This window comes from Tinamus guttatus, unplaced genomic scaffold (genome assembly GCF_059628265.1).
Source record: "Tinamus guttatus ecotype Peru unplaced genomic scaffold, ASM5962826v1 Tinamus_guttatus_pri_ptg000406l, whole genome shotgun sequence".
NCBI classification, from domain to species: Eukaryota; Metazoa; Chordata; class Aves; order Tinamiformes; family Tinamidae; genus Tinamus; species Tinamus guttatus.
In genome coordinates, this window is record NW_028288940.1 from 60,789 (window position 1) to 349,146 (window position 288,358).

Genomic DNA, 288,358 nt, shown 5'->3' on the forward strand with positions numbered 1-288,358 from the left:
AGTGGAGGCAACATCATCCTCCTGCAGACACAGGCCGGAGGGTGACACAGGTACGTATGAGAGCTGAGAGCCCTTCTGCGGGCAGAAGGCCTGGGCTGGCTCAGCAAGGGGCATTGAGCTCAGCAGCACGAAGTCACGATCAGGGCTCAGGAAAGCCCTTGGTGGTGGTGGGGCAGCAGGAGTTTGCCCTGCGCTCACACAGCCCCTAACCCATGCCCCTCTGCCCTCACAGCCATCACCGCCCTCCCAGAGCAACCGGTTCCCAGGCAGCGGCCTTCGTTCCTCACGAGGGTGCTGCGGGCCCTGCGCAGAACTTTCACCTGCAGCTGTCTCACGGGGCAACGGGAACGACGGCGCCAGGACGCACGTGCCAGGCAGCTCCTCTAACATCACAGCGGAGCACACACAGGGACAGCAACAGAGAGGCATGAGACTGCACCAGAGGTGTTCAGCTCGCCTCACAGCATGTGCCACCTCCTCCCTGCCTCATCTCAAGGCAAATAAATCATAGAATCACGGAACAGTTGAGCTTGGAAGGGACCTTGAGAGATCACCTAGTCCAAACCCCCTGCTCAAGCAGGGACACCTAGAGCACGCGGCACAGGGTTGCATCCACGCGGGTTTTCAAGATCTCAAAACAACTTCTCTGGGTAGCCTGTTCCAGTGCTCTGGCACCCTCACAGTATAGAAGTTCTTCCTCAGATGGAGACGAAGCTTCCTGTGCTTGTCCATTTGTATCCATTACCCCTTGTTCTGTGGCTACTCCCCACCAAGGAGCGTTTGGTCCCATCCTCTTTACGTTCGCCCCTCCCCCGTCCTCTCCTCAAGTATTTATACATGTTCACAAGATCCCCTCTGGATCTTCTCTTCTCTTCTCTAGGCTAAACAGGCCTAGCTTGCTTTGCCTTTCCTTGTCAGATAGATGCTCCAGTCCCTTAATCATCTTTGTGGCTCTACACTGGACCCTGTCTAGAAGCACCACCTCCCTGTTGTACAGGTGAGGCCAGAACGGCACACAGTACTCCAGGTGCAGCCTCACCGGAGCTGAGTAGAGGGGCACGATAACCTCCCTCAGGCGGCTGGCAACACTCCTCCTAATGCAGGCCAGGATTCCATTGGCCTGCTTGGCCCCGAGGACCCATTGCTGACTGGTTGCCAACCTGGACTCCCAAATTCCTCTCCGCAGACCTGCTTTCTAGCAGGTCAACCCCCAACCTGTACTGGTGTCTGGGGTTACTCCTCCCCAGGTGCAGGACCCTGCACTTTTCATTTTTGAATCTCAGGAGTTCCTCCCTGCCCAACTCGCCATCCTGTCTGGATCCCTCTGAATCACATCACAGCCTTCGGGAGAGTTGGCCACTCCACCCAGTTGTGTATCATCTACAACTTGCTCAGGGTACACTCTGTGCCCTCACCCAAGTCACTGATGAACAAGTTGAAGAGCACCCAGCCCAGTACTGACTCTTGTCGGACTCCACAGGCCACAGGCTTCCAATCAGACTCGGCCCCATTTATCACCACCCCCTAGGCTCTACCATTCAGCCAGTCCTCAATCCACTTCACTGTCCACTGCCCAGTCCACACTTTTGGAGTTTTCTTATGTGGATGGGAGACTGTGTCGAAAGCCTTGCTGAAATTAAGGTAGACAACATCCACGGCTCTCCCATTGTCCCTCCACCTGGCCAGTACCTCATCATAGAAGCTATGATGCTCATCTTTTTTGAAGACTGGAGTGATGTTGGCTTTCTTCCAGTCCTCAGGCACCTCCCCCACCTCCTTCGATTCTTAAGAAATCAGTTATCATAAAAATGATATTATTCTCTGTGGCATAATCTTTATTTGATAAAAATATGTTATGATTTATCTTTCTTATCCTTTGCTATTTCTCAATTCATAAAATAATACAGATGTCACATATGTGCATCATATGGTGACCTCTGACTGTTCTAACACAGTCAGTAGCTCAAAATATTCCACCGATCTGCAACGAGCTGAATCTTGCCAGCCTTAGTTTGGAATTCTTTCCGGACTTATGATTAGAAAGTGATTGGAAAGTAATTTTTAGGTACACTGTTAATCTAGTGTCCGTCACTGTGAATCAGCAATCTCAATGTATGCCAGAGGCAAATAAAAATTGAGAAAAGGAGTGGAAATGAGGAGTGCCATTAAAATTACTAGTTCACATCTCTCAAAGGCATATTGTTCATATAAAAGGTATTACATTTAACTATGTAGGCTACTTCTCACCTACAAATGATCCCTATTTTGTAGCTGAGTTTGCAGACCCTTTGTAGAACAAGGTTCTGTCTTTGCTTTCTCCCCAGTCCTATGACTTCCCCTTATGACCTCTCAATGTTTAACAGGGTCCAAAAGAATCATGGTATATTTGCTACTTCAGTAGTGGCAAAATTTATTGAATTTATACTGTAATCCTGGTAACTTCCCCTTATTTTATTTCCATCTTATTGTCACTATTTTCTCAAATAACAAAGGAAATTCATGACAAAAACAGTCTTTCCTCTCAAGCAAAGATGTCGAGATCTGCTTTATATCCTACCCTCCTGTGTGAACAAATAAACTTCTCAAAACCAAGAAGTATAAAGTTTTTTGTGTTGTCTTTCACATTACCACCATACAAAATCTTTGAGTCTCCATGAAAGTTAATTTCCTGCTGTTCCAGAGAATATAAGGACAGCAGAGAAAGCTACAGAATACACTTTAGTGGAAAACTGTCAATGGAGCCTTTGGTTTAGGCTCAATATGAGTTAACTCACACCCCATAAACTTGTGTTAACCAGGAGTACCAGGAGTTAACAAGAGTACAGTATCACAAAATACTTCATACGGCCTAACAGTAAGATGGCACTGAAAGGGGTGGTCTTGCCTTCCCCCACACTTCAGGTAATTTTGGCACATTTCTGGCAGTATGTAGCCATGTAGTCAGCGTAGCCTTGCTAGATTAGGGTTATATAAATGTCTATCATACAGATCAACCAATTCACCACACAGTGGAATAAATACTAAGATCAAGTCAACAGAGAGAGCAGTAACTAGGGGCTGCACATGGGAAAAAAGAGGACTGCTTCCTTTCACCTTCAGGAAGAGGGGCTCCAGGACCCAAACTACATGCAGCTCAACTAGCCCACTCCATCCCCATGAACAAAGACTGGACAGGTATTCATAACTTCCATCCTTATCTCTCTGGGAGATTACTTGCCTGAGCCATAAGTACATAGTAATACACATCACCAGTTCACTTAAGATCCCCAGCAGATATAATCAAATGATGAATGGACAGCACAGATACATGCTTTCAGCAGGACTGAGAGTATGTGAAATGGTATTAGAGTAATAATATTAAGCCTCCTCTAGGACTGTTCATTTCTTCTTTATGAAGTAGATCAATATCATGAAAAGAAAGGAGCATTCTTACTGTATATCACTACCAATGTCATTTCTAGATTTGAAGTCCAAGAGGGATGATTTTGTCATCTTTTCTTAAATCTTTTTCTTAGGGAAACCTGCATAGGTTTCCTCACTCACCTCAGATGGCACAAGATCCTGCAACCCAATGAAACCCAATCCTGATTTATCACAAAACCATCTAAAAGCAAGAATGAAGACAGAGGTTACTCTGTCTTCAATGGTACAGATTCAGGTTGGACACAATAATCACTGCACAGATATAACTATGGTTCTTCAGAAAATATCAGTTTGTTATTGTTTTTGACTTTTGTTTGTTTTTTAATATCTCCAGTAAATAAATGAATTCTTGAATAGACAATAACACTACACAAAACTTGCATACACACTTTAAAGTGACTCTCATACCCTGAGCTATTTTTCCTTGCTTTGATCCTGCACATCCTTAACTTAACAACTGTATTATTTGTCTTGGATCCAGAGACTGTAGATTACCTGTCAAAGGGAATGTATTCTCTTAGGTTTACACATCCTTTTGGGATGGTTCCACCATTTGAAATTTCATGACATTTCCAGGATTTTATTTTTAATCTCTTAGCAATCAAGAGCCTGTTTTTTTATAAATTGTGACAGAAATAGTTATTTCAGTGAAGTGAGTTTATTTTCCTGATTTGGATAATATTGCATTTTATTACTACTCATCTGTGACAACTGTGTCCACTTTTTGAATTTATCACTGCAGCACTGGTTTTAATTTGAAAATATGATATTTCATCCTTGCATAATCATTTTTGAAAAAAAATAAGCACTAAATGATAGTATGACCCAAAACAGAACTAGGACAATGCTGTAGGATGAGCAATAAAGCTTCAGTGTGCAATTCTAACATTTGTTATAAGCATTGTCTTGGAACATTTTGGCATTTCAATATAAACAAAATTGCGATTTATTTTGTCTGAGTCTGAATTAGTCTTCATTTCATATGTAGTGATGAAAGTCAGACTCAGGAAACTTGTAACTATATGGACTATATGGAATTTCTCAGCCACAGTAATTAGAAATTTTCAGACTTAAGTGATTCTATCTTTTTTTCTTGTGTTGTAAATGTCAGCCTATCACATATGCATACTACAAGGTTTAAACACGAAGGAATGGTGAGCAGTTCTCTAAAAATATTGTAAGTTTGATTTGTTTATGTTCACAACACCTCAAATTCGACAGTGACTTCTTTCATTCCTGGGAATCCTGAGCCTTCTTATGTTGGTATTTGAGTCTGACTCTTCGGTGCGAGATAATACAACTATAATACCACAAAATTAGAACACCACTTTGTCAAGTGATGTTCTAACTTCTTATCTCTCTTTTTTTTTTTTTCCAGCAACTTCAGGGAATTATTAGAAAATAGAACAAAAGGGTGAAGTTATTGGATAAAATACTATTGCCTTAAGAAAAACCTCTAAAGACTAACTTTCCTAGTATGACACTAACATAAAAGATAAAAAAGACACGTATGCATTCAGAAAATTCCAGGAAATGACCACCTGTATTTTATATGTCTAAATATCCACTTTCAGATTCTCAACTTTATTGCTGAAATTAATATCTTGATAATTTCCTTTTAAAATGATTGCACACATTCCTTTCCCGTAAAAACTTTGAAACAAACCAGTGAAGATACAATTTCTCATTTATATGAATAGCATTCAAATGGTTTTAGAAGTCTCTTTCATTCACTAGCTTTCTGTGAAGATGTTAATGTATCAGCTTGAATTTATAGGAAAGCGTAATTACAAGACAAAATTCATTCTTCTTCACAAGCTCAAGAGACCTTAGCAAGTTGTTCCTAAGATTTTGCCCTAGAAGTCAGCGAAGAATCAGGAATGGGGTGATATGAAGGAAGATATCAGATATATCTGTGCCTGCACCTCTGCCTATGAGGATGATTTAGAAACAAGAAATAGATACAATCTCCATATTAAAAAACTGGAGTTTTTTTACTAAGTGAAAAGAACCAGAAATGATAAAGGAAGGTCTCTGCAGAAAGGGTTCCCAAAGGAAAAACTGTAACAGAAGAGACGCTTTATAATTTTGGCCTCCAGAGATAAGTTAGGAAATGTAAAATACCTTGCAAAGGGGGGAAAAAAAAAAAGCATTGCAAACAAAAGCCCTATGAGGAAAGACTGAGAGAGCTGGCCCTGTCCAGCCTGGCGAAGAGAAGGCTGAGAGGGGATCTAATCAGTGTCTATAAGTACCTCAAAGGAGGGAGTGCAGAGGATGGTGCTGGCCTCTTTTCACTGGTGGCCACTGACAGAACTAGAGGTAATGGCCACAAACTGAAGCACCAAAAGTTCCACAGGAACTTAAGGAAAAATTTCTTGACAGTGAGGGTGACAGCACTGAAACAGGCTGCCCAGAGAGGTTGTGGAGTCTCCTTCTCTGGAGATCTTCAAAACCCGCTTGAACGCAGTCCTGTGCCACGTGCTCTAGGTGATCCTGCGTGTGCAGGGGGGTTGGACTAGATGACCTCTAGAGGTCCCTTCCAACCTTGAGCATTCTATGATTCTATGATTCTTTGCAGTGTACATAGTTGGAAAAATGGAGTTTGTTTCATTAGTATTTTTGCAGAAGTAATTCATAAGTTTTGAAAATTTTGGTGTTTTTTTTTTTAACAATGAAATAAAAGTCAAGAAATCTCTTTGGTAAAATATATATTTCAATAAATGCTTGGAAAATTTCAAAGACCAGATCAAGACATCTCAAAAATCCTCCAGACACAAGAGGAGACTACATTAATAATACTTCAGTAACAATGAATAAAATGATAACTTTTACCTCAAAAACTTCAGAATATTTCAATTCAAAGGCTTTCTAACAATTTCTTTCCAATATTATGTCAGAAACCTGAGTGGGCAGCAGTTTCCTGTTTATCTTGCTATGATTAGAGTAATTTACATTAAAGAGAGATGGTTCTTTGAAAACAGTTGTGTTGAGTTGGTTTACTGAACCAGTAAAAGGATCTGAAAGGCTTTTGTAGAAAAAAAAGGAATGGAAGCAGAAAAGAAAAAAATAAAAAAGGATAAATACAAGAGGAAGACATGGCAGCCTGAAAAAGTAAGAAACATTGGGGAAAGTTTATAAAAGTTCTAATGGTTAGACACCAACGTTTATAATGTCTCATTTTTTCTTCTCTAATTCTCTTCCTTCCATGCCTTTTCTTGATATTTTTGTTTATGTCTCATATCTCCTATATTTTATTTAGTTTTCTACTTTCTCCTACTCTTGTTGTTGAAAGCACAGGGACCTTTCTAGGATGAAATCATTGGGTACTGTTTGGAATTATAGTGTCAACACTACTAGTATCTGGTGGATCCAATGCTTCCATGCTTCTTGGAGAAAAAGATTTTCTCTTGTTGTCCCAGAAAGCATCAAGAAATCAGCAAAAAAGAAAGATGTCTCAGGTTTGCTTTGTGGTCAAAATTTGAAAGATCACCTGATATCTCTTCTACTTGCCTGTTTGCTCTCAACCCCTCAGTAAATCTCTCACACTACTTTTTGCATTAGATTTTTATCAGGACTGACCACTAACTCAGATCTTGTTTACAGATGCTATAGTGAGCAAGTTTACTAAACTTCCACATTAACAAGACTTCTATTCTGTTTCCTTTACAGAAATAGACATTTTCGGCTAGCTTTTTCTCTTCAAGATAATTTTTTCTAATATTAAATGTTCTGGGGTAAGAATTTTTATTTATGAGCACTAAATGCTTTCAATTTAGGTAAAATGGATCCTGACGACCCACTGAACCTTGAAGTAGATTTCACTGCACAAAATTCAGAATAACCTTAAGAAATCTTAATATCAGGAAAAAGATCATTATTTTGTTCACTTACAAAGAATCTTTGTTTTGGATTTTTGTCACTTAGGTCATTAAGGTCCATGACGATGGCGATGAAATCACAAGAGGAAAGATTTTTTTATTTTTCATATTGTTAATTTGATTCATTAGATTACTGAGCACTTTTTATTTCTTTCCTCTTTTTGAAATGCCACCTACACTGATTAAATTATATTAGGAGTTCTCAGTATTTCCAGGAAGAAACAGAAAAAATGTATAAAAAGATGACTACCAAGAAATACAGAAAAACAGAGAGTCACTTAAGGAAATCAGAATTTAGCTTCTGTTAAAAGACACTCAGTGGGAGGGAAACATGTATATATGTTTTTTTAAAATATGGTAATACCATAAGATAAAATTCCTTTTTTGCTGCATTTTAACATGACAAAGGGCCAAAAGAAGTAATTGATTAATTTCTAGAAATGTTCTTTCACAAACTAAAGAAGAAAGAGTCCCTCTTAGTGCAACCAGTCTAATAAAGTGCCAGATTTCAGTTTAAAAAGTGCTATGGACCAAAAAGTATATATCAGTAAGATGGGCAATATGTGTGAAAAAAGAGCAAAATACAGAAATTAGTAAAATGAACTGGAATCACTGACAAACAAATTTAGCTGTATCAGAAAACCAGTAGCTGAGAACATTTCTAACTTTTTTTACAGGTGTATTCTGAAGTCTATGCAGCTTCTCCAGTACTGGTAGCTCCCAACACTTTTGAGTTACTGATAGATATGTCCTCCTCATGACTCCTCAAACCAAACACAAAATAGAGCAACCAGACCACAGGAATATTGCTTCAGACTTTGGCTAATTCAAAATACAGTATCTAATAGGTAGTGTTGGACAGCAGTCAAACTGGAGGCACCAAATGCTGCAGAATTTCCAGTCACCTGAAAGCTGAGCTGAAAACAGGAAGCAAGACAAGACTTTTTTGGAATTGTGTGTGCTTCATTCTTTTTTTTCCCCACGATGGGCGAATAAGGGGTAACAACCCAAACTGCTGAACTGAACGAATTCTGTGAGCATGGCAGAAAAACAAGGGAGAAACTTTGAGTTCTATTCCCAAAGACACGGAAGCTGAAAGTTGTGAGAAGGAGGAACAGTCTCGCTTCGCTAAAATTTGCAGCGGTGCCTAGCTGGCTGAAGAACTGATACACTTGCAGAACATCCAATAAGGAACTGAAAGTATATCTTGTTGACAGTGCATGGAGCAAAAATACTCTTCTGGAACTCACCTGAAGATTCTGTAAGAATCACCTCATAAGAATGACCAAAGCACAGTCAAATAATCCTTCCCTAAGTGTATACAAGACAGAGTCTAGCACTGATGAATTCAGCAGGTATCACGAATGACATCGGACCTCTGGCTGGACTGTGACATGAGTATCCCTCTCCTCTTCTTAACCTGGGATGCTGGGCCAAGGCAACTCCTTATAAGGATGAGAATCCCCTGTACATTCAGGGTCCAGAAAATGCATTTTCAACTCCTTGCAAGGTTGAGAGGCCCCTGTATATGCAGGGTGAAGAAACACTATCATATTTTATTTTCTTCTTTCTGGGACAAGCACTGTACTCCTCTTAGTTGCAGTAATTGCTAATTCCTGCTTACTAGCTGATAAATCATTTCCTATAATAATCCTAGTTAATGGTAAATGCTGTTATTACAAAGACCTTGCATGGGTGAATAAAATAGGTCAGTAAGACCTATAAGACCAATAAGACTTGAGGAAATGGCCTCAAGTTGTGCCAGGGAAGGTTCATGTTGGATATTAGGAAAAAATTCTACATGGAAAGAGTAGTCCAACATTGGAAAAGGCTGCCCAAGGAAGTGGTGGAGTCACTGTCCCTAGCAGTGTTTAAGAAACGTGTAGATGAGGCACTTACGGACATAGTTTAACAGGCATGGTGTAGAAAGGTTTATGGCTGGACTCAATCTTAGAGGTTTTTTCCAACCATAATGATTCTATGATTCTAAAATTAACTAACTAAAGCGCAGTGGTTGTTGTCCCTCTGGATTATTTTACTGTGTTCTTTAATGAGCTAGCCTGACACCCCATGGATGATAAATGTTAAAGCTAGCCTTCCTTTGTACAGGGGATGGATCAAGGAAGCTCCTGAGGCCTCTTCAAACCTAAATTTTCTATAATTCTATGCTATAGCAAACATTTAAAGCCCAAAACCATGAAAATATTTTGTAACCTCATTTATATACCTTTGAAATAGAATTATTAACTTTTGAAACAGAAACTTTTCCCAGTGGATGAGAATAAGGCTGCAGTTCAAAAAATCTAGGGCACAGAAGCACAATGAGCGTGAACTTGCTCTAGTTAAGTAACAAAAATGATGAAGCTGTTATAATACCCTTATGCCAAGTGTACTTATACAGCTAATATATTATTCCAATGGAAGAGGCTTTTCTGGTTGTGGAAACAGACATGAAAAATTTACAGAGAACACCAAGAGTCTTTGTTATTGACAAACATAAAACTCAGCCATTAGGATATGAGCAATGCTATGAAAAGGAACTCGTGTCATGTCAATAGTATGAGACACACAGACATAACCTTTGTACTTTAGGAATTGAAAATGTTCTGCTTACTTCTTGTCTAATTCTCTGACCAGGTAAATAAGGAAGATGTAACACCTGTTTATATGAAACAGGAGTTTTTCTACTAAGTGAAAAGAATCAGGGATGATAAAGCAAGGTCTCTGCAGGAAGGGTTCCCAAAGGAAAAATTTTAACAGAAGACGTGCTTCATAATTTTGGCCTCCAGAGATAAGTTAGACTGAAAAATCTAAGCAATTCCCTCATTACACAAGAAGACAACAAACATCTTTGTGACTTTCAGGGCCAGCTGACAAATTGCAGACAAGTTAGGTGAACTTCATGGTATAAGATCATAGTACAAACCACAAAGAGACAGGAGGCAGCAATCAAACTAAAGAAAAATAAAGTGACTGGGGAGTAACATCAGCCACAGAACCCGGAGCTAGATAGCTGCTGCTGAGAGGCATCGTGATCATGATGACTAAACTGGAGGGTATGAAGTCTTCTCTTTCCTACATAACACAGTCAAAGAGGCAATTTCTGTACCTCCATGTATTTAGATGGGAGGACAACTGGAGGAAATTCAGACAGACATGCAGTATTCTAGATAAAAGAGGAAATCTAGATTTGTCACACTAATGCACTCTTTCTCAGAAACAAAAAAATAAGAGAGCAGAAAATTACATACAGAAAAAAAATTGCTACTGAAAATAGAACTGCTGAGTTACTACATAGGCTGTGATCAAAACCCTATTAATTTCCTGCTTATTTTATATGGGAGTAAAACAGAGATGCTATTCAGTTATTTCTGTCCTAGTGGTATTGTATACATTTTCAGCATAGAAAGGAAGAATCACAGCCTAAACTTTGGGGGATTTTATATCAAAGATACATGTTTAAGAAAAAAAAAGAGTTAGCAAAATAAATATAGTTTATATCATACCTTAGAAGGCCATTATTGGCTGATTTTCCTTTAGAGGAAAGGCTAATGTGCACCTACAGACAAACGCCAGGACCCTGAAGACACTAACAGGCCCTAATGGTCCTTGAGCCTCCACCCACAACCTCTTCGCCTGTACCCAGGAGCTCTTTTTACTCTGTGTTACTCGGTGTAGGTGGAGTTTGGTCTCCAGCTCAGCCACACCAGACCGCTGCCTGGACAAAGAACTGGTGGATCTGGATCCCAACCTGCAGACTGATTTTCCATCTTGAACCTGTCTTGTCCTGCCATAGACCTGCCTGGTAATCATTTGACCTGACTGTGATCTGCAGACTGACTTCCCAGCTTGACCTTAGACCTGCCTCATTACCATGAACTTACCTAATGATCTAGATTCTTGGTTGAAGATGAACATGATGTCTGGGTCTGCCCTGCTTGCTTTGCCCTAGGTGGAGCAACTCATACTGAGCCCTTGGCTTACAGATCCCCAGCCCTTTGGCAGCACTGGGCCCTCGCTGCTCCCTGCCCACCTGTTATTTCCTGCAGATTTTCCAGTAATTTCATTATCTGCACCAGAACACAAATGAAGGGAATAAACTCTCTATGAAGCTGAAAAAGGAAGGGTTAAGCCCCAACTATTTCAAAAACTTGAGGCTTAACATGTTACCTGAATATTACCTGAATTCAAGTGAAAAGTTAACTGGATCTTTCATTACATGAAGACTTTAACAAATCATAATGTAACTGAGTTTGCAGTCTGACACAGAAGGGTGTCACTTCTTCAAGAGGAATGGAAAGACTTTGAATTCATGTACTGTGTTCCACTATACCCTAGAAAGCTGCAGTTTAAACATTTCTTAAGTGATCAAGAAAAATGTGATGAGTAGAATGATTGTAAGCCATAACTTACCTATAGAAAGCTTTTAATATGTGTAATCGATAAATAAAATATTTTTGTTTCTGAACAGAACACAGAAAGGCAAGAAATTGGACATGTCATGGAGTCAGAGCAAGAAAAAGGCTTGGCATGTACTTTGTTCTTCTTTCCCAGAGGAAGACTGAGAATATGTGTATCTTTGTATTGTTTAGACTTTCCTTGAGGAATCTTCATGATAAAGTTTCAACACCCTACCAAAAAATTCCTGATGTGTATCTGAATTTTTCTTGCTGCAGTTTGTCTGTAGCAAGACAAACTGTTGTTGTGCAGTTTTTTCTGTAATTCATTATAAGTTTGGAAAACTCCTTATTACCTTCCTCTCGGGAGCTAATTCTATATACTTGAAAACTGTTACCATATTTCCTATCAGATAACTCTCTGAGCTAATCCAGACCTTCCAGTTTTTTTGGTTTTCTTTATGATAGATAAGATAGAAAGATGTGTTTCTAGATTTTCATAAATAGACTTCCCACATCCTTGAAGTCCAAAGTAGACATAGTGTTCTAACTCACATCTAACTAGGGCTAAGCAGAGATGACAGTTTACTTTATCTTAAGTGGGGAAATGAGAGCTATTTTCAAGAGGAATGGGACTATTTTCTTCTTTCCTACTTTTTATAGTAGCCTAGCATTCTTAGCTCTCACCCAGTTTGTGATCCATTATAGTGCTTCCAGTATCTTTATCTAGAGATCTGCTGCCTAGATAGCATTTCTTCATATAGAACTGATTATCTAAGTTTAGTATTATGGAGTTATTTTTATATACTATTTATTTTAAAACCTTTCTGTACTTACCAACATCATTTTGAAACCTAAGTAAAAAAAAAAAGCAAAAGTATGTGGTGCATATATGCAAAGTGCTTGCAGCTTTTTTTTTATCATCTGAAGATTTAATAAACACATTCTCTGTCTTGTTATCTGGATTACTTATGACAACACGGGGTAATAAAAGAAACAGAAAACCACTTAAGAGAACCACGTCTTTTCTGTCTGACAATGAACCACCAATAATCACTTCTTGAAATTATTATTCTAAGACAGAGATGGATAAAGTATATTTTTTGTTAGTTTTTGGCTCCTCATTCATCCAAAAAAACAGTTTTTATTATTATGATTAACCCTGGTGGCAAGCATATTGGTTAAAGACTGATCTTAGAGAATCTTTCTTAAGATAAGTTTCTCTAGTTTTCTTCTGGAATGCCTTTGACATTTTTACAAGTCATAAAATATTACATTCATCCTTACCCTATCTCCTTGATATGTGTTATAGATACAAATTATATTGCTTTAATTTATTTTTGACAAATCTATTTTGGCCATTCTTTAGCACCTTGTTTTCTTCAGGATGATTCCAAATAGATAATCTGTTCAAGTATCTTTCCAGGAACTGAAGTTAGGTGACTGCTTCATAATTCCCTAGGTCTTTGTTTTCTTTTTTTTGGAAAGAAAGACACAGAGATTTCTCGTCTCCCCACTGCAATATCCTACCTGTTTTCCTTGAATGCTTAAAGTCTGTAAGCAAAGATTCTTAGATTTAAGTACTGCATAGTGAATAAATAGTAGCAGACAATTTGAAAATACCTAGTTCATCTGAGCAAGTCCTAACCTGTTCTTATCCCACTTTACTAATGTTAATTACCCTATTCTTCAGATTAGTCAGACTTTTTTAATGAAAGCTGAGGAAGGAGAAAAATAACAACCACAAAAAAGTAATTTTTCACTGGCATCCTATGTTAGTTCTGTCTCTCTGTTACTGGAGGAACCAATACTTCTCTCTGTCTTCCTCCAATTGCTTATAGGGCGTTTTCTCTTTACACCTATGTTATTAACAGGTTTAAGACACGTGGTTCCTACTTTCCACCAATTTCTGTGACAAAAAATGTTGATCAGGGTGAAACACAGAAGTTTGGAGGGTACACAAGACGTGCTTTCATCAGTCCTGGATGCTGCAGTCCTTTCACCCCCAGTAAGCCCCTCGACTATACAGCTTCTTAGCAGAAATGTTCAGTATGAGGTTTATAATAAATAATAAAAACATGAAAGAAAAACAAAGGTGAAATTAGATTTAATTTCTCATCTTAACCAATGACATATGCTTTCTTCAAAACCATAAACTTCTGCAAGTGAAAAGTGTAGAAGATCTCTTGCTACAAAAACAAAAGTAATTTTTGTAACCTTTGTACTTGGATGCAATCATCTTGGTGTAAAAATGCACCAAGTATTTTGGTGACCCTAGTCAAGGCAAAGCATTAGTAGTTTTTACCATAATTACTCAAATATGAGAATTAAGTTTGCTGAATGCAATAAATGTGATCTAGTAAGACAAAACCAAGCAAAACTGAAAGAGTAGGTCTGTTTCTTTATACTGAATTGCTATTCATGGAAGAACTGGTTCCTTGGAAGTCTGATTTAGACTTTTTGCACTGGGAATTATTCAACTCTTACCTCAGAGAACCTTTGTACATCCTGGGTTAAAGTTCCAACTCTCTTCCACTGATAATATTTGAGTAACTTCAAAATTGCTGGATTCACTGCATTATCAGATGGCACTGTCCGGAAGAAATAAGGATATTTTTTCTTATCTGCCAACTCTGGGGTTGTTGCTGCAAATGAAAGCTAGAAAAAAAACAACAACAAAAAAAAAAAAGAAGTGAAAGTCATAATGAGTTATTTAGTAAACAGCTGAAGAAAAACTTTGTGCAACAAGACAAAATCCACACATTGTGGACATCTGGAGAATGTTCCTCATCATAAAATTTTGAAGTCCTACTAGATCGGTTTACTCTCAGAAAGGAAAGATTTCAATATTTTTAGAGGGATTCTTTAAATACCTTAGCTCTACAAACCATCTGCTACAAAGTTAAACCAGGGAATCATTAAAATTAATGATGTAAAATTCATTTGAGATCATCCCACTTATATATTGCCCATGGCAAGAATCTCTAGGGAAATAAAACTGTATGATGAAATCCCTGTCAACTTTCCAACAAGACTGTCTTAGTAAATATTGAGAGTAGATTCCAGAGGCTACTCTAAAAACTCTTAAGGAGGGACTCCTTCAGGTTATCTTCAGGTAACAGAACAACTTTAGGTGACTTAAATGGAGGGAAGTATTATAGGCAGTCATCACAGGAGTTCAGAAGTTTACTTGACTCCCAGTTTCCTTCAGTGGAGCAGCCCACAGTTGTTTGTCTCAAAGGGGACTTGTGGTGAAATTCTCTACGTGTGAAAACACCAAAGCAGTTACACAAAAGAAAAGCCAAAACCTTTGAACACAATAAATCAGAAAATTTAATTTAATTCTTCTATCCAAATTAAAGGTAGCATGTTTTTGCGAATGATTTTCAGGAAGTGTCATGCAAAGTGTGCCTGCATTTTTGCTTTCTGAAAATGCTTCTGTTCCTGAGATGCTTTTGGTTATCTTCTGCACTATATTTAAGGATGTTGTGAATGTGCTTCTCAGCCTTTGTTCAGACACATATGGTTACTGAGTTAATGCAAATTGTTTTTAACTGTAGAGAAAATAAGCTCCTTAATACAGTTAAGTCCTTCAACCTAGTAAAGATTCAAAAAGTGGAGGTGAATTCAAACTTACATAAGTACATCCAACCATAATATTGTTTACGATTTTTTCAGTGAACCTGCAGTATAACTGGGCAAGAAACTTACTTTGAATTTCACAATGGATAAGTCCAATCTAAAATAACAGATCTAAGCATTTCTTCATGCTTATAAATGTGGATTTAGCCTGGCAGAGATAGGACTCATCCTCTATTTGATAGACCCAACTAGATGATCTCCAGAGGTCTCTTCCAACTTTAATCATTTGTGATTCTGTGAAGTAACTGTGCTTTCCCTTAAAGAAAGTCAGCAAACAAGCAAGAATGGTAAAATGACAGCATTTATTTGAGAAATGGCATGCAGCACTAATGAAACCAATCGTAAAGACTAGGAATTATGCAAGAGGGGAAGATAACTGAGCTGAACTCTCCCTGGGGTGAAGAGTCACCCTAATCTAAAGCAGCAGCTAATAACCCATTTAAAGAGTCTCTTTTATTCAGAAGAACTGTATTAGCCAAGTTAAACCAATAATGGAAATCCTAAGCAAAGTTATAGTTTGATCAAGACAGCAAAAAGTTGTCTATGGAGCACAGTAGCCTCTTCTACCACAAATGTTACCTGCTGGCTAGTAGGATGAGGGCTAGATCAGCAATCCCTGGCTAGTAAACACAAAATACATCTGAGCAAATATTATGGATGACTAACAGAACAGATATGCGGAATTTGCATTAGAAAGATGGTTGCAGACACTCACATATTTGGAAAATATTCTGATATAAGAAGGTGCAGCATAATTAAAATTGGAATCTTCCTTCCTACCTATGCTGTAATTCTGTTCCCCGGTAGTAGTGTAGGTGAGTCACTAACATAAGCAGAAAGATGAAAAAGAAAAAATATATATATAATAAGAAATGAAGCTTTTCCAGACACAGTAAATCAAAAACATTTTTTAATTGATGTACTCATATGTATTTTCCTGAATAAAGGCTCTAAAGAGTCTATTGTATTTACATTAAGAAGATTTCATGGGACTAGTCAGTACTATAAAAAAAGATTAAGAAGTGTCTTGTTAACTCTGTGTGGACTTCCACTATCATTTTCAAGAGCAAAATAAAAATCTGTAACAATCTCTGTGGTGGCTTTCGAGCTGGTAAAGGGACAGGATGCCCAGTCCACATGGGAACATAAAAATACAAACTGTGTTAAACACTTGGACAAAAATGTATATGAGAAGCCAATATGTTTTCATCATCCATAAAATTACCCATCTGATTTAGAGCTACTCTTCCTTTTAAATTTGGATGGCACAATGTTTTGGCAAACACTCCTGCCCAATATCATCTGTCTCTACCTTCATTAATTCTGTATCTCACATTGCTTCCACTGACTGCCTTTGACACCTGAGAGGTTCCAGAAAAAGAATTTCCAGCTGGTCTCAAAGTTGGAAGGCACCCACCGGGATGCTGGTGACATTCCAGTGAATTAATCCAGTCACAATAAGCATTCTGCAAGCTGTATGCTGTTCTGGAGACATTACATGAAATAATTTTGGTTATTGAATGAATCAATATTTTTAAGAATAAAAACTGACTTAGATAAAATCTATTTGAGAAATAGCACAGCTGAGAGATGTGTCTCCTAAGCTAATGCAAAGAACCTCAGTTTTGTTGGCCTCCACTGAGTAGCTTTAAATACTACCAAAATGATATGATAGGAACTGAAAATATCTTAGTAGAGGAAGTCAAAGTAGATGATACATTTTTTTTTTCTGCTGTCTTTGAAGTCTATTACTACAATATAGTCTATGGTTTAGGTGTAGGAACATGGTTAAATTAATCTTCAATCGATTCTTTTTTTCTTTTGTCTTATAAGGTGAAGGTTGAAGAAAAGTAGAAAACAATAGTAGATCTGTTAAAAAAAAAAGGAGTATGGGAGGAGAAGAAAATGATGTAAACATTAACATTAGAGCTTCATTTGCATCTGCTTCTTGGGTTGGAAGATGAAAAGTTCCACCCATTTGTTCACACCAGCCACAGCCTACATTTAAGAACTTTGTAGAAAGACTGAGTTAAAATTTGTCCTTGAGCAACATTTCAGGTGGACAGAGAGTAAGAGTTAGTAGTGTTTAGAGCAGAAGAAAATTACAAATGAAATCCAAGTTTAAGTAAGTTTAAGATCCATTTTCAATTTTAAGCTCTTATATATACTGCCTAACAAGCCTAATAAATTAATCTTGCTTCTAAAATGTGCCCAAGAACGTATATCACAGAGTTATGCAGTAATTAACTGTTTCACCCCAATCAGGGTGAAAGAGGCTTTGTCATTTATATGTCTGAGTAGTTAGCCAACAAAACATGAATGAGAAGAGTCATCTCAAGCATCCACAAGCAACCACATCCAAAATTTAAAATTTAGCATTAGGTCTGACTTCATCTTTTCCCTATTAACGAAGAGAAACGCTTGTCTTTTTTTTTCATTGTGTTTATCGTCTGATTATTCTTTTGAAAGTATTAAAGGAATAATTCTAACCAGAGCTCTTTAATTTTGCAGCAGCTCCTGTAGTTCTGCAATTTGTTTTCATTTCTAAACTGAACAAAACACAAAATGCATGAATGCATTCTCATGAGTGGAACTGCATTCCGAAAAAAAGTTGTATACCACTGTCTGTTACACTCAGTTGCTTAGCATTTGCCTATTATCCTGGATTATGCCAGAATTCAACTTCAGATCTCTGCTCTGCTTCAGTTATAGCATTATTATCTATCCCAAATCAAGTAGTCTCTCACACTCCCTACCTTAACTACCCCTCTTGCTTGTCTCCTTTCTTATAACAGAATCTCAAAATTTATTGGAACACAGCATATTGGTAAAATATTTCAGCTTTCATAAAACAGGCTATATTGTCATAATGTCATACAAATATTTAATCTACTGAGATCTATTCACAACAGTTTGTTAGTGGCTGTCTGCCCAAAACTATTATAATTCTATTAGTATACTTTGTTGGGCAGACTTCATCCGTCTATCACATATTAAAACTAAAGCTATTCTATCTGCATTTTGATTTTTAAATAAGATAGCTAAAGGAGAAAGAAACTTCCCTAACATAAAGTTACATTAATTGTATAATATTGGATGTCTTATCATTCTTGCGCACTCCGCTAGAAAAAGAAATGGACCATTCATGATATTCAATCCCTATTTCTTCTGTGGTATTGACACCATAATACAGTCTCAATTCTTTCTTTTCTCACTTTTTAGATCTTTAAAAAAGTTTTTTAAAAAAGCTTAACACTTTAAACTTCTAAACTTTAAAAGTTTAACACTTTTTAGTTCTTTTACTGCAACTATATGTTCCAAAAAATTAAGGCAAACTGTTAAAACATGATTTACTGAAATCCTTACAGAAATACTTTCTGCACAACATGAATTAGCAGCTTGTTTGTTCCCTCATTCTTTGGTTTCAAATCTAAGTAAGAAATCCCAGACTTCTGAAGGCAAAGCAAGTGACATTCAAACCATGCAATACGGTAAGATGAAAGGAAGCTGTGTTTACTTTGCATAGAGCATCACAGGTCAGAGATGTTCTATCATGAGAACAAACCCTGGAAATAAAACCTCTTCAATTACTGACCTCAATTGCCTTCTTTTGCAGTTCTGTAACTTCTTTAATATCTTAGCACTGCACCAAAAGTATTCAAAGAGCAGTCTGACATCATTTACTCAGAATTACATTTAAATAAATAGTTATTCTGGAGAGATCAACAGCTGTCAGGAGGAGAGATTAATGAAATAAAGAGTAGTAAAAATTCAGGGAATTCTCTCTGTGAACATATATTGATAGAAAAATAAGTACAGTTCCTCAGAAAAACACCTCTTTGCCCAGCAGCAAGAGCTCTATAGAGTAGATAAAATTGCTACAAAAGACTTGCAGTAGAAATGACATTTACAATGATAGATATGATAGTCTATTTGATAAAATATCATATATATTCTGCAATTAGAAATAACCAAGATATGTTTAATGTTTTGCTTCTCTTTATTTGCAGCAGTGATGGTATGTGTTAGAAATAAAACTATAGTTACAAACAACTTGAAAAACATAGATACATCTGACAAACTGAATGACAAAACTTTTTTTTCAGCTGTCATAATCTGTCATTTACAATCTATAAATTCAACTGGTTATAAAAAAAATCATGATCCATTATAATTTATTTCTATCAAACAAAAATAACAGACAGTCTTGGTATAAGTACAGTTACAAAACAAAAATCCCTTCTAGAATGTCGCTGACAAACCAGAATAAAGTGTATGCTTTTCCTTGCTGTGCCATTGCCTCAGGACATCAGTTAATTGTTGCCTAAGTAACCCTCGATGTGTTTTTCTCAATACCTATGCCTTGCAGGTCACTTCAGTGGTTACTATTAATTTAATAAGTGTTTCTTTATGCCTGCATTTGATTTTAAGTACAGTACTTGCCCCTGGTCTTACTCCTGCTGGGTAGAAAGCATTAACATTATCTACACCATTTAAGATTATGTACACTTCAATTAGATATCTCAGCCATTTTTACCTAGCTGTAGCTATCATCCTAGTTCCTCCAGGCTGAAAGTTGAATGTTTTCTTTAGACCTTGTTATCTTTTTTTTAATCACTTATTTTATAAAATCATTCACTACAATCCCATCTACTCTTGAAAACGGTCCTTGTACATTTCTGCCTTTACCATTGTTTTTCACAGCTGATACCAAGATAAAACTGAACTACAACACTCCACAACCACCTACTAAATACTAAACTCAATGTCGTCTGATTTTTACATATAAGGATTGTCTTTATGTTTGATCTTTGTCATGGATTCAGGAAGGTGCTTAAGCATGTATTTTATTCTAAAATATTTCAAGAGTTATATTGATTTGAGAGAAGGTACTTGCATATGAAAACTCAATACATGCATTAGTGCTTGATAGAGCTTAATTGTTTAGGGAGATATTTGAGATATTATCTTTAGTAATTCAGTTCCATGAAATTCTTTTATTTATTATTCACTTTTCATGTGAGGCACTTCATTTTAAAACTGCAATTTTAAAAGTCACTCCACATTACCCAACTCCCTTTGCAATTCAGTGTTTTTATACTTCCTTTTATTTTATACAGGACTCACCAACACCATTGTGGTATATTAACCTTTTTTTAAACCACATATCTTATGGCTTTTTCTACTTAGTCTTAACAATTTACTGATTTTAGTTTCTTTCATTCTGAGTACTGTTGAGTTCTTTTGGTCTTTTTCAAACACATATTTTTGGATAAATTCCAGCTAAGAGGAAACAGTCCTCTCATCCATACTCTACATACAGCATGTACTCATTTAATGGGACAGACATTATACATAAAAAAGAATATTAGCTGAAGGTTTTGGAAAGCATTTCTATTAAAATGTTAATCTGGATGAGTTTTCTTAAAGAATTATATTTTACTACAGCATACATTTTACTCTACCATACATTCACTATGAACGAAAATATCTCACTCAGTTAAAATAGTCAGCTTTATCATGAAATGTATCAACAGATGCACTAACAACCTATATGTTGTATTTGGCATCTGTGTGAAAATCAAAATATGATTAACTATACAAACTGTCTTTTTGACAATCAGGTTATTGAGAATCAGGTTATTTTCTGAAACGAAATTTGTTAAATGAACAATAAATGATTTTTGTATTACTATAGTTATCTGTAGACAGCTATAGCTTTGGGAGTTGAGATTCCTGGTGTACTTGGTCACTTACTCACTCGTTTTGTAAGTATTTATTTGGGTTGAAACACGTAGGCACTAAGGAACTTCAGAGATCTGTAGTCACTAAAAAGTCTGGGTCATTTGGACCACAGAGCATAGATCTTAAAAATGCTTAAAGATTCAGGTCAAGTGTCCAAAATATTCCTAGCACTTTGTTTACCACATCTCTCATCCTAAAATGTCATTTCCACCTATACATTGACAGCTCAAAACAACTTAAAGTAATTATTTATTTTGTTGAGCAAGCCTTGCCATCTGATCCGATAATCTTTTGCAGTGACATTAAGCACAAACTTATCTCCATAGAATATTGCCCTAAGACCAGAAAGTTCATTAACTGTATACCTCAAGTTATATACAAAGATGGCACATTCTAGCATGTATCCTTTTAAGCATATATACTTAATATCCATATGGTTAAAGACTTCAGACCTGTGGTGCATGCAGACTCATCCAAAGTCTGGCACCTTTCTTCCATGGATATCAGTTGTGTTTGAAGGATTATTTCAGGTACTAGCAAATATTTATTTTAAAATATATAACAGAATAGCCAAGTTTGGAAGAGGTGTCTGGAGATTGTTTAATCCAATGCACCAGGTCAAAAGCAAGTTAACTAAAGCATGTTGTTCAGGACGATATTCAGTCAGGTTCAGTCAGAAAGGGAGATTAATTGCCTAGAAAGTTTGTATGGTCTCCACCCTTGAAGATATTCAAAACCTGACTGAATATCGTCCTGAACAACATGCTTTAGTTAACTTGGTTTTGACCTGGTGCATTGGATTAAACAATCTTCAGACACCTCTTCCAAACTTGGCTATTCTGTTATATATTTTAAAATAAATATCTTCAAGGGTGGAGACCATACAAACTTTCTAGGCAATTAATCTCCTTTTCTGATCACTATCAGAAAAAACTACATAGTTGGACTTGATAATCATAAAGGTTTTCTCCAACCATAATGATTTTATGATTCTCTGCAGTTCAGAGACAAAGCGATTAAATGCAGGAAAATATAAATAGTATTTCCCTCTGCTGCCCATTTTGTCAAGAAATAGAGCAAATACATTATTGTGTGAGAATGATGCCCCCTACTCCACCTACTCATGCACAGTTACTTGAAGAAAAAAATCTTCACTAGTTCTAAACTAACAGCATCCAGCCTAAACCTTTTACATTCTTTGTATATGTAGCTACTGTTCAGCATTTCAGCTCAGGTAGCCAGCTTACTTCCTCATTGCTTAAATTGCTGACATAGAAAAAACAGCATTATTTGAGTCACATAATTCCAATACATGCTTTCACATATGCAGTTATAGTTATTTCATTGCTTCTGAAAGCCAGAAGCTGGATGTATGCTGCCATCATCTAAAAAGAGCAGGTAAGAGAGTAACTTCAGATTTCAGCTAAAATAAGCAACAAAGAAGTTCTCTCTTCACTTCATGAAGCTTGAGAGCTAAGGATCTGAATTGGAAAAATCCATATGACTTTTTGAAGTTGTAATTTCTAGCATGCAAAATAGCCCACAGCAAGGAGACCCACAGCTTAATTATGCACTACACAAAGAATCATATGTCTTAGTTTGTTGTCAACCTGTTTCTATCAAGTTTCATTTTATACTTCATAGTTTTTGTTTCGAAAAGAGAGTAAATAAACTGGATCTGGAATATGTCAGTGATGACTACAAGAAAGGGAAAAAAAGATATTTATGTCCCTTCCAAGAATCTGTGATTATGTTCTGACTTAGCAAAGTCATTCTGTAAGGTAGATCTATTGGCTTAGGAAAAAGTCATAAGAACTCATGACAAATATGCTTTTAATCCCAGGAAAGGCAGGAAGACTGTCCATCTAAGCAATGTAATATGCTTGTTATCATACTGAGAATTATTTGTATTTGATGAGATAAATGGGATTTCATATTTTGACCACAGTTGGCTAGAAGTTGAAAGGTTAGTAAACAACCTTCTGGCGGAGACATTATCATTATTTGTGTGCTTTAGAACTTAACCGTCTTACAGTGACATCTGATAGAAATATTGCAGAACAAGTGCCCTTTTATACAGATGCAAAATGAATTCACTGAAGATGGTTATTTTGCTGCTAACTCTTCGAATACCCATATAGATGACAAGCAAAGGTTGGGAAGCTGCTGGCACAATGCTGCAACTCCGGCAATCCTTAGGCTATTTTCACTTATGTTGAGATGGGAATTAGCATGGAATTCCTCCCAGGATAAGATTTTCATTACTGTTTCCCTAAAAGTCTGTCCACGTCCCCTGGCAAAAGATGAGCAGTATGGTCAGACTGAGAAACCAGCAACCTTCCTTCTCTAAAATCCAAGGATATCTATAAATCATTAGAATAGATGTAATGCTTTCATACAGTCAAATTCACCAGCTTATTTACCCAAGAAATAACTACATAAAAATTCTAAAATTCCTCAGGTTTTATCTTGGTAATTAGATTTCACCAAATACAGCAAAACATATATATTTTAGGCTTTAGAGTTGTTTTATATATTGCTAGAAAGCCAGTAATATTCGCCCCCAACATGAATCCTGTCACTCAGAGTTCACGGGTGTTACAAGTGTTGTCAGCCAGCCATCAGTGCTCCTAACCGGTGTTAATCACCCTCTTTGGGTTCACAGCTATTGCAGGCAGCTCCAGCAAGTTTATGGTATTAGTAACAATTTCTTCCACTTAGCAACAAATGCTTGCTATGGGTATTACCTACAATTTGTAAAAAGATTTTGATAATGCGATTTAGTCTTTACACTTCGTTAGGGTTACAGTAATGGAAGATTTAGGACACTTTAAGAATATTCTGTAATGCCTAAAAACAAAGGGTACCTTTAGCTACAGTAACTGCATACAAGTATTGCTAATATGTTGGCAACTTTCCTCATAATAACGAAGTGCCTGATGCTACCTACAGTTGTGGAAGGATTAGTCAGTGCTCAAAACTCAGCTACTATGTCAACAACACATATAAAGTTTAAGAAGTAATTTTTATGTCAGGAGATATTCTGCCAGTGCTCTGTGCTGGAGCTAAAAGTCCCTCAGCAGGATATATTAGCTCGGGCTCAGAACTGTGCTAATAAAGACACACAGACTTTGAACAATGTGAAAATATGGAAAGAGGCAGTACTGAGAATACTGAAAAAGGGCCCTGATTCTGAATCCTTAAAAAATATATGTATATATTTAACCCAGAATAGTGTCTGAGTAGACAAATTAAATTCAGACATGACTATCATTGTTAATGACAAATGAAGATGACTGTAGATTTAAAAAAAAACTCAACAAACAAAAAGAAAATGCTCAACGTATTATAAAAAGTTGTGAATTTGCTCCATGCTATCTTGAAAAATAGATGTACAAGGAAATATTATGGTGAATTTTTTCTCAAAACCAACTTAAAATGAAAGCTGTATTACAATCTAACCTCTGAAACCTGTAATATAAAAGTGTACTTCAACATAATTCTACTAAAGAACATAAATTGCAATTTTATTTGCAATATGCTGAATCCTACTGTTTACTTCAAGCTTGACCATATCTGCAAATTCTACTGGGGAGCTTTGAAAATATATCTTTATTTTTTATCAGCAGAAGTTAAACTTTTCTCAAAATGAAAAGAATACCTAAAAGAATTTCATTTCAAGTATTTTAATGGAAACAATTTAATTTCCTCATTCATTTTGAAAAAAAAAGACAACATTTTTGTCTACCTCCTTATGTTGGTTCAGTTTGGTTTGCACTTTATACCATATATCTAAATTTGCAAATTCAGCATTAGTGATTTGAGATATGTTGAGTTTTCTTATCTTGAAAACATGTGCACTGAAACAAATCTATGTTGCTCTTCTAAAACAGACTTTATTTATTTTTGATTTTTTTTCATGTTGCTATCAAGTCCTTCAAAAACGTCAAGGGCAATTCTTGCTAAAACAATCAGGTCTTTGATGACAGAGAATAAACTTTGTAGCTAAAGAAGAAATTAGAGACTTGCTTTTAGCAAGACTTTGGATACTATCACATGATATTTTTCTAAACAAGCTAAAAAAAAATCAGAAAGAACTACAATTCACATATAACTAGCTAGAAGACCAAAATGGAAAATAGTTATGAAAATTTCATAGGATTTCATAGTCAGCTGCATTTTCATACAGTCTATTCTAGTATTTCATTCAATAATGATAAATGAATGAAATGCTGTGGAAAAAAAATACAATTTTCAGTAAGAAGAAATCAAAAACTTCTAAACCTCAGGAGGAACAATGACATTCACACAAGAGGTTAAAAGTGAGTCTTGTACAGTCAAAAAAGATCTGAGCCTGTAATAGTTCACAAGTTGAATGTGAATCATCAGTGGCATTCTGGTTGAAAAGGGGCACCACATAGCAGTCTGTGTATAAACAGAAGAGTTATCTGTACTCTGGTGGGAGTAAAGGATTTTGTTATATAATGCTGATATGGGTTGACAGAGCAGCAGAGTCTAAGAACATGCTTTTAGAGTACCTAAAGTAAGAGAGACCCACCATTTCTTTCTAGGGGTTATACTCTGGAAGGAGGAAGCTCCAAATGATGAGCAATGAAGCTACTGACTTAGAGAGCAGTGTTTTCAGTTGGTGGCATATGACTAGTCAGCTTACTGCAGATAAAGATGGAAAGGGAGGGAGTAGCTGCCAGTTTAGGGTGGCATAAATCCTCTCCTCATCCCAAACAAGGAAGCCAGTTGCACTCATAAGCAGGACACGCCAAGTGAAAGATCTATGCATTACTGGGAATACCTGCATGTGTTGCCATATGTTCTGTGTCCTTTGGTACCCAGTTTCCAATGATTAAAAGAAAGAAATGTTAACAAGCCAAAAAACAAATTATTCATCTGAGAGCTTGGAATACTTCCTGATCCTCGTGAAGCAAGAAAGCTCTCTTCAGTACTGGTAATAATTCCCAATTTTGTATCACCTGCAAATTTTATGTATACAAATTTAGTTCATACCACCAGAAAAAGATCAATCCCAAGATCTGCTATGCAGAAAGAATTAACTCATATTTGTACAAAAGAAGCAAAAGTGCCATGATAAGGATGATTTCCTGTCTTGTAGTTTGCACTGGAAGAGGAAGATTCAAATTTCAATCCTTACATCAGAAGCAGTATTTTTGTATTCCATACTGCACATTCAATGGACAAAATAAGGGAACATTTTTTTTCCAGCAAATACTATCCAGGAACCCAAGACAACTTACAACCTTTGTACAGAGGATGCATGTAGTACAAATGCTAACCCCTTAGCACTGAGCCAAAATGTTTTCTCTTTCAATGTCCTTAATTCTGTTATACAAAATGCAACAGCTTTGACAAGAGGAAATGTAACTTCCCCTAAACTCTTGAACTTACAACAAACTGTTGGTCCATGCGGTCTTTCTGTGAAGATGATCAATATGTATTATAACTCCTGAACAAAAGAAAGACAATAAATGTGCATATAGCATGCTTATGATTCCCGACATTTTTAAAGGAGCATCGTGTCTGTGTCAGAAGAAAGGGAGGCATAATAATTAGAAACCTAGGGGTATGATGAACAAATTTACTAGTGTTGGCTTCTATTTAGGAGGCAATTTATTGATTTACTGATTATCTGTCATACTTGTTCATATAAGGACATAAATAACAACAACATGTTGATATGTCTTTTTCTTTTCTTATTTAGCCTCACCTTTTATATGGAAATTTATTATATAACATATTTAATTTTGTTAATATGCACTTAATAATTACACTAGGTAAGAGTCTTTGATTATACTCATTAAAATTTATTATTTTCTCCACCAGGTTAATATAAACAGATTTTACTAAAAAACTTTTGCTTTTTTAAAAGTGAGTCTAGCTTGAGTGTTAATAATTTCTTTCAACAGTATATTCACCATCAGACAACAGAAGGTACAACAGAGACAAAGATGAATCATTTGAATACTAATTAATTAAAAATGACCAGCTAGAGGATCCATTAATTTTATTTTATGGCAGCAAATCAAATGGCTCATGCTTAGACTAAGAGAGTGCATCTTGTATGGGCATGAAAACAGAAGCAGACTCTAGGGTATAATTTATTACCTTTCATGTTTCTATCCTAGTGAAGTTAGAGAGAATTCTGTCCAAAATTGAATGCCAAGATCTCTCCCTAAGATTGCCTAATTGCTTTTTAAGTGCTATTGAGATAGGAAATGTACCTGCTACTGCAGTTGTAAAATAAAAGGAAGAGAAGGAAGATGGTTATTGATTCTTTTTCTAAGTATGAAAAATGTACACACATAGTACAATGAGGAAGTCATTCAGACTTGCCAGAATGGAAATGTGAATCATATAGTAAAAGAACAGGCATGTTACATTTTAAGATAATGACAACCACCCCATGTTCTAAAAGCTTAATGGTTGAATAGCTTAAGCCTTGCTAGGTTATTAGAAGTGTCTGCAGCTAATATTTCATGTACAAAAATAGCTTTTGAGAGTTTCATATTACCTTACAGTTTAAGAATCAGGAACATGGTGCTGCCCTATAAGTTCACATACGCTGTGAATGCTTCCCTCAGGTCCCTTTTGTTAGAGAAACATGACTGATCATATGGATAGAAACCCTTCTAAGCAAAAAACATGACTTTTTTTCTAGATCTTATTCTAGTGAGATAAACAAAGACATGCTCATTCAAGAGTCAAGAAGCCTTTGACTTCACCATTTGTAACAGGAAAAAAATCACTGTAAAATAAACCAGGATTTGGCAAAATACTTGTATTTGGGAAGTTCTAAAATCCTAGCCTAAAACAACAGAAGTTAAAGATGAACTTTATCAAGGAACTATTCCCATCATTACAGGAATGATGGCACATGGCACTGATGCAGAATAATGCCACTGAAGCATTTTCATCTACAAATCAGAAGGACTTTTAATCCCCACAATAGAAGTGTTCCTTCATAGAAGTGTTATCTAAAATAAGCCTTTTTGGCAGTTAATGTATTTTATAATATACCTACCAGTGCTGATGAAAGAAAAAGACATGAAAATATGCAGGAACTGAAATTTTAGGTGAATCTCTAGATATCACAAATGTCACTACAAACCTGAAGGCTAACAGTTCTGTGCAGTGCATGCCTCTGGGACCAGTGATTGAAAAAGCTGAGGCTGAGGGTGTTTGTGTACAGATGAGTAGTTGGTGATCCAATGTATCCACTGACTAGCTTGTGAGTGATGACTCAGCTAAGTTTATTTGCTTACTAAGAATAAAGCCCTAAATAAGCTAGCTAAGTACTGTTAGGTTTAACCTTACTAAAAAGAAAGTGGATCTGATTTGAGTGTTCAAATTCTTTCATGAAGAGACTGAAACTAATCTGTACTCTTTTTCACAGGGAAATAGATCACAAGCTTATCTTGCAAAGAAAGAATAGATTTGGAGAGCAAGTCTTTCTGCCAGACAGGAACTGTACAAGGAAAGTTTTAAAATCTTAATTTTGAGAGGTTTTAAAAACAGATTTGTAAAATTACCTTGTTGTTAATGATATCAATAACATTCTTTAACTCAGTGTCATTTCTAGCTATCATAGGAGAATGATTTATGATTTTTTCTCTATTATGATTATAATGTTAAAATTGGAAATAAAATTCAGTTTTATTATAGACCAAATATTTCTCTGATTATACAGTAACAGTGGCGAGAAAAATCAGTTAGTTACAACGTAAAGTGCCTGAACATTGGCAAAGCCCCATTTTTCATGAATAAATGAAACCTGTGACCAGCCCTATCTTTCAGGCACAGACTGATTTGTAATTCATCCTGGGATTTGGGTGGCAGTTTTAATTTGCCTACATTTCATCAAATTTGCCATCATTCAACAATTTTTCCATTATCTGGATATATGTGTAGATGGATAAGCCAGGCTATGTGAACAGAGCATTTAAGCCAGGCTATGTGAACAGAGCATTTACCCATACTAGAAAATTCACAAAAGAAGCAGGATGATGTTCAGTTGAAAAACAATACATAAATCATAAAAATTCTTTTGATGTACACCTCCCAAAATTTTCAGAAAGATAGACTACAGTCACCTGATTATCTAGAAGGCACTCCTACATTTCTTTAAAGCAGAGTCATATTCTCTTTTCAGAAGCAGAGCAGCTCTTTTTTTTTTTTAACCTATTGAAAGATTCAGTATATCCCAATTGAAACAAGACACAATTAAGAAAATGGTAAGAGCCAATACTAGCTTTCCTTTGCACACTATCATCTAGTGAGGAGTAAGTGATTACGCTTTAACTTAATATATTTAACAGAAATAAGTATGTCAAGTATTTGTTAGCTTTAAGATTTTCACTTATGAATTTCTTTTTAAGCAGCACAAAGTATTAAAGAAGATTACTACCAACATGGCTTTAATAAATATGCTTGGTAGTCATAGCATATATACTCAAAAAAATATCCCAATTACTGCATATTTTTTCACCAGTGTAATTGGTCTTACAGACCATATTGGTCTTACAGATCATATTTATCTAAAGGCATATATAGATTTCTTTAATACGTTTTTATCTGCTGGTGTAAGAGAAATTATTCTTTTAATCGGTTTGGAACTAACATGCCTGTTTTACTCTTCCATCCGCCTTGCCTGCAGGCCTGAGCTGGCATTTGCTCTATTGCAGTGTCTATAGTAGTCTACTGAGTAGCCATGAGGATTGTATAGGATGCAATGTCATGTCAGGCAAACAGTAAGTGCAAAATATTTTTTAATTAAAAGTATCCAGCCCAAATATCAAATTGTATAAATACTTGTAACTATCAAATTGTATAAATATTTGTAAAATACAGAGAATAAATACATATAGAAAAGAAATAATATAGTCAAATATGACCAGGGCTTTCTTGATTTAATTGAGAGGAATAAAGCAAGTCTTTTCATTTTCTCTATCCACCTTTTTAATGCTTGTTTCCTTTTTTTAAAAAATACTTGATAAAACAGTAAAACTTGTGGACAAAAATAATGTCTTTCAATTAAGTCTGAAACAATCCATAAAGCTCAAGCCTTAGTTTATTCCCATTTGTGTCAGGGGGAAGCCTTTTGCAGTTCTATTTTGTTAATGCCTACAAAGTACTTGATATTTTCAACCAGCATCAGTTACTTCACTACATGCCACATTTCCCATACTATTTGATATAAAACATTGCAATAATAGGATCAATTTGTTTAATTTACAAATATTTCATGAGTTCAGATTTTTTTCTGAAAAAAAAATCTGTCAAAGTAATTTTTATAAAGTATTTGACATATCCTGCAAGTTTGATTCTTTTGGGGCACATAATTGTTTTTATTAAAGATAAATCCTTATATTCATGTTGTCATTAATTACTGCTAAGCAAAATAAGTGTCTTCAGAAATTTTTATATACATAGAAAGAACACAGAGGATCTGACACTGCAAACATATTGCAAGCAACAGTCCTTGATCATTAAGGAAGTACAACATGCTAAACAGCTAAACCTTTACCTTTTATCTCTACTTTGTATTGATCATAAATCATGACCAAAATGCTCAACACTGATGGATTCTATCCTGCCTGAAAAGACAGCAGAAGAAATAATCTTGTGCTTTTTTTTCCTCTAGTCATACTTGTGCTTCCTTAATCATGTAAACAAGGGCATTGCTGATATCTTAGAGAAATAAGTGAACAAAATGACCTTATAAAATTGATTTCATGGTAAAATAATGGAATATTCACTTGTGTTTACAAGATTAAAGGACTAATGGATATCTATTAAAATTAGATTTACAAAGATGGTGGACAAGAAACTTTATACAAGGCTGCAAAATTTCAAAATGTAGTCTTTGAATATAGGCAAAATGTCTCCAGGATTCTTATTTGTAATCTAAAATTATCTACATTGAATATTTAAACCACTTTAAAATGTTATAGAAATGCTATGTTTAAACATAAAGCAAACCTCCAAACTCCCCTTCTACTCTCCTTCCACTTCCACTAACATGGGTGCACCTGAAAAGATGAATGCACTGGGCTGCAATGTATTTAAACTGACACACTGAACTAAGATTACAGTCCCTTGCACATGTGGAATGATGTGCTAACACAGATGCCTTCTGTGCCTCACAAGGGAAATCCTTTGGACCAATATTTTTCTTTTTATGCAGAAGAAAACATGGCAGTTTTGAATATGGAATGACTCTGTGGAAATTAAGAACCTAGGTCAATAAGTTACTAAACAGTCACATTAGGCATGCTATTCTGAGCAACTTATCTCTCTTAATGCACATTCTGGCACATCCAGTTGCTAGTCCCCTATGGTGCCTTTACTTCCAACTTAATGTCATTAGGATTTGTGAAATTTAGACTTGCTGAGAAAAAACAAAACAAAGCAAAAAAAAAACAAAAAAAAACACACCCTTTTTGGATTTAGAGTTTGCCTTACCTCCTCTTCTGAATATGTTTTTTTTCCAGATTATTCTACCTTTATATGCATATTTTCTTTTCTTACAAGCCATCAGAATAACAGTTCATTATGCAACTGGTATTTTTAAATTGTCCTTCTTAATCATGAGCATTATGTCTAGTAAAGGATCTCTTTCGTTCCTACAATTTAGCTCTCACTCTCTGCCCACTTTGCAATCTTAGTCATGAGAGTTGTTTCATATCCACATAAAATTTTCCTAAAATCACTGATGTCCCTTATGTATGTGCACAGGGTTTTCAATGAGCAGTAGAATTTCATGCCTTTAATTTGCAACAGTAGGTGATACTTTGAAAAATGTCTGGAAGCTAATAAATACGAATTCAAAGAGATCCTTATGCTTGTCATTTGATGACAACTTGTTTGTCACTTGTGGCAAAGATCTAGCTTGAAAGAGGTATTTTCCATTTTTAATTTCCATTTAATTTCCCTCACCCAAGCTGTTACTTTATAGCATCCCCTTCTAGTTTTCAGAGGGCATCAATAATCTGGTTTTGCTTACTCTAACATATTTTGATATGATGAGGTCACTGCAGTATACTCTTCTTATACAACAGTTATGTTAGAAATGCTCAAAGGTATCTGTCATGATAAAGACTTCAGCAATCACTGTTTCTTACTGCTTAAGCCCACCTTACTGATTCATTCAGAATCTTTATTTTAATGAAACAAAGACTGCACAGTTAAAAGCCAAAATAAAAGATCGAACATATAAATTTATCTGAATTCCCTTCAATGCCAGTATGATATGCTGTCAAATGACTACACACACTCAAGTAGTGTTTTACTATATATCATCAGAAATATTTCTTACAAACTCAAATATTAATGACACAAACTGTAAAAATATCTATATTGTTAGCAACAAATAACTAAAGATTTCAAACCAGCTATACAGCAGATGTCTGTTTTATTAACAGGGATAAGGTTTCTAACAGTTATATGTTTTAATGATGTTGCAATATACAACATCATGAGATCCTCTATGAAGAAAAGTTCCATTTTCAAGTAACCAGAAATTCATTTAGGACTATTAAACTTTTAGGAAAAATAACATATTTATTCATTATCTCAGACTGCGCTTTTAGAAGAATCAATTCACATTAGCATTTGAACAGTCTGTTAATCTGTTAGGGCTGAATTGTATCTTACTTCAGATTTTTCCAAAAAAACTTCCTGGGTAGATTTTATGCTTAACAATCTTTCTAAGTAAAAGGAGCATATAGAACAACCATGGAGCACAGTTTCTGTGCAAATGCCTTTCCCACTTTTGTGACTATACTTCTTTTTTGTCACATAAAACAATGTGTATCGCATGTTAAACTGGCTGACCATGACAGGCGTGCTCCTTCCGGAGCCTGACCTGGCCTCCCACACAGAGCCCTAGTCAGGTATTCATCACCCGTGGCATTATCCGATCATAGTGTCTTGCCTCCCTAAATCTTTCCTTCCTCTACCCATTGAACATTAACTGTATGGCTGCATCCTTTTGGGGGATGTTCTGATGGACTTCCAGAAAAGAGATAACAACAGCACAATAGCCAAGGACTTAGCTGATGTCAGCAAAAATTCAGCTGATATGCAAGACTGTCGATAATTCAATCATCTTATTCTATAAATAAGGGCAACCCACCTTCCCCTTCCCTGAGTCTGGTTAACAATTCTTGCAATGCAGTGGCTTACATTCCAGGATCTCCCTTAAGCCTTTGCTCAAAGTCACTCCTCAAGGCTGATAGATTCTTTACTAGGTACAGATCTGTGGTAAGCAAACATATCATGCAAACACTTTTTAACACTTCGTAAGTTTTTCTAAATTGTATCGAAGATTCATTGTGTACATAATCCCTTAGACTTTGAGCAAGTCTTGGACTAAGACTGGATTCAGCTACACCCAGGCTCTTCTGAAAAGGAGTTGGGAAAGCAAGGGGGCCCAGTCTGAACCCTATGATTCAATGGGAAGGTCTTCTTGGTAATTTTTTATAAACTTGTCCTCCCTGCAGTAAATAACAGTGACTTTGCCATAAAATCTTGTTAAAACCAGTGTCCATAAAAATAGAATGTTACAATTTTTTTATAAGAGTGCATAAAAGCACAGTGCATCTCTTCTCAACCTTCCCCCTAAACCCTGCCCCTCTATGACATTGATAGGCTAAGAGAATTTTAAATTAGAAGAATATCATAAGCTTTTCAGATCATCTGAATGACATCCAACTTCAACCAATTTTTAGTGGAACTAGCAAAAGCTTAATTAAATATTCCAAGTGATGCTGAGTTTAACACAACACTCTGTACCAATACCTAATTATGGTTTCTGTTAAACATTTATATCTGAGTCCCAATTTACTAATTTTGCTTTCTTGACACTGCATACTGATACTTATCATAATAGTGTCAAGAGCCTTACATCTTTCTTTATAGGCACTAATAAGGCAACAAATGAGTCTTCTCTTAGTGAGCACATTGATAAAGCAAATATTACATTGTATTTTTCAAAATTGTAATCAAAACAAAGTTTGTAGGAAAAAAATGGAAGACTTTTAAAGTTGACTTAGAGAAGATACATATTGGTCATAATAATAGAGGACCGGGTGAATTATTTTCAGTTTCAGCTGAATTAATTTCTGAAATTCTTAAAACTAGCTCATCCAGCTTGAGAGAAGAAATTTCTTATCTCACTATCTCTTTCTCTGAAGATATTTGCACATTCTCTGAAGTGTATATTCTGAAGAACAAAATCAGGAATCCTGTCTCAGGTAGTAAGTTTGGAAATTAATATTTCGGATAGACTTTGAAACAAGTATCATATTAGTATATGTGTTTATATGAGTGGCCTATACAACAGTAATAATCCATGTTCTGATTAAGGTGGAAAATACTATGCATAAACTGTAAGAAAGAACAGTTCTGCTAACTTCTGGAGAGTCTCAATTATGTGATGGAACTTAGCCTTTTGAAGGCACAAGGACTAGGACTGGATATCTATCTGCATATCACTTTGTGCAATGACAAAAATGCAAAAAAAAAAAAAAAGCAGGAACTAGATTTATAGAGCATGCTATAATATCGTCGTTAAATCAGATTTAAATTCGCTTTACAATGGCTTGTGTTTGTTTGCACAGAAAATAGCTGCACGCGATTGCACAAAACCAGAAAGTATATCCCAATTAACAAACCTTATTACTCTAAGTATGGGCAGAAGAGCATAGAGATAAGAACAGCGAACTAATTTTGAACATGTATATTACAGCACCAGGCAGAAGTTTTTGCTCAGGTTCCTTAAACACAGAAATCATCCTAGTGGGACCCCAAGCTAATTTAGTCTGCATTTCCATAGGAGATAACCTATAGGAAAAGCAGCATGATGACATTCACCTAGTAGCTATACCATTTCCTGTTTCAATTTTAGGTTAGTCCCAGGGCTTTTTAAACATTCTCTTTTGTGATGCAAGAGAGAGCATAAATGTCTTAAAAAATGCAATAAATTAAAAAAAAAGATGCAGTGGGAAGTCATGACGACTACATTTTGCACCCTGTCTTTCTCTTGCTCCACAAAGAGAAAAGAACAAAAGGAGAGTCAAGCTTGCAAGACATCAACCAACAGAAAGATAGCTGAGACTGTGTTCTGTTGGAATGAGCACTTAGGGAAATCCTGTCACTAGAAAGATGGGCTGAGAGAAAAGACCTGGTGGGCAGAGAGTACAGCACTGGATGAGAAAAAGTGGCAGGTGAGTTCTCCAGAGGCTGTCGTCAGAGACCTTTATGCAATGTGGAGACACAGACTTCAAGCCTGATTGTCTAATATCTTAAAGGACAAACACAGCAGTTATCAAATAGAGCAGATCTCCAATAACTCTACTGGAGAAGCTTCAAATATGCCATTTTTATTCACTGATTTTTGTTCTGCCTTAATAGTTCATTTAGTTAATCCAGATTTTTTTTTTTCTCTAGCCATCTCTGCTGAAGGGCAGCTGATGTTGAAAGCATTAATCTGATTTCTCCTCATGCTGCAAATAACCTATGCTCTTGTTTTCCTGAGCTCAAATCATTTCTGCAAATTTTTCAAAGATGGCTACTAATTCAGAGAACAAGATATAAATTACTTAAACATGATTCTCCTTTTAGTATTAATTTTATACTCATCAGATAGAATAGTATACAAAACCTGTGTATTTTGCCTGTAAAAATGCAAAATAGATAGGAAAACCCAAGGGTAAAGTCTAGTTTGCTGCCTGAAAATGCCTGAAATGACTATCAGGTAGTCAGATGATCACTCAGTTAAGTCAGAAACAGAGTATACATTAAGATTATGGATTCTTTTTTTCTTTTTTAATTAATCCCAGCTAACGACACATGAAGGCCTGAAATACAGGTTTACAGCATTTATACTTAGGATTTACCTTTATTGTCCAAAGCAGGCAAAATTGTACTCATGTTTCAAAGAAGTTATATTAAAATATTTTTAACTTTATTAAGTGCTTGATTTCAATGATGTTTTGAATCAATAAATTTCTCCACTGTTAAAAGCTCAGGACCCTTGTCCAGCTAGGTAATATAAATATGCAGAAATAATTAGAATTGGAAGTGAAGGCAAGAGGTGGCAGGATGGATGCTATTTTCTCCATCACAGTTTAAACAGTGTGAGAGATTCAGAAAGGTCTTTAGTTAAAGAAAGACGCTATTCCCTGACACGTCAGTATACCCATGCCTAGTCCTACTTATATAAGACAGAGTCGTTTTCTCTTGGCTGACCTTAACTGACTGGAGTTGTCTATTTTCTTTGTTTATGGCAAATAAAAGACATTCTGAGTTTCAAGAATGGATTGATGTGCCTTGGTTACCAGAAAGCATAAATAGCCTACCCCATCTTCAAATCTGTTACTTTTATATTTTACTTGATATGCATTTGTAGATGGGAGAATCCAACTTTATGCACCAGTAAAAATTGAAATAAAACTAGTACAGATTCTAATGTTTTGTTTGCAATTAGGCATTGATGGTCTTGAAAACAAATTATTAGAGTATACTTTTAAATTGTCAAAGATGATTGTGGAAATAAAATTTTAAAAGAAAAAAAATGCAAGCACGATTGCAATTTTAGGATGCTTATCAGAAAACCTTGCCAGATCTTACCAAAAAGATGGCTAAGTAGTTAATTAGTCTCAATTTATAAATCTGGAAGTGGAGAGTACTTATATTTTTGATTTTTTTTTTCAGAATGTAAGGTAGCCAAAAGCTAGGTATGCCTAACAAGAACTACTCAGCTTGTATAGCACAAACTGCATAATCCTGTATAACATAGGAGGCAGGTCTAAGATAATAATAGAAATGCATGAATTTCTTTGATCAGGGAAAATTCTAGATGATATTTGATTAATTTAACTAAACATTTGTTTTATCTGAAATCTATTTCAAATATAGGTAATCAGATGACAATGTTGGAGTTCTATATTCTCATTTTTGAGCTTGTAAATCTTGTCATTTCCTGTGACTCCAATGGCTGAATGATCTCAGAAACAACCTTTGTAGGACTAGAAGTGCATAAGTCTTGGCACCAGTCTAAAAATAATTCATTCCATAAAAAATATGATGAATCATCACTGTAATTTATTTCTAGGACACAAGTCAATTGACTACATCACCATTTGAAGGCTTAACTCTAAAAAAGGAAGGTAATGCAGTCCAAGAACAAATCATTTGCAATGAAACACATGACCTAGTTGCTAGTTGCATTTTGCCATGATGGCTAAAGCATTGGGTATGGGCTGGATAAGAGACTGAAAAAGGTGTTGAGCACCAAGAATACAAGAGGATTGAGTTAGTAATGTAGTGGGAAGGTTTTCTTCACCTCCATTCCTAACGGCAATGATAGTCACATTACTTGTGACTACCACTTCTCAAGGAATATCTATGCCTGATAGGCCAAATATGCCGTAAAAATACCATCAAGACTATGGTGACCTAAACCTGTAAAAATCAGCCTTGCTAGTCTGGAAACGTCTTGTTAGCTGCAATGCTGGATCATTTTACAATTACTACTTCAATTAGTGATTTAAATTCTCACTTAGATCATTTGGTTCTGCAATGCTACTTTTATCTTCTAATTGAATGTGGCAAAATATTCCATCTACACCTCACAGTTCCACAGATGATACAATAAAATGCAATAATTACTTCTGAAACAGCTTTTACTGTCTCAGCTGCTATTAACACTTATATTCAAAATCACACATAGTTTTCAGTTGCCGCTTTCAGTTAAGACTGAAAAATGGGAGAACACTTTTTACCTGCAGAGACTTTTTTTTATACCAGCTTTGATGCAAATCAATTGCAAAATGTAATATTTCATTTAATCTCATAAACAACATTTAAAAAATGCTCACATTTAAGCATTTTCAGTTCTCTCTAGAATTGGTGAAAATGATAATCCCTGCAGGCAAGTATCATCAAAATTGTGCCATAAGTATTCTTATTTTTTTTACAGATAGCTAAGAAAACTTAAGGTGGACACATGCAATATATCTGTACATGGATACAATTTCTATGTGGGAAGCAATGTTCCTGTGACAAAAAGGCAAAAAAGAACTCTAATTAGGTATATTCAAAATTGTACTTTAAGGCATCGGTTCCCAGAAACAGTTTCTGCAGATATCAGATTAAAATTCAGTGCTAGTGAAACACTTTGATAGAATATAGGATTTCTAGAAAGATTTTCTAGAAGATTTCTAGAAAAAGGTAACAGAACATAACAAAAATAAATAAATAGCCAAAGACAAAAAGACTGTTGCTTATAGGCAGCTTATTGCCTATATTGCATTCCCACAGAAATTAGAATTGGTAGATAATACATTCCAGCATCAAACTTTTAAAGTAACATCTTTATTACGGCATTCCACTAAAGTTCTTTATTTCTTTTTTTTTCTCCCAATATATCATCTGAAATAACAGTGAATAACTGCAAATAACAAATGGTCAACAACATGACCATTAATATAAAATGATTAGTTGTAATTCTGGAATACAATCTGTTAACATAAAGAAAACCGGAGAGATACCTAAGAACACTACTGTGTTCTGAAAATCTTTCAGCCATAAATTTGTGGCTATCTAATTTCATTTCAGAATTACTTTATAACATGTCCCTGTCACTTTCAGTTCTTGTGCAAAAGCTTTATCCAAAGGCAAATGAAGTCTCTTCATTGTCTTAAATAGATCAGATGCTTGGAATTTAGAAATACATTACTATTGTCATTTATTACAGCATTTTCTGCTTGAGATAAATTGTTGCACTAGTGTTTTACAGAATCTTAAATGAATGGCAAGTTCTCATCAAATAAAAGTTGAGCATAAAAAATAACAGTTCACAAAACCATTTGCTTCCTCCTCTGTGAAACATGCTCTTGTAACATCCAAATTGAGGTTTTCCATTGAATTTTGCTCATCTCTTCTCTTTCAATTCTATAAAAAGAAAAATCACTAAGGAGCAGCTGTTTGGTCTTCAAGTGCAAAAACCTGCAACATAATCTAAATTCTGTATTTCTTGCTACAAAAGCATTTTCATTTCTTGACTTGTATTTTAAACTTCCTCAGCACTAAATATAGATTTAAAAAAGATCCCCAACATTTTCACTTTTCCACACAAACAATCATGCTAAGTGGTTTACCAACAGAAAAAAAAAGACAAAAGAATGCTGATATATAAAAGCTAGTTGACCTCATATTGAACATTGCATATCATCCCACTTCTAAGTGATTTGGTAGATCTCTATTTATTACTGTTCTGATCTATTTATTTTTATCAAATAACTTTAAGGTAATCCCTGTTAGCTCATTGTAGAGCAATTTTTTTAAGACTGCTGCAGCCACATGCAAATTCCCTGATGTAAAATCCCAGTGGTTTAGCTTACTTTATTTCTAGTTCCTATAATGCAGAAAATTTAAATCTTAGTAAAAGACAAAGGCCTAATAGGGTTTCTGTCAGGCATGGTTTGTCCAAATTAGTTCTTTTTCCTTCAGTTATTCAGCCTGATTCAAATCTGGAAGAAATACAGTTACATTGCTTTTATTACATAGTCTTTTCCTTCCAATCACCTTTTTTTTTCTTTTTTTTCTTTGTTTTAATGAAACTGTGTGTATTACCATATTCCCTGTTTTAGTTCCTTTGTTAGTTACGCAGAAACATTTTCGCACATGGTATGCTTATTTGCAGTGACCAATTTTATTCTGGTTGACATTTTTGCCAGTACCTCTTACATAATATATATCTTGAACCATTAAGTCCTTACTCCTGGTATAAACACAAATTCATCTTCTCTTAACTGAAGGTCATATAAAAAGTTGGAGAATACTCTTGCTTTCCTTAGCTGCATATAGTGCTCACAATTTTCATGTATTCTTATTTTTTCTCTACGTTTAATAATACTAGTTCTTTTAATTGCTTATGTTTTTAGGCTAATAATCATTTTTAGTTCTTCTCTGTGTTCCTCTCACAATAAAATATCATTGTGTTGTATATATGCATCTACTATTGTAGATATTCATTCCTTTCAGAACAAAAAAAAAATGTAAAAATTATTCCTTTAACATGAAAGAGCAAACACTTCCAAAACGAAAGATTGAAAAAAAACATGTAAAAATAGGGTCTATGATTTATGTATTTAAATGAGCTAATGATCTGCATCAACTAGAAAATGCATTGAATCTCTGAAATCAAAAAGCTCTATTTCTATTTTTATCACAAAGTCATTGACAGAATAAAGAGACTAAAAGTAGTGCAACATTCATGAATGATTTAGTAAGAGGAGATGATGCCAATTGCAGCAAGATTCAGACGTCAGTATTTGCTGGCCAAATAGGACAGAAAGCTCCTTCTAAATAAACTCTTAAAACAGCTGAAATAGATAAAGGGAAACGCTGCTAACAGTTTTTATTCCATTTATGAACAATATATACTCCTGCAGATACATTGCCTATGGAAAGAGATCTTCACAGAATCAGAGAATCACAGAATAGCTAAGGTTGGCAAGTATGTCTGGAGATCATCTAGTCCAAATCCCTGATCAAGTAGGACATCTACAGTGGGTCATTTTGGTGGCTTCCAGTTTGTCATATACTTTCTCCTGTTTACTGTATCCTGTGATGTAAAACAAAAAAGGATACCTCTAACATGAAAGGAATAATTTTCATCTTACCAAATGTGTGGTTTAAATACCTATCTTCCTCCTCCCTTCTATCCATATGCTATAAAACTAAACCCTTGTAAAATTGACCACAACTTTTGTAAAAGTCTGATAGTGAAATTTTCCTCCCTATCTACTTCATTTAAAGTCATTGATCCATACAGAAGGTTACAATTTACTAGAACCTTTCAAAGTTTCATCATTTTTTAAAACAGATTTCCATAATCTGGCTCTAAACAGTCTAACTCATCTCAGGCAAGCTGAGGTAGTTCTTGTAGTTTTTCTTGATAACTTTTTGCTGTTTACATTTCTTCAAACAAGAAAAATTAGAAACAAGTACTATACACTAAGAGAGGTATCAAAAATAAGCCTGTGTGCTGAAATTGTTTTTATCACATGGGACTCTGCACTAAGTTGCTCTCTCAAAAACAGGTGAACTGATTCAGATGTAGCAAACTAACTTAAGAATTAAAAGTACACTAAAAATGTATTAAGTATGTTTTAGAAAGATTTACAAGTAGAAAAAGTTCAGCACAGTTATCCAAGCAACGGCAAGTCACAGCGTAGCATTAATAATCCTACGATAAATTCCATACCCAGAAAAGCAAGCAGACAGACATCTGAAAATTCTTGAAGTGGCAGGGGGAATTCCAACAAATTTCTAAGAAAATGGAGTAGTACAGTGTGTGATAGATAACTTGAGGTACTGGAGTTGCTAATTCAGAAAATAGATCCTAAAAATGGATAATAAAACACACTCAGCATGTGCTATCCATGCTGAATTACAGCTTTTATTTATTTTTTTGCAAGCACAAATTACAAGGAAATTTTTAAAAACGCTGGAGGCATGGATACATATTTCCATGGATTCTTCAATCCAGCAACATAAACTTAATTGACTCTTAAAGAGTAGCTTGTCACATAGGAGATAAGCAGAAATAAACTGCCCCTCTGTGATGCGGGCAGTCAAACTGATTTCTGAAACACACTTTTCAATATCAGCTGTTTCTTCAGGGAGGAACTGGAGGGGGCTGAGTTTTATGGAGCATATAGAGTGGGTTATTCTGTATCTTTTTTTACTAGCACTTTAATAGCAGCTTTGTTAAAATTCTTTATTATAGTTAGAACTCTTAAATAAAAATCACAGCAGTGCAGCTATAAGCTTTTTTGGAAACATTGTAAGCTTCAGCAGGAATGCTAGAAGATAGGGAGGAGCATTTGGCCAGAAAACTCATCTTCCTGCCATATTAGCCACACTGTCTGAGTGCCAATAAAATCTTTGTAGTGCCTTTCTGTTTTTATTTGGAAATTTTGATCTCTTGGCTAGGAGACCAACTATTCCAATGAGAAAAAGCCATTTTTTTGACCCTGCCTAAAAACCCATATTTTGCTTTTGTAGTGTTGCACCTTGACAGACTTTTGCAGAGTCATTTTTAAACTGTTCTGAGCAACGTATTCCTTGCAGTTCTCACACAGAACTTTCTCACATATTCGTGGTATCTGCATGTGAACACAGAAGTACCATGACTCTGCTCTCCCCCTCCCCTGCCTTACATAAGAGGAAAAATTCAACTTCCTGATGAATGGAAAGTTAGCTGTGTAGGCATCAATGAATTAGTGAGCATCTGCAATGCAGATTAAAGGTGTTCATTATTGATTTTTGCTCCCCAGCAAGGCTCACACAGCCTGTGTTTATTCACATCAGAAATTTAGAAGGTGAAACTGTGAAATTCTCTTATCTCTTTTATTTAATTCTACTTGACCAAGCAGTAAATGCCCTTTTTCTTTAAAGGCAGAAAAGAGAGATATCAACAGCATGGATGTTAGTGATCCCAATGATATGTTGTACTGCCATGCCTGGCAGGAGCTTGGAGTTGTTTGATGTTCTTTTGTCTTCCTGAGTTGCCAGAGAACAAAAGTCGGAGAGACATGAATTTCCTCATGCTTGGTTAATCTAATTGGGTTGTTCATTCATTTTAAGTGCCAGCATTAACTGTTAAATGATCCTTTTTTTTCCAAATATGTTGTGAGAGGAAGCGAATACTAAGCACATCACACACAGCGGTGGGAGGGGATGGAGCAGAAGGGGAAAAAGTAAATGAGGGACAGAGGATTTACTAAGGATTTCAATGAAGAAAGAGAAAACCAATAAACACTAGCTCTAAAACTGACTGTTTTTCCAGCTCTGACATCCACTAAGACATTATATGAACCAATGGTACTTTTAAATATTATTATTTATTTCAGCTTCTAAAAAATTTTGTATTCACTTTATTGGGAAATACGTTGTGGATAAGGGAAAACAGACAGTTCACAGGTAGAAGGCAGCCTTCTAATTAGAGTATCTTCAGTCCTACCTTCTCATGCAGCCAGGCATTTACATTTTAGCCAAATACAAAAAAAATTCAAATACGTTTGCCATGCCATGCTCTGAACATCAAGTCAATAGCAAATAGTAAACAAATAATATACTTCATTGCCTGGAAGTTGCAAGAACAGAAAATGCATAAAATTAATTTGGCCTTTAGAATAACTGCACAATAAAGATTACTCAGTCGTCATCTTAGGCAGAACCTGCACCTGTGCAAAATGCTGCATACTGGGGCATGTTATAGACACAACAGTAATAGTGTACATAAGTCTGCGTAGCAGGCATCTTTCAGACGTATCATGTTATACTTTATGAAGGATGTGGAGTCACAGGTGTAATTCACTTCTAACATACTGCACTGAATGACAGATGTGTGGGAAGATCTTTTTCTTCTATGATTGAGAAATTAAAAGACATTTCAAAAAACCAAACCCTAACGATGTATTGCAGAGAAACAGGATAAATCAAGCATTCTTCACTTGACATTCAGATAAAAGCATTCCTGATTTCAAAGTTTTGCTGATTACTGGAGTGAAAAACAGTTCATTAAAAAAAAAAGGAAAATTTATAGATTGTCAAAGGGATATCTTTTTGTTGCTTTGATTTCAGAAATGGAAACATTCCACTTTGAGTATTAAACTACAGAACTTAAAAAAAAAAAGAAGAAAGTTTTCTGGCTAGAGCAGCATAACCTATCACTTGAAAAAACAGCTCAGGAAAAATGTACTTTATCAAGACAAAAATTGTATTGCTGTCATAAAAAAAAGTAGAAGAACATTAATGATACTACCATTTTTATGCAGGACAATATATGAATTTGCCGGTATCTCTGTGTATATATTTTCTCTAGCTAAATATAGTATTTTTATGTTACTTTTCTGAAAATATTTGGTCAACAAAAACTAGTAATATTCCCCGTCTGCTGGCATCTTTCTGTTTAATTTTTAATGCACTCAATTCACATAAAAAGATAGAGAAATTAATTTTAGGCATCACCCTGTACCAAAATGTTAGTGAATGTCTAAAGATCAAATAATGAAATTCAGATTTTGCAATCAGAATACAACATACAGGTAATTCACATTCTGTGAATAATCTTTTTTTTTCTTTTTTTTTTTTTTCTTACTGTATGTAAACACAGCTGGCAATTTAGACTACTAGTTCAGTTAAGTAGTGCATGTTGAAATGGGGCCATCATGTCTCCCTTGGCTTAGGTTTCCTAATAAAATGAAGCCCAGTTGTTCATGCTGCTTGCTAGTTTGGTTGTTCATCAAATCTCAAAGGCTGAGATTTCCAACAATTCAGGTCAGAAGAAACATCTGAGATCATCTAGTTCAACTCCCTGCTTTAGGCAGAGAGCTCAGGGCTTTTTCTTAGTCAGATTGTAAGTATCTTCAAGAATAGATATTGCAAAATTTCTCTAGGAATTTGTACCAGCTCTGATCACCTTCATAGTGAAATTTAAAAAACCTTTAACTTGCAGCAACCAAAACAGGAAAAAAATTCTGAGACATGAATGATTAAAAAAATAACCATGTTATACTGCTCTGAAAATGATGATGTCTGAGGAAATAGCAAAAAGGAATTCCAGGCTTTCTTCCTTAGAACTTATGACCATAGTTTGGTAAAAACACTCTTTCCACTCCTTTCTGCAAATTCAGGGCAGGTGGCTACATAGAAGGAATATGAGAGGTCTCTATTTCTCTGCTATTCCTTTGAAATTCTAAAAATTGGACTGAAAAGTCATGGTTTTAAAACTGTTTTTTTCTTCAAGGATTCTGAAACTCTATGTAGCTTTTACTGAATTATTTCCCAAGGGCAGACAAGTTTCAGTCTGTAAATACCTCTGTGCTAAAAGATTTTTGATGGCAAGAAGTTCCTTGACAGACAAAGGTACAAAGATGGACACTGAAACTAAGCAAAGTCTGAATGGAAATATTTTAACAGTGAATGCAATTAATCAATGGAAAAGTCTCACTTAAGGTATGCTGGATTCTCTGTACAACATTTAAAATCAGAAACGGTGTTTTTACATAGTCTAATATATTTATAAATTATATCTATAAATTACTAAAAGGTACAAAGGAATCAATAAATAGAATATTTTGACCTCAGTTTTAATTGAATATCACATTAAATATTGTAGCCGCTTCTTCTGCTCTGAACACATATATATTTTTAACTTCTACCACATAGCAGTTTCAGTAAAAGTTTGTAAGGCTCAGAGTAGAGGTGTGCAAGGCTGATATACATCATAGGACAAGTTCTCTGTGCTCATTCCACCCATATGATCTCATGACTCACCCACGTGAGTATTTGGGGTTCTGGAAGCAAGATGAGTCTTCCTGCTTCCAAAGATGCAAAAGCAAAAAAAAAAAAAAAAAAAAGAAAGGGAACCCTGGCAGCTGTCGTAGAGCAGTATTCCTCACGCACAGGTGACAGTAGAAGGTATCATCTTTTCCAAATCCCTGTCAGTAGTTTCTGCTACTCCAAATACAGAAAGTGGATGAGGATCTGCTGCCCATAAGATATAGCTCCTTCCTCCACTTAATGTGTTTTGGAATACTATTTCCTCCTCATCCTCCACCAAAAAATAAAAGCTCCTTATTAAAATATTTTTCAGATGAAAATGAAAAATAATCCATTTCCCGGAAAATCCAAATACTGATACAGCAGTATTTGTGTATATAGTATGTATGTAGTATATTTATATTAGTATATTTAAAGGTAGAAATTTGCGTGCACGTAGACTAGCCTCAAAAGTCAGGACACAGTCATTCAATTTTTCCACTGTGGAGTTTTGAACAAAAACAATTATTAAATTATTAGAGCAAAGAACTTAGTGAATAATTCTTATTCCATTCTTTTACTTTATCCCATGTATTTTGAATTAATATCCACTAGAATTTCACTTCATGCAATTTCCAGATGAAAAATTTACTTCTAATACATTTCCCCCAATTTAAGACAATAAGTAGATTTCACTGTTATTTAGGGAAGGTACTCTAATATTTTTAAAAGGTCATTTTTTCCATGCTTTTATGCTATAAGTGATAAACCTTCAATGTCCCCATAAAACCAATTGTGATCAACTGACTAGTAAATAAAACTGCAAAACTTTGAGAATTTAGTGTGACACCCTGAATTACATCTGCTTTTTCCTAAAGCATAGCTTTAGAAAAATGTCTTCTCTTGACTTGTTAGTAATGTCGAATTCTATGTTCTAAATATTATTTATCTTTGATGGTAAAATACACACGCATTATTTCTAGCCTTATTTTGTCTAGCTCCCATTCTGATTTATTCAGTCTTGCTGCTTTTCTTTAGTTTGAAGCTGTGTTCAAAGTTTTTATACAGCTCAAGTGACAAAATTCCACCATCATCTGGCTGAGGGTCTGAAGAGAATTCTTGGAGTTTCATTATAAAGATACACTTTTTAATAGATTTTAGCTGTTTGCATGGCTCTCCTCTGAAATTCCAAATTTCAGAGAAAAGCTTCTCTGAACTTCCAAATTCTTTGGAATTTGTGAGTTTCTTTAGAAATTATGGACACCAAAAATGTTTCAGTTTCTACTGAAATTTCCTCTATTAATCTATCAAAAATCATTGTTTTGTTAAGCATAGCATCACACTGCTAATTATCTTAGCAGAAACATTGTTTTCTAAACAGACAAGCATGATCCCAGAAGAGACAACTATGAGATGTTTTAAGACATTGATGATGATCACTCTGCCCTAATTACTTGCTTTCATTATTCATAATTTCCTAACCTTTGCAAGACAAATACTTTAGGAAAGATCACAAAGAAACTAATGCAAAACACAAAAGTTATTACTGTAGTTTTTGAAAAGTACTTACTATTAGCTGGGAATTCTTGCTTCTTTGAGAATCATAGAATCATAGAATCATAGAATGCTTAGGGTTGGAAGGGACCTCTAGAGATCATCTAGTCCAACCCCCCTGCACACGCAGGGACACCTAGAGCATGTGGCACAGGACTGCATCCAAGCGGGTTTTGAAGATCTCCAGAGAAGGAGACTCTACAACCTCTCTGGGCAGCCTGTTCCAGTGCTCTGTCACCCTCACTGTTAAGAAATTTTTCCTTAAGTTCCTATGGAATTTTTGATGTTTCAGTTTCCGGCCATTTCCTCTAGTCCTATCAGTGGCCACCACTGAAAAGAGACCATGACCGTCCTCTGCACTCCCTCCGTTGAGGTATTTATATACACTGATTAGATCCCCTCTCAGCCTTCTCTTCTCCAGGCTGAACAGGCCCAGCTCCCTCAGCCTCTCCTCATAGGGCAGATGTTCCAGGCCCCTGACCATCCTTGTAGCCCTGCGCTGGACTCTCTCCAGCAGCTCCACATCCCTCGTACTGTGGAGCCCAGAACTGGACACAGTACTCCAGATGCGGCCTCACCAGGGCTGAGTAGAGGGGCAGGATCACCTCCCTCGACCTGCTAGAGATGCTCTTCTTAATGCAGCCCAGGATTCCATTGGCCTTCTTGGCCACGAGGGCACACTGCTGCCTCATGGCCAACTTATCATCCACCATGACACCCAGGTCTTTCTCTGCAGAGCTGCTCTCCACAAGGTCGGTCCCCAGCCTGTACTGGTGTCTGGGGTTATTCCTCCCCAGGTGCAGGACCTTGCACTTGGCCTTGTTGAATTGCATGAGGTTTTTCACCGCCCAGTTGTCCAGTCTGTCCAGGTCCCTGATGGAGCACTCTGTGCCTTCATCCAGGTCATTGATGAATAAATTGAACAGGACTGGACCAAGGACTGACCCCTGGGGGACCCCACTAGCCACAGGCCTCCAACTAGACTCTCCAACTAGAGAACAATTTTAAACATACATAAGTATACATCATATGCTGCAGATCTTTTAATATTAATGTTGCTTGACATAGGGAGTCTTTTGAAAACCTTTTGGAATCCCAGCTTTTCAGTTCTCTTGTCAATATACTCAGCAGGATGTTATACACTCTACATCCAGTTATATAAGACTACATTTGGACCCAGAAATGATCATACAACTGAGGTAGACAAGTATTTTCTATAAGCCCAGAAACAAGTTTAAGTGGTTATTCAGTAAAAGAATAAAAGAAGCAATTCTAAATGCCTTTGTAGTGTAAGTCCTTAGTTGGAAGACTTGATACGAGCTATATTTAACTGCTGGTAAAACACTATCATTTCCACAGTTCGAGAAATGCAATAAACGTAATTTCAGAATAGAAAGTTTGCTCTCTTGAAAGTCATTGCTATGGTAAGACTTCTTTGCTGCAACTACTTTAGAAATTCTTAAGAGAACGGATTTAGATGAAATCGCATGAATCTGATGTCAGCTCGAGACAGAAGTGATGCATAACCTATTACAGAAAATAAAACTTACTGCAGTAGAACTATATATAAGAACTGACACAGTCCTTATTCTACAGATTATTCTCTTCTCCCTACAGTCACCATTACGTTAACATTCATTACCCTCTCTGCAGAAAAACTATATATATATATATATACAAATTTTAGCACTATAATAAAGTAAATCAGTTGAAAAACAAACAAAATACCGTCCAAAGATTGTACTGTCATCTAAACTATTACTATACAGGAGCCTAAAACTATAAGATGCAATGTTTTAGCAATTGCCAACAATTATAACACTTTCTGAATTATAATGTATGGAAGATAACCCACATTTAGAATTCTAACAGGAATCATAACTCAGCAATTTCAGAATCACAAGCTCTTAGAATAACTCAGACTGGAAGGGACTTCAGAAGATCATATTGCCTAGCCTTATCAAAGCAGGGTTAGATCAATGTTATTTATGTAATAGCTTTTTTAGGTTATAGATTTTGTTTCATTGTTTTTATTTTAAAGTCTGAAGGACAATTTGAAAAAAAAATAGCAATGAACATATACTGAATTGAACAGGATAAAATAAAAAATGTTCACTTTTGTGTAATTAGGGAATTTGTACAATTTCAGACTATAAGCATTATTTCATTGGAATTACTTCAGGTTTTTAGCCTACAGTGGAGAAAAAAAAAAAAAAAAAGCTGTAAGTGCATGAACAGAATCACAGAATGGTTGAGGTTTGAAGGTACTTGGGGAGATCTTCTAGTCCTAACATCCCTTCTCAAGCAGGGTCATTTAGAGCAGATTGCCCAGGACTATGTCCAGTCAAGTTCTGAATTATCTCCAAGGATGGAGACTCCACAACCTCTTTGGACTACCTGGGTGGAGGTATTAATCACCCTCACAGTAAAGATGTAATTTCTTCTATTTCAAGTTTGTGTCCAATGCCTCTTGGACTGTCACTGGGCACCACTGAGAAGAGTTAGTGTTTTTCTACTTTACTTCCTTATCAGATAATTTTCCATATTGATAATTCCAATATTCAAGCTTCATGTCAAATTAATGTTTATCACATATCACATTTACAAATATTTTCCCCGTATCTATTCCACATCTTTCCACATCTAAAAATGTCCCTTTTTCCTATGCTAAAATAGCTAGATTAAGAAATATGTTTATGCTGAAACCAAAAAATATATTTAAAATCAGGATCTCTTTTGTGTACTGTAAAAATATCTTGTATTTTTTTGACTCCAGATATTTAAAGTATCAAGGTCTAATAGACATAAGATATCACCATTAACAATTTGTATTTTCCAACCTCAAACATAGTGTTTGTCCCTAGAGGAAGGGCCTCTTTAAACTGTTTTTATGCAGCAAATGATCAAAAGTCTTCCTCTTCTTCTAATAGATTCATAAACTAGCAAAAATCACAAAATTTGAAAAACAGCTAGGTATTAATTTTAATTTTGCTCAATTTCTTCTAATTACACCTTATTGAATACTTCAATATCCTTAGCTCTGATATGGTGGTTCTAGCATACTTTTGCAGTGCTAAATTTTATACTTCTTATGATTAAGAAAAAAAAATACAAAAGCAAACTTTGGAAAAAAATGTGAATTTCACAAATGTTTCTACACAGATGTGCAAAGCAGAGTACAAAGTTTAGGAATCAGCACCCAGGGACAAAACACAGATTTACTTGTCCCCAAGTTTGTTTGAAGAAAACACAGAAAGCATTAAATGCATTTTTATTAATTTCTGGGTTTTGAAAAATTAGAGCTTATATTTCCAGGGAACCCTAACAGCTAGAAGATTACATTTTTTTGATATAGGTAAAGTAAGATTCACATATGACATATTTTCCTACAACTTTTGGAAAGTAACAAATGTTGTTCTCCTAATAAGGTGGCAAATTATCACTCTATTGATCCGGGAAAACATTCTGTCTGAAATTCAAAAAATTTAGGGCAATCAATGTTACATAACATTGCCTAACTTATGTAATATTCTTCCCCTTTGAGTACTTTCAGATAAGTTACCCACTAAAATCCACATTTTTTAACCATAGTTTTCCCTTTTGGGAAGTTGTTCCTTTCACTTGTTCTTTTTGGCCAATGAATTTGACTGCCCTTTCTTAAATTTTCTCCGAAGAATCAATATCCTTCCATATGGCTGTAAGTTCAAATACAGCAAATGACTGAAAAAAAAATCTTACTTATAAAACTTAAACCTGGCAAGATCAGTCATATATTCTTCAAATAATTATCTCTGAGAGAACAAGAGACATATTATTCCTCTCTATATTACCTAGAATCTTTGAAAATAAGCCCTAATCAGTCAACCAGACATTGACTAGTTCTGTCCTTACCATGTTGTACAAAGCATCTTCAGGCAAGATCAGTCATATATTGCATACACAATACACAGTCAATTCTAAAAGAAATTAACTATCCCAGTCCTCATGACCTACATACTTCAACATGCAGCTTGCCAGTACTAAGTCCCAGAAAGGAACTTTTGGTTCCAGAAAGGAATTCCAGAAACAAATGTGGTTTAGACCACATGATATATATATTCCTTATATCATGAACTGGAAATGGTGGTGGTGCAAAAAAAACATAACTGGAAACAAGCTATACAGGGAATATTTTAGCTGGAAGGGGTATGTAATACCTAGCCAAGCGTGAGTACCAAATCCGAGCTCCCTACAAAGACCAGGCATATAAGTCAGAGTAAGGATACTTCTGTTATTCCACACAAAAAGCAAAGTCAGAAGGAGGTAGTTACACCTTTTCTAACAGTGTAGCTGACTATAGTTCTGTGTTTTTATCTAGTCACATTAACTATCAAGTATTGGAATGTTCACATTTTAAAGGCAGTCCAATGGTGTTATAAATGCCCAGGAGAAAAGAAATGCAGATTCAGTGCCTCAGCCTCCCTTAAGTTACCTTGTCTTCTTCCTGCATTACAGGATAAGCAATAACCACGCTCAGAGTTCCCTTATTTCGTGTCAGTGGTATCTCAAAGTCTAGCAAAACATTTAAAAGACTCATGTGACCAGAAAAACAGAGAGGCAGTGACTGTGTAATCTACTGGTTATAACACTTAGATGTAACTTTGACTCCCTTTGAGGAGAATTGTAAATCTTTAGATTTCTGGGCAAATATTCTGACTACATTATTAGCTATCTTATTAGGAGCTCTGTCCTTATCATATTCCTAGCTTAGCTGATGAAAACACCTTAAAGAAAAACAGTGCATTTTGTTATGGTCTGTTCCTGCTATTGAGTGACACCAATTAGCATCAGTTTGAGCAGGTCAAGATATGATGCACAAAGGCAGATTTTGACATATCCAGCACACAAGTAAACAGGAAGGTGCCAAATACATTTCAGCATTCCTAAAATTAGTCTGAAGCTCAACAAGTTGGCTATGCTTACTCCTCCATATAAATATTTGGCTAGAATCCCCCAATGGAAGTTGACAGTGAAGTCTCTTCAGTGGGACAGGTACTCACACACAGAATAGTCATATCAGTAAACACAGAACAAAACACTGACACAATACCACTTCAAATCCCCAAACACTAATTGCAATGAACTAGAACCACTTGAGACAGTTTTTGATGTTTTTGGCAGACATTGAAGGCCAAAAACAGAAGAGGCACAAGAAATCATGATATTGGCCACCACGTAATCAGGATGGCAATTTAGAAAAGTGTTTTTGTTTGAAATATCTTCTGCTTTTTGTGTAGTGATTGCAGAAAAATCTGATTTTTGAATAATGACTGCAGTATTTATAATGTTTTCAAGCTGACAATCAGTATCAACTGGAACTGGAGCCTTTTTAACAGAACCATGGCGGAGGGTGTGTGCTGAATATGGGACATTTCCCATCTGAGACAATGTGGGATCAAGTGCAAGGTCGGTCGGTGCAAGTTTATAAGAGAAATGCTGAGACCTCAAGACATATCCATATAGAAGGGTTACTAAAACTCAGTTTATCCACGGACAATGAATTCTTGTCCACTCTGTAGAATTCTTGCTGTCTACTTCATTATTCATCTAGGCAGCTGAAGCAATTATGTTATATTAGTGGGTGAGGATTGATTTCTGGGAACATATGTCTATTAATTGTCACTTTTGGGGACAAGAATATGCATAAGGTGACTCTATAAATATAGCCACAAAAACAGTATTTTGAGCTCTTGATCAATAAAGTTGTGTAAGGCAGTGAGACTCAGTGCCTCATGATTGCACCTTTCTTTTCTTTCCTATAAAAACAAACAAAGAAACAAACAAACAGTAAACAAACAAATAAACATGCTTCTGCATTTTCTCCCTACTTCGTGAGCCAAAACATTAAGACAGGAGTTTATCATACTGTCAGAAGACTTTCAAAAACAAGTACAAAATCACATTGGTCAGAGGTGATAAGAGCTTTCACAAAACTTCTTTTAGACAATTTGTAAAACTCATCAACATTAAAGTTAAGGTCATTAAGCACTATCAGATTTAGCAGCTGTAACATTTCTGAAGTTTAATATCTAAGAAAAGGATTTGAAAAGATGGCACGAAACTTGCTGAGTGGTCCAATCACAGAAAAATTCCGATATCCAGTTTCAATATGCATGAATACAGAACATTTATGCAACACTCAGTCTTTCAGTTCTTCTGATCCATACTGTCTTTCTGATCCACAAATCAGATTTTATTTCATCTTATAAGCAAACAGAATAACACAATTGAAGGTGAAGGGCTAAGTAACTGGGGTCACCGAAAAAAAAAAAAAGAATAACCTTCAAACAAAGCTCCATATGCAGCATTTAGGCATATCTGGCACATTCCTGAATGAGAATTAATCCTAACACTATGCAACAGAATTCAAGTATGTTTATCTGCAATATGTCAGTGACCTATCAGCAACAAATTGAGACTGAATAAAAAAGATAGGTTTCGATCCATACATGTGTGTGTGTATGTGTTCACAAGCATATGTATGCATACCCCTGAAAGAATCAGCACCCAGCTCAGAATTTTCTCAGAGGGATTCAGAACCCTCAAAACAGAATCAATAAAAATCTATTTACCTAAACAAGTCTTTGGATTGATTGTTTAAATTAAACAAAAGACATTACAAAAATAATCTACTTAGTATGAGTGTGCCTTTACAACAACAAAAAAAACATTATCATCAGTGAATCAAGCCTATATTACTTTCTCAGAGTAGATTTTTCATTGAAACTACAAATATTCATAAAGTGAATAATGGACCCAGTTGTAGAACTTGTGCATAAATGCAAAGCTCAGTATCTAGATCTCGATGTCTGTTTGTATGCTATTTCTGGCTTCACTCTTCATATTATTTTCCAAATTTTTATGACAAGGAACTTTCTTGTTCTGTTTTAAAGAGTGAATTAAATCTCTCTTATTTCAACATGGCAATGTTTAGTAATGATTATACATATATCTGTATATATGTATATATAGATACATATACAGCTCCCAAGCACTTCTCCATGCAATCATTTAGAACACCTACCAGCAGATCTTCCAGGCCCTACTACATATTTTCTTGTTTCCTCAGATGAATATTGAAGGATTTGAATGAATCCTTGAGACACTTTGCCACTAATCTTTTCAGTTTCAGGAAGCAAACCAACATAATGAATCCATCTCCTTGTACACATTGTGCTTTCACAGTAGCATAATTATAAATCACTACAGAACTTTCTAGCTTCATTTTGTACCATAAACCAAATAAAGTTTATAGAGACTGTAGTTTTATTTCTGTTAATCAGTTTGTGATTTGCTGACTATCAAATAATAGGCCATCTAATGTGCTTCAGCAAAATAAGTGGAGATGAGGACTACACTTCACTCGGAAATGCATTTACTATATCTTTGAAAAGTAAGCATAGAATGCTTCATAGCATAGGTCAGAAATTTCAGGCTACTCTAGCTCATAAAGAGGAATGAATGAAACTAAGTCTTATGAAATCAAAGTAAATTTGATTTGGAGCTATGCTTGGGATACAAGGAAGAGCTTATGAAAGACAGTTAAGATAGATGCAACCCTGGAACCAATTTTTAGTTTCTTCAGCTTTCTATAATTAACAAGTTTTGAGAGTGCTAAGAAGGTATTCAATACATGAAAATAAAATGCCTCATTTCAGCTCTTAAGCTATGCTTAAGCTATATAAGCAAGCCATGTAAACCACCTGCGCCTGTTCCTATGGACTAGTTCAGCAGCAATTTTTTATGTGTGTTTAAGCATCTGGTTACATGCCTACTAACATCCTTGTTTCCAACAGAGCTTGGGGGCTTTTAAACTACAATGGTCATATCTAATTTCCCAGACTGAAAAAATTCAGTTTCAATATTTCCGATAATTAAGGACAGAGGAAATAAATGTGCTTCTGACTAACTTCAATTAAGACATAAATATCCTGTGTCTTATAGTCCTCATTTTTCTCTTGTCAGTTTAGAACTTAACTGATACGATAAAAAACATATATCAAAATATAAAAGTACTTCAGAAAGTGCTCTAGGGGTGTGCTGCGTTGACAACACTTAGAACTGAGACAGTTATCATGCTGGTCTTAATACTGTATGAAATGCATACCTGGAGCTACAGTATACTTGAGATAATCAGAAGAAAATGTAATGATAAAATAAGTATAAAAGTGAGTTTCTAAAATAATAGCAGAAATGGAATAACATGAGCTGGATATTTAAAAGTTAATGTCAATGTCAAAAAAATTAAAAAATGATAAAATTACAGTATATTCAGGAAAGTTAGTTAGTTATCTATCTAGTATTATATTTATCTAGTGTTAACTATCTTACTAGAAGAATTATTTGGGCAATCTGAGAGCTAGCTTTCACCGGCAAACAGGAACTAAGTCTTGTGTGAAGTCACACACAAAGAACAATGTAAAGGACAGCAGAATATCCACTTAACAGAGAGAGATTACATTTGTGGGTCACAGGGTAAAGGAAGCAATGGGATTAAAGAAACAAACCACAACCAGAAATAGAATAAAAGATTTGTGTTAGTGGAATGCTATCCTCACACAAGCATATCCTCACAAGTAATTTGACATTTCTCAGAGGAATTCACAGGAGACACACTGACCAGTTACGGGCTCAAGAGACATTTAACCGTGTTACTGTCCAGTGTGGTGAAATATACAGAAAAATAGACATCAGACAAACCCGCAGAAAAAGCACTAGGAAAGCACAGAAAGGGCAGACAGCTTGCAGGTGCTGCCTGACTCAAGTCGGAAAAAGAAATAAGCATTTATCAAACATCTTCTTTTTTAACATAGCAAGGTTGCTAGACTACAATTCAGTTCCCAAAGAAGCAAACCTTAGGGCTATCTATCATACTGAAGTGGGACAGGAGAAAAGCAAGATATGGCAAGCAAATCCAAGTATTTACTTTTCAAAACCACCTTCAGAAAAAGAAGCAGCAAACTATAATAAAGCAGCTTGAGGGGATGTGAAAGAATACATTTTGTAATAATGAAAGAAGTTCAAGCAATTGCTGCAAGGGGCTAAACTGAGATATTTTCTTCATTCAGCAATATTCTAATTGACAGACAAACACTAGCTGAGGGGCAGCTAAACAAACAAGAAAAGGCTTTGACAGTCTTTTACGGAAAGTAACAAAGGGAAGGAAAGAAGTAATAAGACAAAATACTTGGATAAAAACATATTGGCAAAAGAACTATTGAGCAATTATTTATTCTGATAATACATTAACTGGACATTGTGAACACTTCCTCACAAATGAACTGGGGTAGCTTTAAAACACATGACTATTTTGAGAAATGTCAACATATTTCCGTTGTCTTTGGTTCCTTTTTTTTTCAAGATACCCTACAGATTTAAGGAATGCATAGCAGGTGAGTAAAAAAAATCAGTGTCCTTTGAATTTAAAATATTTTCCCAATTACAAAATACCCTGCATGAAGGGCATAATGGGGCATAAGGAAGGGCAATTCTAAAAGTAGCTGAACTATGAAGAGTAAATGTTCCCTTGATGCTATCAAGTGCTGGGACTGATTTTGTGGTCAACCTGCAATTCAGATAATGTGTTTATAGGTCTGTGGAAAAATGCATGTTTAACATTTTGCTACTATTGTTCTCAGCACTATTTGTCAATAAATTCAGCACTCCAGGTAATGTCTGGTAACCTTATCAATGACTTCATGGTCTCTACTCTTAAAAAGGGAACCCCAAGAAGGAAAGTAATTTTATCATCATTTTTAAAAACTCCAAACATTTCTCAACGGATTTTTTTTATACATCCAGTGTGGAGTATGTCAATAACAGAAGAGTTTTCCTGAAATTTTTGTTGAAGTAACATATAAAATAGCCAATTATTTTCCCCATATGTTCCTACTTTCCATTAGTGGAGTCAAAATCGAGAGGGAAACAAAAATAAAGTAAAATGAAATGGCAAACTGAAAGTGAATGTCCTAAATCATGAATCATCACCAAATACAGCAAAACACCAGTGAACTTTTCCATGTTATTCTAGAGACAAACTTTGCCTTCTCTAGATATTGCTGACACTGTTTTCATCCAGACTGTGGTACAGGAAAATATGCTAATTTTGTAGATCAAATAAAAAGGCAATATGTGACTAGCTGAAAATTAGAATCACATGTTTAAATCTTCTCTTCTAAAAGGATTTCAGTGAAACACAGCAGGATTTATATAACGTGTCTTCAAAACAGAACCTTTGGTCCTTCTGTTTCTATTTTTTTGTTGTTGCTGCTGACTAGATCATCATTCATTCACTCTGTGTACTTAGTCAACACTAAATAGAAGCAAATGAGTGACTTGGAAAAACAGTTAAGATGAACAAAAATTATGATTTTTTAATATATATATTTTTTCAAACACTGCATGCAGATCATAGAATAAATATACAGGTTCCATGTTTGACACTTTTTACCTAAGTTTAGAACAGTATTAAAATAACTTTATTCATATTTTATGTAATGACCTGAACTTCATGATCAAAGGCAAAAGCTAGCAAAAGCTAGATTGCACGTTTACTGTTTCACTTAAAAGTGGAAATACAAGAAAAATGAGATAAAAAGAATAGCTAATCATATTTAAATAAAGCCAATACTGGATAGAGCCAAATTCAAACTGAGTGAAAGACAGATTAGACCAACACATCTTGATAAAAGCAATTAGTTTGAAACATGTAAATAGAAGATGGAAAGAAGGGAAAGGAAGGTCTTGCTAAACCTGGTAGTACATGTGGTACAAATGACTGAATGTGGCACAACTTATCATACCTCATTCTGGAGCTGTTCTAAAATTTTCAATTGAAATTTGTGAACCAAATTGAAATTTGTGAACCAAAATTCTGTTATTAATTGTGGGACTAACTGTAATATTTCCATTTGAGTGCAACTGAAATAATGCATCCATCATAAGGATTAGTGCTTTTATAACAGAAAGAATTTTTACTGGTACGCTAATACTTCTGCTCTGGTCTAGTCTTCACTGGTGGACTGCAACATGCATTTCTCCTAGATTAAGAGAGTCTTACAATTACTAAGTTCTTCAGTACAAATGTGCTCTACCTATCTTGTGCATATCCACACTTATGCATACACACAGACACAAACAAGTTCAGAGTTATGGTTCTTCCAATTTGTTTTTAACAAACAAAGATCCTGCTAGAAGTATCAAGAGGTAAATGTGCAAAACTGAAAGGTCTGTCTCCCTCTAAATTCATCAACCCTTCCTCAAATGAAGAGAAACTTCACATTAAATTCTATACAAAGATCGGTCTTGTTTTCTTCTAGGAACTCTCAGGTATTACAGTGATGAAGACAGAAAAATTTCCTTAGCTATCTCCTGAAGGGTGGACCAGAAAGTCATCAAAATTATATTTTAGATAATAAGACCAAAAGAGTTTTTTTTCCATTCATACACACTGCCTGTTAAAAATACAACATAAAAAAAAGGACTCTAGAAAATCCATCCAATCTCAGGAGAGAAAATAGGGAAACAGTTAAAAAAAAAAAGATGAATGGCAAATTGCTGGCTCAGAAACTGAAGACTCTTGCATTGCGAAATAATCCAGCAGGAGAAGGGTCTGTTTAACTGGACCTATCTGCCTCACACAGATAGAAGGCGCCAAAAAGAATTTTAAATACTCTCTTCTTTATTCAGACCAATAATGCATGGAAATTGTGCAGTGAAGGCAAAAGTAGAACAAACTCACTGTGCTGGAACAAACTTGACAAGGAATGTGAAAAGAATGTGTTTTTTTTTTTTTTTTCAACTGCTTTCATGCCCATGCCAAAGCTCTGGGTAACAAGCGTAGGAATTCAGAATATCCAGATACTAAAAATAAGAAATTTGACTCAGTGGTCAGTATAGAAATTTGTGCAATGGCTTGCTTTACTGATATATATTCTGTTTACTTGCTATAACCGTTAAAAACACTGGTTATAGCACTGATGTAGTCATGGAATTCAGTATCAGCAAGTATTTTGATGGTTTTCTTTGGATGCATGTCCCCTAAGAACACATCCCAGTGTCTATTTTCATTTTGGACTTACCCTACCTCTGAATTTTCTCCAGTTTGTTACCACTGCTTTTTGACTATCTGCTCTGTACAGTCAATTCTTCCCATAAATCCCATCTAGGCAAGGAGCAACATATGTCATGGCTGCTTCCAAGTTATCTCTCTGCTCATGTTGCAGCTCTTCCTCTTCCCAGCAGCTCATTTTCAAAAAAAAAGTATAGAACCTAATAACCCTATGGAAATATTTTGTTAACATTTAGTTGAAGTTGGCCAGTGGTCAGAACTTCTTAGAAGCAACTGATAATGCAATCACATCAGCATTGTTTCAGGGAGAAACTATGGAAGAGAAACAGTGACTTTTTTGGGGGTACCAGCAGTCTTTCTGGTAATTCAGACACACTATGCCTGTGGATCTCAGGGATAAAAAAAAAAATAGGAGTAGACACCTTAATACTATATTACACTGAGCAGCAAAACAAAAGGATTTTTTTTTAGTGTAACAACTCTTTCCATTGTGTGAAACAATGTGGGCTAGAAGGCCATCCCACAAAAACATTATCATTAATATCGCTATCATTTTTAAGAAACACGAAATGCTGCACCTAAAGCAAGCTTTCTCTGTTCTGAATGTCATTATGACCTAATCACTGTAGCAGTTAGCTGACTAGAAGCCAGTAGTTATGACTGGTTTACATTAAATATTTAAAAGAAGAAGATATTTCAAGTAAGCAGTTATATTTAGACTTTGTTTCTAAAAGAGCCCATTTCCAGAGTTAAAGGAAAATAAAAAGGAAGCTAGCTCTAGGAAAATGTAAACAGCACAATATAAAATAAAAAGGAAAAACTCCAAAATGAAGTTACAATGTAGCTCAAAAAATATAAATATTTTATTTTAAAATGTTGGTCATTTACAAACTACTATAGATACTGTTATTGCACTTTCTCCCATCTGCTTAATGGCCTCAAATACACATTGAAAAAGATTCAGGATAGTGGTAGCCTGTAAAATAGTGAAGAAAATTTTCTGAAGAAACTGATATTGGAGCATTCACCCTAGAGGAAAGCAACAACCCAATAGAATCATAGAATGCTTAAGGTTGGAAGGGACCTCTAGAGGTCATCTAGTCCAACCCCTCTGCACACGCAGGGTCACCATCAAGTGAATCATTGTAAAACACAGATTATTAATACTTTACAACCAAAATATCAAAGGATCAAATGGCTTCTAGAGCACAAATTGCAGACCAAAGCTACACATAGGTAGTCCATGCTAAGATTTTCCAATGCTCAGATTAAACTCAACAAAGTAATGACTACTGGTACATAGAGATTATTCTCTTCAAGAATTACTCCCTTCAGTTCCCTCAATCATTTAATGATGAAATAGGGTTAGCTGTCTAAAACAACCTGTTTTTTTTCTCAGATACAAAAAAGGAAAAAAGAGTAAGCTTCAGATAGAGACCTTTTTAGGTTCTGATAGTTTTCCTATTTCACATTGTCGCAAGCTGTGAACTCAATTAAGCAGCAAAGCTAATGTCTAAAAGACTTTGTCCTTAGGAACAGCATACAGTAAAGAAGGTAAAGATTGAAGCTCTCTTCCAAAAATTAACCTCGTTTTCTGTCCTCTGATAATTATTTCAATTGTATTTAAAACATAATATTTTCTAGAATTCTAAGATACTCTTATAATTTTATTTTGCTGCTTGTTTTTAAATTTATTTATTTATTTATTTATTTTGTGAAGAGACTAGGGAAGAGAAGAAAAAAGAATATCCTCCAAACATAGAAAACATACTCACCTGGAAAGTTGGAAATAGGGCTAAAAGATTTGAGAAAGATTTTCCAGGCAGACACATTTGCTAGTATTCACTAAGGAAAGTGATTTTTCAGTTATCTTACTCTCTTATCCTCTTTTCTTTCCTATTTCTCCCAGTACTCTCAGTATCATCCTGCATTTCTCTTGAATGGAAAACTGTCTTCTTTTTGGTCAATCACACTTGTGTAAATCAAATCAAATCAAAACATTTTTTCCTGCTAGGATTAAAAGCTCTACTTTTATAACTGCTTATGCAGGAAAAGATAAATGGATTTTGCTGTTTTCATTATTTCTATTTCTTGATTTCAACATAAAATGACTTCACAGTGATTAAAAGTTCACATATCTCTTTATATGTATGAGTTTCCTATGATTCCTTGAGAATTTTCAAGTTTTGAGAGAAGACAGTCTTGTTTTATCAGGGTAAATATTATTTTCTGCTTTCAAAAACTATAGATTTCTGTCTATCCTTTCCATTCAAGTTATGCTTTGAATCATGATACTCATGATTGTGGATCCTTAGGAGAGGAAAGATTTGTATTTCATTTCCCCACTACCTTATACATGCTATTTCTGCTGACTAGCAGATACATATATTGCTGTCACTATTTTACAGGCTGCCACTAGGTTGTTTCCATTGCTGCTGTTATAGATCCACTACGCCTCATACACTCTCCAGCCATGCTATCATTCGCATTCTTTCATGATTTAACCAATCAATATATAAAATCCTGACATGATGTGGTTCATGCCATTTGAGGATTTATCTAGTGTCTACAGGATACTAATCCCTAGCAGCAGAGAATCCCTTGTTGCACTGGTATCATTAATAATGTTTAAGACAATTACAGCTGTAGTTGGTAAATACAAAGAAATAAATGCTGTTTGGTAGCAATATTTCCTATCATTAAGCTACCACATATATTGACAAATACAGCCATTTAAAAGGAAATAGAAACTTTCTAATTTCTTTTCCTTCTTGACTAAGCAACTGCGTTAAAAATTGGCTTACAGACCTCAGCATAATGAGCTTGACTGCAAATGAAAATGATTTAGCGTAAGCAAATCCATCTCCTTATAACATCCTGCATAATCTGGAAATTTCATTTGACAGCTTCCAAAATAGAAGTCACGTATTCAAAAATTCCGGTCACATACTTCATCCTTGGCCATGGACCTGGCCATTTTATGAGACCACAGTTTCAAGCTTTTTGCGGCTTTCTCTGCTCTCTCTCCAGAGATACACTGTTATTTTGTTGTCACAGTAAAATTAATGTTTTTTCACATCAGAAAATATCCTGAAGTGTATAAAAAAAGGATCTGATATGACAAGCGTTTCAAACAGATCTAACAAGCTGTTTTAATTATCTTCACAAGAATTTCCAGCTTGCACTCTGATCATCATCTTCATGAGCTTAATTATGCATCATTTGCTCATTATGTGCTAATTACAGTGAGTATCTTAGGTAAAAAAGAGAGGTCTGTATTGTAACTGAAACCTAAGGTAATTGCTGTGCTATATTAGCATTTTGCCGAACATTTAAGAAATAGTATTAAAAAATTATGATTCTTCTGTGGAGGAAATCTTTCCACAAACTCAACCTTTAAGAAAGTCAGAAAGAAGAGCAGCTGAGATTATATGTGCTCTGTGAGCCAGATACTGAGATACCTAGCTGGTTACAATTTAAAATTCATGTACTTCTAACACTTAAAATCAGTAGGAATTATTTCACAGTGATTGAGTACCAACTCAGTAAAGATCTTAGTGGATTTTAATTTCAGGCCTGATGCATCATTTCTTCTAAGTTTGGGTAAGACCTAGATTGACTCATACAGCACGATCAATCCTTTTTTAATTTAGGTTGCTTTTTGATATACATCAAAAAATTGTATTTAATTAACATACTGAGACACATGGACACTGTCACATACTCACAAGATTTAGAATCTAATAATAGAAATAGCTGTCAGTCTTTTCACATAACTTCACTGACCTTCAAAACTGTCAAATATTCATTACTCAAAATATTAAGCTTAATGTAACTTAAAAAAAAATGGAGAATTACAGATACAGATATTCCGCATTTGAATATATGCTATTTGATGGCTTACCTGAACCAAATTCCATCCTTTTAGAGATTCAGCAATGATAGAAGTAACTGTTGCACATACACCACCAAAAACCATCAGGTGATTAGGTCCATATTTTATTGCATCATAGAAGGCTTTGAGTCCTTTTGCATTGTCACACTGGGGAAAAAAAAAAAGGCATTATTCACCATCTCAAACAACACAATTAACTAAGAAATAAATTATTAGGCAGGGGGAAACTTCAGGGGTTTGAAAGGTTATATAGTATACAATCTACAATACATAACATCTTTTGGCCCAAATATGAAAAATTCTAGTACTCTATTCTGAATCTCTAACACACTGTATGTAAAATAATGGAACAATACCTCCTTACGTCTTTCAAAATGCCTCCTGCCTTCTGAGCTAAAAATTCACATCTGAATTTTGATACCAACCTTTCATAGAATCATAGAATCATTACGGTTGGAAAAGATCTTTAAGATCAAGTCCAGTCGTAAACCCTTCAACAAGATGCCTGCTAAACCATGTCCCTGTATGCCTCATCTACATGTTTCCTGAACACTGCCAGGGATGGGGACTCCTCCACACTTTCCACTTAGAAAATTTTCCTAATATCTAACCTCAACTTTTCCTGGCACGACTTAACAAAGAAAAGTAAAAATCAGCATTAAAAATGATTTTTGCATTTTTTTTTCTACGTTCTGTGCCATCATTTCCCAAAGCAAAATTTGGTACATCCTAGACCACAGCATATTTGGTACATAGCTGGAGAATAGTTTGGCACTATTCATGATCTCTTTTTGACTAGAAGATTCTGTTCATAATTAAGGTTCCTAAATAGCCTTTTCTTAAGGTCAAACTTCATCATTCTGTACTAAAACAATACAGTAGAGAGCCTGCTATTTAGAAAGAAAACACAGTGTTTTCAGATATATAAAAATATTCCTTTAAAGAACTATGAATTAATTGACCTGCTCTCACAGCTGTTCTGAGCAGGAAGTTGGAATGTTTCAGCTCCCTCCTGACTTACTCTTTGATTCTCTGGCAATTAGTCTGATCACTTTTTGATGTGTAAAAATCTCTACTGTAACTCTTAGACTGGGCTTTAAAACTAAGAAACAAAGAGGATCCTAGTCAATAATGCAAAAGATATGAATATCGGTCCTAAATTAGAATAGCATGAATATTTCATAGTATCTTTTGCAACCATGGCTTAATTCCAGCAGAGTATTAATAAAACATGTTCCTAAAGTTCAGAATTTGGTTCCAAAGCATACTGTCTGTCAGGATGCCCAACAGGCTACACAGGAGATGTCGTTTTCCAGTAGCAATAGAGTCTTTATCTCTCCACCTTTTTAAAACATAACTCTCTGCCTTTTTTTCCCTCCTCTAGAAAATTGTCTTTAAATATAATTTTGATAAAAACTATGGTTCACCAGCCTTTATTATAGCCATTCAATAAAGCAGTTTATTTACTATCGGCATCCAGGTAGCAATTGCATTGCATTCTGCTGAAAAAATAAAGGTATTAACTGAGAAGTTTACAGGCTTACATTAATCTTCTTACTGAATTAATATTCTAAAATAAAAAATGATTCTAATTGCATTCTTTCCCAAGAAAGAATGCTGCTTCTACTATTTAAAATCGTATAATATAGTACAATTTTTACCCTTATTATGCTAGATATATATATCCAGGAAAAAAAAAAAAAAAAACGCACACACCCCCAGTGTGTCAGAGGCTACCTTGTCAGTTCAGTGGATTGGTGGAACACTCACATAGTGAAAGAATTAATATTAGGATTACTGGAGTAAGTAGTGTCCTCCACTCTTCCTTCCTAGTTATTCAAGTGCAACTTGAATGCTCTACTAGTTCCTTAGTTCTATAAGCAACCAAGGAATCAAGAACACTAAGGTTTGGCACAATGTATTTGAACTTATCTGACATTTAGTTCCTTTCCCTCATGTATCTCACCACTTCAAGCTGCAGCAGTAGAAATTATTCTTATCAGCTCAAAGCCACAGAATGGAAGTAATATTTTTAGCAATTATGGAATGTGTTTTCAAGTTTAACTGAGTAAGAGTTTAGGAAGAGTACATGTCGTGTATGAAAGGAGTAAAATGCTGATAGCAAAGCAATAGTTGGAAGCTGCAGCCCATGAAATGGTACACTCTCAAGAGCGTAGAGTGGTATGCTCTCTGAAATGAAATTCAAACTAAAATTCACCATTATATCACAAAGCACTAATGGATTTTAACTATTATTTGCCTGAAAAATATTTCTTTAGACCCTGACCTCACCACAGTAAAGTAAATCAAACTTTATGCAGTTGTAAGGATCCAAGCAGGAAGATTATCTAAGCAGTTAAGGAATGGTGATGATAAGGCTTTTTCTTTGTTATTTATTTCATCTCTTCATGTTTATAAAGATATTGAACCCCTCAAAACATTGAACCCCTCACAGTTCAGTTTTCAATCACACAGACATTCTCTTTGGAAGACATGCTGAATGCTTCTTTCATCCTCCCTAAAGTCAAAAGCTTCCTATCGATGAAATGTATTGCTGACACTTACCCAGTTCTACTGACTGTGATTCAGCCATTATCCTACCATGCTCTCAACATTGACCTTTCTTCCTAACTGGTCTCAGACTCTCTGTCTTTTAGCCCACCACAAATAACCAGAGGAGTCTGTCTGCTATTTGAGCTACAAAATTAATTCAGTGTATGTCCCAGAGAAGAATGAAAATAACTTAAAACTATGGCCACAACTGGAAGGAAACAAAGGAAAAAAATTGATAAGGATAGGACAAAGCAGACTTTCACATTTGTTTAATGTCACATTTCACAACATACACTGTATACAGCATTCTTCCCTTCAAGCAATGAAACAGTCTGTCACAAGCTTTAAAAAATAAATGTTCAGATAAAAAGAATATCTCTATCCAGACAGACAGACAGGCCATTACGAAAGGTTTCTCCTTGCCTCTAGTTTGAGTTTGGCAACCTTCTGTAAAAAGAACTTTTTAGACATCCCAGAGGGCCACTATTGCTACTTGTGATCCCTTTTTTATCAAACCCTAATGTAGCCCTAGGAGGTGGGAAATAGCTGAAAATAGCTGAGAGCCAACAAGTACAGACACCAGAGAAATACCCACCATATAACCAAACGAGTTCTTAAATCATGGTGCCAAGTCAGCTATACCTAGCTCCATGTAAAAGTCTAATTAAATACCAGAGAAGCTTGCATAACAGGCAAAGTCCACATTCAAAAACAGAGGCTGCAGGGTCCTGGCCATATGCAGCTGACAAGAAGTTGAATGGCTTATTATTTGGAGCATGACTAACAGCAATAAATGGGAAAGAATCCCTCCTAAAATGTCAGGCACTTTAAATGACAAAAAATAATCAACCAAAGGAGTCAGCACTGTTTTTACTAGATAGTTTTGCTCTTTCGCCTAAATTGTCATTAACACCACTATTTTGCTAAACTGAACTGCAGCAGGTTGCTTTTGACTCATATATAAGATCAGACACACACACTATGCTGTTGATTTGGACTGTCTGTTGAAACCCTGAGGATGGGCATAATGGTTTTGATTGGATGAATCTATTACTGTAAATATAACTTCAAATACTTGTAATCTGGTGTATGCTACAGTTTCCTTAGAAAGAAAACCCACTATTTGATGTGTCTAGCCTCTAGCCTCACCCATTATTTGGGAACTGAGTCCATACAGCAAACAAAACTTCCTCTCTCTCCCTATAAGAGGAGCATATCCACTTCCTACAGTTTTATCCACTTAAACATTTTTCATTTATCATGACTTCCACTTCCTGTCTCTTTACAAGTTCATCTAATATATAATATTTGCAGTAGAAGACTGCATTATAATAATCTCAGTATGAAATGGAGTTGGAATATAGTAAGTAGATAAAAAACTCTGCAATCAAAACAGACTCTATTAAGTTTTCAATGATTTAATATGCAGTAGCAACAGAGATCAAGTTAGTTTCCTTTTTCCACAATAAATTTTCATCAGGCTTAGAAGTTGAAGACTTTATTGCACCTTGCTACCTTGGTCTGTAACTGTTCCACAGATAGAAATTTAGGAGATCATTCAGAATCTCTTTGCATAATGACATGAGGATCACAGTCTTTCAATAATGCAATTTGTAAGTCTTTTGAAAAAAATTAGAACTTACCTGAATCACTTAGTTCTAGTTGCTAGCAATATTATAATCTATTAGGACTAGCATCATTTATTTTACTCTTTCATATTGCTAATATAAGACTTGTAACCATTCTCATGGTGCATTAGAAATAAGGTATTTTCAAGGGCCTCTGATTGATCCAATATCTTGAAAGATAATTTATAAGACCTACATATTCTATGCTGTGTTCACATTTGGGCATTTCAATAATAGTTTTAATACACATGGAGTTAGGTCAGAAATCCTCCAAACACAGAAAATTTCAGTACACGTATCACTCCTCAACCTTGCTCACTTTCGGTCTAGTAGGGACACTGCATGTGCTTAAGGCAGCATTCCTCATTATAAGCTCATCTGCAACAAGGGATAGTGACCTCCTTTCAGGTGTCCATAATATTTTGGTTAATACAGACTCTCAATTTATGTAATGCTTTTCTTGGACAGGATTTAAACCTGTCTGAGCTTAAGCTTACCTTTGACTGCAATAATGCCTTTTCTTTGCAAGGTAACAGTTCTTCAGTAGCTCAACCAGAGTTAGTGAACACCAATGTTTTATTGTACCCAAAGAACTCAATGCCAACTTCCTCCTCCATAACATGCTGTTATGTCTGAAGTAATGTTAAGTCCCCCCTGTGTCTAGCTGTACTACTGATCTCATGCACAGTTTGTTCTGGGCTATACTGTGAAATTCAGGCAACACTGAGCAGAACACTTGTCAGCCAGCATATATATATTCAAAACATTAACATCTCATACTGAATATGATTTGGGGCAAGGCCTTAGAGAGTTCTGATTGTACATTATGTGCAGCTGAACAGATCCCTCAGTATAATACATTGATTCCTCCTGGATTATTCTGCAGCTAGACCTGTCAGCTAGCTAGAATTTGAATTAATGTTTATTCAAAGATTCTAGAACCAGAAGGAACTTCTTCAACATCTTCACTATATTTGATCACTTGTTACATACAGCCCATTGTATTCAACTCATGCACTTGTGCATCCATCCCATAGTATTACACAAGATAACTTTATAGATGTTTTATAATTAGCAGCATCAATTAACATGGATAAGAGTTCACACACAATGCTGTCTCTTTTTTGCAATCATTCCTAAAGCTCCATGTGGCTATTTCAATTCTTAGTTTTACAGTAGCAAAAAAAGCAAAAAAATAGCAAAAATGTTACAACAAAATTAAATCTTGGTGGAGTGTTGTTTTCTCTGACACTTAACCTTAAACACTTATCAGATATTTTTGAATATTCCAGTATTAAAAGGGAGAGCCATGTAATCTGTACTGCTGCATTATTGTTTTTTGTAAACAAATAGCATGATGGAAACTCATATACATTTGGAAAAATGTTGTAGAAAAAATAATACAATCAAAGATATTTGAAAAACAAACATATTCTCTTGCTGAGAATAATCAGGCTCAAACTCCTCTGCTTTTCTGCATTTTACTATAGTTCATTGTATTTTACTCTAGTTCACTATTGCAGTGCTTCCTAACAGAACAGCAAGACAAGGAAAATATTTGTTCTTTATTTGCAGTAAATGACCTAAAATTATCCTAGAAAATCAGTAGTGTTTCTGTATTTCTGTAGCCTCAGAGGTGTTAATTATTTCAGACACTTGAGCCCCAGGATCATTATCACTTAAACTTAGTGATGTAAACTACTTATTATTTTGTTGCCTCTCCTTTTGAGAGAAAGATGTGTACTGTAGTTGATTTACAAGGTTATTTGATAGTTGCAGTTCTAGTAAAAATTGAAGTACTAATGGAGATAATTTTGGCAGGCTCAAAACAGTCACTAATGTCAGTAGTTTGTTTTAGTACTTGCTTCATTTAATATCGTCACATTTATTTTTCTTCTCTTCACTCATTACTGTTTAATATTACACTTCCATAAATAACTTTTCTTTCCATAGATCATAGATCTAGTCACCTTCTTTCTGAATATTTATGTTGGAATTCCTCTCATTTTATTATTGGTGCCATTTTACAATTTAAGGGAAGTCACAAATGTAATAAAGATGTTTGTATTCATATTTAAACATGATAAATCTGTTTTTCTTTTCCAGATCTAGAAAATGAGCACTGCAGAAAGTTTTACTTAAAGCACAAGTAATCAAAATAGTTTTTTTAATACAGCAGCACTTTATTATACTTTTAGTTGAATTGATTTTGTGAAACACCCTTTGAAAAGTTTACAGGGTAACATTTGTTCCTTTCTCCAGAACATAGTGTGACAATCAATCTTTAAGCATTGTAAGTCCTGCCTGAATGTCGCTGAATTCAATAAGTTATTGATTAAAGGTTAAATGTATGTCCTTAATTATGCCTGGATCACTTTATAGACAGTGTGCATTATTCTCTTTGATTCATTCATATTATCCACATGTTCCTTTTAAAAGTATTTATATTACCTTACATTTTTAATAGGAGGGTTAGTTTTCCCAGGTCATTTTGTGAAGAATATCTAATGAAGGTAAGGATCAAATCTCTGTTGACTATTGACTTCCACCTTTTTAGTACACTGAAAATTGAAGTTTAACTTAACAGCTTTGCAACAACAGAAAAAAAAAGACTTAAATAAAAAGACACTATAGAAGGAGAAAGTCTGAATTTATAAACAATCAAGAATCCCTTGTCAATAGAAAAAAATGGAAGTGAGCTAGTGAAATGAACATTTGAAGTAACAGCAATATATATCATAGGATGCCTGGCATACTTCTGACTTATAAGCTGCAATTGAAAGCAATATAGCAGTTCAATGATATTTTGAATTTTGGAAACCCAGAAACAAGGCAGAATAAAAATAAAATTGACAAAGTTAGAGACAAGAACAGCTTAATGAATTAGGAGGAGCAAAAATAAATTTCTTCACCCACAAGTCAAGAACATATAATGTGATAGTCTTCATCACAGAGTCACAAAATCACAGAATCACAGAATGGTTGAGGATGGAAGGGACCTCTAGAGATCATCTAGTCCAACCCGCCTGCACCTACCGCATGTGGCACAGAGTGGCATTCAGGTGGGTTTCGAAGATCTCCAGAGAAGGAGACTTGTATTGGAGATGGAAATTTCTGTGATCTGTAGAGTCATAAAAATCTCCCGTGAGAAGCAGAGGCCAGACCTTGGGAAAGAAGATTTCTGCCTGCCTAGGCTGAGCGATAAGGAGCACGGATGCAGCTGCTCAGCCCGGTTCACAGGCAGCCCCTGCCCTGGAAACCTGTTGAAGCCGGCCGCTCTGCCAGGCTTGTAACCAACTTAACCACAGACGTCCTCCAAACTAGCTTTGGAGGCCAAGCACCCATAAATGAGGAAGAAAAGGAATTGAGGGCTGGGACCCCTGACTGGTATGTGTACCCGGAAAGATTTGCACAACTGAAGGCAGAGTTTGTCCCCCCCCACCCCGGGCTGCTTCCTGGGTCGGCCTGACCCTACGTGCCAAGATGCACCGGGCATAGAGAGGACAGTGCGGAGAGAGCGGCGGGGGGAGAAGAAACTCCTAACTCTGAGGTCTAGGCTGTCTCCGCGGAAGCCAGTCACCAACTCTCTCTCTCTGGTCTGCCAGTTCGAGAGGATGTTTGGGTCCAGTATCCTGCCGGCAGGTATCACCTCGTGAGTAGTTATCCATACTTTGCTTCTTTTATGTGCTTTCACCTGAATAAATGCTCGATGCAGTCACCTCGCTCTGCGTGATTATTGCCGAATCCCGAGCCCATCCAGAACAAGACTCCACACCCTCCCTGGGCAGCCTGCTCCAGAGCCCTGTCACCCTCACAGGAAAGAAGTTCTTCCTCACATGGAGGTGGAACTGCCTGTGTTGCAACCTGCACCCATTACCCCTTGTCCTTTCACTAGCCTCCACCAAGAAGAGTTTGTTCCCATTCTCGTTACTTTCGCCCCCAAGGTACTTGTACATGTTGATCAGATCTCCTCTCAATCTTCTCTAGGCTAAACAGGCCCAGCTCGCTTAGTCTTTCCTCATTTGATAGATACTCCAGTCCCTTAATCATCTTCGTGGCCCTATGCTGGACTCTTGTTTAGAAGCTCCATGTCCCTCTTGCATTGGGGAGCCCAGAACTGCACACAATACTCCAGGCGCAGCCTCACCAGCGCTGAGGAGAGGGGGAGGATCGCCTGCTTGACCCGCTGCCAACGCTAATCTATGTTTCTCACACATCTATGCTTTTTAATTACAATCTTTGTGTGACAACTGTAAGACAATTGAACTTTGTTTCCAGTAAATGAAACCCCGCTAAGCTAACTTACTTAGGAAGTAATAGTGTGCAAATATTTATATAAGCTACCAGTTAACCTGTAAAAGCCAAGTGAAATTCATAATATGCTTTCATTTGGCTTAAACTGCAGGGTAGCACTTGAATACAGTAGTTCACTGTTTTATACAAGTCTTAGGTTGGTAATGGGTAAAGCGTATAGTAACACAAGTAAATGTCACAGGTATTTTTACCCTAATATCTAGATAAAAGAACACTGTTGAGAAAAGAATATTATGGAGAAACCACAATTTTATTTAAACCACTACATAACACAGACAGAACGACATTAATTGTCATACTGAAATAGGCTCAGTACTTCTAGATTGGCAGATCTAGAAATTCTCAGAGCCAAAGGATCAGGTTAAGTGTCTGCTCCTTCTTCCAATGAATACAGTATCTTTTTCCTCCCATTTCACCATGCTGAAAAACAATTTTTTAATGGTGACCTGCCTTAATTATATGTACAATAATGGACTTTGCTGGTAAGCAGAATATTCCTGTAATGTCAAGAGTACGCTAAAGTTTCTGACCACACTTGTCATCATGTTTACTGTGGTGGATGTCTTCAAATAGACTCTGTTACTCATAGGAAAACTATGCTGTACGGACTTTTTGAGAATATGCATGATGAGAGGGATTTTTTAATCAAGGGAACAGAAAGGATAAAAAATCGCATCCATAATCACGCAAATTTGTTGTACAGCACATGGACCATAAACACCATAAGCACCATAAACAGATTGAATGTTCTCCTTATTGAAACTTGCCAAGTAAAAATGGTATGTTAGTCGTTGTGTCCCTCACCTCTCCCTATGCCGACACTCGGACTGCAGCAGGAAGGCAGATCGTGATGGAGAGACTGCCAGACGGAGCTTGCAAAGAAACACAAACCTCGCAAGCGTCATGGGCTTTCCTTTAAAAAGGAGCAGACTCGAAGCTAAGACTCACATTATAATGGAATGGTTGAGGTTGGAAGGGATCTCTGGCAATCATATAGTGGACTATCTGATGATGAAAGGCCGGAGCCTTTCTGCTACAGCAGTATCACCTACAGCAGATAAGTGCCAGGAAGATTGAAGATATTTTGGGCAAACCTGTTCCAGCGCTCATTCACCATCACAGTAATGAAGTTTTTCTTTAGGTCTGGATGGAACTTGCTTTGTTTCAGTTTCTGCCTTCTGTAGTTCTTTGCTGGCTCCAGGCTCTACTGGCTCTATATATCTTTGGTACTGAGGAGCCTAGAACTGGACACAGTACTCCAAATGTGGCCTCAACAGGGTTGACTAGAAAGGGAGGATCATCTCCTTCAACATGTTGGCAACACTCTTCTTAATGCATCCCAAGATACTATTGTCCATCTTTACTGCAAGGGCACATTGCTGGTTCACGTTCACCTTGTTTTTCACCAGGATGTCCAGGTCCTTCTCTGCACAGTTGTTTTCCAGGTCAACCCCAGCCTGTACTGGTGCACGGGCTTATTCCTCCTTAGCTGCAATACCCTGCACTTGCCTTTGTTGAACTTCAGGAGGTTCCTCTCCATCTGTCTCTCCACCCTGTCAAGGTCCTTAGGAAACACAGCACAGCCTGCTGGTGTATCAGACTTTCCTCCCAGATTTGTATCATCAGGAAGCTTACTCTTAGAGTACTGAGGGTGCACGCTGTCCCTTCGTTCATGTCCCCGATGAATAAGTTAAACAAGATTGGACTCTGTTCTGACGTTTGGGGTAGGCCACTAACTACAAGTCTCCAACTGGACTTTGCACCACTGACCACAACCCTCTGAGCTTGGCCATTCAGTCAGCTTTCAATCCACCTCATGGTCCACTCACTCATCCACACTTCCTGAGCTTGTCTATGAGGATGTTATAGAAGACAGTGTCAAAAGCCTTCCTGAAGTCAAGGTACACAACAACAGCCACTGCTCTCCCCTCATCTATCCAGACAGTCATTCCATCATAGAAGACTATCAGATTGGTTAAGCATGGTTTCCTAGCACTTTAAATAGCATCCAGGGTGAGCTGTTCCATTACCATCCCCTTTCCAGGGATTGAGGTGACTCTAACTGGCCTGTGGTTTCCCCGGTCCCTCCTTACCTTTCCACTGAAGAGTGGAGTGACATTTGTTTTCTTCCAGTCATCAGGCACCTCTCCTGTTCACCAACGATATTTCCAAGATGATGGAGAGTGGCCTTACAAAGACACCAACTAGCTCCTGAAGCATTCATAAGTGCATCCCATCAGGGCCCACAGAGTTGAGTATAGAGTGGAGCAAATAAGGCATTCAATAATTCTGCTTTTTCTGTTTATTACCTCAAATTACCTCAGACTGAGAAGAGATGGTCTAAGTATCAGCTTGTGTTATAAACAGAAAAATACTGCATCAAGTAACCCTCTTTTTGTGTTGAGTCCATTTGTGTCTGTGTGTGCTTTGGAAATTAAACTCTTTTAAACTGAAATGTAAATGCAGTAACTCCTTGATGACATTGAAGAAAAAGATTCTTTATGTACAAACATAATTCTTAATTCATAATTCCCTCTTTTGATGTAATCAATATTATTAGAAGATCTCAAAGTATATTTTTTAAACTTGGAATTCAGTAAGTTAAGGAAATGAGTCAAGTTCCTTAGTAAACTCAAAAAGGCTGAATAAGCTAATGAGAACATCAAGGCAACCCTACAAAATGCTGAGTTGGGCAAAGGCCAAGATTTCAGCTTCCCAGATCTCTGAAAGAGACACAGCTTTGTCCTTTACAGAAGCTGTTGAGATGGCAAATTGAAGTGCTTCTCTCACAGCTCATTTACCTAAGCTCAGCCAAGTCAAACAGTTGTGTTGATTCAGTGGAGGGCAGAAGGGCATTCAGTGGAGCCTTGGCAAGCTGAAGGGATGAATTGACAGGAACTTCATGAATGTCATCAAGGCAATTCTTGCACCTAGGGGAAAAAAAAAAACAAAAACCAAAAACTCCATGCAAGAGTACAGGCTAGGGGCTGACTGCCTGAGTAGCACTCTCTAGAAGGGGAAAGTGGGGGTCTGGTTAATAAGAAATTGACCATGAGTTAACAGTGTGCCCGTTTAGCAATGAAGGCAAGCTGCCCATTGGACTGCACTAGTAGAAGACTAATAGATTAAAAGACTAATAGACTGCGGTTTGACAGAAATGACTGTGAATTGGCATATTTTTGGCTGAATTTCACAGAATCACAGAGTATTGGAGGTTGGAAAGGACCTCTGGAAATTGTTTGGTCCAACTCTCCCCCGCAAAGTCAGTCAGCTGTATCCTGAATGGTCAAGCACTATAATGGGTTGCCTGAAGAGTCTGTAAATCTCCATCCCTGGAGATTTGCAAAACTCGACAGGACAAGGCCCTGGACAATCTAATAAGATGTCAAGGTTACCCATGTTTTGAGCAGGATGTTGGACCAGAGGACCTCTAGATATCCCTTTCAAACTAATTGTTTTATGATACTTAAGTAACGCCAAGCCAAACACAAGCACCAAGCCAAAGGAAAGAAAGGCAAATAAGCCTTACAACACCATGTCTGGTAAGAATAGCCTCCAATCCATTGCTAGCTCTAGTTAATGCAGCAGTAGCTTCAGTACTGACACATCTTCCAAAATTTTGAGCAGTACCTATGACTTCTGGGTCCTCTCCCCATTTTGAGGGATGAAGTTGTGTAGTCAGACTGCAGTATTTCTAGGCTGTATCACACCTGGATACCACCAAAAGAATCACCTCTTCTTGAGAAAAATGAGGATGACTTTAGCTGGCATTTACTTAAGACAGCACTAAAAAGTGTATGTATGTGAAATGTTTCAGAATGAATGGCATTATTAACTTGCACATCACAATATGATCTCTGGTTCTCGTGAAATTTTTTTTTGAAATCTTGCTTTTTGGTTTGTTTTGCTTTAATTACATTTCCATCATGATTAGCTCTCTGCTTGCATTAAAAGCATTATGTACAAATTGCCATGGATAGCTGGACAATTGGTATCGTCTGTTCTCTTTGTGCTAATATCAGACTGTTTTACTGCATTTTTTATAACTAGATGAATTCCAATTTGTCTAGCCAACAACTTTTTTCTTTTTTAAACAATGTTTAGTTTAGTAAGTCATGTCCATGCATTTATTATGCACTTTCCTCATACTCACACAGCACCTGTAAATGGGTGGGGAAAACTATTCCACATGCTTTGCCACCTTTTGCTGAGGCCCTATAAAAATTTCCTTGCAAGTCAGAGTTTGCAAAAACACAGTGAAAGTAATGATAAAAAATTTTCTTGTTACCATTTTAATGAAATAATGAAATACTACAATCATATAAGGCATTTATAAATTATCTAATTACAGCTTTGCCTAGAAAACATCAGATTGTCTAGACCGTATTCCTGGAAGGAAGGCATCTGCTATTCTTGGTAAACTAGGGAAAAGTGGGATCTGATTTGGATTAAACATTCTTAATATGCATTCATTGCTCAGGACCTTTGCTTGAACTGGAACCCTGCATAGTCAATGTTAATGACCAAAATATTCTGTACTCCCTGGACCTACCCCTCTGCTTCCCATCACATTGCTCTACAATGGTAGGGTGTTCCATTTTTCACACAGAAGTTATTATGGATCAGATGACATACAGAAATCTGCAGCTATCAGGTTTAAGACAACTATTGAATTAAACTAGTATGTTTCAGCATCAGGAGCTTGTCTTTCAGGTGAGTACAAGGAGTATTTAAGCCTCAGAAGAAGGAAAATAGTATTGGAAAGACTTACGTTAAGGTACAAAAGTAGTAGGGACAGACAAATGGTAAAGTAGGATAAGCTAGGGGAACTTCAAACAGGTCTTTGACAAAAATCTAGTAAATCTGGGCTAAAAGAATCTTCATCTAAATTGGACTGTGACTGCTAGTCCTTTAAAGCTATCCCTCCCTTGAATGACTTACTTTAGGTAATCAAATTTAAAACTTTTTTGCTTTTCTATCATTTGATTAAAATAGGCTGCAAAATGATGCATTTCTTCTCAATGTACTCCATAGTCGATGCTCCATTTCTATGTGGAGATAATCAAATTACTTTAACTCCTGCACATTCTGTTAAAAATCTTCTCCTGCTGATGCGTTATACATTCTCTTACCCCAGAGCCAGGCTTATTTACAAATACATACATACATACATACATACATAAATGCAATCCTTATCCCTGCTGGTAAAGAGTTATAGAAATAAGTGTCTGTATATGCAGCGAATCTTTCTTTTCTGTATCTTAAAATCTTTTTCATCTATATTTCCAACTGCACTAACACCTGATCATGACATCAGTGTCATATCTAACCCAACACTTCTGGCATCTTATCAGTACCTCTGCCATGCATCACTGCTAACTACTGGCATTCCTATTCACAGGGTATGATGTGAGATCCCCAGATAATAATGTGCCGGACGCTGGTGCAAGAGTGAGGGGGCAAAGGACATATTAAAGAAGGAAAAAGAAAAAAAAAAAAAAAAAGGAAAAACAGAAGGTATGAATTAAACCTTAGTTTGATTATGCACTTAGTCCAAATGACAATCCTGAAGTAACTACTTCTGTGCTGGACTTTTGTGAGATGATGAAATGTTTTTATAACATAGCTTTTTCTTTTTTAAATTTGAACTTCTGACAGACATCCAACATTTTCTATTGTGCACTCAGCATCATTCAACTTATACTTAAGAGAATGTATGTTCCCTCATTATTGAATACTCTGCTATTCATTGTAAGTTATTCATGGCATTTTCAGTTCTAGCCTTCTCATATATTGGCATTCAAATAAAAAGCAAATGGTCCAATAAATTGCAGTATATGTATGAAAAATGTACATTTAAAGAAATTTGCTTTTTTAATAGAAGGAAATGAAAAACAGCATATTACTATGCAACATAATATTTTTTCCTTTTTCAATAAATGTGAATGAGATGTCAATTAGACATTGGCATTAAAACACTCTTTTGAATGTAATGTTATCTGTATTGATCTAACTGATATATGCAAGATACTTTAGGAACTTCAAGAGAAAGGCATCTCTTACTTCAGCCTTGTCTTTCTCTTCCCAATGGTCATCAAAAGGGGGGAATAACATTCTCCCATTTTTACACAAGCCTTTGTGTAATACAACCAAAATGGTGGTTTTGGTTTATAAAAATGACATTCCCAATTTCAGTCAGTCTGTAAACCACATCTGAGCACAGTCTTAAGTGATATCACACAACTGAGAAACAGGAGTGCCTAAAGGTGATAGAGCAGAAAATATTTCTTGAAAAACCTATTGGAAAAAAATATTTACAAAAGACATTGATTCAGAAACTGAACAGTTGAAAGGTATTTGCAAAATCAGTAAAGAATCTCCAGATCAAGGAAATGAACTCGTTTCCCTAAGTGCACTAGGTGATGTGAGGTATTTTCTTAGGACTTCTTATTAAATGGTTTCAACAAGCATTGTTTTACATAACTAGCCATTCTACCTGAAGTGGCATTATCCATCATAAATATTCCACATAGGTTAAATGAAAATGTCAGCTATTTCTTGTCTCTCATCCTACCCACTGCAAAAATCTTAAGTCCTAGGCACCAGAGTAGTAAAAAGTGGTCCTAAAATTGGATCTTTAGAGTATACCACCAGACAGCTATCTAAGCAAAGGACAACATCTTTCAACAGCATGCAACAGCCATCTCACCTGTTTTTTTCACCTGTTTTTTTTTTCTTTTTCCTATCTCCAAGTGTTCAGAAAACAGTATAAGATCAGAAAAAAAATGAGAGGAAAACTGATGCTTTCTTATATGAATGTGTAAGAAATGAATAACTTTACATGAATAACCTGTTTCCTATCATCCCCTTGGAGCCATGCAAGTAGCACAAGTTAAAAACTTGGAAACTCAAATAAGACATGACAAGAGTGTAGTAAGCTCAGCATTACAACCCAGCCTGCTGAACTGTGGTGTTTGCATTCCTTTGCCTGGATCATTCCCTCCAAGAGTGGAATAGATATTGTTGCATTCCTGGTTCTGTTGCTTACTTGCAGCTTGTCATTAGACCATTTATTTATTTATTTATGGCAAAGATTTGCTTCTGATTATGTGGGATGAGACTCTAAAAAACATGCTTTTCGGTATAGCCAAAGCACCACACAAAAGACAACCTGGTGCAATTTTCATCTTTCCCTCATTCTGGTCTGCAAGTTCTCCACAAACCTTTGCTTAGAAGGCTACTCTAAAACAATGGGTTGATGAGACTGCTATAAGACTATTCCCCAGCACTACATCATCCTTCAAGCAGATAAATTGTACTGGGAATAATAATCCACAGGTAACTTCAAAGCAAAATGATAAGCTGTAAACTTCCTAAAATCGAGCTGTTGGTTACTGAAGTGGATTCAAGTCCAATAAAGTTGTTATGTATAGAACATTAATTCACTGTTAGACCCAATACTTTTATCCGCAAACATAATGAGCATAACTAACAGAGGCAGTGAACAGATGTGGCAGCTTGCATAGCAGTGTCTGGGTTCTGCTTAGAACTTAGAACTTTTGATGACCTAATAGAAGACCCTGAGGAACTAGAGGGGGCGTGCTGCTAACAAGAAAGGGGAGCTAGGTAAGGACAACAATAAGAGGCCTTCACTTCTCCTGGGAACTGCTGCTAATGAACCTTCTTAGCTGTCCATGACCCAGAGCAGTTGGGGTATTTAGGGGGGTCCAGGAGAGTTGGCTAATATTAAAGCACCACTTCCTCCAAGCTCAGGATTGGTGCATCCCTACAAGAAAAAAGTCAAGCAAGGAGGGCAGGAGACCTGCATGGATGGGCAAGGAGCTTCTGGCAAAACTCAAAACACAAGAAGAAAGCATACAAAATGTGGAAGAAGGGCCAGAACACTTGAGAGGAATATTTGTCAAACATTGTCAGAGAATGCAGGGATGCGACAAAGAAGGCCAAGGCCCGTTTGGATTTAGAGTTAGAAAGAGATGTGAGGGACTACAAAAAAGACTTCTTCAAACAGATCATCAGCAAAAAGAAGACTAGGGAAAATGTGGGCTAGCTGCTGACGGGGTGGTTGCCTTGGTGACAGGGTACAGAGAAGGTGGAGCTACTAAATGTCTTCTTTGCTTCAGTCTTTATTGCTAAGAATAGTCCCCATGAACTGAAGAGTCCAGAGACAAAAGCGGAAATCTGCAGAGAGGAAAATTTACCGCTGATGGAGGAGGTTATTTAGGCAATCTAAACGCCCACAAATTTATTGGCCCTAATGGGATATACCCACGGGTGCTGAGGGACCTGGAGGATGCTATTGCAAGGCCACTCTATCTCATCTTTGAAAGGTCATGTTGAACAGGAGAGGTGCTGGAGGACTGGAAGAAAGCCAGTGTTATGCCAATCTTCGAAAAGGACAAGAAGGAGGACGAAGGCAACTACAGATCGGTCAGCCTCACCTTCATCCCTGGAAAGATGATAGAGCAGCTCATCCTAGACATTGTTTCTAAGCATGTGGAGGACAATAATTATAGAATCATAAAATGCCTTAGGTTGGAAGGGACCTCTAGAGATCATCTAGTCCAACCCCTCTGCACACGCAGGGTCACCTAGAGCATGTGGCACACGACTGCATCCAAGTGGGTTTTGAAGAAGAGAAGGAGACTCCACAACCTCTCTGGGCAGCCTGTTCCAGGGCTCTGTCACCCTCACTGTTAATAAATTTTTCCTTAAGTTCCTGTGGAACTTTTGGTGTTTCAGTTTGTGGCCATTACCTCTAGTTCTGTTGGTGGCCACCAGTGAAAAGAGGCCAGCAACATCCTCCCCACTGCCTCCCTTGAGGTACTTAGAGACACTGATTAGATCCCTTCTCAGCCTCCTCTTCTCCAGGCTGAACAGGCCCAGCTTCCTCAGCCTCTCCTCATAGGGCAGATGTTCCAGGCCCCTGATCATCCTTGTGGCCCTGCACTGGACTCTCTCCAGCAGCTCCACATCCCTCTTGTACTGTGGAGCTCAGAACTGGACACAATACTCCAGATGTGGCCTCACCAGGGCTGAGTAGAGGGGCAGGATCACCTCCCTCGACCTGCTGGAAATGCTCTTCTTAACACACCCCAGGATCCCATTGGCCTTCTTGGCCACGAGGGCACACTGCTGCCTCATGGTCAACTTGTCGTCCACCATGACACTCAGGTCTTTCTCTAAAGAGCTGCTCTCCAGAAGGTCAGTCCCCAGCCTGTACTGGTGTCTGGGGTTATTCCTCCCCAGGTGCAGAACCTTGCACTTGGCCTTGTTGAATTGCATGAGGTTTTTCACCGCCCAGTTGTCCAGTCTGTCCAGCTCTGTCCAGCCCTCTGGATGGCAGCGCAGCCCTCTGGGGTATCGGCTACTCCTCCCAGTTTCGTATCATCAGCAAACTTGCTGAGGAAGCACTCTGTGCCTTCATCCAGGTCATTGATGAATAAATTGAACAGAAGAAGGTGATCAGGAGTAGTCAGCCTGATTCACCAAGGGGAAACTATGTTTAACCAATCTGATAGTCTTCTATGATGGAATGACTGTCTGGATAGATGAGGGGAGAGCAGTGGCTGTTGTTGTGTACCTTGACTTCAGGAAGGCTTCTGACACTGTCTTCTATAACATCCTCATAAACAAGCTCAGGAAGTGTGGGTTGAGTAGACAGTGAGCTGGATTGAGAACTGGCTGAATGGCGGAGCTCAGGGGGTGGGGTTATGATCTGTAATGCAGTCTAGTTGGAGGCTTGTAGTTAGTAGCGTCCCCCAGAGATGCAATCCTTTTTCATTAATGTCATGGATGACACAGTGTCTTACCAGCAACTATGTGGATGTTACAAAACTGGGTGGAATGGCCAACACACCAGAAGGCTGTGTTCAGAGGGACCTTGATAGGATGGAGAGATGGGCAGAGAAGAACCTCCTGAAGTTCAACAAAGGCAAATGCAGGGTCCTGCACCTAAGGAAAGTAACCCTGTTCAGCAGTACAGGCTGGGAGTTGATCTTGCGGAAAACAACTGTGAGGAGAAGGACATGGGCATCCTGATAGAAAACAAGGTGAACATAAGCTAGCAACGTGCCCTTGTGGCCAAGAAAACCACTGGTATCCTGGGGTGCATTAGAAAGAGTGTTGCCAGCAGGTCCAGCGCGGTGATCCTCTCCCTCTAGTCAGCCCTGTCAAGGCCACTTCTGGAGTACTGTGTTCAGTTCTGGAGTGTCCAGTACAAGCGATACATGAAAGTACTGGAGAAAGTCCAGCATAGAACTACAAATATGGTTAGTGGCCTGGAGCATTTCTCATGTGAGAAGAGGCTGAGAGACCTGGGATTTTTTAGCCTGAAGAAGAGCAGGGTCTGAGGTGATCTTCTCAATGTGTGTAAGTACCTTAAAGGAGGGTGTCAAGAGGAGGGGACCAGACTCTTCAGAGGAGGGGCAGTGACTGGACAAGAGGCAGCAACTACAAACTGAAACACAGGAACCTCCACTTGAATTTGAGATAAAATTTCTTGAGTACCGGAACAGGTTGCCCAGGCAGGCTGTAGAGTATCCTTCTCCGGAGATTTTCAAAAACTGCCTGAATGTGATCCTGTGCAGTGTATTCTAGGAGACCCCGCTTGTGCAGGGCAGTTGGATGAGATCAGCTCCAAAGGTCCCTTCTAGCCTTAATCATTCTGTGGTTCTGTGTCCAGAATAAACATTCTCCTAGGCTCAAAATATAAGATGAATTCTGTAATTCCTAACACATTTTGTTAGCAGTGGTGGTTACACTAGTGAAGTTAACCCCTATTCACACATACAAGAAAATAATTTACTTCTAATATCAATCATTTATTCTATTTAAGCAGGAATGATTTGTATCATTATTTTTAAATTAATGTATTGTAAATGTGATGCTACCTGTTGCTAAGAGCCTGCTTTCTGAATTGTTCAAGGTAACAAAAATCCAGCTGAACCTACTGTACAACATGACTAGTCAACAAACACTGAGCAGACTGGATGTATCCAAACCAAGAAATGTCCTGCTATTACTCAAATGCTGCTAAAATCTTTTCTAGTAAAATAAAACGGAGGACACAAGGGAAAATTACACAAAACTTGATAGTTTAGGTCTAACTGAATAACAATGGGGTGAACTGCTTTCAGTCTTTAAGGAAGATCCTGGGAGAACAGAGCAAGTGGCCTGTGAACCTTAAAGATTCAGAAGACTGCATTGCACAGAGTTGCCATCTTGCCATCCCTTTGTATGTCAAGGAGACATGAAGACACAAACCAAGGCCTGGCCTGACCAGGCTAGACAAGGATGAGACAGCACCTTGACTGTAAGAAGCAGATGTCATTGCTGCCATTTTTTTGCTTTTGATTACATAATGAACTTCTGGGGAGGGGTATCTATGCTCCTTCTCTCCTGTGACTGTCACCCGCTGTCAGTGTATTCTATCTAGTAACTTTCTCTGCAGAAGAACAAAACCATGAGACTTTCCCCAAAAAGACATGTTTTCCAGGTCACTAAAGACTCTGTAGAGGACACCCATAATCATCAGAAGGGACAAGCATGCTTTTTTTTTTTTAGGGTACAAGTCATGCCATATGAAGGTAAATGCTTTGCTGCTTTTTTGTGCACTTAAAAATCTTGGCACCTATTGAAAAATAACTAAGATAACTGGCAGGAGAACAATGCCTAAAAGCTAAGTTGTTATAATAATCCATACACACTAGCTTCACCTATGGTCCTAATGCAGCTGAAAACATGGCTTGACAATATCACAACTTGCTGCTAACAAGAGGTCCTGACCTGCTTCTGTCACCCTTCCAATATATCTGGTATTGACAGTCATCTGAGCACATAGTGAATAGATGGAAAGTATAAAATAGCAGAAAACTAAAGTGCTGGCTGCACTGTGAGCCTCTACTTGAGGACAATTACAAAGCTGTTTCACCAATGTGCTTTATAAAAAAAGGCCCATCCTTTGCACTTGCTAAAGACATATCAACATCTTTTCTCTTGTTCAATTGCCAATTTATCCTAGTTCTCCGCAAGTACTTTTGTTTGAGTGCTCACATACACTTACATACTTACAATACACTTACATACTACAAACATAACTCTTCATCTTATGTTTGTGGTAAGTTCAAAAACTCGTTTTCCAAACACAGTGCTCTGACTTTACAAGACATTCAGCTAACTTTCTATTATTCCTAGGAATGAAGAAGGAGATTTAATTACTCCTCTACTTAGCTTGATTAAAATATGATTAAATATATATTACATTAACCAGACTCATGATTAAATACTGATCAAATGGACGGTGGTAGCCATTAACACCACCAACAGAAACAAGGATTTCCTCTGCTGGCAACATTTCAGAAGGCTTGTGTTGAAGGTATTTTTTGAATTATGGTTTTCAATAGTTCCTTGGGAAGGCAGTTTCAAGAATTCTTTTGATATTACACATACATGCCTAGTCTTACTCCTTACAGCAGTAATTTGCTACAGTAATTTCACTGTCTTCAGAGAGCTTGGTTCTTACTAGATTAATTTAAGTTCAAAAGTAGGCCATGGAAATGAAAAAAAATATGGGCAGAGCACAAAAACTTTTCAATATTCTCTTTTAATTTGGAATATAAAATAAATACAGATTTAATTCAGGCATGTATTGTCATCTGCAAAAGACTGCTAATCCTAGAAGTCATTTTATTGAATCTTTGGGTTTTTTTTAAGCAATAATTTATTTCAATTAAGTGACAGTTATCTTTTAATCTCAAGGAAGTGACTTGGCAGACAAGCAATTCTATCTCTGGTACCTTCATACATTTATTCATCTGCCTAAATTTTCTAAGACCTAAGAGTTCTGTTGAAGTTTCTCCCTGAATTAATGATTTGAGGAAAGCAATATCTACTTCATTACAACACAGAAGAAAAGAAGCAAGACTGAATGGGGTGAGGAACAAAGGCAATGTGACAACTTCAGAACTGAAAAAGCAAACTCAAATCCATTGTATTCACTGTAAACTTCACCTCCACATTCCAGAGTTAAAATTAGCCTGCAGTAGCTATGTTTTTTAGAGTGATTGTCAATGAAATAATTGGTTTCCATGAAAACAATGTTATATATCATAAAAGATGTTGTAAGATGAGCCTTACAAGCAAGCAAAGGTGTTACACATTACTGATATGGGTAAGAAATAGAAAAGTCCCTGGGAAATAATGTTTGATACCATTTAGTCATATAATCAGGCAAAATAATTAAACTCAGAGTGGAGGATCAAAATCATGGTATCCATAGTGGTCTCACCATTTCTAACAGACTGAGAACACCGGGCAAAACTCCATTCACATGTATCCTACCGTAATGCATGACCGTACTGTGTTATAATCCTCTACTTTTGAAATATTTTCTTTCCATATCTTTATGCCTACTTGGATAAGCAACAACACCTGAAATTTTCTGATAATACCTTTTTCTCAGTTGTACTTTTTGATCTGGAAAGTGACCTAATAGCTCTGTGTTAACCTATAAATGATTTTTTTTTAACTTGGAAGAGAATAAAATTTTAGACACTAGAGCACTCCTTTTGATGTTGTGATAAAAATTGTTCAGCTGGATTGCATCAGGAACTGTTGAAGTCTCCCTTATAAAATTTATTGCATTTGCTTTGTTCATCCCCTGATGAAAATAGGGTAATAAGTTACCAAATTAAGTCACCAACTCTGAAAGGAGTTTCACCAGTCTTCTGTAACTACAAAACCCACAACAACTGCTAAACTTTCCAAAACATTCTTTTAAATCTTCTACTGATTACTGATTAAAACTCTTAAGTTGTTGTCAGGTCAACCCACTCTCTCCCAAGAACATACTTAGTGGATCTGTACCTGTGTGGCTTTCAAAATGTTCAGCAGTAACATGCATGAAATTGTTTAGCGCGGTATAAGATAAACAGCATTTAACAAGGCACTTTGACCACATCTCTTGTTCTCAACGCACAAATACATATTCATACTACTTAGCCCAATACTCCAACATCTATTCTGCTTCTACTGTCATAAAAACAGAATTTAGCCAATCTACCATGAAATCTTCTCCTCCTTGAATCTAGAATTTATGTCTGTCATAAAAACAGAATTAAGCCAATCTACCATGAAATCTTCTCCTCCTTCAATCTAGAATTGATGTCCTCGATTATTCCAGAGCTATGTGCAAAAATAAGCGCCTCACAACACTGAAATCCTTAGAAGTGTCAAGATCAGTACATTAAAATGTCAGAAGCTGAAGAAATAGACATTTAATGAAATATAGTTAGGACAACTATTGAGAATATTATTGGCACACTGAGCTGCATTACCAATGGCAGAAATGACTAATAAAAATAAAAATTCTTTAAGCAACCTTAGCAATATAATTGTACTCATCTGGAAAGTACTTTTCTATCTGCAGTGATGGTCTCTAAGCTTTACAGGTTGTGGCACTACTCATGGGTCAAAAATTTAACACTGTATTCCCAAACATACTGCTGATTCTCCCAGGTTCACACCCTTTAGCTGCGTTGGTAATCTGGAGTATCTAGAAGACCTACGTCCTCATTCCACAGAGAGAAAACTTAAAGGGAGTTTGTATTAAGCAGACTAGCATTGCCATCTGAATACCACTGCAATAAATTGGGAAATATACAGTTCAAAATTATTTTCTCATCAAATTCCAAGATATATCTTGTGGGTATGTATATAATCAATTTCTATTTTTAGGGGTGGTTTATTTGAAATAAGAAGGACACAATGTATATCCACAATTTCTTCTCTTTAGTTATTGTTACTACTGTGAACATGCTTTATTTGTGGGAAAAAATAACTAAGCTGAAAATTATAACATTTATAAGAAAGTTTATATAGTATTATATGTGTTTGATCTAAACATTACTGCACATTCAGCACTGTGTCACTGGAATATTAATATTCGTTTATAGGTAGATCATTTCCTCAGTACAAGCATAACAAGACTAGCAATTTTTCAACTTGGTAGCTTTCTTACCATTTAAATAGTCACATAATATACAATATTATCTGAATAATTAAATGCACATAATTGCAAATTTTAAAGAAAGATGATTATATCATGTATTTTGTCATTTAGAAACACTTAGGCATTCTATTTTTTTTTACCTCTGTACAATATTTAAAAAAAAACACAGATTTGATTAAGATGTTTTCTACATATATATCACACTTGGCAAAGCTTTTATCACCATATCTGTGAATAGCTCCAATTTCAAGTTTTCAAATTTATGCGTTATAACAAAAAAAAGTTACTTCCTGTTTCTTCTCAAATACATTTCCATTTCATTTTTTTAGATTAACACTAAATATGGATGGCAGCTTAACAAATAATTTCTGCAAGTACTCTGTCTCTCATTTCTGTCACTATGTAAGTCATTTTTCCTGCCATAGAGAATCTAGTAGTTATTTGGTTTCTCAGTTTCTATAGAACTAGTGGAGTAGAATATTAGTTTATTATTTCATCTGTGTTTAAATCAAGATCAGTCATTCAGCTAGGGCATTCTTTTTGTTTTTCTTACATCCTTCCCTGACACTAAATTTCCTTCAGTTTAAGGAAAGTTGCAAATCCAAACCACAGCACTGTTCCCGATGTGCACAAATCCATGTGGCAAAACACAGATGCTGTCACTTACAGAAAGCACATAAGCCAAGCATCTATATAAAATGAATTAATAAGAATTGCACTTACAGGGACAGACCTTCAACTATTAATCATCTCCTATCCCAGCAAACTAAGCTCTCACCAACAGCATGTGAGAGAATTGCTTGAGAAAGGGGAACTTAGAGAAAAAAACAGGGCCTAACAGAAGTTATGGCATTACAGAGGCTTGCTTGAGGTGAGAGACAGTTGCCACTTCCAGGATGGTTGGTATGCATAGAATCTACTTCTCCACGATTCCCTTGGCAGCACAATCTGCCCTCCCAGCACACATTAATAAGAGTAAATGAAGAGCGGAGCAGAACAGAGACACCAATAGCCAAACTTTGTTGGCTTCCCTGCGGAGTGGGTAATCTGATGGTGCTGTACAGACAACGAGTGAAAGGAGGATGGAGCGAAGTGAAGACACCGCAGCCGAACTCTGTTGTACTCCCTGCAGAGGTGGCAACCTGGTCATACCACGCAGCTAATAAGCCACGTAGCGTGATGTTTGGTGCTGGGCCAACAATGGCAGCAGATCAAACCCTTCCAATGGACTTTGCTCAAACTTCTAATCTCATTACAATACCAATACACAACCCTATCCCAGAAGTTACCCAATTCCAAGGAATGACCACTTCTCCCTGAACATGCTCTCTAGATTTTTTATTAACTTGGGAGACTTTTTAACCCAATGAATAACGAAAGTAAGTATGACGAGAGTCACTCAAGCTCCACCTAAATGTAAAAGCAAATATATAAAAGGCGAACTAAGGAGGCGTATAGTAGGAAGGAAGAATGGGGTGGTAAGAACTGGGGAAGAAGGAACAGGGGAAAAAGGAAGAGGAGAGAGGGAAGACTCCATCATAACTTCTGGATCAGTTGACAGGCTGAACCCCTTTCCTCCCCTCAGGTCAGAACATTGCCTGAGCAGACTCCTCAAGGCTGAGAGCCCTCTCCCATCTTCTGGGTGAGTGATGATTGCGTGTTTGTACACCAGGCACTAGCTAAGAACCCCACATTGTAGTAGAGAATTTCCTACACTGACATCTGAAACCTGTTTTCTAAATGTTGCATTTGAATAAATTGTGCTATTCGTGAACCTGATCACTTGTTTTGAAGGCAATCAGACCTGCGGTCAGCAGACTGTTTGGGAATCTGGTACTGCCAGAGTTAAGCTTATAGTTGATCACACTGTTTGGGAACTCGAGCTGGAATGCAAAGGGATTCAACTCTTGCCAAATTTGCCCCCTCCCCCTCATCAAACTGCAACACAGCATGGTCTACACTTTTGCCATTCAAAAAAAACTTAATCAGCGAATGATCATGCTTCATAATTGACACTAATATTGTGTTCTCTGTCATCTTCCTTGAAGTCATTATTTCTCAGATATATAGCCAGATCACAATTGCTCAGGACATACAACTCAAGTACTGAAAAAAAACCCTCTATGTCTTGAGTAACTCAGGAGATAAGTAGGTTATTGTTAACCATTAATATTTGCTTAGAAGGTAAGATTTAAAAACACCCATTAAAAGTAAAATTTTAAATTAAAAAGTCATTAAAACTCAACTTCATAACTCAACTTCTCCAGTTGAAGAATAGGTTTAATGCCCTCCAGGCTAAGAAGGAACTGGGCATGGTTTCAAGAGAAGCGACTGAGCTGACAGACTCTGTGCCATGTGGGAAAACCTGTAAGAGGTAGCATGTGATTCCCGTAGGTGACTCCTGGCTGCAGGGGACAGAGGCACTGTCTGTTGATATCAAGCCCAGGTTTGCTCCTCAATCCTACCAGTGAGGAGGAGAAGAAGGATATTCCAGGTTAACAGCTGTTTGCACCACTGGTGTAGGCATCAGGATTTAGGTTTATATGATTATGGGACCCTGTTTGAAGACCATCAAGTAATGGAGAGATATGGGAACCACTTCAGTAAGTGCAGCAACTGTGTCTTGGCCAGACTGCTTAGGAGGCCTTTAAACTAGGCAAGATGAGGAAAGGAGAGAATTATGCAACTGTATACCACCATGTGAGATGTGATTATGGAGAGTCCTCTTGTACCCCTCCTGGGAAACCTACTGGCTTAATAACCTCCATGAAATGTCTGGACACCAACGCACATGGCATGTATGCAGCATGGAGAATAAACAGGAAGAACAGGAGATCTCCGTGCAGGCACAGGACCATGATCTCATTGCAATTGCAGAGACATAGTGGGATAGCTCACATGACTGGAGTGCTGTCACAGATGGATACATGATCTTTTAGGAAAAACAGGCCAGGAAGGCAAGGTGGGGGAGTTGATATTTATGTGAGAAAGACACTAGAAAGTGTTCAATCATGCCTAAGGGTAGATGAAGAGCGAGTTGAGAGCTTATGAACAAGGATTAAAAGGCAGGCTAACATGAGAGACACTGTTGCGGATGTTTACTACAGGCCACATGATCAGCAAGAGGAAGTGGATAAGACCTTCCACAGACAGCTGGAAGTAACCTCACAGTCACAGGCACTGGTTCTCATAGGAACTTCAGCCATCCTGATTATCTGCTGAAAAGACACAGCTAGCCATAAACAGTCCTGGAGGTTCCTGCAGAGCCTTGCTGACACATCGGTGAGGAGCCGACAAGTAGATGTGGACCTGGTACATGTTAATCACAGCATCACAGAATTGCAAAATGGTTGAGGTTGGAAGGGACCTCTAGAGATCATCTAGTCCAACGCCTCTGCTCAAGCAGGGACACCTAGAGCACATGGCACAGGGTCGCATCCAGGCAAGTTCTGAAGATCTCTAGAGAAGGAGATTCCACAGCCTCCCTTGGCAACTTGTTCCAGGGCTCTGTCACCCTCACAGTAATGAACTTCCTCATATGGAGAGAACTTCCTGTGTTTTAACTTGCATCCATTACCCCTTGTCCTCTCACTGGCCACCACCGAGAAGAGTTTGGCCCCATCCTCTCTACATTCTCCCCTCAGGTACTGGAATATGTTGATCAAATCTCCTCTCAATCTCCTCTTCTGCAGGTCAAATAGGCCCAGCTCGCTTAGTCTTTCCTCATAGGATAGATGCTCCAGTCCCTTACTCATCTTTGTTGCTCTATACTGGACCCTCTCTAGAAGCTCCACATCCCTCTTGCACTGGGGAGCCCAGAACTGCGCACAACACTCCAGGTGCAGCCTCACCAGAGCTGCGTAGATGGGCAGGATCCCCTCCTTTAACCTGCTGGTAACGCTCTTCCTGATGCAGGCCAGGATCCCATTGGCGTTCTTGTCCCCAAGGGCACATTGTTACCTCATGGTTAACTTGCTGTCAACCAGAGCTCCCAAATACCTCTCCACAGAGCTGCTTTCCAGTTGCTTTCCGTGCGAAGATTGGATGCAGTGATAATGAGATGGTGGAGTTAAGGAACCGGCAAGGAGGAAGCTGTGAAATGCTGAAGTTGCTGGAAGATGTACATCTTACAAAATTAAGCCTAAAACTGTATTTGCTCATACATCATGCATTAATTCTAAGTTAACATTTTGAGGAGTTTTAGACATTTGTTCCTTAATTTACCAAATGAAGGAAGGAAACAACACAACATTCGAGACTGCACGCTGCATGGTCAGCAGCATTCAATTCTCCACGGAGTTGCCTCAAATTCATTTATATTTTGGAATAACTAAGGTAAATAAAGAATAAAAAATGTTCATCTCCTTTGAAACACCTAGTAACTCCTTTCTTTAGCACAGCATTGGCCTCTCTACCCAACCTGCCCATCTCCCACTCAGACATCTCATTCCATCTCAATAGATTTGTCACATAACTCTTAAAAATATGGTCTACTTTTCTTGTTCTTCTATCAATCATCTGTTTCAAGTTATGGGAATTCTATTTCCTTGAAGACTATTGGAACATACTAGCATGGGCAAATATTCTTACATTAGGGGTAGTGTTTGGGGTAGACCTCCACAACATTGAACAAATTTGATCATGAGTCAGCAGTGTACCCTGGCGGCCAAGAAGGCCAGTGGGGTTCTGGGGCACATTAAGAAGAGCTTCTCCAGCAGGTTGAGGAAGGTGATCCTGCCCTCTACTCAGCCCTGGTGAGGCCACATCCGGAATATTATTATTACTGGTGGGTCCAGTTCTGGGCCCACCAGTACAAGAGGGATGTAGAGCTGCTGGAGAGAGTCCAGTGCAGGGCCACAAGGATGATCAGTGGCCTGGAACATCTGTCCTATGAGGAAAGACTGAGAGAGCCGGGCCTGTTCGGTCTGAAGAAGAGGAGGGCCTGGAGAAGGCTGAGAGGGGACCTAATCAGTGTATACAAATGCCTTAAGGGAGGGAGTGAAGAGGATGGGGCCAGCCTCTTTTCGGTGGTGGCCGCTAGCAGAACTAGAGGTAATAGCCACAAACTGAAACACCAAAAGTTCCACAGGAACTTAAGGAAAAAATTTTTAACAGTGAGTCAACAGTGAGTGACAGAGCAGTGGAACAGGTTACCAAGAAAGGTTGTGGAATCTCCTTCTCTGGAGATCTTCAAAACCTGCTTGGATGCAATCCTGTGCCACGTGCTCCAGGCGGCGTTGGACTAGATGATCTCTAGAGGTCCTTTCCAACCTTAACGATTCTATGATTCTATGATTTGTAGTTCAGGTATCAGGCACATATATTCATTATTATTCATTAAGGACAAATATGAAGCCTACATAGTTTCCTAGCATTAGTCATACTAACAGATGTGAACTTGTCCCTATTAAAGTTGTGCTGTGTTAAATTTTTTGCATTTTCAAATAATTCTTCCTATTTTCATTCCATTTGTGCTGGTAATACTCATATTGGCTCCATACTTTTTGTACCAGAGCATCAAGGCTTTTTCCAGAGCTTTGGTACAGCATCTAGGCTCCACTATGCAGCCTGGCACATGGCTTGTACTAGGCAAAACAGAAGAGCAGAAACATGTTTTCACTTTGTTTACCCTGGTATTATGCATAGATCAGAAGCTGGCTTTTATTAAAGGACGACACCATTGAGGTTTCTTTTGTGCTACTAACCCTTTAACTTTCTCTCTTATCTTCCAGGATCTGTGTAGTGACCTTCCCTGTCATTTTTGAGAGGGGTGGCTGGCTTGGGCTAACATATCAGTAATAGTATCTGTCAGGCCTTATATTTCTGTTTTGCAGTTAAATAGCTTGGGCCAAGTTGAAAACATAAATTAAGGGTTTGACTGAAATAGCAGGTGTTTATTTCTGCAGTATCACCTATGCTTATATGTTGACTAAATTTTCATATTATTTTTTAAACTTGCAAAGGTGACTAAAATGTTCACTTTTTTATTATATCATTCATTCAGCAGAGTTTGTTTTGGAAGAAGATAGGGAAGTCAATTCTGTTTTTGTAAACCACAAAACCTTCTCCTGATCTGTGTAAAAGGGTCTTTATTTGCTATAAATGTAGAAATTAGGTGAACAGAAGAATTCCTGTTTTGTGATCATGTATTTCTTGATGATCTTCTATGCTGTGTAATACACAACTTAAAATCAGTAAGTTTCCTTGTCAAATTTCATCTATTTAAATAGTCTAGCTACTCTCTAAAATATTACAACTTTAAAGACTAGCATAACGACACAGTTTAAATTTAATATGTCTTGGTCATCTGCTTAGAAAAGGGTAAACAATATTATATTCTTTAAGACTGGAGCTCATTGGTTGGAAACAGAGGAGTAAGATTTCAGTTCAGAAGCTTATCACATATAAGCATGAAAACACAAAATGCAATTTAAAAAGTTGTCTACTGAAGTGTTTTCAGGTGTTGATAATATCCACAAAGGAATACTATATGCATCTCTCAACACCACATTCAAGAATAATTAATTCATATTGCAAGAGATGCAATGAGAGCCTACTAGAATAATAATAGGACTGAAAAGCCTATCTTCAGGGAGGGCTAAATGAGCTTGACTTATTTAGCCTACAAAACAAAACATGCATAAAGCAGACCTGTTTCTCTTCTAGCTATATGAAAATGAAATTCAATGCGATTAGGAACATAAACTAAGAATTTATATTTCCACATTCTGTTTTGAACATTTAGCATTACACGTCTGCACTGAATTTCATTGCAGTCTTGAACATGGGAAATTACTTTTCAAGTAATCATTCAGATTCTTCACAAGTGGAAACATGAAGCAGATCAGATCTGGCCCAGTAGGTGAAGAGTGTGTTATTCTGACCCATGATAACAAAAATCTTGAAACATATGAAGTCTTGTGACATAAAGTCGAAGATATTCAGGGTAGCTATCACTTATAAGAATAGGGTACAAAATGGAAGAATTAGAAACTGAGGAATAAAAGGACACTAGAATGAAATGAGGAGAGGCACAGCATTGCTAACAATGAGGCACCTTTTATAGTACACTTCTATAGTATACATTTCTCCTATGAAGTGTACTTATATTTATGGATTTGTAAATGTAGAGGGTCTTATCCAAACACTTCTCCTTGAGGAATGATATACCTGAACTCTGTATCATGTAAAAGCTACACAGAAACATTAGTGAAGTATTAACATAATAATACTTGCAGGAGAAGGCTCACATTCTGTTTTAAATGCAGAATTCCCAGTGTACATTTAACATTGATGCCTTATGCATATGGCAAAAAAAAATCATAAATTGTTTCATAGTTACATAAAAATATAGTCCTGATTAAAAGCATGCAAAAAATCAGTATTTGAAAAAATCAATTTTAATTTCCACACATTAAATTCTGAAGCTGCAAGAAACTACATGCCTTGCTTTTTCTTATTTCTTGAGATTTACCAATTATTTTAAGCTATTTTTACCTTGCAATAGTACAACTTCATCCTTTCTCTCCCCTTCACCTTTCACAATCCCTCACTTTTTTTCAAGGGGGATAGAAGTAACAACGAATTATTTTAAGTTCGATAAAAGCTAATGCAACACAAAAGAAACATCAAAATTAACATCCAAATTAACATCCAAACATCTTGTTTGTTAGGTGAGAAAGCAGCATGCGCACAGTTAGCTGTCAAGCCGTTGGCACATGTGCATGAAGGGGTCACTTAGAAATTCCACATTAATCACTTCTTCCCAAGACATTAGGGAATGTGAAATAGCTGGTAGTGCTATAAAGGCTGAAGAGGGAGGAAATCACAGAAGCCACAAAGAAAGTCAAATTATGTTTATCACAGTGTATGCAGAAATTAGGTAGAGGGACAGATGTCGAAATTGCCAGAACATCGGCTGCATTAAATCTGCTTTTCACAGAGCAAATAATTTCTAATTGAATTCTTTAGACTGGATTTTTAAAGGTATTCCCTTTTTTCCCCCCCAAGATTATACTATTGGCTACTGCATATCAGGGTCTTCCTTTCTGAAATATAATTTTTAAAATCCACTTACATTTAAACTATCTTTGAGTACTCTTCTTCCATAATTTGCACAACAATTAGCTAGTACTAAAATTCTATATAGTTCTATCTAACATACAAAATTAGAAAGAGTAAAATCATAGCTTTTCACTTCTGAGTAGGCACAATTTCCTGCAAGTGAGAAAAATGAATCTGATTTTTCTGTTAACTGGTTCTGTGTAATCTCTTAAAACAGAAACATGGAGAGGAAAATAATCGTGGTGGGTCGTGGAGATTTTTATTGTGAATCCATGCAAAGCAGGAATCTATAACACGACAGTTGCTTCTTGGAAACAAAGAGCAGTAGCCTACTAGCTTTTTTCTCTCTATCTAGTATTGCAGGCTTTCTGAGTACATTCTCTCTTGAAATTAAAATACTGCAGTAATTTTAGCTAGTGATCAGAGCAATCCTGTGTGAAATTCTTTACAGTTGTATTATTAGCTGTTCATGCTCATATATAACACCTGTATAACTCTTTAATCTCATATTAAGTAAACAAGTGACCCTTTAGCCAGCCAAGTAGTCCTACATTCTGAACCAGTCAATCCAGAATATTTACTTAACTCAGAGTTTTCCACCACATCTTAATATACAAATTTCTAGAAAATAAAATACAGCGGCCTAATAGCCTAGCTCTATTTTCAAAGCTTACCTCTGGAAAACTTTAAGGTTAATAAATGGTATCGGACACTATATACAATAATGTTAATAAATAGCGGCTTCTCTATAAAACAGGTATTCCCAAGGTAATGTACAATAGTGAAAAGTTCTGCTTCCACCATTTCTTAGTTTTATGTAGCCAGATTATGAAGAAGTAAGAAGTGAAACAAATACATGTGATAACAATTTGGAATACAACACTCCAATGACTCTGAAGATATGATTCCCACTCATTTGCTGCCTTGCGTATACATTTATTTCTTTCTTCTCCAATCTCTGCAACATCTGCTTTAGGTAGAAATACTGTGCTTTTCTCCTCCAGATTTTTTGCTAGATTTCTCCAAGTCCCAGCAAGTATCCATCATCAAGCATTAGTTTGGAAATGAGTTAATTCACAGCATCTTGAACTTTCCAAATAAAGTAATGCACAAGATGCTGCAACCAAAAGGAAGAATCTTGGCAGTGGCTAATTGAGAGAAAGCATGCAGCCAGCAATCTTGTTAGATATCAAAGCCAAACAGTTATAATGTTTTAACATTGTCATGCCAGTTTGACATGTTTGTTCAGTCAGAGGGGAAGTCACAAAATATTTTCTCCCTTTCTTACTCCTATATTTACAGTTTTAATTCTTTGTTAGAGTTCCAAAGTACTCCAAAATCCACATCTCCTTGAAAACATGCTTCTCAACTGAGACTCTGGAACATCAGGTCTGTTCAATGGTATATTATCAGACTACTGAACATTATGATAAAATATGCAAGCTAAACATGGACTTTCAGCTCTTCCTGAGAAATATTGCTTCCAAATGTTAGGCTGTACATTTAAACCAGAGGACAGTTTCTTTTTCTTTCCTTGTAAACTCTATACTGATGATTGTACAAAGGCTGGAAGCTCTACTCTTCATGGGTCCAAATTATTCCTTTTCTTGCAGATATGAATCTTGTTTACTGTATTATGACTTAAAGGAGGGGAGAGAAGGTAAAAAGGAGAGAAGGTAGCAGTAGCTGCACCAAGGGAGGTGGAGAACATAGAGGCAGACATCACATTTGCCAGGCTTTCAGTATTATCATGCTGTGGACTCACAGCTAGGAGTCTTCTGCTTTTAAATAATTTTCTAAACCAGGACAGGTAGTAATACATAATTTAAGATCACAAAAGAGTAACTCGGGACTATCCTACTGCCTATCCTGTTTTTCATTTATGGAAATTATTCACATCTCTTCTACTATCCCTAATTTCATCCCAGATCTTTACATATATCACTAATAAAAAATCTATGCTACTTTCTGTATTGAACTGATACTAAGGGCTACCTTAATTCTGCATTTTCAGGTTTTGTTGTGGTTGGACTGGGAAGGCAGTAGCCACATGTACATGCACATGTCTATCTTGGAAACCCCCAGTTGTCAGCTTGTGTGGTCGCAAAGGGCATAGGACACAGCCAGTCACACCCAATCCTCCAGCAAAACAGTTCTTGAAAATGAGTAGGTCTTGGCCACATCATTAACCAAATAACAATTTCACACAAAGAATCTGCCAAATCTCAAATCTCGTTTCTTCTTTTAAGGTCTTCAAGAAGATGGGGCCAATCCTGAAAGAAAATACAAAACATAGAGCTACTAGAATGAAAAAATGAGGTACAGGCAGGAGTGCTTGTAGCTTCTGGAGTAGGGACCTGGCCCAGTTGGGCTGGAGCCATGTTCGAGAATTTGCTGCTTGAGGCAGGGTGTGCACAGGGATCCAGGGATGATGCTGACACTGCTGGTCGTGGTTGGCACTTGCCACTTCCCAGAATCATATAGGTGTTGTTGAAGGGATCTCTGGATCCCTTCTAGTTCATCGGCCCCTTCAAACAGGATCAGATAGTGCTGGTTGCCTAAAACTGTCCATGTCTAGTCAGGTTTGGGACAAGAATGAAGGCAATGGGCAATCTGTTCCAATGTTCAAGCACCCTCACAATAAAAAAGCTATTCCTATGCTCAAATGGAATTTCCTGTGCTTTAGTTTGTGCCTATTCATGCTATCTGCCTATTCATGAGAATGTGCTTCTCATTCTGTCACTAGACACCAATGAAAATAATATGGCCTTAATTTTTTTAAAACTTCCCATTGGATACTACCTAAAAACTGATTGTCTCACAAATTGTCTCTCACAATATCCTTTTATCCAAGTTAAGATATTACAGGCTTGACAGGATGACAAACAGATGTGTAAAAAAAAAAATGGCTCACAGAGTAGTAGCAAATGGGTTATACCTTACCTGGAATTCAGTAACAAGCAGAATACCACAAGGGTCTGTCCCAGGATCTGTCCTTTTAAACATCACCAATGACCTGGAAGGGGCACCTAAGAGCTTGTACATTCTCATCAAGTTTGCAGATTATGCCAAAATAGGAGTACCAGTCATTAGGCTTTCAGGCTAGGTCCATCCAGAAAGACTTGGGCAAGCTGAAGGGATGGGTCAGCATGTACCTTGTGAAATTCAGCAAATTGCTAAGAAATGACAACCTCTGCACCTGGGAAGGAAGAAAGACTCTGCAAGAACAGAGGCTGGCGTGTAAGTGGCAGGGGAGCAGCCCTGTGGAAAATCCCTAATGAGTAGTGATCCAGACAGGAGCTAGCAGTGTGCCCTGGCAGCATGGAAGGTCAACAGCACCCTCAGCTACATTGACAGGACCATAAGCATTAAATGCAGAAAAGATCTTATCGCCATTCACTCAGCCTTCATGAGACTATACCTAGAGTTTTGTATCCAATTTTGGGCCCTTCAATATAGCAAAAATACTGATTAATGAGAGTGAGGGGCACCTGGAAGGCTTGTCCTGAGACGAGAGGCTGAGGGAACATGGGCAGTTCAGCCAAGGGAAGTGACAGCTTTGGAGGCACCTAAGAACAGCCATCCCACAAAGAGATCACGAAATAAATGGGAGTCAGGCTCTGTGCACTGTGGTGCAGAGTAGAAGACAGAGGTAGTGAGCATAGGTTTAAACAAGAGAGGATCGGACTAGGTAAAACTTTTCACCATGAGGACAGTCATGTATTGGAACAGGACTATATTATCTCCCGAGGCTTCAATACAGAAACAGATAAATAAATATATAACAATTAGAATTAGGAGTATATAACATAATATTATATATATATAAAATACACAATATAATGAGTAAAATGAAATAATCTATAGGGCAGTGTCCAATTCTGAAGACAAGAATTCAGAAAAAAAGATTTTAAAAGACAAAAAGATTGCAGTCTACATTACGGATCTAGATTTCCAAAGAATTACAGGTCTATAGACCTCTTGGGAGGGTCTTATACTAGAGCCAAAACCAAAAACCAAAACAAACAAACAACAACAAAAAAAAACCCCACAAATCCTTCCACTTCATTTTCCAAAGAAAATATTAAGATGACATGTTTTTGTAAATGTAATGGAGTTTCCTGATAACAGACAGCTTTTTAACCTTGAAGCAGAAAGATATGGTCTGTTCTAACTGCTGAAAAATGAACAAAACCAAGACAAAGGCATGCACAGCTTTAACTGGGAGTATTAATAACTATCAAAAAAATCTACATAAACTAGAATATATTAGGTTAGCACTGTATGTATACATACATACATACAATACTTACATAAACAGTATGGAAACAGGGTGAGATATCTGTAACAAAAGTTTTTAAAATACCCACATAATCATCGATTGAACACCCTTCTGGCTTTTGTTATGCTTTTTTTGGTTCTTCAAGCCTGTGAAGTGTATGGACTATGTAGTTTGTCTATTCCTCATGATAGGAAACTTGTTTACCTAACATCCTTTATTTTTATTGGCAAGGACTTCAGTTTTCACTGGTATATAGAAACATCATTTATACAGCTCACAGTAACAATCCAGACACCTTGCTGGAGTCCTCACTGTTGAAGGTTTTTTGTGTCAAAATATGACTGCAAGCTCTCAGTCTTTCTCTGTCTACAATCTGAAGAGATGTGCACTCATCTAAAAAGCAGCAGCAAAGCAACCATGAGGGTTGCTTTTTCTTTTCTCCCTGCCTCACTGATCGGTAAGGTGTTTTGAAAGTCTGTGCGGAGTTGTATAAGGTTTGCTTCTTCTTTTCCTATAAACAAGATTTGCTGCATAACTGAAGGTCAAATCTTATTAACTTAAGTCAACAGTGGACACCGTAAAAAACAAAGGGAAAATGTGCAAATTGGCCTCTTATCAAGGTGTCACAATGCCCTGTGACAGGGCATTACTTCTCATACATGGCTTTCTGAATAGCTGACAGTCAATACAGCCACTACAGAGAGTCACTGTAAGATTGTACAAGCAAAAACATGGATGCTGTTCCATAAAACATGTTCACCTATTTGCTCTTTGAGAAAAAAAAATCTTGTAAGAATACGGTATTTTAATATGTTTCAAGAGTATGAATATTCTCCTCCTCCTGCTTGTTACCCAGGGAAACTATAGGATGACATGGTCACCATGGAAACAGCGGGCTTAAGATGTTTTTATTGCTGTAGATAAAAGCCATCTGCATTATTTTTTCATTTCTGTTTCTCACGCCAGTGATACAGATTCCAAAGCCAAAATGTAGCAGCTGTGGTACTGTGAAGCAGCCAGGAAGCATGTAACACTCCCAAAATGTGACACACTCCACTCCCACTACATTCATGTGACTGCTGGTGGGAACCAGGGCAAACATTATAAAACATGATTGCGGCAACCTGTCCTTCTTCTTCCCCCAACTTCATATCTCCCTCATAAGTCTGCTATGAAAACATGCTTCCGGTTTAGATTTTAATGCATGTCTGCATGGGAAAAGCATTGAAAAAAAATCCAGGATATGAATTTAAAGAATTATCACCATCCTTCGTTAACTCATAACATTAATATGAAATATTAATGGCATGATTACTGCTAGCGTCTAGTTTATCCCCAAAGTATTCTACCGAAACTACACAATGCAGCTCAGTATAAAAGAACCTACCAAAAAAGTGAGAACAGATATGCCACATTATTTCTTTGAGTACCTAAGCGCTTTTAATCTTCTCACATAGTCACGCAAGGTGATGAGTTACTTGGGGTTAGTAAGTGGGTCTAGGTAAACTGTGGTGCAAATTGACTGTGGAGTTGCCCAGGTCTCTACTGACATCGTGATACATGATTTTTGCATGTATGTATCTAATGAGCACTCCTTCACAAGTCTTCTAGGAATAGATCATGCAAGTCAAAATACAGTGCCATTTCTTTCACTGGTAATGCAGACCTGTGTTTTAAGATGATAGTCAAGCCTTTCATCCTTTAAAATTACAAGATGAAAAAAAGAATTCAAGCAATATAACCTAAAACGTCAGTGATTTACATGTACAATTCTCTTCTGAAATCTAAGAATTTAGGCTTTAAAGTTGACTAACAACTTACTTAAAGGACTCAAATCTCACTAATGATAAACTCCCCAACTATGGAAAAATTAAATGAGAGAGAGCATGCTCAGAACTGATTCTTAAGAATATTTAAATTAAAGAAATGAGGGGGTGGAAGAACCACATGCTCATCTGTCAAACAGAAGTGATTACATTTGGCAAAATATCAGCACAGAGCAACATGTACATGTTTGTATAACTGAACTTCACACGTCTGATAGAAATGCAAATTGTTTAGAAGCAAAAGGTGAGAAGACATTTCTATATTTGGCAAAAATTATGAAGCAGCAGTAATATCCAAAGCAGCCAACTGCCAGACACTGGATACTGGAATTGTAAAAGGGAACATGTCTGAAGAAAAAAAAAAAAAAGTCCAAGTCACTCAAAAATCCCCCAACTGAATTTTGAGAGTCTCAGTAAAAATCATGAGCACAATGAGCTTCCATCAAATCATTTTCTTTCACACTTTTCTTCTCTGACAAACAGAAAGGAAAGAAACAAAACCTCTCTATTACGCTCTCAGTGACCACTGGATTTCAAGCATAAGCCCAAGAATGTTGCTGAATGACAGAAGGCCTTTGTTATCACCTGCAGTCATTAGGTAACACTTCTGTACTCTCTTATGCTTGTGGTTCGACCTCTCCACAATGTCCATGTAGCTCAAAATGAGAACCTGCTGTGTCCCCCTTCAGATGTGTGTGTTCTAGGTTATGGTTTGTTGACTGACCCTTCATTTTAGTAGGTAATTAACACCTCTTTTGTAGAGTTAAATTCAATTACATTGAATTTTAAGACTACAATGCAAAAACATTTATTCACAATTTTCAGCAGAGACAGTATGGTTACCACTCTGTTAGCTCCTATAGTCTAGTTCCACTTTGGAACATTCCAGAGAGCTAAGAGTAGTTTCTTTTTCCACCTCAAAACTACTGTTCTTGCCCTATATGGAAGACAGTCTGCCCAGTCTCATGAGTTTCTCTTCCTACAGGGTATTTCTTTATTATACTAAATGTCTCCTGCATCAAATCAGTAACTAAGCAGCTCTGTTCTCCGATGAAGGTGTAAATTCTTGACTTCCCTTTTGGCAGCTATTTGGCTTCACACAGCAAGGAATGTGTCTTTAACTGAACCTTACAGTTTATATGACCATAAATTAGAAAAACACTGTACAAATATTTTAGAATAGTAATCCTTTATCACTGCCTCTTTACTGAGACCTATGTTAATCAGCCAATTATTTGGGGTACCAGCAGGTTTAAGGTGACTAGAAAACCTTTTACAGTAGATGGGTTCTATGTAAGTCTCACTATCTGCCTAGAGCCCATAAAAAACCAAGGCTTAGAAGACAGAAAAAGCATCTATTTATCAGTCACCCCCAGATACTGCATTTTTTCTTCTGTCCCTCACAGGAAGGAATTTATGCACAAGAGTAAGAATAAAGAGTTGCCTTACACATTTCTTTAACCCGTCTAAGATTCTGGAGAGTTTTCATTACTGTGGCGTCCAAGCTACATCTCTATATGCTGTAACAACTGTAACTATTCACTTCTGCAACATACCTTCATTGCATCAAATGAAAATTTACTACAGTAAGTTATTCTCCTTAACCTCTATAATCTGAGATACTAAATTATCCCACCAGGCCAGCTACTAGAAGAAACTTTCAATTTAATGTTATGTGAAACTCACATGTGCTAGAAAGATATTTGCTCCTCATCTCCCAGAAGAAATCAATTAAAAGGTAATTAGGGAAATCAACAATGTTATTTAGGAAAAAAATAAAAACAAAAAGAAAAACCCATCCTTAGTGAAAATCAAAAACCCTTGAAAAAATTCTTAAGTTCCTGTTCATGACAAAATACTAAGTTTTGCTGAATTTTGTGTTCAATTGATTTAACAACCAATAGGAACGTTTAAAAAGAAAAAATTAAAATTTAGCACATAGAGATAATATCCTAGAGAATCTGTAAGTTGAAAACATATTATATAATTAAAAGAATCTCACAGCAGTACCTACTTGATCCCCAGCTAATGTGTATTTTCACCTTGACATATATTCTCTGACAATTGATATTATAGAAAAATAAGACTTCCTTTCTGATGTATATTGGAGGAAGTATAAGTCAAAGTTATGTTAATTTGTTTTGTCCTTTTTTCACTGTTGTCCACGAGGTACTTCAAAGCTTTTTGCTGAAGCTATTTTTAAATGTTTCGCTTTATTGCTTCCACTTCTTTCCATTTTTCTTTACTCTGCTTAATCCAATTACTAAAGATTAGAGTAAAATGAAAAGTTAGCCAGGATATTAGGACGGTGGAAAAAAAGACTGCTTAGCAATTAACATGTTTGATCTAAATTTCCATTTCTGTCACATTTCTATCTACAAACATCACTGCCTGTACCTATCATATTAGGCCTAAGGTAAGATTTCTGCTTTTTAGGACAAACACACATTATTACTGCACATAGATCATCATATATAATTCCAAAGATTGCTCCGTTCTTCCGGGAAGAAGCAACAACAACTTTATTTAGAGATTACACAGTGAGAATTGCCAGAATTCGCAGTGTCACTGAACTCTTTCTGGAGTGTAGGTTGTCACATCTGTCCTTAACATGTCCAAGAGTGGGAACAGAATTTACTCACCCTCCACACCCCAAATAGATCAGAGACCTGCATTCAGGAGACCTGAATGCATGGCATATGACTACAGAAGGAAGAGCACATGGGTTCAGCTGGTTAGTACATCAGTGAGCAATTATGCCAAGCAGACTGGAAGTAACCTGCATCTGAAACAGGGGCATTAGAAACTGCAAAATTGTTGAAAATGAGTGGAAACTGGAGACTTTTTTGGATCTTCTAGAGAACTGAACCGCTACATTCTATCCATGACTTTATGGCATAGGCTTAATTTAGCCTTACATAAATTACCATCTGTAAGCCACCTCAAAACTTTTTTTTTTTTTTTTTTTTTTGGTCCTTGCAATTTCAACTTCATTCTGGACAATACACTGACTAGCTATGCAAACATTTTCCCATCTCATTTTTGAGCTGTTATTGTTTTAGAATCAGTGCTAGTTTGTTTTGCAAGTATATCATTGCATAAGGAGAGAACATGATTTAGAAGCTAAATTTTCATATTCAAGAGACCAGGACCAAGAGACCTAGCTCTACTGATGATTTAATCATTATTGATGATTCGTTGGTTATTTATTGAATATTATTTCTCCGTCTTAAAGCCTGTTATCAGCAAGGCTCATCTCTTATGGCTTTGTGATATTTGGGTGATATCTGTTATAAATCAGCCTGCCTAAAACCTTGAGACACCCATATGTAATTTTCCATTTGACACTTTCATGTAGAGTTTAATCAGGCATATTTTGTGTGGACAATTCTGAGCATTTGCAGGCACCTTGTTCTCAAGCTGAGTTCTTCATATATGTGGTGTTAACACTCACTGCTCAGGGAATGAGCAACTTTTACTTGTTGGGTAAGTCAAGGACATAGGAAATCAGGGAAAAAAAAGTTTCATTGTTTCAGTATGATTAGTTAAGAAGAAGAAGAGATTTTAATTTGAACTTGACGAAATTTTACTAGAGGACATGAAAATCTTTGTCACATTTGCTAATATTTCATCAATTTTAAGAAGCTACCAAAAAAACCCAAAAACTCAGACCCACCAATGTAAACATCCATTCCAATACAGCTACTCAATTGTTAGTGCAGTAAAGATAACACAAATGTAGAATATTATTTTTTGCCATCATAAGTAATTAGCTTCCTGAAAATACTGAGGAATTTCATATGTTCACAGGATGCAGTCTAAGAACCTCACATAGTGGATCAGCACCATCCACCAGAAAAATCACTGGTCACATACAATAAAAAAAATCTTCAAGGTTTCTTGCATCTTCTCTCTTTCTTTGCTCAGTTTGTTCTCAATGAAAATAAAGATGTTCTTCAAGCAAAGGACAGGAGGTAGCTGATATTAGCACATCTTCTATACAAAACAATCCAAACTACTGAGAAATAGATTTTGTATATAGAGGCACAGTCTATAAAAGTTAAATAAAAATTAAGAAAAAAATGTATCATTTGAAACACCGTCCTTCAAACCGTTCTCTTAAGTATTCTGTGTACAGCTTTGAACTAAAGATACAGCTTTGAACTAAAGCTGAGAACTCTCCTGACAATCTGAAGTCAGACTTACAGACAAACTCCTTCCTAACTATCTTATCACAAATGTCACTCAACTGTGAAACTGGCAATAGATATTGACTTTGAGACACGACTTTGCTTTGAAGTTTCGAAATCAGATAAGACCACAAAAGATTTAGCCTGAATGAGTATTAAAAAAGTTAAATTTACTGGTATGAGCTAAACACACATTTAACATACTTAACACTATTTTAAATAGCAAATGAACAGAGGAAATATCTATTTGATAAGAAGGAGGGAAATGGATTTCAAGAACAGTCAGGAAGAACTTATTCCCCATCTTATTCACATAAAATGTATCATAGATCCACTTGTACTTCTCAATATGAGACTATGAATGACGTTTCACTGTTAAACCATTAGACAGCAGAGTCTTGCTAAGTTCTCATCTTAATTATAAACTCCAAACAAATATATTCAGATAGCATTCTGGATTGATCTCACATTTCATCTTCTATAGACTAAAAAGGACTAGAAATCTAAGAAAACCATGAACCAGCTAAATTAAAAAAAACACTTATTTTCTTCTGTAAAATAACAAAAATAGGCCTCCTCACCACATAGCTTACTTGGTTAAAATTTTGGGGCTGCTATTGCAAACACAGGCCTCTAATTTATTAAGAACAAATGTGAATCTTACATTTTCAGATATATCTGTGTATCCGAAAAAGGGACTTCAGATGATGATTTATCATTTCGTAATTAATAAAAATTAAAAGGCAATCTCTGTGTGGCATTAAAAACATCTTTACTGGCATGTCTCGTCTTGTTGTTAAACTGAAGAAACACCAAAACTCTACAGTTCGTTCTTTGTGAGCATTCACCACGCAGAACTGTAGAAAACATATCCTGTAGGGAAAGGTCAAAGAGCTGTGACAGTCTAGTCTGCAAGGCAAAAACTAGAAACATCCAGAGTCTTCAAGTATATAAATGCTAAATTAAAGAGGCAAGGCTACTACTTTCTCCTCTAAGTCTCCTCCAAGTAGCGATGTAAGTGCTTATATGACAGATCTGAGTTTGAAAGGGTTCCATATCCCAACACTAAAAGCTGGAATATATGACTAGATGAGGATCAGAATCTCCATCATGGGTGTTCAAGAGTACATTAAACAAACATAGATTTATGTTTGGACAGGTGTATGGAAAACACAGCCTCTCAAAGTCCCTCCCAGTTTTCTTCTCTCCAATTTTCCTGTCAAGTATTTGCAGAGTTTACATCACCAGCATAACATGAAAGTCTCACATTTTTCCCACACCACAGTGAGATTAGTGGTAATAGGTAAGTAGGTTTTAAGAAATTATTACAGAGGAAAACTGAGACAATGAATGTCGTAACTGAGATACAGCAACCTAAGGAACAGGCAGCACTATTACACTGCACCTTGTGTCATCCTCCACAGACTGAGCTCAGGGCAGATAAGCTTATGAAGCCAGCAGTAGTGAAAAGGTAAATTATTAAGACGTGCAAAGGTTCTCCTGTGACAGGGAGACAGGGAGTGCCCTTCTTTACTGAATCCAGTCAAGGGACTAACAATACAAACTACCACACAGCTCTGAACACCGGCCAAAAGTGGAAACTGGTGAGAAATGTAAGTAATTATCAACTTTTCAACATCTTTGAAATTGGCAAATTTTGCCAGTATAAACATCTCTCAAGGAGAAATAACAAAAAAAAGTTGAAATGACAGAAATAAGAGCAGCCAAGATGTAAAGACATTTAATAAGATTCATAATAATAATAGGAAGGTTCAAGAAGCTAGGGGTAACTCATGTCAAATTTTATATATTTAAAATGTTCTTATATATAATCTATAATCAAATCTTGAAACTAAAACTTTGGCTTCTATGCTGCATCTGACTCTACACCAAGTCTCTAGTTTGAATAATAATTACTTATTAAATATTCTAAAAAATATATTGTTTGCATTTATTAAAAAAAATCATAGAATCATTATGGTTGGAAAAGACTTTCAAGATCATCAAGCCCATGCCTAAGCCCCTCAACACCATGTCTGTTACAGCCTATTCCAATACTTGACTATTCTTTCCGTGTAGAAATTTTTCCTAATATCTAACCTGCACCTCTCCTGGCACAATTTGACGGCATTTCCTCTTGTCTTATTGGAGAGAGATCAACCCCTGCCTCATTACAACCTCCTTTCAGGTAATTGTAGAGAGCAATAAATTCTCCCCTGAGCCTCATCTTCTCCAGACTAAATAATCCCAGTTCCCTCAGCCACTCCTCATAAGGTTTCTGCTCCAGCCTCTTCACCACCCTCATTACCCTTCTTAGGACACGCTCCAGCATCTCCATGTCTTTCTTGTAGTGAGGGGTCCAAAACTGAACACAGTATTCATGTCAATTTTTTTGTGTAATTTCACAGTCTTATGGTCATCCATATGTAAATCTATGTGCATACACCAATCCATCTCGGTTAATAACGAAATACAGTAAATTCTGTGACTGTTACTTCTTTCTTTGCACTTGAATCCTTCAAGATTTTGCTTCCTTCACTTACATCAAGATAAGGAAGTAGAATTCAATTAAGTGAATAACATAGCACAGAGAGACCCTAACTGACCCAACAGTTTCTAGTATACATTCAAGTCATTTGATCTGATTCTCTACTTATGGTTCTCTGTGACATGACAGAGGGTACAGAAAATAGTAACTACTCTTTTTCCTGGTCCACTTGCTTCAGCATAGCACAGAATCACAGAATTGTTGAGGTTGGAAGGGACCACTAAGGTCATCTAGTCCACTAGAGATCATCTAGTCCATATCATCTGGATGTGGAGATGGAACTTCCTGAATTTCAATTTATACCCATTACCCCTTGTCCTGTTGCTGGCCACCACTGAGAAGAGTTAAGCCCCATCCTCTTTACATTCTCCCCTCAAGTATTTGTACATGTCGATAAGATCCCCTTTCAATCTTCTCTTTTTCAATGCTAAACAGGCCCAGCTCACTTAGTCTTTCCACGTAATATGAATGCTCCAGTCCCTTAATAGTATTTGTCACTCTACACTGGACCCTTTCTAGAAGTTCCACATCCCTCTTGTACTGGGAAGCCCAGAACTGCACACAATACTGCAGGTACAGCCCCACCAGAGATGAGTAGAGGGAGAGGATCACCTCCCTTGAGGTGGCAACACTCTTCCTAATGCACCCCAGGACACCATTGGCCTTCTTGTCAATTAAGGCACACTGCTGGTTCACAGTTAGTCTTAGTCCACCAGAATGCCCAGGTCTTTCTCTGCACAGTTGTTTTCTAGAGGTCAACTCCCCAGTCTGTACTGGTGCACGAGTTTCCTCCTCCTTAGGTGCAGGACCCTGCACTTGCCTTTGTTGAACTTCTCTGCCCAACTCTCCAACCTTTCCATACTCCTCTGAATAGCATCAGAACCTTTGGGTGTGTCGGCCACACCACCCAGTTTTGTATCATCTGCAAACTTTCCTCATATGGACCAGGGCCTCTGATTGTGACACTACTTGCAGCTACCTGTAGAAGGCCTCATCCACTCCACTTTCCTGATCGGGTGTCCAGTAGCAAACACCCACCCCAGTGTTGCCTCTGTTGGCCTGCTCTTTAATCCTCAGCCACAGGCTCTCAATTTGCGCTTCCTACTCCCCTGTGCAGAGCTCCATTCATTCTCATTGCTCTCTCATATAAAGAGCAATTCCACCATCGCACCTTCCAGGCCTGTCCTTCCTAAAAAGCACAAAGCCATCCATGGCCACATTCCAGTCAGGAGAGCTGTCCCACTACCTCTCAGTAATTACAATGCGATTATGGCCCTACAACTATACAGAGATCTCCAGTTCCCCTTGTTTATTCCTCATGCTGTGTGGATTTACACAGAAGAATTTGAATTGGGCTCCTAATGTGCCTCTCTTTCGAGCTCTACTACATTTCAGTTTTATGAATTCTCTTTTCGTGAAATTAATGTTCTGAACACTTAGTTTTTGTGATTTCTTTATTAGGCCATTATCACGGCATCTGCATGTTTTATATTCTTAATGAATTTATTTTCTAAACTTGTCTGTAGGAAGCATAAATGGTATCATACTCATGTAAAACATGGTATGGAGAGACTTTTTTTTTTTTTGGTAATACTACTAATTTGGGGTACTTGTTCTAAAAATGCTGAAAACTGCTTTTCCAGAATACTTGTTACATGGTTCGTGCTTCAAAGCACTGCTTATATTTGTTTCAGCTGCAGCTGTAAGTGCTCAGTGCTTCTGTAAATCAGATACTGAGGTCTCAAGTCAGCAACCAACAAAATCAGAGCCACCTGTGAAAAGCTGTATTTTTCTGCCTTGACTGGCATTGCACTAGCAAAAATACTTCACAGCTGTTTAGCTGTGACTAAAGTAGGCAAGTAGCTGTTTTTTTTTTTTTTTTTTTTTGGTTAAAGAAAATAGTAAATTATTTACAAACTCAGAGTGAACTCAGTTAATATAGCACTTGACAAGCAGGAAAAATCTATGAATGTTTTCCTCTGCCTTGGTTGTGGAGTGAAAAACTGCTTGGAGAAATAATCTCTGCTACTGGATTTATTTTGTTGTCAGAGACCTTGTCTGGATTTTTTTGTTTGTTTGTGTGTCTGTGTGTGAAGAAGAATTGCCCAGTGTCTGCCTTTCTTAAGAGAGAAGAAGAGTATACAGGCTCCTTGAAGTATTTTATACTTCTTTCTAGTAAAGAACTTCCCATTTTCTTGCAAGGTAGTAGAGAGACAATCTATAAGCAGTTGTGATTGCCCTGCCAGCCCCTTGCCTAAGGCTGCCACTTGGACTTATGATGCCTAACATGACAGCTCACTTCCTGGGGTACTCCTGTACTGTCTTTCTGTCTCTCTCTCACCACTTCACACTTTGTGTCTAAAGTTTTTTTAGGCACTTTTTGCCTATAGTTTTATTCCATCTTAGGTTCTTCATTTCATGTTTGCCTTTAAGATATTTTCATGATTTTTTTTTTGTCTTGCATTGTTTTTGCTAAGGTTCAGGACTATTAGTAAGTAAGCTATGGTCATAAACAGGGTGTAGAAATAATTCAAATTTCCCCAAGGACAATGGCTCAGTGTTTATTCTTTCAGAGTTACTGATTTAGAGGTACATGTTTTGTGCTTCTACTGTATAAAACCTTGTTGCTACTCAGTCTATGTATTTCACTACTTTAAATCTCTTATCTCTGTCACTAAGTATTGGCCAATGTCTGCAGCCATTCACAGAAAGGAACTGGAGTAGTAAAATATGGCTCATTTCTGGGAACATCTGGAAAGAATAATTTTCAATAAAATTAGCTTTCTGAAGATAATAAAGCTACTTGATGCTATGTACTCTTTGCCCCTTATATAGCCAACCTCTTCATTAATTCTCTTTTCATATATAGATATTAAAAAAAAATCTACGGATAACAGCTTCATAAAGCTTCATGAATAACTAAGCATTATTTAATATTGGTAATTGTTGTCCTCTATATTAATTGCTTTCATCCAGAACAAATTTATTTTTTTTTCACATTCCTTTTACTAGAATACTATAAAATTTCTTCTGTCATAAGTAATAGGAATACAGTTTGCCTGTTCAGCCCTTTGTGGTGGTTTATTTTTTTATGCCCTTTGTTAATGTTTTTCAGGCTCCTTCTTTCTTGCTAGATTGTCTGAATGCTTATATTGCATTATCTTGGTCACTTTGTCTCAACTCATATTACCAGGCAACTGCTGACTCTATTCACTTATACATTTGAATTCTTGCTTTTATCACTTTTTTCTTTTTTCCCTCAACATGAGTATTGCCTTTCTTTTGTGTTTCTTTTTAGTTGCATCTTGATTAGTAAGACTACTGAATTTTCTAGTAGACTGGTTATATCTCTGCATAGCAATATTTTATTTGTTACCACTGCTTTGATTCTTACAATCATGTTTTTGATGCTCACAATCATATTTTTAATTCCTGATAGCTTCATTTATAATAAACAAGATAGTCCATGTATGGTGTGACAAGAGCTGTACTGGGGCCTCTGCCTTCTGCTTGTGTTTTTTCTCTATCTACTAACTCTTTCAATTGGCTTTGATATTCTGAAACATTCTCACTTACCTATTCATCTCCATCTGGAAAACAAAACATAAACAACAGCAATAAGAAAACTGAGTATTGACAGTCCTGACAATTGTTTCTGCTTTGTCATTGTGGAAGCTGTGCTGCAAAGAGGATTAGATATATTCAAGTTCCTGGCAAGAAAACTGAGGCCAATTAACTCTAATAAACTTTGACACATTCTGTTGTTCATTATACTAACACGTTAGAATTGAATATTTCCTCATCCAAACATTATAGTGTCATCTGTATTTGTACCTAACTCCCTGAGGACTTATATGACTATACTAATTGCACTAGAGAAAACATAATATGTCTTTCAAAACAACAAATTGCAGGTATTTCAGGCAAAAGGTATCTAGAAGGTCAAAGATTTTTTTTGTTCATAAAACATTTTGTTCATTCATTTGTTCATTGTTTATAGGTTGTTACATGAAAGTATTCTAAAGCTAAGCGTTGAATACTGAGAATTTGTCTTCGTGATCGCTAGCTTCTTAAAAACTTTCAGTTAGGAATAATTTAATATGTAGTGGAAAAATCAGTGAGGCTATAACTATGAAATTACCTGTGTTTCTGTAAGAGTTATAACCTGTTGGTTCCATCCAGTGATTTTATTATCTTATTTGAATCTGATAGCCCCCAGGCTATTTATCACTATTAAAGTCATAGGCCTCAATTTGCATGTATCAAGCTACTGTCCAATTCATTCTCTTCCATCCACACATTCTAGCAGTCTTTTAATTCACAATTTCTTAATTTTTAAAGAAATGTCCAAAGCTTTATTTTTTTCCCCTCTCTTTGTTTTTCATAGCGCCACCTCAGGAAAAAGTAAGAAGCACTTTCTGAGTAGAATTCGCTTCTCACATAGCATACACTTCACATATGATTCTGCTAGTAAGAAAATCACTGTTACTCTAAATGCTGTAAGCAGGACTCATCTATTGGTCAGCGAAAAGTCCATTCTGGCCAGTACCTCAATTAGAAAGTGGCCATAAGACATAATTCTGAGAAAAAGCCAACATAACCAAATATCTGTCAAAAGACTCCAGGGAGGCATTCTTTTCTGATTCATCAAAGGAGCCTCAAATATATAAAGTGTCTACTTGTTGTGAAGTGCTAGCAGAGATAACATCTTCTCTCCTGATCCCCATACACGCTTTATACACTCTTTACTCTGTTGTTGCCAAAAACTATGTGAAATAAGCATACACTAAAGTTTAAGTACCTTGCTGCAAATTTTTTGGATGAACTCGAATTTGACATTCACTTGTGCAAAAATTCTTCAGCTTAAGGCAGTGAACATCCTCCACCACTGATTCAACACCTAGGCATACCTTAGTGACAGACATTCTCACCAGAGCCAAACTAAACTTTACAAGGAAAATATAGCTTAAGGCTCACTTTAGTACATTTCCATTCAAAAACAAATGATACACTAAGAATTCAAAAAACATTGAGATCTTATTAGACTGTAACAAAAAAACTTAGACATCATTTTTTTCCTGCCTTCCCCATCTCAGTCTTAACAACTGAGAAAATTTAGATGACCAAAGTAAGTTAATATGTATATGAAAATATTTTGCTGTGAAATAACATTGAAAGAACGGTAAATAATTTTGTAAGATACATCATGGCCTAACAACACATGCCATTTTACAGTGGAAGGAAGCTCAGGGTGCACTGGCTCCTTAGTCTTCTTGTAATCTGGCTTCTGGTGGAAGGAATGTTGAGCAAAGAAGAGTTTATACTTTAACAGACTTCAGCATCTGCACAACTGGGGTGCCAGAACTTCACAGGATGAAGCATACATGTCATTTAGCTAACACACAGATTGTGAATGTATTATCTTAATCAGAATAATTGCTACAAGACACAAGTAGTTTCTTTAATTGAGATAGATTGCTTTGTTACCTCCCCTTGTGTATTATAAATTCTACTGAAATGGTTAGAAGGTAAAAGAACATGTTGTAATTGTACCTCATCTTGAACACAGCTGTGAAAATGGCACTGTGAAGAACTTTCTTAGTTTTCCTATGAAGATTCTGTTTCCTTCAATGAATAAAAAAAGTAATTTAGAAAGATTATTTGAAGATTGGTATCAATTTTCTTATTCTTTTTATCAATCAGTTATTTTTATCCCTAACGAGTTAGAAATCAGCATTTTTAATGGTCACCAATGTTTTTTAGTCAAATGGAGATTTCAATGAATAAATTGGGAAAACTGTATCAAAAAAAAGCATCTCAAGGAAAGTATTTTTATATCAGTAGTTTTTAATACATTGTAAGCATTAATGCATTGAGTTTGAAGTTATTTTTTCCAAAGATAATTGTTCATTGATGTATTAAAATTGATCTAATTGGGTTGCTTGAAATCTTTTGGAGCAGGGGAAGGAAAGTATACTAAAAACTATGGGGACTATCGATAACCAAGATGATGATAGAATTTTTATCCAAAGCTCAAAAAATTAGTGTTAGTATTTTGTATGGCAGAGAAGGTGATTACAGACAATTTTCAGGCTCTACATTAAAATGATTCTCTTTTTATAACTGGCACTGACAGTGTTAATACAACTTAATCGTCATAGATTTCTATTCTGAAAATAAAGAATAGGCTGAAACCAGTAATGTAAATCACCAGAAATTACTGGGATAGTTGAGAGAGACAAATATTGGGTCTATCTCAATTGTATTGTTCACACAATGGCAAATGAAGGCAGATCCTTGCTTCAAAGTGTGCGCTTAGACAGCTCAATGACTTGAGGTTGAACCAAACTGTGCTGAGGCTTCACTGATCTCTAGGACTTTTTTTTTTTTTTCTTGTTTTTTTCCATTATTGGTGCTCTGGTCTGGCTTGTCACCATAATCTGCTAGTTCCTTTTGCCATGCTGCAAGCCCCCTCCTCTTGCTGTGTCCCTCTTTCTGGGCCGAACAGCTCTGCACATCTTACCCAACAGAAGTGACATGTCCTCCAACAGAAGTCATGCCTGAACAAGTCGCTTCATCTAAAGGAGCATGAGAAAAAAATGGAAGAGGGCAGGGAGGGGAAAACAGTACTATCAATATCAATAAATGTACTATCACTATCAACTATACTATCAGTTTCAATAACTATACTACCAGTGATGTACTCAGGCAAGGGTTACTGTATGCTATTCTTACCTAGAAACTCTTCAGCCTGTCCGTGAAATTGATATTTTAGATTTTTCTGTATAGATCCCTCCTCCTGATCCAGAATACTCTGCCTTCTCCCACTCTTGCCTCTCCATCTTTCCTTCTCCTCTGTCTTCTTCCATTCAATATAAATGTAAATTCAGTGTTGTCCATCTTAAACCAATCCTTGATTTTGCTCGCCTTTTCAGTTACATATAGATATTCACTTTCCTTACTCCTCTTCATTTTTGGTCACAGCTTATCAGGATGACCAGCATCATCATAGCCTCACACCATCTGGTTCTCACCTATTTGGTTTATACTGAAGCTACATGCAGATTTTCTAATAGCCATGTCTTGGTCTTGTGTCTCTCTCTATCTGACAGGAGTTCCTACTTTCAGTAAGGTCAACTGTGTGACTTGTTGCTTTTCTTTTTTTCTTTTTTTTTATTTTATTTTTTTGTCCTCCTTTCTGGGTGATTTTGTGTCAAACTGAATTTTGCAGAAAGTGAAAATGACCGACTCTTCTGTAATGTTTTTCAAGAGAAGTTACAATAAGGTTAAAAAGAATCCATTTTAGTTTTCTAGAAAATAACTTCTGTGTGCATGAGGGAGGAGACTTTGGAAATTTTTACTTTTTGTTCTGTTAGTATAGTTAATTCATCAATTCTTGTCTACTCTCTGTCAACAACAGCAGTTTATAATGTCCACTTAACATCTTTCCTACAGAAAATATCAGTTACAGAACAATATCTATCTTCCTTTAAAGCAAGCAAGCAGGACAGGAAATAGATGGGCATTTTTTATTAAAATAAGAGCTGTTATAAATGTCAAGGTGAACATAGGATGACAAGAAAAGTTGAGATAGATACAGAAGAAAGCAAGATTCTGCTTAAAAACAATGTATACATAGATGTACAAATGTGACAACAGCACTTTGTTATAGGATGCATCTACTATCTCTTTGATCTCTTTTAAATCAGTATTAGTGTTAGATTATATCATATGCTGTTTGAAACTAAGATGCGTTTAGTGGTTATGAGGAAATGTGGAACTTGTCAGAATAGTTTATTTTAGAAAATACCTTATTTCTCAAGCATTCCTTAGACACTATGACATGATGCATTTAGAATGTATTGTAGTTAGATATAATAAGACTAATAAGAGGGAAGATATTATGTTCCTTTTTTCGCACTGTATATGGAATTCTATCATCTCAGCTTTTGGACCTTCTCATTCAAGAGGCATGTGGAAAAGCAGGAGTGGGTTCAGCAGACATCCAGTTACCTGGATGGTAACTCTAGGGACTTAGAGCACACAACCAGCAGGACAGGTGGCAGGAGCTGCGCTTGTCTAGTTTGGAGAAGAGGAGGCTGAGTGGCAATCTAATGGCTGCCTAGCCTATTTGAAAATTAGTTACAAGGATAATGCACTTGAATACTTCTTGTAGTGGCAAATGATATAACAGAGGAAAAGGCTATGGTTTGGGTGACTCAGGTGGACATTAGAGAAAGCTTTTCCATGAGAGCAGAGCAGCACTTTAGCAGGAGCTGGAGAGGTTGTGGAGGCTCCATCCTGGAGGTTTTTACAACTGTACTAAACAAACTCATGGATGAGTTTGTATCTTCCAGAGGTACCAAGAGCAGTTAGGCTGGATGACTTTCAGTATAGTCATCCAGATCTCAAAACCAATATTTCAATGACTCTAATGAGGTGGGAAGTATCCATACTATCATTTCAGAAAGCATACTTCTGTGTAAAAGCTATGTACTTTACAAATAGATCAAGAAACACAGTGAAAATGTCTCCTGACATATTTTGCTTTGAAGATTTTTAACTATATTCTGTATGTATTTTCAAATTTAACTGCTTTGTTACTGATCAAAGTTTTGTTTGAAACTGGACATAAATGGGAGAGAAAAGAAAGATGATATTTAAGTTCAGAAAAGATGATATAGAGGTTTACTAGTAATTACTCCTGAAATATGAATATACCCTACTTTTTGACCAATCCTAAAATTGTGCTTTTAAATGTGAACACTATCTAACTTTAATAAGTGTTTAAAATTAAAATGAAATAAAACTGTTCTGAACTGAAATTGGAGTTGTACACCTCCTCACATTGATCTTCATTCAAAAAGAATTTAAACAGATTTCAAAAAGAATTAAAACATATTTATAGCTTTCAATGGTAGTACTTTCCATGAAGACTGATTCAGAGATTTACATAAGTAGGTCTACTCGCACATTTAAAAGCATTTCTCATTTGTGTTTTCTGCCTTCAATTGCTTTAATTTTCATTCTTCTTTTTAAAGATGTTATTTTTCATTCTTCTTTTTAAAGGTGTAAGTGTGGGAGACAAGAATGGTACTCCATTCCAGTCATACAGCGGCATTGCCATCTATAGGCTATTGAGGTAACGAAAGCATGTACACTGTATCTGCGGGAGCAGGGGAAAAGGCCATCATGTTTACATAACAACCCATGTGCTGCCTCCTGAAACAACACAAAGTGTAAGTGCACAACAAAACCCTTCATTTCAGTGGTACTAGAGGTTGAAGAAAGCATATTTCAGAATTCTCTTTGGCTAATATCTGTCATTTCCCTTTGCTCATCTTAAATCTGCTTCCTCTTTTCCCAGTTCGCTTCATCTCTCTATGAACCACTTATCTGTCAGGTTTATCCAAGGATCTAAATGTATGTTGATAAAATACGTGGTAATACTTGAGGTGGACGGTGGGAGAATACTCACAATCTCAAGTGATCTGAAGGAAAAAAAATGCATGCCTGATTTTTTATGTTTTTATATGCTTTCTTTGTTGTTTTTTTTTTTTTTTTTCCTTTTTCCTTTCTAACCTGATCTCATCTGGAATGTGGAAAAGCAGTCTTGACAGAGCTGTTGTTACTTGTAAGAGGAGGTATGGTAAAACATGATACTGAGTTCGAGGTAGAAGTGATCATAAGTGTTAGAATTTGATAGGCTATTACTAACTGTCAGTAATGAGACCAGAATGGAGGCTTCCTATGTTACTGAACATCATTACCATGGATACATAAAATATGTCAATTCAAGTTTTGGGGGCTTTTTTTTTCCCCATTAATTTGGCAGTTGTTGTATTTCACAGAAAGTTCTAAAACCATGTTGCACTGCAGCTGCCAGGCAAAATAACAGGGTCTGATGCATAGCAGTTCAGCTGGAAACGGCCAAGGGACAAACAAGAAAAAAAAATCATTGCTACATTTGCAGATACATACACAATTGCATGTTGTTTGTTAGTGGTTCCCTTTCCATACATTTCCATTTGATATATTCATTCTTCAGATATTGAATATTTTTTCCTTAAATTATTGCAATGACGAGCTTGATTTTCTTCAAATGCAACATCACCCCTCAATACATTCTGGTACAAATTAGTACCTTTAAATATTTCTTTTACAGAAAAAATTTATAACACATAATGAATATGTAATATATAATTAGTATATATAACATAGCTTCTACAATGCATTAGAATCTTAACTCTCTATGATACCCCTGAGCCAGTGATACACAATGATCAGCTTTTCTCAGTGTATATATGCATTTTATATTTTAGCAAAAACAGCAACATGAATGCATTTTTTTATTGCATACATCACTTAAGAAGTGCAAAATTAAATACCATCTTTGGTAATACATATGCTGGAGTACAGACTATTTAATACTATATTTCCTCACACTGCAATTTTCTTTTTCCCCTAATTAATCTGCTGGATAATTGTAGAATAGAATACAGTAAATTATCCCACCTCCATCTTACAGACAATGGAGCAAATCATTGCATACTGTAAGTGAGCTTTAATTTGTTTCAGAGGGAGAAGACCACTAAAGGTGAACCTACCAGTGAAGTTCTTTGTACAACTAAAACTAGTTGACCTTCCTGGTATGCTATTTCAAGGCGAGAGTCACTCTCCTACTAAACAGTAGCAGATGGCCAGAGCCACGCAATTTTGCTTCCCAGTAAAGTAATTTGTTTTTCAGAATTGTTACCTATGTAAAGAAAGAAGATATAGGCAATCCCTTATTTAAGAATCCCAGACCAACATTAAAATGCAAGGAGCAAAAGAAAAGGCTGTCTACTTGTGATTCTGCTTAACCAAGTCCATCCATGACTCAAACAGCTCTGCACTCTCCTGCACTGCTTAAAAACAAACATAGGCTGTCAACATTTAACAGAAAAACTCATCATAATATGCTGTACATGTTGATCTTACAGCCAAAGAACATAAATGTTAGAATGCAGAGAACATTACACATGAAAGAGAAATTCATTTAATTTCAGTGATGAAAACTGGAAGTTTAAAACAAAACTTGAGTTTGTGGAATAAGGAAAAGAAATCTCAAACTTAGCTAGTTTTCTCTTACGTGTCATTTATTTCAACAAAGGACTGGGAAGAAAATCTTACAGCAAGAGTGTTACTAGTCAATTCCCCAAATCCATGAAAAAAAAATATTAAATTTTTACTTTCACTTTAAATCTTCCATTTTTCATTCATATGTTAAAGTGCAGGAGCTGATGCACTTTTCCATTACTCCAGTTTTATTCTCTTCCAAGTTCTTCTATTTTTATTACCGTGAAATCGGAAATAACACTGTGGTAAATTAGATGAAACTTTTACAGAGGAACATCTATGCTATGCTAAATAACTTTTCTATGGCATGTTGTATTAAATATCAACAAGCTATTTTACTGAACAATGACATTTCTTAACGTGATCTCTGAATTTTTTTCAAAGCCAAGCAGACAAATTTATCTAAAATAACTTTGTATAAAATAATATGTAGTCAGTAGTGCCCATGACTAAACAGTGCTTGAAAAAAAAACCCCACTCAGTGGTGACTGGGAGTAATTCTCTGTTGTAGATCCTAAGCCAACAATTCCTGCTAGTTTTAGGCTTTCATTTTTAAAGCTATTAAGATTAATCCTTTGAAGCAAATAAACCATTTCAATGAAAAAGGTATTAAAACCAATTCTTCAAATTCATTCTTCAGATAGCTTATATGCTTCTCACAATTTTAGGAAGATTTTAGTGTTTCTCATTAGTTTCTGCCCAGTTTTGCTGTTACTCACTTTAAGATCTACATAGAAAAAGAAAAACGTCAGTACTCCAAATATTCCTTATCCATATGTGCCTGATACATAAAATTGTTATGAAAAGATCTTGTATTTGCACCTCTTATCTCTGATGCATGATGGATAGGCTAGCAAAAAATCCCTCGTTTACATTTGCCCACCCTTGTAAGAGGCTAAGAGGCTGTATGCACTTTTGACAAACTCTTCACAGAGAGAAGAATGGATTTTCCAGAAATAGGTAAGGTGTTAACCAACTATTTCTGATCTGCAGGAGATACTTACTGGATCAAAAGTCCAAAAAGTTTCATTTGCTGCATATGATGCATCAGCTTAAAGTTGTACTTAAAATGCATACTACCAATATTTATACTACCAAATTCATACAACCAGTGCATGGTGCACTGCCACTTATTACTGATGTATGTTGAATCAGCAGACTGAGTACTCACAGGCACTAATTCCTCCTGTGCATGCATAAGTGTGTGTAATTTACCCCAAAAAAGCCTACCTGTATTAAATTAAATTTGTAAAGCAAATGTCCAGAGTGAAATGGTCAAACATAATATATGTTACATCTGCATTTAATAACAAAAGACAAAAATAGGCAGAAAACAAATTAAAAAAACATAAACACAATTGATTCTATAGCTAGCAAATGTGGCTTTTGGGGGAGAAACAATATTGTTAAGCATATGGGAAGTTTGTAATTATGTATACATATATATATGTGTGTGTGTATATGCATATATATACCTATGCACACACAAAGGTGAAGCTTTTATCTGAAAATGAGTTAACCAAGAAGGTTGTAAATGCTTTATTAGAAAGCATTTGTTATACAGGTAGTAATTATAAGAGTCTATTTTAGGTCTTCACTTCAAAAAAAAATCAGTAATATTCCAACTGAGGAGTCATTCCATACAGTCTTTGTTCTCTGACTGTTCTCTCAGTTTTCCTTGCATATATAAACCATTTAGTTTGGAGAAAATGAGAAAAATTCATTTTTAATAAACATAAAATACCTGTGACGAATTAAGATTGTATTTGGCAATCTTACAAAATTATCGAATAGGCAAGTCAGTTTCAGCAGCCATTAAAATATTCATTTTCCAAGAACTACTCAGTGGAAAAGTAAAATATCTCTATGTGGAATAAATTCATTTATACGAGATTCTTCTTGTACAGTTTCCTATCCATGATGATCATTCTTTCCACAAGAGGAGGAGAATATTTTGAATCTACATTTCCTATGCATTTGAAATGACTGATGTTTCATTTTGTGAAAACATTCTGTTAATGTTATATGTCATTTTGCATTTCCCATTGCAAGAGTAAACACACTAAACTTTGTATTTAAATTGTCTATCTGGTAGTAAAAGACTACATGGACTTGTAAATTCACAATTATGCCTGAATTTCATAACATATTTCATAACATATAATGAAATTATTATAAAAGGTTCAATTTTACCTACTTAAAAAAATCAGTGTGATGATTGCTGTTTTAGAGCAATTCATGTCTTGAGAAAAGAGCATAGAACAAAATGAATCTGTAAGGCTTCATAATCCCACAATATCTGCCAAAACCATTCTCCGAACCCCATAAAAACCTTTCATCTAAAAAATAACTTTTATTATACTTATTAAATTAACTCACCTTTCTTATACATTCACGATAATTAAGGCTGTGTTAAAGCAAACAAGCAGGATGAGAAAGACACTGAAAACTAGCCCAAATTCTTCCTTTTTGATACACCTGGACTTAGATCATTGCAATCCAGCCCATAGTCATTAAAACTCCTACACAGCAGCTTCTGTAAATTACAGCTTCTACCCATGATATATCTTACTTGCACTGAAATTGCCCCTAGGGAGCACTAGGGAGAACTTTTCCCTTTGGCAAGGAGTTTGACTGAAAACACTTTAATTTAAAAATTGCATTGAACCTCTCAGAAAATATTGCCAGATAAAAATCAAAACTATTTAAAACAGACATCCTGGGGAATCCTAAAGTAGAAAGATTTCTATTGCTGGCAGGTGACACTAGCACTACTAGCTGTTGATGTAATTAGTGTAATTTTAACTCAGTAAGTTTATACTTCTGATGCTAAAAGATTCAGCATCAATCTCCAAGAGACACCTGAAGGAAGATGAAAACAATTGCAAAGGAGAAACCTCACACCTTCAAGGCTAGGAGTAGGCTTGAAGTTTTTTGTAGGAGGGGGAAGTAGGGGTAACATGATAGATAAAGCCAGTTGCAGCAGTATACACTTTGTTTGGATGTTGCTAATATCATTGGACTTTCCTTCCACTTTCCAGAATTTTTGGACTAGACAATCTTTCCTTTCTGGTAACCAAATTACAATCCCTATTCTTTCTTTTTCCCCTTCCTCACCACAAATTAGGAGTTTTCTCTTCCCCTTCAGTAAGTTCACAGTCTTGCTCTCTAATACTTGTCCTCAAATTTTGGAGACAGTATGTCCTTCAAAATACAACATTACAACAGCATACAGAAGGAAACCTGCTTCTGGCCAAAAATGGAAATAAAACCACCTCTAAGCCATCTTTTTGTATTAGCTTGTATATACATACCAAAGTAGCAAAATAAACTCCAAGTAGCTAAATATACTCTACAAATACTCTGAAACAGTTCCCTAAAGATGTATGAAGATCTGGAGCCCTATCTACTACTATTATTTTCAATTACTCTTCTTTTATTCTGTAACAAAGACTACAGTATAGTAGAGCATACATAAGATATGACATACTGTCATATGGGAGAATAGTCTGATTGGCTTCAATATTGACTTCCTCTCTAAGAGATCCATTGACCAACATCTTTCTTGACAAAGGGGCACCAATCAACAATTGTACCAATCAACAATTTTCCCCCAGAAGTCTAGGTGGTCCTGGAATTGTGGACAAAAAAGGCAAAAAGGACAATGCTGTGGTCAAAATATTCATCCCAATGCACTCTTAAACCAGAATTACGTTGTTCATTATGAGGTGACTTAAACTTTTTTTTTACATTTATGAAAATAAATAAATACAATTTTTAATGCATGTAGATTTTACTGATACACAGAGATTTTGTTAGTTCCTCTTCCTTATTTCTTAGTTCTAACAGAAATCTTTCATTTGACCTTGGGCAAGGCATTTAAATTCTCCATGCCTGAGTCTTCTCATCTGTAAAATTAAGGCTATAATGCCTACCTACTTCACAAAAGGGACATTATTAAGTTTAATGTATTAATGCTTTAAAGTGTTTTCAGACAGTTGGATCTAATATACTGCAGAATGCAAGTTACTATTAAATTATGCTTCACTGAGTTAATCCTGCTGCATTACTATATCTGATTAAATAAGGAAGGAACATTCAAATGATACCTCCTAGATTTTTTTCCAGAGGATGAAAATGATGTTCTTTTACCAGCCTACTACACGTGGACCTGAAAGTAAGCAGAAAAATGTAGTAGTCAACAGATGTGAAAGAATCCTGCAGGGTGGAGGATTGCAAAGATAATTAAAGCATCTGTGAGGTGCAACTGCAGCTGTGCCATGTTCTCCAGCATGATACATCAATCTCTGACAGCAGTGTGGTTGTCCATGCATTTCAATGCTGGTGGGACAGGAACATCCCCTCCAGACTATCACAATCACTGCTGCATTTTTCTCCAGTCAAAATAAGGAAATGCAAGCTCAGGCTGCTTCCTTCCAAGTCAGTTATGGCAACTAATCCATTTATGATGAACGTAGCAGGTAGAAATGTCAGTTATAAAAAGGGATTTATTGCAGGAGGATTGTTCGTACCTGATGCCTCTCCTGCATCTCCTTTTGACCTACTCCTGCTGTACAGAAGTCTAGTCTAATTCTCTGGTCCTACCATCTCCCATCAGGATCTTGGAGTGAGGGAAGTGAGAGGAAAAGTGCCTGGAGCAAAATTTGCAGGAGATTGAGAAGGGTTTTGTTGAGATGGATGTTGTACTGATGTTGATGCTCCTGATCCCAATGCCATCAAGGCATGTTTAGTGGATGACAAGGAATTAACATGTATATCAGTGTAATTGTCAAACTCTTGTCAAATCAGAGCACTCTGGTCTGTGCTCTGTGATAATATATTGCATGGGAAACACCTATTCTATGCGTATCAGAATCCACATATAGATTTAGAGAATAGATTTAAATCAGAAATATTTAACATCTTTCCCAATTAAAAGAGATAAAAAGGAAAGAAAAAAAAAAAAAAGCTTGATGGATCTGTCTGCTCTATAGACCATGGAGATCAGATTCTGGATTGTAAGGAAATGTTTTGGCCTAGCTGCATACAAATGGATGCTAGACATCAGATTACAGAAAAGAAAAAATCACTTATTTTCACCTTCCTACATCCCAGTAGACAACGTTATAGGCAAGAAGAAATAAATACATTAGATTTGATAGCCTTTTGCTAGCAATGTGCCATTAAACACACAGAAATTGGAATTGAAAAAAATAATAGTCTGGGACTATATTGTCTACCTTCCATTTCTGTCAGGAAGACTAAGGTTGTACTTACATTTTATGTCTTTTTTGACATCTCAATGAATACATGAATATCCTTAAAAAAATACCAGCAGAAAAGCTAGACTACATATTTAATTACTTCACCAGAGAAAAATCACAGTTTTCTGAATGATGATGGTACTTCGGCTTCTTGAAGAAAGTCCATGGGTCATAAAAACTTAACACAAAAGCGTGATGCTACTTTTATTTGCTTACATCTCTGCAAAATTGCTGCTGTATAAAACGTGCAGAGTGGCTTTAGGATTCATTCTGTGTGTTAATTCTACTTTGTGATGTACACATGCACACATACTTCTTCACAGCTTTTTTCCCCTCACCAAGGAACATGTAAGTCGTAATAAATTTCCTTTTTTTTCCCCCTCGAAAAGCTACACCAATTGCCCGAAGATGATTTCATAGTGACTGATTTTTTATTTATTCATTAATGTCCAACTGGTAATTTTTAAGTCTTTGGTACTCTAACAGGATCATTCAGAATCAACCACCTGCTGCTAGAAATTATCATTGTTCTTTGATTGAGACATCAGTCATTTCCTCTGGCATTCTCATGCCAGATGTTAACTTCAGATCCGTGGAAAGGTAGCAGGATTGAGCTGCAAAAATACTGCATATAGGATGGGCTATCTCCATATATGCCTTTTATACTGTGCGGATTTGAATAGAAATATTCAGAAGTCCTAAGAAAGAAAATGTATTGTTATAATATCTTGTACTTGCTGATCTTGAACTTTACATCAAAATAGATCATTTTCCCTTTCTAATTTCAATGACAGTGTATCCTCTAGTTTTTACAAAGGTAGCTCATATTCATCTATGTCTGAAACGAAGTCTAGCTGGAGGAACAAGCATGTGATTTACGTGTGAAAGCCACTTCCCATACAGGCTAATAAAATACAGTAAAATAAAGTATCCTGAAGTGTATAATTTAAAAATATCATATTCATGATAAAATAAATTATATTATCATTTTCATGAGAAAATAAATTATATAAATTTGTATTTCATTTATGAATAGTGGAGCAACCAGTGTTTCCAGTGATACTTATTTGAAGTAACTGATCAGAAAGCTGCATTGAGGAGAGTGGGGCAAGTAAGAATGCAGGGAATTCCCTTAAGAAATGAAAGGAGCAGGAGGAGATGCAAAAAATATGATCACCATTTGAACAAGCATAGAAGCAGGAACAAACAACAGAGTAATCCCCTAATTTGTATTATTTATTAATAATCTCCAAAGCTACTGTTTCACTGATCTTTCCACCATAACAAACAGTAGATTTAGGTACTTTAAGTTTCACTAGTTGAAAGATCTAGTTTTTAATCTTCTTCATAGCTGTTTTACAAGAATGAATAACAAGAAGAAACAGGGAACTGTTTGTTCTATGAAATGCAGAAAGTAAATTTATACCCCTGGCATTTTGTTTCCTTTGGCAGCTCCCCCACAAAGCCTACTGAGTGTGAGAAATACCGCAGAAGCAGAGAAGAACATCACAGTAATAACACACACTTTGAATATCTGAAAGTGAGATGATATATCCATTACTGAAGCTAAGAAACAATTTCAGTGACATCTGGTAGAATCTGCTAGCTGTTAGTATGTGAATACATGCTTGCTAAGACAGGACGAATTGCAGATCTTCAGTGAATGAGTTTGGGAACATTGAAGAAGTGAGAAAAAGCAGAGGCAAAGATTTCTATAGAGTTATAAAAGAGATAAGCAAAGAAAAAAAATGTAGTAGATACTACTCTGGAGTATTTCTTCCTGAGCACCCTTTAGACTGTGAGTGCATGTTACAGTCTCTGTTCCTGTCAGAAGGAGGGCTACACATAATATTTTGATTCATTTAAGATAAGAGATCTTGACTTTTTTTAATTAAATTCTAGGGATTCTCTGGGTAACTGATATATTGCAGTCTATTACAGTCATTTTGTGGTAATATGACAATTTGGAAAGCATGGTTAAACCTATATCTTCTCTAACCATGTATTTGTTAAAAGTGTGAGATAAGCAGTATTACTCCAAATGTAGATTTCTTTAAAAACAGCATCATTCTTATTTTTAATAAATGTAGCTGTTTAAGAATATATATCAAATAGTTGTATAACAACGTTACAAACCCTATTTAGCCTATCTAGTTTCATTAGAAAACAATTTTCTTTGTAAAGTACTGAAATCAGAATAAATCACTACCTTCTGTTTGAAAACTGAGAATATATATGATAAACAAAAAGTGTACAACATGTTCTTATATTGCCTCACCACGTACATTCACATTCTAAGAGATGTAATAAATTAAAACATCTCTCTGTTGTAGGTACCAAGAAATGTGACCATATGATCATGCTGTTGAGTGAATGTCGGCCATGAAGTTTACGTTGTTTATTGAGCAGCCAATTCATGTTGATAACAAAGATGCTGTGTTTTTGAGAAAATGATATGGCAACAAAATAAATTTGTATTACTTATACTTTTGTAAATTGCAAAGGAAGAGGCAGAATTTATCACCTTTTTAAAAGAATGGATACATGTGATAAAAGTGTGAGGTGCAAACTTCTGTTCTCTTCAGAGATCCCTGTAGGACATTGAAAAGCATTTGTGGCAAAATGATAAAAATAGAATAGGAAGAACAGAAAGTGATAAAAGTTATATAATAAATGATAGTTTTAATGGTGGTCTAAGTTACATATACTGTCAAAATTTCTAAGGGTCTTCAGAACCTCAAACAGAAAATCCAGTTGCGATGACCTGCGAGTAGCTAATTAACTCCCAACAGCTAAGCAGAATTGTTCATGTATTGGCTAGCACTCCTAGCTAATAGCAAATGCAAAGTAAATTGATGTTTGCTTTCCCACTATTAAGTATTTTGTTTAATTTAATTCTCCCACATTCACCGAAAGCTAAGAACATGTACGTGGAAAATCAGCTGATGTATAAGAACTGTGTAAGACATAATAAATAACCTTCAGTTAGATGTGTGTCTAACCCTGTTTCTCATTGAGTATCAGTTGGGATAATGAATTACAATTTTGAAAGTATTTATGAATCTTCTGGAAAGATTTTGTCAAATAAGCAACATAAGTATACCTGGAAAAGGGAATCTCAGGAATTCAAATCTTGCATTTTTGTGATTTGTAATTTTTTTAATTTGTATTATTTGCAGACAAAAGAGTATATAACAATGACAGCATCAATATCCTAAGCACATTTGAAGGTTTCAGCATCACTTTTTTAGATTCTTAAATGACCTCTATCACCAGTATTTTACCAAACCTGAGAGCTGTCCCTCTAAAATATGTTAATCTCAGCACAGATCTTTAAGAAGATTTTAAATTGACAGAATATAATACTCTCAAGAACTTCCATTTTATAAGGCAAAAGGATCCCTTTCATTTATTCATATGGGATACTTCTGTACACTTATGTATTGTGACATTATTGCTTTATTTTTATGGAGGATATAAAAGAACAATGTTTACATGTGGGTACAGATATGCAGTTAGAAGAAGCCACACGGATTCTAATTATGAGATTAAAATTGCAACAGGCAAACACACAAGACAATTACATAAGAAGTTTCACAAAATCACTTTTCAAAAATCAAAACAAGGATATAAATATAAACTCTGTGGTATCCTTAAAGAGTTGTAACAAAAAGTAGCTGTGACACTTAAGATTTTTTTTGTTTTAAATTAGCAAAAATATCAGGATTATAATCTCCGTATTTTTCTAAATCTTTATATATACAGACAGATACACACACACATATATATACATATAATTAAACCAGAACAGGCAAAATAATAAGCAACTAAATTTTGCAACCTTAGAGAAGTCTTAAACAAGCTTTTTTATTTACACATAAGCAAAGAAATATTTAAGCATTTACGCAAAATTGAGGAAAACTACCAAATTAAGTCACACGTATCAAAGACCTGAAGATCATTATGGGAAATATTTAATATCTTTGTCAAAGGGCAGGGCTAGAATGCTGCCTTTGTCCTTATTAAATCGTACCCATTTTTTTTTCCAGACTATTTCTCCAGTTCATCAAGATCACTTTAAATTCTAATCCATCTCCCACCTAATACTAAACAACATTAACAAAAATCTAAAGATTGTGTCCTTAACTCCTGGGCAAATGTCAGATAGGAAGAAATTGTTACATTTTTATTTTTAGATTCCAGTAGAAATGTTCACAGGTTATGATCCAGTTTGCCTGCTTCAGAGTTTCAGTAGATTTTCAAATATATTATTCAAAACTACTGAATTTCATTCAATAGCTATGAAAATCCTACAATAAAAGTGATTGGAAACTACTGGATGACACAGAAAGACAATTACCTGACAGTAATCCAATTTTAGGATCATCTATTTAAGATTACATGAGAAATATTTATGTTGTAATCTGTTTTATCAAAATTATGAAGTCTTTGACAAAGCAGCCATTGTTGCTACAGATTCTTTGTTTTGGACATTCACCATTGTTTGGGGCATTCACCTGATAGGACACATGCACAGTTTTTCAGACCCCAGGCACACTGGCAGAGCTTCCTTTAAACAATTTTTGTATTTGTTTCTTATTCATATGTCTCTGTTTCATTCTCAGAAGATTGTCTATAGATGTTCCTAGAGGATGCATGTAAGCCAGTTTTTAATTCCTCACCCTGTAGTGCCCCAAATAAGGACAGTGCCAGATCACTTTGTATTATACCAGATTATTACATGGCCAATGCTATATGCAAAGTATTGCATAATTCCCACAAACTTCTTTGACCTGCACAGAGAAAACCCACAATGATATTCATCAGACACTACTTGCAAAAAGGCATATGCCAGTATTGCTAGCTCTTTGTATAGCGGAGTTCAGCAAACTCATTTCACAATTCAGGATATTAGAAGGATATAGCTTGGAAAGGGCCTCTGCAGGTCTGGTCCAAACCTCTGTTAATAATATTATGGCCAGCCTAAGTCAGTTCCCAGTTTGTCCAGCAAAGTGTTAGACATCCAATGATAGAAATCACACAGCATTTTTGGGCAACTGTTCCAGTTCCTAAACACTGTCACTGTGAAAACTTTCCATATACTTAATCAGAATTTTTTGCACTATTGCTTGTAACTTTTGCCTCTTGAGCTTTTAGTATGCACCTCTGAGAACAATCTCGCTCTGCCCTTTTGCTACCATTTTATTAGCAAGCTGATGACATCAGTAAGATTTCCTTGACTTTTTAAAACAGAATAATCCATATTATCAGCTTCTCCTCCTATATGATTTGCCATCTTAATCATCCTCTACTGGATTTAGGCCTGTATGTCGCATGCAAGGAAGCCCAGAAATGGATGCAGTCCTATAGATAAAGTCTCCTGGGGACTGAATAGAGGGAAAATATTTATTTCCCTCAACCAACCTGCTGACTACATTAATACTAGGACAGCCCGCAGCATATGGTTGGCTTTGGCCACTGGGGCACAGTACTGACTTGTTCAACTTGTCCATCAGGATACCCAAGTCCTTCTCTTCAAGGCTGCTTTCTAAGCATTCATTCCCCAGCTGTTGTATGGACTAGGGACAGGACTTTGTTTCCCTTTTTGAATTTCATTAGGTTTCTGTCAGCCTCCAGTGTATAGCAGCGCTGACCTCCTGAGCATCAACCAATGCCTCCAATTTAGTGCCATCTGCGGACATGCTAAGAGTGACTTACTTTCCAGATCGACATAAATATTAATAATAAAAAAAAGATAGCCCAATGCTGACTAACCTCGGAAGGACACCATTATTAACAGACCGATCTTGTTTAGATTTAGGAAAAATCTTATTATCCACATTTTCTTTTTCTATGAATTAGTTATTCCTTCATGCACACTATATCAACTCATACTTCTGCTGTAGTGGAATCAGATCTAGGTGAAATGCGCACTGTTACTGTGCAAGGTAAACACAAAAGCCTCTTAAGAAATATAACATCTTAACATTGTAAAACATGAACATAAAGTTTCAGATAGATAAGCTACTAATATAAGTTTGAAATTGTTTACAGGGCATACTTCCTCAAAGTTGCATGGCACAGTAGAGGGAAGGTCTCCTCTGCACAGGAAAAAATAAATAAAAAAAAGGCAGGAAGCGAAGTTCTATCTCAAAAAGGCTGACAAGTACTTTGCTTCTTACTTGACTGACAGACATAATGAATCTCTTTCATGTTTTTCTAGTATCATCTACCCCAGATATTCAAAAATCATGAGTCAGACTCCAAAATACCATGAAACTGAATATAATCATGATAAAATTTTATTGCTAATTTATTTGCCTTTTGATTTCTGAATGCATTCCAATTACCTTTTCAAGTTTTACTCTGCAACCACACAAGAGCCTGCAAGTCTATTTTTAAATGAAAGCATTAAGAGTAGCTTCCTGTCTGATCATTCACTGTTCCACCTTCCTTGCTTCTTCCATCACTTACTTCAAAACTCTCTCCTACTTAGCTCTTTTTAAAGTGCTACGGAAAGCCTCCAAGATAGTCAACTTTGTCTAGATGCAGAGTTTCTCCTGCATTATCTTATGTCCAAAAGAAGCCCTATTTGGGCAATCCCAAAGCAAAAGCTGGAAAAGATGGACCTATAAAAACAACCATATGGATGGATATTAATGATGGAAGCAGCAATTTTATGCATTCACTCTAACTACTCCGGGAACTAGCCCAGAGCAGAACTGGCTAGATATCACTCACTTTGCTTTATTAATTGGGTGATACAAAAAGAGGATTGACTATCACTAAGCTGTAGCTACGCAACACTGAGAATCATTGTGGATACTAAACAAACCAGAACCTCAGGCAACAGGTTCTACCTGTGCTATCCAGCTAAATGAATATGCAATTATATACGTAAAATAAAACAACAGCAACACATAGATATTAGTATTATAAACGGTTCTAGAGATTAGAAGAAATGGCTACAGAACAAAAAGGACCATAACAGAAGACCAGAAACTCAAAGGAAGAAACCAAACTTTTAGATTTTGGATTCAGAAACTTCCACAATACCCCTACATTGCAACTTACATATATGAGGTTGTAGAGTCTCCTCTGGAGATCTTCAAAACCCGCTTGGATGCAGTCCTGTGCCACGTGCTCTAGGTGTCCCTGCGTATGCAGGGGGGTTGGACTAGATGATCTCTAGAGGTCCCTTCCAACCCTAAGCATTCTATGATTCTATGATTCTATGATATTCTATTTAGTTAAGTTTAAGTACACAACATGCCAGTAGTAGGAAAGAAGGAGGAGGAATAAATAAGTGCTCTCTATGCACGAACATAACAAGGATATGTAGAATTTTCAAGAGACACTTTTATATATAATTCAAGAGGGTTCTTTTCCTATATCAGATTTGTAACCTTATTTTTCTTTGAACCTGAGCACCTCAGATGATACAATTGCTACAAGAATACCACCTCTACAGCATGAGGGTAAAGTAGAAGTCAGGTAAGGAAAGGAAGAATGGTGATATTCTTCCATTATCTCCCAGAAAATTAATTCAATGAATGTTGTAACTCCTGGATATTCAGCCTTAGAGAAAGAAAATAGAAGTGTTTCATCTCTTTGTGACAATCATTAAAAAAAAAAAAGTAAAATAAACATGAGCTGGAGTTAGCTATGCAGAGACATCTCTATGGGCTCAAATACAACATATATAACAAATACAACACATTATATATTACAACTGAAAAATGAAATCCAAGTTTAACCAAAAATAACATGTAAGAGAAAGCAGACATTGGCTCCATATTGCTATGTTCCACCTTTTCAAATGCTGAGGAATACTCCAAACAAAAATTGCATTTCCTCAACAATATTTGGTGTGAGTTAAATCAAGAGTTTTTCCAGTTATAATCCAGATGATTGATTATATCAGTAAGGTTTTACTTATTTAATACATATCATACAGATAACAAATATTATAAAACAATTCTAGAATCACAGAATCACAGAATGCTTAAAGTTGGAAGGGACCTCTAGAGGTCATCTAGTCCAACTGCCCTGCACACAGAGGGTCACCCAGAGCAGGTGGCAGAGGACTGCGTCCAAGCGGGTTTTGAAGATCTCCAAAGGAGACACCACAACCTCTCTGGGCAGTCTGTTCCAGTGCTCTGGCACCCTCACTGTTAAGAGATTTTTCCTTAATTTCCTGTGGAAGTTTTGATGCTTTAGTTTCTGGCTAGTGTCCTCTAGTTCTGCCGGTGGCCACCACTCAAAAGAGAACAGCACCATCCTGCTCACTGCCTCCCTTGAGGTACTTATAGACACTGATTAGATCCCTCTCAGCCTTCTCTTCTCCAGGCTGAGCAGGCCCAGCTCCCTCAGCCTCTCCTCATAGGGCAGATGTTCAAGGCCCCTGATCATCCTTGTAGCCCTGCGCTGGACTCTCTCCAGAAGCTCCACATCCCTCTTGTACCGTGGAGCCCAGAACTGGACACGATACTCCAGATGTGGCCTCACCAGGGCTGAGTAGAGGGGCAGGATCACCTCCCTCGACCTGCTGGAGACGCTCTTCTTAATGCACCCCAGGATCCCATTGGCCTTCTTGGCCACGAGGGCACACTGCTGCCTCATGGTCAACTTCTCGTCCACCATGACGCCCAGGTCCCTCTCCGCAGAGCTGCTCTCCAGAAGGTCAGTCCCCAGCCTGTACTGGTGTCTGGGGTTATTCCTCCCCAGGTGCAGAACCTTGCACTTGGCCTTGTTAAATTTCATGAGGTTTTTCACTGCCCAGTTGTCCAGTCTGTCCAGGTCCCTCTGGATGGCAGCGCAGCCCTATGGAGTATCAGCTACTCCTCCCAGTTTTGTATCATCAGCAAACTTGCTGAGGGAGCACTCTGTGCCTTCATCCAGGTCATTGATGAATAAATTGAACAGGACTGGACTGAGGACTGACCCCTGGGGGACACTGCTAGCTACAGGCCTCCAACTAGACTCTGCACCAGTGAGCACCACCCTCTGAGCTCTGTCATCCAGCCAATAATCCTAGCTACCAATCAAACTTTCATGCAAATTTACTTAATAGGCATTGAGGAGTTATTAATTATTATTAAGGTTAGTACTGAATTGGAGCATTACAACATGGTGAATTTGTGGAACTTACCAACACTCTATGTCAAACAAGATGTTTAAAACATAACATTTGAACATAAAAGACAATTCTATTTTGACAGATTTTATAGGCTACATGATAAATAAACTTGAATTCTTATGCAAAAGTGAAATGTTTAATTTTGTCATTAAAGCTATTCAATTAAATGATCTAACCAGCTTTTATCTACTTTGAGAGAAAGTCTGGTTTATTTCTTCAGATACTTAAGAAGTTGTCTAGTAATTCTTCCTTCTCAGAGCAGTTTATGAGATTAAGGCTCTCATATCTAGCTGCAAATGATTCAGATGTATTTTTTGAAAGCACCTTGCTTTCAAGAGCAAATCGGGCCCCAGAATTGTCTTATCATTGCTTTACAATGTATGCTAGAAAAATTGCAAAATGTGTCTGAAAATGACAGCGTAATTAAGACATAACTGGTGGTATTCCTAGTAGAAGTTGACAATTTTGCACAAGTCACAAATCAGAAACATATAAATTGCTCCAAGAGCAGTGGTATTCACCAGAAGGTTCATTCAAACAGAACAGAAAACAGTAGTATAAAAACCTTATCCATTGCACTCAATGAATATAATCTTTTAATCTTTCCAAAATATGATTACTCTGCCAAATCTGCATTTTCATTTCAGAATTCTAAAATGGCTTTTTTTTTTCACACACACAGTTATATATCTGTTTGTAAAGACTAGCACACAAATAAAACATTCATAAGCTGACATGAGTGGCGTTTTGTAGAGCAGGGATGTTTTGCGAAGAATTTTGAAAAAAGTTTTCATGTTATTGGGAACAGAAATTCCCCCATGAAAGAAAACTGTGAGAAAACTGAAGGAAAAAAATGTGTAGATTTAAATACTTAGCCTTCATAAAATCAGATGTTTTAGTTCTGACTTCTGATTTTGAATTATGATGCATAATACAGTTTAAACTGTAAGTTATCTCAAATGAAATTCATTTTGCAATGGAAATAAAGTACTTGTAATTTCAAAAATGATGCCAAGCCGTCTGAGTCATTTTTCTTTTTGGCTTCTGAAATTAAGGCTTGGTGAAAGTAATGTGATTTCACAGTCCATGTGATTTTGAAAGAAATTGCACTCCGAAGGAACAGTTCTGTCATGATTTCTTCCTTACACAAGAGCTAGAAATAGAGCTAGATTATATGCAATGAGTTATACATAAAAGCTCTAATAGCATTTTTTTTCCTTCTAAATGTAATAATATTCTATTTAATAAGTAAAAATTGTCTGTTAAGGGCATTGCCAATGCATCTATTCTTTGCTCTTAAGCAGAAAGTCCTGTGCATGTGCACTTCAATAAGCTTAGTGTAATGATTCAGTTTACTGTATCTTAAACTTGAAACAGAAATTCTTCCTTATTTAGGTAGGATAAGAAAACACTAAACTTTTTGCTGTGGAAATACTTGCCAGTGTCACTTTATGTTACTATTGCATTACTGTCTGGTTTTTGTTTCTTTTGTTTGACTAAGGTATGCCTTAAATGCCTAGGTTTAGCACACATTTATCATGCTATCATGTCATTCCATTACAAAGAAACCAGTTTATTAACAAAGAAAAGAAAACATTTAATTCAGACTGGAATATGTTGTATTATCTCTGTTACAGAAAACGTACTTTATGATACACTCAGTCAAATGCCAGCAAACAATCTGGGCACAATCTGAGTTAAGCCTATTTGTATGCTTAAGCCATGTCCCAGTTACAGCATATGAATGTCTTCTTTCAACATTGCTAATCAAGCACAGTCCTTGTACTGGCAGCTAACCCACAGAAAACTAAATAAGAACAGAATAAGAACGTGGAAGGACCAAAATATTATCCTCTACCCATCAGCAAAAGAATTTTTAGATTTGTCTAAGCATGTAAGAATCTAACAACCTGGTAATCCTGCAGATTCAGTAGGAGAAGCTCCAGCTGCTAGAGTGAATTGATATGCAGACAGCTCAAATATACCTCTGTCCTCCCACCACCTATTAAAAATCTCAATGGAATACCTACATCAGTTTACAAATAAATGCTCCATGGTTGGTCCTAAATCTGCAGAAGAAATTCCACCTTCTCACACAACAGCTCAAGGATCAGGACTGTCTGCATAATGGAAGTTCAGCCCTGCTTCAGCTAAGGAAAGAGCACATCCAACACCTCCCCAAGATACCCCTGCCTGGAATGAGTAAGGAAAAGGGTAACATCTGTTCTGTTCACAATGTCCTTCTGGCATCGTTAATTAAACATCACAGACATAGATATACACTTTTGGCAGTGACTGGTCATTTACCAAACTTGAAGATCACTTTCACTCACTTAGCCTCCATCTCACTGAAGGTTTAATCATTTGTTGCAACATGGAAGTGCTGTCTCATGAGTGTTCAGAGGATTCACACTTTTAAGGAATGAACAACATAACAGTTAGGATGTGCACATTAAATCATAGGAGACCTAAAACAAATCAGTCAAAAAATACATTCACTTCTCAGCACAGTGCCCAAACACCCAGGTATGAAGTACTCTGCTGGAAAAAAAAAATTCTTAAAGCCTTCTGTTGCAATAGCCTCATTTAACATAAATTCAGACAGTTCTTCCAAGAGTGCAAGAAAGCTCCTTTTGCCTCACAGCTACCATTCGCTTTCTGGAGTAATAAAGGTTTTAGCAGTTGAATTAAAAGTTGAAATTAAAAAATAGTTGAAAGGGTTTTTTTTTAAAAAAAAAAAAAAAAGAAAAGTTAATTGAAAGGTTGTATACAGATGTGCCATTTATGGCAGATCTGAGCTCACATCAATTTTTTCATGCCATTGCTGAGAAACGATTAAGTCCAAGGACCTCTGCAGTTTTTCTGTAATCAATATTTAAAACTCTAGGTCATATACAGAATCAGGAAGAGAAATAAGAAATACTCAACATTCTGTTAATCTACTGCAAATTGTTGTGATGTGCCTTTTCCCAGGGATTGATTTGGAGAATTACAGATTACTATACTATCTAAATTAAAATTGCACAGGTCAGTGCAACACAGCTGAAGTTCTACAATTCAATTCTATGGAACAATTATATGATGAGGAATATTTTGGAGCTACTACTAGAATTAGAAACTATGTAAATGTTCCTGCAACCCCTTCAGCTCCAATGAAGCAGGATTAAAAATTCTCTATATGAGCAAATGCTAGTAAATTTTAATTCCTGTCCATATAAACATCTGCACATCTACAATATTTTTGAAGAAGAAGACAAGATACCATCGGTAGTTTATGGAAGAAAAACAGGTGGTATCTCCTAATAGAGCAGCCAACTAACTACAGCGTGCATTTATCAGTCTTTCATGTCAAAACCTGGCATAAAACCTGTTAGCATTAAATTTCTAGTTATTTGAGCTGAAATGCTACTGCATGTCTTCATCATTTAACACTAGAAACTACAACATGCATTTTTCAAGACTGCATATCCATACTTGCATTTCCTGTAAGGGATTATAAATTATTAAATAAGAGTCAGTGGTATTAAATGTAATTAACAAAAAAGAAATTTTCTCAACGCATATATATATTTGTGTTACATGCTTAAGCATAGAAGCTATCTTCAAGTAACTCATAGCATCACATCAGTCATGTTTAAAGCACTTCAAAAATCACACACAAGTGCTAAGGAACCAAATGCAGAATTACAATCACACTAAACTTCACTCTTTGAAAATTTTCTATAGCTTCAACAAAAGACATAAAAATACCTTAATTCCATATAAGGTGCAATGCAACTGTAATTGGTGCAATAATGCCTATTTTAAAAACTTGATTATAACAGGACCATCTATGTTTAAAGGATTAATCAAATGTGTTTGATGTGCCACTTTGCAATTTCAAAATATTAAGTAGCTTAACATTGTCTGTGGAGTGTGTATGCACATTTGCATAAAACATGTATGAGTCTGAGGGCATCTGCCCCACAAACTGCCTCAGATGTGGGAGGCAGAATTCAAATCATTGGTGTCATTCAGTTGAAGTACAGGTTTACACTCCCAGATTATATTGACATGTGAGTGTCTACTTGATTTAGTCTCAAACGCTTTGCACATCTTAAAAGAGAAGCCACAAACATTAAATTTTCATGATTTGATTTCTGCACAGAAGATAGAGATTCCTCAGTCCTAGAAGAAAAGGCAGAAAACACAGCTCTTTGCGAATTTGAAGGTATTGCAGATATCATCTCACTGCTCTCTATATCCTGCTCCTCAGAATCCTTACCTTTTTTAACACTTTATTTTACACCTAATCAGAAAGCAACACTTAACATGCCCTGCTCCAGTAACATAACACAGATGTCACTTCTACTGACACAGCAGCAGAAACAGAAGGAGACCTATGGAGCTGCTACAAAAGAAAGCAGAAAGAAATGGACACCCAAGCTAGTGTGGAAGAACAAAACAACTCAGCAAGTCATTCAGTTGGGGAGCACTTACTGGGCACCTCCAAAACATCTGAAGAGACATAGGTGTTCGGCATCCCTCTTTATTCACAAACTCTTTATTCCTACTTCTAGCATCAGTAAAGTAAGGTTGAACTGCAAGTCAATTAATCATACACCTAGCAGTCCAAGCATTACCAAACAATGATATTTACTATATTTTAGTTGAGTGGGAGTTGCAAGCGCATGTAAGCAAGCTTAAGAAAGGGTAACCGCAGGTGAGACTCAAACGTTAGACAACTACATAAGTGAATCCATTTACCTGAGTATCGTGGAATGATATCTGCAGTTCATAGTTCTTCAAAATCCATGAATGCCTGTATAAATGTTGTAAGGCTAAGTGAATAGCAGGCAATACGCCTGCTGTTAGGTTTCTCTGATCAATTAGGCAGCTGGCAGGTGAAAGCCCAAGAAGAGGGAGGCGAGTGCGATCCCGTTCTTCAGAATACCTGATAATCAGCAACATAAACAGTACCAGAATATCTGGTTTCCAGTTCCAGAAAATCATCTTTCTTAATGTTTTTCTCTTTTTTTCTTTCCTTCTGCTGTCACCCTCATCCCTAAGAACAGGTCTTAGCTTCTCTGAGTGTCTGATATTTTCCAGCTTTCCTTTGCCTCAGTCAGCTGTGTCCCAATAAGACAGAAGCTAATTGCTATTAACGGATAAAGACCTCCCTACGACTGGCTTTTCCAATTTGGACAGTAATCCTACTCACAGCAGTGCTGTGAATCAATACTTCACAAGAATAATCTCTAGGCAAATTGCTCTGCCAAGTCTAATTTTAAACATGTGTCACCTAAAACATTTTTGGAGAAGAAATACTCATCCATAGTTGACAAATCAATAAAAAATAGGATAATTCCCTTAAAAATAGATAAACAGGGTTTGATCAAAGTGATAGTATGAACTCTGATTTTCAGTTTTCTGCACACCTTTGGATAAGAAAACTACTTCCGTTTGTTTTATCTTGCATCACATTTTCACTGAGCTTCTTATAAACCAAAGAGATTATTATGCTGGCCTGTATATTGATAATATCTTTCCTACAAAGCTGTATAAGATCACAGTTATATCCTGTGCCTGATTCTGCTTTTCTCAGAGACTCTATGCTTCTGTTAAAATCAATGCAAGTTCTGGGTATATACAAAATTAATGTCAGTTCCTCTCATGTGCAGTCACATTATCTTTTGACCACATTTTCAGAAATTACCTTGGCTAAGTAATTCCATGATACTATTTGCAGTTCTCCAAGTAATATTGCAGACTATGGGATGGTATGCAGAAAGGAAGAAACCCTGCAGAAAGTCTCATTTGCTGCAGAATGACCAGAAGTCACCAGGCTGATAATACATATATGACCATTACACCACAGAAACATCTTCATCTTTGCTCCCTGTGAGTCATAGCCTGCCTTGCTCTTCATGCAGGGACCATCCTCTGTGCACCCTTCTCAGTAGCAAGTCAGCATCTTTGTGCAAGTAGCTATCCCCATCTTCCTTCCTTCCATTCAACTAGACACCTCTCTCCATACCTCCCATGCATGGAATGACTCCTGCACCCACTAGGATGCTGCCACAGGCAGGGAGGGAAATGAGAGAGCCAAGGCCACACACAAGGAGAGGAAGAGAAGATGCCCTGTTCAGGAGATGCTTGTTTGTCCAAGGAAAAAAAAAAAAAAAAAAAAAAAAGCTCTTTTTCAGGGTACTCCATGTCATTACAAATACAGCTGAATAGCAAATTGTTTTGCTGTCCTGTGGGAATTCTGAGATTTAAAAAGAAAATCCCTGTGCCAAGCCAGAATAGAACCCCAAAGCCCCAGAGGTTTTTGTGACTCAGTAATCTCATAGAAAAACAAATGGCAGGCTCATAGACAGAAAACCAAATCTGATATAAATCAAAATTCAAATAGTATGTTCAGAATTTGGCAACTGATTTTATGAATAGCTGACATTCCAAAACTAAGCATTAGCTGGCTACATAAGATAGGCCTTTATTAATTTTCAAAACACAGTGTTGTAAAATATTTTCAGGTCAGTAAATTACTTTGAAAGGGATGTGCAAATAAAAGCTTGAAAAGAAAAAATCTTAATAAAGTCTAATTATGAATATCCTAATTTATAATTGCAATCTATATTTTGTTTGACAGAAGGAGATCAAAATAAATAGATAGCAAAACAATATGAAATAGAAAACAATAAATGCCTTTCCTGAGCCCAGCAATTAGCCTCAAAGAAGAGTTAAGCTCAAGTTACTGCTAACCGTCCACAGTGATTCTTCTGCCAGCTCACCTGCGCTGAAGTGAATAGGGAAGAACAGACCTCAGCTAATTGTTATACTCCTCAATGCATTCTCAGGCACAAACATAAGGAGAAATAGAAATACCTGTTACAAATTCCTTGCCTGCCTTCATCACTACTGCCTACAGCCATAATGTTGTGTGGCTGTACAGAGCCCTGTTTCAGGGAAAGTGGAACCTACTTTTCTGCCTGTATAAACAAGCCCGGAACAAATGCAGCAGGGTCAAAATTCATGATCAGAATTCAGAAAATTAGCTGGGCAAAACACAAAGTAGGAGGCACACTGCAGTAGCACAGTCCTGCATAACAAAAAATTAACACAATGGCTTAACAGGTATTTTCTATTCCTTATTCTTATGAGTATATAATGTAATTATTGAAAATATATTCATTAAACATTTTTAAAATCAGAGCGAAATTCTTTCCCAAACAGAGAGCCAATATAGGCCAAGATATTGTTTAAATCCTCTTTAATTCCTTTCTTAGAGGCTTAAATAGGATTTTGCTGGTGAATAGTCCTTGGACCAGCCTTCCTAACCAGTATTATTTTAGTATTGACTACACTAAGGGTAAAGAGGGGAGAGGCGGGCATTTGTACTGCCAAACTTCATCAGCCATGGTGCTCTGCTCTCTTTCTATGTCTCAATCTTTTCATTAACCAGGAAACAAGGGGCTCCAAGAGTCATAGCTTTGGCACCCATCTAGGTAACAAAACTGTGGTTTGAATCTCCTCCTGCCACTACCCGTCATTCTACCTCCTTCTCCTCAGCCATCAGGACAACAGCTTAAATCTCTCATCAGAGAAATGGTATATCAGAGACTCTGGAGCTCCTTTTCAGCACCATATAGACGGACATAAATTTGAATTTACATAATTGTAGAGATCATCACCCATCCTATAGATATACAATGCATCTCAATCTAGATCACTAATTTTTTTTCTGCTTGTGCTACTTTTGAGTCTTCTGCAGAGCATTAGCTCCTCTGGGTTAAATAATGCATTTAACCCAGAACTGGCAAATGAACAAATAAGTTAGTTAACCAAATAAGTTAACCCGGTACAGTTTCATGTTATTTGCTTGCTTAGAATTTGTTTCCTGACAGAAATATTTAGCTATCTAGTCTGTTTCAGATATAGAAGTAATCTTATTGCTAGTATTAATGCAACAATACATGTGTTAAAACATGTAAAATGAGTTTTCATTTTGATAAACTGACACGCATATTTGCCATGCATGTGATTGATCATACAACTTTTATTATACAACAATTTAGGTATTCAATAACATCTGAGGTTTAATACCTAAAAAGTCTTTTTCATGTGATCAAATTTTGAATTTTTCAGCTGGGTTTTTCAGGTACACCCTAAGAATTAACTGCTGAAACATAACAATCTTGAAATGCTAGTCCAATAAATCAATTGTTATTTCAAATGTACTTCCTAAATTTGAAACAGAATTTCCAGTTATAACACAGGTAGTAATACTAAATCTGAGCTTTGAATTCATTGATAGAACATGAGGGCTGTTTCATTTTAAACTCTAGCTTCCCACTATTCTAGAAGATTTTACCAAAACAAGCTACTTGTTCTTCAGCACTGGAATAATCACTAGAGATTTTTGCCGTAGCTAGCTTTAATCCTGAGGACACAACTGGTGACCGGATGACTCATTGCTGCATCTCCTTTGTTATAGTTGCACAGACTGTAATTTTCAGAGAGGAAATATAAAGTCCTTGTAGAAGAGCAGTCCCCAAGAACTTAAAAAATTTAAGTCTATTGCCTATGGATTAATACATTCCAAAGTCAAAAAGTGATATTTTTGTACTGTCCTCTCCAGCACCTTATCCTCCGTATTCAAAGCATTTTAAATAGAGTTCTCGATCCCCTGATCAGTATGGTTCCATACTGATCCATAAACCACTTTTAAGAGTTATTAGTTAATGTAAAAGATTGACTATATACTGTGGTAACTGTGTTGGCTATATATTTAAGATATAGGTCTCTTCATGCCTTCCACACAACAGCTTCTTCTCCCTCAAGCAAAACTCATTAACATTTATAGAATTTTTGCATTCCAGTCTCAAATGTTACTTTTCAAATCAGTTATCATTCACACCTTTTCTCTCATGTCTTTGAGTCTCTCTGACTTTGCTTCATATTTGCTAAGGGTAATTATAGAGCATTAACCTACCCCAAGAAACTCTGGTAATGCATTGAAATCTGCTATAATGTATTTTGAATTGTAATTCCTGTCCTGGTAGACTGAGCTTCTCTCTATGCCAAGAATGACTCCAATACTGAAATACTATTGTCTGTTCTAAGCTATGTCTAAGCTTTTAAGTAGCCAGCTATTCAGCTAAACTACTTGCTTCCTACAGCATTACCCAAATGACTGAACTATGTACTTCCGCTGGCCTGCAAAGGCTGAGCAGATGTGCTAACAGCTAGCGAGACTGATGTGAAAAAAGGCAAATTAAAAATTGTTTTTGACGCAAAATATAGTGTCTCGCTCTTTATAAGTAGCCTGAAAATCTCATCTCTTTCCTTCTCAAGCATTGTAGCACGAAGATCAGGTTTCATTCCTCCCTTCTGAACAGCATGTTTAAAGAGATAATACTACTAGCAATTACAGCATCAATGATATTATTCCTGAAGCAATATGTCAAATTCTAGTGGCAGCATTTTGAGAAAAAAAAAATATATATATATATATATATAAGCTGTAGAAGATTCACAAAAAAAAAATGCAGTAATGTATAATGCCCAAGAGCACAAAGAAACTCAGTCTAACTAGGTAAAGGTTCAGAAGTGGCTTAATCTATTACTGGTTTTATAGAAATCTAGAATGAAAAAAAATCTAATAATAGTAAACTTCTGAGCTCAGTAGTCAAAGAAAACCGATTTCTACCCTTCAGCAAACCATCCCCATTAAATGAAATACCCCGTACTGGGGAAGTTAGCTGTCTGGGTCTGATACAAGACTGGGGCTTCTAGGCACTACAGTAAAACAACAACAACAACAACAACAAACTGCTAATACTGAGGCTGCTGTTGTTATTGCTCTTTATTTCTGTAACTGCATTAGGGGTTTCTGCTGACATTGAGATAACACCTCTTGACACCACGGCAGACATAATTGTGCCAGCTGTATAGACCTGGCTTGAGCAACAAGGCCCTAGAGACATAGTACTCCTGCAGTTTCATTCTCTTTATTTACATGAGACACACTGGTTTTTTTTTGCCAAGGTCACACACCCCATTGCCTGTGGAATTAGAAATTTGGAGGGTATTTGTTAATTACAAAAATACTATGTCTGATTTATAGAATTTCCTACACCTTTCAAATTTCTCAAACAAGAGGTATTTAAGATGCAATATTTAATTCTGATAACATTGACACAGACCCTGAATGGATTTGTATCTCAAAGGCTGAGAGAAATCAGCATTTTATTCAGCCAGGCAATTGGAAAGTTTAAAGTATCTATGAATGCTTTTGTTCTTAATTAAAAGTGGCACATCTAGGTCTCCTGCTCATAAAACACATTGCTTTTTCATAGGTGGGCTGGCTTTCTAAAGTGCTGATCATCCAGCAGTTCCCACTGATGTTGACAGAAACTGCAAATCACTCACTGCTTTAGGAAGACAAGTCTTCGTTTTATGCACCTAACTTGAATCTCTGTGGGTTTTCTCTTTTAAAAAAAGAGAAGCGGTACCATTAGTACTATTTATAGGAAGAAATGATGAGCAAATGGAAGCTTGGCTAGGTTTAAAGATATGCAATGCAAATCTTCTAATGTCATTGTCTTACAGTTAGAGCTGTTGCAAATTAATTTGTTTTACTACGCTGCACAAAGTCTTCCTACTTATCTCTCTGGATCAGATTCTCACCGACAATACGGAATCATTCCTGCTTATAATTTTTAGGAAGGGACAAAGTGGAAGAAAAAAAAAAAAAGTTGTTGTTTGCCTCAGCATCCATTAACCTCCTGTAAATTACTGATTTTTAGAGCTCTACAAATTCAAGGGAGGAACTAGGAGGGGAGGAGATGAGATCAAACCCCAGTGTTTTTTCAGTATGTGAAAATTATAAGACCAACTCTACAGAAATTCAGACTATAGTATTTTTATAATGTATGCATATATTAAAGCATTTTTATATGGTGGTGCTACCATATGCAGGACGGAATTTCTGAAAATCACAATGCTTGGAAAATATTACATCTTACATGATACACCAAGCTGAATGTTAACCTGTCATAAAAGTTCTCTTCATACAGAGTAAAAATTATAAGTAAAGATACCTACTACGTGTTCTGTCCAGAAAAACAATCAATTCCCTCTGAAAGCAGAAGCAGTAAACACTGGAAAGGAAGTTAATTAACATCTCAAAAGGGACCTCCTACTAATTTTCCCTGAAGGTTTTGGATGCAAAATGGTTATTAGGACACCTACTGTGTGTATAGATCTTTCCATATTTCTGTAGACCAGTGAAGCTAAATGAGAAACTGAAACTTACCTTAGATAAATGGTAACAAAATCAAACTAAGTTACTACTTTAAGAAAAAAAAAGGTTAACAACATCTTCTTTTCAAGATATGTGATAGTGCATCTCTAATAATAATAATGATAAAAAAGAAAGACTTAGATAAGCAGGTAAATAGAACATGTTTCTTTAATTTGCAATTGTGGCAAAGCAGCCTTGCAGGAAACATAGGTATTAAGCAAAGGTGAAAATAAAGTTCAGACAAGAATCACAAAAATGGTTTGGACACTTAGCTGTTCATTGAATAAGCACATGAATCCAGCTGACTCAGCTTGCCAAAAAACGAGTTAACAAGCTTTCGCTTATGGTCCGTGACTCTCTGAAAAAGGGAAGAAAGCTTTAGATTCCAACAGCATCTAATCCAAGAGAGCACTTTATATGAGGTTGGTTACCTTGGATACCCCAAAAAAGCCAGAAAGGTTTGGTAAGCTTGCACAGTCCATACTGTTAAATGAATGTTTTGGTGATTGCCAGTTCTGTCTCAGCTAAATAGAAGGAAATTCTGTGGAGACCATAATAAACATTGAGAGCTACTGATCATGCTGTATACTGATCAGCACTTTTACAGGATCAACAAAGTTTAAGCTGAAAATAGTAAAGGACTTTAAAGTGATTTTAAACTATTCACAGAAGAGTTTTCCAGAGAGGAAGAAAGTTCACTGTCACTTGGGATCTTGAAGGCAAGAGTTGAGAGCTTTTTAAAGCACATATTGAAATCTCTAAGAGATATATATGGCCTATATTATAAGAATTGATTAATTATAATGATTCTATGATCTTAGAACATGTTAATTATTTACAAGAAGTACCACAGTAGGAAACCTAAGCTTTTCTAATCCTATCCCTCAAACTCATGATGTTCATTCACTTAAAAGCAATTAGTCCATTATCTGAGCCTTCATCTCTAAGGAGGCTCAATAACAACAGTTTGGACAACCCAGGTGGTTTAGCCCTAACATTTTTAAGAGCTCTGTAACTATTACTTTCAGTAAGAAGGTACAAATTTACCCCTAAGTTATTAGCTTTCATTTTCAAATTTCAGAATGCCTATTTGACAAATACTATGGAAAAAATTGTCAAGACTAAAAGCTTTCTATAAGGAGAACCTGATGAGGTATATATATGACACCAAGCACTGACTTGGAATAGTTTATTTCATCATTAAAAAAAAATGCTTTGTCAGTCTGCATGTCCTGTTTATATTCAGCCAGTAAAAGGGGCTGCCAAATCCAGTCGATCTTATCTACAGCAAAATCATCTGCCAATAGAAGAATTTCTGTCTAGCAAAGAAGACTCCATCATCCCAAAAGTACGGGTGGTATGGGAAGGGAAGCACAGTATGATCGAAAATGCATTTTAGTTATTCTAAAAGGCACTAGTTTCTATATTTTAATTAGAGCAATGTTCAGGCTAAACCAGTTTGCTTCAGGAGTCGGGCTAGTGGTTCATTATGGCTAGAGGCAGGGAACAACAAAAATACTGCAAATCTCTTTTCTAGTTCAACTAGACACACAAATCGGGCAGCAGCGTGTCTGGCTCTTCAAGCTTTTCAGGCTTCATTACTAATTCAATTCCAGGATTTCTAGTAATTTTTATTTATTTATTTATTTAATTTATTTATTTTTATAAATTCAAAAAACGTAATATATTTGTGTAGTACCCTCTCAGCTTGATATCGAGCTGCGGAAGTATATGGGGCTGCCAGGTCCAGCTGCTCCAAAAATTAGTTCTGCCAAAATGGACCACAGGGTGGATCCTGTTCACTTCTTTCCATCATGATTCTCTGAGTCAGAGATCTGGGTGCAATGGTTCAACTTTCCCTAACAAAAAGCATCTGCTTCCCTAGGATAACAATGGATTTTTGAAATAGTCTCCACTTGAGTTCCACAAAAGAAATTTGGTTCCAGATTCCTCAAACACCTTGGTTGTTATGCCACAACACGCCATGAAATCTATCATAACATGATGAAATTGAAAGTGAACAGCCAAGCTTGAGATATGCATGCATCACCATTCTCTCAGCTCATTAATGTAAATGGTGTTTTGTAGCCTTGACATAGCATGTAATTTATGCAGCCATCCAAGAAAGACACGGAGGTGCTGGAGCGTGTCCAAAGAAGGGCAATGAAGCTGGTGAAGAGGCTGGAGCATAGACCTTGGAGTGGCTAAGGGAGCTGGGGTCATTTAGTCTGGAGAAGAGGAAGCTATCACTATCTACAACTACATGAAACGAGGTTGTAGGGAGGCAGGGGTCATCTCTCCTCTAAAATAACTACCAAAAATAGGACAAGAGGAAATGGCCTCAAGTTGTGCCAAGGGAGGTCCAGGCTAGATAGTAGAAAAGAAATCTACACGAAAAGAGTGGTGAAACATTGGAACAGGCTGCCCAAGGGAGTTGTAGAACTGTCCCCAGCAGTGTTGAAGAAACGTGCAGATGAGGTGCTTAGGGACATGATTTAACAGACATGCTGTTGAAAGGTCTACAGTTGGACTTGATGGTCTTGAAGATTTTTTCCAACCATAATGATTTTATGACTCTATGATCCCAAATAAATACATGTCTTTAAATAAAATAATATAAATACTATGTTGGCAGCTTTTTATATGAATGCAGTCATTAACTGTATCTTTTGTAGCTCTTTCCCTTTTCCTTCCCTCTCCTTCTTCAAATGGAAATGGAAATTCCTTCCTGGATTTATTAAAAAAATAACTTTCCCTTGTTGACGGTGTTTGGCATTTCAATGAAAAGATTTCTTAACAGTATGTTTTACAGCATGCATGGAATAAGTTCTACAAAAATTTTAAGACATATGCCAGAAGGTGATATATTGGCTCTGTCTTTCTTTGCAGTGATATTTAAAGGATATACATTCTGCAGGTCTAGGATCCGTACCCAGAGAAGTGGGTGCAGTGAATACATGATTTCTCTCATCTCCCCACCCACATCTCAGCATCAGTGGAAAAGCCAGCATAGCAATTAACATAAACACTTAACTTTTAGATGATTTTCTACAAGTTTATAAAACTCTAAAGCAAAAACAGTTTTTCTCAAGCGGAGTCATATTAGATGAAAGTCAAAAAGTATACTATCTAAAAAGGTGTGTTCTTGTTGACACCAGAATAGCTGTTGATCCATGCTTGTGACAAAACAAATGTATTTTCAACCTAATGTCTATGTGCTTTGCATGTATCAAAAAGTATAAGTACTTAGTAATATCTAAAAATAAGAAACTACCCAACCACTTTAATATATGGCAGACAAAAAAAAATTGTGTTATTATACAGGGGAAAAAATGGCTATTGGTTTAATCTCTTGAAAATTGGACCTTCTTTTAATCCTAAATATCTCCCTTTTATTCAGTTGTCTGCTACTCTTAGAAATAAATGTTCAGGACAACAATCTACCGCTTTGAGCACTACTTTAGAAATGCAAAAGATATGGGAAACAAAGGATAAATTTATGCTATATATTAAATCTCTAGTCTATCAAACCCACAATACTGCTGTTGCATTTCGAAGCAGGTGTGAATCCGGGCTGGGACATTATGGCTTGAAGAACTGCTGCTCATCCAAAATGGAGGGTTCTTCACCTCCTCTTTCTAGCAGGTAGGGTAAGAAACTTTTACACTGGCTGCAGATTTAAGATAAATCACACTCTGGTAATCTGATTTTAGAGGAGCTAAAAGTTTTTGAGGGAACTCAAGGTTCAGCTTAAGGGGCTACATATGTAAAAGTGCAAGTACATCAGGGCTCACCTCCAGAGCGCCAACTTGGCTTTGACATATTGGGTTAAACATATTTTTAGGCACAAATCCAGTTGCTATTGGAGAGTATTGAATCCATGGCTCCAAAGACAAAGAGTCTAACCAAAACATCACATTGGAAGTTGTAGAGTCACCATCCCTAGCAGCAATCAGGAAATGTGTAGATGAGGCGCTTAGGGACATGGTTTAGCAGGCATGGTGTTGAAGGTTTTACAATTGGACTTGATGATCTTAAAGGTCTTTTCCAACCATAATGATTCTATGATTATATGCATTTCTTTTTTCACTGCCACATTCAACTTGCTCAACCGTAGGTCAGTTTGTCAGAATGCAACAAATCCCAGCTGACTGTCCTCCTCTGAGGAATAACAAGGGGAGCCCATTCTCCACCTTCCTGGCTAGATCCCCCAATTCACACCACTGACAGCAACCCTGTCTTTCTCCTTGATGAAATATGTTTACTGTCCTTCTAGCAACTGGGATTCCTAACTCAGGTTCCAGGAACAAGGCATAACATGAGTTAACTTCATCAACTCCATTCTTAATTGTACTTTCTTCAAAAGGCATTTTTATTTGGATGCTGAGGGTATTTTTATATTTTAGAAGAGCTGATAGAGTTACCCAAATTGGTGCATAGCCGATACAATTTCCTTAAATTTAAACGGAGGGTTTTACTGAGAGAACAGAAAACATGATAGTAAAAAAGTAAAAGAAGCTCTATTTATAATATCCATAGACTGTACCTTGTTGTCAGATAAATTAGGCATGGCAGTTTCTGATTAATTTCAGAATAGCATTCCTGTGTATGTTTCCCTTCTGTGTCAATGTGCTATTTCAATGTGTTAAAGTGAATTATTACAAAAAAAATCACTTGCAGTTATTAGAGAAAACAAAATAATTTGTTCTCTATACTATGAATATTCCTTTCTGTAATAATGTAATTCTTATTCCTAGAAAACTTTTTTTCAGCTTGTTAGGAGTCGTTTTGATCTTCAAAAACAAAATGACAGAAGTATAACTTGCATTCCCAGCCTTTGTGACTCTACAAGTTTATATTCGACATATCTCGACAACACTTGCAACACTGATCTTGCAAGAAGGCAGAAAATAACATTCCTTATTGAAGGAAAGATGTCCAGATGCAGAAGGGCAGATACCCAACCCTTGTCTTCTTCCAGTATGTCAGTTCCTCTAAATTTTCCATGGACAGCTCTTGCCTGCTGCACAATAAATAGGACTAAATTAAGTCACTAACTTAAACCAGAGTTTGACAAGTATCTACACCTGAGCTTTATTTTATTGCCTGAGCCTATAAAGGAATGCCCATGTAAATACACACCTGCCTATTGGTTAGCAAAAGACGTTCATTAAACTGTAGCAGGATCAAGCTCTAGACCTGTTCAACTGTCCAATATACTGAAAACATAAGCTTTATTCATTGTAACTTGTGATTATATTTTGCACAGAAAACATAGTTCATAAAATCACAACTGGTTGAGAGACTAGGCAAAATAATAACATATGTGTTTAATTAACTTTAATGTTTTGATAAAGACTGGGGTTACTGCGCATGTGCTCAGAGATTAGCAAGTCCAAGGGCTGAGGAATGACAGCCTGACTTAGAAGACACATTACAATAATTAATATGGTTGGTCAGAAAGTAAAGGCATTCTGATATATCCTTTCACAAATTAGAAATATCAGATAAACAATATTCAGTTTAACTTTGCCAGAGAAACACCTCAATAATTATTTTTCATGAGCTTATTTATAAGTAAAATATTATGTAAACATGCAATGCAAACATAAAATAATAAAACAAGATTTTTGAAAGACATGAGCAAGAACATTGACATATCATTAACATACGTTTCCGAAGCTTTATAAATATAGTGCAAGCTCAAGCTGTTCAAAAATTCCAGGTCAAAGTTCCACATTCTCTGCTTAGGAGCTGAGAATGTCCCAAGCAACTACAATGTCCTGAAAGACTGTTCCCTGGTCTGTGATTATATAATGATTAGACTCCAGGTCTTAAGTCATAGTTACCTATTGGTAATCTTGAAAAATGGGCTGAGGACCAAGTGGGCATGATGAGTGATCTAGCTTTCTCCTTACTGTAAGCGCTCAAGAGAAATAAAATGATGTCTGAACAGAGTGAAAAAAAATGCACAGCTATTACGTGTTTAATGGCTATTCCAGACATTAATCCACTGCATTCTGGTGCAGTGAATCTAGTATTCTTCATGAACACTAAGGTATTTACTTGTCACTATTAAACACTCCAAGGGCACTCCAAATATATACATTCCCTTGACTTCGCATTCCATAATCACCCATTTATTAACTGCTTAAAAGCATTCAAAGCTGTAAGGCAAGTTGGGAAAATGATCCCAATTTTTTATATCCCTGGAGTACAAAACAGTAGAAATGCTTTTTTATTCTTTTTTTTTTTTTAAACTGAAGACATTAGTCTAGAAGAAATAGAACTTTTTTTCTCAATATTTTAATGTTAACTACCTAGTTCCCCAAATCTGTACTAACAGTTTAAAAATATTTTTACTGCAATAAAGTACAATACTTAATGGATTGTGAAGATTCTATATGAAGGAGGAAGATCTTGTCTAGGTGCCTTTACTTCATATGCGTATATTATTTTTGTAACATTTCCATATGATGGATGGATTTAAATAGAACAATGTAACGAAAACAGGATTAGGAGAATTGTGATTTTTTTCTAGCAGATACCTCACTTTATGAAACAGGTATTGCCACTCAGAAAATCCCCCATAATTCTCTTCATTATGACTGCAGAATTCCCTAGGATTCATTTTTTAAGGAAACAAGCAACTCTAGGCGAATATTCCCCGTATTCCATTTCGGTACATCAGTCGTGTTCATTCAGAAAAACACTATGGCAGCATGTTTTCTCCTAATGATTATCCTCAGCAATTTTGCCCTCCATGTGTTTCCAGTCAAAGCTATCAGGAAAAAAAAGAAAAAAGACAAATCTATGTAAATAAAAGCAGCCACCTTAGGATGAGAGGCCTTCATAATATTTTGGGGGGAAGCAGAGCCACTAACGATGAAGCAGCACATCCTGGCATTGTTGCTCTCGGTTTGCTCCTTTGGATTTTGAGAACTGAAGGGGAGAAGACAGGGGCTTCCTTAAATTGCAGACAAGAAGATTTGCAGCAGTCACTTGCCTTACCGGGGGGTTGTCTTAGGAATGCACAGCAGTTACTACCAGCATTACCCAAGAAATGACTGCCACCTTCAGGAAAGGTTCAGTATTGAATCAGCATGCATCCTCTGCAAACATTAGTGAAGTTGTGACCAAAAGGAAATGCGGTGGGGGGTAGCTGATGGTGGCAAACAACTTAATAAAATCTCCACCTTCCTCCCCAACAGGTAAAAGAAGGATTTCCCCGCTGAAGCTGCGTGGGGCGGGACGCTTTTCCCAGCCCCTGGCCGCCCCCAGGGAGCGGGTGAGGAGCAAGGGCACCTCGCCGCGTGCTGGAAGATACCGGCGAGAGGGACCGCAGATTTAACTCTTTCCGCGGAGCGGCTCCGCACCGCTCCGCTCCGCCGCGCCCCCCGGGAGCGCATCCCGGCCCGTTCTCGCCTCGCAACCCCCCGGAGCAGAAACCCGCCAAGCCCCTGCGAGGTCCTTCCCCACCTCCTCAAGCTATAAGCTGCATCTGCTGCAGCTGGCCCCCCAGAGCAGCATTTCATCAATCCGGAACGCAGCGGGCGCACATTGAAAAAGAGGGAAAATAAAGTAATTGACATGAATTTGTTGCTTAATAGACAGAATTGGGGACACGGCTCCAGGCGCAGCTGTGCTTAGCGAGGGACCGCCGCTCAAAGCCTTCCTCTCGCTGATGCACACGCACACCAAGGGCAGCACAGCTAAGCCAGGAAACAACGCGGCACCCGGCACCTGGCGGGGCCCAGGAGCCCCGCAGGGCGCCCGCGGGGCTGAGCGGCGGCCGCTCCGGCTCTGCGCCGCGAGCAGGACCGAGCCCGCTGCTCCGCCGCCTCCCGCGCCGGGCCGGGCCCGCGGGCTCCGGCGCCTGCTGGTGCGCAGGGCCGCGCTGGCTCCGCGGGCTCGGACGCAGCCCCCCGCACGCGTCCGCCGTGCCCTTGTGCCCTTGCAGCCGCAGCGCCCGGCTCCGCGCGCCCCCGCGGCCACCCCTACCTCCGTGTCGTACAGCCGCAGGTCCAGGAAATAGGGGTTGAGCAAGGACTCGTTGCGGATCTGATCCATGGCCAGCTGCACGGCAGGCAGCACCCCTCGGCCGATCTTGCTCTTCTGATCCTCCTCGGACGGGCTGAGCGGCATCAAGCCCATGATGGAGATCGGCGTGGTGGCGTTGGGAGGCAGGCCGGCCGCCCCCCGGGCGCTGCCCCGCAGCCAGCCCCAGCCTGGCGGCGCCCAGCCCAGGCACAAGAGCAGGAGCAGCATGGCAGGGCTGGAGGTAGCAGCAGCAGCCGGTCTCCGCCGAGAGGGATGCATGCTGCTCGCCGGGGGAGGAGGAGGAGGAGCAGCAGGGGTGGAAACGGGCAGAGCAGCGGGAGGCAGCCGAGCCCCTCTCACTCCGGGAGCATCCCCCAGCGGTAGGAGACAGCGTGGAGGGAAAAGAACCGCTTCTCGCCGCTGCCCGGAAGCCCGGGGGTCTTCTCTTTTCGCCCACCCCTTCCCTGGCAATAATCCTTCTGGCAATGGCGCCCGCTCCTTCTCAGGTCTGCCAGCTGCAACCACCAGCAGTAATAAATAAATAAATAACTCCTCCACACTCGCTTCCCACCACTCTCTTTCCTCTCCCGCTGTCAGCACAGCAAGAGAGTGGGACCTGCCTCTGCGCTTCTCTCCCCGCGAAGGACGGAGGGGGGCCCGAGCAGCCCTCAAGGAACACCTCCCTCTTCTCTCCTCCAGGAGGGAAAAAGAAAAGGATGCTCCAGGAGAAAACACCGAAGAGCAAAAAGCCGAGATAGGGCGGCGGTGCTAGTGCCGCATTCCTGGGAGCCGCTGACGCCTGCGGGGGTCTCCGTCGGAGCGGTGGCTGCCTGTGACCATCCCTGGGTGCTGCGGAGTGGCCGCGGATGGCGAGGCTGGCGCGGGCGGCGCAGACGGGGCTGCGCTTACAGGTCGTCGCTGGCCTCCAGGTGAGGTGGAGGGGAGGTGTCCGCGCTGCTGCTGCCCCTCTCCTCTGCACTCGTCCCCGCGCCGCCGAGGTGCAGCCACCCGCCGAGGTGCAGCCACCCGCCGTGCACACGCGTGCCACCCCGACGCGTGCCAGTCCCCCCCGCCTCTCCCCACACACACACTGACACGTGCGGCCCTCTGCAGACGAGCTCGCAGTCTCCGGCTCCCCTACGCTCCCCGTCACAACCTGCCCTCCCCCCTGCTCCCACAAGACATGCAAACACGCCAGGATTGCACCACGCACACATGCAACACGGTCTGGGCCATCAAAACTCAAAGCTGGGTATTTTGTGAGGCAGAACATTTCATTATTCTCTCCCCTCCCTCTTCAATCTCACTGGTTTGCTGGAGTGCGGCCCTGTTCATTTTTCCACACCCGCAGCTAGTAACTACAAATAAATTGATGTTGCAGCAAAATTTAGAGTTCTGCGGAGCTGCAAGAGGGCTCTCACAGTTCTGTGACCAGCCTGGAGGAGATGAGCCCTTTCCATCCCTGCACGCATAGTGTGCGGCTCTTCCTAGTTATCTCGACATGTGCACACATGTGAAGCACGTGTCACTTTTGTGAAGGCCTTCTGCCTTGCTCCCAGGCATAGGTCCCCTGCTCTTGCCAAACACTTTCATACTGCCCATCCTTAACTGTGTTTTGCAATGTCCCTTAGCCACAGGACTTCACTTTGAAACTTGCTGAGAAACCCAGGAAGCAAGTCGGGTCGCAGCATATTTCAAGACAAGCATATTCACAGAATCACAGAATGGTTGACTTTGGAAGGAACCTCAAGAGATCATCTAGTCCAAACCTCCTGCTCAAGCAGGGACACCTAGAGCACATGTATTGGGAAAACACAAAGGCTGGTTAAACTAGCCTTTGAACCTTGCTTTTTATACATACACATTTTATTCCTGAAGTTACTCACAGCAAAAATTTGAAGATCAATCAAACACAATTAATTTGTATCACATTCATGTTAGTGACATTTGGGTAATACATTGGATATAATCTTTATACATTAATTAATTTTATTATCATAATGATCTGACCTCAAGCTAAAAGGCCTCTAACCAATCATCTTGTAACTCTCATTGCTTTACAGACTTTAGAAAGATACCCAGCAGTGTTGACTTAAAGACATCAATAATGAAGAGTCCACCACAACTCTTGATATATCCTTCTGTTCATTAATTACTTTGCTAAATATGTATCTCATATTCAATACGAATTTGTCTTATTTCATTTTCTGAAAGGCTGATTTTCATTATGCCTTTATCAGATTAAAGGGATATATACTCTAACTGATCATCTACCTATGCCTAGGATTAATCATTGCATTTTGCTTTTGTAAAGTAATTAGTTTTCCTAATTTTGCGGATTTCAGGACTCAATTATTGGACTCCTTTCCAAAAGCACATCTTCTTCCACCTTGTGTATTAATTCTGTGTCTTTTGTGTGTAACCTGTCAGCACCTATATTTGAACATCAGCACCAGCAGGAGCACAGGGCTATACAGGTTGGATTTTGCCCTATAAGCAAAAAAGCCAATCTGTTGTCTTTGCAGGGCTGTCTTTTTATTGGAGTTTGTTTTGAATCTATTCAACCTAAAAGCATGCCATCTTGGCTTTTGAGCATCTGACCTCGCATTACACTAACTCGAAATATGTGCTTTTTAATTGCACTGGTGACCTGTCCGAGTTTTTTTGGCACCTGCAAACTTATCGCTTTTTTTTTTCTTCCAGGCAATTAATAATCATTACACCTAGATCAGATCTTCCTACAATTCTAATAGGAATATCTTAATGAGTCTTACTGGACAGCTACTTTTTAATCAGTAAGTGCCATATTGATTTTATGTAATATTACTTTTAATCGGAATTTCAAATGCTAAATGCTATTTCACCACACTCAACCAGATCTGCCATAGATATCAAGTTTGTTTCTCAAAATCCCTTTCACATAAAATCACATTGAACACTGAGGATGAGGAAGGTATTGAGCCTCTTTTTTTCCTTTTCTCTTCCTATTCCTTTTCTATTATTCCTAATTAATCTCAAGAAGACCACTTCTTGGGATAGGGGATGTACCCTCAGGAAAGTGTTCCAGGCTCAAAATGCTGAGAGAGGAAACACGACCCTGCGTGTGCAGCGGGGCTGGACTGGATGATCTCTAAAGGTCCCTTCCAACCTTAAGGATTCTATGTAAACATGTTAGCCACAAAATTGGCTTTCTAAAACCTGGGGTCAGCCCTTCTGACCTTAATCTCTGTTTCTAAGTTCTCCTTGCTTCACAGGCAGGTTGTGAAAGCTGAATAACAAGAGTTTGGAAGCACTAAGATACTGTAGCCCTCAAGGTCCATAAATATAACCTTTATTTCTTCAGACTGGGGACTTAATAATGAGGAAGTAAATAAGCCATATGTTGAACTATATGAGGATTAAACAAAATAAGCTTTCAAAATCCTCCCTCTATACTCAGCTTCCCCAGTATACTAGGGGAAAGTTAGTTTCCATATCTTTTGCAAAATGCAAAAAATATTTATGATCATGCAATTAAAGATATTGTGATGCAGAGACACTGAAGCTAATTTTAGAGAACTTTATCTGACACTTTTAAATAGTCATTTGCAATTCTAGCAATGCTTTTAATATATATACACACATATGTTTTGATATATACATGCAGTTTTATTTTGCAAATCTTGCTGACTTGCTGTTATCAGAAATTACTGCTTTCACAGGTTCTATCCTCTGCTTATGCATAACAGATTGGACCGAGCCTTAATCAACCATATATCTGGGTAACCAATATTTTTTAATAAAAGGAAACCTAAAAGAGCTCAAAACTAGATTTTTTTTTAATGTTAGATAGAACCTCCTGCCTAAATACCTTCACTGTCATCATTATTACTTTCTCTTAGAAACATCCAGAATGCTTTACCACCATACAATCTGTAAAGCGCATTCTCTGGAATTAAATCTTCTGAAGTAACATGTGTTCCTAAACTGTTATGCTTTATGCTTTAGACTCTCATTTGGTGGTCTACATTAGACATCCTTTATATCTGCTTCTACCTTGCTGGTTAAAATACCCCTTCATCAGCATTATAAATCCTTATAAAGCCTTTTCTTGGCTCTAGAATTGAATGTCTCCTCTCCTGTATGCAACCCACTCACCTCAGCATTGCAACTACACCAGCCCTTCAACTATATTTCAGTAATAAAAATTATATCAGGTATATTTCTTGTTATTTATAATTTAGCTCAGTTATTAGTGTCCTCTTAAATTGTATTCATAATTAATTTTTTTTTCCTGCATACTCCTTGGAAGATTTCTTTAACCTCCAGTCCATGAATTTCAGATCCAAATATCTGTACTGCTTGATTAATCCTTGATCACTTTCTCTTCAGCTGTAAATACCTTCAATTAGGTCAAGAAATCCAGAAATCTTGGAAGCATTTAGAAGTATCTAGAAGTATTCATCTAGAGCCACATACTTCTTGCCAGTGTTGACTAGTTTCCAACAGGCTTTGTCTATTCATATAAATGCCAGTGAGTACTGGATTGAAAAATAAATTGAAAACTGTTGATCTTGGCACAGTAATTTTAGTAGTGCATATGCATTCCCGATTGTTTTCCCCTGGCAAGAGGAAGTGAAGAAATGCTCTAACTGAAACCAAGTCACCACTGCTGGAGTCTGCTGCTGCAGAGGGGAGCTCTCTCAGCCTTTTCTTTTCTTGTCCCTGAAGACTATTCTCCCCTGCGTCAGCTAACTTGTCAGCACAATCAAGATTTGCCTTTGAGATAACAGAATCATAGTTTCATTTAATTTGGAAAGGACCTTTGGAGATCTAGTCCAACCCCCCTGCTCAAGCGGGGACATCTAGAGCACATGGCACAGGATCACATCCAGGCAGGTTTTGAATATCTCTTGAGAAGGAGACTCCACAACCTCTCTAGGCCTGTTCCAGTGCTCTGTGCCCCTCAGAGTTAACAAGGCGGGGGGGGGGGGGAGGTCCCCCCCTCAAATTCAAGGGAAACTTCTGCGTTTCATTTCGTGGCTGTTGCCTTTTGTCCTACCACTGAAAAGAGTCTGCCACCATCCTCTTGACACACAACCTGAAGATAGTTTTATATGCTGAAAAAATTCCACCCCCCTGCCGCCTTCTCTTCTCTTCTCCAGACTAAACAGGCCCAGGCTGGCTCATGGATAACTTGTTGCCCACCAGCACGCCCAGGTCCTTCCCTGCAGAGCTGCTTTCCAGCAGGTCAGCTCCCAGCCTGTACAGGTGTATGGGTTTATCTGTCCCTAGGACCCTGCATTTGTCTTTGTTGGACTTCATAAGGTTCCTCTTCACCGATCTCCTCAGCCTGTCCAGGTTTCTCTTGAATGGCAGCACAGCCCTCTGTAGTCATTCCTCCCAGTTTTGTATCATCAGCAAACTCGTGGAGGGTGCACTCTGTCCCTTCCCATCCAGGTGGCTAATGAGTAAATTGAACAGCATTGGACCCCTGGGGACACCAAGCACTACAGGCCTCCAACTAGACTGTGCCACTGATCACAATCCTTTGAGCCCTGACATTCAGCTAGTTCTCAATTCACCCCACTCTTATCTCTAAGGAAGTTATGGGAGACAGTGTCAAAAATCTTTCTGAAATCAAGGTATGCAACATTCTCTGCTCTCCACTCATCTACCCAGTCCTAGAAGGCTTTAGGGATGGAGGTATGGCTGACTGTTCTGCAGTAGATTATACAGTTCCCCAAACACTGCCAAAAATCCTACAGTTAATTATTCATAAGCATGTATACACAACTGTGCCATTCTAATCATACATTACCCCTACATAACTTTGTATCAGTGTATCAGAACACAGTCCAACTTCAAATTAAGCTCCAAACCTAAATACTTAAAATCAAATAAAATAAAAAGATCAACATATTTTGAATTACTAACCTAGTAGTATCACTTTGTAACTGTCAATGTTGTCATACATAAGAAATTCCATCAGTCCCTATGTTACCAACAACCATGAATTTATTCTTCAAGGAAATCTCATCACTACTTGTAAACAAAAATTGAATAGCAGAGAAAGAGCAATATCGTCATATTCGGTTGACCTCCGCAAGGACAGAGGATGACCGTTTTTTTGTGCAAGCTATAGCAGCCCTCCATCATAACGGTGCAGCCAAGACTCCGTGTAGAAAGGTTTTAGTGATTTTAATTGTTTCTCATGAAGAAAGTTCATATTCTGGCTTTTGGTGAAGGAAGAATCCAGTAAGTTCTTGTCTATGTTGAAGATACACCGTAATAAAATGATGGGAGAGACATGAATTCCAAAAGATATTATTATGCAGATACACTGAAGCTAATTTTAAACAGAACAAACAACTTTAAATCTGACACTATAAAATACTTCATTTGCAATCCTAGTCATGCTTTTAATATATCTGCACACATATGTTTTCACATATACATACATATGTATGTATGTATTTATACATATAGTTATATTTTGCAAATCCGGTTGATCTGCTGTTACGAATGGAGAGACGTGAATTCCAAAAGATCAGCAAGCCTGATTAGTACTTCAGATCCCAATTTTTCACTTTTTGGATAACATAGTCCAGTAAATTTTCTTAATGGTTAAAAAGTCCTTGCACACGGTTGCGTATTCCTCTCAGAGGGTGTGTTCAGCATTGGGCACAGAAAATGGGGAAGTTACTGTGCACATTTTGGTTATGTTGGTTTTTTTTTTTTTTTTTTTTTTGTCTTAACCCTTTGTATCTTAACTGTGGCAAAAATGTCCCATATATATGGATCCAAGAAACAGAAGAGAGGAGGCAAAAGTAACACTGAAAAACATGACATTGTGCTGATCTTGTATAATGCCTAAGAAAGGGCAGAAGTAATCAAATGGGCTATATTTACAACCAGACATTGAAGAAGGAATTAAAAATCTATCTAAAAGAAAAAAAAAATCTTCTCTACACTAGAATTTGCACATGATAATATATGCTGGCACTATACATTCTTAGGACAACTTGGTCAACTGATCTCCACTCTCGGTATTGAAAAAAAATTGCTCTTTCTTGTTTTGAGCAGCCTTGAAATACAAGGTCTTCAGAAGGGCTGTTGAAAATTCCCTGCTTGGTCTGTCAGTATCCAATTATTTTATGATATGGTTGTCATTATACTTGTATAGCAAAAGTTCTGTTTTTGTGGCTTCCTCACACAATTAGGGTTAGAGGGGAAAAGAGCGTGGCTCTAAAAGAGGAGTACTAAGAAATGGGACACTTCTTAGTCCTTCTTTCAAACTAAGTGTAAACTCTATCTTTTTCAAAGAGAATCTTAAGAAGCCAGACTAGGTTGAGCATTGATTTGCAAATGAGTCCCCCAATTTTTCCTTTTTGAGGCACCCACACCCTTCTCAACTAAGAAGTCCCAACACTACTATCTGTTCCTCAGCTGGTAATGCTGAAGTCCCACAAAGGAGATGAAATTGTTCAGTGGCAAATCAGTGGCTTGATTGAGCTCTTTGCCCTTTGAAGAGGAAGCCAGACCTTAATGCAATCTTATTGGGTTGAGAAGAAGGAAAAAAGGGAGGTGAAAAATGAGACACAGGTAGACTGTAAGATCAACAGTTTAAAACATCCATTAAGGCTTGTATATGAACAGAAAGCTGCTGCTGTCAATACATTCAGTGACTGCTTTTTTAACAGAACATATGTGTGTTTATCCAGTAAATATTCATCCCAGGCCTGCAGGTTTGTTAGTATATGTAAAAAAATGCTCAGTTTCGAGCAACTATAAGCGCAAAGAACCAGTACTTTCTTCAAAACTAGTGCAGAGTGGGAGATGTATGAAAAAAAAATGGTGTCTACTTACTAAATATCACCTGCATACCATCACCTAAGGATAAAATTCTGAAGTTCCAAACCTAAGAACATTCTCAGAGGTCGCTGACATTTTTATCTGCAATTTTGATATAAGCTGGGTTTTCATTAACTTATTAATGTAATTCAATCAAAAGTCATGAAGGCAAAGCAGAAACAAACCACATCTTGCTGTATTGCTGGAGTTCTAATAAATCCCTCAGGCAGACACCCAGTTTTGATTCGTGGCTCCATAAACTCAACACAGTTGCTGCTAGCAGGTGAACAAAAGCACTAATGAGTTCAATAAAAGAAACTTGAGATAGCGTAAAATAAAGTAGTTTTTCCCCAACTTCTGCAAGGATCAGAGCCTAAGAGATCAAAGAAATGGCTAAAAGAAAACCACTAACCATAAGAAAAAAAAGACAGTTGTAAAGACAGTTGCTACTCTGAGCACAAAATATTTTATTGCTTCTAACATGAATTTCATTAATCTGGATGCCAGAGACAGAACTGTGAAGGTGCTTACAAAAACCATTCAACTTACATGGTTTTATAAAGATCTTGGAAGAACCTTACATATACATCCCCTACAGGAAGAATCCGTCCCCTCAGCTCTAATCATATAAATAGACATGCCAAAACAATATTTGGCTATGTGGATTCAAATACAGGATTATATAAAGGAAACAAGAAGACAGACAAATAATGAAAGAAACCCAAAATTAACCCAAACAGATGCCAAGACTTCCAGGGAAAATAAAAGGGAGGTTTAAATTTTCATGCTTTAACTTGTAAGCATGCTTCCAGTTGATATATAAAGAAATTTTCATTATGAGTTGAGACTCTTTTATCAACATTGTAATTATGATGGTCAAAACATCTATGTATACACTACTTGTCCAATCAGGTAAGGCAGATCCCATGTACCTCAAAAGACAACTCTGGTACTGGTGCAGATGAAACCCCATGTTTTCAGCAGGAATGTGTATACTGACATAAACAGTTTACTCAGAAGAGGCATTGCCACTCAGAAAATGCAAGTTACAAGCTCAAAGACAATTTTTATATTTGTAAAATATGTCAATTCATTGCAAATCCATTTTTGTTTATATATTCATTTATTAAAACGTGAGCCATTTAAGCACTTGCAGCTTAACTGCAAGACAGCGATATGTTTAGATTCATTTTCTCTAATTTTGAAACAAACCCCTATGGTTAGAAGAATTATTGCCAGGTCTGATCTTACAAGTTTTGTATAACTTAATGTTAAAACAAACTATGCAGTCTGGGATATAATTGCAGGGTAAGATCTAATTAGTTCTTCCCAGAGCCTCACCATTAAATATTGTCATCTTATTTGAGAGAGATGAGAAAAATCCCCATTTTACTCCAAGAACATCCTTAAGCACTATTAGAAACTCCTCAAGTGCTATGAACATCTGAAAACATCACAATATTTAAGGTACAGTATTGTCAAGCATGTGCAATCAGTATGCATCTAGATTGTTATTTGTGCAAAAATATGAGGACCTACACTCTGCCGTCATGTGCAAATCCACACTGTCTTCAGTGAGAGTTCTGGGTAATTGCATAGGGCAGAATCTGGCCTGTATTTACTTTCTTCATATTTAAAAGACAAAATGAATGATTAACTAGTCTCTCTTAAAAAAAACACAATTGCAGAATGTTTTAGTAGAAAAATAACCATTTTAAAGTTATTGACAGGTAATATTAGTGCAATTATTTTGACTGCCATCCTTTGACTGCCACACAGTAGATTAAGAAATATATTGTCACTTGTAAAAAGAACCAAAAACATTTTAGAAACAGTAGCTGCCAGAAAAAAAAGTGTGCTTAGTGCCTTTTAATGCTCCAGGAAACAGTTCAACGCTTGTAAACCAATTATAGTTCTTTTCATACAAAAATATATCAACTATGTAATTTACAAAAGGCTGAAGAGCTGCTGACTAGAAAGATCATATGTTCATATTTGGCCATATACTAGATGATGATGATATCTGGATCAAATTCGTTCTTTGAAGAACCATTTTTGGTATTCCGAATCAGTACATGGTCGTAGTAGTGGTGCTGGATTACCATTGTAAGAGTTTGACTCTGCCTGTAAACACTTCTGGGTTTGTACATGAAGTAGAGTGTCATCCTACAAAAGACGAAAATAATTTTTATCAGGCTTGCATTTTAAAAGTAATTGAAAGCATTCATAACAAACATGTGTCATGCATAGCCTTATCTTGGGGCTATGCAGTGAATCTAAGTGCCTAACATAAGCCTCTCTGAAACTTTATCAAAGACTTTGCTTTTAAACTTGTACTTATTTCACTTTACAGTCATATGTGTCCTCATATGAGTTTATAAAATATTTGCTACCTTTACTGACTTTAATTCCTTTTGTTACTGCATCGCATCACATATGAATACAGAAAAACAAAGCTGAAAACGAGCATTAGTTAAATTTACCTCGCTATTGCCTGCCTTTTAAGCAGAATTTAAATGTGGTTAGATAATTGCAGGTGTTGCATATACTTTTAGCAAAAATGCACTTTGTCTTTAGAGGATATATTTTTAGTGGAAAAAGCAAAAAAAACAGCTTTAAAATGAAACATGTCATTACAAAGTCATCATTTTAAATATTTCCTTTTATTCTGTATTGTCACTGTGGGCTTTAGTCTCGACTAGATTCAGTGAAAAGACAGAAGTTTTCAGTTTACTTTGCCATCAATTTCCCAAAGTAAATTCTTTAGAACTTTGTTAAATGATGCCCAAGAACTTGACCATGGCCATAACTTTTCAATTAATTTGCTTTCTCTCATGCATTCAGAAACTCCTCCTGAGACAAAAATCTACTAAACACAAGGTTTTCTAGGGTCACATTATCTTATTTCTCCTTTTTGGGGACAGGCATTGAAGAAGAGAGGTACAGATTTGTTGACTCCTCATACCAGTATGGTCCATCCCATCTAGGGCTAGGAGTGAAAAAGATGGAAGGTTTTTTTTGGTAAGGCATCATTGCACAAGCTGACTGCATTGCAGAAAAGCTCAGATATGCAGAGGTAATTATGAATTCCATGATGTGTAGGTAATGAAGTGCTTTGTGAATGAAATTTTTCTTGCTATATATACATATATATATTTCCCCCTCACCCTCTTCCCCCCATATCAACCAACCAAAAGCAAAACAGGCGCACTTACCTCTCTGAAAATAAACTTCTGATTTTCAGGAATACTGCGAACATTTTCTTCACACAAGTGCATAGTCAAATAGTCAGTTCCTGAATCAACTGCTGCACAGGCTTCTGGCTGCCTGGTGTTGTAACGTATTTCATTATGGGATGTATATTCGAAAAACTACAAATCCAAGCAAAGAAACAGGACAAATGTAATTTCATATGTACACAAGAATGCATTCATAAGAAAAAAAGGGCTTACTAAACCTACTAATTAATTTTACATATTAAATTTGCTATGGTGGAGAGAAATCCTGTAAAAAATATTCAGAGGCTTTGCTGCTATATGCTTACTGTATTACAAAAAAATAGGAATCTCAGCACAGCATTGTTCGACTTTGACAGAACCCCAAATGTATAAAATGCTGAAAAAATGAACTAGAAACAACAATGTTCATAGGTCCTCTAGTGTTCAACATGTTCAACATTAGAGGACCTATAAAACTGTAAGATACTACTTTCACATTCTGTATCACCCTAAAAATAGGACAGAAACCAGTTTATAGAGTGACATTATGCCTTTGGAATTCAGTTGTCACAAAGCAATATCACTTAATTAATTAAGGAGCTCTTCACTGAATAGTTCAAATGCAGTTTGGTCAAGGTTCATTTCCAACTACAAAATACACAAGATGCACAGTGATGATCATTTCATTATAGGAAGTTTTAAGATATTGTTTAGAGCAAAGCATCTAGAGCTAGTTTGAAAAATCTGAGCAGAACTTTTAACAAACACAGTTTACTGGCCTTGCTGCTTGTACAATATTCTGCAGAGATGTCCTGAACATGCTCTAAAGCATCTTTGCTCCTGGAGCAATTATGGTTGAAGACTTCCTTGAAATTTTTGGAAATCTGCCAAAATTTTGGAGTTCATTAAAGAGAATGGTAAGAGTTTGAGACATGTTTGTATTTAGCACCCTTGTGAATAATTTAATGACTACAGTTCACGGATGTGTGTTTAGAACTGATTTAGATTACGCTCAGTAGAAAAGAGTTCTATACACATCAGAAGATTGCTTATTAGCAGCAGCTAATGTATTAATGGAAAGCAATAAAGGGATGGACTTGAGGAACAAAAGAAATTCTTTTGTTTCTCCCTCCAGGAGATGGAGAAAAAAAGCGGCAAAAGGTGCTGTACTGATTCTGAACCACTGTGTAAACTGGAAGGAAACACAGGACCATCCTCAACAATCATCAGTTAATCAGCACTGAAAGATAGCCTAGAAATGGAGTTACGAGGTATAACAGGACCATAACATTTTAAAGTTCGCAGCTGTCAAGTTACAGGTGTAAGAACTCTACTATCGATTAAACTGATACTGGTGCCTATTCTGCCAGCTTGTAGAGGTTTTTTTGCTTTTCTAGCAATGTAGATCTGCCAGACCTAACCTGTTCACCATCATTCATTCAGCAATGCCAGTCAGCTATCTAAGCCCTGATTTTAAACCTAGGATTTGTGAATAAAGATAAGGCTTCATTTCTGTTCCTTTGTCAGGAGAGACACTGCATCTCAGCATACTTTCTGCTGCTACTTTTATAAGGTGACAGCTTGTTCATTACTGTTTAAAAGTAATTAAAGTTAATTATTTGTAGCTATTTGTACTTGAATATCACTGAAAGCCTGCAAGTTGCTGATTATACCAGATGTATTGAGTAGCTGAAGCAGCTACTAGGATAAAGCATTTATTACTGCTGACATATTTCTTCAACTGCCTCTTAAAGATGTGGCATCAGATTTGGGAGAAGAAGAGCTAACAAAATGGTTAAATTTTGGATAACATTACAGATCAGAGTTATATTATTAACATCCAAGCACTCACACCTCCTTGCTTAATGAGCATTATACAATTATTTACCATATATTGCTTTAAATGAAATAAGCACTTCGGACTTCAGTCATTTAAAGCTTCAGTAATACATGAGATAATTCCCTTCCTTCTCAAAAGATAAAGATTTTTTTAGCAACATTCCCTCAACTAAAGACAAAGGCTGCATGGAAAGCACACATTTACAAAATTGATTTGTGGGCCAATATCTAGTGGCCTTATTGCATTTCTTTCTTTCAGAGAGCTGGTAGATTCCCTTAAGTGCCACAGGGAAACATGATGAGGCCCTTTACTAAGCTGCCTACCATTTCTGGGAAACCTGGGATACGCCCCAGCTGCCTCAGCACTCTGTGGTATAAGAGATGGAAGATTTCTGCTACTTCACCAGGCCCTGAAACACTCTCCATATGCCTGGATACAGTGCTCTGCAGATGGAAGAGTTTGCATTTTACAGGCACAAAACGGGTGATATAACCAGCAGCAGTTACAAGGGCTGCCACAGAAAACATGATGGCAAAGACCTCCATTGCCTCTCCCTGCTTGCCTAGAATTTATTAGCCACAGATGCAAAGACCACCATGAACCAATGTCTTCTGTCCTAGTTCCTAGCCTTTTAGTAACCCAAATTGCAAGGCCTTTCCTTCTGGCCTGCCTGGGACAGGTGCTTACACAAAATATTACTGGCCTGAGATGCAATCAATGTTTTGCTTATTTTCTTCTTTTCTTCCACATATACTCAACTTCTATCCCTACAAATCATATCCTCACTTTTTTCTGTAATGAGCATGGTAATTTTAAACACTCCACAGCTAGTTTCTTACTGCTTACACAAAAGCAATCCAGGGACTAAAGAGAAACCTCTCACTGAGGCCATGGCATTGCACAACTGGATTCAAGTGGACAAAGCAACTATTAACTGTGGACCTTAGACAGTTCTCCAAGAATGGTTTTACTTACTAAGGCATAAAATGGGTGCATGTGCCGGACATCATAAATAATCAAGAGCACAGAGCTCTCTCCTCTTGGCACAGTGCACAGGTATTCAGAGGGCACTTTAGGCAGAGAATTTATTCCAGCGAGGAAGAGCTTTTGGAGTTGTCCCCTGCATAAACAGCCACTCACCTCTGGCATATCATGAAAAAGGAGGGGTGTACTGGAGTGTAAGATACTTATGGCTGACCAAGTTAAGAGGCATTAAAATATCACACTAATTCTCCAAAATATCTTGGAGAATAACTTTAGTGAGCTGTACTCTGGAGAATAAACTTCATTTCCTTATCCTATGAGATAATGGAAATGTGCAGTAGTGAGTACTACTGGAGGAAGAAAGTAATGAATGGTGAAGCAAACATCACAGTTGGAGGGAGAGATGAGGAGGGAAAGACCAGGGGAGAAAAAGTGGGAGGTAGCCAGGAAAGAAGAGACAAAAGGCATGACATGACAGACCAGGCACAGAGAGAAACTGCTGGGAGGAAAGACGGAGCAGAGCGTTAGAAAAGCAGCCTGGGAGCCAGCTGGCATGGCAGAGAGAGCACTCACTGCATGGAGAGAAGAAAGTAGGGCTGAGACACACAGTGCAGAGACTGATGTAAAATTATGTTATAAGGCTGTACAGGGTAAAGACGTGAGTGACAAGAGCAGATATAAGGAAAACAGGCAGGAAAGGCTGGGGTCAGGATGGCTAATCCCTTTCAAGGATGAAATGGGAGTTAAGAAATGCCTGTTGTCAGAGAGCATCTTCAAAATTTGGTAATAAAGTGACCTCTTCTTCTGTAGCACTGACATAACTGGAAGCTGACAAACCTGTTGCTGCCATCAGTTCCTAATGGAACTTGTGGTGGACCCGCACAGGGGAGATATGACTGTTTCTGGCCTGCTGTTATCACCTGAACATGGAGCTAAGAAATTCACCGAACTGAGAATGGTCTGTTGCCTTTTAGAAATAGCACCACATGAGGAAGGGAAGCAAATGGAGACATGTTCTGCTAGAAAGTTTCACACCTATTTGTAAACCAGCACACTCATGAATGCTGACTCCCATTTCCCTTCACATCGCATGTGTGCTTCTACATCTACCCTCCTCCAGCCTCCCTGTTCCCACAGCCTCAGCTCCTGTTGATGTCCACTTTTCCTCTTATAGCTACTATGCGTCATTCCCACTCACTCTCCTTCGCTAACTTTTGGCTTGGCTTCAAAATACCTCCTGTTCTTGCTGCTCACTAGGCCCCAGCACAGAGAGCACTAATTGCATGAGTCGGAGACCATCATGTTTGCAAGCCTGGTGCCTCCTGTCACAGGCACTTCCACGCCTCTCACCAACAGAGGCGCAAGAGAATTAGTATTCAGCAGTGTGGTAACTTTGCAGTAGACTAGCAGATAATCTTTTAGTGCTAGCTGAACAAAGAAGAACTGTGAAAATGTCATCTATTAAGAACCTGTTTGAATAGGAATGATACTTCTGATTTCACTTTTTATCCAATGACATATTTTGGGGGGAAGTGGGTGGAAAGGTTAAAATTTAAATGAACTTTCTTGTCAAAGACAAAAATATTCTATTTCTTCCCTCTCTGAAATCCATAATGTAATAAAAAGGAACCTAAAAAAGCATGTGTTTATGAGCAGGTAATCCTATAGAAAAGTGTTCTTAATCTAGGAAAGCAACTGTGATAAGAAAGTGGTTAACTAGTCTATCTGATTATTTATATGGAAGTATGCCCACTTTGGGCAGGGAATTGAACTGACGGAGAAAAATGGGTTGAGATGGTGTAGATCAGTGTGCTTGACACACACTTGGCATTTTCAAGTTCATTTGGCTTTAATGATGCATGATGATTCTCCTCCTCTCTCCTTCTGACTTTACTGCCAGGACAGAAATTTTAGGAGAGTTATTTAAAAATCTTATTTAGGTTATTTGATAAACTGAAAAATAGCACTAAATAATAATATTACAAAAAATGATATTTCCACTCCTTAGTGGAACATTTCCACTACTACAATAAACTTGCTGCTAGAAACAAATCTAATCCCTGCTAGATCTGAAACACAGCACATTTTTAAGTAAAAAGCAATTCATGTTATAATACAGGCTTGGTTTTCACTCCTCTAGCCTTTATATCTTTTTAAAAGCAGAGGTGCGTTCAGAAAAGCTGCTGACAAACTGCATGGCTATCACGTGTTGTGCTTTTCTAAAGCTGTTTTTCCTTTTCTAAACAAAAGTTTGGATAAATTTCCTAAAAAAGCAGTCAAGCCACACAGTTATGTACTTAATCTCAACATGACCTCTTATTTCTGTGTCTGAAACAACAAAAAAAGCACACTACATAAGGAAATACATGTCACAATCCACACTACAATTTGAGAAGATGGCTACTCGAAATCCTGTAACACATATAGTGACTACTGTATATTGACATCTGGTGCCCTATAGCACTTCTACTATGGAAGTACGTACCCAGCTTTATTGGTATCGTAACCTGTTGCACACAGTTTCAATCAGCAAGGAGAAAGATGCCAGCAAATATTTATAGCTTTACTACCTAAAGCCCAGAAAGCCAAAATTAAAGCTTTAGAAAGGATCCATCTTGACCTAGCAGGATATTTATGCAGGACAGACTGCAGGAGAAAGGATCATCCTGAACCTCCCATACAGTCAGCCAAACACCAAGAAGAAAAGCCACAGGCAGATCAGGTGAGGTTTGCAATGTTACTACAGCACCTGGAAATGGACAGAAATGGGCGGCTCTACCGTCCTGTCCAGTTAGCCCTATCACTGCACTGCCACGCTACTAGCCCCTGCCAGCAAGCTCTGTGGAAAGGCATGATTAAGGTTCTTGGGGCTTCCCTGTTATGGGTAGAGATGTGTTCAGAACTAAAAATGCCTGAGTACTAGTATTAAAAGCATCCAGTGGAAGAATCAAATAGAGATCTAGTTGTAAGATCACCTTACCACAGCAATGCAGTCCTTCAGAGCTAGATGCTTTCTACCATACTTTTTACCATACAAAAATAGCATTAATCAAAATGAAAATAAAAGATGAATCTTACCTGATTTTGTCCCATGCCATGACATGGGTACAATATAACCCTGTGTCCAGTTACTTCATGTTCATTTGGAGGATTATAATCAAAACAGAAGTTCTCCATTCCTCTGTTCTTCAGCTAATCAAAACAGAAGAGTGTTTTAAAACACTTAAAGTGCTTTAGTTCTAAAATAAGAAGGATTACACTGCAATCACTTTACATCCATGCTACTGGACTGTGATATTTGTATCTCAGAGCTAGAAGAAGCAGTTTGAATGAATTACAATGGGGATTAATTAAAAAGGCAGCAAATAAACCAAAACTGTCATGATGGCCCCAACTGAGGACACTGAACCAGCCAAACTTGATGGGTTCCCCTAGGAATGTGAGCAAAGCAGGTAGGAGCTATGAAAAGCTATGCTGAAATGCAGCAAGTCTTCTGCAAAGTGAGAGGTGCATTTTATGCCATGTCTTTTATTCTCTGCACCTCTCATTTCAATTTTCTTTTTTTTCCTTCTCTCCTTCAAACGAGATATAGAAAGGATTTACTCTCTAAAGGACTCCAGGTCCTCTCTGAAGGTTGACAAGCAGTCAGATGTTAAGACCAGAGATAAATCCTGAAAATGGATGATGATTCTCTTTTAAATGAGATACTATATATTTTAACATGGTAACTTACATTATTTCAGAGTCATGTTTATTAATAAGAATGTGCATTTTCTAAGCATGTAGAAGTCAGAAGTAAACAAAAATAAGGTGAACAATCTGGTAATAATTAGAGAAGCTTAATATCAACTATGTAATCAAATTTTAAATTACATGGAGCAAAACGGGTCTGTAAACACATTCAGCCTTAATGCTCCCTGAATCGAACTGTATCACACACTAAAAGAATAAACCAGGTCAATCTCAGTAGAGTTACTTAAGCAAAGTAATTACCTCTCTTCGGCTAGTATTGAGAATTATATCCTCAGTTCTTCATGTAGAGAATAAACGGACATGAAGGAATTAATTACAAAAGGAGAAAACAAACAGATGGGAGCAAAGTCCTGTCTCCTCAAACAATGAAGTTCTGTCCTAACCAGCTTTGCCATTTAATTCCTTCCGACCCTGTTTTCACTGTGCATTTGCAGGAACTTTTTCAGTAAAGTAAATATCAAAATCTGGGGGAATTCATTTCATTTTTTGTGTTCCAGTTTACCAGAAATAAAAGAAATCCTCTGGACACTATATACTCTATACACTCACTTCACTAACATTCTTGACACTCATTATACTAACATACACTTCTCCTGTTTAAACTGTGACAGGAACACATTTTGTTTACCTTCGTAATACCAATGAAGAATCACATACAAAAAATAAGAAAGCAAGCATCTTCTATGGATACTTTTAAACATACACCATAGGATTACATAAACAAAACAAAAAAAATCTCATAGTTTCCACATTCTGCATATAGAAATGTCAACCCGAAGCCATACCAACTTAAAAATGGATTTTTTTAGTGGTATGTGCAGACCTATTCCTAAACATATATGGTCCCTGTTTCAGCGGGGCTGTCTTAGTTTGTCATATCAGACATTTGTAGATGCTTTTTTATATGCACACACACGACTAGTAAGCCTAACAGATGCTGAAGATCTCTTTTGTGGAGATACTCAAGTACTAATCAGATAAATGATCTGGACTGAGATGAAAGGATTTAAATCAATATCACAATCCGATCTCAATATCTCAATATGCATAAAATCACCTGTCACCTCTTCCAAGACAGAAAAAAAAAAGGTATGAAAGAATTTGTTAAAGCAATATTTTCTTCTTGTTAAATGAGGGTAGACAATTTAAGTTCCTTATACTTACAAAACATTACCAAAATAACAATAAACCATTCACGTCTGAAGATATCTTTCTTGCAATATCTACCATAAACAAGACACACAATAAAGAACACATTTTCTCTATGACTTACCTTCCTTTTTTTTCTGAATGCTGCATTAGAGAAACAGAAACAAGAAAAATTTTGATCACTTTGTCATTAAAATACACTGTAATGATATACACTTTCTAAAAAGTGATGGAAGAGCCCCTAAATTGCATTTTATGCATATTTTCCTGTGGTGGGCATCAGATCTCAAGATCTAGTCAGCAATAATCTTGGGTACCAATCTAATCTCAAGTGGTAGTTCTACAAATTCTATTATAATAAAGTTGTAAAGGTTCTTCTACCCTAGAGGAGAATCTTTTGGAGTCTGATACCTCTGAGAAGTTTTAATATTGCGCATGCAATAGCCTTTTTAACTATATGTCCTTAGCCACATAACTAAGGTCTCTTTGTACGTATGCCTCTCCATAATACCATATTAACTAAGTAATTTATAAAATGATTCCTTTCACGTCTTAGCAGAACAAAACTCTTCATATCTTTAAAGGCAGGAACCATCTTTTTTATTCTGCCCCATCCCTGTTCCCTCCCCCCCAGTTTTTTCTTTTTGGAAGGTTATATCAGGCCTGAATTAAAACCCAAAGACTGGGTTTTAAGACTGAGCATTTGGAAACTCCTTTAGGATGAGATGGCCTTGGGAAAAAACAATGAAGGAAGCTGCTATTTGAAAAACTCAATTTTTTCATCTCCTGACTGATTTAGTCAATCACAGAAGCCTTTAACGATAGGTGGTGAAAAGATCTAATGGTCTATCAGCTTGGTTTTTCACATCAATGTGGTACATCAGCTAGAAATTGCCTGAGAAGAAAACCTCCCATATCGGAACATAATACGGTGAACATAATATGCTCTCAAGTGATCAAACTTACAGAAAAGCCCTCATTTTTGTGTCTATGGTGTCATTTAAAAGCAATTTTGATACAAGTTCAAGGACAAATTTTTTGACTGACCAGAATCACTATCCTCAGATGCATACCCTGAAGGCCAGATGTACTTAATACACCTTAGAAAAGAATGCTGAATATTCCCCTGCTTTACAACCATGCATTTCTACATCCACCAACAACATGCAAAGATCATAGCACTGCCTGATTCCTCTATGTTTACGTACTTTCACAATGCCACAATGTCACAATATTATTATTACGGTTCCAGGTCCACCAAATGCATGGAACAAAGCCACTAGAGCCAACCTAGTGTTAATTAATAGAACATGAAATCAGTCCCTCTCTATTTTCTTGATGACTTTTAGAATTAGGAGAATCCAAGTAATGAGCATGATGTCATTGCCAAGGTACTCTGTGTTACACTAATCTTTTTTGTTTTGTTTTCACTGTTCTCCAAATACCTAACTATAATTCCATAAATCTGTCTTTTGAAATTTAACATGGGAAACTGCTATTTCTACTTCTTCTTCCCTTGTCATTCTTTGTATTGCCATCATCTGACACTGGCAGCTTCACAGCTATTGAATTCTCTCACCACTTCTAGGGCAGCTCCTCTCTCACTCTGGTTCTATTTTGTCTTTCTGAGAATAAACCAGTACCACACCAACAGCATCACAACCATTTTTGTTTCAGACCTTCCATGCATATTGGCATACCTATCATTTTGAAAAGCTGGATAATGCTTCTTTTCACTGCTTTACAGATGTTAAGACACAGAGGACATTTGACTATTTGGTTCATCACATTGCACAAAAGAACAGAAGAGTTTGTGTCCTTTTTTCCTGTTGTTCCACATTTCTGGTATCTCCTGTTGAGGATTTTCTACTTCCTCTTTCTTTTGGAAGCTTTTTGCTGATACTCAAACTGCTGACACTTGCTTTCAATATCCCAAAGGAACTCTGTTTAATAGTTTCTCCTTGACCTCATACTCGTTCTTTTGAACTGTAATTAATCCAAACCTCACCAGGGTGCCCTTTACCAGACATCTCGGATGCACCATAAAACATGTTTTAAAACTGGGTTTATCAGTTTTCACCATTATGATTCCAACACACTAAACGACATACAAGTTTCATTTGCCTTAAAATGTAACTTCTGTTCCTTTTCCTCAAGAAAAGAAGAAAAAAATATGTAAATTCAAGTCAAAATAGACACTGCTTGTATAGCTGTCCAAAGCGCTGTATGGCTTTAAAAAAGGCATGTGCCTTTACTAAAGGCCAAGGGAGGAGACAGAGCATGCCTGTGCTTCTGCGCAGTCAGCTGAGGTGCTCCGAGGTGAGAACGCCCATTCAGGGTGCAACCTGCTCTACCTGATGCATACTGAGCACAGATGTGTTTCTAAACAGACATCTGATTCACAAGCCACTCACGAGATCCCTTCAAACGCAGGGAGACACCTAACACAGAAAGTGCGGGATGCCTTTTGTACGGATTTACTTCCCACTTCACACCAAGCAGCACAGGATAGAGCAGTGCAGGACAGGGGCTCTGCCTCAGATGCTCAAGTTTGTCTATTAGACATACAAACATTGCAGTTTCTATCTAATGTTATTTGTCTTCTGCTCTTACGTGAGAAAAGCTGATTGAATTTTCTATCTCCTAGACCTGTTTAAGCATGCCTCAAAATTTCTCAAATACAGAATATTAGAAATAGAAATATTAATAGTACCATTTATCAAAGTATGGTTCAGATGACAGATTGAAATTAGCATTGAGAAATTCCATATTTCCAGTTGCTAAATTATTTTGGTATAAAATACACTAGTCTTGCTAGTAAAAAAGATAACATCACCTCCCTCATTTCTAGGCCTCTGTCAGTTTACAAAAATGCAATCATAGCTCAGACAAAAATATTCAAATCCCTCTATGTTCTATGCTACTAATATTTTTAGTAAACCAAGTTTAATATATGTATTAAAATCTATCTATGTACCTAGAAAAAGTGTTAGCACAAGTATTTCTCAGTGCATAATACTCAATTCTACTCAATAATTTCTTACACTTATTTCAGTAACTTATTGTTGACCTATGGGCAATTTTTAGACAGATTTTCAATTTCAGTGTAAAGATGTTCAAGGGAAGTAGAAATTCCCTAACAACCTCTTTCAACCTCATACTAAGCAGTGCTGCTAACAAAGCCGACACTTCTGAGCACTGTATTTTTATGAACTTAAAAGCTCTGCGCTGCTAATGCAAGAGTTAAGAGCAAGATCAATGATTCATTGATGTTGGCAGATGGTACTCAATATCCACAAATCAGTAGGTGTCATTTTTGCACTGTCACTTTCTTAGAGCATAACTGTATTCTAATCACATTTTAAATTCTTCCTACCAAAAAAAATGGTGTATTCTCTTTATGTTCACAACTAGATGACAGCATCTAAGAATTATTTATAGATAAATATATACAGAAATTACGTAAATTACACTGTAGATAATTCAAGCAGCTCTGAACAAGAAATATTATTTCTAGGTATTGTCAATACCTTTCTTGAGAATGACACATGCTGCTAACCTTGAAAGAAACTACACAAATCTCTTCCCCTCCCCAAAATGTTGAAACTCTACTACCTACTAACTCTACTCTACTACGAGCACAGCCTAGGTTTTATTTTGCAGGATGAAGGACAAGGATGGAGAGGAAAGTGAAGTTACTAAAATGCTCTTCAAATCTTATTACTTCTATTCTCTGCCTTTCTCAGTTAGCAATCTAGCACAGAAGCAATGCGGTACCACGGCCTATACCTGTGATAACATGAAGGTACCTGTTTAAGTGACAGCTCAAAGAAAAATGGAACAGGGTGGCATCTTACAGGTTCATAAGGGCTTTGCTGTCCCACTGCTGACTGATGCATTTCCCTATGAGAAATACAACTTAGAGAAACTGCAGCATTTTCATCTTAGGATTTTTTGTTAGTGTTGTTGTTCAGTACACAATGGAGTTATTAGGAAAGGCTGTGAGGAAATCTGGGTTACTGTATGTGTTACAATGCCCAATTTTTTTGTTTGTTGGCCTGCTTTGTTTTTCTCTCCTCTAAAAATCAATCCAGTAGAGTGATTGTGCAACTAACGTGCAGATGACAGCAAGACCAGACTGTTGTGATCTTGTTTGGATGAGATGAATAACTACTCATGTTGGAATCTAGCTTCAGGATGATTGAGCTACCAACAAAAGCATTTAAAAGTCAACGTTGCGTTTGTTGGAAGGTATCTCATACATCTGTCTGGCAAGAAGGGGCAGTCTTTCTAGTACAGACAGAGCAGACAGGTGCTCATCCCTTCTAAAACAGATTATAGTAATGTGATGTGCATAGGACTACAGCTTATATTTATTTATAAGCTGCAAACACTATAGAAAGTTGTCCTCTCAAAAAGGGAGAAAGGACTCTCAGATTGAACCCATGAAAATTGCTTATGATTCTGCTCTAGTCAAAAGTGATTTCCAGATTAAACATCAAGGTGTTAGTTTTGAGATACACATGAAAAAAAAAGGGAGTGTTTAGGGGCAGCCTTCTTTCCTGCATAGTTTTCTTCTGAGAAAATGTGCAAATACTTGTTACAAAACTGATTTCACCACCATATTAGGTATGTCTTGATCATCCTTCCTGGTGGATTAGCCAGGGAGTTCAGAGAGCCACAAGGAGGCTCCTTGCTGGGCCACATACCATCCCAAAAAATCCAGGTCTGTCCTCAGGTACATGAAGCTCGGGGTACACATTCTCCAAAAACCATTTGAAGTCCTTACACTTGAGCTTCTCTCGAAGGAGTCTCCTTTCTGTCACATCTCCATATGGTTCCTGGAAGAGGGAAAAAAAAAAAAAAAAAAGAACAGATGCTCCCTTCTAAATTATTTATACACATTATTAGGGACTTTACACTAAAGTGCTTAACTGAAACGTACTACTTTTAACCAGAAACTATTCCCACTTTCAGGTGTTGGATTTGATTTCAATATCCTTACATTTGCTCAATGTTGAAAATATATATATATATACACACATACACACACACATTAATATATATTCAGGCAATCTTCCTGAAGATCATTACCAAGCTGGTTAGATAAAAGTGTACACGCACTGAACCTTACTGATTAGCTTTAGCTATCTTTCTGTTCTGTAATTCTTTACCGACAGAATCCTGTATCACCTGTTTCATTCTTTTCCTGCTAGGCATTTCACATTAAACAGCTCTTCATTCCTCGGGCCACCTTGCTTAAAAGTTTTTTTGCTTGGCTTGGTTTTTGTGGGGTTTTTTGTTATTTTTGTTGTACTTGTTTTTTAATATGGCAAAAAAATTTGGCCTTTCCCGGTCATAAAAAAAAAATCTGATTATCCCAATTAAAAAATTAAATATACATTTTTTTATGATTGGGAAAAAAAAAACATAAAAAATCCCCACAAAAAGTCATTCACGTTGAAAGCTAGTTGAGTTATTTCTTTGAAAACAAACTCTACTATAATTCTAAGTTTGATGTACTTCAAACTTACCAGGCGAGCATTTGGATTTCGATGGTAATAAAGTTCTTTATATTCATCCATCCATACTTCAGCTGCACGTACACTGTTTGCCAAAGCCTTGGCCCGTGAGTAAGGAGCTTGTTTGGGGAAAACATGCCCTACATGAGAACAGGGGTGGATCTCAAGACTTCCTCCACATTGCCATATCTAAACAAAGAATTCACATTTTGCATAGTTACTGCCAATCTCTGCAAGCAGAAGTAAACAATCAAGCTTGGCCAGGTAATACCTGCTCAGGAATATCACAGCATATTATAAGTGATGCAGAACAGTTTTGTGAGATAAGGCAAATAATTGCATCATTCTATAAATAAACTGGGCTAAATGACCACCCTACGACCTCAGAGCACATGTTTGAGAGCAATAAGAAGATATCCCTATTTTTGGTTTTATCAGGTGTGCAGTTATACTTATTTTAGCTTCACTTTCTCTGAAGGCATGACGATAATGTTCCACAATATTTCTGCACGCTGAAAAGTAGTCTACAATTCAAGCTATGTAAGTATTATTCACCAAAGTGCTATTTTGTGGTCCAACAGCAATCACACCAATAGCCTCCTTGACTGATTTCTCACCAGAAACCTGCTCTTTCTTTGCTTATATTTTGCTGGAAAGCTGAGCTGGTAAAACTTGCAATCTTGTCATATTATCAGAAAGCCATTAATTGTTTTGACATTTCCACATATATAATTTCAGAGAAGAGGTATGGGTACGTGGCCTGGTCATAAAATACTACCACAACTGAGCTATTTTATTGCAAAGCTTGAAAAGGAGCCGAAGACACACACACAAAAAAGCACACTAAATAATTATTTGACTGACACTTGGTGGTCTGATAAATATTATCGAAATAAACTCTCCTATCCAAACGAGGAATAACACAGACTTTCTGTAGAACTTTTTTGCAAAATAGCATCCCCAGGAGCTAATTCCCCTCTTGGATCCAGCTGTGCACACTGGGCAGCTCATCCTTCCTCTGCAAATGGAAAACCAGAGAAAATAAATGCCTAAGATATATTTAAAGGTGTGAGAGGTTTGCTCTTTAATGACTCTCTTGTGTAATGCATACATTTTTAATTACTTGTTATTAAAACAGACACAGCAGGAGCAAAAGCTGAAAGGCCGAAGAAAGAATTTCTGCTTTTAACAGTGACAACAGATCAGGGTTCCTCTCCTTGGACTGCCTGGGATTCAGAAAGTCACTAGAGACTAAAACCTTTAAGCATGTACAAGATGAACACTGCCTTCAGCCTGCTGTTTTAAAATAATTATTTCCATATTTCTGTCAAATTTATTAACTTCCATATCACTGAATATTGTCTATGTTCTATTCATTTGATTTTAGATAATGATGCTATAAGGATGGGATATATTTATGAAAGGCAAAAGACTACATGAGAAAATTGGAGAAAAGTTTTAAGATAAAATTCAGACTCTAATACATATGTTTATTTTTAAAATGACTAACTTTCTTAAAGGTATGGGTAATTCATTACTTGACTACAGGGAACACTGGATAATCCTCATTTCTTAGATTTAAAATTTTAAATTTCCTGATTTTCACAGTAGATTTATTTGTTCTTTTTCTTTTCTGAGGAAGCAGCACATTTTTATCTTTTTAATAGAAGAATGATTAAAGAAATCATTAATGATTCTTTCCTTAAATTCTGAATTCTATAATGTTATTTTAAATGATTATCATGTTTTCAAATGTAAATTACACTACTGCCATATTGAAAGCTGCTATGAAACCACTTACCGAATTTCATTTTCAGATCTTCTTCGCTGAGGTTTATTTCAAAACAATAGCTTTATGTCATTCTTTTTATATAAAAGATTATTTTTTAAAAATTAAAATTTATCAGGCATGATTTGTCAGTAAATATTGAGCTCTATTAAAATTTACTAAGGCATATCAATTTTCCTGTTTTTTCTATCACATATAAGCATATTTTTGTGATCATTGTGATGATTATTGCTTTCAATGTTATTATTATTATTTTTATTTTTAAACAAGAAGATACGAAGACTGGACCATAAAGACCACTGAGGTGTAAATGTAGTTAAGAAACACGTTCTTTAATTTTTCTGTGATAAAGTCCCAGTTAACAGGAGTAAAACAGACGGGCTAATAGTTCTGTTTAAATAAATAAAAATAAGTTACATGTAAAAATAAGTTACACAATTACTAAACTTTAAATAGTAAAATTCTGAATAGCTCTAAAAACTAACTGAAAGCTAGTAACTACTGCTTATTATATTCTACTGCCTTCGATATACACAAAGTTCTCTTCCCTTACTATTACAAAAAAAGAATAGTTTTCAGCCAAACAATTCCTCAATAGATTTAATTTAAAATGGAAAACATATTTTGAATTTGATATAAAATCACACTAAAGTAAATAACTAAAACAGACAAAAAATTGCAACATGAAAACACAAATTGATTATGAAATGCTAAATAAGTAACTTTGGGAAATGTTCTCCCCTCAAACTAATTCCAATTCCTGTAAGAGCAATTCATATTTTGCAAACTTACATGCAGGCAAATATGTTTCTTTACTATGTCTGGCTAGCTCAAATACTGTCAGTATAAAGGTGTTGTTTTGAACACATCAACAAAAAAAAAGCTAACACTGACCCTTTTACCTTGAACAAAAGGATACGTGTAGACTGTGAATATTTTTCAGACATAGATGCTTGTGTTATGAAAAAATTTAAGTGTGTAGTGCTCCACTTGGAAGCCCTGCACCTGCAAGAATCTTTGCGCGATGAACCTAATAGATGGGTCAGTGAAAGGTAAACAAAAAAGTAAACCTGTTGTCAAAAACTAAGGTTTTGATACAGCCTCCAGTATAACATTTTATTAAACTAGGAAAAAAAAAAAGAAAAAAGCAAACTCCTGGACTACGGCAAGCAAAGCTGGGGAAACAGGCACACCCTCTTTTTTTTTTTCTTCCCCCCTCTCATTTCCTTCTGTTGTGCTTTCATTCTTCCTATTTTACACCTGTGCACCAATGATAGTACTTGAGCACCCTCTGCTGGGAAGCAGAGAGGAAAGGTGCTCAAAAAAACCCTAAAACTGTCACGAGTTACATAAATCACCCCCAGAGCATTCCATCTGTAAGAGAAATTTCTAGATCCAGACAGGAAGAACCAACAAAAAATAAATAAAAAATGAGAAACCCCAAGCAGATAGAGATGAATCATCCAGGAGCGTGGACAAGGAAACTTCAAATGAAAGAAAGGAATTTTCATAAAGTAAGACTGTCTCTTTGAGTATGGGTATTTCCTCTCCTGCTATGATGACAAGCTAAAGGACAGACAGCAGAGCATCCATCCCCAGGGACAAACTTACATTACAGTGCCACTAATGGGACCCACAGCAGAGTCAGGGAAAAAAGCTGCAACTGGGTTACTCTGTCTTGACAGAGAGCAGAGAGAACATAAAAAGGCATCATTCTGCAACCCTTAAAAAGAGGCATTTCAATGCTCATTATCCATGAAGTGAAATTTTTCTAGCCAAATCCCAAGTCACATTGATCTGATGCTGCATTCAGAACACAGCTTCAATCTCTCTTTGCCGTAATGCTTTTAGCCAGAGCTTTGTCCTTGTTGCACCTTTTGAAACCTCAGAGAATTTCTGCAGTTCAGAGCAAACAAAGCACAAGAAAGTGGAGACCCAAGAACAAATCTTTTCGTGTCAATGGAAGGGTAATGATTTCAAAGAAAGAACAGCAATGAATTAATTTACAGTGAGTTTCAAGTACCCCTGCTCCTAATTTTCAGTTCTGGCAGGTCTAGAAACCAGAGAGACATCAGAATTAACGCTAATTTATACCTCCTTGACCTTCTGCAGCGCTACAATCATCAAGTGCAGTAAAACAACATCCTTACTTTCCACAAGAATCTTCACCACAGGAGGTACAAATAAAAGGAGTTGAAAACATGCCATGGACTGTTTGGCTCCAAGTGCCCCAACCCTGCTAGCTATGTCTGCATGAGTAGAATTACTGAGCTTTGGCATATTCCTCCCCCTTCGACCAGCAGCCACTGCAGAAGCCAGCAGGCAAAACCTCCCTCTAAGGCCCTCTCCCGATGCTGTCCCCAGCGAGCTAGCCCTGAACGCTGTTCACAGGCCTGCTGACTTCTCACTGAGGCGTCCCTCTGCCCCGTCCTCAGCCTGGGCACAACCTGCGAACACCTGGTCTGCCCATGAGCACAACAGCAGTCACAAAGTCTGTGTGCCACAGTCCTTCTCAGGGGATGCTCACATACAACACGCTTGCTGCTGCCGTGCCACACACACAGGGAAGGCAGTGTCTTGATCTCTGGTGGAGCTTGTTGCTAAGCTCACAGTCTCCAGCCTCTACTTAGTTTCTGCTGCAACAGTGTTCTAGCTGAGGAAATAACAGATGCAGAGCTCATGGACATTGCCCCGGCCCCCTCAGATGCCTTGCTACCTAAAGACCAGGCCTTCCCTATCCCAAGACGCGCAGTGAAGGTCTGAGCAGAGACGCTCTCCCTCACATCTCCAGTGTGCACCCTGGCCTTTCCCAGACAGCTGTACACTGACGACCTCCTACACCAAACTCAACTTCTCCAGGTTAAACTTCATCTGGATTATGACTGACAGAGGACCCCACACCCATGAGCGGAAAGGCAGCCTCTTCACAAGCGGTGACAAGCACCACCATGTCATTGGGGCCTCAGTAACAAATCCTCCATCCCTGGCTGCATCTCTGTGAGAAGCCTTGCGAAAGGAGGCATAAAAATCATTTCCACAGAGAGATATTTCATAGGTCCTGATACTGTGACTGAGTAATTATCCCAAAGAACAAGGGAAACAAAACTGTTATAGTGGGAAGGAGGAGACCTTAGCAACATGCATATTAAAGTGCACTACACCAGAACTGGAGGAAGCAAGCTGGAAGACTTCTGCCTCAGACTTGCAAACCTGGTGAAAGCAGGTAAGCCGTGTGGGAGCTGCCACAGAGGCCAGTCAAATTCACTTGTCACGACAAATAGGCACTGTGCTTGGACTTACATGCCACAGGAATTTTTCTTTATGTGAAAATGAGTCACGACAGATCAAAGAGCTATCACAGCTCTGAAAGCCCCTCAAATACGAAGCACTGCTTTTCTGTATGTGATGATTATCATCCTCCCCATTTCTTCTCCTTCCTTATTCTCGTGACTTCCTTGCTCGCTTCTCTGCACTACAGAGCAGAAGATAGGAGCAACGGGGTCTCCACGCTGCCTCAGTCAACTGCCACACATCTGAAGTGAGGCAATCTGCCGAGGCTGCCTTTCCCTCCTACAACCTAAAGACATACAAAAATACTAATATGACCATAAAACACATCTGATGACTAGCAGAAAAAGAGAAAAGGTAATTTCAGGATATTAAGTTATAAGCTCCCTGCCAAAATGTCATTACAGGATATTTTTCCTACAAGCAGATTCCTTCAGCAAGCTAAGAGTGATTTGGGACACACCGATAGAGCTCAGCAGGAAGAGCAACAGCACTGGTAACAGCAGAACACAAGACAAGACCTTTCTGCTTATCAGTCTAAGTTGTCTCATATCTTCTCTCTCCTTCTCTATTGTACATCTTTTCATTCCAGGACAACAACCTACCTGCTTCACATCTGAACGCCAGCTCACCCCTTGCAGGAAGGAACTTCACAGTTCTGGAGGCTTTTCTACCACATTTTTTAATCTCTATACAAACCTTTCCTGACAGAATAAAATCTTAAAGTAGCATAGGTTGACCTTTCTTATCCCACTGATAACTTCTATCACCTTCCTCATTTCACTCTGTCAGCTGCTCCAGAGTTATGTTGCTTTCCAGCTATCACCTCCAAGCCACAAAATCTGATCATATTTTACACTAGCATTCAGAAAAAAAAGAAAAGTTTTTAAAAGGCATTTTAAAGGTAAACATACTGAAGTGTAAAAGCAATGAAGAGATTTATATGCGCGCATCGCCATGAATATTTCCTATTTTTTACTTGCTTATAATAAAATTAGTTCGTTAATTAAAAGAGATTAAGAAACAAATAAGATTTTTCTTTATTCTCAGGGGAAAAAAAAAAAAATCAAGGAAGCCACTTACCCTAAATGAGAATTCCAGATTTTCTCCACCCCAGACTTCCATTCCTGTGTCATATGAACCAAGATAGTCAAAATATTTCTTGCTAACAGCAAACAATCCACCTGCCATGGTTGGAGATCTATAAAAAAGAACAGTAATTCTGAATGGAATAAAAAGGCAAAAATATACACATGAATTAAAGCAACTATGCAATAAACAAAAAAAAATGGCCTTTTTATTTAACTGTTTTCTTATTTCTTTTCTGGATACAAAGTAAGTGTCAGCCACTGATCAATTAAGTGTTGTATTTTGCGGCCATTTATTTTTATTGTGTAGTAAAAAAATTGTTTCCAAAAAGAGCTCTACAATGTATTAAAACAGTAATGAAATCAGAGAAGTTAAGGATTTTTTTTCAATTACGATGTCTTTGTGACTGGTAATATATGAAGAAACTACCCCTGAACTTCAAGTAACACAACATAAACTTTTTTTTTTTTTTATGGTAGAATTACTTTAGTCAGATCTGAAATTTATTCACAGTTTCCTTGTATATTTTACTTGAGTAGTAAGTAATATCTTTGTGCTTTATTAATAACAACATTCCTCATCCTACCACTACAAGTTGAATAAAAGAATCTCTTGGACATTAGTTGAGCTGAATTCAGTAACTCTGGTCCCTAAAGAGATTTTCTTTTTAGAAATATCTGCTGTCCGTATTTTTGTTTTAATTGTTGACCAGATTTGAAAAAAAAAAGGGGGGGAAGGGTTGAAAATCTGAACCATATCAAACAGGCATTATCAAAGATCACAAGGCCAAAATTGACAGCATAGTTAAGGAATATACTTTCAGAATATATTCAGCAGAGTAGTGTGTGTATGCATACATAAAACAGAATTTGTTCAGTTTTGCTCCTAATTGCTTTCAGTCTTAGAAACTACTTTCTTTAAAGTGCTAAGTATATAATGCTGGATGGAACTAAATTCATATGACATTCCATTAATTTTGTTAATGAAAACTAGTAAGGGTTAAGTCTGCGAACAGTTATTCTTAATCTGTTTAAAATAATTTTAACAGCAATCTCTTTGAAACAAATCTATCTTACACTAGCACATGTTGTTTCAAAAGATGGGAGGAGATGAGGTGAGACATAAAAGAAAAAACAAACTTCATAAACATTGAAGCTCTTCTGTCTCACTCCAGATGTAGTCTCCAAAGAACAGCCGTCAGCTCTATCACTCTCTCTGCTCATCACTCCTGCCTTCCCCAGATAACCATAACACTTGCCAAGCTCAAGGTCCTCAGCCCATGTTGCAGCCTTATCTCTCAGCATTTTCTCCTTGGGAGTCCAAAATCAATTCCTTCTTATTTGCACAGAAGAAAAACAAAACTTTTAGCTGTAGGCTTTTAAAAAATGTAATCTATTCTTAAACATTTTGAGGATGCTAACTAATATATGCTGAGAAGCACTGAATTACTGCCTCTTTTTTCCCAGCAGAAAGCAGGTTATTGTCCATCAATTGAGGATAAATTCATTAATATTTGTGAAGTCCTGGATATTACCATTCAAAGCAGCCTAGAAAAGGCTAATGAACCATTCTGTATTTGTGTCGGGCTTTAAGATGATAGATTATAAATAAAAGCAAGGCCTAATAAAATGGCACTGTTAAAAATACCAGACAGCTGCTTCATTTCATACAACACTGCCGAACTACAGCAGCTTCCAAGTTGAGTGAAGTAGGCCCTCAGCTCCCAAGATCTTATCTGCAGTGTCCATTTTCGAGACTCCCTTTGCTTCTCCTAAAAATACATTATGGTTTGGCGAATAATACCTAGCCATTGTATCTTTTCTTACAATAAAAGAAAATTAAAACCCACTACAGAGACAGTTGCATGAGCTCCCAAGAGATAGTGGGGTGGGCAGAGTTGTTTCACTTCATCCCAAGATAAAAAACTGGCCAACTTGGTTTACTTCTGAAAATAAAGCAAGGCAGCAACACAGACAAAACCTTCAAAATTACTTCTACTGTCTTACTGGTTTGTTTATTTTTCTTTTTTTTTTTTTCCACTGTTGATTATGAAACTTTTTATGCAATGTGGGGTCCATTGCTTTGCACAAAGAACATCCTTTAGTCTTAGTTGATCAGTTACAGTTTTCCTCATGTTAATAAACACCAGTGGAATTTGTGCTGAAGTCAAACGTTTACTTATGGAATAAGGATTTCACAGTAAAGACCACAGAGGAATTCCAGCATTTGGAGTGAATTTTCTTCCAGTAACATAGTGACCAGGAGCTACCCTGAAGAAGGTGAACTAAGCAAAACACAGAATCTCAATGCAATCTACAAGCAGTCATTTCTTGAGTATCTTTCAGCATCTGCAATTTCCATTTGAAGTAAAAAACACTTACAACATTCACAGTCTAAAATCTAGAGGTATAAAAATTCACCTGATCACATCAGTCTTAGACTTCCTTCGTTTTTGCTCTCTGTCAGGGGTTACATGCCAAGTGAAGACAAGTCTCCAGTCAAATCCTCCAATCTGTGGCTCCCCAGCATTTCCCAAGTACTCAAACGTATTCCAGTCAATAACATCAATAACAGGACAGACGACAGCTGTCTCCTCCTCTCCGATTCTAATTGGTTTGTAAAAGAAAAAAAAGAGACTTCTTTTAGATCCACCTCTTAAAAAGAAGGAGCAAGAAGAACAGAGAATCCTTACAAACATAAACTTTTGGTGCTTTTCAACTCCTGGTTCAACACAAGGAAAGAACAGCTTCAAGAACAGCCAGCGAATTTTCACGAGGGGCGCATCAAAAGGATGCATCAAGATGGACTCGAACATAGGCATCTGGCAAGTATCATTCTTCTGGGACAGTGGGAGAGAGGTAGGCCAGATTTCTTCAAACATGTTCTGTCATTCAGCATATTTCATGGCTGTGTATAAAGCACAATATTCTGAGCAAACAATTCTGTTTTACTTTGTACAGGTGGCTGCCTTACAGATGTTATGAGAGCAATGACACAGTTGCTGACTGAAGTGGAATTCCAGATCTCCCTCCTCAGAGATGAAACTGCGGCATATTTCAGCATGACTATCAATCTGCCAGATTGAAGATTGGGCCTTAAGGCCACGGTTGTTCTTGCAAATGCAATCACCTTCAAAAAGCTACACTGAATACTACAGCAGTAACTTGGAAAGATATCATGAGTTTAAACAAAAACAAACAAACAAACAAAAAGTTCCCGCACGGGAATTAAATCTGATAGTGAGGCCTTAAGAAACTCCAACGCAAAAAGGACAAACAAGACAATGCTGGAGGCTCATATAAAGATAATCATTAGTGCTAAGAATATGTCACAGCTGATCTCTACTTTTGCAAGGAGACAAACTCCTCTTTTTTCCCCATTTCTCAATACCATGCAGGGTTTTCTGGATTCCTCCCTAACAGCATTTCTGCATTTGCGCTTCAAAGTCTGTGGGAGCTTTTGTCATTGCTTCAGCTTCTGGAAAGGTTCTCAGTACTGGAAGAGATCAAGCTCAAGGCACGCAAACACAACATTAAACTTCTCTCCCATAAATCATTAGTAAACTTCTCTACGCTAGTCTTTGTCACTGAGCTAACAGAACAGACTGAAGTGGCTCGTCCAACATTAAGGTGCTGGAACTTGTCTTAGCCTTGCATTTTCTGATCTGCGCATTTTAAACCAGAAAAAGAAAAAAAAAGTTATTATCAAACAAGGAAGATGCATCTATTATTAAAGGGGTATTAGTCACTCACAGGATTATTAAGGTTAAAATGTACAGGCTGAACAAGGGGTTCTGACTCAGTTAAGCTAAATTCACAGAAATTACAGAGTTTGTAGTGGTTAAATGCAGAGAACAAAGGTGTTCCCAAAGCAACACCTTCTGAGTTGAGGAAGACTGGGTGACGTACAAAAGGCCACAGGGAACACAGGACAAAGCAAAGAAAAACTTTCTCCTACTTTCCTTTGAAACCTGGTTTGGTATGTGCACAGGAGGGCTTATACAAATTTTGCTCTCTACAGTCTCGCCTGCATATTGCTTTTGTACGAAGAAATGATAGCTATACACACAAAGGAAAAAAAAATCTGTCAAACAAAGTTGATTTGTTGTTTCTATAAAGAGAGTAAAAATTAAGTATTTGCCACAATTTCAGTTACAAAAGAAATTAGGCAAGTTTTCTGTAAACTAAGTTTTAATTAGATTTGCACAATGCATAGACATTTTATGAACACAAGTTTGCATTACAAACATTATGTTCAGTTGCTTCCATGCATTTGAGCTGACCCATATCATGCAAACATGCCCTTAGAGACATATATCTGCATCAACAAGATCATAAATTATAAGAGATTTCTTGGATAATTCATTACATTCGATTAACTAAAATTATCCAAACTCTTAATTAAGACTGCCATCTAGCAACTTGTAAATTGAAGAAATTACAGAACTTTCCCCACACAATTACTGGTTGTTTCTTCAGAAGACAAGCATTAAAAACATGTTTATTCTTCGATTTTTGCTCCTTTTTCCTTTTTTTGCACTATCTATATTGTTCATATTAACCCCAAATTATCTGAAATATACCTGAATTGAAATTTCAGAAGCAGATTAAATATGACAATTGCAAAAAGAAAATTATTTCAGATAAATTTTCGAATGTGCATCAGGAATTTGAGAGCTCAAGTTCCATTAAGATTCACAGTCCTTGCTATGATACTTGGCAGTATCTCTCAGCATTTGTATATATCTATTTTTTTCAGCATTTCTCTGATGCCCACAAGAGTTGGTGGGAAACTTTACAGAGTATGAGTCAAACCATTAGTCCCGAGGATTTTCTTATTATTTCTCAAAAGAAGTTTCCTAACCTGCCCAATAGTTCTATGGTATAGATGAAAAACTACATAGCTATAAATTATAGTATCCCAGGACAGACAGTGTGCAAGTAATAGTCAGCGTAGACATAATGTTAACCTCTCTGTCCCGCCCTTGATGCTTTGCATCATAATAATTTTGGAATGATGGATTTGCTGAACACTTAGAAGACAGACTTATTGAATTCATTTCCCGTCTGCTTCTCTGTACACTGCCCCGCACTACTGGATTTTTCAGGGCCCTCATCTTTCCAGGCCTTCAATTCATCCACTTCACAGGCTGACAGAGAAATCACCTTGGAAGAGCAGCACAAGAGTCGGAGGATCAGGCTGTGGAAGAAAACAGAAATCTACCTCCTGCTTTTGCACACTGCCATTCACTCTTCCACTTCCAGGAGAAAACACCCTGCCTTAGAGACTGCCCAGTGGTGACCTTTGGTAAATGAAGAGTGGATTTTCCACTGCAGAATACAGAAATGTGCCAAACACTCTTTTTTCCTCTGCTCCAGAACAGTAAAACAGCACAGAAAAAACACTTTACCTTTGCAGAAGCGGTTCAAGCCAGCCTTCATGGCATTCACAGTGGCAATCGAGGAAGGTCAGGATGTCCCCTTTTGCTATGGAAGCCCCCAGCAGTCGTGCTCTAACCAGTCCTTCTCTTTTATTCGCCCGGATAAGGCGCACCTTCCGCAAGTTAGCCACATAGTTCTCCAAAGTCTCCTTTAAATGCTCTGTAACACAAAAAAGAGTAATACTACTAATAATGGAAGAATATTGTTTGGTAACAATTTGGTTTACGCCAGACTAAAGAACACTCTTTGTTTGCTAGTGTGTTGCTTACAGCAGTGCTTTACGGATGTAGTATTTTGAATGCTGATTTTGCTATACTGTTTAAAGAAACTGACAAGGAAAAAGCACAGAGTGTGGATGAGCAATATTCATGCTTATTTTTAAGAAATCAAATGTTTCACATTTGTTTCTCTAACCCATTTCCAAATAGTTAAAAGCATTACATAAAAGTTTAATACTTAACAGAATTCCTTTCTGATGGAAAATATTGTTTTGTGTCTCACAATTCAGATGAAAACAAATAATCAGGTAGCTCCTCATTATACAAACCCTAGGACAGCGAGAACTTACTCAAATTATAAAAGCTGAAATGCTTTGAGTTGCTTATAATTATGTACATACGCAGGCAATCCTGTTACAACACAGTCAGCATGTGCTTACCCATTCTTAACTAAACCAAACCCAAAATGCAAAATTTTCACTAGCATGCTACAGAAAGCCTATTTCCAATCGGATGCTTCTGATGGAGAATTGTAGGGTGCGTGACCATAAACGCGTACCTTTTCATCATGTGGCTGACAACACCCCTCACCCCACAAACCTATTTAGAAATGTCATTCCTACCTTTGTCACTATAATCATCCACAAGGATAACCTCTTCCAAAAGTATATCTGGAGATGTCTCAAGGACACTATGAACAGTTCGTAGCAGCGTTGACCAAGCCTCATTATAAAAGGCTATCACAACAGAGGTTTTCGGCAACCTGTAATAATCATACTTCTTCTCTCTGCACCTGCAAGGTAAGGGGCTACATTTAGTGCAAGTACAAAACCACTTATAAACTTTCAGAAGACTATTTCCAAATGAAGAGTTTGTATGCTACTTACTACTTCTAAACAAGAATTTATAAAGGTTCTTAATAGAACTGTATGCACGTGGACAAGTAATTCAAAGCATTCCAAAAGCCCATATACATCCACAACACTATATCTAAAAATTCTGCAACCTTCAACATCATATAAAAATAAAGATGACAGGAGGTATCCTGGATTATCGGCTGGATTATGTGCAATCTCTGCCAAAAATTACTCCAAGTAAAGGAACAAGCAATGCTCAAAACATGCCTCACAGATAAGAGCAGGGGAAAAAAATGGAGAAATTAAAAAAAAAAATTACGGGATAAAACCAACATAAATTTCTGCTACCTTTTAGAAAACAAGATAGATGTGCTAGAGAGTAAAAATGTAACTGTGAAGAAACAGCAATATATAAAGATTAAAAAACAGTAAGAGAATTAAGGAGTATGTACAACAAAGCATAGTTTGGGAAAGACCACAGAAATGCCAAATAGAATAGCGAAAGCCACAAAAACACGGTCTTAAAAATGCATGGTTTGGGCTCTCAGGAGGGAGCCAGCAGGTTTCTTAGCTTTTGGATTAAACTCCAGAATATATTTCCTAAATATATATATGTGTGTGTGTGTGTGTGCGTATTATACATATATACACCGACATATATATAATATATATATATATAAATGCATTTCCCTAAATGAACATAAGGATGCCAAGAAACCTCCAGACAAGGCCAAAAGCATGCATTGTGAGATAAAGACTCTCCAAATCCAAAACATTTTAAAAATAATGATGCTATTTATTACCTTTCCACCTGTTCTTTTCCATAAAAGAGTCTATATTAGCAGTTCTGTTACACGCCACCAGAAACATTTTACAGATTTCTTATGCCTGCAGTCTGGAAGGCACCAGTGTTTAAGAGGCTGAAGGATATACATTAGTTTCTGTATATCGCTAGATAAGGTACCACAGCAGGTAAGACATCCCTCCTATGAAAAGCAAGCATCATCAAGTCTTCCAGAAACTACACTACTGAGAACTGAAGAGGAAACCAGAAGTAGACCAGAAAAGCATAGGTGATATCAAATTCCATCAGTTCAACTTATGAGCAAAAAAAAATCCACAAAACTCCCACTCTAAAATAAAATGTACTGGTTACCTGTTGCATACTGAGTATGTATTCATTGACCATTTAATGCTGCTGTATCAGTAATTAAGATAGGAAAACTGAGATATCTCAGATGGAATACTTGAAGGATAAAGATATAGGCAAAATTGCCCATCCTTGCAGGCTTTTACACATCCCGAGACAAATCACGGCATTCACACAAAGAACTACCTCACGCCAGCGCAGAGTGACAGCGTTCATGCCCTAACACATGAAAAAGCACTGACATTTTAATTAATACTTTTTTAAACAGAAAAGCACTAGAAAACCTGCTGGATGAATTAAACTATTAGGACTATGCATTTATTTTAGCCTATTGAAAAAATAATATGCACAGAGCTACCAATATCACTCAAACATCACTGGCATTTGTACCAGGTATTACCAGTTCATTTCTGGATGGAAACAACATTTTTACTTCTGCATTTTAGGAAACCAAAGAGGGAAAATAAATAATTTAACAGGAGAAAACCTCCAGGAAAGCCTTCTCTGAAAAATATATCAAAATGATTCACAGAACAATAATGTTGCATTCCACTATTTAAAAAGAGAGAGGAAATCCCGAAATTCTAAAGACGTTTATAGCCCTAATTATAGATTCAACGGGTTTGTGTGCAATTTGCATGCTGGAGATAGGAATTTGGCAATTTGGCACAGACTGAGGCACTCCCTGCTGCCGATCCACCAGGCACTACTGCCTCCTTCTCTGAGCCTTACACTGTACAGCAAGGCTGGCCCTTCCAGAACATTCCACAGTATGTATTTCCTAGGTTTCGCAAGCTAAGAAGGAGGCCAACCTTTAAAAACATTAAAAAAGACCTTTTATTGAGTGCAGCTACGCGTTAGCTCAGTTGTGGAGGGCAGCATGGAAGGGAACTGACTCCCCACGACTGCCGTCTCAATTACACTGGACACCCTAAGAGCCTGCTCCTGTCTAACCTGCATTTCCTGTTATAAAGAAGAAAGCACAGATTTACACAGTACATCTTGCTTATCTTTTGGAAAAAAATAATTGCCATATATGCATCAACCAAAATGTTTGAAAACTTTATTTAAAAAACAGAACAAACAAGCAAACAAAAACCCTTGAAGTTACTCCGATAATACAAAGATGTACATCTTTATCTTGGAAATTACTTCCAAGACATATATTCTTTGCTGGATTATTGCAAAATCATAACTGTCAGCAGGTCTCAAACACTCTTCCTAAAATTAAGATGTATTTTTCCTTGTCTTTTTAAATTGAAAAAAGGTATCAGGGAGTTTTGCTCAATCTTAAAGAAAACAATAATCTCAGATTACAAACCTAAAGTGTTTAAATGTTGGGAAAGTAATGATCTAAAAGTTATAAAAGGGAATAAATCTCTAAAATCCAAGTGTTTCAAAGTGCTGTAATTTAATAATAAAAGCATACATATGAACACAAAACACGGACAAGAAATTCAAGCTTAAAAAAATACTATAAATATGAAACCTCACTTAAAGGTTAGTGGTCATAACTCAGCTTTTTCATTTCCCAACTTCCGTGTACAATACAGACTCTGTATTCACCTTTGTGGTTTTGCTCGCAGTGGGCAGGGAGCAAAACTGACTCAGAAAACATTTTTTTTTAAAATAGAATATAGAGAAGATATTGAAAAAACAGTGGATGTCATTTTATTAAAAGTTGTGCTCAACTGGGGCCTTTTATAGATAGGGCTATTTTAGAATAGGGCTGACCACAGAGGTCTGAATCCAATTTTACTATCTTCACTCCTCATCTGGCAAACTGCAGAGGTGGCAATGTGAACTGGAGGGTCTGACAAGTCTCTTTACCCAAAGGAAAAATCTCTCCTGCTCCTTCATCCTCCTCCCCGACAAGCCATGGCAGAGGACAGGTCTGGGCTAGCATGTTCTTTTTGCACCTGTATCCCTCCCTCTCTTGCTCCCAGCAGCAGTTTAGGGTTCAGAAGGCTCATTCACGAGCATCCCAACCACAGCAACATGACACAAGGCACTCTGCTGGCTTCCAAGCCAAAATGTAGTTATTGAATCTACATGGGCTATCCTTGGCTGAAATTGCTAGTTGAACAGCCATCCCTCACTTGGGAAAGAGGACTATGGATAAAATCCAGATGCAAGCCAGAAGCTACACAGCCCTATTACATCAAAATCAAGGTATCAACTTCTCCTTCTTGTACGTGTAGCTGTAGCATTAGCAGAGGAGTTGCGTGTGAGAGGAGAAACCAGAGGAAGCAGCACTGAGAGCATCGGGTGCACAGCCATAGGCCTGGGCAGATGCACTGCGTAGAGGATATGTGACAACTTAAGGAAAGGAAAGGACAACTTAAGGAACTTAAGGAAAAAATTACTAACAGTGAGGGTCACGGAGCACTGGAACAGGCTGCCCAGAGAGGTTGTGGAGTCTCCTTCTCTGGAGATCTTCAAAACCTGTTTGGACAGCAGTCCTGCACCATGTGCTCCAGGTGACCCTGCGTGTGCAAGGGGATTAGACTAGATGATCTCTAGAGGTCCCTTCCAACCTTAAGCATTCTATGATTCTATGATATATTTTCAATGAAATTAATAACATGATAAAGCAGACTACGCTGACCTCTTCCAAACATCACCCAAGTTTTCATGATAACTTTTTATATTTTCTTGCAGAAAATTAATTTGAAATAACTGTTGGTACATTCTATAAAAAACAAACAAACAAAACTTTATTTGACCGTGGAATGCAAACACTGTGCCACGTTTTGCCCAGCTACTTATCCCACACACAGCCACACATCACAGAAACAGGTGCTGAGGCTTACACAAGGTGGATCCGCAGCTGATTAGCACAGCAGAAAACTGAAGGTGACATAATCACGGAACAGGATTTTCTTTCACTAATACAATAGCTGAAGGAAATTATTGTAATCACCACTAGTAGCAGGGTGTGGATGCATATGATCTTTAGAGACAACTGTGTACAGTAAAAGCACTGTTTTTTTTAAAAAAAAAAAAGCTAAACAAAATAAATCATAACCATCCTATTTTATTCTTAATTAGCTGAGATTTGGGAATCCCATCAGGTTTAAAAACGAACCAAACTAAACACTCGTCTTTAAAGGTCAGAAGAAGCTGAGGCTCTCTCCAAGGCCTTAGAGAAAACAAAAATCAGAAAATAGTTTATTTCAAGGACATAAGCTCTTCTGAAGAATGTTTGATGGTTAAGCAATTTGTAATGACGAAAAAAAAAGACATTTTTACAGGAGACAGGAAACAGCATATCAAAAATAGTAAAATATCCCCAAAGGATCAAAGCAACTGTGGAAGTATTGCTGCATTCTGTACTGCCAAAAAGTACAAGTCACACACCGTTTTGCAAGTCCAAAGCCTGTTTATAAGAGCAGAAGGTAGCCACAGTATTATGAAGATACAAAATGCATACAACAGTTTTATGCAAAGTATTTGCTTATAAATAGAAATGGGATGTATCTTTTGGACTCTGAACAAGTGCAAGGAACGGGAATGTCTACATCAGATTATGCCATGGGTATCGCAAAATTATCTTTTTTACACTTGCTGTGTGAGCTGAAGAGATGCTGTATATCTGCCATAGTTTAGTTTTAACTTTATGGAAAGTACAGCACACTAAAGCAGAACATTAAATCCTATTTTAGGACACAATTAGCTCTGACATTACTTATACCCTGTTACTGATGCTTTTTAATTCTTCTGGTTTGGATAGATTTTGTCATTTCAACATATATGGAAACATCCAATTTAGAAAAGGAAGTCACTGTAGCAAGATCCATCTGCTCACTTATATCATTTTCTTCTCAATAATCTCTCTTTTTCCCCTCTCTATGGCAATCCCTGCTCTACAAACTGTGGAAATGGCAGGAGCCCCAAAAAAATCATTAAAATAACTGAAAATCTTCCTGTAGATATGCAACAAGAGTAGTCCTTTCAGCCTATGGTCTGTGGACTATTTCTGAGAAAAGCATGAAAGCTGAGCAAAACAAGACTACCATCAGCTGTAAATTTACTATAAAAATATCCTGCACTTTCATTGCAAATTTTTAGGAGTTGCCACAGGATTTATGTTTTAGACTCAGTATCCATACACAGAATTGGAGGAACTCCTGCAGAAGTCAAACTGGAGTGAACATATGGTAGAAACTGAGCCTTTCTTTTTCCACAGTTCCCTGCTACCACACAAACCTGTTGCAAGAAAATGAGCACATGGCTGAGGATAAGCCCAAGTGAAAGAGTGTGCAGAACTGTGAGGGGTTCATAGCAGCTAAGGCACTCTCCCCTTTGGCTGGACACTCATACCCGTAACTGGTCAGCTCTGTTATTAAGATTTTTCCTCTACCTACTGGCAGTTCAGTTAACAGGACAGTCCTTCCCCTTCCACCCTGCTTCCCGCTCCCAGCTGCAGAGGGAGGACTGAACAAAACAGCCTTAACAAAACGTGAGGCAATAGTTGATCACACACTACGACCTTCCCACGTCATGTGGGAGCAGCACGCTCTTGGTAACCTGTGTCTGAATACTCTTGCCGTCAGCACGACCTGCTTTGTACAGTGTGCCAGATGTTTTACTTCAAGCACAGCAGGAAGCTGAGATTTAGGAAGCATAACATTTGTAAAACTGGAGGTGATTTTAAAAGTGTGCTGCCTTAATTGCCCTAATCAGGGATTGATATGGGTGACAGGTGCAGAAGAAACACTGCAGGATGTTTATAAACTTATATATTTATAAAGGCAGAAATAGTGGTGGTGCAGGTGGAGGAAAGCAGTCTCTCCCAGGTACACAAACACACCCACCATCAGCGTGTTTGTTTTTGTGCCCTTTGGAGGAGCAGGAGCCGGATGAAACGGCCACGTCGCGCCCGCGGGCAAACGGGGTGATGCCGAAGGCGGCGGACGCGGTACTCACAGCGGGTGCCAGCGCTCGGGCAGGCGGCGGTGCAGCGAGATGCGGTCGCTCAGGTAGATGTTGATCTGGTGGCGGCGGATGCTCTCCTCCTGGCGCCGCAGCTCCGCCGGGCTCAGCTCCAGCCGCACGGCGCGGCCCAGCTCGCCGAGCGCGCCCGGCTCCGCCGCGGGCTTCTCGTACACGGCTCTCCGCAGCCGCGCCGCGTCCAGGGGCGGCGACGGGGCGGCGCGGGCGGCGGCGCGGGGCGGCTGCCCGTGCCGCCACGCCAGGAAGCCCACGGCCGCCAGCAGCGCCAGCGCCAGCAGCGCGCCCCCGCCGCGGGGAGCGCGGCCCCGCTTCCTCCAGCACACGCCGCGGCCCACGCGGCCGCCCATGGCCGCGGGCAGCCGGGCCAGCTCGGCGGAGCGTCCCGGGAGCCTCCCCGCCGCGGCCTCCAGGAAGCGCGGCCGGCTCCGCCCTGCGGCCCGCCCCGGGACGGCGCCGCGGGCCGCAGGAAGCGCGCGCGGGCGGCTGCGCCCGCCGGGACGGCGCCGTGTGCCAGCTCCAGCTCCAGCTCCCGCGGGGAGCGCCGAGCGAGCCGGCGGCCGCGGGGCGTAACGGCCAGCTCCCCACCAGTGATGAGGGAAAAGAGAAGAAAAGGGCAGCAGCGACCGCGTGCTTAGAAAACACCTAAGCGCCCCCCGCCCTCCGTGTAATGGGCACTCCATTTCATGACTTGGTAGAACTGTGTGGGGGAAAAAATGTGGCATTTGGTCCAAACTTTCTAACTTTTTTTAAGCTGAAGAAAGCATCTGTGCTTTTCTCTCACTTCTCTCCTTAACAGGATGCAGGCCTATTTAGAATCAGTGGAAAAGACCTTCAAGATCATGGAGTCTGGCTGTGAACCCATCACGGCCATGCCTGCTAAACCATGTCCTTGAGCACCTCATCCACACATTTCTTCAACACCGCCAGGGATGGTGACTCCACCACTTCCCTGGGCAGCCTGTTTGAATGCTTCACCACTCCTTCTGCGTAGAAACTTCTCCTAATGTTTAATCTGAACCTCCCCTGGTGCAACTTAAAGCCGTATTTGTCTAAATTTAGAACACTAAAGCCATGAGATTACATCAGAATTTGGGGAGTTTAAACACTAGTTTTGAGCTGTCATTTGCTCTGTGAATTTTGCAGATTTTTTTACTGCACTATCATTTGGCTTTGGAGGCATATCAAGATAACCCAGCAAAGGATCTGATCACGGCCAGGCAGGAATGATCAGAGCCTGGTCAGCAGTGCCAGGCTGGTGTTCACCAGTATGCTGAGTGATGAATGCAGACAACTTTGATACTAAGGATATAGAAAAAAAAAATCTGGTCGCTATCAGACAGGACCATACTGTACAGATTAAAAAGAAGAATGCCAGCTGTGAGCTACTTCTGACTTTGCCTAGTATTGGCGCTAGTTATTGCACATCCAGTGATTATGTTGCCCTGCTGCTTGCTATTCTTTCTACATAAAAGAAGCCTGACTGACATTGCTGATACAGAGCTTTTAGCTGAGGAACTCCTAGTGGTTAGCGTGGAGAGAAACCTTTAAGAGAAAGCCAACATTTCTGGTATATGCTGTTGATTAATGTTTGTTTATCTGGAACAAAGAGTCTTGAATTTTCCCCTTTGTGTAGGATTGCAAACTAGTCAGAATGCAAGAAAAACAGAAGGTAAATTGAGGCCTTCTTTTGAGCAAATTTAAAGGGAGGGAGAAAAAAAAAAAAAAAGACTTCTGAGAGCCCATGACTCCCAAAGGACATGATTTGAGGAATTGCAGAACATGTAAGGAGCAAAATTCAGGATGGAATCATAATCAAGATTAGTTGGAAAGAAAACAGGACGGTTCTGCTGAAGGAATTACTTTTAAGTAATAGAACAATAACTTTTAGGTACCAGAACAATACAGAAAGGAAGAAAAAGAAAATTGACAATATGGTTATATGGTTTATATGGTTTAGAGAGAAGAAATGTGAATCTGGGAACAAAGGAACTTACATAATTGCCACGTGAAAAGGCTGGTGGAGACATTCTGCAATCACCAATAGTCAGGAAAAAATCACCTGAGCATGCAGAAGATGCACAGCTACCTTTCAGACAAACCTAAAAAAGGAAGAAATGTCTCCAAAGAGCACCAGCTCGCTTTAACATAGATGGGAGGAAAACTCATAGCAGCTGAAAGTAATAGCATGTGAGGATAAGGACATAGTCAGCTCTCAGAATAATGCCATTATGAGCAAATGGGAAAGCTTTCTGTGATCATCACTTGAGTGAGAATTGAAACTAAATGGTAGTTCCCCAGGGATGATGCCCAAACGCATAAATCTGAGGAAATTAAGCACGTCAAAAAACAACACTGGAATTAATACAAAAATCATCAAGGATAAATTAGTTGCATTCACAAATAAATTTGGACAAGCTGTAAAAGCCATGACGCCAAAGAAACTTTTGTTTAAGCCTCTGAAGCATTTGTAAGATGTAATTAAGATTGTATCTCAGATGGAATACTTGAAGGATAAAGATATAGGCAAAACTTCTCTGAATGTAAAAATAAGCCTGAGGGGGAAAAAAAAAAAAAAAAAAAAAACTCAACCATTAATACGGTAAATTAATTTCCCCTTTATCAGTAAAGCTTGCCAGAACATTTTAATGGAAAATTCCTTCTAAGCAGTTATACTGACTTTTTCAGCATTAATAACACTGGAATTTAATACAGTTGGTTCTTGATTTTTATTTAAGATTAATAAGTATGTTTAGTGAGATAGAAATTGAGCTGTTTTAAGAGTCCTTGTTAGAAGGTAATAGAGGAACTGAATGAGTAATCTAAAACCTGTAGTTATTTCTCTATAAAGATCCAATCAGCTATTAATAGTCAAAACAGAAAATCAATGGAACAATAAATACATTTGAAGAATGTATTTTTAAAACAAAAATACTGTATTTTTAAAAAAGAACATAATATCATTTAAACCTTTCAAAAAGCAGTAAGAAAAAAGAATAAACTCCATGTATAATTGTGCTTAAGAAATTACAGCAAATGTAATAGCTGAAATTAGGATTTTTTTTTCTTTAATGAAATAACTGTTTGAATTGCAGGCATTATTTAGTTCAATTAAAGACATCAGTTTATTAAAGGAATTGGATTAATCTGGTCGGCAGATAAGAAAAAGTTAAAGAAGGAGATATTAAATTTTCCACATCTGAGTTTTTTTAACAGTTTTTTTTTGTTTGTTTGTTAGAGTTGCAGAAATGGAGCATAAAGAAGCAGAAATAGAGTGTAAAGAAATATCAGCTGATAGAGACTGCATTTTGAATGAAACCAAAAATCACATAGTTTCCTAAATTCATACTTTCTGGGGAAACAAGTAATGCATTTCAGAATATTGTTTCTAGTTTCGGTAAGAGTCAAACGTTATATATCCTCAAAAAAAAAAAAAAAAAAGCAAAATCAGAGGAACAGGCAGGGCAAATATAGTGCAGGTAGGTAAAAAATCTCCTCAAGGACAAAAAAAAAAAAAAGGAAAAAAAAAAAGTAGATTCAGCTAAGTGATAAAGTATACCCACTGAGACCAGTGAGATACCTTGAAACACATGGGTCATTGTTTACATTGGTTATTTTAAAAATGCATAAAATAGCATTGCCTTGCAAAGAAACAGCTTTATCCTCCAGCCTTGACTCCCCAGCTTATTCTCTCCTTTGTTGGCACAAGTGTAGCTGTATTTTAAAAATACTCATATTCATTCCACTGTTCTCACTGTTCTACTAGTGCCCAGTTTTTTTTTTTTCTTTTTAATAATCTGTTTGTGTTCAAGGTGTGGTTATTTGCAGCAGCTGTATACTGTGGACAAGATATGAAAGGGATCAGGCTGTGCTTTCTTTGTCCACCTGTGTGTGGTTTAGGGTGGTTGATAAGGTCCTCTGAGCTCTACTATGACTGCCTCACAGCACAGCCATGGGGTGAAGGGAACTTGGGTATGTGGTGAGACATCCCCTCAGGCTCAGAGGAGGAGCAGTGAGTACATAGGCTTGGAAATAAAATGGCATGAAAACTCAGACTTGCCAAGCGTGATAGAAAGCGTCAGCTATTTTAGGGTTTTTTATCAGTCTGAAGTACATTGGGTAGTTCTGATAGGGGCAAACCAGTACAAACTGACTGTATTGAGCAGATTCTAGGGCCCAGCTTCCAGTGGTTCACAGGTCTATATAATCCATATATGCACCTAAATGCAGGTAAATGTTCACCCACATACAAAATATCTTGCTCAAAGGATCATATGCAAGCCATGATAACTTAAAGGATTTCTTTGGAGCAGATTTTTGCTACTCGTGTTTGTCCCTTTCTTATTTTTTTAATTAGGAAGGATAGTAATTCTACAGTCTTTTATATTATATGACCCTGAATTATATACAAAGTAAAAAAAATTTCTCCTGTTTAATGCTAATGAAGTTATGTCCATTTATATCAAATCCAATTAGCACTGTAGGAACAATAGAAATTTTTGTCTTACTGTCTGTCCAGTTTATAGGTTTTTCCTCCTGCCTTCTTGCTTAAAAATTCACCATTTTTGTAAACTAATAACTAGCTTGAAAGACTTGTTTGTTGGTGAAGAGGCCAAATACTGTATTTTCCAGAGGACTCGGTCCTCAAAATGACCATAAGAATAGCACTTGATTAATTTTGTAAGAGATTTGATTTTTTTCCCATCTCAGTGGTATTTTGATTCTCCATCAGTGGTAGAACCCATTAAGTGATCATTCTTGTATAAATACCTAGGATGCTGACTAAAGACAGCAATGACCATCAGATGACCTCTTTCGTTTTTAAACCCAAACAATATTTTTATTACCTACTAGGAAGTTGCATCTTTTGCTGTAAGGTTCCTTGTAAAATGCATAATATCTTTATCTATAGTTTCAATTAATCAGTGGAATTTGATAGCATCATCATCAGCTACAATGAAAGCAAAACAAAAGCAGGTTCACTGTGCAGTTTTAGTCATAATCGCAAGCTTCTCATACAGCAGTAATGTAAGAATGGTTGTACTGGGCTAGGCAAAGTCAAACCAGCCAATAAGCATCTTTATGCTCAAAGAAGATATTTAACAGGATGCATAGTGGGGGAAGTATGACTGAATATTTACTTAGTCTAGCAACCTGTCATATTCTTTTCTAATAATAAATTTATAAATTTGCAAAGGTATGAGTCTTTTTTTTTTATTTGCTGCCAAGATCTAGTTCTGTCCTTGTCCAGAGAACTGGTATGAGATGCCATGAACTCAGCCAGTACTCCTGTTTGCTGGAGTCTTTCTCTGAGTGTATCTTGTTGGACCGTTTGTCATTGAAGGTCTTGCAATACATATTTGCAAGTGGATCAGAGGAAGAAAACCATGAAAACCGGAAGATATGGAAGCCCCTGCATAAAACTAGTGGCTTTAAATGGCTTAATTTTAGCGCCATTTGGTGGTTTCATTATCCTGCTGATAACCTCTTCTATTCCTGCTTCCCAAAACCCTCCAATACTGGTTTGTTACAGGTAATAATATGTTCGGCTATTGGCACAGATCTTAACAGTGATTTGTAAGGACGTACACAGAATATAACATTCCAGAATGATTGGTCAGCTGAACTCATAGGGTTATTGCTTTGGTTCCCCCTCACTTTAGCTATTGTAACTCAATATAATTTGGAAAGCATTTCAGGTTATCCAGGAGGCTGAAGCCACACAGAAGACACTTGGATTTTAAGGAGGTGGGGGCCAAAAACAGGCTCCCAGAGAAGCTGTGAAGTCTCCTTCTCTGGAGATCTTCCAAACACACCTGGACCCCACCCTGTGCCACCTGCTCTGGGTGTCCCTGCTGGAGCAGGGGGGTTGGACTAGATGATCTCTAGAGGTTCCTTCCAACCTCAACCATTTTGTGATTCTGTGAAGAACCAGCACTATGCCACAGGACCTTTGAATCGTATGCTCAGACTCCTTCAACTAAAAGAACAGCAGACTGGCAATGTCTGGCGGAAAGTGCATTTTTGGAGGAGTCACATGGCAGCAAGTCGAGTTGAAGGAGAAACAAAGTAGGAGGGTGCAAGTGCGCGCTGAAGGACAACCTAAGCGGAGCGAGCGCCGGAGCCGCGCTACCCGCTGGGGGTGGGACGGGGGAGGAGGCCGTGTCGGGTGAGAGTGAAAGAGCTGCGCGACGAAGACGGTTGCGGACGGAGCACCCAGTTAGGCGGAGAGCGCAGGCCGCGGCCGCGCGGGCAGGCAGCGGCGCGGGGCCGAGCCCGGCCCCCTTCGCCGCCCTCTGCCGGGGCGGCCCCTCGCCGCGTCCCGCCCCGCGGAGCCGCGCCGGGCCGCGCTGCCCATGGGGGAGTGCGGGGTGCCCGTGCCGGTGCAGCTCCTCCTCCGCGCCTGCGAGCAGGGCGACTGCGAGGCGGCGCAGCGGCTGCTGGGGCCGCCCGGCGGCGGCCCTGACGCCGAGGGCCCGGCGGAGCCCCGCGGCGAGGGGGCGGCCGCGCCCGCCGCCGTGCCCGTGGACGGCACCGACGAGGCCGGCAACACGGGGCTGCAGTTCGCGGCGGCCGGCGGCCACGAGCAGCTCGTGCGCTTCCTGCTGCGCAAAGGGGCCTCGGTGCAGAGCCGTAACCACTATGGCTGGAGCCCGCTCATGCAGGCCGCCAGGTAGGGGCGGGCGAGCGCGCCGCGCGGGCGGCCTCCCCATGCGCCGGCGCGGGGCGGCACCGCGGGGGCGGCTCTGCGGCCGCTCCGCGTCCCGCGAGTTCGCGCCCGCCCTCCCCCGGCCCGGCCGAGCGGCTCCCGGGAAGGGCTGGAGGGCTCCCGGTGGGGGGGCTGGGAGAAGCTGCCGTGCCCGCGAGCGCCCGTGCGAGCCTCGCGAGCGAAACGCCACGTCGTGCGGCCCGGCTAACGTGTCCGTGTGCGGAACGGGGCCGCTGGGGAGCGGATGTGAGAAGCCGCCCGTTTGCTTAACGGCAGGTGACTCTGGCTGGAGCCATGGCTTGTCAAGCGTAAACTTATATAAATTATGTGTGTGTATGTATGTATATATATATATATATATATATATAAAACTTATATAAACCTGAGGCTTAACTTCTTTTGGGTGGGGCACGTGGGTTGTTGGGTTGCATTTAAAGATGTAGTTACAGCTGTAGTTGCGTTTTGCTAATTCACAGCTAAAACCGGCAAAGGATCACTCTTTTCTGAGGTTTTGAGGGTAACTTTTTTTTTCTTCTCATTAGTTGGAAATAATATATATATATATATATATATATATAAAATGACTTTTTTATCTACTTGTTCAGAAATCTCTGATTTAAAACATAAAGAAGGAAATGGAAATGCTTCATTTCTCTTGACTTTTCTTCATTTTCTTTAATGGCTCTTTGGGAGTATATGGAAATTTGTTTCTTACAGCGTTAAAAACAAACCTGGTTGTTTTTTGTCATCTATCACAATTGTTTTAGTATTACTCCCTACTGAGTTACAATAGATTCCAGTATTGCTAATGCTTGCATTCGTGGCTATCTTTATGTAGATGAATACGCTGTGGATTATTATGTGTGCTTTCCAAATTTGGAGAACACTGTTTTCCTGTAAGAATTGAATGCTTGAGTGAGATTTTTTTTATCTGTATGTCATAAGTTTAAAATACTTGGAAGAAAAAAATTGTTTGAAAGTCAACATTCTCCATTTAATTAAAGCCCATAGAAAGTTCCCAAAGAATGAGTCACACAACTAGTTTTCCAGAAAGAACAAGGAAGACAAGGTTCAGCAATTTTGTTATTTTCTTAAAGGCTTAAAAAAACCTTTTTTTTTTTTTTGCCATTAATGAAAGTTTTGCACTCATTCTCAAAAAACAGTAAACCTAAATCACGATAACCCTCTATATATTTTAAAGAAATGAGTTAAATACAGTCCTTTCAAACACTGGTCAGAAATTATGCACATGTTAATTTTCTGCCTGTGTTAATCCTGCTAAACAGTGTACGTGTATGACACCAAACATGTACCAAGCAGCTGAGGAACTACTGTGTTGACGGACCTAAGGACTAGATAGTCCCTGGAATGTTCTTTCTGCAACTGTGTATTTTTTGGAAGAAAGATAAGGAAAATAGTCTTCATATGCTGTTAGCCGTTAGTAGCTTTATGTAGCAATTCCTCCATTTGTTTCACTGCAGTATAGAAAAGCTGCTTTCTGGATCAAAGCTTGATTGTATTAAATACTGTACAAATGTATAGTAATACATGGTATCTGCATCAAGAAGCACAAAATCTGTCTTACGTATGTGTTATGTTTTAAAAAAATGTGGAATGTCACCCCAGTTGAGGAGGGGAGGAAGGGATTTCCATGTTGTCACGGGTACATGAGGTGCATCGCTGGTTGTAGCCTCCTGGCAAATTACCAGATCCGCCAATAGTCAGTTGGTATTGAGGCCTGCCTTTCCCTACTGGAAAGGAAAGGATGACACTAATATGAAAGCCCATCTAACCATTTCATGAAGTAGTGTGTGTATGTGTATATATATATATATATGTATATGTGTGTATATATATATATATATATGTGTGTATATATATATGTTTCAGCATTGGTCAAAGTTTTTATTCCAGTCATTCAGTTGTAGTCACAATGCTTAGGATCTCACAGAATTACCATATTCGAGCAAGCTGACTTGGATTCCTCTCTGGGACCTAGAAATGGGGATGAAGGATTTATGGTGTTATGCTTTTGATATGCTCCTGCAGTTAAAAATGATGCTAGCGCATTGCTGCATTGGCTGGGACATCCCCTTAAGGCAGTGTATATACTATGGGCATGGTCACCTATCAGGAAGGCACAGGTTTCAACTGGTGATCACACCTCTCCAGGGAAAGTGGCCACTGTCACATGTAGTGGTGCATAAATGATCGCGTGGAGCATTTCAGTCCTTTCTATTAGTTGACAGACACCAGTTTAGTAACCAGGTTTTCCGTGTTAAGTGTGTATCAGCTTCCTTTTGCTGCCTCAGGAGTTCATTATCTTCCTTTTCTTACCTCTGCCTGTCAAGGTTTGGACATATAAGCGTGGCTCACATCCTGCTGGAGAATGGCGCCGATCTCAACGCACAGAACAAGCTGGGAGCCAGCGTGCTCACGATGGCCTCTAGGGGTGGCCACGTCAGCATGGTGAAGCTGCTGCTGGAGTCTGGGGCCTTTGTAGACAACTATGACCATTTTAGGATGGGCTTACTGAACAGCAGCAGAGAAGACCTGCCGGATATCACCCCGCTAATGGCAGCAGCCCAGCATGGACATGAGGCAGTGGTCCATCTGTTGCTAGATTGGGGAGCTAACTGTAATTACACTGTGAAGACGATGGGCTGGAGTCCTTTAATGCTGGCAGCTGTTAGTGGAAAGGTGAGCCTGGCTCAGCAGCTCATGGACAAAGGGGCCAATGCTGATCACCTGAATGTACTACATAAAACGCCTTTTGAGATCTCTGTTGGTTTCAAACACAAAGACATGAAGGACTATCTGGAATCTCTAACGACGATCAGGCCCCAGGCAGGTATGGAGCAGTAAGTTTATTTTGCTGTTTTGTGTGCTTTCCTGAAGTCTTGATTACAGATTGAAGGAGTCTTCTTTTTTTTCTAAATGAACATTATGTTCTTAAAAACACCTAACTAGACTACTTTGATACAGGAAATGTTAGTGTAGAAACACCTGTCTTGGGTAGGGCACGCATACTCAACCTCACCGATTTAGTCCAGATTAGCATGACAGAATTCCTGTTCTGCAGCGTAAAGTGTTTGAAACATTTTTAAAGGTTTTCTTTACTGTCTGTTTTTTATTTTTAAATGCATGGTACAGATACTTATTTAGGAAGAAAATGAAAAAGACCACTGGCATAGCACTGAATGAGGAATGTCAAAAACTAGAGACTCATGGAAAATGTACAAGATATAAAATCTGTACATCTGAAAGCCTGCTCAGTCTGTGTAGTTTTATAATGAGATAATTAAGAAATCTGACTAACAAAGTGTCTACATAATCACAAAAAAAAAAAAAAAACAGTAATGAGGGGCTTCTTCACCTGTCAGCCAAAGTAAATTGTGGTAAATATTAAAATTAGGAAAAAATGAATGAGTATTATGTTTTGCAGTGGCACTAAGACCCTGAGTGAGTTAATAGAGGTATAGGATCTCCAACAGGTGAAGTGTCCCAGTCAAGGTTAAATGTCTCCGTAAAACCTGATCAGTGAATTAATTTGAGGATTTCATAGAATAAATAAGGAACCTGCTCCCTCTCCCCCCGAACACACATACATGCTTGCATGCCTACAGACGCACATATTCTGTGCTTGGGTGTGTGCAAAACTAGATTAACAATACGTTACTTCAATGCAAATCTCAAGTGAAGTTTCACTTATAGTAGTACATATGTACGTCAACAGCATAAAATGCTGCTCTTGTGGTTGCTTTAATTCTGGCTCTTCCTTGACGGAATGGGATGAGAGACCAGGTAAAGAAACAATCTGTTCCTGTGTGATTAAAGAATGTGCAGCAGGAGTGTGGCTGTAGCCATGATAATGTGAGAAATACTTTTTATATACACTTTAAATAGAGATGATATATTTTAGTAGATGGTAAAGTTTAGGAAAATGTAAGCCAACTTTGACTTTTTTTTTTAAATACAGTCTAAATATATACACTAAAAGATGTTTATTCTGTACAGAATTGTATATTTTCTATTTTTTTTTTTACTTTTTTGTGATCTTTTGAGTAGTTGAATTAATAAACAAGTTCATACTCTGCTAGTTTTCTGCATATAATTTTTATTAAAGAGACATCACAAATACTGTTATCTGCTTATCTGTCATTTTGAAATGACATTTAGTTTCTTAAATATTCTTTGTGGATAAATGTGCAAAGATGAATAAAAATTGAGTGGTGTCTTTCTCCGATTACCTTTCCAAATTAACTTAGCCTTATATATATGTGTGTATACATATATATATATATGTAAATAAATAAAAATAAAAATGAGTGTCTTGTACTAATGCTTTTCAAGTATCATGGATTAGCCTCTTTTTCTCCTCTCCAAAATTTTGGACCTTACAGAAAGATGTTAAATCTTCTTCTGAAGTGATTCAGTTTGGTTTGAACATTGCTTTGGACACTTGAGCATCAATAAGTCATTTGGAAGTTTGAGATCTTATTCTACATTTGGATGTTTGGGGATAGCTTTCAAGATATTTGTACTTTATAATGTAGACAGATGTTGGGAGGTGCCTAAGAAGAGGGTTTGGAAAAGCTGGCATCTAGATTTTTACTCATTGTAGTACTTGCTTTAAAACCTAAGGATTCCAGGTACTCAGCCCTGGTGGCAGAAAGTCTGTAGGGAAAATTAGTCCACTCCCAGCCATCTGCTACTTTGCCCACATAGGCTTATTTAAAAATGAGGTAATTATCTCTGTATTGCTCTGCAGCATGGACATAGCCACATTCCAATACAGCCATGCCTCTCTTGCTTAAAATTTGTAACATTTTTTTAAATTTGGTGTTATTCTTAAAGTATAAAGGAAGATTGAGCTGCAAGAAACAAGGACAGAAATCTGATGTTTCTTTCTGCTTCGGAGAAGATTTTAACTTAGTCGTGTATTGATTTATAGGCTGAGTTGAAACTTGGACTCTCATATAGCCAAGCCACCAGGCAGAACTGGTTAGCTGTAGACATTGGGCTGTGACTGGTCCCTGATAATAAACATGAGCTAGTCACAGTGCAGAGAAAGTCTTCCATAATCATCCTTTCCAGCTCTGATGAGGATGTTTTTGTCACCTCTGCTGAAGGGTAGAGAGCATCCGCAGAAGAGTAGATTAATTGGAGCAGGGAGGGGTAACAAAAACAACAACAAAAAAATGCCAGGTATTTCCATTGTGATGTTTGACCATAGCTTTATTCTTTTGTGAACACTGGAATATGTTCTAAGGGGGGAAAAAATGTTATTTCAAATATAAGTCAGCAGAAAAAACTTCTGATCCATTAGTATAGATAGGAAGCATTGCATCCAAAACAAAAGTGACTTTTGTGTTGGGGTTTTTTTCAGAAACAAAACTCTGAATTGCCTGGTAAAGTTCTGTTGTTCGCTACACACTGTCCTTGTTCTTGCTGCAGTTTGTACAGTCTGTATAACACTTTCTTCCAGCACCTCATCATTTTTCAGGCTTCCTTTAAGGTCAAACTGTGAACAATAACTTTTTTTTTTTCAGATGTATCATAAAAATGGTAAATTTAGGCTGAGATCTCTCTACATCTCCTGTTTTTCTTAAAACCTTCATCTCCCATTGGTTCTGTGGTGTCATTGATACTTTGGGAGATGGAGAAAGATGTATTTTTCTAATTTTACTCAGAAAAGGAAGGAGTAAAATAAGTAACTATTTTTTTTCCTCATCATACATTGTGTCAGCAGTCTCAAAGCACTTAGAAAAGCCTGTAGGAAGCAATATCCTTTACTCAAAATATTTTAACTTTATAATAGTTTAACTTCTTACTTAATTTCCCAGTTCTTCATTCCCAAAGTATCTGTGTTGACGCACAAGTAGCAAATAATTTGGGTAGTAAAATTAACAGTATTTTGTGAATTTAAGAAATTAATCTGGCAGTACTTGAGAAAAAAAAATCTTTTGAAATTCTTTTTGAATCACTTTTCAAAGTCCTTTATTTCAAGTCCTTTATTGCTCAATGTTTACACCTCTGCAAAAGATTGCACCATCCCACAGAACCTTAATTTATCTGTTTAACTGATATTTTAGTCTCTCAGGCTTGAAACCCAGAAGTTTCCAAATACCATTTCCAGATACAAAATAGACATTGAAAAACAGAAATCTTTAACATATTTTTTAACCATAATTCTGTACAGAAAGCCATTCAGGTGAACCACTTCTCCCAAAGGTGTCATATAAAGTCTGAGTGCTTTCTTTCTGATTCTATATGTCCAAACAATGCCTTACAAAATATAGAGTTTGTTTATATTTTTTACTATACAAGCTTTATTAGAAAACTTTGGTTTTGTAGTGTTTGTTGTTCTAACTATTTATATCTTTTCAGATAAAGAAAAGAGGCAACCTGATGTCTTTCATGCTTTGAAATTGGGTAGGTACTGACTGGATTTTTCCATGTCTAGTTCTTGCAACTGTGGGGCACACTTGTTTCCTCTAATGGGAAGCTGGGACAGTGTGTTCTGTTTTTCACGTCTCTCTCTCTTTTTTTCCCTGCTTATTTTTCTTTTAATTAAAAAAAAATGCTTTCTGTAGTTTACGTTCAAAATTCGTTGTTGTATCCTTCATGCCAAAACAATATGATTTAGTTGTTTCAGTTATTCTAAGTCCACACTTGATTTGAAAAACTTTCTTCCTGATAAACTTGAAGCATGAAAACAAAAATTCTAAATGGTGCAAAATTACGTTGGCTTCTGCTATGTAGGTGTGTTGTAACTGAGTGTGTTAGCCCCTGCCCTCATGAGTAACAGTTACTTTTCATGAGCACACAAAATACCTGTTCCTTGGGAGACAGGAAAAGCTGGTTCACCCCTTGGTTTCAATTCAACTGATGGGTTAAACTCAGCAAAGAGCTTTCTGGTACCTCTCTTCCTGAATCTCCTAGTACAGACAAAGGTGCTTGGATGATGGATTTGGCCTGAGTCTTGCCACGTGTTGGCCCGGAGTTGGGAAGCAGGACTGTTCTCTTCCTGCTCAAGTGTCACAGGTTTAAACTGCACCGTTTGTAGCCTTTCTGGTAAGTTAGAGTGGCTCGTTGTTCTTGAATCATGTCTGGTTCCTGCTCTTATGTTTGTTCCTGCTCTTGTATTTGTTCTCAAGTGTATTAGAACCCACAGCTTTCTGCTGTAATTGTGTAGATAGTAAGGAGAATTGAGTCACTTAGTTCTGTTTGATGTTTTTTTCAAGTATGGAAAGACACTGTTCTTATGTGAGAATAAGTCTTATGCTTAATGAACTTGTCTGAGAGGTGTACTGTGAGACCTATGAGAGTCTCATAAAGGGTATCTTGTGTGCTTGTGTCCCTGTCAAGCCAATTTGCCATTACTTGAGGCCAGTTCTTCACCTAGATGGTGAAGAAACATTTAAAGTACAGGTCCTGAAGCATGTTGCATAGGCACCCCAGTGCAGTCAGCAAGTTTGCCCTGCTGGGTCTGGGAGGTCCTGCTCAGAACTTGATGAGCTTTTGTAGAGCCACCTCCATATGCTTCTCTGCAACGTGCTCCCAAATGGTGTGGACTGGAAAGTGGGCTTATTTTCAAGTGAGCCACGGATGAATGCACAACACTGGCTCAGGTTTTTAATCTGAGCTAATACATTCTAGTATTGTTGCACTCTTGAGTGCAATACAAGATCTGCAGCATCTTTGCTGAGCTAATTAGTACTCTCTCATAAAGCCTGAAGAGTTAGGCAGTGAAGACAGATGGAAAACACCATGGGAATTAGGTGTACAAACTGTGACTCTTTAGTAAGTCCAAAGGGACCTGGACAGACTTTGTGTGGAAATGTTTTAGCAGTCTATCTGGCTATGCTACCAAAGCCAAGAACGCTGTGCAGAGCATGTAGCACAGAGTCAGTGCAGGTCCAGCAGTCTTACTGGCTTGGTCTTTGTGCTATGTAAAATGTACCATATTTCATTTGCACTTACACAGACTCAGGATGTGTTAAAGCCTCAGTGTATATGCTTTCTGTAACTGTGTCACAGAAAATATGATCACGTGTTGCTGAAAGCCAAATTTACCCCTGACTGGGATATATGCATGGCAAGCTTGTCCACGTGTCTGCTGTAATACAATCATGAAGCCTCTGGTGTGGTTCATTCCATCTCTTTGAACAAGGGGTTGCGGCCAGAAGGAGAACCTCCTCTGTTACTGATGGATTTTAGATTCTTTTTTTATTGTATTTGAGAAATATTGTGAAGGAAAATGTCATTGTTTCTTGACATCTATCCAAATAATTCTATTTATTGTCATTGCATTCCAACTGAAAAGTTAGAGGTATATTTTAAATAGTCACTCTTGGCCTTAGCATTCATATCTAATCCTGTGGGGTGTGATAGCTTAGCAGTTGCCGTTCAGTTAATCACAGAATGGTTGAGGTTGGAAGGGACCTCTGAAGATGGTCTAGTCCAAGCCATCTGGTCAAGCAGGGTCACCTAGAGGAAGCTGTACAGGACTGTGGTAGTTGAATATCTATATAACCTAGGAATTGTAGATTGTGGAGTCTCCTTCCTTATAGATAGTCAACCTCTCTGGACACTCTGTTCTAGTGCTCTGTCACTGTCAGAGTAAAGATGTTTTTACTTATGTTCAGACAGAACTTCGTGTGTTTCAGTTTGTGCTCATTGCCTCTCATCCTGTTACTGGGCACCACAGAGAAGAGTCTGGCCCCATCCCATGGTAGTCCTCCCTTCAGATACTTGTACGTGTTGGTAAGATTTCATTTCAGTCTTCTCCTCTTCAGGCTGAACAGCCGCAGCTCTTGCAGGCTTTCAAGTTTATTAACAGCATTAAGTAGCTTCAATTCACCACCTGAGAAACTGTATGGCTTTTCAAGCTGCCAGAACTGTAAAATGACTTACATGATAGCGAGGAAGAAAGAGATGATAGGTAACAGGAATGCAAGTTTCTCATACATGTTAGCTCTTTTAAACTTAAGCCACCAAAACTTATTTTTCAAGTCGATTACAATTTTAGAGAGATCAGCTGCCTTTATCATACTATGTGACGTACAGCCTTACTGGCCAGGAGTTTTGATAGAATCATGGAATGCTTAAGGCTGGAAGGGACCTCTAGAGGTCATCTAGTCCAACCCCTCTGCACACGCACGTGGCGCAAGACTGCATCCAAGCGAGTTTTGAAGATCTCCAGAGAAGGAGACTCCACAACCTCTCTGGGCAACCTGTTCCAGTGCTCTGTCACCCTCACTCTTAAGAAATTTTTCCTTAAGTTCCTGTGGAACTTTTGGTGCTTTAGTTTGTGGCCGTTTCCTCTAGTTCTGTTGATGGCCACCAGTGAAAAGAGGCCAGCACCATCCTCACTGCCTCCCTTGAGGTACTTATAGATACTGATTAGATCCCCTCTCGGCCTTCTCTTCTCCAAGCTGAACAGGCCCAGCTCCCTCAGCCTCTCCTCATAGGGCAGATGTTCCAGGCCCCTGATCATCCTTGTAGCCCTGTGCTGGACTCTCTCCAGCAGCTCCACATCCCTCTTGTACTGTGGAGCCCAGAACTGGACACAGTACTCCAGATGTGGCCTCACCAGGGCTGAGTAGAGGGGCAGGATCACCTCCCTCGACCTGCTGGAGATGCTCTTCTTAATGTACCCCAGGATTCCATTGGCCTTCTTGGCCACGAGGGCACACTGCTGCCTCATGGTCAACTTGTCGTCCACCATGACGCCCTGGTCCCTCTCTGCAGAGCTGCTCTCCAGAAGGTCAGTCCCCAGCCTGTGCTGGTGTCTGGGGTTATTCCTCCTCAGGTGCAGGACCTTGCACTTGGCCTTGTTGAATTGCATGAGGTTTTTCACCGCCCACCAGTTGTCCAGTCTGTCCAGGTCCCTCTGGATGGCAGCGCAGCCCTCTGGGGTGTTGACTACTCCGCCCAGTTTGGTATCATCAGCAAACTTGCTGAGGGAGCACTCTGTGCCTTCATCCAGGTCATTGATGAATAAATTGAACAGGACTGGACCGAGGACTGACCTCTGGGGGACACTGCTAACTACAGGCCTCCAACTAGACTCGTCACCACTGATCACCACCCTCTGAGCTCTGTCATCCAGCCAGTTCTTAATCCACCTCACTGTGCACTCATCTATCCCACACTTTCAGAGCTTGCCCAGGAGGATGTTGTGAGGGACAGTGTCAAAAGCCTTGGTGAAGTCGAGATAGACGACATCCACCGCTCTCCCCTCATCTACCCAGCCGGTCATTCCATCATAGAAGGCTATCAGGTTAGTCAAGCAAGATTTCCCCTTGGTGAATCCATGCTGACTACTCTTGAGCACCTTCTTGTCCTCCATGTGCCTGGAGACAACAGCCAGTATGAGCCGTTCCATCACTTTTCCGGGGACGGAGGTGAGGCTCACTGGCCTGTAGTTGCCTGGGTCCTCCTTGCCTTTTTTGAAGACTGGCGTGACATTGGCTTTCTTCCAGTCTTCCGGCACCTCCCCCATTCTCCAGGATCTTTCAAAGATGATGGAGAGCGACTTAGCTATGGCATCTGCCAGCTCACGCAGCACTCTGGGGTGCATCCCATCAGGCCCATGGATTTGTGGGTATCGAGTTTTCTTAGGTGCTCTCTGACCCAATCTTCCTCTACCCAGGGCAAGTCTTCCTCTCCACCGGCTTCTTCTCTTGTCCCTAGGGCCTGGGGCTCTAATGGGCTGCCCTTGGTAAACACCGAAGCAAAGAAGGCATTCAGCATCTCTGCTTTTTCTGTGTTATTTGTAACCAGGGTGCCCATCCCGTCCGCCAGCGGACCCACGTTTTCTCTGATCTTCCTTTTGCTGTTAATGTATTTGAAGAAGTTTTTCTTGTTATTTTTAACATCCCTTGCCAGATTGCGTTCCAACCGCGCCTTAGCTTTCCCTGTCACATCTCTGCATTCTCTGACAACGTTCCTGTATTTCTCCCAGGGGACCTGTCCTTTTTTCCACATTCTGTATACCGGCGCCTTCTGCTTGAGCATTGCCACAAGCTCCTTGCTCATTCACGCAGGTCTCCTGCCCCCTCTGCCTGACTTCTTACACACAGGGATGCACTGCTGCTGGGCGTGGAGGAAGTGCCGCTTGAAAACTAACCAGCTCTCTTGGGCCCCCCTTCCTTTTAGAGCTCTAGCCCATGGGATTCTTCCAAGAAGGCCTCTGAAGAGGCTAAAGTTGGCCCTCCTGAAGTCCATCGTCGCAAGGCTGCTTACAGCCCTGCCACCTCCTCGTTGCATCCTGAACTCCAACAACTCATGGTCACTGCAGCCGAGGCTACCCCCCACCTTAACATTTCCTACAAGTCCCTCCCTGTTTGATAGCACGAGGTCCAGTAGCCCACCTCTCCTCGTCGGCTCCTCCACAACCTGCATCAAAAAGTTATCATTGACGCTCTGCAGGAACCTCCAGGACTGTTTGTGCCTGGCAGTGTTGTCCTTCCAGTTGATCTCGGGGTAGTTGAAGTTTTAGGGGAGCCAGGGGAATACTGGTCGCCAAATGCCTTTTGATTCTCCTGAAATTCTTGGCTACAGCTGACAACATTGTTTAAAAAAATATTACTGGGTTAAGAAGTGTCCAGGCCAGAGGTCAAGATCTTCTCTGAAGCCTCTGTAGGCTCCAAACTGTAGGCTCCAACACTTTGTTTAACAGTGTGTGTGATAAAAGTTGGTGTCAAAAAGGCTATCTGCTATCTTTTCTGAATTGGAACACAAAAATCATTTCCGTACTTCTGTATGTTTCCTATTTCAAGAAATAATAAAAAAAATGAAATAAAAATTCTTTTTCGTGATTTCTGTTTGTGAAAATAAGCTGAAACGCCATGGTTTGTCCTCAGCAGGATTAGAATCCTCAACAGTTTTCTTTGTACAACTCTGTGTCTTATGACAATTTTATGGAAACATCCCTTATTAGTGTCTTCACGTGTGTCATACAGCCTTTATGTTTAGTGGATTTATTTTGGAAAATGATTCTTTAAGGGGATTGTAGCGTAGGTATAGGTAGAGGGAGGGGAAAAAAGAGGAGACAATTCTAAAAAACATCATGGAAGTGAAACAATAGAGTAATGTATGCTTTACTTTTTCTGGTTTAACTCCACTGATTAGCCATTAGTGTTAGTAAATCAAAATAGCTATCAATTCGGTGGCTAAGCAGTTATTTGTTACTTGTGTTTTATCACTATTTTGTAGGAAACTTTCAGCTGCTTAAAGAGATTCTTGAAGAAGACCCAGGTCAGGTCAATATTACTAATGGTGATGGTGCATCACCGTTAATGATTGCAGCTGTAACTGGACAGCTGCCCCTTGTCCAGCTCCTTGTTGAGAAAAATGCAGATATTGACAAACAGGATAATGTTCATGGCTGGACAGCACTAATGCAGGCAACGTACCATGGGTAAGTTGTATGTTTTCTTGAGATTTAGCAATAAGTAAGTTTCAGTCTTTGTCCTACATTTAAATAGAAAAATCTTTTGGGATATTGGCTTAGGAAGCAGGTAACTCATATAAGAACTTGAGGAATTGTGTGCTTCAATTCTATACAACTCTATAGTGCTGTTAGGTTTTCAAGGACACCATTGTGTGAACACCATTTTGGTTTTAATAAATGGATAGTGTACCTGGATGCTTAAACCTTGCCCTGGAAGTGCTGAAAGCCTCATGTGCCAAGTAGATACCAGGAATTTTTGTGCAGATTTTAGCTTTCAGTCTTGGCTTATTTTTAGTGTTTTGTAAGATAATGTCACCTCCTATCAGGACTGTCAGTCTACATCAAGTTGTGGAACTTCAGTCACCTTTTCATGTGCCGTGCTTTCCAGTCTTACCATTCTTATGAGTTGAGGCTTATATAACCTTCAGTTTCCATTGTCTTTTCTGAGATTTATCCCACCAGAGACCTGACTGGCTCTTTCGCTGAGGCTACTGCGAAGGTTTTATAAATGAACAGTGGCAGTTAAGAATCAAACTTCAGAAACAGGTCTGATATTGCACACAAGATCTCCAACGTACAGAACCACAGAGTGGTTGAGGTTGGAAGGGATCTCTAGAGATCATCTAGTCTAACGCCTCTGCTCAAGCAGGGACACCCAGAGCACGTGGCACAAGGTCGCATCCAGGCAGGTTATCTGAGTAGTGGATCACTGTTTGGAGGAGCTGAAGTTTTCCCAGTTATTACAGATGAGACCATTTACAAAGGTGAAGATGAAGCTATTTTGATCCCACTGGGGTCCTGGGAAGCAGGGAGTGCAGCTGAGAGCTGCACATCGACAAAAAATACTGCCCTTCGTGTTTTCTGGGAGGTGGAAAATCATCAGCCTCCAAGAACCTTAATTTTAGCCTTCTCAGGAGGAGCAGCAGCAGCAGCATGAGGAGAGTGTTTTGTTGCTCTGTATGCCCTGAATGGAAAGCGGGCTGGGTGACAAATTTTTAAGGAGAAGGCAAAATGCATCAGGAGCTGTGGTATAACTTCTGGGCAAATTTTAGACTTGCTTAGCCATTGAAAAACTAAATCACTGTGTTCTAATGGAGGAGCAATGTATAGAAGTTTGGGAATTAAATATTAGGCTTTTCTCTCTCTTTCTCCCCCCCTCCCCCCCCCCCCTTTTTTTTCTCCTAATGTGACTCTTTTTTTTATCTTTTCTCCCTGGAAGAAACACAGAAGTTGTAAAATATTTGTTAAATCAAGGAGCTGGTGTCAATCTCCGAACAAAAAATGGATACACGGCTTTTGACCTGATAATGCTGCTGAATGATCCAGGTATGTTTTTTCAAAGAGCACTGAGAAAATGATTGTAATCTCAACAACACAGTGGAAAAACATCTCTTCCGATCTAGAAAATCCATTATAGTTCCTTGGAGTATCTCTTGAGGGTGGTGAAATATTGAAAGTGGTATTTGAGCTAATTATTTAGATGAAAACATGCATTTATGGGTTAGCAGATATTGTGGCATCTGGATGTGGTGGCCCTGGTCATTGACACAGAACTTAGGGAAATGCCCAATTTATGGAGCTAGAAATTTCTACTTAGTAAATGGTAATAAAGGGACAGGACAGAGAGAGTATAGTTTGATGGAAAGCAGTAACTCCTGGCTGAAGCTCCTACTAGAAGGCTGAGAACAAATCACATTTCAAGGTTCCAAACTGTTTTCTATGAGAAATGCTTTAGGAAGAAAAAAGCAACAGACTTCAGGTTGACTTTGGTGAAATACATTAAGGTTTTGTTGTAATTCATTTAGACTATAATTTGGCACTTTCTTATTAACCTGGTCTGTTACCTGAATTCCCTTTTCTGAAGACAAAACTCTTCTGATGGAATAAATGTTTGTTGTTTCCATATTTACTGATGATGGTGTTAGTTGACAGTAGATACCTTGTCTTTGTCAATAGCAAAGCACTAGTAATATGAAATTTTAGTGACTAAAGATGGTAAATGTTTTTCTTTTAGCTAATTTATTTGTAGGACAGACTAATTAGGTTGTTAGCTGTTCAACAAAGGGAATATAAATGTAGTTTTTTCCTGTTCTTCCGCCAGCCTTTTTCTGACTTCTGTACAAAATACAGTTTTACAGAATAATTTTTGCTTTCCTATCTTCATCTCTTATTCTTTGTTCCCCCCCTTTTTTTTTTCTCTCCCCACACCCTTTTTCCTTACTGTGTTTCTCCATTGTCCAGGCTGAGCATGCCTTTTCTCTTTGGGATTTAATTTCAAGCTTCTTTTCTGAAACCTATACTTGAAGAAGAAATATTCATTTTTCTCTGCTCTCTTCTGGGTCAGGTGAGAAAAGGATGCATCCCAGTGTTGTTTTTGCCCTATACCAAAGTGAGAGTGGAAACAGTACACTGCATCTTAGCCGACTGGTTATGACTGAATAGCATGCTTACTGAGAAATACCTTGAGAGGGATGGGAATAAGTCTGCAGTGGCTGTGTGAGGAAGAGGGGTGGGAAACACAGGCTGAGCAAAGAGGTTTTGGGGGCTAATCTACTTCTGGGTTTGAGAGTTGTTTTAGAATGTTACTCTGAAGAAGATGGAAGGAAAGTTAGTTCGGGACCTTGGCATCAGAGTTTTGGATGGATTGTCTGATGTATTGTGTTACATTCATAGGGAAAATGTTAGCATATGAGTCATGATTTATGTTTTGAGGGACTTCGAGCAAAATAGACCAAAATGTATAAATTTGTTTTCTTTTAGACACAGAACTTGTACGATTACTAGCATCAGCATGCATGCAAGTAAGCAAAGACAAGAGTAAGCCGAATTGCAGATCATCTTTGCCTTATTCCAGAAGCAGGCATTGCTTAAATGTTCCTATGTTGCCTGATGACAAAGGAGGATTAAAGGTAAATATATTTACTCTTTTTGAGGAATTTTAATAAATAACCAATGTATCATTTCCTCTAATATATGAACCAGAGAAGGTTATTGTAAGGAAGTATTTTGGCTCTGGCACATAACTATTTCTCTCCCCTAAGAATCTGTATCAGAGCATTTCAGTGCCTAGTAATATGTTTTATAGTAAAGTAGTAAAAGTTATGGTGTTTAAGTTGGAAATTGAATTTCCATTATGATCTTAATTTTATTTCTCCTTTCATAGTCCAATTTTTCTACAGCTTTAGTAAACTCTTCCTATACTCATGGTTGAGAATTTTTTTTTGTTTTGTTTTCTTTGTTTTCTTTGAAATTGAAGTGCAACAAAGGGACTCTTGTAGTATTGTGCAGCAAGGGGCTAACTGGGTTCACAAAGGATTTTTCTGACAAGGTCAGTGCAAATCACAGAACATGGGTTCCACTGAATCACAGGAATGTAAGGACAACAGGGAACCTGAGAGGCTCATGTGCCCTTGTCAAGTGAGGAGACAGAATGAATAAGTCAAGAGCATCTTTGGCTGATGTTTCTATGCTTCTGTTACCAGGTCATAATCAGTGGTGGTGGTTTGTTTGTTTGTTTGGTTTTTTTTTTTTTCATCTGTTTCACCAGTTTTTCCCTTCTTTGTATTTCTACACTTGATACACTTGATTTCTTCTTCCTCCATCTCAGCCTGATCCCTCCTGAATAATGTAAACTTCACTGTCATTTTGCGTATCACCCTGAGATACTTGGAGCAATCCAAATGGATGTTTCCCGTAGGTTTAGAGGAATTTATTCTCTGTTTTATCCTTCCTGTTGATGAATATTTCCAAACTCTCATTTCAGTCTGCTAAATATATGCTTCCAATTTGACGGTGAATTCTTGGTATTTTGTCTCTTATGTTTTGGTGATGACACTTGCCCTACATTTAATTAGGATCATATTTCCCTTATGTGTCATGTGGAATAGTGATAAAAGCTTTAATAAAGTCAAGATACGTCACAGCTTGTGCTCTGTTAAACAAGGATTGATTTCATGCATTTTTTTTCCTGACAAACCCACATCAGCTATTGCTTTAATTTTCAAAACTTCTTTCATCCTCTTGCCAGTTCTTGGAGATGATCAATATTGTTTCAGAAGCTGTTTCAACTACAGTTAGCCTAGAGTAAATTCAATTAGTCTTTTTTATTGTTTTAATTTGTGTAGCTAATTTAAGTATTTGTGGTGTGTCGTTTCCATATTACTACGTTTCTGCCTTCCTGCTGTTAATGGTATTTATAGTAAAATACCTAGCCACAAATTATCTTGTTCTGAAGTTGTTTGTTTGTTTGTTTGTTTGAAGACTACATCATCCTTTTGCATGTTTCCATTGGATCATTTTTTGTCATTAAGTAATAGGCTTGTTACTTTCAGGATTTTTTCTTTTATTTCTAGGCACTTGTTCCTTTACCTATTGATTATGAAGTGAATGACTGTTCTCTACGCTTTATTCCTGTAACTTCGCCTAGGAATGCCTACTAGTTTGTTTCTCTGCATTTTCTGGACTTAACAAAAACAAAGTAGTGTCTTCTGCATATACAAAAGCTTTTTTATTTCCTGTTTTCTTCCTTCTTATCCATCTGCAGCAAATCTTACCCTTCATATAGGTATTATGGAAGTGTGAATTACCACCTTCCATTAATTTTTGCGGGGGGCGATGGGGAAGGGTAAGTTGTGGAGTGGTGGGATGGCAGGAGCGAGCTTGTTTGAGAACAGATATTTCCTGTTCTTTTGTTTACTCCTAATATTCGTGCAACTATTTAAGGTGTTTCTCAAGTGGCAACACCATTTTTCTCGATGCCACTGAATTTTCTGTTACTACTATATTTCAGCTTTTTTGCAGATGGTATCTTTACTGACCAAGGTATTTTTGTTACAAGGTGGCTACAAGCAAACGACCTTATATGAGCAGTTTCTCTTGTAAGCTCATTGTGTTCCATATAATAACTGAATTTTTTAATTATCCTTTCAGTTTCTCTTGGAATGTGAGTAAATGCTGAACTATACTTTTCATCATTTTCTCAAAACTATTTATCTCTTGCCTGTATATGCCAGCACCTCTGATGCTGAGAGGATTTAAAATCTTGATCAGAGATACAGGAGTCTGAGAACTCTCTGCTTCTAATGCTCTGTGCAGATATAAGATCTTTTTAATGATCATCTGCTAGAGGGATTGATTTACATGGAGTGAGGGGAGTGAGTTTGTGTTAGTGTGACAGCTGGGAAGACATGTACCTATAAGCAATTGAAACAAATGTGAAGGAGGGAGAGGGAGAAGAATATGTAGGATAAAAAGGAATAGCAAAGGATAATGAGTAAACTAGGAAAGTACATATCTGGATTATGTTATCATGCAAAACTACTTTAGTGAAGTATCATCATTTAAAATGCTTTCATATTTCAAATGTTCTAGAAATAAGTTTTACAAAAATTAACAATTTACAAATAATAATTTACAATAATAAGATTTAACAATAATAAGATTATTATTTGTATAGTCATAAGCTTTATATAGTAATTTATAAATATAGAATTTATATTTAAAATTTATTTACCTCTAAGCGATATAATGCTTTCTTCTTCTGCCCAGCTCTGGTGAGTACATTGTATTTGAATATTGTGCCCAGTTCTGGGCTCCCTGGTACAAGAGAGACGTGGAACTTCTAGAGAAGGTCCAATGAAGCACTATGAAGATGATTAAGGGACTGGAGCATCTATCTTATGAGGAAAGATGAAGTGAGCTGGGCCTGTTTAGCCTTGAAAAGAGAAGATTGAGAGGTGATCTTATCAATATGTACAAATATCTGAGGGGAGAATGTAAAGAGGATGAGGCTAAAGTCTCCTTGGTGGTGGCCAGCAGCAGAACAAGGGACAATGGCTACAAATTGAAACACAAGAAGTTCCATCTCCATATGAGGAAAAACTTCTTTACTGTGAGGGTGCCTGAACAGGCTGCCCAGAGAGATTGTGGAGTCTCCTTCTCTGGAGATCTTCCAAACCCACCTGGACCCCACCCTGTGCCCTGTGCTCTGGGTGTCCCTGCTGGAGCAGGGGGGCTGGACTAGATGATCTCTAGAGGTCCCTTCCAACCTCAACCATTCTGTGATTCTGTAGTATTGACTGCATAGGTCATCTTAATGTAGGCTTCTAAATGTAGTTTCAAAAGTTTGGAGAAAGGTACTAGGAAAGTAATAGAGGATTCTTCTTGAAGCATCTCTGTTTTTTGTTGTTGTTGTTTAAATAAAGTAGGAAATATTTTAGGAAGCTGGTTCCCTCCTGTGACAATCTCCATAGGTACTTTGTTTTTATGGATAGATGCTGTAGTACAGTATTAAGATTTGTGTCATTTTCACAATTCATATTTCCTCAGCTTGCACTTACTCGGTCTATATTTTTGCATGAATAGAGTGGGCAGGGTATAAGTCATCTGTCTAGCAGGATGTATGTATTGTGAATGGACAGGAATACTGACCACTGGCTTGCCACTGACTATCCTAAAACCTAAGGAGAGGCTTTCCTGTAGATCACAACTTTTAGGCATGCCTTGAAATAGCTGGAAAATATTACATGCTGGTTCTTTGATGTCAGTGGCTATGAGAATGAATGATGAAATTTATTGGAACACTAAATAATTACCATGTAGTTGAATAGAAAAATGTTTTTATTCAAGTTTCCCTAATAAATTAATTTATCATCTAAATTCATCATACTTTGTCTTTCCAGATTGTGTGGGAAAATATTCTAAACTATTTGTAAAGTGAAAAATAAGGAAAGAAGTTGATGTTGCCCAAATTGTGGTGAAGGGTTTTGTTGATGATTATAAAGCACTTTAACCACTGCTTTTGTAGTTTATCTCTAAAGCTTCTTGAGAAATGAAGTGAAGATTACTTAATTCCACTTTTTTTTTCATTTAGTTAGAACTAAATTATTTTATCTTATCGATCTAGTCTTGGTGGAGCAGGATGTCCAATCGCTTCCGCAAGCTGAAGTTGACTCAGACGTTGCGTCATGGATTTTCTTCCAATCAGTTTGTGTCTTTTGCTGATGAGCCTGAATCTTCATTAAATGACACCATTAAAGCAGTTTCACAGAGTGACATGGACACCGCTGGAAACCCTGATGCTGCTATAGCTCGGATCACAAATAACAAACCTGGTGGTAAAGCCCATTGTATTACAGGAAGTGCTCTCTTATGTTAATATGATATTATTTCTATCTACTTAGTTTATTATGGATTGTATTTAGTGTATTATTAAAAGATACATGATGTGTGTGTAAATATAGTTAGAATTAATATGTGTATATATAGTTAGAATATCACATTCGCATCATGCCGTGTACAGTGTCATTTAAGTAGGAAAATGCTATGTCACAATGTTATTGCTTTTAGCAAACACCACTAAATTGGACAGCTCACTCAGAAGATGTTAGTATTCTTGGTAAACTAATTTATGTAATGAAAACTGAATTTATGTATTAAAAAGAGATCAGAAAACCCCAAATCATAAAGGACGTGCACTGCAGTTGTAGGGTTCTCCGAGCAAAACCCCAGTAATTTGTGATACAAAATGGTGCGATGACCTGACTTCACTATGTAAACAGTATTGATGGAAAATTTGGCTCTGTGCACTTGATAAAACTAATACATTTAAAAGAGTAAAATATCCTTGAGAATAAGAAGTAGGAGCAATAAATAATCAGTTATCTGTTTTTTTCAGGTGTAAGCACTGTAAAAGAAGGAAAGGATGATGTATTATTGACAACCATGGTAAGTTGCAAAGTTCTTGGTGGGTTCAGCACAACTGAGAAGGTCACACATCTCCATCAGTTTTTACCTTCCTACAGTGGACCATTAAAAAGAGAGCTGTCATTTACTGGTAGTCAAGAGATAGGAAGTGACAAACTGACATGTTTGGTCTTAGAGTAGGAATACTAAAAATACTGTAAATAATATGGAGTGGTAGTTGTTGATGAATACTGACTTTTCTTCAGAAAGAGGAGTCCATATCTTTATATGATCAACAGTGAATTTATAAAACTGATTGGACAGCTTTTGATGTGAGATTGGCTGAAAAAACTCAACATTTGACTCCTTGTTGAGTTCTATGTTTTTTTTTTTTTTTTTTCCCCCCTCTGGAGAATGCACAGAGCGGGATCAGGTAGTGTTCAGTGTTCCAAAGTGCCTTATCTGGGAATTTGGAGGACCACCTGGCTAGGTGTCCTGTATGCCACTTTGAAATTGGTTGTTAATATTTCTGTTAAAAATCAGCATGAAATAGGGTTCAGCCCACTGCTTCTATTTAGTTTCAAAATGTACCTGCTGCACATTTCTCTTATTACTAGTACTATGTACCTTTGTTCTGATTTTAAATATGCATTATTAGCTCCCAATAATCTTTCTAAAATGAGAGTCTTTGTCTTTTTTCCTTTCTTTTTGTCCACTCAGTTAAGAAGTAGTGCTCCATTTACTAGGCTGCCCAGTGATAAGCTGAAAGCAGTCATTCCACCTTTCTTACCACCTTCAAGTTTTGAGCTTTGGAGCTCTGACAGAACACGAATCAACAGAGATGGTAAAGCTGAACAGATGAGAACTGCCTGGCCGCAGAGAGCAATCAAGCATGATTTTGGCAGCAGTGGAAATTCTGATATAGTAAGTAAATGGAACGTATAAGAAAGCATCGTGTAGCAGTGTGTCTAGAGCATGCTGGCTGGTAAGACATGCCAGTTTTGTACATGTTTTCTCCTCATCCTTCTACATCATCTTCCGTCTGTGTTCTTTTAATGATGAGAGCACCATAAAGTTATGATTAGAAATGACTTCAATTCCCATGTCTCATTAGTGGCTTACTTCTGAGAAGAATACACTTCTCTCTGGAAAGAAAATAATTGGAACAAAAGTTTGCATGAAATAAAAAGTAAGTGGGGGAAGGGAAGAAATACCTAGGAGACATTTTATGTATATACATAGACATAACATTCTGAAAAAAATGGTATGTGATAAAATCATAGCAATTAGTGACCCAGTGAGCTTAGAGTGCGAACTCTGAAGTGTGCATATTGTAAAAATGAAATGTCTGTGTAAATCCTTTTTTAGAAGAAATTTACCTTTTTCTACAGTGTGGATGTTTTGTTTGTTTTTTTTAGATAGAAAGCAAAGCATCCTTGGCACCTGCTTCTGTGGTTAGTAAAAGAGTGCTGCAATGAATGGCTGCAGATTCTCCAGAAGGCATAGACAAGGAAGGAAAGGGAGTGTTAGGGCTGTATGTTAGGGAGTGTTTCAACTGCATGGAGTTCCAAGTGTGGGTGATGGAAAGGTCGAGTTCCTGTGGATCAGAGAGAAGGCCAACAAGGCTGATATCCTGGTGGGAGTCTGCTATAGTTTGCCCAGCCAGGATGAAAAGGTAGATGAGGCATTCTACAAGCCACTGGCAGAAAACTCATGTTTGGCAGCCCTTGTTCTCTTGGGAGACTACAACTTACCTGATGTTTGTTGGAAATACAACACGGCAGAGAGGAAACAGTCCAGGAGGTTTGTGGAGTGTGTGGAACATAACTTCCTATCACGGCTTGTAAGTGAGCCTACCAGGGAAGGTGCCCCTCTGGACCTGCTCACTGTGAACTGAGAAGGACTGGTGGGAGATGTGGTGGCTGGAGGCTCTCTTGGGCATAGTGACCACGAAATGATAGGGTTATCAATTCTAGGTGAACACAGGAGGAGTGTCAGCAAAACCACTATCTTGGACTTCAGAAAGGCTTCTTTTGGAATGTTTAGGACATTGTTTGGAAGAGTCTTTTGGGAGACAGCCCTGAAGAGCAAAGGGATTCAGGAAGGCTGGACTTTCCTCAAGAAGCAAGTGTTAAAAGTGCAACAGCAGGCCATTGCCATGTGTGGAACGATGAGAGGGAAGGGTAGAAGACTGGCCTGGCTGAATAGCGAACTATCGTTGAGATGTGGGATGGAGAAGAGAGTTTACCACCTTTGGGAGAAGAGGCAGGCAACTTGAGAAGAGTACAAGGACATTGTATGGGTATGTAGAGAGCAAATTGAGTTTCAGATGAACTTTCACCTTTCTAATCTGGCTGCTGTTGTAAAAGACAACAACAACAAAAAAATTCTACAAATATATTAACAAGAGGAAGAGGGCCAAGAAGAATCTCTGTCCTTTACAGGATGCGACAGAATATTGCCACCAAGGATGAGGATAAGGCTGAGGTACTTAATGCCTTCTTTGCCTCAGTATTTTACACCCAGATCAGTTATCCTCAAGCTACTTGGCCCCCTGAGCTGGAAGACACCTATGGTGAGTGGAATAAACCTCCCATAACTCGGGAGGAAACAGAGGAAACCTTCTACTCCACTTGGACAACCTGTGTGGCCGGATAGGATCCAACCGAAGGTTCTGAAGGAGCTGGCAAAAGTGTTCATCAAGAACACGTCTTCCTATCATCTATTAGTGGTCCTGGTCAACAGGGGAGGTCCCAGATGACTAGAGACTTGCAAATGTGCTTCCCATGTACAAAAAGGGTCAAATAGAGGATTCAGGGAATTACAGGCCTGTCAGCCTGGCTGCGGTATTGGGGAAGGTTATGGAGCAGATCATGTTGAGGATGATCATGCAGCATGGGTGTGACAACCAGAGGATCAGGCTCAACCAACATGGGTTCATGTAAGGCAGGTCCTGACCAACCTGATCGCTTCCTGTTACCAGGCTACCCACCTAGTGGATAACGGAAAGGCTGTGGACGTGGTCTACTTAGACTTTAGTAAGGCCTTTGACACTGTCTCCCAACTGCATTCTCCTGGAGAAGCTTGGCAGCTCTTGGTTTAGGCAGGTGTACTCTCTTCTGGTTGAAAAACTGTCTGGATGACCATACCCAGGGAGTGGTGGTGAATGCGATCGAATCCATTGGTCACGAGTGGTGTTCCCCACGGGTCAGTGTTGGGGCCAGTCCTCTTTAATATCTTTATCGATGGGTCTGGATGCAGGGATATAATGCACCCTGATCAAGTTTGCAGGTGACACCAAGCTGGGAGGAAGAATTATCTGCTTGAAAGTGGGAGGCTCTACAGAGGGATCTGGACAGATTGGATCAATGGACTGAGGACAATTGTATGAGGTTCTACAAGGCCAAATGCTGGGTCCTGCACTTTGGTCACAACAACCCCATGCAGCGCTATAGGCTTGGGGCAGAGTGCTTGTAGAGCTGTGTGACAGAAAAGGATCTGGGGGTGTTGGTTGACAGTCAGGTGAACGTGAGGCAGCAGTGTGCCCAGGTGGCCAAGAAAGCCAACGGTGTCCTGGCTTGTATCAGGAATAGTGTAGCTAGCAAGACTAGGGAAGTGATTATCCTCCTGTATTCAGTGCTGGTGAGGCTGCACCTCAAATACTGTGTTCAGTTATGGGCCCCTCACTACAGGAAAGACCCGGAAGCACTGGAGCATGTCCAAAGAAGGGCAATGAAGCTGGTGAAGAAGCTTGAGCACAGACCTTATGAGGAGCGACTGAGGAAGCTGGGGTTATCTAGCCAGGGGAAGAGAAGGCTCGGGGAGACCTTATCGTTCTCTGCTGCTACTTGAAAGGAGGTCGTAGTGAGGGATGGATCAATCTCTTCTCCAAAATACCTACCAAAAGGAGGACAAGAGGAAATGGCCTCAAGTTGTGCCGGGGGACATTCAGTTTAGATATTAGGAAAAATTTCTACATGGAAAAAGTGACGAAGCCTTGGAACAGGCTGCCTAGGAAGAGGTGGAGTCACCATCCCTGACAGTGTTCAAGAAACGTATAGAGGAGACACTTAGGGACATGATTTAGCAGGCATGGTGTTGAAGGGTTTACAGTTAGACTCAATGATTTTGAAGGTCTTTTCCAATCATAGTGATTCTATGATTCTAAGGTTAAAGAAGAGTTTATTTTGCTAGTTTAGAGTTGCATTTCATGTCAATTCTATAAATGGTACAATAAAGACTTTTATTCAGGATTTTTTCCTGTCTTTCTATTTAAGCCAAGGTTGACAAATAGATATTGTTAGAGGGAAGAGGTGAAATGGGGTAGTGTATTGGAAGGAAATTGCTAGATTAGAGGATGGTAAGTATTGGTTCATTATCCTAAAAAAGATGTAACATTAGTGTTTAGCTGGCACCACCATACAAGGTGAAGGGTGGGCCAAGTAGAGGAGAACTAGCAACAGATCCTTTTGTGGAGAAAGGAAGGTTTCAATCAAGGAATAGGGAGAAGAAAGGAAACCTGCAAAATTAAGAGTTCAAAAGAAATATTTGCGTAAAAGGATAAGAAACTGCATAGGTAGTGCATGTAGTGGCTAGTGGCCAATGGTATAAAAAGCAAAAGAATTCAAAGGGGATTTTGGATGCAGTTAATGGTTTGGCTAGCGCTTAGATAGGTTGTTACAGCTCAATTATCTACCAGCATTTATTTCTTTTACTCAAGGCTGTGTAGACTGAAGAATATTGAAAATGCAACAGGAGGAGGGAAAGCTTATTCATGTCACTAGTTGCAGTTCATTTTAAAAAAAAGTATGATTATGGTAGCTGAGAAATGGGTGGTATTGTGTTTGTAAGATATAAGAAAACCATGATTCTGTATGAACAATATGCCTTTTTTTAACCGTTTTTTGCACAGCTCATAATATTTTGTATTTCACGTCTTGGGGACATCACATTGTTATTTGGTGTTGGGCAGAGGTGGGAATTCTGTTGCTGTTGCAGTATCACTGCTTTTGTATATATTTATGTAAGTATATATAAGTATAAACAAATGTAAAATAAAATTATGATGAGCTTTTTGGTTTTTGGAAGAATTTATAATACATAAAATCGTGCCAGAAGTGTGATCTTTCCTTTGCTTAAAAGATGAAGGTAAGCATTATTTTCCTCTTTGCTTTTCAGGCATCTGTTAGCAAAGGTACTAGACCAGTCAAATTGCCAACGTTTGCAAGAAGACCTGCGTCTCCTTCAAATTCTAGCAACTTCAATCATTCTCCTCATTCTTCTGGTGGATCCAATAACATTGCAGGAATTAACAGACATGGAGGAGAACTGCATAACAGATCAGGTACTATGTCGTTTTTAGTATAGGAGTTATGAGTCAGATTCAAGTAAAATTAATGTTCATGATTGAAGAAGAGTGTATTAAACTTTCTCTGAGGACTTCTACTGCTGTGTAAAACTTTAGGTGAAGCTCCCATAAACTTTCTTGCAACAGCACTGGACTTGTGGATACATGAACATTTAGCGCACAGATAAGAGAGCAAAGGGAACAAAAGCCTTCAACTGGTTATGGAAGTCATGCAGGTTAACCTCTCTCTCAAAGTCCTCATTAATTTTATTGTGTCCCAGCCACAACGGTTCAGGTATATGCTGATGATGTTCATTGCAACATATATTTTGTGTAGTTTAGTCTGTTTTCTATACCTACCTATCTTTTTTTTTTTTTTTGCTTTCATGTTCTATGTCAATTAAAAACAAAGCTGCAAGCTTTGCATATACCAGCTGTGAAGAACTTCTGGTGAAGCAATTTGTGAAACTTGGCTTCCAAGAATATGAAAACCAAATGTATACATGTGTATCTTCAACTAACTTTGGCTCCTCTTATCTTTGTCACCTCTCATACGAGCTGATGAACAGCTCTGAATCTCCTAATTCTCTCTAATTCATGCAGTTAGTTTTTAAGTGGGAGTGAATGGTGGAGAGAGATGAATTGAGATTTAATGCTTTTTTTAATGATTGTTTGCTTGACTTTATTTTTGTTTCTTAGGTGGTAGTGCAGATAATGTTTTGTCTCAAATCGCAGCCCAAAGAAGAAAAGCAGCAGGCTTATCTGAACAGAAACCTAGCCAACATCATAGTCCAGTCCAGTTGACCCCTTCCTCTACCCTGTCTGATTTGCAGTGTACTCAGGTTGTTGGCAATGGGCATGTTGTAAAGGTATAGCTTAATATTACTTTTTCTGCTTTGAAAATGGTTAGTCTTCATAGAACATGTCTTTGGATGACTGGCTAATGAATGGGGGTGAGTGGCTAGTACAACTGCATGATATTGCACAGCTTAAAGTGGGTGAATTCTTGTTATGGTAACGGAAACGCTTCAGTTCCACAGACTTTACTTTTAATTATAAATCCACAAAAGAGCAGACCTAAATATAAAACATAAGAAAACATAAGAAAATTTTAAACATGAAGTTTTTAAATCTTCAAAATCTGCATATAGGCAAGTTGGAAAGCAGCAGCAGCATCTTCAAAAACAGGAAAAATCATGTATAAAAGTAAAATTAACTTATTTTTAAGGCAAAATCAGTAACAGATGTGATATATTATTATGAAATAATTCGAGTTTATTAACAAAGGGAAACCTCAAATTTCAGAGTGCGGATTACAGAGAGCATGAAGTCTTCAGCATTTTGGCTGGAGAAACAAAAATTGTCATAAAGTAATTTGATTACACTTGCCGTCTCATTCTGCGATGTCTTATATGGTGCCAGTTTAAATATGTGTCCTTAACCAGTTAATGTCAATGGTAAAGAAGTTAAAAACTTTTTGACTGATTTAATCAGTGGAATTGCTGAAGGAATCAGAATATTCAACAATCAGAAAAAGAAAAATCTGCAACTACAAATGCCAGAACATTTTTCATGAACACTCAATTTGTCTCTGATTTGTCAGTTTTTTGCTGCAAGGGACCACTGCTCACTTTTCGCAGATGAGACTAGGGTCTAAAATGTATAAATGTGCTTGACCCCAAAAGCTGTGGACTCATGCTGGTTCTTTGACACGCTGTATAGCCTTTCCTCCCCTTCTACCCTTACATATTGTTCCACAAATCGTAGATGATCTCTCTCTTTCTTTGCCGTGGACATAGCCACTTTATTATCTTCTTCCTTTATTGAAGTCTCCTTTACAGGTACCAAATGTTTCCTCTTTCAGAAGTGCTCTCACCAGTATATTTCTAATTATAGTCTCAGCACTTACATTCGGCTTGTTTTTGCTTTGGAAATAATTTCAGACATGAAAAAATGGTTGTGTGCCTCAAAAACCTGCATTGTGCTTTTTTGCCTTTTTTCCCAGTTGTAGTAGTTACTCTAATAAGAGAGATAAGAGCTAAGTATGAGAGAGATGCTTATGAGTTTTGATCTGCAAATTTAGGGCCTGTTGCTTTAAGTGGCCCGATGCTACTAAGAAGTCAAATTACTGTTCCCACACACAGTGGAATATATTTGGGGATAAAGCAGTGAAATGTAGTGTCCTGCAGATTGCCTTCTGTGAGGGAAGCTTGTAATATTGCTAGGCATATTTTAAACAGAAAGAATGAAAGTGTGTCTCAAAGGCAATAGAAGCACTTCATCTACACATGTAAGAGCAGAGGGCTTTTGGTCAACCCAGCAATGGCACATCTTGTAGTCAGCATAGATCTCATCGTAGACATTCGTGTACCACATTTTTGAGACTAGTGTTTCCTAGACAACAGTGTCCATTGAAAATGCTCTGTCACATAAAGATCCACACTGGCTGTAAGAGCATAAAAGCCTGGTTTGCTGTAAACCAACTACCTAAATAAATGCTGAGATTTTAACCTCCGTATCCATTAGAATCGTGCAGTTAAACTTGGCCATATGTGGTCTAAAAAGGGCAGTGATGTTACCCTGATGAATTTTGCAAAATCGCTCTTTGAGAGAGAGACTGTATGAGTCCTGAAAGAAAAGAAACTGAGTAATAATTTATAGGATAATGTAATTTAAACACAGACAGAGCATTTGAGAAGGAAGAGCATCTGCAGCACAAGTAATATAATACAAAGGAAATTTAAGAATGTAATAAGAGACAAAAATAAACTGACTTGGTGCTCTGCCAAAAGATTCTCAAAAATACTGTATCACGCTGCGTAACTTGTAGTCATCCCAGAAACAAGGCCAAGGACTCAGTACATTCTGGGAGAGTGTAGCGTACTGGAAGGATTTTACCAATGTTTATCCTCAGTCTTTTAAATCTTCATCTCATGCACTAACCACAATTATTCTCTTTATACCATAACACAGAAACAAAATTGTAGAGATGCAGGAATAACAATCCCTGTCTCTTCTTGACTTCTTGTATCCCTCAGCCTTTTTCTTCTGGGTTCTTTGTAGCAGCTTGACTGGTTTAAGAAAAAACTAAGCTAAAATTAAGCTAAATTCAGAAATCTAGGAGAAAGTCATCTATACTACTTTTTGGGTTATATAATGAAAATGTTGAAATCTTTGAAGTAGTAGATACATTCAGGAATTTAGGAGATGAGGCATAGCATCTGGTTATGCAACAGGCAGATACATGCATACATTCATGTGCAATAGAGACATATATAAATATTCTTGCTTCTCATCTGTCACTCATCCATTTCTCCTTTTTCCATGCCTCCACATCTTTTATTTGTGCAATGAATATGTTCTGAATCATTTCACTGATGTTAAGTGTAATCACAAGCTTAATGATTAACTGGAAAATAAAACTGTAGTGCAGCAAAGGTGTTCAAATACACCTGAAATGTGAGTTTTTTTCTTACTGCATATTTGTAGTTAATCCACCTTGAAGTGCAACTTTAAATTGGGTTGTGATACACTTTGAAAAGCATAGTATTTAATTAAATCTGTGAATGAAAATGGCCTGTGTTCAGAGATAAAATAATTTAAGCTTTTATAAACAGAATATTGCAGTGCATGTGTACAATACTGCTTTAAGGAAAATTGTCCCTAATAAAGGTATTTTTCTGGATGTATTTGAAGGGGACAGATTCTTAGCTCAAATAAATTGGTATTGCTCTAATTATTTCAACCTCAGTAAGGCAGAAACATATAGTTGTAACTACATGTTCTGCAGAAATAATGTGAACCTTAGAAAATGCTGAAGAATCGTAACAGTTTATTTTAAGCAATGTTTTTAACTAAAATTATTGTATCCTTACCTGTAGCAAAAGCTGGAAGTGACTAAAAGACCTCCATCTGGTGGGACTTCATCTACATCTAAAAGTACATCACCAACTCTCACACCTTCCCCGTCCCCCTCCACATCTCCTAAGGTTCCTAGTGGAGAGTCCTCCCTCTCTCCTACTCACAGACCGGCCAAGAGCAATGGTTCTAGCAGCGGTACTATCACTGAAGATGGTGAGTGGGTTATGGTGGTTACATGAGATTCCTTGAGAAGACAAAGTGTTAGAAGCTATAATTTTACTGAATTATTGTTTATCTCTGGGGAAATTTTCTTTCTAGAAAAATTATTTTAGTATTTCTTCCTGTGAGATTAGTATTCCTGCGGTAGCTGTATCTTTTCTTTTCTTGAAAGTTGTTATCCCCTTTCGTTTAGAGGAAGCTTATTACTACCTCAAAGCTAGTACAGAACACTTAAGTTACTCATATTGCCTCGTTTCTTCCTCTCTGGCATCAGTCCTGTTTTTTCACATTATAATTGAGAGTAGAACATATCCTTTCTTTGCAATTGAATTGAAAATATATTTTTAATAAATACAGTGAAAGATATTGTGTAGTAAGATGGTTTTAATTTATGATAGCAACATGCAACTGACTTTTTTAGAGTTATATTACATTATTTTTGAATTGCAACGATAACCTTCTTTTAGCATTATTTTAATTTTAGGAATAAGAAAGGATAATAAAAATATTACTACTTTTCCAAGGTGTCTATTTTTTCCAATGAGATATGTTGAACTCCTAGATCAAAATTACAATCCTTGATTAAAAAAATGTCCAGTTTCTGCTTGGAGACAGAATATCACTTCATTTTTTTTTCTTCTGTAAATGTGTCAAAAAGTTGAAGAAATAAGCCCACGTGATTTTATAATCTTTTAAATAAGCAAAAGGGATATCTTTTCTCTACTTTCTCTGAGGCCTCCTGTGTTTGCTTTCTGAAAGTGTCAGGATATACAGATATGCCCACCATATGTGCTTGTTAATTGTTACTTGTCCAAGTTGATGTTAGAGAGAGGTGGTGTTTGACCTGCTTTATGTTCTCACAACATAGTTTAGATATAATATTTTCTTCAGGAGTCAGTACAATATGTTAATACTGTTTTATAATGATGACAATGTAAGTGTTGCTTGTTTAGAAATATATAGAGGGAAGAGAAATCACTGTAAGATACAGGGAAGTTACCCAGGATGCCAACCTGTTACAGTCTCACTTTGAAAGACAGCTTTATGGCTGCACCAAAAAGCATACATTTGTGCGTACAGTAAGTTTCCTCTGTATCTGAGGTGTGGGAATTGTTAGGAATGGTACTATGTATTGTTTCTTTTAGGTAACCAGTTGATGGAACATCAGCAGTTTATCCCTACTCTGAGAAGCAGTGATGTGGAGAATCATGAAAGGAGAAACCATGTGACAGTAAGAGAAGGCTGTGAAAATTTGGAGAAAGGTAATTTGGTGAGGTTTCGGATTTTATTAAGACTTAATATATAGCCCAGGATTTGGGAGGGGGAAAAGAGGAAGAGAAACTGCAAAAGGCCTGCAGGTGTTATCAAAATGTGTAAAACGTGTTAGATGTTACGGCTGAATGTGACAACAAGGCTCTGGACTCAAAGACCTCAAAAGTTTCTTCCATCATCCCTTCATATAATTTAGGTATAACAGTGTGCAGAAAAATGAGAGGGCTAACTAATAATCTAAAAGGAAGAAAGGTTGATGAGATGTATAGTGTTGCTAATACAACTTTTGTACAACTTTGGGAAAATAAAGCTTTTAGTCTAACTCTGTGGCAACCTTTATAAATAATTCTAAGCATAACAAATTAAATGACTTGGAGGTTTAAAAAAAATCCAGAATGGTGAATAGGAAAGTCTGTCTGTCTCTCGATATACTTGTTGTCTTTGGTAAGGTAAGAGTGAATCTTTCATTCGTTTCTCGTATCAGTGAAGGAAAGGGACAATCAAAATGGGAAGAAGAGAAATAAAACCAAAAATTATTTAGGAATAGAATAGTGCTTTCTTAATAAAGAAAGTTTATGAGGAATATTAAATATATCGTTTTAAGTGGTTGATCATAGTTTAAATATATGTTGAGAGGAGTGCCTGTTTGGTCCTCCAACTTTTTATTTCCCCAGTCTTTGACAGGAGAACAAATATCTAGTGGTGAAGTAAATTCTGTCCAAGTTTCATCTTAAGTAGAATTCAACTTCATGTGTTCAAAACTAGATGTTCGGCAGTTAAAGACGTTCAGATATGCACTTGCATCAGCATTTTAAATGAGTGACTAGGTGTTTGCTTGTTTGCCCTGCATTTTGCCCTTCTGGATCACGATAGGGATTCAGTTTATTCCTTCATTGAGGAGTTTTGGTGTCTAACTTGGATGATTTGGGTCAGCCACTGGGACAAAGCACTGGCATTTTAGGTGCTGTTGTGCCTGCGTTGTCCTAAGTATTTTTGCTCTTTTTTGCAGTCCTTTTCATGAGGAGGAAGGGGAAACAACATAGGAAACAACATAGGGACAACATAGGAAAGGGAGGCAACATAGAGATTTTATTCTGTCAGACTAGATGGAATTACAGGTAGTAACAGAAAATACAGGAAGTATGGCAGAACACAGTAAGAATACTTTCATTTCTGACGCAGAGTCATAATGAACTTTTTTTTAATGTTATCTTACATGACTACATGATGTTTGTTCTCAGCAGTTATATCTTCCAGAAAGATCATTAAAATTGATCTACTTGATGCTTCTTTCTTCTTCTTTTCTGTTATTACAGATGAGCTGACTGGCATTCTTAAAAAATTGTCTCTTGAAAAATATCAGCCTATTTTTGAAGAACAAGAGGTAAATTTTTAAAATTATTTTCTAGTTTTATAGAAAACAAGTTGTGACACATATTGCATCAGAATTTTGATACAGAATCTCAACTTTATTATTTAAAGTTTTCAGACATGTGGTTGCAGAGAGTACTTTGAAATGTAGACCAAATGGTAGTATATATGAAGAGGTCTACCTGAGTAGATAAATAGTATCTGTGATGCAATAAATCTGGCAATTGTGACCGTCATTTTCATCTCGGATATTAGTGACTTGTACTGTGGCTGCAAATTTTGTTTTTCTGTAGTGCTCTACATCCAAACTGCAATATTCTGAAAGATTCCCGAAATGTCTCTTTTTTTCTTTTCTTTTTTTTTCTCCCTGTTGTTATGTACTATTTTGTCTGTGTATGTCTGTATCAACACAGAAATGGAAACTAGAACCTCACTTACAAATTGAGGACAGCAAGGTGTGACACAACCACTAAGGTGTCTGCTCTCTCCTTCTCATCCAGTATGAATAAGAGGAAGTAGATGTATTATGGGGAACTTGAGCATTGTTATAGACAAGGCCTATCGCACAGGTTTGCCTGAAGGATGCAATGAAGGAAACAATGCTGAAAATAATTACAAATAATTCTTATAACTTTTAAGATAAAATATCAACTGTGAGCAATAATTGTATTTCTTTGCCAAAAGATAGAGAGCAGTGAATTGACATTGCTGCAGTTTATAATTTCTTGCTGAGAAATAAGTTCCTAAGTTTCTCAGTTCTTGCTGTGTTCCCTGATGTTACTGAATAATAAGCATCCAAAACAAACATTACTTGGCTGCATCGCAGCACATTGTGCTTACTGTTGTTCTCCCACATGATAGTGGAGAGAGCGTTTGCTATGTGCAGAGGTTATCACTGTGAAAACTTAGATGTTTGTTTTTACCACAGCCTTATGAATGCATTGGTATAATAAAAACTGATGTATGAACAACAGTTATCTTTAAAAGCCACTGGAAAAGTACATACAAAATTCTGAGAGTCCCAAATACTAAAAAGCAAATAAGGGAAAGAAATTGAGAGAAGAATCTTAGGGACATCAAATGGGTTATTAAAATAGATAAGTACCTTTGTGAGGACTATATTTTGTATTGACTCTGCCTGGCAAAAAAACATGCGTGTGTACAAAAAAAATCCAGAAATATTTTGAATATTTTTGAATATTTTGAATTTTGAAACTGAGTTATTAACAACTGATTAGAAACTCAGTAACAGAGTGATAAAGTGAGTACTATTTGATGCTGTCAATTCATTAAATGTTTTTGTGTGCATATTTACAGTAAATATAATGCAGTCGAAGAAGTTGCATTCTTCAGGAGGAAATTTATGCTTAAAGGATTATATGTGTCTCTTTCAGGTGGATATGGAAGCCTTTCTTACACTTACTGATGGTGATCTGAAAGAGCTGGGTATTAAAACTGATGGGTCAAGGCAGCAAATTCTGGCAGCTATTTCTGAACTGAATGCAGGAAAGGTATATTCTGATGTACTGTACTTAAACCAATTCAAGGTTTGCTTTTATTGCTAATTCAAAATTAATTTGAAAATTCAGTTGCAGATATTTGGGAAATTCAGTTGCAGATAGAAAAGCCAAATTATGTTTTCCTAACAAATTAGTTAATGCATCTGATCCGTGAAAAATACCTTCCTCCTTGTTTTTTCATTAGCTCTTTCCTTGTTCCGTGACTGCACAGCTCCTTTACAAATTATTGTCAATTGTATCAGAAGCTGATTGTAATATGTCTATTGGTCTTACAGGTACTGAATTGCAATGTCTGTGATGCTAAAAAAAACCTTGTAGTCCAGCTCCAGAATAGAAGATACCTTTTATTCTCCTGAACAATTTTTTGATTTCTCTCTGATTAGATAAATAGTACTTTTCTCAGTCCCTAAATTTTTCTTGCCTTTTAATTTTGTAGTACATGTACAAATGAGATAAAAATTTCATGCAATAAGCCATATGCTTGTCAGAGAGGTTATGGTCTGGAGTGTACCTGTAATTAGGCCTGCTGACACTTTTCAGCTGCTGCTTTGGTTTCAAGATCCAATCTCTCTGGCATTGGAAGCTCAGAGCACAAAACCCATAAAGGTAATAGCTTCCCAAAGCTAGGATCAACAGGAGCAAGTGATCATGTTAAAAATTAGGGAGGTGAATGATTCTCCATGCAAAATATTTGCGAAGAAAATTCAGAAAATACTTGAACTACTCTCTGATATAAAGCATTGTAGTAATTTGTTCCTGAACTCTTGGATCTATTTGATATAATTACTAATAGCGCACTATGAAGGTCAGTCTATGTTTCCACATTTTTGTTAACTCTTAATAGAGTAAATTTTGAAATAGAAATTTAAGAATGCTTTAATTTATATTGCTTTCACAGGGACGAGAAAGACAGATTTTACAAGAAACTATACACAACTTTCACTCTTCCTTTGAGAGCAGTGTTAGTAACACACGACCTCCTGGCAATTCCCAGTGTAAGTAACACCTGAAATTGTTCAAACAAACATATAAATACTTATAGTTAAGAAGTTTTTCCTCAAATGTAAGCAGAACTTCCCTGTATTTCAGTTTTTGAAAGTCTTTCTGTCCGTTTGCTCTTGTCCTGTCTCTGGTCACCACTGAAAAGAATCCAGCCTCTTTTCAAGAGATGTCAAGAGTCGCTTGACACGTGCCCTGGAGATACTTGTATTCACTGATAAGATCCCCTCTCTTCTCTTCTATAGGCTAAACAGGCCCAGCTCTTTCAGCCTCTCCTCGTAAGAGAGATGCTCCAGTCTCTTGATCATCTTCATATCCCTACACTGGACTATCTCCAGTAATTTCACATCCCTTTTGTACTGGGGAGCCCAGAAATGGATACAGTACTCCAGATGTATCCTCACCAGGGCTGAATCAAGGGATCACCTCCCTTAGCCTGCTGTCAACTATCTTCCTGATGCAGCCCGGTATACCTCTGGCCTTCCTGGCCACAAGGGCACATTGTTGGCTCATGGTTAACTTGTTGTCCATCAGGACTCCCAGGTCCTTTACTGCAGAGCCACTCTCCAGCCCTACAGCCCTACCCTGTACTGGAATATGGGATTATTTCTCTGTAGGTGCAGGACCCTGCACTTGCCTTTGTTGAACTTCATGAGGTTCCTTTCCCCCAAATCTCCAACCTGTCGAGGCCTCTCTGAGTGGCAGCAGAGCCTTCTCTTCTGGCTCTGGGAAGAGAACAGCCACTCTTCCCAGTTTTGTATCATCATTACTTGCTAAAAAAACAAATGTGGCAAACATGTTAGCTAACGGTTTTCTGAGTTAAGGATATATGCACATATTTGTGTCCTTTCTTCAAACTGTAGGGAAGATTTCAAGGTAAAACAGGTGTCTGTAGGTCCAGTGCCCCACCTACCATAACTCTTCAACACTCATAGCTAAAAAAGAAAAGAAAATGGCCCATTATCTATCAGAACTGAACAAATTGTGGATTTAGGTACCAAAAGTGAAACTGTCGACTTTCCAGTTACAAGATAAATGAGAAGTTAATTATGGCAATGATGAAAAAGCATTATGATGTTATTCAATTTGTGATAAATGTAATTCTTTTTACTTATTCTGACCTTGCATTTTCTCTTTATATATTTATTGCATGTTGCATGTTCATATATGTTTACATCTGCGTACCTGTAGATGCCTAGGTTAATAAAAGAAATTACAAAATAACATGGAGGAGAATGGCAAGTGGTTCATAGGTTTACTTTCCATTTCCATCCTTGAATTTAAAAGTACTTGTGGGAAAGGTACTGGAATAATGAGAACAGTGAAAAGGTCTGTAGTAGCAAATGACCTCTTCACAGGTGCATTTCGCTTTTCATACCATCTCCATACAGGAGAGGGCTTAAAATGAGTAAAATATGAGTAAGGGGCCAAAGTGTTGGAGTCTGGTGTAGCAATGAAATTACAAAACCTGAGCCTGTTCGTGATATTTGTGGAGTTGGTCTGTCGTCTTTATTATCAAACTGAGAGTCTAGCTGTTTGCAGGTTGTCATTGTGGTGTTTTGTTTTATATTTTCTTCTTCATTACAGCACCTGGCTGCTCTATAAAACCACAGGAAGCCGTTCCTTCTAAAAGATAGATACTGGAAAAAGATCTTTTCTTCTGATGAGTCTTGGGCCTAGCTTAGTGAGTTCAAGTGTACAGATGAAACTGAAAAATTAGCGCTAACTGCACCCATAAAGAATGTTCAGGAATGTTCTGCAGTAATGTCTATGGTTCCAGTCCTACAAAACCACAAAGAAAAATGAAATGAGATTGCTTATAAAGTTCAGCCTAAGTGTTGAAATGTGTGGCACTTCACTGGTTTGGATTCAAGAATAACAAGTAAGAAGAGCAGAAGGATGAATAACCTTATGAAAAGATAACATACTTTTTCATTCTGATCTTTGGAGATGGCCATGGATGATGAAACCATAGGAGACCTACATGGACACACTCGAGAACAAGAAAAACATGGAAGAAGACAGTGAAAATCATGGCAAATTACAAGGTCTTCTGCTTGTGAATATCGCTAAACCAAATATGGCTGTGGAGTTTTTTGTGGATACAAATAAAAGTCTGAGTTTAAAATGTAATAGTTTTGTGAAAAAGGAATATAAAGGAAAGGTAATGTTGTATTCTTCATTAACTAAATTATGCTGTATCTGACCATTATTAAGAGATTAGAACAGCAGTAAAAGTAAATTTGAAATACTTATTTGTAAAAATAGTACTTTATTTAAGCATAACCTGTCACCAGTATTTAAACAGAAATGGTGTTAAAGTATTTTATATTGTTGATCTAATGTTTTGAGAATAAAACCATTTAACTGAACTTGGCGTTTTTTGAATGGTAACACTGGCAGAAACCATGGTTACTTTCTGGTTAGGACAATTAGAGCCTGGTAGTGCATGGAGGTCTCTGGTGGTTATGTTATTAACATTTTGGATATTAGTAGTATATCCATGTTTAAAACAAGCCTTATTCCATTTTATTTTTCAGTGCTTTCTATAACAAGAGTTACCTGTAGAGAGTTATCTGTAGCACCATCAACATTTAATGGATTTTATGCTCATGTTTAGCATGTTTTTATGGCTAAGGAAGACCAAGGCTAAAGAAGAAATTGTGCTTTTCATGCGTTAGGATTAATTTCATTTTTCAGATAAAGATACGTAATTTCTGATAGCTGCTACTAGAGATGACTGACTAAAGCTGCATAGATACATAAAAATGCGGGATGCAAACCATATGCTATTAAGGTGTTTTGTCTTGTCCTTTCCGAAACAATAATACAGACATGTTTTAATTAAAACATTTCAAAATGAGTCCAGAAATAATTACAGTTTTTTATAAGAGCTAGGAAATAGCTTGTTACTAAAACAGGAAAACTGTGCATTGAGAAACATGTGTCCCTGGAGCTGTGATGTCAAGAGGGCTGTAGATGACAGCGACAGAAACTGTAGCTATATTGGAATATGAGTGGAGCAGTGTATGTTGCCCCTTTTAGAGGTAAAAACATGCAGTTCTGCCTTAGAGCCTCGGTGGATTCGAGTGACTTGAGAGATCCTACTCTCGTCATTGTGCTTAAGCCAAATCGCCTTGCCTACTACTTTTGCAGTAGTGACTAAGGCCCGGGGGCCCTGGGGCAGCATAATTTCCCAGTGTAGGATTATGTATCTTTTTCTACAGTAGGCAATCCAAATAACTGAAATATCATGCAGTCTTATCAAGCCACCTAATAGGGAAGCCTTAAGGGAATAGAGCTTCAGCTGCTCCTGTTGTTATGTGCCTTACTTAAAGTCTTTTTCTTCTGAAAGGAGAAGAATCTACCTGCAAGAAATCAGGGGTGAGACTTTGTTATTTGTAAATAATTGAAATAGTCATCCTTAGTATTTTTCATGCCTCAGCAAATGTCTCAGAAGCAAGTTAGATTCTCAGGGGAGCAACTTTGATTTTCACAGTGAAAGAGAACATAAAAGTTCTTGCAAACAGGTTTCTTTAATACCAAGATCACCTCAGTTCAGAATTGCTTGGCTTGCCTGACTCTGACACTAATAGCCCCAAACTTGCCACTTCTGGATTTCAGTGTATTTCAAAGCCTTTATGGCAGTACAAGGGTACATTTCCTGGGAACAAGCTTTCTCCATTAAACCTGAAACCTTTTATGCTATGGCTAAAGCTCATTTGGAATGCTGAATTTCCAGCCTCTCAGAAGTTTTTATTATTGAAATAAGCTGCTAATGCAGTGTCATCCTTGCAGGGCCACAGAGAAGAATTCTTCCGAAGTAGTTTTGGCCACCTGTCATTCCCAGCATTCCAGTGTCTGTTAAAACTTGAGTTAACTAAGAGTCATAAAAACAAGAGCAAATAGATTGTGAAGTATAATTGTCATGCTCCCAAAACTACATCTACGCATTTTAGTTCTCCACTCAGTTCTCATTAGTAGAAGACTCAAGCATGTCTTGAGTGATCTTCAGAGGACTATCATGGCTGCCAAGAGTGACTAGGGCTGTGTTAGCACAGGATTTTTGAGGGTGATAACAGACAAACGTGAATGTAGACAAAGCAGCCCATTGCATGAGCTTCTTGAAAATGGTCTAAAATATTTGTGTTATATGGCTGTGATTTTTTGTTACTCATAAGCTGCAGCCCCGCAGAACTATTCCCAGAGCTTGCAGAGATTTCAGTTGTGCTGAGCTGCCCAACAAAATCACTTCTTGCACAGAGCAATCAGCAAAGTTGCAATGGATTGCATCATTGTTGCTCTGCATTCAATTGTTCTCAACAGATTTATTTACGTATATTTCAGTTTGTGCCCACTTCCTCTTGTCCTGTCACTGGGCACCAGCATCACCATGCACCAGATTTTTGTTCCGTCATCTTTTTGGTTTTGCCAGGAGGGTGTATGGTTGGCTTATTTCAGCTTTTTGCCGCCAGGACCCCTAGGTCCTACTCTTCAAAGCTCCTTTCTAGATGGTTACCCTGCAACCTCCCCCCTGTCCACCCCCGCGGTGTGAGATTATTTCTGCCCAGGACTCTGCACTTCCCGCTGTTGAAATTCATGATATCGCCTTCATTCTCCTCTGCCCATTTCTCTAGCCTGTCAAGGTCCCTCTGAATGGCAGCACAGCCTTCTGGTGTATCAGGCACTCCTCCCAGTTTTGTATTACCTGCAAACTTACTGGTGGGGCATATTGTGCCACCATGAATGAAGATGTTAAACAGGATTGAACATCCCCAGGGAAGTATCGCTGGTGACTAGCCTCTAGATGGACATCCCACCAGGTCCTTTATTCTTGTGTGTTTTATGTAGTGTGGTTAAAGGGTTTCAGCCAACCATTGTCGACACTTCTTTGTGTCTTATTGGCATTAAAGCAAGCCAACGTCATAATGAAATGGTCGAGATCTGCTTTAAAATGCTGAGACTTTGGTAAGCTTTGAATATTCTGAGAAAAACATAGTACATGCTGAACACTGAAATACCTTGTGCTTTCCAGACTGATCTAACATCGCTCTTAGCATTCACCACATTGACATATATAACAAATAAACTAAATATATAAATTCAAATAAATGCTTAGTTAGGAAACTCGTTACTAGATTTAGAAACAGATAACAATGCCTGAAAGAATAGAATGGCTCTTATTTTAGTTTAGCCACAGATGTATTCCCTTGTTTCATCCAAATGGCATACTGTGAAATCATGCTGACTACTAGTATGATTCAGCCAGCCAGCAGTATCTGGTTGAATTCTCAGCTACAACAATTACTTCAGGCATTGTTTTCCACAACTAAAATAGACTCATAGCCAAGATGTTCCTCATTTCCTTTTTTCTTTTTTTCTTTTTTTTTTTCAGAGTGCAAATGCATCTTCTGAAATGTCCTGAAAATTTAACCTTGACAATCAATCAAGGATATTGACTTATAACATGATTTGTTGTCATTTTGTTACCCACATTCAAAGGACAGCAGTGTCCTCAAACTTATTTGTCCCTTGTGGCAGCTACTGAATTTGAGGATTTTTGTGACTAAGCACTGATTAAGCACAGTAACATTTTTTTTCTGTTTTTGGCAAATATGTTTGCTGAGAAAGTCTAACAAAATACTGAAATGTCCTTTTGTAGCCTCCAGTAAATAAGTGCAAAACAAAGAGAGAAATATTGGCCTAATTCTTACTGGCCTAACTGTGTTACCGGACTAGGATGATTCACCTTGTTTAAAACTAAGTAGAACAGATGTCCACTGTATCTTGATAGGATGGGAGGAAATCAGTAGGCTAGACAGAACAGACAGTATTCTTTAATGAAGGATGACCTGTAGCTGCTCATTAAAATCAGATTTTTTTTTTACGCATTGCAAACTTGGCAAGAAAACTCAAGGACCATGTATCCTTAAATGAACTGCCTTTACTGTAATACTAAAAATCATGCCCATAAGTCAAAAAGACCCTTGCCTAGGTGAAGACCCTTCCCCTGAGTATGTGTAATAGTGGGCACAAAGAGTAAGCAAAATTGTAATTGTGTGTAAATTACTATCTAATCAGTGTAAGAGGAAAGTACTTGGGATTACTGCATGTGTAAATATGGTTTGAAAAGTTGGGAGTGTGTGCTCAGTTTGTGGGAAATCACTGAATACCCGGCCTTGCGCTGCTCCAAAATAAACAAGCAATTGTCTCTCCTGCCTGTGTGATTATTGGCTCATTGTACACTGGGCAGTTCATCCGCTTTTTGGATATTTTTGGTGGTCCAGGTGGGACCACTGTAGAAGACTTGCCCCCAAATCTTTTGTTTGGGGGCTCCATGAGCATCCTCCCCGGCCTGAGTGGATAAGCAAGTCAAAGGTGCAACACATCTTTTTAATAACAACGTGTGCATAAAAATGTGATCTACCTTGGATGTGAAATATTTCAGGGAGAAAGAGCTAGGAACAGAAAGAAAGGAGGTGATATGTCAAATTGTCCTCCTCCTCTTCTTTCCACCAAATCAAAGAAAGAACTTAGAGAATTTGGGGGGACGACCAGATGAGTCGCCTGTGGATAGGCTGTCTATGGATACCTAATTTTGGATTAACTGCCAAAGCACTGTATGAGGCCGTCAAAGGAATGGACACTAGAATGGTGGAAGGACTTTGGTGAATTAAAGGTTGCCCTTATGAGTGCTCCTACCTTAGGTCTTCCAAACCTGACTAAACATTTTGAACTTCATGTGTATGAGAAGGAACATCAGGCACCGGGAGTACTGGCATAAACTTCGGGATACTGGAAAAGACCGATGGCTTACTTTTCAAAACAACTGGGTAAGGTAAGCTCTGGATGGTCAGGATGCCTGAGGGTGATGGCAATTGTCATACTATTAATACAGGAGGCACCAAAATTGACTTTGGGGTGGAAATTTACTGTTTACATGCCACATGCTGTCACGACAGACAGAAAGGACATCATTGGCTGTCTCCGGGTAGGATGGTACAATACCCAGCAGTACTGCTTGAACAAGAGGGTATAACCAGGAAGGTGTCCAGTTCTTAGAATCCAACATCATTGTTGCCTTTGTGTGAAGAGTAAGAATTGGTACATGATTACCTACAAACTATTGAGCAGGTGCTCTCCAGTCACTCAGAACTGAGAGATACTGTCTTACAAGATCCTGACTGGGAGCTATTTACTGATGAAAGCAATTTTGTGGAAAAGGGAGAGCGAAAGGCTCGTTATGTGGTTGTCACCTTAGAAGAAGAAATAGAGGCAAAATCACTGCCAGTAAATTCATCAGCTCAGAAAGCTGAACTGATTGCTTTGACATGGTCTCTGTCATTATCATAAGGAAAGCAGGCCAATATGTATGCTGACTCAAAATACGCCTTTGGGGTAATACGTGCACATGTGGCAATTTGAAAGGAAAGGGGATTGTTATCTTCACAAGAGAACCCTATAAAGTACGGTAAAGAAATTATGCACTGCTTGAGGCAGTCAACAAACCTAAGGAAATAGCAATGATGCACTGCAAGGCACAACAACCTGGAGAAACTAATGCAACTAGAGGAAATAGGAAAGTGGACGAAGCTGCAAAAAGACACACATTGTCACCACCTACAGATGCCTTGGTTCCAGAGACAATCTTAAAAATCAAATCCCCTAAGCATGCAGGGGAAAAAAAAAGTGCAGGTTGGCTGAATTACTGAAATGTAAAGACAACACCAATTGATGGTAGGTAGCTCTAGTGGGACAGGGTGTCCTGACTCCACTGATAATGAAGGAGTGGATGGAATGCATCCACAAAAGCACACACTTTGGAATCGAGGCTCTAATTGAAACAGTGTGGATCAGTATGATACTGATTGCCACAAGTATTACACAACATTGTGAAATCTGCACCAAGAATAATCCTAAAATTCAAAGGAAAGCACCTCCTGGGGAGGTGAAGAGAGACTTTATACCTGGAGAATACTGGCAGGTTGATTTTTCTGAGTTACCTAATTTGGAATTGTTGTGGATATAAGCATTTATTGGTAACAGCTGACACATTTTCAGGGTGCCCGAGGCCTCCCCATGTCGAACCAATATGGCAAGGGAGGTGATAAAACTGTTGTTAGAAGAAATTACACCAAGATTTGGGGGATTAGGGTAATTCCTAGGGTTTAGGGAAAAGGCTAGTCCATTTGAAATTTTGTACGGGAAATCTTATACTGTAAATTTGACTAGGAAAGAAAATCAGATGCATATTAAAGACAATTGGATTTTGGATGATTATCTTCTGTCTTTGGCAAAAGTTCTTACTTCCCTCCACAAGTATGTCCAATTATGAACAGCTATGCCTTTGGATTTACCTGTACACTCATTTAAGTATGGAGATCAGGTGTATCTGTGAACCTGGAAAGAAGAGCTACTGATGGAAAAGTAGAAGTGTTATGGTTCATTTTTCTCATTTGCCTGAAATTGAAAGTCCATGGAGACACATGGAAATATAATACTTATTTAGAGATGACTGAGAAATCAATAAAAACAGTTAACCAGATGAACTGTTGAACTTTCCAGAACATTCGAATTCAGGGATATCCTTAACTAGCGTATCAATTCCATTTAATGTGTCCTGAAATAATTTGTGGGCAAACACAAAATTTATGAAGAAAAATGAAACAAACCTTCAAATTTGGGGCATACAGAACCCAGACTTTTTGGATGCTAAGTGTGAAACAGCAAACAAGTCTCGATTGCCTAGTAACATTTTAATAGGACATTATCCCTACTGTAAATGATCAAACAATTACAAAAGGAGAATAAGACAGTTATTGGAATGTTCTGAAAGGATTGAGGGTTGGGCTATGTGATCTCTAGAGGTCCCTTCCAAATATTCAACCGTTCTCTGATCTGGATGACACTGGATTTGTGGGGATAAAGTATGAAAAGCCTTGCTGCCCAAGTGGAGCAAAGTGGAGCAAAGCAGTAAGTGAACTAGAAAAGATTTAGTAAGCATTTCCACAGTGATGGAACACATAGTTAATGAAACTTCTGACGTTATTATTGCCTTACAAGAATAAGTTTCTGAAATTGCTAAAATGGCGATTCAGAAGAGGGTGGCTCTGAATATACTGTTGGCATCACAAGGAGGAGTGAAGCAACAAATCCGCTTTTTGGACAACTCCACTAAAATAGAGCCACTACGTGTATTAAGCCACTATATATTAAAGTGGATAAAGCTGCAACAGAATCTAGACCAAGATAATTTAAAAATGGAGTAGCACCCACCATTTTGGAAATGCATCTTGTGTGTGTAAGCATAATATGTAAGTAAGGAGGCAGTAGGCATGTTTTAGGCAGTTTTAGGCATATAGCTGAAGAAGGTGCCTGTCATGTTCCTTTAGATATTGCTTTAATTTGTTGGAGTTCATCTTCTTGTTGGCATTCATCCCATTATTGTTTAACACCTTGGAAGGCTCTGCTACTCTCTAATCTCATAAACAGTAATTTGATAAAACAAGTATTATAAATATTAATGGTTGTCTTGTTTTACATACATATATTTTTTTTCTATTGGATCAGAGCAACACAGAGAGTAATTCAGATACCCAGATAGAGGAACAAAGAGGACAAAGGACATTTTGGCTCCTCTCCTCTCCTCTCCTCTCCTCTCCTCTCCTCTCCTCTCCTCTCCTCTCCTCTCCTCTCCTCTCCTCTCCTCTCCTCTCCTCTCCTCTCCTCTCCTCTCCTCTCCTCTCCTCTCCTCTCCTCTCCTCTCCTCTCCTCTCCTCTCCTCTCCTCTCCTCTCCTCTCCTCTCCTCTCCTCTCCTCTCCTCTCCTCTCCTCTCCTCTCCTCTCCTCTCCTCTCCTCTCCTCTCCTCTCCTCTCCTCTCCTCTCCTCTCCTCTCCTCTCCTCTCCTCTCCTCTCCTCTCCTCTCCTCTCCTCTCCTCTCCTCTCCTCTCCTCTCCTCTCCTCTCCTCTCCTCTCCTCTCCTCTCCTCTTTTTAAGAAAAACCTTGAACTTGGCGAGATATAGCAAGACTAAGCAAAGGATTTATTGCTCATTGCATGTGAATTAGCAGTAGCCTTGCCATACATTAGCTGGCCATGATCTATTTTAAATTAATTTGGGAATACAGTACATAAGCACAGTGTGATTAGCACCTTTCTCTCCTTGCAACAATGTATAAAATAAGAAGAGTTGCACAGCCATTTCACGTAAGTGTTTTTGGTTTCCTGCTGTAACTTGCTTTTTCTTCACAGGCAGTAAAAGACAAAGTAGAAGCAAATAAAGAAGATAGAACTGATGATGGGATGAAAATCCATCTTACACCTTTGTTACCTTCTATGCATGGCTCAGCATGTTATGTTGGATTCTTTCCAGTATGTTGCCACACACGTAGGCACACATGCAAAAAGGATACTTCCTTTCATGCATTTAAGAAAACTTCATGGCAAAAACACAGTTGTTATCTCTCAGATGAGCAAGGATGGTTCAGAAAGAAAAAAGGAGAGGACAGTTTGTTTGTTTCCTGTATTTTTAAATGAAAAAGTGCACAGAAAAATTTAAATCATGAATCTAAGTTCTCGCTTACATTTCTGTTTATATTGCATATTTTTAATTTCAAAACAAACAAAAAGATTTACCATAAAAACACCAAATAAGATTTTTTTACTTATATTTTCTAACTGAAATATCTTTTGACCAGCTTTGCTCTTTTCAGTCCATGTACCTGCCCTGTTCATTCTGTTGTCCTAGTTTTTTTAACATTCCCCAATGAACTCGTGTTCCCTGACAAATACTTATTTACTTAAAGCCAAGTACATGTTGCAATCCAAATAAATCACTTCACTATCATGTTGCTTTCTCTGTTTGTACATTAGACATATATTTATAATGCTGTACAGCCTTACACTATAGTTGCTGGGTGGAAGAAGTATTTGTCTCACCAGATTTGAATGGAAGAGTATGTTCATGGTGATAGCCGTCATTTGATGAAGTTGGAAATGAATATGTAAATGAGAGGGAGTTCTGCTCTGTTTTGACCTGTTGTGTGATGTTGGGTAAATCAGCTGTTCTGTCTGAGTTTCCATTCAGTAATAGAAAGCTAGTAATATTTCACTCTTAGCTGCTTATACGGTGACCAACACCAACAAAGGAAAACTCCGGGAAGAATTTACATTGGCGTTAGTGGTATACTGCTCTTTTTTCTTTTCAGTATTTTCTGGGTGCTTAAATGAGGCAGAAGAAAAACAGTGAAGATCTTTACAAGCATATTTATGACCTGATAGAAACACTTCATAATGGAAGATGGGAAAAGGTGATTGAGAACAGACAGTATGAATTTACTAACCTGATTGCCTTCTGTGATCAAATGTCTACATTTGTGAATAAGGGGAGAGCAGCTCAAATTTAGCAAGGCTTTTGGCCCTGTCTCTCACAATATTTTTTTTATCCAACGTAGGATGTCAGTACAAAAATGGTTGGACAATTGGGCTCAGATGGTAGTAGTTAACGGATCACGCTTTACCTGGTGTCAGTTAACAAGTGGAGTACTGCAGGGGTCTGTCCTGGGACCTGTTCTTTTTAACATCTTTATCAGAAGTCTGGAGGAGGTGATGAAGTGCTTGGTACTCAGGTATGCAGATGACACTGAATTGAGGCAGCAGAGGAGAGGAGAGGGGACCAGCAATATGCTCCAACGCAGGACAGCAACCTAGAAGCACCTGGACAGCCTGCAGGAATGGACCAACAGAAACCTTACAATATTCAACAGGGCCAAACGCAAAGTCCTGTGCCTGGGAAGGAAGAACCCCAAACAAGCATAAAGGCTGAGTGATGGGGAAGCCGCTCTGTGTAGCCTGGGGGGCAGCAAGATGGACATGAGCCACCAGCCTGTCCTGGAAGCAAGGACAGCCAACAGCACCCTTGGCTATACTACCAGGAGGCTGAGGGAAGTGATCATCTCCCTCTGCTTTGCACCTGTGAGATCCTATATAGGGCAATGCATTCAGTGTGGGGCCCTCAGCAGAGGAAATGACCCGTGAGCTGACCCAGCTTTGAGCAGGAGGTGAGAGAGTGGGGAGGAAGTGGAGTGGACTCTTAGGCTGAACCTCCTGAAGTCCTCTACTGACCTGATTAACCTATGGTAACTGTAAGGAAAGAGCTCTTCTCACCCTTATTCCCTGTCAGTTTTGTTTTGGTTCCACAAAAGAAAATGTTGATATGTAGTGGGGAAAACACCACCATGTCACTCTCCAACAGCTTCACACACTGCAGTGCTGCTGGCACCCAACTCATATCACAGAATCACAGAATGGTTGAGGTTGGAAGGGACCTCTAGAGATCACCTCTAGAGATCAGTGCAACCCCATTTGCCTTGCATTTTGACTCATTTGAGGCTCTGCAAGACAGTTACTGATTTGCCAGTAAAGTATCACCTCTTTCTATAGACTGGAGGCAAGTACTACAGAGCATTGCTCTCTGCTGTTAAAAGGTTGCATCTTTTCATCTATATTTCAAGAAATGAAAGAAGAAAAAAGAATATAAATAACCAGTATAATTTCTAAAAACTTTGGGATTTTTTCTGTATGAAAACTGAATGAGAAGCATGTGATACTCTCAAACCATACATCAAAGATCTATTTAACCAGTCTTCCCTTTCCTTCCCAAAAGTTAGAGTCTCAATTGATCTTTTGACATCCTTATCACACGGGGACACCTCAGCCTTGGCAGCATCATCCTGCAGCATGGTTATTCATGGTTATCGACAAGCACAGAAATTAGCATTTCCTCCGAAGAAGCGAGAGGCGGCTCAGTGCACACCCGTGATAATAACGATCGAAGATTATCTGGGATTACTGATGGCGCTTTAGGTACCTGCTGGAGCTCGCAGATTCCCGCCGCAGCGCTGGAGCGGGTGAGGCGGCGGCAGAGGGACGCCAGGGGGCGCTGCAGCCCCGGCCTTGGCGGCGCGGCCGCCGTTCCCCTCAAGCGTCCTCGGCACTCTCAGAAACCGCCCGAAATCCAGAGAAATTTGTCCCCGGCGTCGTCGTTTCCAAAGCAGGGTAACGATGGAGTTAAGCAGCGGCCCCGGACCTGCTGGCGACCGGCTCCTGCCCCGCGGCTGCGGGGTAATGCTGCGGAGGTGGCTCTGCTCGCGCGTCGCGTGGCTGCTCGCTGAGCGCGGGCGGCGGCGGGGAGAAGGTCCCTGCTCGCGGGTGACCGCCCTGGGCAGGCACCTGCAGTAAATGTCACCGAGGGCAACGAGGGGCTCGGAGTCCACGGTATTTTGTTTTGCTTCTCTTGGCCGTGTTGTGAACACAGAAGGATATTTTATTTAAAAGAAATGGGTTTGAAATCGGAATGAAATGCACGAAATAGCCTGTTTGCTATATATAATAGCAAGTTTGCTTGGACAGTGTGACTGATGAGGATATCTACACTTACATAGCTCCTTAAAGCTGTTGTATGTGAACTGATATGCTGATGACTCTTTGGGAAGCTAGGTGAACCCTTTTTCAGATAGCTGTTTGGATCTAAATTTCCCTCGTTCAAATGCAGGGGAAAAGGACCCATGAAATATTGAGAGACCGGTGAACCTAACCTTAAATGCTATTAGACATTCTTCTTGCATGTGCTTCACTCCTTTCATTGCAATGTATATTTGCTGTAGAATTACAGAATATAAAGCTCAAAGGATATAAATCGGTGCATTTCTTACAAGAGCCTCAAAGGACATGGGCATTGGTTTGTATTGCAAGTGGCCAGTGGGAAGAACTTTACCCAGAGGCCTCTCAGAAGCCTTGAGGTTGGTACATGTTAATTTAAGTCACATAAATCAAAAAAAACATATAGTAGTGAAAATATCTTATGTGCTTAAATTCTTCTGAATTTGGGGTTGAGGTTGAGCCATTATTATTTTTTAATCAAACAGCAGTTCAAAAAGCAGATTTGTTGCCTGATGTGCAATGAACCCAATGATCACACAGGCGGGAGAGACTTTTGGTTGCTTATTTCGGAATTATTCAATGGCGGGTGCTCAATGGTATCCCACAAATCAAGCACATACTCCCAACTTTTCAAACTGTATTTACACATGCAGTAATTATTCCAAATACATCCTCTCACACTGATTGGTTAGTAATTTACGTGTAATTATAATTTTTCTTACTCATCTTGCCTGCTATTACGCATGCTCAGGTGAAGGATCTTCACCTGTGCAAGGGTCTTTTTGACCTATGGGCATGATTTTTGATATTCCAGTGAAGGCAGTTCACTTAAGAATACATGGACCCTGGGTTTTCTTGCCAAGTTCGTCATGTGTAAAAAAAAAAAAAAAAAAAAAAAAAAAAAGAAATCTGATTTTAAAGAGCAGCTCCCAGTTATCCTTGGTTAAAGAACACTAACTATTTGTTCCTTTTGGTCTACTGATATGTTTCTTCCCATGCAACCAAGGAGATACAGTGGACATCTGTTCTGCTTCGGTGAATCGTTCTAATCTTGCAACAAAATGGTTTTGTGAAGACCCCCAAAATAATAAGATGTCACTTGCCTAGATACATTAATAATTGGACAGCTTTATAGCAGTAGACATGGGAAAGTACAATTTTATTATTAGATGGCCTTAATTATAAAAAAAAAGTCAGATCAATGTAGAGAAGTAACAACTATCCATTAAAAAAGGACAAATAACAGAAGTGACAGCCCTTGCAGAGGAAAAGACTTAAATACTTTATAAATTAAGGTGTTTGAAGGTGCTCCTTTTCATCCCTAAAGGTCTTAGACCTGTCTTCATCCTCTGAAGGGTACAGCCCTCAAACTAGATTAAACCAGGAAGACAAACTTCGCCATATAAAATGTGAATGCTTTATAAAATCACAGAATGGTTGAGGTTGGAAGGGACCTCAAGAGGTCATCTAGTCCAATCCCCCTGCTCCAGCAGGGACACCTAGAGCATGTGATACAGGGTCGCCTCCAGGCAGGTTTTGAAGACCTCAGAAGAAGGAGACTCTACAGTCTCTGTGCAGCCTGTTCCAGGGCTCTGTCACCCTCACAGTAAAGAAGTTCTTCCTCACGTAAAACTTCCTGTGTTTCAATTTGTACCCATTACCCCTTGTTCTGTCACTGGCCACCAACGAGAAGAGTTTGGCCCCATCTTCTTTACACTCTCCCCTCAGGTATTTATACATATATGCTAATAAGAGCCTATTTCTGGGAACAATAATTCTTCTTTTTATGTTATTCAGCAAGACTGCTTTGGAGTACTTTCAACTGTTTGGGAGATTGTTCCTTCATACTAGTAGGAAAGTTTGCTGGTGAGAATTATACCTGTTGAACCAAAAGGACCATAGTTGGTACATTTCTTCAGATAATGCTGAGAAGTGATTTGACTGGTCCTTAGAGTTTGAAGGGCTATTAAGTAAGTACAGTGTGGGAAAAATCACTGTAAATCCAAACAGAATGAGTTGCCTAACTACTTGGCTGATTATAAGGGGTTAATTTAAGTACCAGAGATTTGTGTCTTCCCTTTGGCTATGAATAATTCTTCACAGACCTGGGCCAAAGATTGTAATGGATGGCAGAGAAGCAAGAGAATTAGTCTTACAATGCTTGTATTTAATGAGCATGGGTGGAATCAGTTTATGCTCATATTTGTGTTCATTGCTTGGTTAAAGTACAGACATGTATTTTATTTATGCAGTCTTAAAATCAGAGCATGAACGACATCTAAACAAGATTAATTTAGAGAAAGGGAAAAAAAGAGTGCAGTAAACATATCCACAGATTTATTTAAGCTTGCAAGAGGATTGCATTCCAAGATGGGGAGATAAATGTTTAGTAGCGAAAGCTGACTTCTACCTCAGGGCTCTGGATCTTTTCACCTCATGTCAGATACGTATCTAAAAGTTTTTTAAAGCTTTTCTGTGGCCTTTAGGAAATCTTTAGCAGCATTGGACCCGTGCCTAACTGACAGGTGGTGATGTTATCCAGTCATCGTCTCACTTGCTGCTCCTGATAAGTATTTCATTAGGTCTGTTTTTGATAGGAAAGCTGGATTTGTTTCTTAAGGTCTAATGAAATCCTTCAATAACAAGGTTGAACCACACAAATAGGGCCTTGTTTGGTAAACTTTTGAGTTTGAGTGACTGTTTTGTGTAGTATTTTGTGTGATAAATATGCTTCTGTTTTTATGATTCTTAGTCTGGAACATAATTATGGACACTAGACTTGGATTTACAAAAGAGTATACCTACTTTACTACAGGGTCTGGTGGAGATAGGCACTCAAATGTTATTTGTGTAGTTAATTAAAACATAAACTGTAGGTAGGGCTTCAGAGGCATGTCATAAATGTTCTTTTGAAGTACTGGGTGGAAGCCCTTCCTTCCTTGTTAATTTGGCTTTATTTCTTTTTTCCTAAATTGAACCTGTCATCACAGATCAAATCCTAAGAGGGCTAGGGGACATAGGGTGTGTTCCAAGTAAGCTGATAAAAATCAGTTTACTTCCATAAGTCATGAGCATCCTGCATCTGTGGTTTTAATGAGCTGAAATGAAAAGTCTTGTCAAATAATTCAAACAAACTACACTGTATCTCAAACATCAATTAGATCCTGAGAGGGTTTTTTGCAAGGTGCTTTTGTACCTTGCAAATACTGAAAGATTCTGAAAGCGGCTATAAGAAGCTTTCATCCTAAAAAGGGCACTTGAGAACCGCGCAATAGATCTTGACAAGATTCACATGTGAATGGCCAAGAGATAAGTGCTGTATTGTTTTCCAGTGGAAGGTGGTATAAATACTCCACTCTGAATCTAGGTTTAAACAAAGCTTACCTGATCAATAAAACATAATGGAACCTGACTGTTTTACATTCTGTTTTGGAAATGAAGTTTCATAAAACACACCTTTATTTCCAATTCTTCTCTGAAAAACCTCTCAAGAGAAATCAGGTTCTGTATGATAAAGAGAACATTTTATGCAGCTTTAAGAGCTGGAATACCTGCCTCAGAAGTGTGTTAAGCAGGATGGCCCCATGCCACCATCAGTGGAATAGTCTCTTCTCTTTTATTACTAGTATTACAGGTTTAAATTAAAATCTGCCTGAAGCCACAGATGGAGTCTCAGCTCCTTGCTGTCTGAATAAGAATACAAATCAAAACTGGCACTTTCCTCAGAAAGCCACTTTGAAGATTAGCTGTCCACTTGGAGTGAGTGAAGCCTTTGACTTAAGAAGATTCCCGTGCTGCAGGCGCTTCTAGGCTTGGAGTGCCCTCATGCACCTCAAAGCAAGAGAGTTCTGCAGTAGCTGCTGAGGTGCTTAGGTGCAAATTACAGCAGCGAAAAAGACAAAGAAAAACATGTAGGTAAATGGTTGCCTTTTTTTTTTTTTTTTTTTTTGTAAGCAAGGTTCTTCTCACATCTGAGGATTTTAATCTCTGTTACGTGAATTTAAATTGATTTAAATAACACAGTACCTGCTGGATTGTGGGTTAAAATAGAGACCTTATTTTTTTTTTCCAATAAAGGCAGTGTATTTGAATAGATTACACAAGGAAAAAGGCATTAAAAATAATATATATATACATATAAATATACAATTTACCCAGGCCTGCAAACATTTGGAAACTCTTTAAGGTACCAAAATATGCAGATAGATGCTTCAGGAGATTATGAAATACATCATATGCCCTTTGAAATCAGTGAGTAAGTCAGGAAATGCTGCCTCAGCCTTGCCTGTTTTGGTGGTATCCACAGTGCAAGAATCATGAACGATTTAGCCAGATATAGTCATGGCCAAAATAACTGCTTGGAGACCAAGCACATTCCAAGGATTTTGTGTAATATTAACAGTACTAGGAGTGATAGTAAATATGCTGCATTATTATTTCAGATATGAAGACAGATTAAGTAAAGCATTGTATTCTGTCTTCACCACTGAGTAGCTGGATCAAAAAGTATAAAAATGAAGTGAGGAAAAGGACAACAGAAAGGCAGGACAACAACTTAAGAGACTACATTTCTCAGGCAAGCATCTCCTGCCAGAGATTTCATTGTCTCATTCTGGATTTGCTTCGAGTAAGATAAATAAAGAATATTGAAACAGTAAAGAATTAGATGTATTTACTACTGTCAGGGTAACAGGAAAAATCAAGAGGCCAAAGGAGGGATCAGAGGGAAGAGATGGTTATTTCTAGGGAGGTCTTAGCTTTGTATCATGAATTCTTACCTGTTGTAGCCAGTTACCAGAACCACTGCCTTCTTGAGATGCTGATGCAGCTGCCGTTCGCTGCTCACAGATAAAAGTCCAGGATTCTGAAGCAACCTGGAGGTAAGGCAGAAGTCCATCCATATATGAAGTCCACGCCTTGCATTTATGTCTTGATACTACTTACAAACAGCAATGTAGTCCCTGTTCTTATAAAGAACAGGTATAGAAACTGTCACCAAAAAGGTATTACTGTATCAATATTAATTTGTTAGTTTACAGTTTACAGTCCATTGTAAAGAGGGTCTCTGATTACCAGCCAGATAAAACAGTTATGTACATATGGGGGCATATCTGAATTCTGCAGTAACTAAGTTTAAACATCTGCCTCAATTGTGTCGAGCAGGGAGTGCAGCAGTGAGCACCCCGGAATGTTGTGGGATGAAGGAAAGGCACACAGAAAGGATTTTGTGAGGAGCCCCGCTGCACTGATTAATGAAGTTGGTAGGTCCTTGCTCCTCAATGTGTTGGCTAAAAATGATCTTGCTTTAGGGGTGGGAAAGTTGAAAAAAGTTAACGTTGTGTGTCCAGACCCTTTTTATCTGACTATAAACATCCATGGATATTAGCATAGTTTGTGTGTATGTAAGTTTCCAGTTGCTATTGAAGGGAACATTGCTGCAGTGTAAGCATTTTCATCTATTACCTTTCAGGTAAATCCAAGAAAATTAATTAGTTCCAGAGCATTGAAAACATTGCCAAATCATTCAGTATTCAATGCACATAATGAACCCTGACCTATTGTTACGCTAGAAGTGAAGTTCTTGGAGAGTATTTTGGCACTCTTCATTTACCTGGTTTCATTATCATTTTAATTAAATAAGATTTTTGGTTGCGATTTTAATTTGTTTATATATATATATATATATATTTCGCATGTGTAGTATGGTCATGTTTGGAAGAATTGCAGCTTTTTGGTATATCCAGTAAACATGCTATGAATTGATTTTATATGTGAAATGGTCCAAATAGGATTGCAAATATGAACAAAGTCGCCAAAGCATTTTCTATTCCATATGACTGACTGGGCTGAATTGGCTATCACTGTGCCTGATGACTGAAGCTTCTGCTTTGCTTCTTACATTTTTTCAAAGCATAATGCAGTTTCTATTTCCCTTTTGTTATGATTGTCTGAGACAATTCCTAGCTTCAGAAAAGGCAGCAGCAAGTCAGGGCATTAAAATTAAAGGGAAGAAATCTACACAAACCACTTAAGCACACTCATTATTATGGCCCTTGCTACCTCGGGCCACTGGAGAACTTATAATTTAGTCAACATTATGCAGTTTGAAGTGTTTTATGTTCTGCATGGGAGCAGGCTGCAATTCAAATATCAGTGGCCATGAAAAATATGCACATACGTTTAGTATGAAAATCTCCAAGGGCATAACAGAAGAGACGGGCACATGTCGCTGCAGTGTGATGGAGAATTTCTGTGAATTAATCATTTGGACATAGTTTATCACCATTTTATATTTTGCCAGAGACACTTCCTTGCCATTTGCTAGGAAAACTTATTATATATGCACATCTTAGAAAGATAATAAGGCCAAAGCCTTTGATGCTTAAAGGCAACAGGCTTTGTTAGATTCTGTTATGACACAGACAACTTTTCCACTGACAGCACCATTCAGATAACAAGAGTAATTGCTTATTTTATCGAGTTTAGGGAATTGTGCTCCATTCTCCCTTTTTGCCTATTACATCAGCTATTATGACCCATCTTCTGTCATAATTTAGGGGGAGTGGAGTATGTGAATTTTGAAAGTATTTCTTGAAAGAATAGAGTGCCGTATTTACACATTTCTGTCATTCTCCCAAAATGCAAATAATTTAATGTATTCCTTACAAAGAAAAACGGCAGCAGGGGTGTGCATCTGTGCCTAGGTGTTTGTATATAACTATATCGTCTCCAGTTGGCAGAGGAATGAAAAGCATTTACTTAGTTATTTCTCTACAATACCCTCTTCTGACTAGAGACAATTTAGTTGCCTTCAAATTTTATTCACCATCCAAAGATTTTAAAACGTGCAAACCCAAACTGTCAGTAGGATTCAATATCTTAGAATGCTCCTATGTTCTCTAATTTTATTGCATAGAATGACCAATAACCTTTTTTTTTTTTTTTTTTGCTTTTGAAATGGCCAGAGGTTGGCTTCTAAATAATACAAAACAATTGTGAGTTAAATGAAAATGAAAAAAAAATACATGTTTTACTATTTTAAATTACAACCATTATCCAAATAGTAGCAAAATACAGTCGCTAGTTCTGAGCAAATTCTGTCTGGTCTTTTCTTGAGATTAAAATTTATGATTTTTTTTCCCCAAATGCGAGAGTGCAGCTTTGCATTTCTGGAGTGCACCATGCACTTGCAAAGAAACTGAGACTTAAAATGCTTGAATCTTTTCTTCACTAGCATTTGTTTTTCTGATTCAGGTGACTGTCCTGATAGATTGTGTGAACTCACTCACCTAATATATCACTGCTGTCAACTGGGTAGGCTAGGTGCCAGCTTCATTTCCCTGATGCTTGTTCTACTTTTGTTTTCCTGAAATGGTCTTGTTAATACACCCCCCTTTATGCTTGTCATATTCAAGTGTGTAACCAGATTCTTAGTTTTTCAGGAACATTTTCATCATCCTCTGAACTCACTCAATGAGACCAATAACAAATGAGGGCTTCCCATCTATGGAATGGGGTTTAACAATGAATTTCCCACAACAAGCATGCACGCTTTTGCCTTGTGGATGATGGAGAGGACACAACTGTGTTCCGTCTCTTTGTGGAGCAGCTGGCAAGATAAGGCAGAGTGTCTGGATAAATGTGCTCTGCTCTTCTTAGCTCCACTGAGGGGCTGTTATGCTGGGCCGAGGTTCATTACTATTACAACTACACTTTTTCTCAGGACCATACCTACTATCTTTGCTTAGCATTCTTTTTTTATAGATATACCAACTCATTTGGACCTGCTTGTTTATGGTAAAATGTGTTCTGTTTGCTGCTTTATCATTTCTAACTGCTGAGCCAGCAGTAAGATTACATCTCCATTGATTCTATTCTTGGCAAGACTAGTAAGACTTAGCCACCGTATATTCAAGCAGTTACATGAAAGGGAGGGAAAGAGGATGACAATTTGATATTTCCTTTCAAAGACAGTCTATCTCTATATTTCTTTATAGGAAAATCACTTAGGTTTGTTCCTTGTAATAGTAGCTATGACATTCGTCACCTCTGAGACCACTTTGGCAGCATGGTTGTTGGGGCAAGAATGTGTTGAGATTCATGGGTAGGTTTGTGCTGTCTCCTAAATGCCGTCCTACTGCTGCTCTCAAGTCTATTACATACAGGTTCACAGTCTGTGGTCTTGTTCTGGCTGCAGTACGGCTTGGACTTCGAGTTGCCCGGCTGCTTAGCACCTAGCTGTGCACTTGCAGTGCTATGCCCACATAATGAGTCTGACATGCAAGTCATGTCAAACCTACCGTGCATGCCAGCTCTGCGTGTGCGGCAAATCTGACATGGTAAATCCACTGAATTTGAAGTGTAGGCCTTGCAGGTGCGTGGTAAGTCCAGGACATGTTGTGCAGGCACTGCACTCATCCGTACAGGAGTCTTGAGCATTAAGCAAGCAGTGAAAGCTCCTGTATCTGCCCTGACCAGATGTTCGGGACAAATATCCAAATTCTTTTCCACTGCTTCGTGTAGACCAAGAGGTCATATCTGGGGAAGCTCAGACACATGACAGATCTTATGCAGGTAACCCGCATGAGATGAGGCTGACAGCCTTTCTTCAAGAATGATGGATCTATCTTTTGATGATACACTGTACTGAGGCCAAATTATATTTGACATAGTATGCTTCTTGAAAGTGCTCTGAAATATTTTCTGATTGTGGCAAACAATCTGCATAATATTGCTGTCTCCAGTGCTTAAACTCTGAGTAGTCCAATAACTCAAGTGGTATAAGGAAATGGCCTCACTAACTTTTTAGGTTTGCTAAGTGTTCTTCATGGCTGCTGTATGTCATTTTACAGCAGAGCTAGTTCAACATTGTCTGAAGGTTACTTGATGCTTTACTGCAGCTACTGTTGAGTTGCTTGAAGTTATTTGGAGGACATGTCTTAAATGTCTAACGTGCTCCTCCTTCCCGCTTCAGAGCCAAGTCTGTCTCTCCTCCTTTCATGTTCCTTCTGATCCATTCTCCTTCCTGTGTGTTACTCTTGTTGGCAGTGAGAATAAAAGAACAATAGTAAATGAACAATAGTAAATGAGTATTCATTTAAGTAAGGAAGTATTGAAGCTCCTGGAGTTGCTCTTCTTGGGTCACAGAGGGGTGAGCTGGACAGAATGTTGATTAAGAGTACAGGACAATATTGCCCTTTGCAATACTTCTGTGATGCTGAACAGTGTTTCAGAGAAACACTGGTGTTTCTTGTGTTTTAAAAATTTTTCTGTTTAGAAGCAGCAGTCGGTGAGTATATTTTGAACAGAAACCACTGACAGTTTATTGATTTTTCTGGATTGCCACATCCTTTCTAGTTCGTGTCACTAAAATCTCCCTGTCTGAAATGGATTCTCAGTTGTTCACTCCATTTGTCTCTTTGCTATCTAGTTTTTCAGTGTTATTTTATTCTGTATTGGTTTGGACCTGGCTCTAAACTATTTTATTGTCTCACAGTTGCAAGTTTAGCATTATATATTGCTGTTTCTTCCTGTCTCCAAATTAACTAATTTCTATATTATAGATGCTCTGAAAGGTGGAAAAATCCAGGTCACTTCCTTAGCCTGAGCATAAGGACTGTGAACCAGCAGAGAATATGGCCTAACAGAGCAGAAAGCCCATGGCCTAACTGTTGCTTAATTGACGTATATTAATAACAGAAAATGCTAAGACAGCAGAAATTGCAGACAGAGGCAGACAAGATCAAAAAGGAGAAACAAGGCTATTGCAGAAGTTATTTTAGATAGGTATTTTTTTTATTATTTATTGCTTGTGACAAAGTACGAACGCAAGCTAAAATTGCAAGAGCAAATAACCCCAGAGCATGGCCAGTTCTACTTAGCTAGCATTAAGGTAATGTCATGTAGAGGCAGAATATTTGTGGTTAGCTAAAGTGGCAGAGATACAGCTGCACTGATATTAATCCTGTATTAATCTTGTAAAGAAGTGGGATTTAAAGAAATAGAAGTCTTTGGCAGGGATGTACCTGATTCCTCTGCATAGACCAATTTTCTCTTTTTAGGTACCAAGTGAACTTGATATTCTGATTTTGTTGTTGATAGCTTGGTCAAGTAGAGACATAAGCCTTACTGATCATTTATCCGTGAGTCTTACGATTTTACTTGCAATCCTTGTACCAGCCCTTAAATTCTTCTAGTCATTACAGCTCACAGTTCAGGAGGTTTACTGATATTTTAATAGCTGGCCAGTAATTCAGTGTGTTTATTAAAGATGCAACTGCTGGCTAAATACCTTTCCACAGAAATGTGAAATGGATATAATATGATTTCATAAACCATGGTTCGAACTTAGGTAAGGATGAAACTTATGCTTAAAGTTCTGTGGGTACATTCCTGAGATAGCAGTTGAAGATTTATAAATCTATTGAACAGATTTTAAAAACATACCTGGCTTCAAAGACAGCATTACAGATTAGTATAATTCCATTCTGCAGAGGGCCCTAGTACAGATACATATATTTTAGTGTGAACAGAATTAGAATTATTTATTATGAAGTCACTATCAATTGAAAAAAAGAATGTGAGAGTTGAATCATGTAGTAAATAACTGTTATTCAGTATTGCTGCAACATTTGCTTTTTTTCTGAGATATAAGCAGGGTAAATGTTAAAATTTAAAGTAATTTGCTGTAAAAATAGGTTTGGTTGAATCTGACTGTAGATTGTCAACCTCTGCAATTTATGTGATGCTGCTATGTGGTATACAAATCAGATTAGAAATGTAAGGTATTTGCAAGCTCTAGCTTTTCTTTTTTCGGCAAGGTGTAATAAATTTACCTTGAGAAGAGACCTGATATGTTTGAACCTGAACAACAAACAGTATGCTTTTATTCTTTAGTAATAGCTAATAACATCCCATTCCATTTTCATCTCTTAGCATTTATGTTAATTCTTTATTTCCCCTTTAAATTCTTGGGTGAGAAAGAAAAATGAGCAGCATTTCCATGGACTGGAATTGTTTCCAGTGATATAAGGGAACAAATCAACATCTTTGAGGTATTCTTTTGCTTTGGCTTATGTTCTTTTTCCAGTTTCCATCCATGTCGCTGTGCCTTTGGATCTTTTACCTAGTGACAGACACACTCGTCAGAGTTTAAAAACTGTCTGCATCACAGCTCTTTGAAAACCCGCCTGCTGTTTGCCCACATCTCTTCTTATTTTCTCTATTACTGAATTCTTAGTTATTGTGTTACTCGATTATTATAAGACTGATGGTGAATCCTGAGTCATGTCTCCTCCCCTTCTCCCTTCCCTGCGCCCACTCTGAAAATACAGTGCTAAAATGTGATTTTCTTTTAGCACAGCAAAAGTTGCAGATGACTAATGTCATTCAGTGTCATTCAGGCAGCTGTATTCCTCTATTTGTCACATTTTTAGTAGTTGTCTGCTAGCCACCTGCTCCTTCACAGGGTGAGGGAGGGAGTTTTTTCTCTTGGCTGTGTAAGCCACAGATGCAGGAAGAGAGGGGTTATGTGTCTGTACATTACTCCTGGAGAACACACAGAGCAGCTGCAAAATATTAAGGAGAAACAATCAGCAGTCTGCAAATTGACTGGATCTTCTGGAGGAACCATCCATTTGCAGTGAGAAAATTACTTATGTTGCATCCCCTCAGTATAGCTACAAGATAGCCAAGCAAGGTGTCACTGGTGCTTGTCTTGCAAATGAAGCACTTATTTGAAAACTGAATATTTACATGGTTATTGAGCAGTGATAATATATTGTTGATTTTTTTCCCTCCAGTCGGACAGGCTGAGCTAGTGTTATGGTACAAGTTTAATGTATGCATCAAAAAAGGAATTTGAAAACCAACTCAAATGCTACAAATAAAAAATACAATATAAAATAAATCTGTGCTTTAATGTTCCTTGGTTTTGTGCTTAGTAAAACATCCCAAGCTGAAAAACAACATGATATAGTGTAATATAACTGTAATCATCAAATCTAATGCATTAGCAATGCTTTCAGATTATCTAGTTAAAGCATACCAATATCACAGAGACTGCATCCCTGATTATGTGCTGCAGAACTTTTAGTTGTTGACACATACAGATTAAGTCACAATAAGTTGCAAGAAAAATAAGCATAAAGGAGTATTAAAGAACGAGGTAAGTAGCTTTAGAGTGGATAGCTTGCTTGGAGGTCCAACTTGCTTAGTGGTCGAAGTTTGTTTGTTCATGGTAAACTTTGCTTGTGCTTAGAGGTGCTTATTTATGTTTCTTACATGAAATTTTATATTCCAGAGTGAGTGAGTGGGAATTCCTGATACCTTCCAGGCAATAACAGCATGCCAGCCACAAGAAGCTGCATGCAGTGTAATCCTGTTGCAGCCATCTCATTACTGGAGTTTTTATGTGAGAGGGAAGCAGAGCATGTAAGGCAGAATTTTTATTTTATTGACTTTAGTAGATATTAGCTTATTCACTTAGTAAGAAGTTCACTATAATAAAACCTCAAAAACAGAGAAAAAAACAAAGAAAAACCTGGGAATTAATGTTAGTCACTACTTCCCTGACTCCAGATCAAATAAAAGACCCATCAAGTGGTGCATATTAGCCATTCAAATTTCATATAAAAACATTAGCTAAAGAAGGTAAGGAGATCTATGAGGTTATGGTCCAGCCTGCACTGAATGTGTAGCAAAAAAGAGATGTGCTTTTCTCAGGGCTGTCAAACTGGTTGGTGTCATTCACAAGCAATAAAATCATACAAATTAATTTTAAGAGAATAAGAAAAAAAAAAGACTGTAAGGAAAGAAAAAAAAAAGAGAGAAAGCAAGATGCATTTTTTTCCTGATATTTAAGGAAGCACTGTGAATTTCTGGCTCTTTGGGAAAGGTGTATTACTAAGAGTCATTGATGGAACCTGGGCTTAAAATACATTCAGTTGAATAGCTGAGTGAAGAAATGTCTGTGTAAAACTTAATGCTTTCCTTTTTGTGAATATTTTAGAATCTTTAAAAAAAAAAAGAAAAAAAAAATCAGTGTTGTTTTTCTTTTTACCTTTTGCTTTAAAAAGGTTTTTCACGTGGTAATTTCCAGAAGGTCACCTCTGAGATGTACAAGATAGCCCTTCATTTAGGTCTCCTCTTACATTCATATTTAACTTTCTTTCATTCTGTGGCCTTTATTAGTTGAACTCAAGGAGCTTGTAGCACATTTTAAACAGCAGCACTGGGAGGATGTAAATGCAGAATAATGTATCAGGACTCAAATTTGCATGGTCAAATGTCAAAAAAATTAGGCTTTCTCCAGAACCATGTCAAGAAAAATAACGTAAGTGGCCAGCTCAACAGCAGGCATGCCATTATCAGTTAGTTCAACCTGTCATCACTGACTAGGAGTGGAAGCAGTGGTCATTAGATAGGGAAGGTTACACTTATTTTTATTTTATTTAATATATTTTACACCACCTGACACTATTTCACAGAGCACCACAATGTTATGGTTTCCTCCTTGTCGTGAAAGTGGGACGTGCAGGTGAGATAGAAGAGAAGGACATTTATAATCATCTACTGTCAGCTGAAGGGAGGGAGAATTGCATTGCCTGCTGGGTAAATACTCATTTAGAGTAATCACTTTATTTCAGCCCTGTAATGACATTAAGAAGCTTGGAATACAGGGAATTACATGAGTCAGAACAAATAATTGAATATTCCACTGCTGGGCAATACAGCACAAGTCTGACTTAATGTCATGCCATCCCTGAAGCCAGCACAAGCATGCAATTAGATAATAAGCTTAAACAGCATAAAATTGGCACTACTAGTACAAAAAAATACACTATTAATTGTTAAATTTTCACCTGCTTGTAGCTTTCATGAAACAAAAGTATTCTATGTGTCTTTTTGTTCGAACAGGGAAACATTTGAATAAGTTTGAAAGAAAATAAGGGTCTCTAAAAAGAAAAAGAGGAAAAATCAGAATTCAGGAAATGGAAGGATATCAACAAGAAAAAAAATTGAAACATTTGCTTGAGAACAGGATGAGAATTCTAAATTATTCAATATATGATTTTAAGTGCTATCATATCCACAAGGGATATGTGCTATTCATATCCCAAGGGAAAGGTCCATTCTTTTTCTATTTTCTTCAGTTGTTTTGTCAATTTACTTTTCCTCTGCAGATGTTGTTGCCCACACACATGCTCATTTAGGTAGGAATCAACATGTGATCTCACAGTTCTGAGCATTTTTTAGCTACTCATTGCTCCTGGAATGCGGTTAATAATTCAAAAGCTTTTTTTTTATAGAAATATGACAAAGCAACCAAAACTGGCCATCAAAAAGGAGACAGCTGCATTACATACATTGAACAATTTGGTAGCAGCTATTGCAAACAGCGCAGTTCCTCAAGTATATGCCTGTTTAAGTGAAGACTGATCGCAGAAAAATGTTAGAGAGACAGAGCGTAAACAAAAAAAGCAATATGTTCTCCATCACGTGCCTGGATTAGCTCCAGAAAGAACAGTCTTATCCAAAAGATGCACACTAAATTTCAAACACGTGAAGCAACATAGCAGATAATCCACATTTACTATAAAGATGAAAGGATTAGGCCCTCTTAAAACAGAAACTTGTTCTGGATCTTAACCATCGCTTTCAACAGTGATGATGTTTCAACAGCTCACTTATAGCTAAAACAATAACTGGTCATCTTTTTCTCACCAGTCTTTTCAGCCCAGCATTGGCCCTTTGGAAACTTAAGTAATGTACTTTGCTTCAGGAACATAGTAGAACTAAGAAAGAACTCCTTTTTTAAGAGGAAAAATTGGGGGAAGTACAGCCCTATACGGCAGTTCAGGTTAGTGGGAAGGATACTTCTTGAAAAAGAGTGGAATTCAAGTTAAAGGGGAATTATGGGTTCTGGTTGCTGAAGCTTTGCATGTCTAGCCAAGAGAGAGAGAGCTCTGAGATTTGTCATGTTGATCTCTTGCTTCTATTTCCTTAAAAAAAAAACAGAATGGCCGCACCTCTTGCTTTCCCTAAGATAAGGGTTTCTGGATGATCATACTTTAGATTATCAGTTAAAACATGGCCCATGGTAAATGTTGACAAGTTGGCTTGAAGAAAAGCCAAATGTAAAATAGCAAGTGCAAGGTCAGGTGAAATATCTACTATAAAAGGATAAAATTGACCTTGGATGGAAACTGGACTTGTGGCTCCTGTAACAGTGTAACATGGGAATTATCTGAAGATTTTCTAAAAGAGATATTGAGAGCATTTCTACTGATTTGTAATACAGTTTTGATTAGATTACGTTATGACTTTTACTCCAGAACAGAGTTGGGTTTGCAAGTGACTTATTGAATGATATGTAGCTGACTAAACCAACATTAACATTTAAAATGGTAGCAATTATTATCACCAGTCCAAAAAATCATTAGCTATAAAATTTCTATTTCTTTGTAGGTATATTCATTCAAAGAATGCAGTATTTTTAGTGTATTGGTGTTATTCTTGTATTTGTCAGGACTTTATATTATTATACCGAATCAGTTGTTTCACAGTGGAACTACATTAGCATCCTTGAAGAGGCAGCTAACTGTTAATTTATATCAGAGTAAGAATTCATAAAAGATGTTTATAAGTAGCACAAAAATTTTAGGAGTTACCTACTGAGAAAATGTTAATGGATGAGCACTGTTTCTGTGTCACATCCTAAGTATTTGTCAGGTCTCTGTGTGCAACCGCTCTGCTCTGGAAATTTGGCACCCTGGACTTAAAGTCAATGCTGCTATAATGCAGCTGCATGACAGTGAAAGGAGTTGTATAGTTGTATGAGAAAGAGCTGTGAGAAGTCTTTTGGGGGGTTGCTTCTCTTTTGCCTGGGAGTTCTGTTTAAGCCCAGATCCTTGCCTTTGGTTGTTGCCTGACCGTTGTGGCAGCTGTTGGCCATGTACCCAGGTGCATACGTCACTGAGCCAGACACTGGCTTTTTGACTTAACTGCCTGGCTTGGTTGTGAACCAGCCCCATCAATACAGACTTGTCTGGCAGTCTAGACTCTCACTGGACCTGCTTTGCTCTTCTTCATGTTTATGTACTATAAAGCTGCACCCTTGCTGGTGAGGCCTCTGCCTGCCTTGCTATCACTCTCATCTCCCAGCCCCCCTACCCTTATGAAGTAACCATCCCATATTACTTCCTGAATATTGCCTTGAAGCTTAGCTTGGCTATGAGTTCATACATGTGAACACATACATATGAGTTCATACATATGAGTTTATGTATGAGCCAAGCACCACAGAGCTGGCCTTTGGGCAGTGCAGAACCTCCTCTCCCACCTTATTGCCCCCACCTTAGTGCACTCAGGCCCCTGGTAGAATTCCATGAATCCTTCACAAAGTAGCTATCTATGAGAGACACCAGCTAGTGTCTCTCTATTCAAACTGGTAAGATAAATATACATAGAACATTCCTTATAGGTATATGTGCAACATGTTCTTCAAAATCTTCAGTGACTAAAATTCTGCAATCTTCCAGTTTACTTTGTCCACTGTGGAACAATCATTAAAGCTGCAGTGTTCCCCCAAGACCTAACCTAAATTTTTTCTGCTAACATTTTCTTTTCTGCTAACACTGAAGCTGAATAGTTTTTGTGCCTCTGACACTGAATGTGAAAGAATATTGATCATCTTCTTTCACTACATATCTTGAAATATTTTTAGAGAGTTTGCACGTCTTTTTTTTCCCCTAGACTAAGGAAACATAATTCCTTCAACCTGTCTTCACAGGCCATATCCGAAAACATATCACCATTCTTGTTCTTGGCACATTCTCTCATTTTTCTGCCTTATTTGAAGCATGGTGTCTGAAATTGTCCACTACATTCTAACCAAAGCTGATTGGATGCATACTGGAAAGGTCATTTAGGAAAGGTCATTTAGGACATACATAGAACCGTCCTACTAGGGTATGTTAAATCAGATTTTATTTTACAGCAACATCATCGCAGTGTTGACTCTGTTTATGGACCATAATAACTTCTCAAACTGTGCAGTTATTCTTTACATCATATTATGCAGTTCATTTCTTCTTCAGAGCACAGATTTCTGTTGAAGTTCTTCTTGACTTACTAGGTTTATTTTGAATATTATTGTTATCTTCTTCAGTGATGTGAAGTCTTCCAGACAGTGATGTCGGCAAACTGGTAAATGCACCTGTCAAGTACCACTGATATCCCTAAAGTGCTTGTTTTCTGCCAACCGAGTAGTCACTCTATAATAATTTAGTCTGCATTGCCTTTTCTAATTCAGAAATTATCATAAAATAGCAACCATTGAATCACAGAATAAGTTAGACGGGGAGATCATTTAGTCCAGCTTCCCCAGTCAAGCAGGGACACCTAGAACAGACTGTTCAGGGCCTTGCCCAGTCAGGTTTGAATGTCTCCCTCCCTGGGCAATCTGTTTCAAAGTTCAAACAATCTAATGGCAAAAAAAAAAAAGTTTTCTTATGTTCAGATGGGATTCCCTGTGTTTCGTTTCAGTGATATCACTGGACACTACTGAGAAGAGTCTTGCTTTCTCTTATTTACTCTGTCCTATCAATATGCAGTGATAAGGTCCTCAATGAGCCTTAGTTTCTCCAGGTGAAACAATCCCAGCTGCATATGAAAGATGTTCGTTATCCAGATGATAATCTTTGTGGCATTTTATGGGACTTGCTGCAGTAAAAAATAAAAAACTTCCTGGGCGATCTCCAGAAGTACTGGGAAAGCTCCGGAAGTATGGGATAGATGAGTGGACAGTGAGGTGGATTAGGAACTGGCTGGATGGCAGAGCTCAGAGGGTGGTGATCAGCAGTGCAGAGTCTAGTTGGAGGCCTGTAGTTAGCCCTGTCCCCCAGGGGTCAGTCCTTGGTCCAGTCCTGTTCAATTTATTCATCAATGACCTGGATGAAGGCACAGAGTGCTCCCTCAGCAAGTTTGCTGATGATACCAAACTGGGAGGAGTAGCTGATACCCCAGAGGACTGTGCTGCCATCCAGAGGGACCTGGACAGACTGGACAACTAGGCAGTGAGAAATCTCATGAAATCCAACAAGGCCAAGTGCAAGGTCCTGCACCTGGGGAAAAATAACCCCAGACACCAGTACAGGCTGGGGACTGACCTTCTGGAGAGCAGCTCTGCAGAGAAAGACCTGGGCGTCATGGTGGATGACAAGCTGACCATGAGGCAGCAGTGTGCCCTCGTGGCCAAGAAGGCCAATGGGATCCTGGGGTGCATTAAGAAGAGTGTCTCCAGCAGGTCGAGGGAGGTGATCCTGCCCCTCTACTCAGCCCTGGTGAGGCCGCATCTGGAGTACTGTGTCCAGTTCTGGGCTCCACAGTACAAGAGGGATGTGGAGCTGCTGGAGAGAGTCCAGGACAGGGCTACAAGGATGATCAGGGGCCTGGAACATCTGCCCTATGAGGAGAGGCTGGGGGAGCTGGGTCTGTTCGGCCTGGAGCAGAGAAGGCTAAGAGGGGATCTAATCAGTGTCGACAAGTACCTCAAGGGAGGCAGTGAGGAGGATGGTGCTGGCCTCTTTTCACTGGTGGCCACTGACAGAACTAGAGGTAATGGCCAGAAACTGAAGCACCAAAAGTTCCACAGGAACTTAAGGAAGTGTGAGGTGCCAGAGCACTGGAACAGACTGCTCAGAGAGGTTTTGATGTCTCCTTCTCTGGAGATCTTCAAAACTCGCTTGGACACAGTCCTGTGCCACATGCTCTAGGTGACCCTGTGTGTGCAGGGCGCTTGGACTAGATGACCTCTAGAGGTCTCTTCCAACCTTAAGCATTCTATGATTCTATGATTCTAAATCCATGTCTTTCTTGTACGGGGGAAACTCACCATTCCAGATGTGACCTCACTGAGGCTGAGCTGTGGGGAAGGATCATAACCCTCAACCCCTAGCAGTACTTAGCCTAGTGCATCCCAAAATTCCACCGGCCTTCTTTGCTACTCACATTCATTTTTTGTCCACTAGAATTTCTGGGTCCTTCTTTGCAAATCTCCTCTCTAGCAGGGAGCCTTCAGCATCTCTTGGTGCATGGGGCTATTCCTCCCTAAGCAAGGGACTCTGCACTTCCCTTTGTTGAACTTTATGGCATTCTCCCCTGACCATTTCTCCAGGCTATCAAGGTCCCTCTGAATGGCAGCACAGCCTTCTGGTGTGTCAGCCACTCCTTACAGTTTTGTATCTTCTGCAAACTTGTTGAAGATGCACTCTATACTGGCATGAACTAAGTTAAAAGAGTATTGGTCTCAATATTTACCTCAGGGTGACATCACTGGTGATGGTTCTCCAGCTGGACTTTGTATAACTGATCACAAGCCTCTGGACCCGGCAGTTTAGTCGGCTTTCAGTCTCCTTTGCTATCCATTTTGTCTAGCCTGTACTCCATCAGCTTGTCTATGAGGATAGCTCCTCCATGTCTCAGGTTTTCAGGTTTGAGATTCCTGAAGAACTGATGACTGAGGCAAAGAAGACTCTGAGTACCTCTGCCTTTTCTGTTTTCTTTGTCACTAGGGCCTCTGTCCCATTTAGCAATGGGCTTGGATTTGCCCTAGCCTTCGGTTTGCTTCTTATGTACTTGTAGAAGCCTTTCTTGATGCCCTTCTTGTCCCTCGCTTGATTCATTTCTAGATGAGCTTTGCCTGATCTTAGTCAAGGTGATCCTTGAAAATCATCTCACTCCACAAGATTTGTTTTCTTTCCAGGGCTATATCCCCTGGGATTTTTCCAAACAGGTCCCTGAAGAGGCCGAAACCTGCTCTCCTGTAGTCAAGGGTTGTGATCCGGCTTTCTGCCATACCAGCTTCTCAGAGGATCCTAAATTCCACCATCTCATGGTCAGTGCAGCCAAAGCTCTATGAGGTCCAATACATACTGATCACATGCTACAGTATATTCAGAGAAGTAAGAAAACTTTATTTCATATCAGTAGACATGGTGATTTTTGATGCAGTTATCGAGAAGTACGCAAGAAAGTCAGCATTTTAAATTGAAAAAAAAAAAACTTAGAATATTTTTGTGGTTGAAAGACCAAGCCTTCATAACTTGGATTTACCTCAGAGGGTAGTCTTCTTCTTTGCTTTCTGGATTAATGTAAAGCCACCAGATATGTAACTCTCTTGGATAGTCTTAGCAGATTACTAGTTTGTTCACCATCTAGTCATAACAGTGAAAGAATGGGAACGGGATCTACAGACCCATTCCATTGCTCATCTTTGAAATATCGTTCGGATGCAGACTGTCGCAAAGTAAGTTCGGTGTATCTCTATCCCTGTATAGCAGGATGGAGATCAGAGGAATATGCATTCATTCATTGATCTCTGTCTGGCATTAGGAAATCTGTGGCAGCTGACATCCCCTGTGAAAGGATTTTTTGGATCAGTATTGCTGTCTAATTATGAGGATTACAAGAAAAGAGGGAGAGCTTTTTCAAGAGGTAAAGAACAATGATTCTAAAAACATGTGAAATCTTAAATTAAGAGATTTGGGTGAGTGATCTCTGAATGAAAATGAAGGTATAATAAGATTCCTTTGAAAGTTCACAGCTACTGTGCTTAATAATGACAGGCAGTGTTTGCCTCTTGTGCTGATAATCTTAAAAAAATCCTAACAGAATATAGCTTCTGGGGGAGGAAAAATAGTTGTGTATATTTACAGTATGTCAACCTAAAATGACAAAGTAAGCTGGTTCTGTGACACAACCGGTATGTGTGGTAGAAACAGTATGAATATAATAAATTTGTAGTTTTCTCACAGGGATTGTGGATACATTTCTGGATAAAAGCTTGCATTTTAATGGAAATGGCAGTTTTATATTAGTTATTGGCTGATGGAGGAGTGGTGAGAAAATAAACCCTCCTGATTGGTTTGCAGATGTTTATGAAGAAGCTGTTTGAAAGACATCTGCATCTCCGTGGCATTTTGAGGATGTACTGGTTCATGGCTCTCTTGCCTGCTAGTTCAAAGGAGGCTGTCAAGGCAGATAAGTACAACTTTTGGCTTACCTGCTCTTTTATTTTTTTTCTCACCCTGTCATTTATTTTTAAACATTCCTCTGACCTTGAGAAGACTCAGGAGATTGAGTTAAAATGTTGGAGTCCTCATTCTATCAGGTTGAGTGACCCAGTCTGTATCCCTGTATCTGGTTTCCAAATGCTGTCTTTTAAAAACCCGTGTAAAAATATGACTTTCGTAAGTCAGCACCTTAACTTCCCTAATATAGCTGGACCATCAAAACCCCTATTATTTGAGCATGAACTATCCTCGGCACTACAAGTTTCTGTGGCAGTTTTAGCTAGGAATCTGAGAGCTGTTGATTTAAAGTGTGATGCTGTACACTTACTGACAGTAACTCTAAGAATGTCTCCCCAGGAATCTGGGGGAAAGCAGTTTAGACATAGTTATTTTATTTATTCCTAAATTTCAGATCAGTTTTAAATATGATTAAAATTCACTTGAGAATTGTTGATGTTCAGTCCTACTGACTTCAGTGAGTCTCTGTAATGATTCGTCCCCTTTGAAATCACCATATGTTAATCTAGAAACCATATTTGCAAATTGCAATCCTTTGTGCCTGTGCGTAGACCTCAAGAAGATTTTTGCAGAAGAGATTTGCAGCCTGGAGTGATTGTCTGTTAAAATAGATATTTTTTCCATTTGAGTCCAATCTATTCTTATATAGAAGTGCTCTTTGGGGCCGTCTCTAATGACTATAGGATCATTGAAATCATAGTTTGTGATAGATATGTATGCAAAGACACGCAAAAAGTGAGTTACTAGGAGGATTCAACATCCTGAATGTTTAATGACATCTCCTGAGTTTTCAAAGTAGTAATATTGAGAGCACAGACACTTCTACCCATTATACTTTATGTTCCAAGCAGGAACAGTTTAGAGTTTTGAAAACCTTTTTTGGTGTTACACAGCAGGTATGTTCATGATAATAAATGCAAAAGGGCCAGGGTCCTGTTCCTTTAAGTGACATTCTTTTCACTTCATACTGCTATGGAAAATTCTCCTCTTAATGTTTGAGCAAGCATAGAAAGAGACACTGTTGAGCATAGGTAGTTTTTTTAGGCACATTTTTTTAAAGATTCAAAGGCAGGTAAAGCCTTGTAATGAGTAATGAAAAAAATTATTTGAAAGCACATGGTATACCTTTCTACATTTTTACTATTTGAATTACAGTGCTTTAGAGCTGCATCATTGTATGTGGTTCCTGCAGTTGCTTTTGGTGCAGATGCAGATGCTCAGAAATAACTGCCTCCTTTACCACTAGTCGGCCTTGCTCGTTAGAAGACCTTTTCAGGCCATTATGCTAAAGAAATTCAGAAAAAATTACCCATGAGTGACTTTGGAATAGTGTCCAGTTTTTTTACAAATTAGCTTCTCATCAACTCTATTAATTATTAATCATTACATTTTATAACATCTGTAGCTTTCCAAGATAGCTTTAAAATGATTCTTATATTGTCTTCCTACAGCTTAGCTCAGCTGATTAACTCTAACTGGTTTATCACTGCCATCCATTTAAATTAACAATCTGCAAAGAAAGCAGATAAAATGCTTTACATGTCCCATTACTGGGGTAATAATAGTTACTTAATTAGGCAGAGAAACTTCAGTTTCCAATCTGTTCCCTAATGATCAACATACGGCATTAATTTAAAATATTATAAACCAACAAATCTATTTAAAGAGATATGTTTTAGCATGAGAAAAGAGAATGAATTTGGGCTACAATGGCTACCATATCTGAGCAGCAATCTGGTGCTAGGGCCTTTCTAATGATGACCTCTGGTTGCAGGATGTTAGCCCTATTAATTGCCCAGTGACTTTCAGAGGTAATGAATGAGGAACTTTAATGAATGATCTATTAAATCATGTGCATGGTGAGGTGGGGAATGGGAACAATCCCTGTCATGCTGTAAAGTTTATACCTTTTAAACTTTATACCTGCATTTGATACCTGTGGGGATACCCATGGGGATCTGCTGTGAAATAATGATTATAATTAATCTATAACAGTTATTTGAGCAGTGATTTTATCAATAAACAATACTTGATAACAAAACAGGTCATAGGGAATGCATCTCAGAGCAGGGAGACAAAGAGACAATTGGATGATAAATGGCAAGTTCTGTTCTTAAACATAGGCATTTTTAGTCACTGTAGAAAGATAAAATGGAACTTACTGAAGATTTTGACAGTCTTTCTGTATCAAGAGCATCACTCTGACCTGCGTTTATACCATAATACATATCGAGTTTATTCATCACTGCATTAGTAAAATGGCAATTCTAACTTGGCAGAAATGCTGGAGTTTCTATCTATAGAATGACTCATTAGTCACTATATATAGTGGCACATATAGACACAATGATTGTATCTTTCGAAGTGTAATTGCACTCATGTTTACCGCTCTGTGCTTCAAACTTGGGAAAGCAAGCATTAGTATGTGCTACAAATGCGCTGCTATCATAATAAAGCTGAGTGCTTCTGTGATCGTTGATTGATCATCATAGTAATTCTGCAGAGTCAGCATTTTACACATTTTACACTTTTTGCAGTTAAGCCAAAGCATGGAAAATCTGCTTGCGTGAGAATACACAACTAAACTGGTACCCTTCAAAACATGACAAGAAGAGTTAAATAAAAGAAAAAGTATACAGGAATGTGAAATTAAAAAAAAAAAAAAAGTCAGCTGCTGCTAAGTGGAATTTTTGGCTTACTGAAAGGAAAAAAAAATGAAATAAAAAATATAGAAAAAGATTAAAACTCCTTTGAAATGACAGATATTACTAGATAAAATTATCTCCCCTTTTTTTATCCTTGCAGAGAACTTTTCAGATCATGTTATTTATCATACATGGCATAATACTGTCACTGTAAGATTATCAGTAGCATTATTATTCATAATTAGAACTAAACAATGCTTGTAAAGATGAACAAAGTACAGTCTTTCATGAATATCCTTGACTTTTTTTACCCTGCTTGTTTATTTACACACTAATTGCAAAAATTGATAGTCCACATGAGGTCACCTATGTCCATGCAAATGAGTTTTCACTGCATGTGCTGATAACAGTAAATATTTATTTAGCTGTCCAAATTATTGGTACTAATCACTGTATTTTTCCTGAAAAGGTCAAGTATTGTTTGTAACTGCTTCCTGAAGGGGAAAGGAGAGTAAGAGAAGAATTATTTTAGTCAGTCGCTTTTCAACTTTTCTCTACAGTGTTATGTATATTTTTAATTGTATAATTATATAAAAGTTAATGCTGTATATTATTTGCATATAATATATCATCCTATATCATTCTGTTTTAATATTTCATGGCACAATCAGTCTTATTTGCTGCATTCAGACAGCAACTGACAAACCTGAACCAAGTTACAGGATCTTAAGGTGTTGAGGGAATAGGTGTGATCATTATATTTCAACTTATTTCTACGTTTTCCACAGTATCATGTATTAAGCAAGTGCTGCAGAACCATATTTACAAGGGACTGAGAAAGGTAAGACCACAAGCACTGAGGAATGCCACCCTTTTACCACAAAGCTACTTCAAGTATCACGTGTATTTGATGATCATGCACTGATATTGTCAATTATTATTTTTAATCATAAGAAATGACTTAGAGAAGCCATTAAGCTTGTGTTATCCTTTTTGTCCACATTTGGGTATTGGCATGTTGGAGATACATGGGAGATACAGGGAGATACTTTTCCGCCAGTTTGCTAATTCTTGCCACTTCCATTACAAACATATAACTTCAGTTGTACTATGCAGTTTATGTGTCTACGTGTCTATAAATGCCAAGTGCTTATTCTCTCTGAAATATTTCAGGCTTCATTATATGTAGCGGTGCAAAACTAAATATGCTTGTGTGTCTCTTCATATACTCTTAAATTAATCCATGAAGGAACTACAGTGTTCATCTAAAATAACTTCCTATTAAAAAGATGGGACATATCTTCATATTTTTAGTGGCGGGTTTCAGACAGTTTTAGTCCATATTTATTAATATGGACTGAAATGATTGTAGACAATAGAATTGCTTGGTAATCATGTTGAGTAAAAAGGGAAAGCATGGTGATAGAAATATGTATGCTCTGATGTTCTTTGGGAAAATTCAGGGTTCTAAATATACTCTTTGTCATAAAATGCAGTCATTAATAATTTTATGCTTCTGCAAAAGAGAATTGAGCATACCAGAATAGGTGGAAACTATAAGAATTTGCATATACTGCCTGAAAATCTGTTCTACATGCAAGTAGTTTAGTATAAGTAATCTTAAGATTAACTGTATAAAAAAAAAACTTCACTACATTTGCATTAAAATATTAAATTTATATGAATGTATAGGGAGTGCCCCTCCACATTTTCTACTCTTAGAACGTTACAGTATCAAGTAAAAGGTTAACAGGTTAAGTTCTGTATGTATGTAGTGTGCTTAGATACAAGTGCCTGTCCTTACCAAAAATAATTGTTTCTTTTTTTCTAGAGAGGTTTTCTGGCACCTCTGAATGAAAATAGGCAAGATATTTCAGTCATTTTCACAGGAAATTGTCTATATATTGTCTTGTCTCACCAAGGCATGGTGTGTTCTACCACCAGAAATGATCTGTCTGGGTCCTGTAACCCTATGTAACATAACACAACTCTGTATCATATTTACATCACTAGAAGCTTGGGACAAACTAAACATGCTTCTTCTTCTTTTCTCCTCTGAGAGCTTCAGAGGGCTTGGAAGGCCCAAGGAGAGAAGTTTTCCATTGAAATCTACTCATGAAAAAGAGAGATATATAAATAAATTAGCATCAGTAACAAAGCTGGGACCTTGTTCCTTTGCAGGAGAGGTGAAATCACTTTCTTGTTTCCTTGCTCATTCTGTTGCCTCTCCTGGAAAAGACTTTAATGGTTTAAAGTATCATGAGATGCTACTTGTGGCCATGAGATTGTAGACATTCCCCTTGCCTTCTCATTGTTGTTGTGATTTGTGACTTCAGTTTGCTCCCTATTTGAAAGCCTCTATCAAACTGTGTTGATTCTTGATCCAGTGTTGATCTTTGGACATTTCATGCTCTAATTATCCACAGATAATCAGAGCTACTCATTGTTTCCTTAGTGGAGATAACAAGTTGTCTGAGAACCATATTTGGCTGTTATGTTGTCCCTTTTCTTCCTAAAATCTGGATGCAGCAACCACACCCCCCTTTATGAAGCTCTGATGTTAAATTCTTGGAAATCAGTAGTGTGCAGAGACTGCAGATGCTCTTCTCCACTGATTATTTAGAAATGTCTTACCTTCAACATAAAGACTTCTGTTCTGCATGTGTGAAGATCAGAGCTGTTCAGACTAATTTCTAACATGCAATCCATTAATTGTTTGTACATTTCTGTGAGCGCAGTTTGTTTACAAATATGATTTGTTACAAAGGCAATTTTATATAAAATTTATATGAGAGTGAATTGGTTTTGAGCTCGTCAGATATTCATTCTATTCATTCTTCATACTGCGTGAGCGGTCACCTTGATTGCTCAGGACTGAGTTTGCCTCCTGACAGAATGAATGAAACTTTCAAAATGGAATCAGAAATGAATAATATATGATAAATGCTTATGTTCACAGGCAGCTTGGTTTGCATGCAAGTATTGGGATTCAGATTGTTTTCTGCATTTCAGAATATCTTCGTGAATGCCCTGAGAACAAGAATTCTCAGGATACATTATTTTAAACATTTATATCACATCACGGTTAAGCATAAGTGTGCTTTCTTTCCAGCAGACTTTTTATGGTCCTGCAAGTTTTAATGGACTCTTCTTTGTCACTGTTGGGGATCCAATCCTTCATCTCATAACCCACTTAATAAGATTGCCTTTAGTTTTGTTCCATTCTAGGAGATGGTAGTATGCTTCCATTGCTATGTGAATATACTGGGGTGGAACCAACACCTGGCATCAGGTGGCATCATGACTCTTCTGATTGGTAAATTCAAAGTGACATTTTGCCTTGCTGTATTGCATAGAGCCCTTTTGGGTAGCCTCAAGGGGGAACTCTCATTATCCTCATGGACTGATAACATGGCAGTAATGAATTAGATCTGCCCACACCTTACAAATCTAATTCATTACTGCCCATACCTTACAAACATGCATAGATAAATAAATAAATAAATAAGCAGGGGTGTGTGTGTGCATGCATATACATATATATAAAATCAAGATAGCAACTGTTGCCCAGTTTTCGCTTGTAATTTGGAATTTTTCACTTTCTGTACAGACCAGTATCTTCACTGTTGTGAGTACAATGCTTCTTTCCTGTGTATCCATCTATAATGGTTACCATGATAATCTGTGGGATAACAGAGAAAAGCAGGCAATAACCAAGAGGCCCCACCACCTCTTCTCCATCCCGGATTTCTCTCCCTTCTCCTTTTTCTTTCAACCCTCTTCCCAGGTGATCCTTATATCCTCACCTTTCTGCCTTTACCACCACCTTCCCAGGTGCTGTTTATATCTCACCAAGTGTTCCTTGTTAACCTGTAATGGCTGACCTCAGAAAATCCTTTTATCCATCCAGCACTCAGCATTATTATTTTCATCCCTGGCCAACCTTCCTTCCTATTCTTTATTCCTACAATAACCTGCTGGGGAGGTGATGCTAGGAAGACATAGCATAGAGATGGTCAATGATTTCCACACTAGTGCTGCAGTGTGAGGGTATTCCTTAGGGTGATATAGTTCCTGGTGCCTCTCTTATAGCTTGGTATTTTGAATGTTTAAGCTGATTTTTAAGAAACTGTCCTAGAAATGCTTCAGTCACTGAAAGTTTGACATTTCTTTGAGGTTATAAAAAATTATCCTGTTCTTCTCTAGGTCTTAAATGTGCAGGGGAAGCTAGTACAAAGTTAAAGTATTGCTTTACCAGTCTGGACTTTTGCATTTGTTCAGGTTAAAACAGAAATCCAGCCTGAGAAAAATGAGAGAGAAATGCACAGTGAGGCCTTTGCCATTGCCTCTCAGAGAAAAAGCAACTGCTAGGTGGCAGGGAGAAATGAGAAACGAAAAGAGTAAGTTTTGAAACTCTGTCTCAGTAGTGTACCTTTTGCTTTCAATGTAATAATGTCTATAGAAACTGCCTTGTCTTTTATAAAGGACACTGTACCCTCTCAGTTTCTCTCAGCTGAAGGAAATAATTATTCCTGCATGTTCCATATTCTTTGACAATACGATATTTTAAGTTGAAAAAAGGTAACTGATTTCAACCAAAGCATCTGTATGCCGCATGGGATTCCTGTGGCCTTATTATCTCTCTTAATGCAGAAATTTACATGATGCATTACCTTATACATGCTATATATGTGTACTGCCAAATAACACTTTTAATTATATCAACATAAAGAGTGATACAACACCTATCAAACATCAGAAGTTTTTAGCATCATGTACATTCCTATTACAGCTATCTGCTGACTTCTTGGACTGTTTTTCCTTGGTACAGTATGTCTGTATTCCATATGCAAATTGCACTGTGAGTGATTTGCCTGTTTTGTAAGGTAGACTGCACCTGTAACATGTGGGATTGAGTTAAAAATGACAAGCAGACAAGCACAAGGCACATTATCTTGACAAACTCAGCCTCCGAAAATTAGCCTGTGCCTGAATTATTAAAATAACATGGAATATTTCACTCAGTTGTAGAGAAATATTCCTAATTGTCCACTTTAGCCAACTTCTTTCAGACTTCACTATCGGTCAATTACAGTAGTGGCTTGCAAATTCCTGAACTCCCATTAGAGAAAAGTGCAACAGCAGGCCCACAGACCCTCATTTATTTTAATAACCTGCCAAACCGACATGAAAATGTTAAAGGTTATAACATGACAGGAACCTGACTTGTCACAGCCACATGATAATCTAGCTAAACTATTTTCTGCCTTTCATGTCTTTTTCAGGTAAATGGAAAACTAATTGTCAAATTACTAATTTTGTTGGCATTAATATCAATACTAAGACTAGAGTAGCATGAACAGATAGGCCCATGTTTTTTTGCTTCATACTCTGCTTGGATGCTGGAAAGCATTCTGAAAATATAGAAAGATAAAATCAAAGCTCAGTCAATCTGTTGACACTGACCTATTTATTTTAAGAGGCATTGAAGCTATATAAAAGGACTAACTGAAGTCTCTGGGCTTTTTTTTTTTTTTTTTGTTACTGTTTAATGCCTAGACATCTTGTTTACTTCAGCCTTGTTTCCTTCGGGCACAATAGTATACCTGACCTAACAGAGCCTGTATTCACAGCTGAAGTATTAATGGCACAGTCTAATCTTGCAGGAGAATACAAGGAACTGCACTAGTGAAAAAAAAAATCTTCAGCCATGTAGCAATGTCACAGTCACACTATCTTTCAAAACCAAGTATAAGTAGGTCATGCTTAAATTGAAGGTAGGTTTGAAACTATTATTGCAAAAAAACTGTTGGGGATGGTTAAGTAAATGTTAGGTACATTAAGGGAGCTGGGACAACTGGGATGATTGGAAGAATGACTTAATTGTGATGGGATATGGAGATAAGAGTTAATCTGGAGACATGTTGCTAGACCATTTTATCCCCAGTGGGTCACTTGCCCAACATGACATAAAGGCTTTCGGATGGTCTTACAAGGAAAAACTGAGGGTGTTATTTACCTGTAGATAGTATATGTAGATAGTTTCTGCTTTTTGTTGTTGTGTTGTTGTTGTTGTTATTGTTTTCTTGCTCATTTGATTAGAAGCTCTCTGGGCCGTGGGGCTTGGCTTCCTTGTGCCTGTGCCTCTGCACCTATTCTTACTTGCTGTGATAACCCAGATTCCCACTAAGTATTCCCACTAAGTAAGTAGCTATGCCTCTATTTGATTTGGAGTGGGCCTCCAGTGGTGAGTTTTAGTAGTTTTGCAGGGAGTTGAGTGTTCAGACTATAGATTTTTTTTTTGTACAATTTTAGACAGCAGATATTTTTCATGGTATTTTACCTGCCCTTTTTTTTTCTCTCTGCTGAAACAAACAAACATTCATGCATTATCCCCACAGTTTCTTAGCAGCACTTCAGTTCTGTCTCAGCTGGAACAGAAAATATAGCATCGGAAGAGAAAATTCAGGATGTTACTGATAGGATTAATAGGAGGGGGACAGCACTGAAGTGGGAGCCCTGATAACTTTCTAGGTATTTCCTGTAGGAGATATGAGCATAGGCAAACCCATAATAGCACTGAGCAATGGTAGTTCTGTAATGGGGCTTTTCAGTGCCAAGTGGCTAATAACGAAAGACTGAGATGATTAGGAAGGAAAGAGACAGTGGGAAGGCTGGATGAAAAGAAATAGGAAACTTGGCTGTCAGATGCTTTGTGCAAACTTTGGATGGTAAATGAGGCAGTCCAGGATAGAGGAAAGCTGTGGCAGCACTGGGACTGGGTCTCACAAATAACTGTTTTGTTCATGTTGCTGGGAGAGCGGGAGAGCTTCTGTAGTCTCCTTAGAATTGAGTCAACTGGGAGCAGCTATTACAGAGCTCCAATTGAGTAAAAAAGTAGCTACTTTACAAAATGTTAAGTTAGCTTTTGAAAAATCTCAATTCTGAGACTGAGGGTTTTTGTTGGCTGTATTTTTGCTAAATCAGTTTCCTATCTAATTAAAGATTTTTGAATAACTAGAATTTAATAGACATAGAGTAATTTTATGCCAGCAACACTGCCTTTGTGTTCACAGATGTGTACATGTAACATACTCTTCTGTACTTGGTTCTTTGTATCAGGTACCTATAAATGTCCCTTTTACTTTTGCCATTGTCTGTTTTTACAGTGTCTCCATTTTGGGAGGCAGGAAGACAGCCGTGAATGCCTAGCTTTCCATTAGCATCTATATTTTATGTTTGAAACATTTAAAAGCTTCTTTTTTAAATGAAGATAAACATACTCCCAAACAGCTGTGCAATGCATGACATAGAACAACTGAGTAAGCAACAGAGTGCTTAATAGATAAAAAAGTGTTGGATGTAGTAAAATAAACAGGACTTAATCCCTTTATAACTTGAGTAAATAAATACCCTTTATAACTTGAGTAAATAAATACAACTTTAATTCAGATACAGTTTTGCTTTTAGGTTGCTCTGTTCTGTTAACACATATGATCTGCCAGCAGTAATACCATGTAAATGAACCACTCTGAGCCCTTCCCCTTGCATCCTGTTTAATCCTCTTCCATTCTTCTAATCATCCTACACACAGAGGCAAATATCTATTTTCATCTGGCAAGATAGGATCTCCTAAGGAATTATAGACAGTTTCCACTTAGCTCCACAGTAGGCAAAGCCTGGGCTGTGATCTAGGGTTTTAGGGACTTCTCATAATGCTCTGGTGCTCGCTTGATCGAAGAATTGAGTTCTGGCTACTGGATTTTTAATCCTCCTGTGGCTGTTGGGAACTCGAGTGATTTAAGATCTTTGATTACTCAGAGCTTAGCCCTTTGATTGAGTGAACTTCTGAAGGCAGTGTGTGACTGATTTCAAGTTAGTGGTTTTAAGTAACTACTGGGAAAAATAGATAGGAAAAGCCCTGTGTTTAAGATGCACTGCCTCTCTTTTTAATTGACTTTTTGAAGCTATCTGATGCCTTACTCTGTATACACAAAAGGAAAACTTTACAGATCAGTATTTGTTCTAATGAAGACTCAAGTGTCACAATATTTTGTCTGTACTTGTTTTCAGTGATATATCTTTTAACGCTGTAGTCACTAAAGGATATATTTTCAAGAAATACTTTTCATAGTACATATATTAAAAGTAGCAGTCAGTGTAGACTTACTGCACAGGGTTGAATTAAGCAGTTCATTTCAGCTCAGAATATTTTTTCAGATTGTATATATTTGACAGCAGAAGAGCTGCATATGCATAAAAGCAGATGGGAGTCACAGAAATCTACTTGCTTTGGCATATTAAGTATTAGCAGCCATAACAGTGCCTGTTTGTGAAATAGGACATAGATGTTTTTGTGTATCTATTCACATTCTTGCAGAAATGTTTCATAGCAGACATTATGAAGCAAATGTAACCTCTCTGCCAAGAAATGTTATAGTAACATTAGCCTTTTTTGTAAATGAATCAGCATTTTTGTAGTGTAAAACTTTAGTACAGTGACCTTGTTTCAGCATGTTACTCGAGAAAAGGAGTCCAGGTTTTGGATATTCATACCCTATACACTTATTGAAAGCAGTCATACCCTTGTTATTTAAAAGGTGAGATAAACTAAGAGATAAAGTTTCTTATGAGAGCATTGTAGGAAACTGTTCCTGTTCAAATGTGCCTCAACTTTGATCACTTTTTAGGAGAGAAAGGAGCTGAGAAAGATACGACCTTCCCATTGGAGCACAGTAAATGGTAAGGAATAACCCAAGCCACCAGTACAGATTAGGGGTTGACCTGCTGGAAAGCAGCTCTATGGAGAGGAATTCGGGAGTCCTGGTAGACAAGAAGTTAACCATGAGCCAGCAGTGTGCCCTCGTGGCCAAGAAGGCCAATGGGATCCTGGCCTGCATGAGGAGGAGTGTTGCCAGCAGGTCGAGGGAGGGGATCCTGCCCATCTACTCTGCTCTGGTGAGGCCGCACCTGGAGTATTGGGTGCAGTTCTGGGCTCCCCTGTACAACAGGGACGTGGAGCTTCTAGAGAGGGTCCAGTGGAGAGCCACAAGGATGATTAAGGGACTGGAGCATCTATCTTATGAGGAAAGCAAGCTGGGCCTGTTTAGCCTGGAGAAGATTGAGAGAGGATCTTATCAACACGCACAAATACCTGAGGGAAGAATGTAAAGAAGATGGGGCTAAACTCTTGGTGGTGGCCAGTAACAGAACAATGGGTAATGGGTGCAAAATGAAACACAGGAAGTTTCATCTGCATATGAGGAAGAACTTCTTTACTGTGAGGGTGACAGAGCTGGAACAGGCCGCCCAGAGAGTCTCCTTTAGAGATCTTCAAAACCCACCTGGATGCGACCCCGTGCCACGTGCTCTAAGTGTCCCTGCTTGAGCAGGGAGTTGGATGATCTCTAGGGGTCCCTTCCAACCTCAAACATTCTATGATTCTGTGATTCTGTTGATTCTGCAGAACTACTTTTTTTCATGAGAAGTAGAACCCTGTGCATACATGCAACAAACATTCAAGAGCAACTCCTCTGAGCTTATTGTATAAAATCTTACAAGTTAAAACTTGCCCTTATCAAGCTTTGTTTACTCGGAGTTTGGGATTGTGAAGTAAATAATTTTGGAACAATCATCTCGGATATTCCTTTAATGAAATAGCTTCTAAAACTGGGCAATCAGTAGGAACTAAAGAACTCCTTGGCTAGCTGACGAAGAACTACATTTCCCTTCTCCTCTCTTATTTGACATTTAATTTTCAGAGAAAGATTCATAAAATGCTGTGAAGACTGCCACTTTTTTTTTTTTTCTCAGAGTGAATCAGACATAGGATATTACCATGTTTCAGGACTGCCACAATAGATATAATCATCATTCTTCTTCAGTGTATCTGTAATTCAAATCTTATCTCCAAAAGACAACACAGTAAAGTCAGAATCTTTGCCTTGAAATGGTACAGAAAACCTATTATTTCAGGTGTATAGCATCAACAACTGGTTGCTTAAATATGTATAAATGACATTGATTGTCATTGATCTTGTATTTAAAAGGTTTCTTGTATGTATTTATGTAGGATGGTTTGGATTACTCCATAAACTATGTGCGTGTATATACTCTCTCGACTTCCACATATGCAAATATTTCTTGTGTACTCACCCTTCTTAGATGTTTGTGCAGAACACAGCCTCAGATTTTGATCCCTTGTTGCTTTTCTTTTCTTTTTTTTTCCCCAGTCTCTGTGTCTCGTAGTTTTATGTCTTTGCCACCATTCTCCTTCTCAAGCTAATGTTTCCAGTCTTCCTAGATTTGAGCTTTTGTATGGGAGCTGCACCAACTGGAAAGTGGAAGTGTTTGATTCTGATACCCTTTTGTTCTGTCTGAACATGCTCTGCAATCTTCCTCATTGTGCTTTAAGGAATACAGAACTTTCCTTTGGACTTGAAAATGGGTGCATAAGCATTTGGGAATCTCATTTGTATAGTGTAGGCCATTCTTTCACATTTCAGGTGGCCACATACTTAGTCATTTGGGCATGCTTTTATATGCACACATGATGTGGTAAATCTTCATAACCAAATATAGAGCATTATAACACTTCATGTATAATTAATCATTATTTTTATAATGTTATTAAAGATGGGCTGGGACTGGACTGAAGATTAATTAAAAAAGTAAAATGCATAATTAGTAGCATACTTTTCCTTTCACTGCTTTCTTTTTCTCTGGCTTCTTTCTCTTGGTGTTCTAATTATTCCCCATCTTTTAAAATTCACTTTAATTTCAATTTAACTCTCCCTGGTCTTGCAGTCTTGACAACTTTTTTTTTTCCCCCCACAAAGATTGATTGACAGTAGATTCCAAACTGTCACAGTGCTAATTAAAATCTTGAGTATGTGTCTTTATGAAGACTGAAACACTGTGCATTGCTGCAAAGTGCTGGATCTTCCATTTTGAATTATTTTTTATAACAGTTAATATGGGGGCATTATAACTTGCCTTTTCTTGAACTCCATGTCCTGCTCTCTCCTTCACACTTTATTTATCACAGAATTTAGAGCTCATGGTGACAACAGGAGAAAGAAGCCCTCCAAGGCAATGATATCTGTTCTTTCTAGCCAGTGTCATTTTACTTGGCCTTTTGTGCCTGGAAGAGCTGGGCAGTACTGGTTCTTACCAGAATGCAGATGGGATACCTGAGGAATTCACATCAGGCATCTATGCTGTGAGGAATCTCCTCCAGTTCCATGGACATGGCTGATTATGTCCGTTGTGTGGAGGATAGATGCATGGAGGACACTTCTATGGACAGTTTAATGGATATGCTAGAGCCCTCAGACTTTCTTTAACATTACCATTGTGAACTAGTGTCTTACCCCTAAAAAAGGAATATTGAAACATTGATTGCTGAGTGTACCAGACTTGCCTCGGCCTTCTAGAGTATTCCCAGTGTCTTAAGGATAAGGCGAATATCTGTCATTTTCTTAGCCATGCTTATAAATTCACAAAATTATAAATTTTTAGTGAAATTACAATCCTTGGTTTCATTAGGAATATGGCTGTCTTACTCTTCTTGTAATAGTTCTAGTAAAGCAGTGAAAATTAGGAAGAGACAGGGTTAGGATTTGGCATCCCTCCCTTTACAGCAATAAGTAGAAACGATCACCTGAGCAAAGCTATTTGAGAAGACACACTGCAGCAAGCATACTGGCTGTCCCAGTCAGATAGTCTGAAGGCTTTCTTACTTCTTCTGATTATGACAGTGCTGTTGCATCTTTTTGTCAGTACAGTTCATTTTATACAATAATGTTTAGTATAACAATATCGATTACATCAATAAACCAAATTAAAGCAGCTAGACTACTTTGTGCTGTAAAAATCTGCTTAAATTTGCTGTAAAGAAGCATTAGAATAAATGGTCTATATTATAAAGTTTCCCTAAAAAAAAAAAAGAAAAAAGGAAAAGAAACACCTGACTATAGAAAAATGACGTGGCTGAATTTCCAGCTATCTTACACAAAACTTTTTAAAATTGGTTTATTTTTCCTTTCTATCTAGCAGGTTTATTTTGTCTCTCCACTAAAGTGGAATGATGAAAAACGCTAAACACCGTATTTCCCATTTAGTGTAAGAATCAGTGGGAAATAACTGGGTGGACAAATTGAAAGCTTAATGGTGCCTTTTTGCGTTAAGTTGATATTGCCTACAGGTGAGAATTTTTACAGGAGCAAAATCAGAATTTGAACAGATTGGCTAAAAAATCTTTTCTGTCTGAAATGCTCAGCTTTTTTTTTTTTTTTTTTTTTTTTCCAGTTTTAGCTGTCTTGTAGTTCTGAATTCTCCAAACCATTCTGCTGCTTAGGCCCTGATGTCTCTAATCTAAAAGTACAGCAAGATCATCAAGATTGTCAGCTGAAAACATTGAAGGTTTTTCAGTGTCTGAGACCTTTCAGAATGTGCCTTGCTATCCATCAAACTCAGCCACCTCATCCGTGAGCCTGAATACCCAGCATAAATCTTTTAGTGTTAGTGTTCTTGCTTTCTCTGTCTCTGACTGGTTATGTTTTTGTCATCATCATTTTCCTCAGCTGAATCAGGGTCAGCAAGTCTACCCAGAGGGAAGGTCAGAAAAACAGTGAAGTGAGAATGGCTGGTGAAGCACAGTGTTAAATGCTTGGTGAGAGATCACTTTAGCTGCTGAAAAGCTGTTCACAGAAAAAAACCAGTATCCCCTTCAGTTGATGATCAAGATGATCTCCCTCCTACCTCCTCACTTCCAACCTCATTCACCTCCCCTCCATGCCCGCGTATGTGAGTTTGTAATTCTTAAATCTTTGCCTACATCCATACTCTGTCAGAGAGCAAACATTTAATTTTAAATAACAGTTTTTGCATAGTATACTGAGTGGATAGATTGTTTACATATCAGATTATAATAAGATTACTCCCATAAGAAAATGTCTGTTTGTGTCTGATAATAGTAAATAACTTTTCGGTGGAAGTGATTGTGAGTAATTGAAGATGGGTAATATTCAAGTCTGATTGCTGTTTTATCTTGTGATCAGATAGATAACACTGTTTTACCGTAATTTGAATACATCTGTGAAATGGTTAAATACTAAAAAAGGTGTTTTTTTTTTTTTAAAAAAAAAAAAAGGCTGTGGACTGTGGACTGGAAAACACAGGCAAACAAAAATTGATGGGACAACTGTCAATTTCTGTTTGGTACAGTTACTTTATTTCCTCACTTGAAGACTTAAAGTATTTGACTAAAAATATTCACTCTTTGATTTTTTTTTTAGTTAGTTTTTTTCAGGATTTTTTATTAGTTTTTTATTTTATTTCGATTTTTATTAGTTATTTATAGCAGTAGTATTAAAAGTGCCCACATTAAGAAGTGCTAAGCTCTGTATAACATGTAATTGAAACCTTTGAAGGAAGCACAATAGACTAAGACCAGCTGAAAAGGGGAGGAAGGTTTGGTAGGACAATGCAATGATCTTATATTGCATAAAAAACAATAATCCTAGTGATTACCACTCTCTGACAAGCTATAGATCAAAAATGAATAAGAAGCCTTAAATGAGATAGAGAATGGTCATTTATGTTTTCTGAGTATGACTTTCTTATCAGCATGCAGCCACTGTAGTCTACTTTCTCCTCTCGATGGGTGTCAGTGTGCAAAAGGTCTAGCTGATAAAATTCTTTAATGATCTAAAGCTAACTTCGGGAAGTAAAGGATATCAGATATTGGAGGCTATGTCCTTTTGCATAGTAGCCATGGATTACCTTTCACACCAAGCGAAAAAGATGAGCAGAGTTTGAGGCAGAGTAACTGCTTCTTTGCCATTGTAAATCTGGATTTAAACAGTTTGAAGAATGGAGAGAACAGCATTGGAGACCACTGTGATTCTCCTCTTTCCTCGATGAATTTGTCTCAATTAGTGTTCTTCCAAAAGAAAAAAATCCTGACATTGTTATTAATCATATTTGTTATTGCAGTGCTTAGAGATCAGCCAGGTATTGATCCCCATTTTGCTAGACTCTGTACTGACATAGAGTTGACAATCAAAACAGGCAAGGTTCAAATAATGTAATCCATAACCAGAGTAAATCAGTCATAATAGGGATCATTTGTCATTTCCACAATTAATTTTAGTTAGAGACAAGTCATCTGAAAAGAGAAGGCATAGGGACTTGGTTAGGGAGGGCAGAAAAGGAAGAATATAGAGAAGATAAGCATGAGTGGGAGTCACAGAGTTGATACTAAAGTAAAAATTAGCTGCTACAGAATGATCTATCTCTCCCCTAAAGCAGAAAATTGGAGCTTTCTAATTGATATAAAATCTCTGTTTAGAACCTCA

The 288,358-nt window shown here is 37.9% G+C and overlaps 3 protein-coding genes across 3 annotated transcripts; 1 reads left to right on the plus strand and 2 right to left on the minus strand.

The window, feature by feature from the left end:
- Positions 1 to 14,169: 14,169 nt before the first annotated feature.
- On the minus strand, positions 14,170 to 152,966 carry LOC104567891 (gamma-aminobutyric acid type B receptor subunit 2). The gene is made up of 3 exons (XM_088531314.1): positions 152,255 to 152,966; positions 63,022 to 63,159; positions 14,170 to 14,356 (listed from the first exon to the last, which is right to left on the minus strand). Exons 1-3 carry the CDS (start codon positions 152,570 to 152,572, stop codon positions 14,171 to 14,173), a joined length of 642 nt encoding a protein of 213 aa, XP_088387440.1. The 5' UTR covers positions 152,573 to 152,966; the 3' UTR covers position 14,170.
- Positions 152,967 to 161,440: 8,474 nt separating this feature from the next.
- Positions 161,441 to 195,727, minus strand: GALNT12 (polypeptide N-acetylgalactosaminyltransferase 12). The gene is made up of 10 exons (XM_088531312.1): positions 195,354 to 195,727; positions 189,041 to 189,210; positions 188,169 to 188,358; positions 185,179 to 185,364; positions 182,753 to 182,870; positions 176,605 to 176,781; positions 175,780 to 175,911; positions 169,247 to 169,360; positions 163,342 to 163,497; positions 161,441 to 162,292 (listed from the first exon to the last, which is right to left on the minus strand). The coding sequence occupies exons 1-10, from the start codon at positions 195,725 to 195,727 to the stop codon at positions 162,155 to 162,157; spliced, it is 1,755 nt and encodes a 584-aa protein (XP_088387438.1). The 3' UTR covers positions 161,441 to 162,154.
- A 6,006-nt stretch (positions 195,728 to 201,733) lies between these two features.
- On the plus strand, positions 201,734 to 238,482 carry ANKS6 (ankyrin repeat and sterile alpha motif domain containing 6). Its single transcript, XM_088531313.1, has 17 exons — positions 201,734 to 202,050; positions 204,438 to 204,937; positions 208,477 to 208,521; positions 214,312 to 214,516; positions 215,769 to 215,875; positions 217,310 to 217,458; positions 221,454 to 221,664; positions 222,225 to 222,274; positions 222,953 to 223,156; positions 227,411 to 227,576; positions 228,279 to 228,448; positions 231,461 to 231,653; positions 232,805 to 232,921; positions 234,248 to 234,315; positions 235,697 to 235,813; positions 236,721 to 236,817; positions 238,409 to 238,482. The coding sequence occupies exons 1-17, from the start codon at positions 201,734 to 201,736 to the stop codon at positions 238,456 to 238,458; spliced, it is 2,766 nt and encodes a 921-aa protein (XP_088387439.1). The 3' UTR covers positions 238,459 to 238,482.
- Positions 238,483 to 288,358: the final 49,876 nt, after the last annotated feature.

What these genes read in the sequence shown, in the direction of transcription:
- LOC104567891 (XM_088531314.1), bottom strand. Translation starts at nt 152,572, where the DNA reads ATGCATCCCTCTCGGCGGAGACCGGCTGCTGCTGCTACCTCCAGCCCT. An exon ending in TGCGGCTGTACGACACGGAG is followed by an intron (nt 63,160 to 152,254) that starts GTAGGGGTGGCC and finishes TTTTTTCCCCAG; the next exon opens with TGTGACAATGCAAAAGGACT. An exon ending in AAGGATGGAATTTGGTTCAG is followed by an intron (nt 14,357 to 63,021) that starts GTAAGCCATCAA and finishes TTTTTTTTCTAG; the next exon opens with CTTTCATTTGCAGCAACAAC.
- GALNT12 (XM_088531312.1), bottom strand. Translation starts at nt 195,727, where the DNA reads ATGGGCGGCCGCGTGGGCCGCGGCGTGTGCTGGAGGAAGCGGGGCCGC. An exon ending in GGATGATTATAGTGACAAAG is followed by an intron (nt 188,359 to 189,040) that starts GTAGGAATGACA and finishes TTTGTGTTACAG; the next exon opens with AGCATTTAAAGGAGACTTTG. An exon ending in TCTAAGACTGATGTGATCAG is followed by an intron (nt 182,871 to 185,178) that starts GTGAATTTTTAT and finishes TCTTTTTTATAG; the next exon opens with ATCTCCAACCATGGCAGGTG.
- ANKS6 (XM_088531313.1), top strand. Translation starts at nt 201,734, where the DNA reads ATGGGGGAGTGCGGGGTGCCCGTGCCGGTGCAGCTCCTCCTCCGCGCC. An exon ending in CGGTACTATCACTGAAGATG is followed by an intron (nt 231,654 to 232,804) that starts GTGAGTGGGTTA and finishes TGTTTCTTTTAG; the next exon opens with GTAACCAGTTGATGGAACAT. An exon ending in CTATTTTTGAAGAACAAGAG is followed by an intron (nt 234,316 to 235,696) that starts GTAAATTTTTAA and finishes TGTCTCTTTCAG; the next exon opens with GTGGATATGGAAGCCTTTCT.